Raw genomic sequence first — 272,885 nt, forward strand, 5'->3', positions numbered from 1 at the left:
AATAAATATTTATGAATGAACAAATGAATAAAAATATTTTATTGCTTTCATTTTTCAAGTTCCCTCACAGTCCTTGAATTGATATTTTATAAGTAATCATAATATATACAGTAATTTATTTTGCTTTTGTCACTTGAGTTATAGTGTCAACCATTTTCTATATTGTTACAAAATATGACTGTAATCTTTTAAAGTATTATGGAAATTACAACAGTTCTGAGTCAGATCCCAAATGACTGTTAACAGGAGTAAACCCAGGTTTTGGGGGGTTCTCATTGAGGAAAAAATTACAAAATTGTCACTTTAAAAAATGTACACAATAATGAAAAAATGTCTAGGTCTTTCAAAAGACCATTTCTAGGGTCCGTCCAGGGTCCTAGTGTTAATTACATCACACTTCAATAGTGTTAGAAATTCCTTCTATCCAGATGATCTGGAATCTTTTTCAGGCCCCACTATAAACTTGGTGGCTCTTAAATTATAAGCAAGCCTCTTAACTTCCTCATGCCTCAGATTTCTCATGTGTAGAATGGACTTAATATCCATCTCAAAGAATTACAGATGAAGACAAAGATAAAATACTTGGCACAATTCTAGAAAAATAGTAAATGCTCAATAAACATGAGCTATTATGATTACAGCAATAGTTAAAACATTAATCTACCATATAAGGGAACCTCCTGTGTCTCCATTATAACTTCCCGCATTTGCTGTAGATAAAATGTGGTGTAAAATGATTTTCAAAAAAACTCAATTTTTATTTTAATTTTTAAAAATAATGTTATTGGCCTTGGCTGGCTGGCTCAGTGGTAGAGCATCGGCCTGGCAAGTGGAAGTCCCAGGTTCAATTCCTGGCCAGGGCACACAGGAGAAGTGCCCATCTGCTTCTCCACCCTTCCACCTCTCCTTTCTTTCTCTCTCTCTTCCCCTCCCACAGCCAAGGCTCCATTGGAGTAAAGTTGGCCCAGGCGCTGAGGATGGTTCCATAGCCTCCACCTCAGGCACTAGAATGGCTCTGGTTGCAGTGGAGCAACGCCCCAGATGAGATGAGCATTGCCCCCCTGGTGGGCATGCTGGGTGGATCCTGTCGGGCGCATGCGGGAGTCTGTCTGACTGCCTCCCCACTTCTAAATTCAGAAAAATACGGCCCTGGCCCGTTGGCTCAGCGGTAGAGCGTCGGCCTGGCATGCGGGGGACCCGGGTTCGATTCCCGGCCAGGGCACATAGAAGAGGCGCCCATTTGCTTCTCCACCCGCCCCCCTCCTTCCACTCTGTCTCTCTCTTCCCCTCCCGCAGCCAAGGCTCCATTGGAGCAAAGATGGCCCGGGCGCTGGGGATGGCTCCTTGGCCTCTGCCCCAGGTGCTGGAGTGGCTCTGGTCGTGGCAGAGCGACGCCCTGGAGGGGCAGAGCATCGCCCCCTGGTGGGCAGAGCATCGTCCCTGGTGGGCGTGCCGGGTGGATCCCAGTCAGACGCGTGTGGGAGTCTGTCTGACTGTCTCTACCCGTTTCCAGCTTCAGAAAAGTACAAAAAAAAAACAAAAAAACACACATAAATTCAGAAAAATACCCCTCCCCAAATAATAATAATGTTATCATGCACTGTGGCCAGGAAGGTCAGCTGGTTAGCCATGCTTGAGGGTTCAATTGCCGGTTAGGGCACATACAAGAGACAACCAATGAATGCATAAATAAGTGGAACAATAAATCAATGTTTCTCTCTCTCTTTCTAAAATCAATAAATAAAAACAATTTAAATGTTGTTATGAAGAGTAACAACTACATAACAGAATATTTGGAAAATAGATAAAAGGAAAAAAGCACCCATAATTTCACCTGACTTATGCTGTATTTCTGTATTGTATTTTTTCCCTTATGCAGATTGAATTTTATAAAAATATGCTTAAAATTATTCTTTTCACAGAATTTTGATATTATAGCATTATTATTTTCAAATATATGACAAATCTCAAAAACATTTTACATAAAACTATTTTAGAAAAATCAGATGAAAGAATATGTTCTACTGTTGTATTTCCATACTTATTAAAGCATTCATATTTTTACAAGGTTATGATCTTAATGTACACAGAATTTAATATAACTTTTTCTTACATTATATCAAAAGCTTTTCTCCAAACTGCTACATACATACTACTAATGCAACATTCATAGTAACTAGAACATCTGTGAGCAAGGCTTATTTTCCTAAACTTCATACAACTATATGTGAAGAAACTAAGGCAGGCTAAGGTGTGATAAATCATAAACTCAGAATAAGTACTTTTGGTTTGACTGCAACTATAATGTAGTGTTGTAAAGTACCATACCTTACTTCCTCTGGTTTACGTAGAGACACCAAATCCTAATGAATTTTTGAGGAGTTTTATTGATTAAGCCAGCTGCATATGACTAACATGGGGTATAGCTGACCTAAATCATGCAGTCTCGAATATAACTCTGAGGCTGGTTATATACCCTTGACCACATACAGCTTGGTGGGGTGGCATGACAGCATGACATAATCATTAACAAGTTTATAACATTTGTCTAGAGCAGTGATTTTCAACCTTTTTTGAGCCGTGGCACATTTTTTACATTTACAAAATCCTGGGGCACACCACCTACAAAAATGATACAAAATGACACTCTAACTGTTAGAATTTATTTAAAGTTTAAATAAATTACATTTATTAAAAAAAAGTTAAATAAAAAAGGATAACCCCCTCATATATACAGTCCCATGTAACATCTCTCATATATACAGTCCCACATAACATCCCCTCATATACAGTCCCACGTAACATCCCCTCATATATAGTCCCATGTAACCTCATATATACAGTCTCATGTAACCCCTCATATATACAGTCCCATGTATCCCCTCATATATACAGTCCCACTAATAGATACTGGAGCTTTCATCAAGGTTGTGGGTCCAAATCAATTTGGCAAATACTCTCTCTATATAGAGACTGGACAAAATCAATTTTAGAAAATGTTGGGTACTTGTGTAACATCACAAGTCCTCAGAGCATCTCTACTGTCAGATTGAGAAGTTTGCTTTCTAGGTAAGGATTCTGATAAATACTAGAGTTCTCCCTGAGGTTGTGGGTTCAAATCCTATGGTCAGCTGGGTGCAGGGACCTTGGTTCTGTCTGTTTTGATGGTGTATATAGAGATTTGAGCTCTTTAAGAAGATGACCCTTCAGGAGGCCATATACAATATAGATAACATTGTGATGCATTGTATATCACCCTCTGTGGGGGCCTCTTTTAAAAAGAAAAAGGTCAAATATCTATATACACCATCAGGATAGACATAACCAGCTGAGGCTGAGGCTTCATCTAGTGGTGGCAACATTTACCTCCAGTCCTGACCAGGATTAGATATTGGGACCATGGGGAGGAGTAGCAGCTTCAACTACTCGCCGCGGCCACACAATGACAAGTACGCAGCCCGAGCGGGGACCTTCCTGGGTGTAGATGAGAGGCAGCCTACTATTGGTTCATCACTAGTGGCCGGGATGAATCCTACAAGGTGATTGGTCAGTGAGTGTTCCCTGTGCCTCCACTCTTCCTGTCGCTGATGGCTGGAGGGATTGTGAGGGGAATGTTTATGTTCAGATGAAGGCGGCTGGCAGCGGGCCGGATAAATAGCCTCCGCGGGCCATATCCGGCACGCAGGCTGTAGTTTGGGGACCCATGTTTAATTTCCCCACAGCACACCTGAGCATGTCTCACGGCACACTAGTGTGCCGCGGCACACTGGTTGAAAAACACTGGTCTATAGCAGTGGTAGTCAACCTGGTCCCTACCGCCCACTAGTGGGCATTCCAGCTTTCATGGTGGGCAGTAGTGGAGCAACCAAAATATAAATAAAAAGATAGATTTAACTATAGTAAGTTGTTTTATAAAGATTTATTCTGCCAAACTTAGCGAAAATCCGACATAAAGTACTTGGTAAGTAATTATTATTATATGCTTTAACTTGCTGTAACTGCTTTATAAATTTTATAAAGTAAAGTTACTTTCCTACTTTATAAATCACCATTACTGTGGAACTGGTGGGCGGTTAGAAAATTTTACTACTAACAGAAGTACAAAAGTGGGTGGTAGATAACAGAGATAAAAAGGTAGACTACCCCTGGTCTAGAGGATGTATAAAAACATTAAAACTTTCAAGGTGATACAATAGTGATGCCGTTTTACATATCAAAGACATTCATAAATCTTTTTGTGTCTATCTCCGCTCCTTTGCCTAGAAGTATACCTTACTCTCAGGATTCCAGGAAGGGAGGAAAGAGTTAAAATCAGTGTAGGGTGGTATGTAAATTTTGTCTCTTAATTGAAAGGGAAAGGAAGTTCTTCAGATAACCTTTATCCTTTCAGAGAACTACTGTATAGTTAAACTAAATGACCCAGTTGTCCTTGCAAGCCAGAAATCTTCTGCATTCTTCTCCCTCCATTCTATAAAGGATGGGGCAAGAAGCCTGACTTTTCGTCCTAAAATATTAGTATTAATTTTTGCAATTCTTTGGTACCTTACCACAGTAGAAAATGTAAAAACAGAAGTTAGAACTCAGGAATTCTTGCCTTTCAACTAAATGTCTAAATCAGCAAAAGAATATAAAGCATTAGTAATATTAAATGCTATATGTACTTTTATTTATTTATTTATTTTTTACAGAAGCAGAGATAGACAGGGACAGACAGACAGGAACGAAGAGAGATGAGAAGCATCAATCATCAGTTTCTCGTTGTGCGTTGCAACTCCTTAGTTGTTCATTGATTGCTTTCTCACATGTGCCTTGACTGTGGGCCTTCAGCAGACCAAGTAACCCCCTGCTGGAGCCAGCGACGTCGGGTCCAAGCTGGTGAGCTCTTTGCTCAAGCCAGATGAGACCACGCTCAAGCTGGCGACCTCGGGGTCTTGAACCTGGGTCCTTCCACATCCCAGTCCGATGCTCTATCCACTGCGCCACCACCTGGTCAGGCTACTTTTATTTATTTTTTAATACGTAGATAGAAAGTGGTGGACTACTACTCAATGGCAAAGACTTGTCAGGGTAAAGCCAGTAGCCACGGCCACTATCAGAGCTGCCTGACCGGTGAAGATTCGCATTGAATTTGGACAGATGGTAATGAAACAACAGCCTAGAACTGGTGGGCCATTACCTTTAACCCTAGCTCACACCTAGAGGGCGAGGAAATACACATAGTTGGAAAACACCTCCTTTTCCATTCAGGGCTCCCAAAGCCAATGACTCATCTGAGTATTCCTAGAATCAAAGGCCCCATCAACCTTATTCACCTCTGTTCCCCATCTCCTTTTCTCTGCACAAACTCTGCATAAACTGGCTTCTCCTTCAGCACTCCGCCATCTTGGCTGCCTCTCCTCTGCAATGCTGATGAAAGGATCTGAGAGAGAGAGCCCTGGTGTACATTATCCTACAAGTGTAGAAATCAAAGCCTTTAAGCCAATTTACAAATAAGGAAGTCTGTGATACAAAGCCATTCATCTGAGGCATAAATGGGATTCCTCATAAGAGTATACCACCCCACATCATGCAATAGTCAAGGGTGTGGGGAAAAGCTCAGTTTTGAGAAGATCTTAGTATTAAAAGGGTGGGAAAGGCTTAGTCTTAAAACCAAGCCTTAGGCTATAAGGACCTTGCCAGCCTATAGCCTGTCACCCACACCCAATGCAAACTATAAGCAAGCAAACATATATATCATATTTACAAACTTTTTTGACTAACATCATGATATATTGTTATTGGGGTTTTAGCTCTTAAAATTGGGTAGACAGCCTGGCCTGTTGTGGCGCAGTGGATAAACCTTCGGCCTGGAATGCCAAGGTTGCCGGTTCGAAACCCTGGGCTTCCCTGGTCAAGGCACATACAACAAGCAAGCAATGAACAACTAACATGAAGCAACTATGAGTTGATACTTCCCATTCCATGCTCCCCTTTCTCTATCTCTGTAAAACCAATAAATAAAGTAAAAAAAAAAAATTGAGTAAACATACACTCATGACAAAGGGATCTTTCTTTAAAATTTAGTAGTGCAAATTCTCAACACATAGAATAGGTCATAGTCTCATCATGGTTGTTTGGATTCAGTGACATTTGCTGTTCGAAATAGAATTTTACCTTTTTTTTTCTCAGAGATAGAGAGTCAGAGAGGGATAGATAGGGACAGACAGACAGGAACGGAGAGAGATGAGAAGCATCAATTATCAGTTTTTTGTTGTGACACCTTAGTTGTTCATTGATTGCTTTCTCATATATGCTTTGACTGCGGGCCTTCAGCAGACCAAGTAACTCCTTGCTCAAGCCAGCGACCTTGGGTCCAAGCTGGTGAGCTTTGCTCAAACCAGATGAGCCCGCGCTCAAGCTGGCAACCTTGGGGTCTCGAACCTGGGTCCTCCGCATCCCAATCCAATGCTCTATCCACTGCGACACTGCCTGGTCTGGTGGATTTTACCTTTTAATTATGGTATTATGTTGATCTTCATTGATTTCAGAACACAAACTCTTCCTTTTAAGCATCATTGGTTCTTTAATGTTGTCCTGCTGTAAGAATTCAAGCTATATTTAAAAGAATTATAAAATATACATTGAGAAAACAATCCACGTGTCCATTCTGAATGAATGGATAAACAAAACATACATGTAATGGAATTTTTTTTTAAAGGTTTTTTATTTTTTTATTTTTATTTATTCATTTTAGAGAAGGGGGAGGGGGGGAGGAGCAGGAAGCATCAACTCCCATATGTGCCTTGACTGGGCAAGCCCAGGGTTTTGAACCGGCGACCTCAGCGTTCCAGGTCGACGCTTTATCCACTGCGCCACCACAGGTCAAAGCTGTAATGGAATATTATTCAGCCTTAAACAGAAAGAAAATTCTGATATAACATAGATGAACCTTGAAGACATTATGCTAAGTGAATTAAGTCAGACACAGAAGGACAAATATTGCGTGATTCTATATGTATGAGGTATCACAGAGACAGAAAAGAGAATAGAGGATATCAGGGGGGTGGGGGAGGAGGGCAAGGGGAGTTATTGTTTAATGGGTATAGAGTTCCAGTTTGATGAGAAACTTCTGGAGATGAACAGTGGTGATGGTTGCACAACAATGTAAATGTACTTAACTGCTACAGAACAGTATACCTAAAAGTGGTTAAAATGGTAAATTTTATCATATGTATTTTTCATAATTTAAATACTATTATACACACATACATATTCAGTTTAAGAAATAATTTTAAAGCAAATATATACATGGGTGGGCAAAACTAGTTAATAATAATAAATACAGTAGCAAATAATACAAGAATAAACTGTTTCAATCATATTCACAACTGTAAACCTACTTTTGCCCACCCCTGTGTAATTATCTCCCAGGTCAAAAAATAAAATATTATCAGAGGTTGTTTCTGTGCTCCTCCCCACCATAATCCTTTACTTCCTTACTGAGTGAGTGATCACTATTTCGACTTTAACATTTGCTTTTAAAAATCAGGCTGAAATAATGCAGGCTAAGTTACAGCAAAATTACAAAACGCGACAGTATTAAATGCAAATCGTTTTTTCAAAACGTAACTTTTAAAGTGCTCTTTTCCTTCTTCTTTGGCTCTTGAAACACTTCATATTCTAAAACCTAACCTGGTTCCACAGTTAACCTCACCTGCACAGAAAAAAACAAACAAAAAACCCCCCACACAACTAATTCTGTGTGGATTGTAGATTTTCATTCCTCCCGCTCTCTATTGCCTCCAACTACTACAAAGAAACAGTGATTCAAACCCTTTGTGCTCTTTTAGAAAATTACACAGATACCCCATTGTGCTACTTTATAATCCCTTCGTGGAAAGGAAGAGATTAGCATATGAATACAAAGCAAAATTAATCCAGAATACAAAATGATCTACTGATTGCGACGCTCTCGTAATCTTAAAAATGTATTTATTTCTCTTTTTGTATTGCCCTTTTAGTGGTCTCAGGGTTAAGGGAACTAAGCTTCCCCTCCGGTTACCCGGAAAAGGATTTGTTTTTTAAAGCAGATTCTAGGAGGTGCAAAACCAATAGATGGCTTGCAGAGCCAGTGGAATCGCCTGTGGAATCTGCTAAATTCGACTTGAGCTTGCTTGCCAGCGAGGAGTGTAGAAAGTGCTGTTTGCAGATTGAGCGGTGAAGGAGAGAAAGCGACAGAAGAGAGAGCCATAGTGCTGACGTTGAAGGCCCAGCCCTGTGAGGTTGCACAGGGTAAGTAGCGTTGGCCAGGCGGCTTCGGCGAAGGGGAAGGAAAGAGGCTTTGGGCTACGGGCGGGGCCTGCGGCGCAGCGTGGCTCCTGATTGTTGGAGCGCGGCTGCCAATCTCGCAAAATCGCTCGGTTAACCAGTGCGCTGGCGAGACGCGCTCAGATATACTGAGTGAGCCCGGGGAAGCAGTCTCAGATCCTGACGGTGCAGCAGCCCGCAGCCTCAGCTAGGGAGTCCCAGCCGCTTTCAATGGAGGAGAAGCCCGGCCAGCCACAGCCTCAGCACCATCACAGCCACCATCATCCGCACCATCACCCTCAGCAGCAGCAGCAGCAGCAGCAGCAGCAGCCGCAGCAACAACAGCAGCAGCAGCAGCCGCAGCAGCAGCCGCCGCACCACCACCACCATTATTATTTCTACAACCATAGCCACAGCCACCATCACCACCATCATCACCAATACCTGCAGCATGGAGTCGAGGGCAGCCCCAAGGCCCAGCCAAAGCCGCTGAAACATGAGCAGAAACACGCCCTCCAGCAGCACCAGGAAACGCCGAAGAAAAAAACAGGTCTGTGAGGGAGGACGAGTGGGGGAAGGGGAATGGAGGTAGGGGATAGAGGAGATGGGGGTGGGGCTGGACCTGGAGAGCGCGGCCCCGGTGGGGGTGGGGGTGTCCGTCTGTCTGTGCTGCGGCTCTGAGGGAACCCCCTTTCATTCTCTCAGCTCGGGCTAGGCCGCGGGGTTTGCAGCGCCTTCTTCCCCTCAACGCGGGAGAGGCCCAACTAGGCCAGCGTGACCTTCCCGGCCCCCGCCCGGGCTGGAGGGAGACCCGCAGGGTTGGCTTCGGAAGTCCGGGCCGCCTTATTCCTTTCCCTTGAACCTTCCTGTGGCCCTGGGAAGACCTGAATTTGGGAACTGTGAGTTGGGGCGAACGTAGCACCCCCAAACCCTTCGGGGTGTAACTCAGGAAGGCCTAGCGAATCCCGACGCCGGTGGTGTCGCGAGACCCTATTGCAGGCGGCAAGGAGAGGGTAGGTGGGCAGAGTTGAGGAAGTGCCCTCCCGCGCCCTCCACCCCAAGCCCACCTGTGGCCTTGGGGTTCCCCGGCTCGGGGCGGGGGGACGGCTGGGACTCCACCTCTCGGGTCGCATCCCACCTCCAGACGCCCCCTGTGGGCAGCGGACCCCGCAGTCAGACCCTGCGGCTCCTCCCGCTGCCGGCGCCTAGGGCCCGCTCCCCCCCAGAGCCGGCGCGGCTGGAATGTTCTCTCCTCCTCGCGGGGCCGCTTCCTGTCCGCCATGTTGGAAGCCGATTCCTGTCACCGACTCCGGCCCACTGAGGAGCGGGGGGGAAGGGTGTCGAGAGGCACCCGGCGCGGCGGAGCCGGTGTCTCGGGATCGCCACCCGCGGTCGCTTTGCCCTTTGTAGTGCGGGGGCGCTGCTGCCCCCGGCCCGCCGCCGCCCCTCCCCCCGCCGCCGCCGGCCGGGTTGTGTAACCCGGTGGCGACCGCGCGGCCCCGGGCGGGTCCCTGGGGTGAGGGGTGGGGGAGGGAAACGGCCACGAGGGGAGCGGCCTGTGCCGGGGCCCGCGCGCCGGCCGCCGCGTTTCCCGCTCTCGGGTGCGGCGTGAGGCGCAGGCGGTCGGGGCCGGTAGCCCAGGGCGAAGGAGGTCGCGGGCGGCGGCCGCGGCGCTCCGCGGGCCGGAGGACTGGGGGTGAGGGGTATAGATTTTGCGTAGAGGCGGTGCCTGAAGGCCGGGTGGGGTACCCAGCGGGATCCCGGCTCCCGGGTCACGAGTTTTTCTGCCACAGAAACCTCCTCTCCTGCCAGGTTCGCTCACGACTCCGCCTCTCAGGCTTTCACTTGGGCCCTTTCCTTCTAGCATCTCATTTTTACAAGAATAGCTTGTTGTGTATCGTTCCCCCACTCCCATCCCCACCCCATTTACCTCCTGGGCTTGGCTAGTGTTTTTGAGAGAAAGAATTGAAAAATGTTTGATTGGATGGGGGAGAGGGCAAGTTTTCTTGACCCCTGTTTTTTGTCCTTAAGGGTGAACCGAGATGGCTCATCCGTGAGGTAGATTCGCTACCATTTTGCCTCGGATGAGGCTTTTTTCCACGTAGAAAGGGAAGGTGTTTTCCCATTTTCAAGTCTATATTGATCACAAAACTTTTGCTTTTAACAAATGTTAAATTGAAGGTAAAAGTCATTTTAGAAAATATTTGAGAAGAGATTAATTTAAAAGTTTATGACCACACAGATTTTTTTTTTTAAGGTTCTTAATATACATTGAAGAGAAATGAAAAGAATGGTAAGAAAATGAATGTTAAACCCAGCATGTCACATGGATACATGCAGCTTTTGAGAGCAGGAAAAAAACTGCTTTTCCTTTGCAAACTTAATGTGACTTGAAGACTGAAATTGAAATGTCACTTTGCATTTTGGGCGGTGGTAGGGGACTGATGGTGTAAGGTAGAAATGAGCATATACATGTGTTTAATCTTAAGGATTTGAAACAATTTAAAAACTACAACACTGGTCTTTTTCATGTTATGGTCTTTTCCAACTTAAAGATGAGAAAATCTTACTATATTATGGTTGCTTGGACTCTCTGGTCATGTTATGGAACAGTATTTTGTCAGTCAGATATTAATATACTCTTGAAGGACTCTACATATAGAAGCAGCCTTAACCATTCAAAGTGGCATCCTTCAAGTCATTATGTCTCATTACAAGAGGGGATAAAGAAGGAAAGCTGGGATGAGCAGTTTTTCATGAGTGCCGTTTCACAGTACTGTTGTTTCAACATGCATAATGCTAATTTACTAAGAAAACTTAGGAGGATTTTTGAAATGTATCTGCAATTATGTTGAGGGGGGCTTTTATGAGTAGAGACCTATAAAGAGGAAGATTTTTATTATCCAGGAGAGGGCGCAAGAGAGGGCCAAATGTGCTCGATATCAGTTTCTAATCCAAAATCTAGATTTATCAGGACTCAAGTTTTGCCTAGTCTGTTTGAAGTAGGGTTAGATGCTTTACTATAACAACCCTAAATAATAAAAGTACTAGGAGGAGGGGGGGGAGTGTTTCTCAGTAATTTTGATGTTTACATTTTTCTTAAAATACCTAAATTTTAAAAAGAAAGTGTCTTGAGCAGACTTTTTGCATACCAACAAGGTTAGTATGGAAAAATTTTGTATAGTTAAATGAGAAACTTTTTGTCATTAAAACTGGAGGTAGAAACATAGTAGCTGAGTTGTTTTTTAACTGGTGATTTCTGATATCAGAGCCACTAAATATTAGTAATCTTAAAAAAATTATTCTAGTTCTTAAAAGTCTTGGCTTTGGTCCAACATAGTTTAGACAATGATATATTTTTTTGATGTTTAAGACTGCTTTTAGATCTGGGAAGTTACGACTAATGGGCCCAAGGTTACAAGCCTTTGGTAGCATGTTAAGGGCTATATGTGTAGTTCTTCTCTTTGATCTAGAGTTGTACATGGGTAAACTTACATCTGTTAAAAATGTTGAGAGCCTCTATATTAGGACTTTCTGCTTTTCTAAAGAAAAATAAAAGAACACTTTAGAAAAACTTTAAGCAGTGATCTTTGTACTGTTTCATAGTTAGAATATGTCTACCAAGTTTGACCTGATTGGCCAAGACAGCTTTTTCAGCAGCCAAAAAATAAAATACAACTTTACAGAAGTTAAGAACTTTGAGCCCTGGCCGGTTGGCTCAGCGGTAGAGCGTCGGCCTAGCGTGCGGAGGACCCGGGTTCGATTCCCGGCCAGGGCACACAGGAGAAGCGCCCATTTGCTTCTCCACCCCTCCGCCGCGCTTTCCTCTCTGTCTCTCTCTTCCCCTCCCGCAGCCAAGGCTCCATTGGAGCAAAGATGGCCCGGGTGCTGGGGATGGCTCCTTGGCCTCTGCCCCAGGCGCTACAGTGGCTCTGGTCGCAACATGGCGACACCCAGGATGAGCAGAGCATCGCCCCCTGGTGGGCAGAGCGTCCCCCCATGGTGGGCGTACCGGGTGGACCCCGGTCCCCGGTCTGACTGTCTCTCCCTGTTTCCAGCTTTGGAAAAATGGAAAAAAATAAATAAATAAATAACTTTGACAGATTATATTCTCATGGTACAAGTTTTGTGCCACTCTTAGGAAATATCTTGAGTTATTTCCTGAAAGTTTTTTTTTTTAATGTTCTCACCTTTTGCTCTAATGTAGAACAAGTGACTTAAAAAGAAGCCCTGTTGTAAATCTCCCCAGACTGTTCTATTTCACATCAAGGTATTTTAAAACAATGCTTCCCAAACTTTAAAAAAAATCTTAATATTTCTTATTCTCTCAAAATATGCAAAGAGCTTTTAATGTGGGTTATAGCTATTGATTTTTACTATATTGGAAACTAAAACAAAATTTCAAAACAAGACTACAAGCTCATGTGCCTTTTAATCTTCACAGATGAAAAGTCCAGTAGAATGAACAAAAGGGACAAAGGCAGATTGCTTGGTTTTCCTGTCTGAGTCCCACCCCTAGCCCCCTGAATATGTTTGTATATCCTTCTGTTGTATATCTATTTCTAATGGCCTCAAGATATTTTGGGAACTTTTCATAGAAAGGTATATAACTAATATCACTATTTTACTAGTAAGGAAATGGGAAAGGTTGTTGACTCAGTTGAGTCACCTATAGTAATAAATTGTTTATGGCAATTGAAGGTCTTAAGTTAAACTTGAATACCATAATACTTTTTAAATTAGTTACTTTTCTTTGAGTTGTTGTTTATTAATAGATATCTTCTAATTTAGAAATTAAATTTAATGTGGTGACATTGATCCATAGGAACACATAGATTTTAGGTATACATTTCCATAGCATGTGAGTTACTCATTGCGTTGTGTGTCCATCACCCATAGTCTTTCCATCACCATATATTTGGTCCCCTTTACCCCCTCCCTCTGGTAACCACTTCACTTTTGTCTGATTTTAGGTATAAATTTTCATAGCATGTGAATTATTCGTTGTATTGTGTGCCCACACCCATAGTCTTTCTATCACCATATATTTGGACCCCTTTACCCCCTCCCTCTGGTAACCACATAACTTTTGTCTATGTCCATGAATCTTAGTTTTATATCCTACCTATGTGTAAAGTCATATAGTTCTTAGCTTTTTCTAACTTATTTTGCTTAGCATAATATTCTCAAGGTCCATCCACATTGTCACTAATGGCAATAATTTCATCATTTCTTATGGCTGAGTAGTATTCCATTGTATATATGTACCATATTTTCTTTATCCAATCCTCTATTGAAGGACACTTTGGTTGTTTTCCATGTCTTGGCCACTGTGAATACTGTGATGAGCAAGGGGGGGTGCATATGTCTTTGTGTACAAGTGTTTTTTAGTTTTTTGGGTAGATACCCAGTAGAGGGATTGCTGGGTCATATACTAACTCTATTCTTAGGCACTATGACACAGTGATAGGAAACCATGTTCCAGACAGACTGGAGTTCATACTTCCAGTTCTTCCACTTTGTGATTTGGGCAAGTTACTTATTAATTTCTCCAAAGTCTGTATATCCGAATGTAAAATGAAGAAAGTATCTTTTAAGAGTTAGAGACATTGGTGTGTGTGTTTTGGTTTTATACTAAAAGTATGATCTGATGTCTGGGATATGTCAAGATGAATTTAATTTTTTTGGAAAAAGTTCACAGGCATTAGATTTTTGTTTGACAAAATGTGATAGAAACTGCTTATGGTCACCACCAGTCATTTATTGTTTCATAGAAGGGGAGTCTTTAATTTCCCTGTAATACTTAGAATTATTGTACCAGTATAACGATTTTGCCCAAAGGGTAGCTCTGCACTTAACTGTGAAGGAAATTTTTTTTTTTTTTGATAGGGAGAGGGAGAGATGGGGACAGACAGACAGGAAGGGAGAGGGATGAGAAGCATCAATTCTTTGTTGCAGCATTTTAGTTGTTCATTGATTGCTTTCTCATATGTGCCTTGGCCGAGAGGCTACAGCAGAGCAAGTGACCTTTGGTCTCAAGCTAGCAACCATGGGGTCATGTCTATGATCCCACATTCAAGCCGGATGAGCCTGTGCTCAAGCTGGCAAAACCTGGGTCCTCCACGTCTCAGTCCGACGCTCTATCACTGTGCCACTCACTGCCTGGTCAAGCAGGAATTTTTTTTTTTATAACAGTCTTGTGAGAATGATGGGGAGGTTGATTGTGCCAGATAAGAGCTATTATGGCATACTCCTTAAGAAGTCATGATCTTTCTGAACTTGGAATTTGGTTTGAGTCTCTACTTAGTCCTGTCTCTTGCTTAGTCAACTTCCTAATTTGTAAAAAGGGGTTGACAAGTGTCTTCAGAGATCTATGAAATAATAACAGAAAACTAAAGCTTGTAGCATAGTGTCTAGCAGACAGTAAAGAAACATTCTTTAAATGTTAAGTACCTCTGTAATTTGCATATTATAATAAAACTTATTTTTCCTCCCTAGGTTATGGTGAACTAAATGGTAATGCTGGAGAAAGAGACATACCTTTAAAGAACTTGGGTTCCGATGAAGCTACCATCCCTATTTCCAGGGTCCTCAATGGCAACCAACAAGTTGTAGACACTAATCTGAAACAGACTGTAAAGTCCAGCACCTTTGGAAAAGCAGGAATTAAAACAAGGAATTTCATTCAGAAAAACAGTATGGACAAAAAGAATGGAAAGTCTTATGAAAATAAATCTGGAGAGAACCAGTCTTTAGATAAGAGTGATACTATAGCAATTCCAAATGGTGTTGTAACAACTACTTCTGGCTATATTACTAATGGTTATATGGGCAAAGGAGCAGATAATGATGGTAGTGGATCTGAGAGCGGATATACCACTCCTAAAAAAAGGAAAGCTAGGCGCAATAGTGCCAAGGGTTGTGAAAACCTTAATTTAGTGCAGGACAAAATAATGCAACAAGAGACCAGTGTCCCAATCTTAAAGCAGGGACTTGAAACTTTCAAGCCTGACTATAGTGAACAAAAGGGAAATCGAGTGGATGGTTCAAAGCCCATTTGGAAGTATGAAACTGGGCCTGGAGGAACAAGTCGAGGAAAACCTGCTGTGGGTGATATGCTGCGGAAAAGCTCTGATATCAAACCTGGCGTGAGCAGCAAAAAGTTTGATGACAGACCCAAAGGAAAGCATGCTTCTGCTGTTGCCTCCAAAGAGGACTCGTGGACCCTATTTAAACCACCCCCAGTTTTTCCAGTGGACAATAGCAGTGCTAAAATAGTTCCTAAAATAAGTTATGCAAGCAAAGTTAAGGAAAACCTCAACAAAACTGTACAGAACTCTTCTGTGTCACCATCTTCATCTTCATCCTCTTCGTCTTCTACTGGGGAAACTCAGACCCAGTCTTCAAGTCGGTTATCCCAGGTCCCTATGTCAGCGCTGAAATCTGTTACTTCGGCCAGCTTTTCTAATGGGCCTGTTTTAGCAGGGACTGATGGAAGTGTATTTCCTCCAGGGGGTCAGCCACTGCTAACTACTGCTGCTAATACTGTAACACCTATCTCTTCCGGGACTGATTCAGTTCTCCAGGACAAGAGTCTGACTTCAGCAGCTGTTGAACAAATTAAGTCTAGCCTTTTTATCTACCCTTCAAATATGCAAACTGTGCTGTTGAGCACAGCACAAGTGGATCTACCTTCTCAGACAGATCAGCAAAACCTGGGGGATATCTTCCAGAATCAGTGGGGTTTATCATTTATAAATGAGCCCAGTGCTGGCCCTGAAACTATTATTGGGAAGTCATCAGATCATAAAGTGATGGAGGTGTCATTTCAAGGGGAATATCCTGCCACTTTGGTTTCACAGGGTGCTGAAATAATCCCCTCAGGAACTGAGCATCCTGTGTTTCCCAAGGCTTATGAGCTGGAAAAACGGACTAGTCCTCAAGTTCTGGGTAACATTCTGAAATCTGGGACTACTAGTGAGAGTGGAGCCTTATCCTTGGAACCCAGTCATATAGGTGACCTGCAAAAAGCAGACACCAGTAGTCAAGGTGCTTTAGTGTTTCTCTCAAAGGACTACGAGATAGAAAATCAAAATCCTCTGGCGTCTCCTACGAACACTTTGTTAGGCTCCGCCAAAGAACAGAGATACCAGAGAGGCCTAGAAAGGAATGATAGCTGGGGTTCTTTTGACCTGAGGGCTGCTATTGTATATCACACTAAAGGTAACTCATTTGTTCCTATACAAAGATTGTTATTAGTCAATTAATTATGCATTTATTAGTTGTATTAAGTGAATTTTGGAAATTACTATGAGATTCTCTAAGAATTTTGTAACTTAGTTGCGAATAATATGGATAAGCAGCTGATAAGCGAATTCAGGGTCTTTGGAAATATGGTTAAAGTTTAGAAGGAATGTTCAATTTTCTTTGTGGTTTTTTATTTTTTTTATTTTTCTGAAGCTGGAAACGGGGAGAGACAGTCAGACAGACTCCCGCATGCGCCCGACCGGGATCCACCCGGCACGCCCACCAGGGGCGACGCTCTGCCCCTCCGGTGCGTCGCTCTGCTGCGACCAGAGCCACTCTAGCTCCTGGGGCAGAGGCCAAGGAGCCATCCCCAGCGCCCGGGCCATCTTTGCTCCAATGGAGCCTTGGCTGCAGGAGGGGAAGAGAGAGACAGAGAGGAAGGGGGAGGTGGAGAAGCAAATAAGCGCTTCTCCTATGTGCCCTGGCCGGGAATCGAACCCGGGTCCCCCGCACGCCAGGCCAACGCTCTACCGCTGAGCCAACCAGCCAGGGCCCAATTTTCTAGCTTGAAAGAATGTATATAGATAAGTATAATTGACCTGCCTGGTTCAAAGAAGAAAGAGGTGTGTCTAAAGGGATGTTATATTTTTACTTGAACACTCTTAAAAGTTCTTTTAAAATTATTCTGTAAACAGATGTTCCTTCTCATTTGCTTTTTACATCATATACTTCTTTATTAGATCACTGAATAGTTCTAATTTGCTTAAAATGAGTAGGAATAACGAATGCCAGAGAGTAATTAGAAAATAATTTAGACAAAGGACAATAATAAGCACAATTACCATTATAGGGACAAGGCTCTACATTTCAGAGTCAAAAAGCCCATGTTAAAAAGGAACCGGATAAATCTTTCAAGTTCTATGATAAATAACTTTTACAACGTGGTTTGTTTGTGTCTTAAAGAAAATTTTGCTGTGTGACACGAATGGATTTATTTAGCAAATAATGGGGTTTAATGAAGTTTAAAACCTCAGTATTTTTACTTTTTTTTTTTTTACAGAGACAGAGTCAGAGAGAGGGGTACACAGGGACAGACAGACAGGAACAGAGAGATGAGAAGCATCAATCACCAGTCTCTTGTTGTGCATTGCGACACCTTAGCTGCTCATTGATTGCTTTCTCATATGTGCCTTGACCGCGGGCCTTCAGCAGACCAAGTAACCCCTTGCTCGAGCCAGCAACTTTGGGTCCAAGCTGGTGAGCTTTTGCTCAAACCAGATGAGCTCGCGCTCAAGCAGGAGACCTTGGGGTTTCGAACCTGGGTCCTTGGCATCCCAGTCTGACGCTCTATCCACTGTGCCACCACCTGGTCAGGCCAAACCTCAGTGGTTTTAATAGTGGTTTTTAGTCTTCCACCTTCATCCCTCACTCCCCCTAACAAATGCATGCATGCACATACCTAATACATGCATATCCCATTAAAAATTCCTTTTTAAAAAGTTGATTTATTGCCTGACCTGTGGTGGCGCAGTGGATAAAGCATTGACCTGGAAATGCTGAGGTCGCCGGTTCGAAACCCTGGGCTTGCCTGGTCAAGGCACATATGGGAGTTGATGCTTCCAGCTCCTCCCCCTTCTCTCTCTCTGTCTCTCTCTCCTCTCTAAAAATTAAAAAAAAAAAAAAAAGTTGATTTATTTTCCACTTACGTTGACACAGTGTTAGTTTCACACACATTTCCATTCTTAACAGTGACTCTTTTAGACAGTCACTAGCCAACTGCAGGTAGAGGCAGTGTATTATATAAGGATCCAGAAATTACCATATACTCTGTAGAAGAATCTGTCTCAGATTAATAAAGTTATGTGACTTTTAAGCAAATTACCTAGTGTGCATACCTTTCCTTATCTGCAAACTGGAAGACATTTAGTGAAATAAAGATACCTTTTTTCTGTTTTTACTCCCCTTTTTTTTTTTCATTTTTCTGAAGCTGGAAATGGGGAGGCAGTCAGACAGACTCCCGCATGCGCCCGACTGGGATACACCCGGCATGCCCACCAGGGGGCGATGCCCTGCCCCTCTGGGGCGTTGCTCTGTTGTGTCCAGAGCCATTCTAGCGCCTGAGGCAGAGGCCACAGAGCCATCCCCAGCGCCTGGGCCATCTTTGCTCCAATGGAGCCTCGCTGCGGGAGGGGAAGAGAGAGACAGAGAGGACGGAGAGGGGGAGGGGTGGAGAAGCAAATGGGCCCCTCTCCTGTGTGCCCTGGCCGGGAATCGAACCTGGGACTCCTGCACGCCAGGCCGACGCTCTACCGCTGAGCCAACCGGCCAGGGCTTTACTCCCTTTTTTTAAAGGGAGTAAGAATTGCCTTATAGTTTAGAAGTAGAAATCTTGACAGATAAAATTATGTCTTCATTTTTCTCCAGCACTGCTCTTGAAAAGTAAATATAAGTTAATCAGGAGCTGTATGTTTTTAGGAAAGTTAGGGCAAAAAACAAATGCTTAGTTTCTTCAGACATGATTAATTATAAATTAAATTCTGGCAGGGGAAGTTGGGTGTTTCTGATGATAACTTTCTGTGCTGTCTGCCTTTTCAAGACCACTAGTTAGAAAATCTATCAAAGTATTTTGTACTGGTGGTCATTGTATGAGCCTGAGAGAATATCTGGTTTTGTTTTGTCCCACAACTTGTAAAAAATTCTGGGATAAGTTGTTCCATTAGGTGGTTGATTGGTGATTTCGTTTGATTTTTTTATTATGGAGAGCTGCAGCCTTTTCAAATGGGAATATTAACTCTTATTTATTTCTAGGTATTCTGTATGCCTTTTCCTGATAGATAGGCTAACTAAATACGAAGTCAATTTAAATTAAATGGTCCTACATGATTGCCGATATATTTAGTTTGGTTGTGTTACTGAAAGATTTGCAAGTGTCCTTTTGAAAACGTTTTGTATTTGGAAAATATTGAGATTAAATTGGTATAGATTTTTCCCCCTAGCTGATAAGCAATATACTGTTCAATTAGGTTGCAAAGTGGTAGGTTCTTTAAATTCCTGCCAATTATAGATTGGTTCATTAGGTCACTAATTTCTCTCTCTCTCTTTTTTTTTTTTACAGAGACAGAGTCAGAGAGAGGGATAGATAGGGACAGACAGACAGGAACAGAGAGATGAGAAGCATCAGTCATCAGTTTTTCATTGCGACACCTTAGTTCATTGATTACTTTTTCATATGTGCCTTGACTGTGGGCCTTCAGACTGAGTAACCCCTTGCTCGAGCCAGTGACCTTGGGTCCAAGCTGGTGAGCTTTTTGCTCAAACCAGATGAGCCTGCGCTCAAGCTGGCGACCTCAGGGTCTCAAACCTGGGTCCTCTGCATCCCAGTCCGACGCTCTATCCACTGCACCACCACCTGGTCAGGCCTCTCTTTTTCTTTGAGTTTGTTTTGAATCACAACTTTTTGAAGATCTGAAGATCTTTTTCATAAGTGAAGGCTTGCCCTTTTTTATTTTTATGTTTTCTTAAACCCTAAAAGAGGAAGTAATCTTGTGGGCTTTTTGGAGTATCTACAAGAGATCCTGTATTATTTTCTTGGTCCTTTAATGTAGAATTCACATGTTAAAAAGTAATCTCTTACTAAGTGAGTTAAATTGGATGTAGAATTGGAAGTTCTATGTAAACCTTCTAAGTTCAAAAATAAGTCCTTCCACAACTTTATTTGGAAGTAGTAGGTAGGAGGGTGTGCTATGTCAGTTCAGTAGGAATGGTGCTTGTTTTATTTAAAAAACTTTTTCCATTGATTTGTTGGGGGCAGTGGGAGAGATGCATCAGCTCGGTTGATGGCCCACTTAGTTGCTTTGTTTAGTTGTGCACTCATTAGTTGCATCTGGTACATGATCTTGGCATACTGGTAGGGTGCTATATCCACTGAGCCACCATGCCAGGGCTGGAATAGTGCATGTTTTAGATCAGTGTTTTTCAATCACTGTTCTGACTGAAATTTCGTGCCAGTCCGTGAAAGAGTTAACCACTCTGATGTTGCATGAAGATTACAGACCCAATGATCTTAGTCGAATTTGCTTGTACTCAGGGTGATTTCTGCTTTAGTGGCCCCTGAAATATTTCAGTTTTCACCGATCCCCAAGTGTAAAAAGGTTGAAAACCACTGTTTTAGATTATACACCTAATGATTATAGACTCTATAATAATTTTTATGCAACATCAGCATGGTTAACTCTTTCGTGGACTGGCAGTTGAAAAACACTGGTCTAAGTCATTTGAAGCCAACTCTGTTGAAATACGATAGATTTTTGTGTGCATTGTGTTTGGTCAGTGTTAATTTAAACAGAGTTGATTTATCTTGCCTGGCTAATATTGCACTGAAGGATATCGAGCATTTAAAATGCTGACATTTTAGAATATTCATTAAAAAATAATTTGATATGGTAAATTTTACCCAGCATATAGAGATTCAGGGAAAATGTATAGAATTTTTAATCCTTGATGGTTGGGGTCAGTCAACATGAGGTTATCCAGTATAAAATATCATTGAAGTAGCCCTTGCCAGTTGGCTCAGCGGTAGAGCGTCGGCCTGGCGTGCGGGAGTCCGAGGTTCGATTCCCGGCCAGGGCACACAGGAGAGGCGCCCATCTGCTTCTCCACCCCTCCCCCTCTCCTTCCTCTCTCTCTCTCTCTTCCGCTCCCGCAGCCAAGGCTCCATTGGAGCAAAGATGGCCCGGGCACTGAGGACGGCTCAGTGGCCTCTGCCTCAGGTGCTAGAATGGCTCTGGATGCAACAGAGCGACGCCCCAGAGGGGCAGAGCATCGCCCCTGGTGGGCATGCCGGGTGGATCCCGGTCGGGCGCATGCGAGAGTCTGTCTGACTGCCTCCCCATTTCCAGCTTCGGAAAAATGAAAAAAATATCATTGAGGTAACTAGGCTATTTCATGAAATTTAAACAATTTGTTGCTCTGTTCAAGGTAGCAGGATATTGGTATAAGTGATGTGATTCAGTAGATCTGGGTTGGGCACTGGAGTAAAAATTTAATTTACTAGATGGTTCTAATTACCAGCTAGGATTGGGAACTCTGGATCTAGAGAACTTAACCTCAGTTTTTTTTCTTTTCTGTCAGTTTTTTGTACTACTATAGAGTTGTGCAATAATTTGTGTATGTGTGTTCCCTTTCTCTAATGATATACCTACTGTAGGCAAAGTACTTTGCTTAGTTTTGGAAGATTTTGACAGGGTCTGCTAAGTAGAAGAGAAAACAATGACAAGTTTATAAGGTGAGATTTTAAGTAATTAGATTTCAGTGGAGGAAGAGAGAATTTATTGTCTCTTTTCATGGGGGGAACAGCCTTTAAAACTGGATATTGATAGATAGGGGACATTTTTGACTTGTGGAAATGCAGAGAGAAAGATAAAGAATACAAAAGTTGGACAGTCATGAGTGAATCTGAATATTGGAAGGAACTCATTCACTTTGGATGTGCTGAGGGGGCTGTAAAAGAAGGAAAGCAAGTTGTTGCCAGATGGAGGTTTTTCATTTCAAAGACTTTATTCACTTTAGAAGAGGAGAGAGAGAGAGAGAAGGGGGAGGAGCAGGAAGCCTCAACTCCCATATGAGCCTTCACCAGGCAAGCTCAGGGTTTTGAACCAGTGACCTCAGCATTCTAGGTCGATGCTTTATCCACTGTGCCACCACAGGCCAGGCATAATGAATATTTATTTTGAAAAAGGTTTTTAGGTTGGATAAGGGCATGAGGGAACTGAAATATTTTGCAGCTATGGGATTTGTTAATAAACAAGATATGAGGAGACAAGTTATGGTTGATGGGGACTATGTATACAGTTAGACGTTTGTTCACAGAAAGATCTGAAGATTAAATTTTCTTCTTTTTTTTCCTATTTTTCTGAAGCTGGAAATGGGGAGGCAGTCAGACAGACTCCCGCATGCGCCCAACCGGGATCCACCCGGCACACCCACCAGGGGGCGATGCTCTGCCCATCCGGGGTGTTGCTCTGTTGTGACCAGAGCCACTCTAGCACCTGAGGCAGAGGCCATGGAGCCATCCCCAGCACCCGGGCCATCTTTTGCTCCAGTGGAGTCTCTTGGCTGTGGGAGGGGAAGAGAGAGACAGAGAGGAAGGAGAGGGGGAGGGGTGGAGAAGCAGATTGGCGCCTCTCCTGTGTGCCCTGGCCGGGAATCGAACCCGGGACTCCTGCACGCCAGGCTGACGCTCTCTAACACTGAGCCAACTGGCCAGGGACTTTTGCATTTTATAGCAATTGCTTCATGATTTCCTTATAGCTGTCTAATACTCTTATTAGAAAATATATCTAATATGCTTAATATTAAAGATTATATATCCTGACCAGGCAGTGGCACAGTGAATAGAGTGTCAGCCTTGGAATTCTTGAGGACCCAGGTTCGAAACCCTGAGGTCTGAGGATTGAACATGGGGTCATAGAAATCATCCCATGGTTGCGGCTTGAGCAAGGGGTCACTGGTGCACCTGGAGCCCTTGGGTCAAGGTGCATATGAATAAACAATGAACAACTAAGGTGCTGATGCTTCTCATTTCTCTCCCGTCCTGTCCTCCTTTGCTTATATTAATATTAAAGATTATTAATATTTTAATAGTAATCTTAATACTTTCCTACCTGCAGTTTTGACTTTGGTTTCAGCTCTGGTTAAATTTCCTAAATTTGGGGGTGGGTCTTTTAGAATGCGTGTAACAAATAATTCTTACAATGGTATAAGATCTTTTTTTCTCTCAATGAATTGATATTTTAGCATTTTTACTGGGTGCTGATTTCTCATTAAGTCTGCTTTATGAGTGCAATAATGAATTTACTTTGGTCTTAGTCTGAAAGGTAGCTTATTAGAAATTTGTAGAAGCTAAGATTTAACCCCCAGATTTCATTAGCTTAAGTTCTGAGGGTGAGGGAAGTAACCACCAATGCTATAAAAACAAATGATCTTATTGCCATTGTAGTAGCAGTTTCATTTCAAGCAACTTGAATTTGATACTTAATCTTTTAAAAGCACACTGTATTAGAGTACATACAGCAGTAGAAATGAGCAAAACAAAGAAACAGTAAATAAAATAAAACCCTTGAGTTCCAAGTGTATTTAGAGGTGATCCAGACAGTTCTTTAGTCTGATTTAGTGTAGCTCCGAACTGGGAATATAGGATTGAAATGGATAAAGTTTGTTAAGCATCTACTGAAAAGGTGGTGACTTCTAACTATATTAATCAAATTTGCTTGAAAAAGTTCTGCATTTCTCTATGGGTGTTGTCAAAATGGAAAAGAAAAGGGTGAGGAGAAATTTCTGACAGACTTTGCAAAAGAATAGGCAGGTAAATGGAGAAATTTCTCTAATTGAGAAAGAGGAAATCAGAATAACAAAACATCATGTTGGGGATAGCTAATAATCATCAAAACATGGGTAAATCTGAGTTAGGTTACAAACAAACCAACTTAAATTTATGTTGCCACCCTGCTGAATTACAGTATTTGATGGCTTAAAAGAGTTGGAAGACATAATTAGTGGTAAATTGATCTGGGGGCTCTCGGTTGTGGGCCTTATATTGGATTATTTTGTTTTTTGGGGTGGGGGAAGCCATTACGGGCTTTTTTAAATTTTAATTTTTTTTTTTTTTTCATTTTTCTGAAGCTGGAAACAGGGAAAGACAGTCAGACAGACTCCCGCATGCACCCAACCGGGATCCACCCGGCACGCCCACCAGGGGCGAGGCTCTGCCCACCAGGGGGCGATGCTCTGCCCCTCCGGGGGGTCGCTCTATTGTGACCAGAGCCACTCTAGCGCCTGGGGCAGAGGCCAAGGAGCCATCCCCAGCGCCTGGGCCATCTTTGCTCCAATGGAGCCTTGGCTGCGGGAGGGGAAGAGAGAGACAGAGAGGAAGGAGGGGGGGGGGTGGAGAAGCAAATGGGCGCTTCTCCTATGTGCCCTGGCCGGGAATCGAACCCGGGTCCCCCGCACGCCAGGCCGACGCTGTACCGCTGAGCCAACCGGCCAGGGCTACATCCTTTTTTCTTAGTGACTTTCAGTTTTAATAAACTACTATGACCATGACTAAAGCATGGGTCAGCAAACTTCTTGTGTAAAGGATCAGGTAGTAAATATTTCAGGCTTCATGAGCCATAGGCTCTCTATTACAGTTACTGGATTCTTGATACTATTTGTAGTAGGTGTAACTCTGTTCCAGTGAAACTTTTTGGAAAGAAAGCTAGTGGTGGATAGAACCCACTTTGCTGACCCCTACTTAAGCACACTTTTAATACCACCAGGCTTTATTCATACCAATGTGTCTACCTAGAAGAGCTACTTACTCTACTAAACCAACAGAAGCAGAGTCTTTCTGTTTTGGGGTCTGTATCCCTAGCCCCTAAATAACTATATTTTAATCTACTTGGCATTAAAAATTTGCAGGTAACGACATTTACTTTAGGAAGCATTGTTATAGTTAGCTATGTAGAAAATAGCCTGCTTTTGAAAATTGAATGTTAAATTTTCATTTGATGAGAAGCATAACTATATCTGAACATTTTGATATAGTAAAATTTCAAATTTGGATGATGGTCTAAATGACAGAATTTTAACAAAACTGCCTACCTTGGTGTATCTTATGAGCAGAGCTTCTTACTTAGGTTAGCAGGTTTGGTTTTGTGGCTATTTCTCAGTAACTGTGTAATTGGAGGTTTTAAAAGATTGAGATTATTATTGTTGTTGTTATTTCAGTGATGGGAGGGGAAGCAGAGACAGACTCATGCATGTGCCCCATCCAGGATCCACCTTGCAAGCCCACCAGGGGCCAATACTTTGCCCATCTGGGGTGTTGGTTTGTGCCTCAGCAACCAAGCTCTAACCAGCACCTGAGTGGAGGCCATGGAGCCAACCTCAGTGCCTGGGGCCAACTTGCTCCAGCTGAACCATGGTTACAGAAAGGAAAGAAAGTGAGACAGAGAGAGAAGTGGGGGGGGGATAGAGAAGCAGATGGTCACTTCTCATGTGTGCCCCGACAAGGAATTGAACCTGGGACATCCATACGCTGGGCCAACGCTTTGCCACTGAGCCAACTGGCCCGGGCCTATGTTTTTGGTTTTAATAGTGTTGTTTAATCATGATATTCAATCATGCGAAGGTATTTATTTCCCCGTCTTTGTAATCTGTTTTTTTTTTTTTTTTACAGAGACAGAGTCAGAGAGAGGGATAGATAGGGACAGACAGACAGGAACGGAGAGAGATGAGAAGCATCAACCATTAGTTTTTTGTTGCGACATCTTAGTTCATTGATTGCTTTCTCATATGTGCCTTGACCAGGGGGGCCACAGCAGACATAGTAACCCCGTGCTCGAGCCAGCAACCTTGGGTCCAAGCTGGTGAGCTTTTGCTCAAACCAGATGAGCCCGTGCTCAAGCTGGTGACCTCGGGGTTTCAAACCTGAGCCCTCCGTATCCCAGTCTGACGCTCTATCCACTGCGCCACTGCCTGGTCAGGCCGTCTTTTTAATCTTGACTTTGAGTTACATGGAAACTTTAAAATTCCTTTTTCTTTTTTTCTTTTTTTTTTTAATGATTTTATTGATTTTACAGAGAGAGGAGGTGGGGAGCAAGAATTATCAACTCATAGTTGCTTTCTTTTAGTTGTTCATTGGTTGCTTCTTGCATGTGCCTTGAAAGGGCAAGCCCAGTATTTGAACCTGTGACCTCAGTATTCCAGGCTGACAATCTATTCTCTGCACCACCACAGGCCAGGTAGAAACTTTAAAATTCTAATCAGGCAATCCAGTTGCAATTAGTTATAGAAGTAGTTAATATTAAATAACAGGAAGGGGACTTGCATTCTATGCAGTATAGATAATGTTGATTTATTTCTTGCATACAAGCTAGGCTGGCCCATAGCTAATTTTTTTAGCTAGGTTAAATTTCCCTTTTCCCTCCTCAAAGTCATGGGGACTTATTTAAAATAAATCTATAATTTTAGAGTAAAACCTAAAACTAAATGTTCTAGTTAGGCTGAGGAAATGTCATTAATCCATTAAAGAAATCAAGTGTTAGTAAATACAGTTGACTCTTGTACAACATGAGTTTACCTGTGCCAGGCCCACTTAAATGTGAAGTTCTTTCAATAAATACCTTTACTGTTTTCTATTCATGGTAGAAAATCCACAAATGCAGAGGGCTGGCTGTATGCACTGATCTATGTCATTTTATCTAGGAGACTTGAGCATCTATGGATTTTGATATCTCCAGCGGGTGCCTCCTGGAACCAATCCGCTGCAGATACTGAAAGAAAACTTACGTTTTGGAGGAGTCAAATGTTATACTCAGACTTTTTTTTATTTTATTCATTTTTGGAGAGCAGAGGGAGAGAGAGAGAGGAGAGACAGAGAGAGAGAAGGGGGGGAGGAGCTGGAAGCATCAACTCCCATATGTGCCTTGACCAGGCAAGCCCAGGGTTTCGAACCGGCGACTTCAGCGTTTCCAGGTCGACACTTGATCCATTGCGCCACCACAGGTCAGGCTTTATACTCAGACTTTTGTCTGCATAGGGGTTGATGCCCCTAATCCCCATGTTGTTCCAAGAGTCAACTGTAGTTACTTTCATCTTTATTCTAAAATTTGTATGTTTGCTTTGCTTTAAAGTAGTATGCTACTGTGACTCTTGAATGTAGTCTACCCCTCCCCCTTCCCATCCAAAAAATGGCAAGGGTAGGTTGAATTTGTGCTGGCGAAGAGAATAGAAATGTTATAGCATAGGTGGGCTAAAATGAAAAGTTTGATTATTTTTTTCCTCAACATACAACTAAAATGTCGATTTATCTTTGCATTAAGCAAACTTAGAGTAACGAACATCAAATAATCTGTACACAGAACTCACAAATTATTTGTTGCAAAATGTGAGATTTCTGTACTTTCACTAAAAGAAGAAACAGTTGGATTTTTTTTGTAGTCAGGTCAGCCAAGGAAAGGTATTTCTTTGGGTTTCTTAAACCATCTGAAACAGAGAAATTTGTAGGATAACGGGTCTAATGACTATTTCAGCTATTCCTGATTGAAAAAATCTAGCAGGTTTTTAGAAGTGAGTTTGATTGAGGGTGATGGGTTGCCAAAAAATAGTTAGATTTTTTGTTTATTTGTTTAGCGAGAGAGAGAGAGAGAGAGAGAGAGAGAGAGGGAGAGACATGAGAAACATCAGCTGGTAGTTGCATCGCTTTAATTGTTCTTTGATTGCTTCTCTACCTGTCTTGATGGGGACTCCAGCTGAGCTAGTGACCTTGGGATCAACACTGAAGTTGCAGCACTGAAGTTGTTCATTGATTGCTTCTCAATGACCCCTTGCAACTTTGGGGTTTCAAACCTGGAACCTTAGAATCCCAGGTTGACATTTTTTTTTTTTTAAAGATTTTATTTATTCATTATAGAGAGGGAAGAGAGAGAGAGAGAGAAGGGGGGAGGAGCAGGAAGCATCAACTCCCATATGTGCCTTGACCAGGCAAATCCAGGGTTTTGAACCGGCAACCTCATTGTTTCCAGGTTGACGCTTTATCCACTGCGCCACCACAGGTCAGGCCCAGGTTGACATTTTATCTACTGCACCACCACCCTCAGGCAGCATTTTTTTTTTTTTAATTTTTATTTATTTATTTATTTTCTACAGAGACAGAGAGTGAGCCAGAGAGAGGGATAGACAGGGAGAGACAGACAGGAACGAAGAGAGATGAGAAGCATCAATCATTAGTTTTTCATTGCGCATTGCAACACCTTAGTTGTTCACTGATTGCTTTCTCATATGTGCCTCGACCGCGGGCCTTCAGCAGACCGAGTAATCCCTTGCTGGAGCCAGCGACCTTGGGTTCAAGCTGATGGGCTTTTCCTCAAACCAGATGAGCCCGCACTCAAGCTGGCGACCTCGGAGTCTCGAACCCGGGTCCTCTGCATCCCAGTCCGACGCTCCATCCACTGCGCCACCGCCTGGTCAGGCAGCATTTTTTTTTTTTTTTAAATAGCAGTGAGCTATTATAAGAGATATCATTTTATCTAAAACTTGCTTCTACATATCTTTGCTATTATGTAGACAAAATAGTTCTCTGGCAGTTTGATTTCAGGTAATAATTGACTCTGTAATTAACATTAAGGCAATCTGAATGACATTTTTTTTTAAGAATTACAGGAAAATGAATTGTTTTGTCTGAGCTTCATATAACTGCTATTTCAAACCTACCTCCAGCCTAGCAAAAACCAGTCTAGTTTTTTTAGACTTAAAGTGAAAAGCATAGCTTTAAACTGTACTCTACAAAACTTAATGTATAAAATAATCCTTTTTTTTCTTTGCAGAAATGGAATCTGTTTGGAATTTGCAGAAGCAAGGTAAGAATGTTTAGGTTACCAGAAATGTTAGTACTAATCACTATATTTTGGGTTGGGGATGACATGAATGGTGTCCTACCAAATAAATAGACTTGGTATTTTGAGTTATTTAATAACTGCAGTCAAAAGGCACTAGCTACCATGTCAGGACTGTTAAGGATTAGGTTAACACTAAGTGAAAAGATTATATGAAAGTACTCTATCTGCTAGGTGAAGAACATGAGTATTTTCTTTTGCCCCTGATAATGAAAGTAAGACAGACCATATATATTTTTAATCTAGGAAACTAACATGACTAAGTGTTTCCACTCGTGGTCTGTCTTTATCTGTATTTGTATGGTAGACAAGGGTAGCCAAAGAAGTACAATTCATAGTTCAAAATATTTGCTATTTAGAAACCTTATTTGGGCTGTATATTGTCTAAAAAGATGGTTAGAAATCTAAAGTATTGCAAATTAGCTTCTTTCACCTCCATAAACAAGATGTGAATAGCAGTAAGGCATATCTGGATTGTTTCAAATTTTCATAAAATTGAAATTGGTTATTCTAATTATTATGTGCTGCCTTCTTTCCAAATATATTAAAATACGGTAGTGGAATAACTACACTGCCCACAAAAATTGGGGAACATTTCAAAATGAATATGAAGCAATAAAATATCCCCTAATGTTTTTGAACAGTATATTTAAGGAATAACCTAAAATAAAGTGCTAATTTTGGTTTAGAGAGCTAGTCTCTAATAGGTTTGGGCTTTCAGAACCCTGTAATTTAATAGTATCTACTTTCAAATGAATGTGAAATTCTTAGAATTTTAGAACTTGAAGGACATTACAAATTTTATCTTTTTTAAAAAAAAATTTTTAAATTTATTTTTAGAGAGAGAAGAAGGGAGAGAGAGAAACATCAATTTGTTGTTCCACTTAATTTATGCATTCATTGGTTGGTTCTTGTATGTTCCCTGACTGGAGATCCAAATCCTCAACCTTGGTATATTGGGATGATGCTCTGTAACCAAATAAACTACTCAGCCAGGCCTCTTCTATCTTCTTATTTTATGAATTAGGAAACTGAAGCCCAGAGAAGTTATAGTATAAGCTAGAAAGTAGCAGGACTAGAATGTAGGTTTTCCTAATTTTCCAATACTGCTCCTTCTTCCAATTTGTTCTTGTTCTTAGGCCAGGTTTTTGTCTTACACAGTTGTAGCCTACAGATAACTAGCAAACAAATTATTTTGAGTTGCTTTCTATGTATATTTTTATTCAAACATATGAAAAAAGGATATACTAGGAAACACACTGTGCTAAAATAGACCTCTCTCTTTTTACTATAAAATGGTTTTAACTATTAAGAATGAGCATTGTCTTCATGGCAGGTTGATAGTGATGGCTCTTGGAAGTCCTAGACAGAATATTATATTATTTCTGGACTAAATTATATTGACTCTTAAGCTGAGGTGAGCTTGAGTTTTGGTTTTTTTCTGAGAGAGAGAGATGGGAAGGGAGACAGATGAGAAGCATCGACTCATAGTTGTGTCACTTCAGTTGTTCATTGATTGCTTCTCATACATACCTTGACTGGAGACCTCAAGCTGAGCCAATGACCCCTTGATCAAGCCAGTGACCATATGATCAGGCCTATGATCCCATGCTCAAGCTGGCAACCTTGGGGTTTCAAACCTGGGTCCTCAGCTTCCCAGGTCAGTGCTCTATTCACTGCGCCACCACCAGTTTTATTGGTTTCAAAGTTCTTGTGATAGGTAGAGATGGTATGTAATAAAATCATTGCCTCTCAGAAGAGGGGAGTATACAGCTAAGTAATAGGAATTTGAGTAACACTGGCAGTTTTGCCCAGTTTTATACTTAGAACCCAGCAGATCCATAAGCCTTTGCTGCTTTCTAAGAATGAAGGCTAGTGGTGCTATGGGAAATTAGGAACAAGGGAGAAATAAGTCATGATTAGGACTCACTAGTAGTTTTGCCAAACTAACTTAATTTGAAGTTTTGGCACTATTGAACAGTTTCTTTCTATAGACAATCTGTGCTGGTTAAAATAAAATTTGACTTTGTCTTTTCAAGAGTTTATTTTAGTATAGGATTATAAGTATATAATTTAAGTGGAGGAGGGGAGATAGACACCTGCATTTGCCCCAACCAGGATCCACCCAGCAACCCTCATCTGTGGCCAGTTCTCTGCCCATCTGGGGCCATGCTGTGGAAGGGGAAGAGAGGTGGTGGGGAGTGGAAGCAGATGGTCGCTTCTCCTATGTGCCCTGACCCGGAATCAAACCCAGGGCTTTTATACGCCAGGTCGACGCTCTACCACTGAGCCAACCGGCCAGGACCTGTCTGGTTTTTTCAAATATACTACTTTGAATCAGGAAAAACACATAGAGAACACCTTTGTTAATTGAACTTGACTATAATATGTAGGAGTTGAGGCTCTCATTTGACTAGATTAAGAGGAGGGGAAGTTTAAATGATTATTTTGGATTTGTTATTGGTACAGGGGCATTTGAGGATTCCAAATCTTATTTTATTTACATATTATTTTTTTATCCTTCCTTCCAGATCCCAAAAGGATAATCACTTACAATGAAGCCATGGATAGTCCAGATCAATGAAGGACCGGACTGCCTATTTGTGACCTTTCTGCAGCATGAGAGCCACCGTTCATCAGGGACACAAGGCTTTTATGCTCCTAGATCTTCAACACAGCAGAGGAACCATAAGTAGAATCACAGGATAATATATACAAATATATATATATACATATATATATATAGTTATTTAAAAAAGGCAACTGAAAGTAATTAGACTTCTTAAGGAATCAAATTTATTTCAAGAGACTACACATGGTTATTTAATCTCCGGTACTGAATAGTTGTTTTGTTTTTTTTCTTTTTTCTTATGTTAGTTTTTGTTTTTTAAATGTGAATGCAAGTGATTAATGAATACAGACTTGTTAATAAGCGTGGTTCTAAAGTTCCTGCTGTCATCAACTTGGGCAACAAATGACCCACTGGAGAGGCAAATCCATTTAAGAGATCTTTGTATCTTGTTCTGTGACTAAAGTGATACACTAATCACAGGGAACCCAGGATGATTCAACATTTCCCCCCCACTGATCCCTTAATCTTTTGGTTATCCTTTGAGCCCTGCGAGAATGCTGGATAAATGCCTTGAAGTTTGCAGGGGTGTATTTTTTTAGCGAATATGATTTGCATGTCTTGCCGGGAGTTAAGCAGCCTCTGTGGGGTGTTGGGGAAATATTTTCTTTATTTCCTTTTATTTTTTTTTGTGGGGTGGGAATAGGGGAGGGCATTGAAGTTTTACAATTCTGGAATAGTTGGTGGTACATAGTTCACTTGGTTTCGGTTACATATTGGACTTTAACAAGTGAAGAATCCATGTGTCATTTTTTTAAAAGTTACAGAACAAACAATTGGCTTTAGATATTTACTATGAAAAAAAACTCCTGTGTCCATCTTTTAATATAATTGTATAAGTGGGAGCAAAAATATATTCTGCTTTTCAACTGTAGGTGCTCCAGACTTGCTCTCTGTCACTAACACTAAATGTGCTGTTTTCCTTGTTTTTCATCAAACATCTAAAGAGTAACTTCTGTACCTTTTTGTAAATTCTCTTTTAATTTCTCAGAAATATCTAAAAGGGGAAGAAAAAAATTCCATGAAAACTATTAAACTCTATGTTTTTAGCCAGTGAGGAGGTAATAAACCCTGCCAAGAGAAGATGTGTTTTCAGGCAAACTATACTTCTGAGCTTATTAGCCTCTAATTATATCTTAATAAATATATTTTATTACTAGAGCAAAATGTTTTTTTTTTTTTTAAGAAAAATAATGTGAAAATCTGGCAATTTTCTTTTGGGCAGAGAGGAGCCTTAGCCCTGTCTTATCATCACATTGCCATCTTGTTGCACTGCAGCTTGTATATAGCATGCTAAAATAAGTTTTTTGTGTGTGTGTGCAGAAACAAAGGGTCCAATTTAAGATTGGGTGATGTTAGTGGCAACAAGTTCTCTGGCCTGACATAGCATCACATTACACACACAGAAATTAGTATCTCCAAGTATGTCAAGTACAGGTTAAAATAGCAGGGCATTTCTGTAGAGAGGTGCAGTCTTCTAATAAAAGTAGACTGAATCCCCTGGGGTATTTGGGGAGAACATAACTACTTTTGCTCAGCCCCTTTAGTTAAGAAATGTCCAGTTTTGAGTGACTGTAGTATGGATGAGTTTTCTTGTTTTGTTGACTATTTGAGGCTTTTAACAAGTAGTTTGTTAAAAGAAGCTATTGGACTCAATACAGAATAAATATCTTTATAGTCTGGATTTCTGCCCTGCTTAGATTTTAAAAGTATAAGCATGGATTGCCAATTCCACTTGATGTAAACAAAACCTTTTATGCATAGTGTGTGTGTGTGTGTGTATACATATATATGTATATATATTTATATATATATGTATGTGTGTGTATATATATATATACATGCATATATATATGTATGTATGTATGTATGTGTGTGTGTATATATATATATATATATAAAATAACTTATTGTATCAGTCCAGGTTCAGAAACTTGTGGTAGGCCAGTTCCAGATAGTTTCAAATCACCTGTAAACTGTATCACTTTTACTGATGTTATAATTTTCAAATGTATAATATGTTTACAGTTGTGCCCTGCATTTAGTCTGCCTTGTTCCTATTTTGATTTTTGTTGAGTTTCCTGCCTGCTTGCCAAAAGCTAGGATGCTTCAGGCCCATGTACAATTGAAAGCAGAGGCATCCTTGGGCTTTAAAGCATTGAACAAACTGGAAAATGCAACAAATGCAACATACCACATACTGAAGTTAAAGAAGTCTGTGTTTTTGTGTTTTGTTTTTTTTTTTTTTTTAATAAAAAATTTCAAAAAGTTTTCAAAAAAAGATAAAAGGTTGATTAAAGGAAAAAAAGGCTCCAGTTTGTTTTATAGGTTTTAAAGTTCTGCTCTGTGTTCAATTGCCTTGTGTAACCACTTGTCGCCTTAGGGCCAGATTCCACCCCCATTCTTGTGCCCCCTTCCTTTTTTTAAATGTCCATTTTGCTTGTCTGATTTTAAAGCTCTTCTGTCTCACAACTCCCGAGAAACTTTCTGGGTTTGTGACATACAGAGGTTGAATGAATATACATTTTAAAAGAAAAAAGAAACCCAGCCCCCATCTGAATTGGGCTTTTAAATTTAGAAACAACACTTACAAAATATCTCTACTAAACATTCTTACTTCAATTCCATATCCCTTAGGCCTTCATGTTTAGAGAAGCCAAAAAGAGAATGTATCCCTTCTCTGTTTGTCCAAAGGTTGAGAGTCTCACTTCTAAATGAGACAATGCAACATTTCCCTTTGATTTCTCCACTGAAATTTTCTTGATTATATGGTTAGAGGTATATAGTTAGAAATGTCTCTTAACCTTCTGGAAACCCTAGTGCCCCATTATATTAACTGTCAGTATTTTTTGGGCATTAGGTTAATGGACTTAATTGCCTAGATACAAGCAGGACTTTGGGACAAATATCCTTTGTGCTGTTTGGTAATGCATAATTCTCTCCTTGTCGCAATCTTTCTCCTTAGGTCCTCACACAATTCCTTACAGAGCACTTATTAAAAAAAAATCTTAAGAGTTGATCTGTTTTCTCATTATTTTTGTGTAAGCTTCTAAACAAACTTCAGCTGTGATTAATTTAGCATACTTAAATAACTTTACTGTGTTCTTGTTTGATGTAAAGAAGTTTCCTTCAACTCAGAGTATTAGTACTGTAGCATAAACCAAATACAGTCTAGAGGGGATTTTTAACATCCCTGCATTGTAAAGACTGAAAAAGTGTGTGTGTGTGCGCGCGCGTATGTGTTGTGTGCTTTTGTGTGAGGGAAAGAGGGAAATATTAAAAATTAGTAAGTAAATGTGTATAAGACATTAGTATTCAGAGAATGAACTTGTATTTATTTTGTGCCATTTGTTTTCATTACACAGAATAAAGTCAGGTGGTTTTAATCCTTAAAAGGGTAGTATTTGATAAATGGCACTAAGAATGAAATCATGACCTATTTTTTTAATAGCTATGAAGATACTAGTTATGGGTGAAGATTTCTTTTAAAATCTGTCTTGATTGAAGGCTTCTGTGTCATATACCACTCTCTTGTAGATGTCTTGAATAATTCCCCTTCCCCACAAAAGACAGGGTGTTTTTTATCTTTCTCTTTATTCACCCCCTTTGCTGAAGTTAATTGCATAGCCTTTCCTCTGACCTCCTAGTAGTGAACTTTCATGAAAAGTGTATTTTCAGCATCTGTGGTTAGCCCTTCCTCCTCTACGTCCTAGGAGGCGATAGAAAATAACTAGGAATTTATTAATGCCAGTTAGTTTTTTCTTGAAATAAATGGCTGAAAAGGTTCTCTTCATTTTAGAATTTTGTTCTTAGTCATCTACTTAACTAGTCATCACTCAGAATCTGCAAAAACTTTATAAAGGAAAAAAAGTGCTGCATTGTTTTTTCAATAACAGTTTCTAGGGAAAATATGACAAACCTCAATTATGAGTGTTGTCCACAATACAAAATGTATTTATTCACAAAATGTACGTATCAGTGGTGATTTAATACTTAGTCAATTAAGTTTGTTGCTAACCCAGTTGGAGGCATCTAATGGTTTATCTTTTACTGTAAACTTTTTTAAACATGAAAAAGCCATTTAGTGTCAAGTTGTAAGTCATGTATCAAATGGCCACAAGCAAAGAAATCTGTAAGAGGACTGCACTTGATTTTAAATTCCACTAAATAAGGAGTCACTCTTGAAGGTCTGTCTTCTTTAGAGAAATAGAAGTTTCATTGTCAAGGATATGAGTATAGTTATGCCACTGGACCGAATTCTCAAGTAACACAAGATCCCTCTTGTATACCTATGCTAACTGCAAAACAGACACAATAATGGGACAAATATGTATTTTGGACAATAGGTTTTATGATAAGTCTGTTGATCCTGTACCAGTTGAGGTAGATTCTGATCAGGCAGTATCTTATGATAAATCCTGGGTAGTTCTAAATTTTAAAAGAAAGGGTAAGATTTGCTCATCTTACCAAAGTTTTCGTATTTGTTTAAAGGGGAGAGGCAGAAGACAACACTAGAAGTATAATAGCTGCTCTAAGATTGCAGAGACACATTAATTCTTAACATTGATGTTATTTTGTTAATGTAATTAACAGAGCACCAGAGGTGAGAAAGATGGACTTCTGCTCGGAGTATCATAAAATGTTTGTTTTTAAATATACTTTAGTCTGTTCAGATGTGAGAACCAGGACCATCACCCTGGGTTGGTTTTAAAAATGCTGAATCATTGGCTCTATTCAAAAACACTGCTTCAATGAGTTTTAAACTAAATTTCATAGTTTCGCTACTCAAGGGTCTTATGAATAGTGTTTTAAATTGTGTGCATAATAAAAAACACCCAGTGAAACATGAGTTGGTATGTTGATTTTGCATTACTGGGAGTGTCAAACAGCAGTTATGGGCTAGAAACCAATGGAACAGCCATCCTCACATGTGATGGCATTGCGATTCAGACTTCCCTATTTGTCCATACAATTTTATGTTCAGCATTCTAAAGTCATTTTATAATACTGCAGTATCTCTTTTCTCTATATCCTTATTAAAATAGCTACAAACATTTTTCTTCCTGTGCAGCATCCTTTTTGTTACATATCAGAGTTTTGCTCTACAGACCAACAAACTAACTTGAGGTAATTATATAGCTTTCCATATACCTGTTTTTCTTCAGGTGCTTCAAAAATGGATACTGCTTTAGTAATGGCTGCTTTATTCTTAAAATATTTCTTTTGCTAGATGTAAAGATTTGGTGTTAACAAAAATGGTTTTAATATGTAAATATGGATGAATGCCTCTAGTTTGCCCGTGTCTATTATTAGTCTGCTTTTTCATTTATCCTCTAGAGAGGGGGATTCTTTCATGTCTTCAGTACATTTCATTAGGTATGTCGCATTTTTAGAATGAAAATACAGCTGTTTTTCTGTCTTGGATTAATCCTGCTGCTGCTATGAGAAACTGAAAATCAAGAATGTGATGCACTTTTTACATTACAATATACCATACCTTTATAGGTTGCTTTGATACCTTTCCTGTAGCACAGCCACTAACAAAAGTGAATGCATTTAAAAATTCTCTTTGGGAGGGAATCAGTACAAATAACTTTATGGTATAGGCCTATGAAGGACAATAACTTAGGAAAATAAAAATTGTTAGTATTACACTTTTTGGCCTTAAAATGTCTTCTACTACTGAAAATCTTTTAAATCTAATTTTGTTTCTATTATTTCCTCTCTGCCTCAAAAAGAGGAGTTGGGAAGAATGGCTTAAAGGGAGTAGTGTCATTGATTTGTTGCTGATTTGTCTTTCAGAAAGAAAGCAATTGTCTACTATATAAGCAGAGGACTTATTTTTTTGTTTGTGTACAGAAATGACGCTGACCCGAGGTAATCAGATTTAGTTTAATCAATTCAACCAGAAGTCCAGCTATTCTGCTTCTATTTTTACTTAGCAAAGATAAACAACTATAGTAGGAATACTACTTGACAAGAGAAAGTCATTTCTCAAGCACATACCCAAACTTGAAGGAGATTGAACCCACAATAGGAGGGGAAAAACACCAAATGGGGTGGAGGAATATGAGAAAGATATGTGGTCCAAAGCTATCGGTTATATTTTGATGTTGCCAATATTGCAAAGCCAAAATTTTAATTTGCTTATTTAATATATTTCTTGGCCAGAGATCTATTTTTATATCAATGTGCCTTGCATGTATATTTAAAAAAAATTAAAAAAATTAAAAAAAAAAACAAAACATTGGAAAGGCCATGTAGTGATGCCTGAGATGATTGATGGTTCTTACCACCTCACTAATTTTCATGCAGTATGAAATGCTCATTCTATCACCCAACTGGTGCTCTCTGTTTAGTTATAGAGCTTGTCACAAACTGGAACTATTTTATAAACTGGGGAAGTGATTTAATTTACTTTTTTTGTTTCTCTTTTTTGTTCTTACTCTGTTAGTGGCTGTTCTGTAGTGGGAAATAGTAAAAGGACTCTTCACTACCTTTTCCTCTCCCCTTCGCACCTTCTTCAAGTAATGTGATGACACCATTTCTTATGTGCTTTGAAAATAGTTTCAGCTTGCTGTTTCCTTTAGTGTTAATTTTTTTTAAGTGTTATAAAAAGCATTGTTTGCAAAATTTAGGGAGAATACAGTCCTCTTTAATTTGGAATTCTGTGTGAGCTATGATCCAAGTTATTGGCTCTTTCCAACTTAAAATTTTTTTATTGTTAAAGCACCTTGCTTAGAAAATTTTAAATATTTATGTCTGCTACAATTGTCTCAAAATAATGAACTGTGCAATTCTTGTCATTAAAACAAAACGAAACAAAACAAAAAAACCCTCTCCCTGATGTGACTTGTTAGTTTCTCTGTATTTCCTGCCAGTGTAAATGTGAAAAGCTTTGCTTGCATTACGTTTTAGAAATGCATTTTGCACACTCGAATTTTGCCGAAGCTCCATGAAAAGGTTAGATCTAAGTAGATGAATAAAGCTATGCACATGTTTTGAAAGTTAATTTGTGTGTCATTACCAAAAGTGACCTGTCCTTATCACTTTGCTGTTCTTAGCTTCACCATCTGTAGAAACATTTCTCAACATTATAGTACTGGGCTAGCTCATCAGTGGAAGCAGAAGAGGAAAACTGGCATCTATTAGTAAATTTTGGTTTAAATGAGAGCATGAATTGTGTCTACTAAAGGGCTTTTCTTGAAAAGACGTTTTTATCAGTTTTACAAACTATTGGATGCTCTTGCTTCCTCAGTGGAATTTTTGGTATATTTGATCAGGTAAAAATGGAAAGTAATTCAAACTGGAATGAAGGAAGGACCTTTGCCACATGGAGTTCTGTGACAATTTTTATGACTTAAACCTGGTTTAAAGGTAGGGTAACCTTTTTACCTTTATTACTTTAGTGATAATTTGGTTTAATGAGTGAATGAATGAATGACTTGAAATTAGAATTATCTTGCTTAAATATCTTAAGCACAGATTGTTTTAAAGATAATGTATCTTTTACATACTGCCCAGGCTGATTAGAACAAGTTTAGAATTTGGGCAAATTTGGTTAAATTGCTTCAGTCTGCATGTACCTAAATAGCTTTACTTCACGTGTATGTGTACTTAAAAGATTATGTAGATGTACCGGCCAGGTTTTCTCAATCATCTTTTAAAAGATTGTTTTGTAATCTCTTCAGGACCTTTGTAGAAGAGGCTAACAAGTTTAAGTAGAACATAATACTAATGGTATTTTCCCCATGCTTCTAGATATAAAAGAAATCCTTGTTTTATATATTTTCCTGCATATAGAAGAGTGTTACTTCTCTGTCATCAAGTGTGCTCCTGATGTATGTTGTTGACTTTGGGAACACAACAAAACCCTTCCTTCTGTATCTTAACTGAAAGTGACAAAAACTAAATCTACTAGTCAAAATTCAAAAAGTGGCCAGTAATACATGGCCTTAAAAGGCATAAATGGAGGAGTGTAGCAGCGTAAGATGGATTTGGCTTCTCAGCATCTGTCAGTAGTTCACTTATGTTCAGTCTTAGAATGTAATCTGAAGGAGCGAAATGATTTGTCTTGTGTGCATCAGCATTTAGGAGCTGAGTTACCTTTTAGTCTGGGGGAAAGGATAATTAGTGACTACAATTATATTAGAAGGTGTTTTTCCTTCCCTCTCCCAATTAAAAAGACTTTCTTTTTCAGGGTTTTGCCCAGTCAAAGATAGGCCTTTTCTAGGTAAAAGGATAGTGGCCAGAAATTGACCCTTTTGCGAAATGCTTAGGTATTTGCCATAGCTCTTTCTGATATGGATTCTGAGGAAGTGTCAGTTATGGATGATCTTCCTTAATTGATGTCTTACTCCATGTTCAGTGTTTTAAAAAATACAAATTACAGTCTACATCCATACCAAGATTACTTATTTTAACAGAAAAAGAACTTGAGAACTTTGTAGATCCAATTAAGAAACAATAAGTGTACATTGTTGAATAAAAAATTTTAAAGTTTATGAGGTGTTTGTGTTATCTTTTTGTGCTTTAAAAAAAATCACTGAAAACTAAGTTAATATTGTGACATTCATATTATTTCCAAAAGGGTGAAATGTACAAATTTGTCTTTTTTTAAATTTAAGTCAGCTGTGAGAGCAGCAATTCTGCCTTTTTATGTTTACATTCCTCCCAATTAAAATGAACCAAAATTGAGCTAAGCAATTAAGCAACCAGAATAAGTGGCCAAAATTCTGGATTTATTCATAACTTTTAAGTAGAAATCTATGGCAATGTGTATTTGAGAGGTTTGTTTTGCATTGATTTGTCACCAAGTTAAAAAAAATGCTGACATCAATATTGTGAATAGGGGAAGAGGAGAAAAGATGGAAAACCTTTAACAAAAGTGTGTCTGTCTTGCATAGACTTGATACATTTGGGTTATGTGCTTTTATGTTATATGAGATGGGGAATGATTGTGCTTGGCCTGGTAAGTGATTTGCAAGGACACAAAAGGGGAAAGTGGGGTTTTAATTGAAACATTTCTATAAATTCTCAGCCACATAAATATGATTTATATAAAACATGGTAGTTAATTCAGCCTACAACTTTTTTTTAAATGACATTTATTGTGGATTTCAGCAGCTAACATTTGGAAGCAACGTCTGAGCAGAACATTGAACTCATTCTAGATTGCTTAGCACAAGGTCTCGTGCTTGAGGAATTCTCTTGGAGCTTTTAATCCACTACTGTTGGATACGGCGAATCGATTGAATCTGGGAAGTCTGGGCATGAGAACCCCACTCTCTCCATTGTTTATAGTCTCCTCCATGATGGTCACATTCCAAGATATACTGATAGCCACGGTACCCAGGATACTGATAGCAAACCCAGCTAGAAAATCAAAAGTACATTGGACTATAAAAACCAGCCAGGAACTGGTCAATACCCCAAAGCATACTCTTTCCTCAACACAATTGGTATGGAATGCTTTTAGGCTTGGAAAATGTGCCAGACACTATGTGAGCATATGTGGCTATAATTGAAAATTAACCTTCAGTGGTAGAGTATTGGCCCAGCATGTGGGTGTCCAGGGTTCAATTCCCTGTCAGTGGCACACAGGAGAAGTGACCATTTGCTTCTCCACCTTTCCCTTCATTATCTCTTCCTGCAGCCATTACTGAGTTGGAACAAGTTGGCCCCGGGTGCTGACGATGGCTCCATGGCTTCACCTCAAGTGCTAAAATAGGTCACTTGGCAAGCAATGGAGAAATGGCTCCCAGTGGGTAGAGCATTTCCTGGTACAGGGCTTGCCAGTTGGATCCCAGTTGGGACCTCCCTGCTTCTCATTCAAGGAAAGAAAACAAACTTTGCCTGACCAGGCAGTGGAGCAGTGGATAGAGTGTTGGCCCAGGATGCTGAGGATCCAGGTTCAAAACCCTGAGATCGCTGGCTTGAGCATGGGATTATAGACATGACACCATGGTCACTGGCTTGAGCAAGGGGTCTGTGGCTCGGCTGGAGCCCCCACCCCCCGCCAAGGCATGTATGAGAAAGCAATCAATGAACAACTAAGGTGCCTCAACGAAGAATTGATGTTTATCTCCCTTCCTGTCTGTCTCTTGCTTAAAAAAAAGAAAAAAAATTGACCTTGACCATGGAAAGTATAAGAGAGGTCAACACAAATGATTCCATAGACTAGAGGAATGTGTGGGGGAGAAACAAGAGCCATAAATTGGTAGCAAAAGTTTGAGATTAAAAATTAGTAACTAGGCTGTGACAACCATACCAATATGGTGTCGTTATATAAAATGTGTTAAGACATGACCATTGATATATTACTATTCACAAGGTTTACACCTGCAAGAGTTACTTTGAACTGTACTCCAACCCTGTTTTTGCACTTACGCTCCACATTGTATCTTCATGGAACCAACTTCGTTGTTGAACCAACCCATGGCTTGCAAGGAGGGGTAGTCATCACAGATCTCCCATTGGCGTCCAATAAAGTTTTCTTTCTCAAAGATGGTAATCTTGGATTCCTTATGATTCTGTAACCCAGAAATTTAAAAAAATTTTAATACTTGTGTTATGGCTATCTTAATTTTGTAAATCAAAACACTTCTGGTTTACAGAAGGAAATGTGTGATCATTGATGTAAAAATATTTCAGGCAATATTGCGATTTTATAAGAAAAATTTACTCATAATTTTGCTTAATCCAATCTAGTACCATACATTTAAAATGTACAAGTAACTGCTATAATATTTTGGAACAATGAGCAACTAATGAAAATATAACCGAAGGAAATAATACTTGCAACACACAGCCAACCAAGGGACTAATATTTTTTTAAATTATTTTTATTTACTTACTCATTTTTTTAGAGGGGGGAGAAAGAAAGAGAGAGAGAAGGGGGGGAGGAGCAGGAAGCTTCAACTCCCATATGTGCCTTGACCAGGCAAGCCCAGGGTTTTGAACCAGCAACCTCAGCATTCCAGGTCGATGCTTTATCCACTGCGCCACCACAGGTCAGGCGGGACTAATATTTACTAATGTGAGAAAAGATTGCACAAATTAATAGGGAAAGTAAGGTCGTGTGTTTGTGTATGGATGGTGTTAGACAACCTTGAGTCTAGGATGTGAGTACTACACAAGCAAGAAGGCAAAGACTCTGAAGTACAACAAGTCAAAACCAGCTCTGGTGATAGAACCTGGGGAGGAGCATTGATGGAAAGGGATGCCAGGGAACTTAATGGGGTGATAGAATTATTCTATATCTGAGTAGGGTATTGGTTACATGGATATATATATTTCAGAATTCATGAGAATATACACTTAGGAAAAAAGCAGACAAAGTGAGACACAAACACAGATAATACATTTTAGATCTATAACTGTTTAGGTTACCTTCTTTACTATGAATTTTGGTAAGATTTTAAACTAAGGTTAGATCATTAACTAAAATGAGAAAATCATATGATATGGACGAATATTTGAAAAGGTTGTAGCTAGCCTCGTTCTCCCAATATAGCGATCATTTTCAACAAACCCTTGAAAATCACCCTGGCGTCTGCTTGAACTCTCCAAAGACTTCAGAAGCTTCCTAGTCTGATGCAGAATTAAATAAAGTGTAGTATTAGAAACCAGATTATGGGGAATCAAAGAGACACTCGAAGACTTGCCTATTTCTGGTTTTATTGAAGGGTTACTTCAGTACTTCCCTGTTTCTGGGTAAAATGTGACACATTGAATTTTAACTGGCCAAGGATTTATTTTTACTACAAGGCTCTCACTAGTTATCCCATTGCACTTTTGAAGATCTGGGTTCTTGAGTATCCACTTCCTGGCACCGATAGGAAGGCCTTTATTTTTAGCTTAATGAATTTACCACCTAGTAGAGGAAAATCAAATGGCAAACGTAGGACAGAGTGACCAGTGTTTTTCTCTCTCTATTTTTTTTTTTTTTTACTTTTCCTGCCACATTTCAGCATAAGTGATGAGAAGTAAACAAAAGCACCCCTCTTTTGCCCCATTCCCCACATGCACAGAAGTGAAAATTTCAGAGACTCACAGCCGAACAGATGGGGCGGAAAGACATGAGGCGCTCAATGTGGTAGGCATTACTCCCGCTCCAAGCATCCCAGCGAGGGTATTCTCCTCTTTCCAGGATAAACTGTTGCCCACAGAAACTGGTATGCTCATAACCAATCCAGCTGCCAAAGACAATTAGTGGCATTTGTTTGGGTGGTGTTCAGAGTCTACATGGCCTCAGGGCCATCTTTTGTTTCGATGTTAATAGTGGAGTAAAATATCAAGCCAATTCCAATAGGGCCATACAAAGTAATACATTTATCCCATGAGGTGGGAAATGAGCTGGCAGCTGCACTAAGCAAGTTTATAAATGTGATACCTATTTTGGGATTATCCACTTAAAGGGTTGACTTCACTGGCCTGATTAATGTGTATTAGCAGAGTCAGTCTAAAGTTATATTTTCTTTCTCTCCATGTTATCTTATTCTCTACTTGGAGCTCCAAGTTCAAGATAAAGTGACTGGCTATTGCTTTGGCTCAGCCAAACCTATTGGCTTCTTCCTAAGGAAGCAAAGGGTTGAATAGGAAACTGATGGATTACCAATCTCTTTTTTCCTTGTCACTTTGTGGGTATTTTCTCTTGCTGTTGCATACTTCCACCTTATTTATAAAAGCCCTCAGATCAATTTTTCACAACCAGGCCTCAGTTACTGACATCACAAATTATTACTTCTTTTAAAAGTGTTAAGAGCTCAGTTTTGGTGATGAGCAACTGTAGGCCAAAGGAGAGGCGTTTTCAGGCTGATGTTAAAGGTCTTAACTACCCTGCCAAGAGTCAGATAAAACAAGAGGTCTTCCTCACCAAGATCAACCATCAACAAGAAACTCCTGGAAGACTAAATATGAACCAACATGACTCTCAAGTCCTGTGGTTGAGTTCATTTTTACAAAGAGAAATTAACTAGTGATGTCTGCTCTGGGAACATGCAGGAGGAGAGTTAGTTGTAAAGAGGCTGCAGCTTGACTGTTTTCTCTTGATTTTCTGCCGTCAAGAAAAACTCAAGGGTCCTGTGGCTGTTCTAAAAAGGAATCCTAGGTAGCAGCCTATCAGTTCCAGAAGCACAGATCTGATTACTGTCACTGCCCCAACCCATGATATGTATTTCTTTAATACCCCCAAATCTAGTACCAAGCCACTAAGAAGCTCATGGACCTTCTAGCTTTGAGTTACTAAATTACACGTGTAGTGATTTCTTTTGAGATTATATCAGTATGGAGGCCTCTCTCCCAAAATGATTAGAGTCTGGTGTAACATCTTTCCTCCCCAATCCCCACCTTTATGATTCTATGTCTGAGGGGACTGGAAATAAGGGAACTTAAGTTCTGCTGAGGTCCATACTCACGCGCCACATTCCACCTTGAGAGATCGGACATTATCAAAACTACGCTCAGAGACATTTGGACAGGAGCTGGTGAACTCCATCCTCTTCCCCTGGAAATTCTCCTGGTCATAGATGGTTATCTGAAAGGAGATCAAATGGAAAAATAGAATTAGAATGTGGCACATCAGGAAGAACAGAGGCCCTTGGTCAACAGCTTAGCTTGTGTCTGACCTTGCGTTTTCCATCACTAGCTATAGCTCAGGTTGCCTGATAAAATCTTCCAGTATAGACAGGGGGAAGGGGTTTGAATTAATACTACTAGTTTGTGGTGTTCACATGCCCAGACTAAGGATAAGGTGTTGGGGGTTGGTTTATAATAGGAATGGTCTGCTAGGAATGATAGCTGGCTCAGTGGACAGACCAAAGACTCTTATTCACCATGCTTCCTGCATAAGTGTGGTCCAGGGGCCAGAATTCCAGGAATCCCAGGGGCTTCCTATGGATTATTACTTAGCTTCTCCAGCCACACCTGCTATAGAAACCTCTTCCATGACTTGAACACTAATTTTTGAACCTGGCTAGAGGACAGCTCCCAAAGCTGTGAACTGGCCTCAGAGTTGATCCAGTGAAGAGGGTAGAGATGTTGAAGAAGACAGCAAAAAGCCTGAAGATCAGCCCTTCAGGTAATAGTTTCAACCAAGTTTAGGATGAGAGTCAGAAGAGCTGGGTCCTATCACTTATTTTGGATCTGGTGGCAAATCTCTCTTCATTTCTGGGCTTTCAGTTTATCCATGGCATACTCCACTCTGGGCTGCTCAAATTTAAGATGATTTTAGCAGTGCCAAGGGAGAGCTGAACTAGAAAACTAGGTATCATCTCTCATCCATCATGGGCTTCCAGGCTCATCCACTGTCCAAATGGAACATCCTCAGAGGTACTTCCTGAGAGAGCATCTGGACCTTGGTTGGACTCTTCCCCTATGAACTGATATTTTATTGGTCAGTCACTGTCCCATAGAAAAGCATAGCCTGTGGCCCATCTCGCACCCTGCCCTGTTAGCTTCTTCAATTTTCCATGTGATGGGGGTGGGCTTACCTTCCATGGCCCCACGGACCCTGGCATGGGGTTAGTTTGAGCCATCTTGGTGTTTGGAAGGGTTTCTGGAAGACAGAACACACACCAATGACATGGCCTCTGGAATGGGAGATGAGGTGATGGAGCACAGGGGAAAGTAAAGGAGGCTTGAAGTCCAGTAGGCAGACTTTGGTTGATATTCTGGCAGTCCCTCACTAGCTGAGTCTCTGTTGTCTTCCATCAGTAAAGCTTCTATGTGCATATTTCAGAGTTATTGTTAGGGATTAGAAGCAATAAGGCAGGTAAAGCACTGCACAGGCATCATGACCTCTTGATAAATGTTGCTCTTGTTCACTTGCCTGCTTCCAGGTACCCCCTACAGGTGGCAGCATTGCCTCAGTCTCCCATATCCCAATATAAACTAATATTACCAGTATGTAGTCTCGCTGTCACCTACCTCTTCACAGCCCTCAAACTTACTGGTTGTGCATGCTTTCCCCAACCTGCAGCAACTTGCTTTCTTTCCCAATTTCTATCACTCATCACAATACTGGCCTGTGTTCCCACTGAATATGCCCTGGTGGACATCTCAATGGCAGGGCCTGGGTCTCCTGAGTGATTGTTGTAGCACCAAGCTGAGTTCACTAGGAGGTTGGGGGTTGGGGTGGGGACGGGTGCTGTTAAAAAAGACTGAAGGGGTCCTGGCCAGTTGGCTCAGTGATAGAGCGTCGGCCCGGCATATGGAAGTTCCAGGTTTGATTCCCGACCAGGGCACACAGGAGAAGCATCCATTTGCTTCTCCACCCTTCCCACTCTCCTTTCTATCTCTCTCTTCCCCTCCTGCAGCTAAGGCTCCATTGGAGCAAAGTTGGCCTGGGCGCTGAGGATGGCTCCATGGCCTCTGCCTCAGGTGCTAGAATGGCCCTGGTTGCAACAGAGCAATGCCCCAGATGGGCAAACATCACCCCAGTGGGCTTGCCGGGTGGATCCTAGTCAGGTGCATGCAGGAGTCTGTCTCTCTGCCTCCCTGCTTCTCACTTCAGAAAAATACAAAAACAAAAAGACTGAAGGAAAGTATGGAATAAAAGAGGATAATAATAGCTAACACTTAACAATAGCTCATTCTCTGTCCTAAATACTCTATGTGTATCTATACACTTAGTCTCTACAATGATCCTCTGAGGTAAGTACTATCATTATTCCCATTTTACAGATGAGGTTACTGAAGCTTGTAGAGACTAGGTAGACAGAAAAGATGATAGGAAGAATAAAGAAGTGACAGGGAGGAAGGGAGAGAAAGAGGAGGGAGGGAGGAAAGAAAAGAGGCAAGTGTGCATCAGGTTGCTCAAAACAGCCATTCATTCATTCGTGCCCTTCCCTCTGGCTGGTATTGGGCCCAGGGACTGATACATATAAATTCTGTGATATATAGCTTTCCATTCTGAACCTCTAAAAGCATTTCCCAGCTCCTGCCCCCCATAACTTCTTTCTATGCCCCAGGAGCCTGTCATTTATTGGAGCCCCAATGCCTCTCCCAGCCTTGATGGCTAGGGTAGTAGTTATTGCAATTATTAATGCCTCCTCCTGGGGTGGCAAGAGAAGGTTGCTTCCCTTCAGAGTTCCCCACTCTTCTCCAGCCATCCTAGGAGACTGACCACAAGGCATGAAAATTAGGTTCCCTCCTGGGCATATCTCTGCAGGAGAAAGAAAGAAAGGGCCAGAGCATCTCTCAGGACCTTACTCACCCAGCTCCCTCTGCATAGTCTGGGTCTCCATCTGGTGCCACTTTCTCTGTAGCCCGGCTCTTTATAGCCCTGCAGGCTGATCATCTCTGGCCCTGTCAGCACTCTTCTTTCCCTCTGCTTTTGTTCTCCCTGATCCCCAGAGCTTTGGCGGCTCAGCCTGCTGGGGGGCATCCCTCAGGCCTTTGTTTAAACTAGGGAAACAAATCCAGAGAGGCCCTGCTGCTGTGGGTGAGGCTGGCAGCTGCAGGCCTTGGCTGCTGTGGTCTTGATCTCAGAGCAGCTGGGAGGTGAGGACAGCTCCCTGAGTGAGTGCTTGTCCCCTGTCCTTCTGCAGATAGCTCACGCCACCCCAGGCTTTTCCTAAGACCCCATGTCATATCAAACACATCACTTCCTATATAGGAAATACAGTTGTAGTTTTTGTTGTTAAAATATGTAAAGGGTTATTACATTTCTCAGCTTTATTTTAAAACAGTTCACTCTGTTCCTGGGAATCTTTGTGAGAGTTAAATATGTAAGAGTTAAATTCAATTACAATTGACTAGTAGACATGACTCTTTCTGTAGCTACTTTATTAAATATTTATTCATTTTAATTTTGCAATTAAAAAAAAAACTTTAGAGCCAACAATTTTTTTGTTGTTTTTGTTGTTGTTGTTGTTGTTGTTTTGAGAGAGAGAAACAGGAAAAGAGAGAGGAGACAGGAACATCGAACTGCTCCTGTATGTGCCCTGGCCAGGAAATCCAGCTGGCAACATCTGCGCTCCAGGAGGACGCTCCAAGAGCCAATAAACCTTTTTAGTTTTTTAATATACTGCTTTAGGCCCCTGGCAGTCTCACAGGCCCAATGTACTGTCCTGATAGTACCCTAGTGGGTACAAAGATTTCTCTCTGGAAGTTCACAGCACTTGGTAAGGGTAATTTAGGGGAATGTGGGCTTTTCCAGGAGCTCTGAAGGAGAGGATGTGAGAAACTACTGTGAGAAGCAGGAGTGGGGTGCAATGGATGCGGAGGGCTTTGAGCCTGGCAGATGTAGGTTCAAATCCCAGCTCCCTGCCTGGATGACTTTGGGAAAGTCACTCAGCCTCTCTCAATTCCAAAAAAATAAGACATCTGCCTGACACACTTGGTTTATTATTACTTATTATCATACTCTCTTTCTGGTGACAGATACTATAGAAAACCTAATAGCTGCTTGGAGAGAAGAAACTTTTCCCAGGAAAGTTCTCCTGATTCCTCTGCCAATCTCTACCGCCTGTGACTCAAGGTTCATAAGAAACCCTTGTTCTCAGAACCAAAATTCAGGGGGCAACTGTTGGTATGTACATAAGTACTTGTGTATTTGGGCAGAATATTCCAAATGTACAGGTCTGATGCTAAGCGTGATGCGCGCCACTCCAGGATGTTTCTGTAGCTTAATAAATTGGTGATGTCTGGATCAATGCCTGGCAAGGGACAGAGTCACCTTGGGGATGATCATGGGAGGCTCTGGTCAGCTGGTGGCTGTGCAAGGGCTTAAGGCATCAGCTGTCCCTGGCTGGTGGTTCTTCCTCAACTTCTCTTCCACCACAGAATTGGGATCTTCGGGAAACACTTATTTGGTCATTCACTAGGTCATTCATTGTTTCATTTATTCCTTAATCTCTAGACTGGCTCACATACCCCTGCAATGTGCTCTCATGGAACACTGTACCTCTCCAATTATTGCGTTGCTCATGCTGTAGAAATTAAGTACTTAAGAAACTAAAAATAATGGGCTTCAAGGAGGGAATCTGAGAAACTTGGGGCTCAGGTATAGAACAGAACTTTTCACTATATTTTTTGTACTTTTTGAATTTTGAACAATGTGAACACATTTTCTATCAAAATAAAATTTTTGTAAATAAAAAACTGCTTAAATATCTGCTTCTTTCACTAGATTTCATGCTCTAGGAGAGCATGGGGTTTTATCTGTCTTGTTTATTATTGTATCTTCAGTCTGGGCATAACTCCTAGCTCAATTAATACATTTTGAATAAACTAATGACATCCTACGATGGGATTTTGTGATTCTGTAGGCACAGAGATAACCCTGACATTGACCTGCTTGTGTTGTGTTTGTGCTTCATTTACTCTAAGCATTTTGTTTTGGGAGCTTTACACCCTACCGAAGAGTTAGTATGATAAAGACTGATGGAATGCATTTTTTCTTTTTGCAGAAAAGTAGAGCTTTTCATGCTTGATTGAAAAGCCCAATGCCTAACCAGGTTGTGGCACAGCAGATAGAGCATCAACCTAGGACACTGAAGACCTAGGTTTGAAACCCCGAAGTCACCAGTTTGAGTGTGGGGTCGCCTGCTTGAGCATGGGATCATAGATGTGACCCTATGGTCGTTGGCTTGAGCCCAAGGTCACTGGCTTGAGCAAGGGGTCACTGACTCAGCTGGAGCCCCCTGGTCAAGGCACATACGAGAAGCAATCAATGAACAACTAAGGTGCCCCAGTGAAGAATTGATGCTTCTCATCTCTCTCTCTTCCTGTATCTCCCTCTCCCTAAAAAAAAAAAAAGAAGCCCAAACACAAATGCACAAAACTAGTGTGTGTGTGTGTGTGTGGGGGGGTGGTGGTGGTTAATTAGGGTTATTGTGCAAATGATTTACTAATATCCATCAAATATTTCTAGAGTCATATGCAGCCCCAGCCTGTCTTCCCTCCACTTTCCTCAATTACTTTAAGTCCATGGAGGTTGGAAAAGAATTACCAGATCTCTAGTGCTAACCACCATGCTTTTCAAATATTAGCTCAATATAATTTTTTTTTAAAATTTTTTTAAAGAGTTTAAGACTTGGATTTTATTTTTATTTTATTTATTCATTTTAGAAAGGAGAGAGAGAGAGAGAGAGGAGAGAGAGAGACAGACAGAGATTGAGAAGGGGGGAGGAGCAGGAAGCATCAACTCTCATATGTGCCTTGACCAGGCAAGCCCAGGGTTTCGAACCGGCGACCTCAGCACTTCCAGGTCGATGCTTTATCCACTGCGCCACCACAGGTCAGGCTCAATATAATTTTTTTTTCTTTTTTTTTTTTTTTTTTTTCATTTTTCTGAAGCTGGAAACAGGGAGAGACAGTCAGACAGACTCCCGCATGCGCCCGACCGGGATCCACCCGGCACGCCCACCATGGGGCGACGCTCTGCCCACCAGGGGGCGATGCTCTGCCCATCCTGGGCGTCGCCATGTTGCGACCAGAGCCACTCTAGCGCCTGGGGCAGAGGCCACAGAGCCATCCCCAGCGCCCGGGCCATCTTTGCTCCAATGGAGCCTTGGCTGCGGGAGGGGAAGAGAGAGACAGAGAGGAAGGCGCGGCGGAGGGGTGGAGAAGCAAATGGGTGCTTCTCCTATGTGCCCTGGCCGGGGATCGAATCCGGGTCCTCCACACGCTAGGCCGACGCTCTACTGCTGAGCCAATCAATATAATTTTTAACCAAGTTCTAGAGGTTTCTCCTCTGACATTGTCTGAAACTGTTGTTTTACCTGCTACATGTTGGTTACCTCCAACCCCTACCACCATCTCTTCCCAAGAAAGTCAGGACACAGCTACTCCATGAGTGGAAATGAGGGAGCAACCAGTTTGTAATCCCTTCCTCTAAGATGGGTTTGGGTCTCTTGTGTTCAACCATAGTAACAGTAACTACAATAATAACTACAACTTACTGAGCATTTACTGTGAACCAGACAGTGATTCCTTTATCCTCACAACTACACCATGAGGTAGATCACCATAATACCCATTTTATTTTATTATTATTATTATTTTTACAGAGACAGAGAGTCAGAGAGAGGGATAGACAGGGACAGACAGACAGGAATGGAGAGAGATGAGAAGCATCAATCATTAGTTTTTTGTTGTGACACCTTAGTTGTTCATTGATTGCTTTCTCATATGTGCCTTGACCGTGGGCCTTCAGCAGACTGAGTAACCCCTTGCTCAAGCCAGCGACCTTGGGTCCAAGCTGGTGAGCTTTGCTCAAACCAGATGAGCCTGCACTTAAGCTGGCGACCTCGAGGTCTCAAACCTGGGTCCTCCGCATCCCAGTTCGACGCTCTATCCACTGCTCCACCTCCTGGTCAGGCTTATTTTATTTTAAAATTTTTTATTTATTGATTTCAGTGAGAGAGGAAGGGGGGGGGAACATTGAGCTGTTCCTATATGTGCCCTGACCAGGAATCAAACCAGCAACCTCTGTGCCCTAGAACGATGCTCTAAGTAGCCAAGCTATTCAGCCAGGGCTATAATACCCATTTTAAGGATGATTTAATTGAAGTTGTGGGGGGCAAAGTTCTGAGCCAAGAAACCCAGCAGGGACTTGAATGCATGTCTGTCTGACTCAAAGACCATATTCTTTCCTCTGGGCAACCCTGTCTTTCTGCATAAAGTGGGATGATAATATCTACCTGACCCACCAACATCAGAGGAAGGAAGATAAAGGTGTTTAGGGCAGCATTGGATACTCAGAGCTCAATAAATGGTAACTTCATTATTAATTGTCCAAATCAGATATCATCTCCTGAAGGATTTCCATAGAGACAAGTGGGAGCAAGCAGCAGAAATTTTAATATTTAAAAAAATTTACTTATTGCTTTTAAAGAGAGGAAGGGTGAGAGAGAGAGAGATAAAACATCAATCTGTTCCTGTATGTGCCCTGACTGGGGATTGAACCCACAAAACATTTGTGTATCAGAATGACATTCTAACCAACCAAGATATCTGGCCAGGGCTTTAAATATTTTAAAAAATATTTTTAAATTTTATTTATTGATTTTAGAGAGAGGCAGTTGGAATTTTAGAAAAATCATTATACAGAAAGTATTTTCTTTGAATTTGAAAGAAACCACATTTATTCAGTTTTTCTTTGTTTCCAATATTTTTCTTTACTCAATTTTTAACAGTACATTTTGTATAATTTTCCAAAAGGCATTGATTTCATGGAGACATGGATTTTGAACCATGTTCTCAGTCCACACATTTATTGCACAAGCAGGTGGGGTGCTATGGGATGGGTTCTTAGATTTGGAGGTGAATGAGATTATTTCCCAAATGTAATGTAGTCAGTTTGAACCTTGGGCTCCTCAACACTAAGGATACATGCCAAGCATGGTAGATGCTCAGTAGAATTTTATGGATTGCTTCAATGTCCTGGTCTTGCCTCTGGGTCCAGGGAGCCTCACAGGATGAGGCTCAGTGTGGGAGGGTGAGGTCATGGGGCCAGGGCAGTCCCCTGGACTCAGCACTTTGTGGCAAGAGCACAATGAGGCTGACCAGGCAGCTGAGCGGCACTTCTGTTGTTTAGGAATAAGCAGGATGGGTACAAAGCAAAGGGTCCAGTCAGCATTTAGCCAGCACCTACCTCCCCCATGGGGGGCTCCTTCTGGGGGATCTTTATAGCCCTGACCCTTGCTACCCTTTTAAACAATCAGGAGAACCAAGGTCTGTGGGTCCTGAAAAGGCACAAGCTCTGGGAGAGAACTTGGAAGGCATCTCCAGTTCTTTCTAAGCACTTTCTATGGACATCCATTCTTCTGTTTCCAGGCACAAACAGGTGCCTACCTGCTCAAGCTGCTGTTGTCCTAGGGCCCAGCCTCCCTAGCCTGCTTCCTCAGTATCTGACTGGCTTGAGGGCATTTCAACTCAATTCAGTCTAACTGAATTTTTTTTCTTTTCTTTTCTTTTTTTTTTTTTTTTATCCGAAGCCAGAAACAGGGAGGCAGTCAGACAGACTCCCGCATGCGCTGGACCGGGATCCACCTGGCACGCCCACCAGGGTGCGATGCTCTGCCCATCCGGGGCGTCGCTCTGTTGCGACCAGAGCCACTCTAGCGCCTGAGGCAGAGGCCACAGAGCCATCCTCAGCGCCCGGGCAAACTTTGCTCCAATGGAGCCTCGGCTGCAGGAGGGGAAGAGAGAGACAGAGAGGAAGGAGAGGGGGAGGGGTGGAGAAGCAGATGGGTGCCTCTCCTGTGTGCCCTGACCGGGAATCGAACCCAGGACTCCTGCACGCCAGGCTGATGCTCTACCACTGAGCCAACCAGCCAGGGCCATTTTCTTTTCTTTAAAGAGGGGTGGCTGGGGTGCAGGTGGGACAGACAGGGAGGGAGAGAGATGAGAAGCATCAACTCACTGTTGTGGTACCTTGGTTGTTCATTGATTGCTTCTCATACACGCCTTGAGCAGGGGACTCCAGTTAAGCCAGTGACCCCTTGCTTAAGCCAGTGACGTTGAGCTCAAGCCAGCAACCATGGGTTCATATCTATGATCCCGCGCTCAAGCTGGCCACCTGGGGATTTTGAACCTGGGTCCTCAGCATCCCAGGTCAACACTCTATCCACTGTGCCACTGACTAGTCAGGCTAACTGAATTTCTTGATACTGCCTTTCCTCTCAACTGGAACTTTATGAAACTTAGAAAAATAGGTAAGAGGATGGTATTTACCCTACTGGGTGTTGTTTAGTTCACCCTCTCCACTACAGCAGAGCAGTTCAACTCTCTCATTTAAGTGACTAGATTTAGCAAATAAAAATATAGAACATTTAGTTAAATTTCAATTCCAGATAAGCAATGAATGTTTTGCAGTATAAATAGATCCCCAACATTTTTATACTAAAAAATTACTTGACATTCTGCATTTTATCTGCTAAACCTAGTCTCCTCCCACCTTTGTCTAGAGCACCCTGTGATGCCTCTCTGTCAGTCTGCTTCTGTTTCATCTTCTGGAGGTGACAGTGAAAAAAATAGCCATCTTCAGAAAGCCTCCCCTGGCATGCCCAGGCCTATCAGCCATCCCATGATACCTTATAACAAAGTGGAGAAGAGAAGCGAACCAGTATGTTTTTTTTCTCTTCTTTTTCCAAGTGAGAGGAGGGGAGATAGAGTGACAGACTCCTACATGCACCATGACCAGGATCCACCTGGCAACCCCTGTCTGGGGCTGATGCTCTGCCATCTGGGGCCATGCTTGCAACCAAGCTATTTTTAGCATCTGAGGCAGAGGTTCCACGGAGCCATCCTCAGCGACCAGGCTGATGTGTTTGAATCAATTGAACTATGGCTGCGGGGTAAGGAGGGTTGGGAAGGGGGAGGGGGAGGGTTGGGGAAGCAGATGGTCGCTTCTCCTGTGCCCTGAGTGGGAATCAAATCTGGGACATACACACGCCAGACTGATGTCCTATCCCTGAGCCTACCAGCCAGAGCCTAGAACCAGTATGTTTTTTAAGTGTTTCCCCAAATCTTATTTAACCCTCCCAAATCCTGTGAGATATGCTTAACTGACCCTATTTTACAGTAGAATAAAAAACAGACTCAGAGAACTTGTGTTACTTACCCAAGGTCACACAGCTAGGAAGTAACAGAGCCAGATGTCACACTCAATTCTTTTGGGTACTAAAATCTGTATTCTTTACTATGTTACTTATAGGAGTCACTTTCCCCTCACTTGTGTGAGCAAGCATGGCTCACAGGCAGGAGCCAAAAAAACACTTCATTTCCATCTCCTTTGCCTCCCCCATTAAAGATTTTATTTATTAATTTTTATAGAGGTGGATAGTGAGAAGTATCAACTCATAGTTGTTTCACTTTAGTTGTTCATTGATTGCTTGTTGTATGTGCCTAGACCAGGCAGACCTAGGGTTTCAAATCAGTGACCTCAGCATTCTGGGTCACTCTTTATTTACTGTGCCACCACAGGTCAGGCTCTTTTTTTCCTTTAGTAACCCTAGTTTCTCTCCCTTGCCCTGGATATAAACTTGGGTAGTATCATGATTTATTCCTGGCCACTTTTAGATAATAAATTTAGATGACTACTTTAAAGCACAAAAAACAGTTTCAATTTTCTTTTTTTTTTTCTTTCTTTTTTTCTTTTTTACAGAGACAGAGAGTCAGAGAGAGGAATAGACCAGGACAGACAGACAGGAACGGAGAGATGATAAGCATCCATCATTAGTTTCTCGTTGCGCGTTGCGACTTCTTAGTTGTTCATTGATTGCTTTCTCATATGTGCCTTGACCATGGGGCTACAGCAGACCGAGTAACCCCTTGCTGGAGCCAGCGACCCTGGGTCCAAGCTGGTGAGCTTTTGCTCAAGCCAGATGAGCCCATGCTCAAGCTGGAGACCTCGGAGTCTCGAACCTGAGTCCTTCCACATCCCAGTCCAATGCCCTATCCACTGCGCCACCGCCTGGTCAGGCAACAGTTTCAATTTTCAATTAGAATATTCAGTCTACTGTAGTAACAAAAACTTTCATCTCTGTTTAAATGTAAGTCCTTTCCTGCTACCCCAGATAGGACCTGCTTTAGGCAGAAAGGCTGCACCCAGGGGACATGCACTCTTTTTTCTTTCTTGTATTTACTCACTGGTTTCAGATCATTCCAGGATTGAAAGGAATGGGAGAGGAAGGAGAGGAGAACTCTTCTGACTTACGGTTCCATGGTAAGATGGCTTCACACTGTGCCTGACAACTCTTCAAAGCTGCCTGTTTTGTGGGCACTTATTGGATTTTTGCTTTTTTCCTTTTTCAAGTGAGAGGAAGGTCAATAGAGAGACGGACTCTGCAATGTACCCTGACCGGGATCTACCAGGCAACTCTGGTCTGGGGCTGATGCTCTGCCTATCTGGGGCCACGCTCGCTCCCAAACTATTTTTAGTGCCTGAGGCTGAGGCTCTACGGAGCCATCCTCAGCACCCGGGGCTGATATGCTAGAACCAGTTGAGCCATGACTGTGAGAGGAGAAGAGAGAAAAAAAGAGAAAGGGTCAGGGGAGGAAAAGGGGTGGAGAAGCAGATGATCACTTCTCCTGTGTGCCCTGACTAGGAATCGAACCCAGGATATCCACATGCCGGGCTGACACCCTACCACTGAGCCAACCGGCCAGGGCTCACTTCCTGGTTCTTAAGAGAGACCCACCTACAGTAACTTTGACCTAGGTCTATGCACCTTTACTGTGGCTACTGCTCCTTCTACAGCCCCTAGGCAACTGGTGGTCTACTTCCAGCTGCATTCTGCTGAGGACCCATTCATCCCCCAGGAGTTCTAGTGGACTAAATCTGCTTCGGTTTTATCCCACTTCACCTCTGGTCCATTAGAAACACTCACACCTACTTTGCCACAGCAAATTCTGGTGTGTAGGTTGATTCTTACTCAGCCTCCTCTACTTTGCCTCATCTCACAGCAGTTGCCCAGCCCAGCCTCTGACCTTTAGATTTCTAACTGTCGGGGACACATAGCAATCTACCCAGTGGGCCTCTTGGAACCTTCTTCTTTGCCTTGAGTGGAAACTCTTTCACTCCTTTCCCTGAAGGGTATGAATTTCACAGCACAGCTTTCTTCAGAAATTCTCTTTGCAGTTCTGTCTCTAATCTCTCCAACTCCTTATATCCCTGGGGTAGGAAGGGAGGGTTAAGAGCCATCAAATCAGTTCTCAAAAAACTCTTTTGAAATTTCTGTATAGTGACCTGTCACATAACTCACTTTGGTTTCTGATATCTACCACTTTATTTATTTATTTGAGAGAGAGAGGGAGAGATGGAGAGAGAGAAGGACAGACAGGAACAAACAGGAAGGGAAAGAGATGAGAAACATCAGTTCTTTGTTGTGGCACCTTAGTTGTTCATTGATTGCTTTCTCATATGTGACTTGATGGAGTGGGGGGGGGGTGTATACTCTAGGTGAGCCAGTGACCCCTTGCTCAAGACAGCAACCTTGGATTCAAGCCAGCGACCACGGGGTCATGTCTATGATCCCACCAAGCTCAAGCAGGCAACTCAACCTGGTGAGCCCGAGCTCAAGCTGGTAGCATCGGGGTTTTGAACCTGGGTCCTCAGTATCCCAGGCCAATGCTCTATCCACTGCGCCACTGCTTGGTCAGGCTGATATCTACCACTTTAATATCTCTGCCAAAATTTTATGTCCATATCCTATTATATACATGTGTTAGTTCACTCTCTTTTCATGCTGCTTGCCCACACATTGTCCCTTTACTCCCAGCAGAAGATGTTACATCTTGTTTCATCAGGCATGGTTTCCTCAACTTTCTGCCCCTGGAACCTCCAGTACCTGCAACACTATCACCCTTACTTCTTTACTTCCAGTCTCAGATGTCTACCACTTCCTGTTCTGGATAACTTATACTTCTGCCTTCCTAGGAACTTCATTTAAACAATTAGCAACTCTTGTCTATAGTACTTTAAAAAGTAACCTCTATATTTTATTTAAAAAGTACATGTAGCCTTAGCTGGATAGCTTGGTTGGTTAGTATCTTCCCAATATACAAAGGTTGTGGGTTTGATCCCTGGTCAAGGCATATACAGGAACAGATCGATGTTTCTGTCTCTCTCTCCCTTCCTCTCTCTCCAAAATCAGTAAGTTAAAAAAATTAAGTATATGTAACTTAAGAAGTTATATATTCATAAAAGATGTATAATAAATACTTTTTACAAATCCAGCAGCCCTGCTACCCAGAGGTTACCATTTTTAATTACTTCAGCTTTTCTTCTGATTTTCATTGATTTTAGACATTATGTACTGATTGCCTACTTTGGCAGATAGGATTCTAGCTCTCTTTCTCTTCCCACTCTCCTGTAGCTATATTACAACTTTTGCTTAAATCCATATTCAATGAATACATTTCTGTAACTTTGTAAACATTATTTACTACTATACCAAGCAATGCATCATAACATTTCCTTTCTTGAACCATGTTTTGCTTTTCCTGGAGTTAAAAAAAAAAAAAAGCCTACTTTTTTCATAGGTTCAATTTTCTAGCACTTTCATTAAATACATCTAATACCATAATCTACATGCTCAAACCTATCAAATCATCTATTGTCTCCATCTTTTCCCCCTGGTGGCTTCCCTTTGAGAGCCTCTGTTCTGCTCCAGCGTGAAGAAGTTTCTCTTTATGCTGCTGCACAGGTATTGCCCATAGACTTCTCTTGCTGGCATTCTAGGAATTCCCTTTTTCTATATTCAGAGTTGAATCTGCCTTTCTCTTTCATAGTTTTAGTAAAGCACATTCTCTAACAGCATCCTAGAAAATAGCACACAGAGATTAATTTTGTAAGGTCAAAATATCTAAAAATATATTTTTGTACAGTCATATTTGATTGAAGGCTTGACTGGGCATAATGTACTAACACCCTCCAAATTAAGAAGGCATTTCTCCTTTATCTTCTATGTGCAGTGTGCTTCTCTGTGCTGTCTGCTATATGTGTCTTGCTATTCAGAAGTGCAATGCCATTTTGATTCCTGATCTTCTGTAATAAGCCTTTTTTTTTCTTTCTAGAAGTGTTTGAAATCTCTCTCTCTCTCTCTCTCTCTTTAATCCCAGAGATCTGAATTTCTTAAGGCTGTGCCTTGATGAAAATCATTTTTCCTTCATTTCTCTGGGCATTTGGTAAACTGTCAACCTCAAGAAAGGCATGTCTTTCAATTCTTGGAAATGTTCTTGTATTATTTCTTTGATTACTTTGTTAGCTCTGTTTAATATGTCTCTTTTTTCCACAACTTTTTTTTGATTGGATGTTGGGCCTCCTGAATTGATGCTCTAGTGTCCTTATATTTGTACAGTGGTCCCTCATCGATCGCGGGGATTAGGTTCCAGAACCACTCGCGAAAGGCGAAAATCCACAAAATAACGATCTTATATTTATTTTATTACTTATATATATTTTAAGGCTTTATTTTGATTTAATATTCTCTTAATATGTTTTAATTAATATTGTTTATAATTTTTAAAATTTTAGGCTAGGAAATGCTTATTTTACCACAAAAAATTAAAATAATAAATATATAAAAATACCTATATACTGCAAAATCCTGCAATATAGCCAAAAATCCACGTTACAAAATTAGATATATACAATTTTAAAATCCACAATACAGTGAGACTGCAAAAAGTGAAACGCAATATGGTGAGGGATGACTGTATTTTATTTTCATGTCTTTTTGTTCAGACATGTAAGAGATACCCTTAATTTTAGCTTTTAATTCTATATTAGTGTCCTTTTGCTGCCATAGCAAATTACCACAAGCATAGTGGCTAACACAAATTTGTGATCTTATAGTTCTAGAGGCAGGACTATAATCCTTCTAGAGGTGGCTCTAAGGGAGAACCTGTTTGCCTTCTCCAGCTTGTAGAGGCTGCCTGCATTTCTTGGCTCTTGGCCCCAGCTTCTAGCCTCAAAATCAGCAGTTAAGCATCTTCAAATCTCTCTCTGACTCTGATCTTCCTGCCTGTCTCCCTCATAAGGACACTTATGATTACCCTCCTAGATAACCCAACATAATCACCCATCTCAAATTCCTTAATCATATTTGCAAAGTCCCTTTGCTATGTAAGATCATATTTACAGGTTTTGGGTATTAGAATGTGAACATCTTTGGGCCATTATTCTGTCTACCACAAACTCTTTTACCAAATTTGTTATTGTTATTATTATTTTTTGGATTGATTGATTTTAGAGAGAGGAAGGGAGAGAGGAAGAGGGGGAAAAAGCAATTTGTTGTTCCATTTACGGTATTTATGCATTCATTGGTTGGTTCTTGTATGTGCCTTGACTGGGGATCAAACCCACAATTGGGACAAAGATTTAACCAAATTTGTTATTTTAATATCAATTTATTTATTTATTTTTTATTTATTTATTTATTTTACAGGGACAGAGAGAGAGTCAGAGAAAGGGATAGATAGGGACAGACAGACAGGAACGGAGAGAGATGAGAAGCATCAATCATCAATTTTTCGTTGCGACACTTTTAGGTGTTCATTGATTGCTTTCTCATATGTGCCTTGACCGCGGGCCTTCAGCAAACTGAGTAACCCCTTGCTGGAGCCAGCGACCTTGGGTCCAAGCTGGCGAGCTTTTTTTTTTTTTTTGCTTAAGCCAGATGAGCCTGCGCTCAAACTGGTGACTTCGAGGTCTCGAACCTGGGTCCTCCGCATTCCAGTCCGACACTCTATCCACTGCGCCACCACCTGGTCAGGCTTAATATCAAATTTTTTAATGTCCAAGAGCCCATTTTTGTTTTCTCTGATTGTTTCATTTCTAAAGCATCCTGTTCTTGTTTCATAGATGCAATATTTTCTTTTATCTCTCCAAGAATATTTTTGCTTCTTTGACATTTTCTTCATCTCCATGTATTCTCTTTTCTTTTTGTTTCCCTTACCTCTGTTCATTTAAAAAATTAAAAATATTAAAGTCTTTTTTCCTAATATGTTATGACCTGTGAATATTCTTTCTTATTGAAGAAAAAGCTGATTGGATAAAACTGATTGGAAGTTCTGGATATCCGGGTGAAGATTGTCAACTGATAGGTTTCATTATATAATAACAGATGGTCAACCAGCTTTTTTGTTTGGAATTAGTATCTACAGGCATTTTACTTGGGTTAGTTCAGTTTCTCCTGAGAATGACTCTGATATCTCTCTGGCTGTTGGTGTTCTGGAGCTGGGAGGAAGGGGACAGGTGTAGAGTCGACTTTCACTTACTCCTCCTGGTCTCAGCTCAGCAGCTCACATCTCCTCTCCTTTGTGTTCAGTGTCCTTTCCCCTGGGTCTCCTCTGATTCAAAGTCTATACAGAGTCTTACTCCCTGAAGGGTTTTGACCACACAGTGGGTGCAAGGGTGGGGAAAACTGAAAGCTAGCTACTCCTATACAGATCTTCACAAAGTCTTCCTGTTTGGAGCTTCCTTGTGTAACTCCAGCCTCCTGTCGGTATTTGACTCCAATTCTAGGCCCTTTTCAAAGTTCCAGTGGGTGTTCCTCATTGTCCTTCACTGGATTTGACTGTCTTTTTTGTTGGGATATTTACCATTCCCTTTTAATTTTTTTTTATTTTTTTACAGAAACAGAGAGAGAGTCAGAGAGAGGGATAGACAGGGACAGACAGGAACGGAGAGATGAGAAGCATCAATCATTAGTTTTTCGTTGCGCATTGCAACACCTTAATTATTCATTGATTGTCTTCTCATACGTGCCTTGACCACGGGCCCTCAGCAGACCGAGTAACCCCTTGCTTGAGCCAGCAACCTTGGGCTCAAGCTGGTGAGCTTTTTGCTCAACCAGATGAGCCCTCGCTCAAGCTGGCGACCTTGGGGTCTCGAACCTGGGTCTTCCGCATCCCAGTCTGATGCTCTATCCACTGCGCCACCGCCCGGTCAGGCTCCCTTTTCATTTTTAAAAAAATTAACTTTATTTTAAGTTTCAGAATAGTTTTTGGTTTACAGAATTATTGTGAAGATAGTACAGAGAGTTCTCATTTACCCCACACCTAGTTTTTTCTATTATTAACATTTTACATTAAATGTATGGTACAGTCATCACAATTAATAAACCAAAATTAATACATTATTAACAAAAGTTTATACTTTATATAGATCGCTTCAGTTTCCCCCTTGTGTCCTTTCTCTGTTCCAAGATTCTAGTAAGGCCTGACCTGTGCTGGCACAGTGGATAAAGTGTCAACCTGGGACACTGAGGTTGCTGGTTCAAACCATGGGCTTGCCCGGCCAAGGCACATATAAGAAGCAACTACTATGAGTGGATGCTTCCCATTCCTCCTCCGGCTTTTCTCTCTATATATATTTTCTCTAGAATCAATAAATAAAAGCTTTAAAAAAGAGTTCACAAGATTCCAGCAAGAACACCATATTCCATTTAGTTTTCATGTCTCCTTAGGCATTTTTTGTTTTGTGACATTCCTTGGTTTTGATGACCTTGATGGTGTTGAGGAATATAGGTCAAGTATTTTCATAGCATATCCCTCAATTTGGATTTTTCTGATGTTTTCCTCATGATTAGACTGGGATAATGTGTTTTGGGGAGAAAGATTCCCAGAGGCAAAGGGCCATTCTCATGTCATATCAATGGTACATACTTATCACAGTTTTGATATTAATCTTGAGCACCTGGCTTCAGGTAGTGTTTGTCAGATTTCTCCACCTGAAAAGTTACTTTCTCCCCCCATTTTTCCTTACTGTAATCTTTGGAAAAAAGTCACTGTGCACAGTCTACATGTAGGAAGTGGTGAGTTACGCTTCACCTCCTTAAAAAGCGAATGGCTTCCATTTCTTTCTGTATTAAAGATTTGATTACAGATTGACCTGTGGTGGCTCAGTAGTTAGAGAGTCAACCTGGAATGCTGAGTTTGCTGGTTTGAAACCCTGGGCTTGGCTGGTCAAGGTACATATGACAAGCAAGCAATGAACAACTAAAGTGAAGCAAGTATGAGTTGATTCTTTTTGCAACCCCTCCCCCCCTCTCTGTAAAATCAATAAATAAACTCTTTAAAAAAAAGATCTGGCCTGACCAGGCGGTGGCGCAGTGGATAGAGCATCGGACTGGGATGCAGTCCCAGGTTCGAGACCCCGAGGTCGCCAGCTTGAGCGCGGGCTCATGTGGTTTGAGCAAAAGCCCACCAGCTTGAACCAAAGGTCACTGGCTCCAGCAAGGGGTTACTTGGTCTGCTGAAGGCCCACGGTCAAGGCACATATGAGAAAGCAATCAATGCTTCTCATCTCTCTCCGTTCCTGTCTGTTCCTATCTATCCTTCTCTCTGACTCACTGTCTCTGTAAAAAATAAATAAATAAATAAAATTAAAAAAATAAAAAGATCTGATTACAAGTTATATATGTCTGCTGGTTTCATCAATGATGAAATTTATATTTATGGGTTTTGGTCGCCATGTTTTGTTCCTATATACTTTTTTATACAATCTTTTTTAAAAAATATTTTTATTGATTGATTTTACAGAGAGAAGAGAGGAAGGTGGGGGTGGTGGAAGAAAAGCAGGAAGCATCAACCCTCAGCAGTTACTTCTCATATGTGCCTTGACCAGGCAAGCCCAGAGTTTTGAACTGGCAACTCAGCATTTCAGGTCTTTTTTTTTTTTTTTTTTTAAGTGAGAGAGACAGACAGACAGACAGGGACAGACAGATAGAAAGTGAGAGAGATGAGAAGCATCAATTATTTGTTATGGCACCTTAGTTGTTCATTGATTGCTCTATCATATGTGCCTTGACCAGAGGGCTCCAGCCGAGCCAGTGACCCTTCGCTCAAGCCAGCGACCTTGGAGTCAAGCTAGAGACTTTGGGCTTCAAGTCAGCAACTTTGGGCTCAAGCCAGAGACCATGGGGTCATGTCTATAATCCCATGCTCAAGCTGGCAACCTTGGGGTTTTTAACCTGAGTCCTCAGAGTCCCTGGGTCCTCAGCATCTCAGGCTAATGCTCTATCCCAGGCATGACTAACATACAGCCTGCGGGCCGGATGCGGCCTGCGATTAAATTTTTAATATTCTCCGTTACTTTAAAATCTCATCTACTCAGAAGCAGAAGCGTCTTTGATTATTGGAAATAGAGATATTTAAGAAGATAGTGCTATGCCAAAAAGAATTCCATGTGTGACTAATCTAGGGTTAGCTTCCAATAATTGGTCGAATCGATTCGCGATACCTCTTTATTTTTTAAAAAGATTCCATTATAGATTTACAACTTTCGTACTCGTCTGTACTCGATTTGAACTGTTTGACGTTTAGCAGCGATGTGAAACCCACATTCTTTTAGGTGGAGTTTGCCAGTGCGCACCCAAGGTCAAACAATTCGTTATTTTTGTGGTCAAATGTGCCGAATCAAGTGGCATTGTAGCATAGACAATAGCTGCAGTTAATAACTGAAAATGTGTCCAGGCTGTTTGTAAAATGAAATAATTGTTTTATTTGCGATATAACCCCTTCAAGCTCATTCTATTAATTAAATATTGTTTCAATTGACTGCGATACAGTTTGGATATTTATACGGTATATAATTATATTTTTATTAAAAATATTTTATTAAAATTATATTGTATATTAAAATTTTTTCACTCACAGTTATTCATAAAAAAATTACATAATAAAATTTTGTTTACTTGAATCGTTTTTGTATTTAACTTTTTTTTTTTTTTCTGAAGCTGGAAACAGGGAGAGACAGTCAGACAGACTCCTGCATGCGCCCGACCGGATCCACCTGGCTCGCCCACCATGGGGGCGACGCTCTGCCCACCAGGGGGCGATGCTCTGCCCATCCTGGGCTTCGCCATCTTGCGACCAGAGCCACTCTAGCGCCTGGGGCAGAGGCCACAGAGCCATCCCCAGCGCCCGGGCCATCTTTGCTCCAATGGAGCCTTGGCTGCGGGAGGGGAAGAGAGAGACAGAGAGGGAAAGCGCGGCGGAGGGGTGGAGAAGCAAATGGGCGCTTCTCCTGTGGGCCCTGGCCGGGAATCAAACCCGGGTCCTCCGCACGCTAGGCCGACGCTCTACCGCTGAGCCAACCGGCCAGGGCCATATTTAACATTTTTTAATTTTAATATTTCATCCAGCCCGTGAAAAAAGTTTTCTTTCTAATTTGACCCGGGAGTAAAAACTGTTGGCCACGCCTGCTCTATCCACTGTGCAACCACGTGGCCAGGCTTGTTCCTATAATTTTTTTTTTGGCATTTTTTTTTCCCGAAGCTGGAAACAAGGAGGCAGTCAGACAGACTCCCGCATGCGCCCAACCGAGATCCACCTGGCATGCCCACCAGGGGGCGATGCTCTGCCCCTCTGAGGCATTGCTCTGCTGCAACCAGAGCCATTCTAGCATCTGAGGCAGAGGCCACAGAGCCATCCTCAGCACCTGGGCCATCTTTGCTCCAATGAAGCCTTGGCTGCAGGAGGGGTAGAGAGAGACAGAGAGGAAGGAGAGGGGGAGGGGTGGAGAAGCAGATGGGCGCTTCTCCTGTGTGCCCTGGCCGGGAATCGAACCCAGGACTCCTGCACGCCAGGCCGACGCTCTACCACTGAGCCAATCGGCCAGGGCCCCTATAATTTTTAACCTTACTCCTACTGACTCTTTTTTTCTTTAGCCTATAAACATGCTTAAGCCACCCCTCATCTCAAAACAAAACCCCAAATCTGCCCAAGACTGTTCCTCCTTCTGGACATCACTCACTCTCCCTCTGCTTACCATAGCCAATAAGCCTTATAAAAATAGTGACTATTTCAACATCCTCACCCCCTCTACTCTTTAATAACAGCAATCATTTCTTTCTTTGCCACTCTTCCAAAACTGCTTGACAAGGGAGACCAGTGACTTCCATATTGCCACACGCAATAAACTTTTTTTCCCCCTACAATATTTAGCACATTGAGCATGTTCCTCTATAGAAACACTTTTCCTTCAACTTTCAAGTCACGGCTCTCTGCTGCTTCTCCTTGGTCTTTTTAGTCTGTTCTTTTTCTTCTTCCTGCTCCTTGTGTCCATCTTCCTCAGGATCTGTTCTTGGCCTCTTTTCTCTTCTTATTCTATATGTTCCATAGGTAATCTCATCTACTCCTGACTTCAACAACCACTTTATGATGATGACCCTTAAATCTAAATTTCAAATTCAGACATTTCTCTTTGTATTAGTCCCCTAGGGCTACTGTACAAATGACCACAAACCTGACTTCAAACAACAAAAATGTTTTCTCTCACAGAAGTCTTAATCATGATGTCGGCAGTGTTGAGTCCGTCGGAAAGCTCTGAGGCAGAAACTGTCCCATGCTTGTGTCACAGTTCTAGCTGTCAGCAATTATTAGTATTCCTTGCTTTGTAGATGCATCACTCCAGTCTCTGCCTCTGTCTTCATGGGGTGATCTCCTCTACGTGTCTCTGTGTCTTCAAGAGGCCTTCTCTGATAAGAACATCAATCACTGGATTTAGAACCCACTGTAATACCAATATGATCTCATCTTAATTTATCTAATTTAATCTGCAATGACACTATTTCCAAATAAGGTCACATTCAAAGGTTCCAGGTGGGCATGAATTTTGGGGAGACATTATTCACTATTGGACTCTGGTTTTGAATATTCAGCTACCTCCTGGATATCTCCAGTTAAATGGCTTCCAAAAGATTCCTCAAACCCAATGTAGCCAAGCTGTTCATATTCTCTCCACTGTCACCTCTACCCTCAGTGTAATCTTCCTCTGTTTTTCCCTGTCTCAGAAATGGCACCAACATATGCCCAGTTATCCAGGCCAGAAATCTAGAAATCAATCTTGACTCCTCTCTCTTTCTCACCGTCATATCCAACCTTTGGTTGAATCTTGATAAATTTATTTCCCTAACAGTTCTATATGTGCCTACTTCTCTATCCCCATTGTATCAGTTATTATAAGTTAGTCTGTAAAGAAACCTAATGCAATTTGGCTGAGACAATAAGAAATTTATTTAGTTAACTTAACAGACAATAATGCAGCAAGGTAAGCTTCAGGCTTAGTTGATTCAGTGATGTTTCAATGACCTGGGTTTTTTCCATCTCTGTTCTACTGACTTCAATATTGGCTTCATTTTAAGTCTGGATGCTTTCATGATTGTTGGATGTTTTCCAGTTACAGTTGGGGCTGTGTGCTTGATTGTTCACATCTATCAGGAGAGAAAGAGAGTGGCTTCCTGTGTCTTTCTAAAGAGGAAGAAAGAACTTCCCTATAAGCCCCCAATATCCAAATCTCATGCCTTACTGGCCAGTATTAACTAGTGCTTATGTTTTGTCATATTTGCTTCAAATTTTTTTAGAGAATAAACTTTGCAGATAAAATGGAAGTTTCCTTTGTACTTCGCATTAGTCTTTTTCCCCTCTCCTGCTTCTCAGAGGCAACCACTATCCTGAAGTTAGTATATATGTTTCCTATCTATGTTTGTATATTTGTAATACATACTTATATAGTATACATATGTGTATAGTTTTTTTGTAAAAACCCCCCATAAATAATCTATGTGTAAATTGGATGAATGTATATGTACATGGCACATACAAATTCAGCAAATCACTTTCTTTCTTCAACATTTTATATATATATATATATATATATATATATATATATATATATATTTTTTTTTTTTTTTTTTTTTTTTTTTTTTTAAACAGGGACAGAGAGAGAGTCAGAGAGAGGGATAGATAGGGACAGACAGACAGGAACAGAGAGAGATAAGAAGCATCAATCATCAGTTTTTCGTGGCGACACTTTAGTTGTTCATTGATTGCTTTCTTATATGTGCCATGACCGCGGGCCTTCAGCAGACCGAGTAACCCCTTGCTCGAGCCAGTGACCTTAGGTCCAAGCTGGTGAGCTTTTGGTTTAAGCCAGATGAGCCCGCGCTCAAGCTGGTGACCTCGGGGTCTCGAACCTGGGTCCTTCCGCATTCCAGTTCGATGCTCTATCCACAGCGCCACTGCCTGGTCAGGCAACATTATATTTTTGAAATTTAGGTTGATACATGTAGATCACATTCACTCATTTTATATACTATAGAATATAAAATATACTACAATTTACAATCTTTATGTCTTCTATTTATCATAATTTTCTGTGCTTTTCTCCTTTCACTCTTGCTTTATGACTAAATTTTTTAAATTATTTATTTATTTATTCATTTTAGAAAGGAGAGAGAGATGGGGAGAGAGAGAGAGGAGAGAGAGAAGGGGGAGGATCAGGAAGCATCAACTCCCATATGTGCCTTGACCAGGCAAGCCCGGGGTTTCGAACCAGCGACCTCAGCATTTCCAGGTCGATGCTTTATCCACTGTGCCACCACAGGTCAATGACTAAATTTTTAAATTATCTTCTCTCCCCCTTTACTGGTTTGAAAAATATACATTCTATCTCGAGTATTTTAAAAATTACCCTTAAATCTCAAATGTTTCCAGTTTCTCAATCTTTCCAAGTAAGCTAAAGACCTTGGTTCTAAACAGTCATTCTTATCTTCTATGTTACTCTTTCATTATTACTTTATTTTACATTTTATTAATCAGTATTTATTTAAATTTATCAATATATTTATTATTCCTTCTTGAATTTCACCCCTTTCTTTTGAATTTGTCTTTCTTGTTACTAAAGTAATCCTTTAATAGTTTTTTCAGCAATTTTTTTTGTTTTTGTTTTTGTTTTGTTTTACAGAGACAGAGAGAGAGTCAGAGGGAGGGATAGACAGGGACAGACATACAGGAATGGAGAGATGAGAAGCATCAATCATTAGTTTTTCGTTGCACATTGCGACACCTTAGTTGTTCATTGATTGCTCTTTCATATGTGCCTTGACCGTGGGCCTTCAGCAGACCAAGTAACCCCTTGCTCGAGCCAGCGACCTTGGGTCCAAGCTGGTGAGCTTTGCTCAAACCAGATGAGCTTGCGCTCAAGCTGCGACCTCGGGGTCTCGAACCTGGGTCCTCGGCATCCCAGTCTGACGCTCTATTCACTGCACCACCACCTAGTCAGGCTCAGCAAATTTTTATAAGTAATAGCCCATTTTTTTTTGAAGATTTTATTTATTCATTTTGGGGAGGGGAGAGAGATTGAGATAGAAGGAGGGAGGAACAGGAGACATCAACTCCTGTATGTGCCTTGACCAGGCAAGCCCGGGGTTCAGAAACCAGTAACCTCAGTGTTCCAGGTTGACATTTTGTCCACTGCACCATCACAGGTCAGGCCAGTAATAACCTTTCTAAATCTTTGTATTGTCTGGAAACAATTTATTTCACCATTTTGTATGTAAGTATTGTAAGGTATTTTTATCAAAGGGAGGGGAGAGGGTTCTCAGAGGGAAGAGACCCGAGCACAAAAGAGGTCCGCAGAGGGACCAGAGAAAAGTCCCGAGAGAGGGGCGACCCCGGGGGTCAGGAAGGAGGGAAAGAGAGTTTGCAGTCCACGAAGAAGGAAAGATCAGAAATGAAGGTTTTAGGTGAGGTTTCTCTGGCCAGACAAAGGCCTGTGTGGTGGGACAGGCAGCACAGAGATTAAGGATGGGTGCGTGAATAATTAGAAGCCATGAATGTAAGAGATCTCCAACCAGCTCCCAGCTTTTTTTTTTTTTTTTTTTTGGCAATAGTTAAATTGGTGAGGGTGTTAAAACTGAAAGTCCCTTCAAGAGGCTAATTCAGTGGGTTCTGTGGCCTGGCCACAGCGGAGAAGAAGAATAGTTTCTTCTTCTTTAGGGAGGGAGATTCCTGTGCCCCCACAGCTGCCCTCAGTCCTTGGAGTGGTTAGATTTGAGTATCAGCATCCCAAAACTCAAGCTCTGGCCACGGACAGAAAAGGTAAAGTGGATGTGCTCGGGACGTCTTCATGGGCACAAGCACTCGGAACCGAAAGACTTCCCTGACGTAGCTATGGTTTCGGACAGAGAGTCTTGGCGGAAAGAACTGAGGGGAAGGCTTGGTGCAGGGGACTTACTGCACCATGTGCCGAAGTGGGTGGAAGGTTGGAGATCCTGGTTCTTTCTCAGAGGGGACGGGGAGAAGAGCGACTCCAGCGGGCTTCTAACTCCTCCTGGGTTTCGGCACCAAAATGTAAGGTATTTTTCCCCGCTGAGAAGGAAGGAAGGGGGCTGGAGCCACAAAGTGTGGAATAACAAAAGTCTTTATTGAATAAAGAGCACGCATCCTGCCCGACGAGGTTCCCTGGCCCCAAGGAAAGATGGAGGCCAGGGAAGTTGCAAGTGGTGACCTGCGTGGGAGATATTTAAAGGGTCCCTAGGGTGGGTGAGCTAATATGACATGGTGAAATCTCACTGGCTGGCAGATGGTTGCTTTTTTCCAAAGGGTTCCTGGGAAGTTTCTTCAGGCGCACTTGATTGTGGGCGGTCCTAGCCAAAGTTTGTGGATCTGACCTTTCCCCATTATCCACCGACCTTACAAGTATAGCTACATTCTTTTTTCTTTCTTTCTTTCTTTCTTTTTTTTTTTTACAGAGACAGAGAGTCAGAGAGAAGGATGATGAGCCCATGCTCAAGCTGGCGACCTTGGGGTCTCGAACCTGGGTCTTCCGCATCCCAGTCCGACACTCTAGCCACTGCACCACCACCTGGTCAGGCTGTTTGGTGCTTCTAATTCTATATACCATGTCTTTTATTCTCTCTTTTTTATTTTCTTTATTTTATTTTATTTTATCTTATTGTTTTCTCTCTTTTTTTAGAGTGAGAGAGACAGAGACAGAGAGAGGGACAGACAGAAACAGACAGATATGAAGGGAGAGAGATGAGAAGCATCAACTTGTGGTTGTGGCACTTTAGTTGTTCATTGATTGCTTTCTTCTATATGCCTTGACTGGGGAGCTCCAGGAAACCAATGACCCCTTGCTCAAGCCAGCGACCTTGGGCTCAAGCCAGTGACCATGGGGTCATGTCTGTGACCCAATGCTCAAGCCCTCAACCTCTGGGTTTCAAACATGGGTCCACAGCACCCCAGGCCAATGCTCTATCCACTGCATTACCACCTGGTCAGGTTCTCTTTCTTATTTTCTATCTTCTTATATTCTTGTACCACATTTTGAATGATTTCCTCATATTAGTCTTCCACTTAACTCACTCTATAGCAGAATCTAGTTAACTGTTTAATCACTCTATTAACTTCTGTTTAAAAAACCTAAATGTCTACAAGCTTTTAATTTCTAGAATTTTTTTTTAAGTGAGAGGCAGGGAGGCAGAGAGAAAGATCTCCACATGTGCCCCAACCAGGATCCAGCCGGCAAGCCCCCTACCTGGCGATGCTCTGTCCACCTGGGGCCTCTGCTCTGTTACTCAGCAACTGAGACATTATAGCGTCCGAGGCGAGGCCATGGTGCCATCCTTAGCACCTGAGGACAACTTCCTTGAACCATTCAAGCCATGGCTGTAGGAGGGGAAGAGAGAGAGATAGACAGAGAGAGAAGCAAGAGGTGGGAAGGGGTAGAGAAGCAGATGGTTGCTTCTCCGGTGTGCTGTGACTGGGAATCAAACCCGGGACTTCCACAGGCTGGGCCAATGCTCTACCACTGAGCAAACCAGCCAAAGCAATTTCTAGAATTTCTATTTGATTCTTTTTTTTTTTTTTTAAGTGAGATTAACAGAGACAGACTCCTGAATGCTCCCTGACCAGGACCCACCTGGCCACCCCTATCTGGGGCTGATGCTCTGCCCATCTGGGGCCATGCTTGGAACAGAGTTATTTTTAGCATCTGGGGCAGAGGTTCCACGAAGCCATCCTCAGTGCCTAGGTCCAACATGCTCAAATCAATTGAGCCATGGCTGTGGGAGGGGAAGAGAGAAAGAGAGAGAGAGAGAGAAGGGGGAGGGGAGGGGTGAGAAGCAGATAGTTGCCTCTCCTATGTGCCTTGACTGGGAATCAAACCTGGGACATCCACACACTGAGTCAACACTCCACTACTGAGCCAACTGGCCAGGGCTTCTATTTGATTATTTTACAAACCCATCTTCCTTCCATAATATTTTACTTATCATATAGATTCTATTTCTTTCTTTATGTATTTGAACACTTTAAACATACTTATTTTAAATTAGCTTTCATATTTCATGAATTGAAACATTTGTTTTCAGATTGTACCCTTATCTGTAAATCTTGGGGTATAAAGTTTCTCATTCATAGCATTTGCTATCTCTCTTTCATGAGATTTGCTGTATTATTTGTTTCTTCAGGCAGCAGGATTTTGCTGATTTTCTAGGCTTTGAAGGAATTCCTAAAGGGGATTTTGTGTTTCTGTGTGCTAGTACTCTGAGTTTCACTACTTCCAGAAGATTTTTGTTAATATAATGGAAGGGGTTTCTCAAATAGCAAGTCTAGCTCTGTGATTAGCCCAGTGTTAGAGTTCTGATTTTTCCACAAAAAACTCCAGGCAGATACTGAGCTCTCTTGCTATGCTCCATTGCCCAATAGTGCAGTTTTTCTAGAACCTGTTTTATCTACAAGACAGCTCTTTGTTCTTGGCTTTGAACAGGAAACCGGGTCCCAGATCATTGGCCTGAGGCCACATCTCCCATCCCCAGAGGGGCATTACATTCCTGATTCTGATACCCTGAAATACTCTGGGCTTCAGTTGAGATAAGTGAGGTCTGAAAATATTCTATGACTCATCAAGAGTTTCTTTAGGTAATCTTTTTATTGAGATCTAATGGCCCTGGCTGGTTGGCTCAGTGGTAGAGCAGCGTGTGCAAGTCTTGGGTCAATTCCTGGACAGGGCACCCAAGGAAAACAACCATCTGCTTCTCTACCCCTTCCCCTCCCCCTTCTCTCTCTCTCTCTCTCTCTCTCTTCTCCTCCTGAAACCATGGCTTGATTAGTTCAAGTAAGTTGGTCCTGGGTGCTATGGATGACTAAATGGCCTGGCCTTAGGAGCTAAAATAGCTCAGTTGCTAAGCAATGGAGCAACGGCCCCAGATGGTCAGAGCACTGCCCAATAGGGGGCTTGCCAAGTGGACTCAGATCAGGGTACATGTGGGAGTCTGTCTGTCTGCCTCCCCACCTCTCACTTAAATTTAAAAAAGAAAAAGAAATCTAACATACTTGTAGAAAAGTGCTCAAATTAGAAGTGAACAGTCTTATAAGTTTTGTTTATTTTCTTTTAGAGAGAGAGAGGGACAGACAGGGACAGCCAGACAGAAAGGGAAAGAGATGAGAAGCATCAATTCATAGTTGTGGCACCTTAGTTGTTCATTGATTGTTTTTTCATATGTGCCTTGACTGGGGGGGGGGGGCGTCCAGCCAAGCCAGTGACCTTGGACTCACTAGTAACCTCAGGCTTCAAGCTGGCAACCATAGGTCATTTCTATAATTCTACACTCAAGTCGATGACCCTGAGCTCTAGTTGGTGAGACCGCACTCTAGCCAGTGACCTCGGGGTTTCAAACCTAGGTCCTCAGTGTCCAGGCCAATGTTCTATTCACTGCACCACAGTCTTGTCAGGACAGTCTTATAAGGTTATTTATTTATTTATTTATTTATTCATTTTTAGAGAGGAGAGAGATACAGAGGGGGAGAGAGAGACAGAGAGAGAGAAGGGGAAGGAGCTGGAAGCATCAACTCCCATATGTGCCTTGACCAGGCAAGCCCAGAGTTTCGAACCAGCAACCTCAGCATTTCCAGGTCAGCGCTTTATCTACTGCGCCACCACAGGTCAGGCAGTCTTATAAGTTTTTATTAAGTACACACATTTGCATACCTGCCACAGAGATCAAGATATAGAACTTAATAGGCAACCTCTTCAGAAGCTTTCTTATACCCCCTGTAGGTACAATCCTACTCTTCTCTGAAAGGTAACTACTATTCCAGCATTATTTTTAACAGCATTATTTTTAATAGCATTATTATTTCTAACAGCATTAGATTCGTTTTGACCATAGTGTACTTTATACACATGGAATCATTTGGTATGCATTCTTTAGTGTCTGGCTTCTTTCTCTTATCATTGTGTTTGTGAGATTCTCCCATGTCACTGTGTATATTTGTAGTTTGTTGGTTTTCATTCCTGTACGGCATTCTGTTCTTTGATACCATTCATTTTAGTTGATTTAGTTAATAGACCCTTTAGCAGTTCCCACTTTGGAGTTATTATATATAGTATTGCTATGTTTCTGGTTAAAATATGTGAGCGTTTTGTGAGGAGTATACCTAGGGGTGGAATTGCAGCCTCATATGCATGTTCAGTTTTAGTGGACATTGTACAATTATTTTCCAAAGTACACAGTACTAGTCTAAACTCCCACTAACAGTGTGGAGCACTTTGTATGTCCATGGACATGTATTAGAGCAGGGATCCCCAAACTTTTTACGCAAGGGGCCAGTTCACTGTCCCTCAGACCGTTGGAGGGCTGGACTATAAAAAAAACTATGAACAAATCCCTATGCACACTGCACATATCTTATTTTTTATTTATTTATTTATTTATTTTTTTTTTTTCATTTTTCTGAAGCTGGAAACAGGGAGAGACAGTCAGACAGACTCCCGCATGCGCCCGACCGGGATCCACCCGGCACGCCCACCAGGGGGCGATGCTCTGCCCACCAGGGGGCGATGCTCTGCCCATCCTGGGCGTCACCATGTTGCGACCAGAGCCACTCCAGCGCCTGGGGCAGAGGCCACAGAGCCATCCCCAGCGCCCGGGCCATCTTTGCTCCAATGGAGCCTCGGCTGCGGGAGGGGAAGAGAGAGACAGAGAGGAAAGTGCGGCGGAGGGGTGGAGAAGCAAATGGGCGCTTCTCCTGTGTGCCCTGGCCGGGAATCGAACCCGGGTCCTCCGCACGCTAGGCCGACGCTCTACCGCTGAGCCAACCGGCCAGGGCTGCACATATCTTATTTTAAAGTAAAAAAACAAAATGGGAATAAATACAATATTTAAAATAAAGAACAAGTAAATTTAAATCAACAAACTGACCAGTATTTCAATGGGAACTATGGGCCTGCTTTTGGCTAATGAGATGGTCAATGTCCGGTTCCATATTTGTCACTGCTAGCCTTTATAAGTGATATGACGCGCTTCTGGAGCCGTGACGTGGGCATCCCGCGTCACTGGAAATAGTACTGTACGTGAGCGACGCCACGCTTTGCGGCGCCGCCACACACAGTACTCCAGGAGCACAGGATGTGCAGTACCTCTCACTGACCACCAATGAAAGAGGTGCCCCTTCCGGAAGTGCAGCGGGGGCCGGATAAATGGCTTCAGGGGGCCAGATGCGGCCCGCAGGCTGTAGTTTGGGGACCCCTGTATTAGAGGATTCAGAACCAGAGCAGATCTTGTCTCTAAACTACATGAGATTGAGAATCATTGCTGTTCTTTTTCAAGGAGAATAAATCAAGATCAATACCATTTCTCCTAATTTATATCTTTTATATTTTATAATATATAACTAAAAAGTATATCAAAATCATTAAAGCTTTTACCATGTGCCAAGTGCTGTTCTAAGAGTCCATTTCATACTCATTACAACCTATGAGGCAGGTATTAATATTGTCTAATGTTTCAGGTGAGGCAGTGAAAGCCTAGAAAGATGAAATAAGTGGACCAGGGCCACAGAGCCTGAGGCAGCAGGCTGACTCTGAAACCTGTGTTCTTAACACGGAGCTGCAAATATGCTCCTGTATTCTCGCTCCAGAGTGTGGGATCAGCCTTTTTCAAAAATCTTTTTTGCAGCCTTCTAAAATACAGAGCCATATATTGCCAGATATGACTACCTGGACCAGATGAAATTAGTCCAGCTTGAAATTCATGCTTTTGTGTTAGTGGATGAAAATAAGTGAGCAGCTACCTTAAAAAATTCTGCTACCAAAGTCTTGTTTCTGTTGTGTGTGCCATGTTTTACACTGGCTCAGTGCTGGCACACAGTTGCACCTCAGTAACACTGGCTGAACAGAATTGAACAAAAATTCACACTTGGACTGTTGACCAAGGGTCTTTTGAGCAGCAGCTCCTGGGCTTTAATCTCTGACCACCAGGGGGCACACATCTGTACCTAGAGCTCCCTCATTTCTAGTTTCCTAAAACCAATTCCCTGGGTCCCAGGGAAGCGAGGGGTTCTGCCGGAAAATTCTGAATTTAGAAAAATAATACAAGAGAATTGGGGTTTTGGGAGTGTAGTCTGAGGGCTACCAAATCATAATCACCTAGCGTTCATGGTTAAAATGCCGGCTCCCGCTTTTTCACTCTAGACCAGGGGTCGGGAACCTATGGCTCGCGAGCCAGGTGTGGCTCTTTTGATGGCTGCATCTGGCTCACAGACAAATCTTTAATAAAAAAAAATAATAACATTAAAAATATAAAACATTCTCATGTATTACAATCCATTCATTTCCTACCGCTCATGTTCATGGTTGCAGGTGGCTGGAGCCAATCACAACTGTCCTGTGGGACAACACCAAATTTTTTTTTTTTATTATTAATAATTTTATTTTTTTAATGGGGTGGCATCAATAAATCTGGATACATATATTCAAAGATAACAAGTCCAGGTTATCTTGTCGTTCAATTATGTTGCATACCCATCACCCAAAGTCAGATTGTCCTCTGTCACCTTCTATCTTGTTTTCTTTGTGCCCCTCCCCACCCCCTTTCCCTCTCCCATTCCCCCCTCCCCCCCGTAACCACCACAACTCTTATCAATGTCTCTTAGTTTCACTTTTATGTCCCACCTACGTATGGAATAATGCAGTTCCTGGTTTTTTCTGATTTACTTATTTCGCTTCGTATCATGTTATCAAGATCCCACCATTTTGCTGTAAATGTTCCGATGTCATCATTTCTTATGGCTGAGTAGTATTCCATAGTGTATATGTGCCACATCTTCTTTATCCAGTCATCTATTGACGGGCTTTTTGGTTGTTTCCATGTCCTGGCCACTGTGAACAATGCTGCAATAAACATGGGGCTGCATGTGTCTTTACGTATCAATGTTTCTGAGTTTTGGGGGTATATACCCAGTAGAGGGATTGCTGGGTCATAAGGTAATTCTATTTTCAGTTTTTTGAGGAACCACCATACTTTCTTCCATAATGGTTGTACTACTTTACATTCCCACCAACAGTGTATGAGGGTTCCTTTTTCTCCACAGCCTCTCCAACATTTGCTATTACCTGTCTTGCTAATAATAGCTAATCAAACAGGTGTGAGGTGGTATCTCATTGCCGTTTTGATTTGCATTTCTCTAATAGCTAAAGAAGATGAGCATCTTTTCATATATCTGTTGGCCATTTGTATTTCTTCCTGGGAGAAGTGTCTGTTCATATCCTCTTCCCATTTTTTTATTGGATTGTTTGTTTGTTTGTTGTTGAGTTTTATGAGTTCTTTGTATATTTTGGATATTAGGCCCTTATCTGAGCTGACAACACCAAATTTTTATTGGATAATGCTAAACGTACACGGGTGGTTGTATGGCTCTCACGGAATTACACTTTAAAATATGTGGCGTTCATGGCTCTCTCAGCCAAAAAGTTTCCCGACTCCTGCTCTAGACTTATAGAATCAGACTTGGGGGGGGGGGGGAGAGTCTGGGAATTGTATGTCAAACAAAATTGCCAGGTGATTTTTTTTAATGCACATGACTCTGTAATCAGAGTACCCTATTTTCAAATATTGACTTTTTCACATGTTAATTGGATGACCTTGAGCAAGTCAATCAATTTAAGACTCAATATAATCATAATAGGGGATCATGACATTAGATTCATTTTGACCATATTGTTCTTTTTTTTTTTTTGGACAGAGACAGAGAGAGTGTCAGAGAGAGGGATAGATAGGGACAGACAGGAAGGGAGAGAAATGAGAAGCATCAATTTTTGGTTGTGGCACTTTAGTTGTTCATTGATTGCTTTCTCATAGGTGCCTTGACCGCGGGCCTTCAGCACACCGAGTAACCCCTTGCTCAAGCCAGGGACCTTGGGTCCAAGATGGTGAGCTTTGCTCAAACCAGATGAGCCCGTGCTCAAGCTGGCAACCTCGAGGTCTCGAACCTGGGTCCTCCACATCCCAGTCTGATGTTCTATCCACTGTGCCACCACCTGGTCAGGCTTTACCATATTGTTCTTTAAATATATGGAATCCATGAAGAGCTTAGCATGCTGTCTAGCGGTATCTTAGTACTTGAAAAGCTTAGGATATTATTATTATTTAATAATCTTAGGAGTGTAGCATGATGAGGGGGCAAGAGTATTATGTGTGAAGACTGGAAGAAGACTGGGAAATATGATTCCAGTCTAGGCTTTGCTACCCTCACCAGCTCTGTGTCCTTAGACAAGTGACTTAACTTCTCTGAGCCTCGGTTTCTACACCTATAAAACAAGGGAGTGGCGCTAACTAATGCGTGAGCTTCTTTTCAAAGTTGATGTTTTATGAAAACTTAACAGGGTTTGAGGATGCCCCTAAACACACACACACACACCACCTCTACACCCCTGTGTGATTCCTGTGTGGATCCTACAGTCCCCGTGTGATTGATTACATTGCTAACTCTATTCCCTGGTTGTTATGAGGAGGGCATCAACCCTGTCTTCTTAACCCAGGACCTCAGAGCATGGCACAGTGCCTACCACATGGTTCTTGAGCAATAAAAATAATTTATATTAGAAAAGTAGAAATATAAGGTGTGACACAAATGTGAGGAATTAGAATAATTTTTATTCCTATTTGCTCTGTGGGATAGGGAAGAAGGTTAGGCCAGGAGTGGCAGGAGGAGCCTGGAGAGCTAAGGTAGTCGTGCCAGAGTATTGGGTGGACAGGGAACTGGGTGTGGGGGATGGGCAAAAGGGAGAACCGGCGGGAGTGGGAGAGCTTACAATGTGCTTCACCCGCCAGGTTCCTCCTGCAGCTGACCTCCTTTTTGTTGTTGTTGATTTGGTTTTCTGTGGGGAGCAGGAATGAGGTCAGTGTTTAGCACAGTAACCTGTACGTGGTAGATCTTCAAATGTTTAACTGGGAATCATGGCACATAAGAGGGGGAAGGAAACAGAGGTTGGAGGCAGTCCTCTCATTTTTAGAACAAGTAGAAAACTAGGAGCCAGGAAGGCCAAGTCCTCTGCTCAAGGTGACACACCAGGTGGTAGTAGAGGGGGAATGTGTGTCTGGCAGCTTCCAACCCAAGCCCTGCTTCCTCTGACACTTTTGGGTGAACAATGAATGCACACACATGGGACTGTTTCTGAACTTGCAGTCATGCAAGTTCAGGGGTCTTTTGGTCTGTTCAACTCTGTGTGTCCAGCTGCCTCCTGCATGACTCCACTTGGATGTCCTCCAACAATTTAAAATACAGATAGCTAAAACCAAGCTCATTACCTTTGTCCTGAGTCTTCCACCTCCCCTTTGGTTTTCTCTCTCAGCAAATGGTGCCACTGTTAATTATCCCATTGATTAGATTAGATATCTGGGTGCCAGTCTTGACTTCTGATTCTTCCTCACCCAACATCACCAAGGCCTATCAATCTCACCTCCTGCTCTCTTCATTTCATCCCTGTCCCCACTACTGGGCTTCAACCCAGGGACTCATCATTCCCGGGCACCATACAGACTCCTGAGTACTTTCACTAGGCTCCATTCAATCTCCAGTCCCCAGCAGCCGAAAGCATCACCTGCAAGCTGTCTGTGAAACATGAACCTGGTCAAATATTCATTGAGGTCCTGTGCTCCGTGCTAAGTGATGAACAAGACAGATATGATCCAAGGGCTTAACTGAGCAAGGTCAATATGGACAAATAAACAGGTAATCACACGGGCAAGTGCTGTGACAGGGAAATGCAGAGTAAGATAAGAGCATGGCAGAAAGACAGTTACAGAACTCAATGTGTTGAATGAGTAAATTAACCCCGTGAAATTCCGATACTACTTACACCCCACCTCCAGTTTCTTGTGGGCTCTTTGTGCACTGCATATTGTGAATGTGTCTGTGTACCTGTGTTTCTGCTGGGACTGGTTTCAGCTATGAGTGAAAAAAAATAATCAAAATAACAATGGTTTAATCAAGATAAAAGTTTCTTGGCCTTGGCTGGTGGCTCAGTGGATAGAGTGTCAGCCCAATGTATGGATGTCCCAAGTTCGACTCCCAGTCAGGGCCCAGAGGAGAAGCAACCATCTGATTCTCTTCCCCTCCGTCTCTCCTTCTCTCCCTTTTCCCCTCTCTCAGCCAGTGACTCATCTGGTTTGAGCATGGCCCCAGGTGCTGAAGATAGCTCAGTTGGTCTGAGTGCATCAGCCTCAGGTGCTAAAAACAGCTCAGTTGATTGAAGCATGGGCCAAAGATGGGGATGGCCTGGTAGATCCCGGTTTGGGTGCATGTGGGAGTGTCTCACTATCTCCTCTCCTCTCACTTAAAAAAATAAGTTTATTTTTTTTCTCTGACTTGAAGACCTAAGTGGTCCAGAGCTGATGTTTTTAAAACAAGGTTGTAAATTCTTTGACACTCCTCCCATTAAGAAGTGCAGGTTACACTTGAAACCTATATGATCATATTAACCAGTGTCACCCCAATAAATTTAATTTAAAAATTAATAAGTCAAATAAAAGGAAATGCAGGTCTATGTCCTTTATACTTGAATCTGGGTGGGCTTGTGACTGCTTTGACCAATAGAATAGGCGGAAGTCATGTCAAGTGACTTGAGAGGCTCTGTTGTAAAAGGCCATGGAGTATCTTTTTTTTTTTTTTTTTTCATTTTTCTGAAGCTGGAAACAGGGAGAGACAGTCAGACAGACTCCCGCATGCACCCGACCGGGATCCACCCGGCACGCCCACCATGGGGCGACGCTCTGCCCACCAGGGGGCGATGCTCTGCCCATCCTGGGTGTCGCCATGTTGTGACCAGAGCCACTCTAGCGCCTGAGGCAGAGGCCACAGAGCCATCCCCAGCGCCCGGGCCATCTTAGCTCCAATGGAGCCTTGGCTGCAGGAGGGGAAGAGAGAGACAGAGAGGAAAGCGCGGCGGAGGGGTGGAGAAGCAAATGGGCGCTTCTCCTGTGTGCCCTGGCCGGGAATCGAACCGGGGTCCTCCGCACGCTAGGCCGACGCTCAACCGCTGAGCCAACCGGGAGTATCTGTCTTGATAAGTGGGAACACTTGCTCTTGGAACCCTGAGCTTCCACGTAAGAAGTCCAGTTCTCCTGAGGGCATCATGTGAGAGAGGCCACATGTAGGTGCTCCAGTTGACGGTCCCAGCTGTCCTTGCTAAGATGACAGACATGTAAATAAAGTTGCCTGGGACCCTCTAAGTCAACCCATGCACCAGCTAAACACCACTAGATGATTCAGTCAATGGCACAAGGAGCGAAAGAATTGCCCAGCTGAGCCCTGCTTGGAAGTTGCACATATACTTCCATGTACATCTGTTGACCACAGTGTAGTCATATGCCACCTCTCACCAAAAGGAAGGCTGGGAAATGAGGTCTTTATTCTGGGTGGGCATTGCCTAGCTCTAAATGAAAACTTCTATCACTAGAAAAGAGAGGAATCTCATGTTAGAGGGAGGTTAGCAGTCTTTGTCAGTGTGTGTGTGTGTGTGTGTGTGTGTGTGTGTGTGTGCGCGCGTGCGCGAACTCATCCAGGGAGCAGCTGGACTTGGAATGTGCACTTCTGATCCTGCCTGATTCCTCGCTTTCCAGGGTCAGACAACTGACACCTGCTTCACTTAACACCCAATTGCTACCCAATTCACTTCTTGGTCGATGAAGGGACCCGCGTTTCTCGCGTTTCTTGGCTTAGCCAGACAAGAGGGAAGACAGGCAGGAAGTGGCTCTAGTCTACGACCCTGGGCAGTGCTTCTGAGCCTGGCCTGGGGAGCCAATTGCCAGGGGGGCCAAGAACCTAGAATCTGGTTTTCTGGTCCTTGGAAGTAACCTCCATTCTAGTCAACTTCCTGCTCCTGCATGGTGAAACCAGTTCATGCCAACGTTCCATCACACCTTCACCTCGGGAGGTACCTGTCTAACTTGCTCAGAGACAATACTTCTCAATGCTGGTGAGTGGGCAGCCTGAGTGACACTGGCCAGCCAACCAGTGTGTCTTTACGGCGCATCTAAACAGCATGGTCAGAGGTTGCTACACAGTTGGATAATCAAAATTTATTTAGTTGGAGTCAGAAACCTGGGTGAGAACCAGGCTCTACACCTACAGGTTGTGTCATCTGGGAGACAAATTTCTTTGAGGATCGATTTCCTCATATGTAAAATGGGGATAAATAAGAACTGCCTCCAGATTTTTCTGAGAATTAAATAAAATGACATAGGTATAGCCCTTAACATAGTGCCTAGCCTATAACAACTATTCAACATTTATTACTACTATTCAATACTAAGTTCTATAAGGCTTTAATATCTCTGCCCCCAAGGAAAGAGGAACTGAGAGAAAGAACAACAATAATAATAATAAGTTTATACATGATTATTAATATAAAATTTTTGAGGCCCTGGCTGGTTTGCTCAATGGATAGAGCATTAGCATGGTGTATGGACGTCCCAGGTTCGATTCCTCGTCAGGCCACACAAGAGAAGAGGCCATCTGCTTCTCTCCCTATCTCCTCTCTTCTTCTCTCTCTTCCCCTCCTGCAACCAGTGACTTGATTGGTTCTAGCATCAGTCTCAGTGCTGAGGATAGCTCAGTTGGTCCCAGCATGACATCCTCAGGTGCTAAAAATAGCTCAGTTGATTTGAGCATTGGCCCCTGATGGGGGCTGCTGAGTGGATCTCAGTCAGGGTGCATACTTGAGTCTGTCTATCTTCCCTCTTCTCACTGAAGGAAAAAATTTTTTTGAAATATTACCCACTTTTTTCTTATTGATAGATACTTCGACACCTCACCCCAATCACTATCCCCCTTTTAAGGAGCTGGGTTGTCCCCTGCTCACTGCCTCTGGGGATAATGCCTCAGAAGTAAAGTTGTTTTCTGGCCTAGCTCTCCAGATACCTGGGCTCCTGGGGAATGGTGAGGCCTCAGAACATAGACTGAATATTCGAAAAAGTTTCACAAGTGAAAGCTGGGTGGGATAAGTTTGAAGGGAGTAGGGCTCCCTCCAGAAACTAGAGAAGCTTCTTTCAGGCTGAGGAGAGAAGGGGCACAGAGGGGAGAGATTACTGTGTAGGTGGCCATGAGTCCCAACAAGAGGGTCCCTAAGGTTATTGGGGCTGGTGCCTGGGGCAGTGAAAGGGCATGATGGCATAGGGAGGCTGGTAAATGGGAACTTGTTCCTTAGGAGTCCTGGGCCATGTGTGGGTCAGTGACCGAATGGGCAGTGAATGGCTCAGCTCTACCAACCAGGGGCAGATGACATATAGAAGGCTGAGTGCTTGCATCCTTGCCGTGGGCCACCTCAAGAAAATCCTGGGGCTTGCAAAGGAAGTGGGATCCTAAATCAGACTGGGCTTAAGCTAAGTTATAAATTTAGCACAGTTATAAAGTTCCTATTTCTTAGACCCTGCAGTAGAGGACAGAGTCATTCTTGGTATACTGTGTCCAGTACTATATACTGTAGTTTATGACAGGAAGCTGTGGAGTTGGGGTCACTAGCCCTGGGATTGAGTTCCAGCTGAGTGACCTAACCTCTCTGCTTCTCAGTTTCCTCTGCTACAATGTAGGGGTTCCAGTATCAACCTTACAGTGTTGGAGAGAGATATGAATGAAGCAAGAAATGTGAAATTCCTATGTGTCTGGCACTGGGAAGCTATTCAATATTTGTTGGTTCTGTAACAGAAACGAGGACCAGAGAGGTGAAGTGAGTAGCCCAATGTCACATAGGAAGTGATAGAGCCCTGGGCCCTTGGTTTCAGACTCAGTTGCTGAGAGAGGTCAGATAGGCCAGACAGACTAGAAGGGGGATTTCTCCTGGGGAGGCACTCCTAAACTCCATCCGCAAGCTTCCCAGGCCCCTCCACCAAGCCAGTAGAAAGGGACTTCACTAGCAGGAACTTCTGCTTTAGGAATGGAATGGTCACAGCTCCTAATCAATTCTTTTCAATGTTGGCCAAGCTCTGCTGGGATCCAAGTGGTCTTGATCCAGGCCTCACCTGCCCCTCCATGTGGGTTACTACATAGGACCCGCAGGGTGTTCACATCTGTGGAGGGAGTTATTCCAAATCTGCAGGCCATGACCTCAGTGAGGTCCTGAGTGCTAGAGGTATGGGGCATTTTTGTGGCTTCTATTGTGCTAAGCGGGCAGGATTCTGAACATGAGGGATGTCCATTGTGTTAAAAAAAACAAACAAACCCTGCCTTTTCTGAGTTTTCCTCCTGTCTGGCCCCCAAGGCTTGGGGATAAATAGCCCATGTTCTGCACATTTCCTGGTCCACAGCAGTCTGGAGCAGGCAGCAGATTTAGTTGGGCCTCCAGCTCCCAGCAACAACTATTCACTGGCAGGTAAGAGAGTGGGGGACCTGGTTCTGGGGTTTTTCAGAATCCAGAACTGTAATAAGAGGGACTGAGACTCGACAGAAGCCTGGCCTCGTCTCTAGGACTGGTTCAATGACAATTTTTTTAAATACTGGGATCAGAGAAATGTACAGGCCTTTCTTCTGTGCCCTGCCTCCTTTAAACCATGTTTTCCAGTCCTTTGGGAGGCTGCACAGTACAAAGAGCTCAGGCTTTGGAGGCAGCAGCCTGAAATTGAAATTCTGGCTCTGAGGTGGCCCTGCTTGAGGATGTCCCGGGTTTGATTCCAGTCAGGGCACATATGAGAATTGACCGTCTACTTCATTTCCCCTCTTCCTCCCCTTCTCTCCCTTTTCCCCTCTCACAGCCAGTGGCTCAATTGGTTTGAGCATTGGCCCCAGGTGCTGAGGGTAGCTTGGTTGATTTGAGCATTGGCCCCAGATGGGGATTGCTGGGCGGATCCTGGTCAGGGAGCATGTGGCAGTCTGTCTCTCTATCTCTACTCCTCTCACTTAAAAAAAAAAAAATCTTGGCTTTGCCACTCAGTTTTCTCATCGGTAAATTGGGGATAATTATGTCTACCTTAACGAGTTGTTGGGAGGACTTAAATAAAAACTTGAGGAGCCTGGCATGGAGCAGGTGTTTTCTGGAAGGAAAGTGGATTCAGAGAAATTTTCTGTTAGTTGAGGGACTCCTGGTGCTCATTCTGGAACCATGAGGCACAAGGATTTGGGGAGTAGCAAAAGAGAAACTTACTGCTTTTCTAACCCAGAAACAAGATTAAGAGTGGCAAACATGGATGCTCTCAGGCATCCATGCCTGAGAATCCATGCTGTAAATATTTTTAAAATGTCTTTGAAAAGATGTATATAAATGTATAAATTTATTAAAACTTTTTACTTATATAAATAATTACAGCACATAATTTAGAAATAATAAAATATACACTACTCTTTATTGTATTGTAAATTCCATATAATTAATTTACCACTACAAAATGCTTTCACTAATTTTTTTTTTAATCATAGTTGAACCTTGGCCTGATATCTCAGTTGGTTGGAGCATCATCCCAAAATGTGGAGACTGTGGGTTCTATCCTTGGTCAGGGCACATGCAGGAGCAGATTGATGTTTCTGTCTCTCTTTCTCTCTCTCTCTCCCTTCCTCTCTCTAAAATCAATCAGTAACTTTTTTAAAGATTAAAAATCAGGCCCTGGCAGGTTGGCTCAGTGGTCGAGTGCTGGCCCGGTGTGTGGAAGTCTTAAGTTTGATTCCTAATCAGGGCACACAGGAGAAGTGACCATCTGCTTCTCCACCCTTCCCCCTCCCCCTATTTTCTCTCTCTCCCATTCCCTACCACAGCCATGGCTTGAATAGTTCGAGCAGGTTGGTCTAGGTGCTGAGGATAGCTCTGTGGCCTTGGCCTCAGGTGCTGAAATAGTTTGGTTGCTGAGCAACAAAGCAGCATCCCTGGATGGGCAGAGCATCACCCTGTAGGGGGCTTGCTAGGTGAATCCCAGTTGTGACACATACGGGAATCTGTCTTTCTCCTTCTCTGCCTCCCTGCCTCTCCCTTGATAATTTAAAAAAAGATTAAAAATCATAGTTATTAAAAATCACAATAACGAGTTCACTCATTAGTCAATGACTGAGCAATTTCTTCACTGAATTGCATAGTAGTTTTCAAATACTGAAAGAGTACTTCTTGAAACTTTTGTGCTAGTCACAATGTAAACAGCTATAGACATGTAAAACTATTAAGTTTAATCTACATTATTAACATTTTAGTATGTTAACTCCAAACAATCAACAAAACAATAAATCAAGCCCTATTTTGTAGTGCTTGCCAATTTCCATGGTGGTCAATTTCATACTACCAATGTGACATAACTGAACTCCGAGTTGGGAAGAGACAAGCAGTAGCACACCAATGTATTCTATTTCCACCATACAGATACGATAGATGTAAATAAACTCAAGGACATAGATAACAGTCAAATGCAGAAAAATAATTAGGAAGTTAGGAGTTTTGTTTTGAATATAATCTATCTCACTGTAAGTTTATATAATTTAAAAAATTTAATAGTGAGAGGAGAGGAGGCAGAGACACAGACTCCCTCATGCACCCCAACCGGGATCCACCCAACAAACCCCCTATGGGGCAATGCTCTGCCTCTCTGGTGCTGTTATTTCATTGCTCTGCAATTGAGCTAATTTTAGCTCCTGAGGCAGAGACCACAGAGCTATCTTCAGCACCCAGGGCCAACTCGCTCAAACCATTGAGCCATGGCTGTGGGAGAGGAAAGAGGAGGGAGGGATGGAGAAGCAGATAGTCGCTTCTTCTGTGTGACCTGACCAGGAATCAAACCTGGGACATCCCACGCCTGGCCCCTGGTCTAACACTGAGCCAACAGGCCAGGGACTAATTTAATTTTTTATAATGGCTGTGCTCAAAAACTGACTCTGGAAATTTGACAGTTGGCTTTTGTGAGCTGGTACAAGCTAGCTCCAGCTAACCACTACTCTGGAGATCAGGTGGGAGAAGCGAGCTGAGGGTGGCTAAGGGAAATTGGACAGCACCCCCTACCCTAAACAGAAAGCCACTAACCAGGTCCTAATAGCTATTGTCCATGGGGTATAGGGCTAAATCACTAAAAATTGAGCTAGATAACCCAATTTTTCAAAAGAAGCCAGAAATGTGGACTTTCATGTGATTCTCTTGTCTTAACAAAACTGGCAACAAATCAGGACATTTTTGAAAACACAGTGCTAGCCAAACAAAACACATTTATGTGCAAAATGCAGCTTGCGGGCTTCCATTTGTGACCTTTGCCTTCACATGTGCCTCATGGGCTGTCCTTTTGGGGAACCAGTGAGCAGGGCCAGGGTGAGAGTAAGGTTAGTGAGGTTAGCCCCAGGCACAAAATTTAAGGGATGCCAAAAAATTCAATAATAAAGACAAAGAATATTTTATTGCAACCTTTTTAAAAGTTAAAACTGCCTGACCAGGCAGTGGCGCAGTGGATAGAGCGTCGGACTGGGATACAGAAGACCCAGGTTCGAGACCCCGAGGTCGCCAGCTTGAGTGTGGGCTCATCTGGCTTGAGCAAAAATCTCATCAGCTTGGACCCAGGCCCGCAGTCAAGGCATTTATGAGAAAGCAATAAATGAACAACTAAGGTGTCGCAACAAAAAACTGATGATTGATGCTTCTCATCTCTCCGTTCCTGTCTGTCTGTACCTATCTATCCCTCTCTCTGACTCTCTCTTTCTCTGTCCCTGTAAAAAACTAAAATTAAAAAAAAAAATTTTAAGTTAAAACTAAAGCAAAAAAAAGCCTGACCAGGAGGTAGCGCAGTGAATGGAGTGTCGGCCTGGGATGCAGAGGAACCAGGTCCGAAAGCCCAACGTCTCTGGCTTGAGCTTGGGCTCACTGGCTTGAGTACAGAGTCACCGGCTTGAGTGTGAGATTGTGAACATGATCCCATGGTCGCTGGCTTGAGAAAGGGGTCACTGGCTCAGCTGCAGCCCCCCAACCCCCATCAGGGCATATATGAGAAAGCAATCAAGGAACTAAGGTGCTGCAATGAAGGATTGATGCTTTTCATCTCTCTCTCTTCCTATCTGTCTGTCCATCTCTCTCGCTCATTAAAAAAAAGATAAAAGAAAGAAAAGAAAAAAAAAAAACGAATGCAAAAGAAAAAAATCTGTGTTAACCAAAATAACAATGTCTCCTAGAAAGATAAGATCAGTGACAGTATTGTGCCAGGCCCCACTAAAGCCTGAGGCAAAAGGAAAAGCCTTTCACACTGATTTAGGACTAGAGGAGTTTAGGGATCTTTCCATCAAGTGCCACTCTCTGGTTTCATGTTCTAGGGCTTTGGGAGGGGAAGGATATTCTAATGTTTGGGGCTGGAAGTCCTTCCAGAACTTGGCTCTTCTTATAAGCTTCTGTGATCTGTGTTACTCCAAGGAAGGCCCCAAGAATTCTGCCTCCCCTAACCCCAGAAGACCTGAGTTCAGGGGAAGAGCAGGATCCACCAGATGTTGGGCTGGTTTGCAGGAAAAGGCCTGTAGCTGCAGAAAAATTGGGGATTCGCTGCTCCTGCCTCTGCAAGGTCTTTGCTATGTAACTTTGGGCAGCTGGCATCTCAGTTTCATATGACATGAGGCAGGATTTCTAGCTAGTTGTAGCATCTTTTTTACCCCTTTTGGAATTTTCCATTTTGGATACTAGAATCTAAAAGTCAACTCTTTCATCCCCTGCCTCCAAGCAGGATAACAAAATTGCTTAGCTTAGACTAGTGGTTCCAATAAAGGGTGATTTTGTTTTGTTGCCAAGGGGACACTTGACAATAGAGACATTTTTGATTGCCATGACTGAGGGGTGGGCGTGCTACTGACATCTAGTGAATAGGGGCCAGAGATGCTGCTAAACCTTCTACAATGCACAGGCTAGTCCCCTAAAATGTAGATTATCCTGTTTAAAATGTCAGCATGCTGAGGTCGAAGTTGAGGTTGCGAAACCCTGGCCGGCACAGAGAAATCTCTGTCCCATTTTCAGAGTTCTCCAGAGAGACTATGTTCTCATCCACTGCCTTAAAGGCCTGGCAACTGAAAACATCTAACCTCATTCATTCATATCTGTATTTTAAAACTCCCTACCCTCTGTAGCCTTCAACGAAGATAGGAAATAAGTTTCTTAGTCCCTCCATTCTTCTTGGACTAGCTGGCATTTCCCCTCATTTCTATGACTTGCTGATTTCTTTCACCCCCTCCCTTGCCCTGCCCAGGACTCAGCAAGAGGAGGAGTTTTAGAGTCTGTTGGGGACCAAGGACTGACAAGGATGAACGGGGAGCCCACCTGGTGATTAATAAATATTTGAACAATGGGAGACAGGTAGTTTCCTCTTGCTGCTGCCTCTTGACTGTCTTTGCTTGGCAAGAATAGAAAAAAGTTCCCACAGGCCTCCATCTCCCAGATGCCTGCCCCCTGACCAAGGAGGTGAACATAGCATCCCAGTTCTGTGGCAGCCCCTACTTCTTGGGGGAAGTTTGAATAGTCAGACTGGGGGTTTCCAGTAGCTTATTTTTTGAAAGAAAAGGAGAGAGAGAGAGAGAGAGAGAGAGAGAGAGGAAGGAAGAGAGATGAGAAGCATCAACTCATCGTTGTAGCACCTTAGTTGTCCATTGATTGTTTTCTCATATGTGCCCTGCCCAGGAAGCTCCAGCTGAGCCAGTGACCCCTTTCCCAAGCCAGCGACCTTGGGCTCAAGCCAGCGACCCCATGCTCAAGCCAGATGTGCCCATGCTCAAGCCAGTGACCTTGGGGTCTCAAGCCTGGGCCCTCAGTTCTCCAGGCCAATGCTCTATCCACTGTGCCACCACCTGGTCAGGCTAGGCCAGGCTTTTTAAACTTCCTTTTGTTATCTAAATATTTTTGTGTGTGGTAAAACATATAACATACAATTAATTTACAATTTTAATCATTTTTTTAAGTTTAAAATTTAGTGGCAAATATTCACAACCTTGTGCAGTAATGACCACCACTATCCATTTCTAAAATTTTTTCATCTCCAACAGAAACTTTGTACCCATTAAACAATAATTCACCATTCCTCTCTTCCCCCCAGCTCCTGGTAACCTCTATTCTACTTTTTGCCTCTGTGAATTTTGGGCAAGGAGGTTTTTTTTTAAATGCAATATATGTAATCATCACTATGTCTTTGCAATTCCATGTAAAAATCTCTACTCCACAGATGAGAAAACAGCCCCAGAGGTTAAGTAATGGCCCCACAATCATATACAATAACTAGCAAGCAACAAAGACAGGAGTTGAACCCAAGTCTGTCATCACTCATTCATCCAATACACATGTATCAAGCCTCTAATTCACTTTTCTTTTTTTTTTGAGAGAGAGATAGGAAAGGAGAGAGATGAGAAGCATCAGCTTATACTGTAGTTGCTTTCACTTGAGTTGTGCATTGATTGCTTCTCGTAAGTGCCTTTGACTGGGGCCGAGACAGTGTTCCCTTGTTTAAGCCAGCAACCTTGGGCTTTTCATGTCAACGACCTTTGGGCTCAATCTGGTGAGCTTTGGAATTGTGTGGACAACTGTCCCGTTCAAGCCAGTGACCCCACACTGATGAGCCTGCACTCAGAGCCAGTGATCTTAAGGTTCTGAACTGGTGATCTCAGCATTCTGTATCAACACTTTATCTGCTGCGCCACCACCTGTCAGGCAGCCCCTAATTCATGTTGAGCATAGGAGTAGAGACAAATAAGGTGCAATCCCTGTCATCAAATGATTCACACCCACTGATGAAGATAAATTGTATGTAAATAAATGAAAATGACAAATGATGCACTAACCAGAAGACCACCGTGAGGGTGGTCAGTCCTTTCTGAAATGGGGTCAGGAACATTTCTTAGAGAAGGTGCTGCTTGAGTTGAGTGTTAGGAGATGAATAAGATAAGAATTAGGCCCTGGCCGGTTGGCTCAGCGGTAGAGCGTTGGCCTAGCGTGCGGAGGACCCGGGTTCGATCCCCGGCCAGGGCACACAGGAGAAGCGCCCATTTGCTTCTCCACCCCTCTGCCGCGCCTTCCTCTCTGTCTCTCTCTTCCCCTCCCGCAGCCAAGGCTCCATTGGAGCAAAGATGGCCCGGGCGCTGGGGATGGCTCCTTGGCCTCTGCCCCAGGCGCTACAGTGGCTCTGGTCGCAACATGGCGACGCCCAGGACTGTCTGACTGTCTCTCCCTGTTTCCAGCTTCAGAAAAATGCAAAAAAAAAAAAAAAAAAAAGAGATAAGAATTAGCTAGAAGGACAGCAAAGTTGGAGAGGCAGAAGGAGCAATGTGAGTAACTAACTGCTCAGGAGCATGAAGCTGCCTGGATGTGTGTAGAACTTCCAGGAATTTTGAGTGCTGAAGAGTAAGAAGGGCACAGTTGGGGTTGGAAGTGTAGGCAGGGGCCAGGTGGGGGAGGGTCTTATATGCCATCATCTTGGGGAGTTTGGCTTTATCCTGAGGGCAATGGATAGCCATTGGAGGGTTTTGGTTTTTTTTACTATAGGAACCTTGTAATTTATTTTTTTATATAAATAAATTTTTATTTTAATGGGGTGATATCAATAAATCAGGGTACATATATTCAAAGAAAACATGTCCAGGTTATCTTGTCATTCAATTCTGTTGCATGTGCTCGCTTCGGCAGCACATATACTAAAATTGGAACGATACAGAGAAGATTAGCATGGCCCCTGCGCAATTCTGTTGCATACCCATCACCCAAAGAGAGATCGTCCTCCATCACCTTCTACCTAGTTTTCTTTGTACCCCTCCCCCTCCCCCCTCCCCCTCTCCCTCCTTCCCTCCCCCACACCCCCTGTAAACACCACACTCTTGTCCATGTCTCTTAGTCTCGTTTTTATGTCCCACCAATGTATGGAATCCTGCACTTCTTGTTTTTTTCTGATTTACTTATTTCACTCCGCATAATGTTATCAAGATCCCACCATTTTGTTGTAAGTGATCCGATATCATCATTTCTTATGGCTGAATAGTATACCATGGTGTATATGTGCCACATCTTCTTTATCTCATCTTCTATTTTTTTTTTTACAGTGATTAAAGCCTTTAAGCAAACTCTTGGCCAATACAGCAAGAATCCATAAAAGAGTAGTGTCCTTAACATGTTCACCAAGTCCAAGTTGGCCCCAACACCATGCCAAATCCCTGAAAAATTCAACCCAACCCCAGTTCAGACTGTTAGGAGCTGTCACAAGGAGCAGGAGTCCAGGAAAAGTCCATATCCAGGAAAAGTCCGCATGGCACTGGAATTGTCATAATTCTATACTTTGCAGCTCACGTCCAAGTCCCAATGACCGCTGCTTCTAGCTGGTAATGATTCAGGTAGACTGGAAAAGCCATCTGCAGCTTGTGTGGATATGGAGCTTCTGTTCTCCTCTGCCTGGAGAAATGAGACCAGGTTGCTTTTCCCTGGAGCTCTGTGACTGTGGCTTGGTAAAGAGAACCTTGGGATACACTAAGCTGGGTGGCAAAGGTAGATTTATAATAGAAGTTGGCAAAAGAGGGAAAGAGAGCTCTAAATTAGGAGTAGGTCCCAGCCTGAAATATGAGTGGGGCATTGAGGTAGGAGGAATAAAGGAAACACTATATATTAAACAAAGCAGTAGAAAATAGGACTATCAACACCCACAACAGAGATCTTCGAGGGAAGAATAAAAAACCTGACTATTCAGGCAAGACATAGTTAAGTGGCCCTTGTACAAATGAGATCAGTTTACCTGATTCTTGGAAGAAATACCCTAGGCTCGTCCACAGTGTCGTAGATGGGGCTGACGACCCTGGGCACCTTCAGCCTTCAGTGGCAAACCCCAGCATTCTGGGCAAGGTTAGGTCATAGGTGGCTGGAGCAGGGCTGGAAGAGACTGAACCCTCCCTTAGAGGAGCGAGGAGGAAGCCTACCTTCCAGTGTCCCAGTTTCCTCACAGCAGAGGCATGTAAGTCTGGCAGGCTTTAGCTCAATGACCTTCCTTTCCACTATTGAAGCAGGACCCAGATGGCATTCTATGAGACCCATTGGAGGGTTTTTAAGCAGGGAAATAAATGATCTGCTCTGCATTTTAGGGATGCAGCTGTTGAAGGAGGTGAAGCAGAGACAGAACTGGAGGCAGAGCAGTTTTCCAGGGTTGTAATCATCCTGCTGAGAGATAAAGGGCTGGACTAAGGCTATGCCATGGAGAAGGCAATGGATGTGACAGATGTAAAGGAGGTAGCACTGAGGGGACTCGGTTAGCATTTAGAAGTGAGGAGGAAGTGAAAGGAAGGAATTATGGGTAACAGCCAGGATTTTAACTTGGCGCTATTCACCAGGAGAAGAAGAAGAGTAGCTTCCAGGGAGAGATAATACTACCTAACATTAATAAAGCGCTCAACTATGTGCCAAATTCTTTTCTCAGTCCTTTACACTCAGGCAACCTTTATAACTTCATGAGGAAAATACCATTATTACACCAATGAGGAAATGGAAGCAGAGAGAGGTTAAGCAACTTGCTCAAGGTCACACAGCTCTGGGCATCTAAGTCTAAGCATGCACTTGTAGCCACTATGTCACTATTGCTTGAGAGAGTAAGTTTAGCCTGGACATGCTTACGGGAACACATCTCCAGGATCAGCAGGAGGTGAGAGGTATCTTGAGGAACATTCATGTTTCCATCTTGGAGAGTAGAAGAACAGCACATTGGAGAGTGGAGTAGCCATTTAGATAAGAATCAAGAGAACTTGGCTTTTTGAAAGTTAAAGGAAAGTAAGGGGGTTCCCGTGGAAGCTCCAGGACTCTGTTCAGGAGGGCATTAGGGAAGGAAATCAGTCAGCAGTGAAAGCTGGGTCCTGTCTTGATCCTGAGTTTGCACAATAAGTGTGCTGTCTCTGCTACACTTAGATTGTATATGTATTTGGGAGATGAACGAGGGTGCTGATGAACATAATGGGTGGAAATGTCCCCCCAACTATGCCCCCCTTGGCAATGTTTTCTGTAATTCCCCAAGTCAGAAGCTGCAGAAATGAAAAGTTAGATGAGGTTTTTACAATGTGAGAGCTTAAAGAGCATCCACTGGGGAAGGACAGGGCTGTAAGACCTGTCTCTTCCAAACCCTGGCATGGTGACCAAAAGTCATGTTACCCTGGAACCTGGAGGAAAGACAGTCTAAGTCATGAACAGTCTGCTGTAGAATCTTGGAAAAATATGCTTGGTGCTATGTAGGTCAGAAAAAATGGCCAGGACAGCTGGAAGTTTTGAGAACCCATTTAGTTGAGGACATGTCAGCGGAAGCCTAATTGCAGCATGAGTGTGCAGACTGTCTTGGTTAATTTGGGATTGCGCTGGAGCTCCCTCTGAGAGTTGCTGCTTCCGCCCTTTATTCTTTTTTTATTTAATTTCACAAAAAATTAACTTTAGCAGGATGACGTTGATCAATAAGAAGAGTACATAGGTTTCAGGTGAACATTTCTATAGCATTTGAACTGTTGATTATGTTGTATACCTATCACCCAAAGTCAAATCACTTTCTGTCACCTCCTATTTGTCCCTCTTTATACTCTTTCCCCCACCCCTCCCCCGTTCCTCTTCCCCACATCCCCCTCCCCCTGGTAACCACTTTTATCTATGTTCATGAGTCTCAGTTTTATATCCCACCTATGTGTGAAATCATATAACTCTTACCTTTTTCTGATTTACTTATTTCACACATTATAATGTTCTCAAGGTCCATACATGTTATCATAAATGTCACTACGTCATCATTTCTTATGGCTGAATACTATTTCATTGTGTGTGTGTGTGTGTGTGTGTGTGTGTGTGTGTGTACCACATCTTTTTTATCCAATCCCCTATTGAGGGACACTTTGGTTGTTTCTATGTCTTGGCCACTGTGAATAATGCTGTGATGAACATGAGGATGCATGTGTCTTTATGTACCAATGTTTTCGAGTTTTGGGCAAAGATACCCAGTAGAGGGATTGCTAGGTCATATGGTAGTTCTAGTCTTAATTTTTTGAGAAACCACCATACTTTCTTCCATAATGGTTGTACTAATTTGCATTCCCATCAGCAGTGAATGATGGTTCCTTTTTCTTCACACTTGTTATTACCTGTCTCCAACACTTTCTCTCCAACACTAGTTATTACCTGTCTTATTGCTAATGCCAATCTAACAGGTGTGAGGTGGTATCTCATTGTAGTTTTGATTTGCATTTCTCGAACAGCTAGTGAAGATGAGCATCTTTTCATATATCTGTTGGCCATTTGTATGTCCTCTTGGGAGAGAAGTGTCTGTTCAGGTCTTCTCCCTATTTTTTAATTGGATTGCTTGTTTGTTTGTTGCTGAGCTTTGTGAGTTCTTTATATATTCTGGATATTAACCTCTCATTGGAGCTGTTGTTTGCAAATATCTGCCATTTAGTTGGCTGTCTATTTGTTTTGTTGTTAGGTTTTGTTTTTGTTTTTGTTTTTGTTGTTTTGTTTTTTTGTATTTTTCTGAAGCTGGAAATGGGGAGGCAGTCAGACAGACTCCCGCATGCGCCCAACCGGGATCCACCCGGCACGCCCACCAGGGGGCGATGCTCTGCCCATCCCGGGCGTCGCTCTGTTGCGACCAGAGCCAGTCCAGGGCCTGAGGCAGAGGCCATGGAGCCATCCCCAGCGCCCGGGCCATCTTTGCTCCAATGGAGCCTTGGCTGCCGGAGGGGAAGAGAGAGACAGAGAGGAAAGAGAGGGGGAGGGGTGGAGAAGCAGATGGGCACTTCTCCTGTGTGCCCTGGCCGGGAATCGAACCCGGGACTTCCACACGCCAGGCCGACGCTCTACCACTGAGCCAACCGGCCAGGGCCTTTTTTTGCTGTGCAGAAGCTTTTTACTTTGATATAGTCCCATTCATTTATTTATTTTTATTTTTTTATTTTTTTTATTTTTCTGAAGCTGGAAATGGGGAGAGACAGTCAGACAGACTCCCGCATGTGCCCAACCAGGATCCACCCGGCACGCCCACCAGGGGTGACGCTCTGCCCACCAGGGGGCGATGCTCTGCCCCTCCGGGGGGTCGCTCTGTTGTGACCAGAGCCACTGTAGCGCCTGGGGCAGAGGCCAAGGAGCCATCCCCAGCGCCCGGGCCATCTTTGCTCCAATGGAGCCTTGGCTGCGGGAGGGGAAGAGAGAGACAGAGAGGAAGGAGGGGGGGGTGAAGAAGCAAATGGGCACTTCTATGTGCCCTGGCCGGGAATCGAACCCGGGTCCCCCGCACGCCAGGCCGACGCTCTACCGCTGAGCCAACTGGCCAGGGCCCATTCATTTATTTTTGCCTTTACTTTCCTTGTCTTTGGGATCAAATTCATAAATTGTTCTCTACGGCCAAGGTCCATGAGATTAGTACCTATGTTTTCTTCTATGTCATTTATTGTTTCAGATCTTATATTTAGGTCTTTGATCCATTTTGAATTAATTTTTGTGCAAACTGGACAAAATGTAGTCCAGTTTCATTCTTTTTTTTCTTTTTTGTGACAGAGACAGAGAGAGACAGAAAGAGGGACAGATGGGGACAGACAGACAGGAAGGGAGAGAGATGAGAAGCATCAATTCTTCATTGTGGCACCTTAGTTGTTCATTGATTGCTTTCTTATATGTGGCTTGACTGGGAGGGGGTACTTACAGCAGCCTGAGTGACCCCTAGCTCAAGCCAGTGACCTTGGGCTCAAGCTGGTGAGCCTTGCTCAAACTAGATGAACCCATGCTCAAGCTGGCGACCTCGAAGTTTCAAACCTGGGTCCTCCACGTCCCAGTCCGATGCTCTATCTACTGTGCCACCACCTAGTCAGGCCAGTTTCATTCTTTTGCACATGGCTTTCCAATTTACCCAGCACCGTTTATTGAAGAGGCTTTTTTTCTCCATCGTGTGTTTTTGGCTCCTTTGTTGAAGATAATTTGTCCATATATATGTGGGGTTTTTTTGTTTTTGTTTTTTTTTTATATATGTGGTTTTATTTATGGGCTCTTGATTTTGTTCCATCAGTCTGTATGTCTGTTTTCCTGCCAATACCATGCTGGGTATTTTTGTTGTTGTTTTGACAGAGAGAGAGAGAGAGAGTCAGAGAGAGGGACAGACAGGAAGGGAGAGAGATGAGAAACTCAATTCTTCGTTGCAGCTTCTTAATTGTTCAGTGATTGCTTTCTCATATGTACCTTGATGGGGGAGGGGGTGCTACAGCAGAGCTAATGACCCCTTGCTCAAGCCAGTAACCTTGGGCTCAAGCCAGCAACCTTTGGGCTCAAACCAACAACCATGGGCTCATGTCTATGATCCTATGCTCAAGCTAGTGACCCTTTGCTCAAGCTGGTGAGCCTGTGCTCAAGCTGGATGAGCCTGCACTCAAGCCGGCGACCTCTGGGTTTCGAACCTGGGTCCTCTGCATCCCAGTCTGATACTCCATCCACTGAGCCACCACCTGATCAGGCCAATACCATGCTGTTTTGATTATCATGGCTCTATAGTATAATTTGAAGTTAGGTAGTATGATATCGCCAGCTTCATTCTTTTCCCTCAGGATTGCTTTGGCTATTTGGGTTTTTTTTATATTCCATACAAACCTGGTAGATTTTTGTTCTATTTCTCCATATCCCAGTCTGATGCTCTATCCACTGCACCACTGCCTGGTCAGGCTGTTCTATTTCTTTAAAAAATGACATTGGAATTTTGATGGGGATTGCATTAAATTTGTATATTGCCTTGGGTAATATGGCCATGTTAATTATGTTGATTCTTCCGACCTATGAACATGGAATATTTTTCCATTTCATTGTGTCTTTTTCCATTTTTTTCAATAATGTTTTGTAGTTTTCAGTATATAAGTCTTTCACATCCTTTGTTAAGTTTATTCCTAGGTATTTTTTGTTATTGTTGTTGCAATTGTAAATGAAATTTTTTTTTATTCAGTGAGAGAAAGAGAGGCAGAGAGACAGACTCTTGCATGTGCCCCAACTGGGATCCACCCAGCAAGCCCACTAGGGGGCAATGCTCTGCCCATCTGAAAGGTTGCTCTGTTGCTCAACAACAGAACTCTTCTTAACACCTGAGGCAGAGGCCATGGAGGCATCCTCAGCACCGGGGCCAACTTGCTCCAATCAAGCCATGGTTGCAGGAGGGGAAGAGAGAGAAAGAGAGAGAGAGAAAAGTGGGAAGAGGAGGGGTGGAGAAGCAGTTGAGTGCTTCTCCTGTGTGCTCTGACTGGGAATCAAACCTGGAACACATCCATGTGCCAGGCCAACGCTCTATATTACTGAGTCAACTGGCCAGGGCCAGAAATTTTTTTTTTTTACTTCATTTTATAAAGTTTCATTGTTGACATATAGAAAAGCAATAGACTTTTGTATATTAACTTTGTATACTGTGACTTTACAGTATTAGTTTATTGTTTCTAATAGTTTTTTTGTGGAGTCTTTGGGGTTTCTTATATACAGGATCATGTCATCTGCAAAAAGTGGTATCTTTGCTTTCTCTTTTCTGATATGGATGCCTTTTATTTCTTTCTCTTGCCTGATCGCTCTGGCTAAAACTTCCAGAACTATGTTGAATAAGAGTGGAGAGAGAGGGCCTTTATTCTTCAGTGGCCTTTTCTCTGTCAGATTGTTCTTCTTGTCCTTGTCAAGTAGTGAGTGTACTTGCCTGGACAGTAGGTACAGATGGAACTGGAGCTCTTGCTGTGGGCCAAAAATAGTGATGCAAATTATCTAGCTGCCGAGGCTTTAAATTTTCATCCCCTTTCCCTTCTTACTCCCAGCCCCAACCTGAACTCCTTCCTTAAGGCTTGTGATTTCTGTGTACATGAATGAATGACTGGCCCTTCTTGGGCTGGCTCCTGACCCCAATGCAGAACTATTTTACTGTGGCTGGCAAGGTGTGGCTCATCAGCTTCCTGGTTTTCTGCATTCTGCTGGTTACCCTGGTGGGAGATGAAGTCTGTGGAGATGAGCAGTCCAAGTACACCTGCAACGCCCTGCAGCTTGGCTGCATAAATGTCTGCTACAAATGCTTCTCACCATGCTCCCACTTTCGTTTCAGGGTTTTCCAGATTGTGCTGGTGGCAAAGGCGGATTTAACAGCGGGCGCACGGGCGCATGCCCTGGGCCCCAACTTCTGAAGGGCCCTGCAAAACCTCAACTTTACTAGAACTTTTAACTTTTTTCTAATGACAAGGGGCCCAATATTTTCTTCTGCACCTGGGGCCTCAACTGACCTTAATCCGTCTCTGGCTGGTGGCCATGTCCTCTATTGTCTATGTCATCAATGTCTTGCACCAGCTCACAAGGGAGGAAAGAGTAGCTGTGGCGGAGTACCTGCTGGACACATTTCAAAAGCTGGCATTTGGGGGAGTCCTGCAGAGACCCAGGCTGGGGTTCCTGGAGTCTTCTCACTTCCTAGAGGGACAACTTTTGGTAGGAGAGGGGATTCTCCCCAAATGCCTTGGGGCTGCAGACAGGAACTCCAGCCTGCGGTCACAGAGGGTCTTGGCCATCTACATCGCTCATGTGCTACTGAGGGCCTGTATGGCCCTCCTTGTGGGGAATACTATCTGTTTGGGTTTGATGTTCCATACTTGTTTCACTGCTACTCCTATCCCTGTCCCACTAGTACCAACTGCTTTTTGTACACAGTCACAGAGAAGATGGTTTTCCTGAACTTCACATTTGGGGTGAGGATGAGCTGCTGCTTCCTGAACCTGGTGGAGCTGCATTACCTTGTCTGGGTCCTCACCTGCCAGGCTCTCTTTGCAGCCTGTGCCAGCTGCTGCCACCTCTGGGGCATCCTGTCCACTGTCCGTTGCTCTACTCTAATAAGAACAGGACTAGGCTCCAGATACCTTCTTGCCAGTAAATGCCTGCAGGCCCCAGCACAGTGTGCTCACCACCTTGCCCAGTGGTCAGAGGCAGCCACTCAGGGTAGCAGCAGAGACCTGATATCCAGGGCCATGCCACCTGGCAAAAATATCCTGCCGTCGCCATCACTATCCTACTTTATCCTTTAGGGTGAGGAATGTGAAGTGGAAATGAGGAACCTTCTTCTTCCTGAAAGCATTACCTCCCTACCTGCATAGTCCCCTCCCTCCAATTCAACTTGGACTTGCCTCCTGGTCAACTCTCCTTGAAGCTCCTCAGCCTGGCATCCAGCGTCTTCCATGAGCCAGTCCAGATCTCACTTTTCAGCCGGATCACCCACGCTTTCCCATTCCAGCCTCACTAGGAGCCAGTCCCGGACCATCACAGGCTTCCTCCCATCCTGTGCTTGTGTACCCTCCCAGGGAGTCCTGCCTTAGCAGGCTTCAGAGCCCAACCAGTTGGCTTCAAATCCTGCTCAACCACTCACTGGCCTTGTAACCTTGGGCAAACTGCTTGGTGCTTTGCAGTTCAATTTCTTTTTGTATATAAAGAAAACTAATAATACCTATTTCTCAGGGTTGTTGTGAGGATTAAATAAGATAATGTCAATAAAGTGCCAGGTTCACAATGTTCCTTAAGCAGTAGGGCTATTAATATCATCTAAATTTTATTATGGACTCAAATCCAATCCTCTCTCACTGAAACTTTCCTTGACCCCTGGTCTGATCTTTTTCTTCTCTGAGCTTCCATATTGACTCCACTTGATAATTAGTTACACACTGTTTGTGACTTCCCCTTTACTGTGGCTTTGAGCAGTTACTTAAATCCATCTTGCTGTGTAACTTTGCACGCGTCTCTGACTGGTCTTTGTACCTCAGTCACAGACAAGGTGGTAAAAAACTTTGCAAGAAGAGGATACACAATTCTGTTCTTAGCTTAGTGCTTTGCATGGAATAGCGGTTCAATTCCTACAGGCCAATTTAATTTAATTTGGATAATCTTTAGGCTAGAATTAGCAGTAGGTTCAGACAGGGCTATACCTGAGGCATATCAGAAAACCAGAAAAGATGGACATTCCTTTACCTCTTTCCACAACTTGGGCCAATTTTAACAATCCTTTAACAGCTAAGAGTGTTCTTTCCAAGATCTAATTGAAGTCCTGCTTGTTGGAATGGAACTGTTCTCCTTGGGCCTCAGGCTACTAATGTCTATGTCCTGAGAAGCAAGGGGACCAACTGCCTTTTGAGTTATGCTAAGAGGCATGGATTCTATTTTGTAGGCCAGGGTTCATCAAATTATAGCCCTCAGGCCAAATATGACCCTCTACCTGTTTTTGTCAACAAATTTTTATTGGAACACAGACATGCTTATTCATTTTTGTGTTGCCTATGGCTATGTTTGTGCTGTAATGGTAGAGTTAAATAGTTGAAACGAGGTCATCTGGCGTGGAGAGCCTAAACATTTACTATCAGGCCCTTATGGAAAAAGTTTGCTGAATCCTGTGTTAGATCATTGGGAGCCTTTGAAGAATTCTAAACCAGGGAGTGATATGTTCATATCTGTATTTTATCTGTATTTTAGAAAGACCACTCTGGTAATCTCCTGGAGGAGGGGTTGGAGGGAATGATGTAGAAGCAGGTGATTGGGAGGAGGCTGTGGCAGTTGTCTAGCAGAGAGTTAACAAGGTCTGAACTGAGGCAATGGCAGTGGGGATGAGCAAATGATGCAGGTTGGAGAGACATTTATGGAGTAGAACCAATAGGACTAGATGCCTGAATGGATAGAGGCTGAGGGAGAGAGAAGAGGTAGGGAGAGTGGGCTTCTAACTTCATGGACTGAGAGTTAAGCTCATTAACCAAATGGAAGGAGTTGGTGAAGAAGGTTGTACATTTGGCTTTGGACAGGATTCACTTGGAGTATTTGGAAGAGATGCTATTAGGACCAAGTTAGCCTCTAGAGTGAGTCCTGCTGTGGAGATTTAGGAGTGATCCATTGTATGGGAGGTGGTTGGGAGTCCTGGGAATGAACAAGAATCTCCAAGGAGGAGCTGTAGGATACAGGAGCAGAAGGCAGAGGCAGAAATCCTGGGAAGCACCAACAGTGAAGGTCAAACAGAAGATGTGTATCAACAAGGAGATCCAGAAAGAGAAGTTCTGGAAGCCAAGCTGAGAAGAGAGTTTCTAGAAGGAGGGCAGGTCAAATAAGCAGTAGTCAGCAAGCCTAAGACGCGTATCCTAGCATTAGCAATTGGGAGATCTCTGGTTGGATGATCAACATGTTCTCTTTTGCCTGGGACTTTCTGTTTTAACACTGAAAATTCCCCATCCTGAGAATGCCCTCAGTGGTGAAAAAAACCAAGACAGTAGGTTACTCTACTGCTGACTTTGCCAAGAATGTTGTCAAGAAAAGTTTAGCTTGCAAAGTAACTAACTTCTGGGGGCATCCCAATGAGTTGATAAGCCTATGTCCTAGTGAAATCCTTTTTCACTACAAGCATACTAACAAAGCAAAGTCCTCTCTGTGTATAGCACTTGACCATGATATGACCTAATTCAACCCTTACAACAACCTTGTGTGAGGTAGGAGGTCATAGCTCTAATTTTGTAGGAATGGAAACTGAGAGGTCGTCATTTAACTAAGCTCTCATAGCAAATAGCAAAAACAGGCTCATCTCTAAGACCTGTGACTCCAGAAACTTGTGCCCCAGCTGCCTTCACAGCCCTCTTTATACATGTCTGTAGCCTGGGACACCAGGTTTGTAACTGGTGGGGCAGTGGATCTCCCGCTCGTTGCAGGGTGAGGCAGAGGCTATGAAAATCTTGGAAGCACAGAAGGGGCCCCACAGTATGTGTAGATCAGTACAGTAGTAAGGCTGCTGATTCAGAGAAAGGCCAAGATACAAGCCAAGGCCAACAAGAATTTGTAAGAGGGACCTTATTTTATGCAATAGCTAGGCTCTGAAAATAATTTTTGAGCTAAAACATACACAACATAATAATTTACCTATTTTAACCATTTTCAAGTATACAATTCAATGGCATTAAGTACATTCACAATGTTGTATAACAGTTACTGCTACCCATTTCCAGAACTTCATCATCCCCAGTAGAAACTCCATACTCATTAAACAGCAGCTCCCCATTGCCTCCTTTCCCCAGCCCTTGGTAACCTCTATTCTACTTGCTGTCTCTATGAATTTACATATTTTAGGTACCTCATATAAGTGGAGTCACAAAATATTTGTACTTCTGTGTCTGATTTCTCTCTCTTGGTATAATGTCCTCCAGGTTTAATTATATTGTAACACGTGTCAGAATTTTCTTCCTTTCTATGGCTGCATAATATTCTATTGTATGTAGCCTTAGCCAAGTAGCTCAATTAGTTAGAGCATTGTCCTGATTAACCAAGGTTGTGGATTCAATCTCCAATAAAGGCACATACAATAATCAAACAATGAATGCATAAATAAGTGGAACAACAAATTGATGTTTCTTTCTCTACCCCCCTTCCTCTCTCTCTCTTTCTCTCTCTCTCTCATAAAAAATTCTATTGTATGTAAATGCTACATTTTTTTGTCCATTAATTTGTTGGTGAATAGATTTTTTTCATTTTTACATTTCCAGTAAATGCAATCATATATTTTTGATGTCTTAAAGTGCCATTTCAAAGTCAACAGGACACTGGGTGCTTCCTGAAGGAAGACTACACTACCTATGAAGTGTTTTTGCCAAAAAATAAAGCTCAAAGCTGTTCAGGCCTCTAAACCTACCAATTTATAGAAAATGCAAAAGCCAAATCTTTTTTTTTTTTCTTTTTCTGAAGCTGGAAACGGGGAGAGACAGACAGACTCCCGCATGCGCCCCACCGGGATCCACCCGGCACGCCCACCAGGGGGCAACGCTCTGCCCACCAGGGGGCGATGCTCTGCCCCTTGGGGGGGGTCGCTCTGTTGTTACCAGAGCCACTCTAGCGCCTGGGGCAGAGGCCAAGGAGCCATCCCCAGCGCCCGGGCCATCTTTGCTCCAATGGAGCTTTGCCTGCGGAAGGGGAAGAGAGAGACAGAGAGGAAGGAGAGGGGGAGGGCCGAAGAAGCAAATGGGCGCTTCTCCTGTGTGCCCTGGCCGGGAATCGAACCAGGTACTTCTGCACGCCAGGCCGACACTCTACCACTGAGCCAACCGGCCAGGGCTCAGATCTTTATATTAAAATACACCATGGGGTTACAATCAGCAAAGTTGAGACTGTAGAAAATCTACAGGATAAATGCTGTAGTCTCTTCAACAAATAAGTTGCTGGGGGGAAAAAGAAAGAGACAGAAAAGAAACCTGTAGATTGAAAGTCATGTCAGCGCTGGCCGGACAGCTCGGTTGGTTAGAGCATTGTACCGGAGCATAGAGGTTGCCAGTTTGATCCCCGGTCAGGGCACATACAGGAACAGATCAATGTTCCTGGTCTTCCTCTCTCTCTCTCAAGTCAATAAAGTAAACATTTTTTTTAAAGATTATTTTTAAAAGTCGTGTTGACTGACTGCAGTGTGTGAATATTTATTCAAACAAATAAGTAGTTTTCAAAAAGACATTTAAGGAGATAATTAGAAATCTGAACATTGATTACTTAATGATATTAAAGAATTCTTGTTAAATTTTAAGTGTGATGATGATATTGTGATTTTGTTTAAAACAATCCTTATCTTTTAGAGATATACAGTGAAATATATTCAGATGAAGAGATATATTATCTGGATTTGCTTCAAAATTGGACTGGTAGGAAAGAGTATAATTCAAATAAAATTTTCATAAGTTGATAACTATTGAAGTTGTATAATGGATACTTTGGGGTTTATTATATTGTTTTGTTTACTTTGGTATGTGTTTCAATGTTCTCAAAATAAAACTTTTTAATGTCATTTCAGATTTCAGAGATGAGCTCCTTTATTTTAGGCTGGACTTCGGCAGGTACTCTCTTCTAAGAAGTTAGCGTATTTCCCCATGTATAAGATGCACCTTAATTTTGGGGCCTGAAATTTGAAAAAAATGTATTACAAGAAGTTATTGAACTTAAGTTTCATTCATCATAAAATTCATGCAACTCCTCATCACTGTCAAAACTCCCATCCGGCCTGACCAGGCGGTGGCGCAGTGGATAAAGCGTCGAACTGGGATGCGGAGGACCCAGGTTCGAGACCCGACCGAGGTCGCCCGCCAGCTTGAGCATGGGTTCATCTGGTTTGAGCAAAGCTCACCATGAGAAATCAATCAATGAACAACTAAGGAGCTGCAACGAAGAATTGATGTTTCTCATCTCTCTCCCTTCCTGTCTGTCTGTCCCTATCTGTCCCTCTCTCTGTTTCTGCCACAAGAAAACAAAACAAAACAAAACAAAAACCTTCCATCCATTAGCTTGTCCTCCTCTGTGTCTGATGACAAATCACTGTCTTCAACAATGAGCGCAAAAACAAGTGCAAAAAAGCAAGAAATGCAAGTAAAAAATTGACAACTGCTGTATAAGACGCACCCAGTTTTTAATAGACCCTAAATTTTTCTTTAAAAGGTGCATCTTATACATGGGGAAATATGGTAGCTTTTAAGTTGCCTGGACATTTTCCACCTACACTTCAAACTTCTATGCAAAGGAAGGACCTTAATTTTAAAAAATACATTTTGAGGAACAATATTCAAGGAACATTTTTGTCATCTGAACACTTGCTATCAGGCAGGTTTGCAATTCAATATGCTTTTTAAAAAGCTGTCTTGGCCTGACCTGTGGTGGCACAGTGGATAAAGGGTTGACCTGGAATGCTGAGGTCCCCAATTTGAAACCCTGGGCTTGCCTGGTCAAGGCACATTGAGAGGTGATGCTTCCTGCTCTTCTCCCCCTTCTCTCTCTCTCCCCTCCCCTTTCTAAAATGAATAAATAAAAAATTAAAAATAAATAAAAAGTCTGCTTGCTTATTTATGATCCTTTTGGGAGGGTCATATTGTGATGGTTAACCATGTAATAAGAATCATCTTGCATGCTTTATATTTGCCATTTCTCCTAAGCCTCATAATAATTATGACTTACATATTATTATCGCTCTCACTTTACAGAGAGAAAGTGGAAAGGTCAGATGTTAACATCTGTTAACTACTTAATATGTGTCAAGTACTGGACTAATAATTGCTTCAAATGAATTAGTTCATTTAATCCTCTTGCACAGTTACAGGTAAGCACTTTATTATCCCCATTTTGTAGATGAGGAAATTGAGGCTTACAAAGGCTACTAAGGAACTTGCTAGCAGCTGCTATATACCAAGTGTCCTCTCAGTGTGGAGCCCCAAAGTTCATACACTTTCCATTCCTCCCAGGACACAGCCCAACAGAGTAGTTCAGAGCAAGTGTTCTGGGCTGTGCTATTTACTAGCCATGTGGCCTTGGGCAAATTATTTCTCTTTTAAAAAATATATCCTGCTCTGGCCAGATAGCTCGGTTGGCTGGAGCATCATCCCAAAGCACAGAGGTTGCCAGTTCAATCCCCAGTCAGGGCACATACAGGAACAGATTGATGTTTCTGTGTTTGTGCCCCTCTCTCTCTCCCTTCCCCTCTCTCTAAGATCAATAAAATAAACGTGTGTGTGTGTGTGTTATGGCATATATATATATATATATATATATATATATATATATATATACTGGCATTATGTGAATTTATTTTTTTATTTTGTTTTGTTTTTCAATTATAGTTTACATTCAATATTATTCTGTATTTGTTTCAGATGTTGGACAAATTATTTTATTTTCCTAAACCTAGTTTCTAATCTGCAAAATGAGGATAATAACAGCACCTTCCTTACAGGGTGACTGTGAATACTAACAAGAGGATGCCTGTCATAGCACCTGACCCATAGTAAAGGTTCAATTAATATAAGTGATTTTTAGTATTACCTGGTTTCTCTCTGAGGGGACTTCTCAGTTAAAGTCAGATTGCCTTAGGAGCTTAGAAATCTTCTAGAAAAACTGGCCTTTCCATGCTCATCTGGGTTATTTTATGTGGACATTGCTTTGACATTTTTCTTTTTTTTTTTTTTCATTTTTCCAAAGCTGGAAACGGGGAGGCAGTCAGACAGACTCCCGCATGCGCCCGACCGGGATCCACCCGGCATGCCCACCAGGGGGCAATGCTTTGCCCCTCTGGGGCTGCGCTTTGTTGCATCCAGAGCCATTCTAGTGCCTGAGGCAGAGGCCACAGAGCCATCCCCAGCGCCCAGGCCATCTTTGCTCCAATGGAGCCTTGCTGCAGGAAGGGAAGAGAAAGACAGAGAGGAAGGAGAGGGGGAGGGGTGGAGAAGCAAATGGGTGCCTCTCCTGTGTGCCCTGGCTGGGAATCGAACCTGGGACTCCCGTACGCCAGGCCAACACTCTACCACTGAGCCAACCAGCCAGGGCAGACATTTTTCTTTTGTTTTTAAGATTTTATTTCTTGATTTTACCAGGGTGGGTGGAGTGAGAAGTATTAGCTCGTAGTTGCTTCAATTTAGTTGTTCATTGCTTGCTTGTTGTTTGTCTTTTGTGCCTTGACCGGGCAAGCCCAGGGTTTCAAACCGGCGACCTCTGTATTCCAGGTTGATGCTCTATCCACTGTGCCACCACAAGTCAGGCAGCTTTGACATTTTTCTATGAGGGGGTAGAGAGGTGTATCACTTTTACTTAGAGCCAGGGCAAGTATTATTCTGACCTTTGGGAAGTAAAGTACTAAAAATAACAACTAACCATGAGCCAGAGTCATTATGGGTGTTGCCTTGGTGTTTCAGTCTTACCTGGTCCATGAAACTGGTTCCTGGTTCGGGCTAGAAGCACTCTTAGGCACACTGTGTGCTACTCCAACAATGCCCTAGATGTGGACACACATAAATAAAACATGTTGATATGCCTATTAATTCACTACCAAGTTGTAGGGAATAGAATGTGGGCTTTGGAGACTTGGGGACCTCAGTTTGAATCCTGACTCTGCCACTCACAGGCTGTGTGCCAGTCATGAACCTGTCTGTGCTTTAGTTTACATAGCTGTGAGTCAGGAAAGATATGATAATAAAGTTGACAGTTACAGAATGTTTACTATATTCTGGGCACTGTTCCTTTTCTGTATTAATAATTCTTTTTTTTTTTTTTTTACAGATACAGAGAGAGAGTCAGAGAGAGGGACAGATAGGGACAGACAGACAGGAAGGGAAAGAGATGAGAAACATAAATTTTTCGTTGTGGCTCCTTAGTTGTTCATTGATTGATTTCTCATATGTGCCTTGACCAGGGGGCTACAGCAGACTGAGTGACCCCTTACTCAAGCCAGCAACCTTGGACTGAAGCTGGTGAGCCCTACTCAAACAGATGAGCCCGCCTTCAAGCTGGTGACCTCAGGGTCTCAAACCTGGGTCCTCCGCATCCCAGTCTGACACTCTATCCACTGCGCCACCACCTGGTCAGGCTGTATTAATAATTCTTAAAAATTAATAAACTATTTTTAAAGCAATTATAGGTTCATAGCAAAATTGAACTGAAAGTACAGAGTTCCCATATACTCAAAGTCTATAGGGTTCACTCTTGGTGTTGTATATACTCTGGGTTTGGACAAATGTATAATGATACATATCCATCATTATAATATCATCAAGAGTAGTTTCACTGCCCTAAAAATCCTCTGTGCTTATTCATCCCTCCCTTCCCCCAACCCCTGACACCCACTGGTCATTTTATTGTCTTTACAGTTTTGCTTTTTCCAAAATGTCATAGAATTGGAATAATATAGCCTTTCCAAATTGACTTCCTTCACTTAGTAATATGTATTTGAGGTTCTCTATGTCGTTTCATGACTTGATAGTTCATTTCTTTTTAGTGCTGATCAGATCATTGTCTGGATGTACCATTGTTTGTTTATTCAGCTATTGAAGCATGTCTTGGTTTCTTATAGGTTTTGGCAATTATGAATACAACTGTAATAAACATATGTATGCAGGTCTTTGTGTGGATGTAAGTTTTCAATTCATTTGTATAAATACCAAGAAGCACGATTGCTGGATTGCATGGTAAGAGCGTATTTAATTTTGTAAGAAACTGCTAAACTGTCTTTCGAAGTGACTCTACCATTTTGCATTTCCACTAAAATGAATGAGAGTTCCTGTTTGTCCATATTCCCACCAGTATTTAGTGTTGTGAGTGTTTTGGATTTTGGCTATTCTAATTGGCATGTAGTGGTATCTCACTGTTGTTTGAATTTTCAAACCCCTATGACATATGATGTAGAGCATATTTTTTCATTTGGAGTGGCTGACTGTTTCACAGGTTGGCACAAAATTTCTGGCAGACCAGCGGTTGAAAATCACTGATTTAGAGCATCTTTTTAAATGCTTATTTGCCTTCTGTGTATTTTCTTTGGTGAAGTGTCAGTTCAGGTCTTTGGCCCATTTTTATTTATTTATTTTATTAATCTATTGATTTTAGAGAGAGGAAAGGAAAGGGAAAGAGAGAGCAGAAACATTGATCTGTTCCTGTATATGTCGTGACCAGAGATCAAATCCACAATCCCTGTGCATTGGGACAATGCTCTAGCCAACTGAGCTATCTGGCCAGTTTGCCCATTTTTATTTTTTTTTAATATTTTTTTTGTATTTTTCTGAAGCTGGAAACGGGGAGGCAGTCAGACAGACTCCCGCATGCGCCCGACCGGGATCCACCCGGCACGCCCACCAGGGGGCGATGCTCTGCCCATCCGGGGCATTGCTCTGTTGTGACCAGAGCCACTCTAGCACCTGAGGCAGAGGCCACAGAGCCATCCCCAGCGCCCGGGCCAACTTTTGTTCCAATGGAGCCTTGGCTGCAGTTGGGGAAGAGAGAGAAGAGAGGAAGGAGAGGGGGAGGAGTGGAGAAGCAGATGGGCGCTTCTCCTGTGTGCCCTGGCCGGGAATCAAACCCGGGAATTCTGCATGCCAGGCCGACACTCTACCACTGAGCCAACCGGCCAGGGCCAGTTTGCCCATTTTTAAATCAGATTGTTTTCTTATCGTTGACTTTTAAGAGTTCTTTACATATTTTAGATAAGAATCCTTTATCAGATGTATCTTTTGCAAATAATTTCTCCCGGTCTGTGGCTTGTCTTCTCATTCTCTGACATTGCCTTTCACAAAGAAGTTTTAATTTTAATGAAGTCCCGCTTAGCAATTCTTTCTTTCATGAATCATACCTTTGGCATTGTATGTTAAAAATGATCATCATACCCAAAGTCATTTAGGTTTCTTCCTATGTTGTCTTCCAGCAGTTTTAGTTTTGTGTTTTACACTTAGGTCTGTGATCCATTTTAATTTTTGTGAAGGGTGTAAAGTCTGTCTCTAGAATCATATTTCTGCATATGCATGTCCAGTTTTTCTAGCACCATTTGTTGAAAAGACTAAACTCATTTAATTTTCAAAGTAAGCTTTGAGGCAGGCATTGTTATTATCCCCATTTTTTTCAGATAAAGAAACTGAGGCACAGAGAAGTTTTATAAATCACATAGGGTAACACAGGTAGTACTTGACAGAGCTGGGATTTGAACCAGCAACCTTGTTCCAGAGTCCATGCACTCAGTTCCTAGCTCTAAAAATAATGTCTCACTCATAAGTTTGTTGTGAGGAACAGAGATAGTGTCTAGGACATAGTAGGTGCTCTGGAAGCTGTAGCTATAGTCATTGTCCTACCTTGCTTCCAAAGTTCCACTCAAATGTCATGTCCTCAAAGCAGCTTTCTTTCCACCCCACATTTCCCCAATCTCCGTGTGAGCTCCTTGAAGAGATGCTCCATGCCTTATTTCTCTGTGTCCCCCAGAGCGCCCAGTGCTGCACTTGTTGTTTAGCGGCTCTCAGTAAATACTTGTTGAATTGAGTTTGGTTGCATGCTATTATTCCTTTATCCACAGTGCACATCCTGAGTGTGGTCTATTCCTCAGGATCTCCCAGCTCTTATTCAGCTCTTTGCTCCTGAGTTCCCTCCTTCCAGCCTTCCTAGGTCTGTCAGAGTATGCCACCTCCACCTGGAGAAGCTCCTGGTTGATTTGGCTAGGCCATGTATGGAGGCAACTGCCCTTGTCTGCTACAACTTTTTGCTGAAGCTCTATTAAGTTTCTTCCACTTTCTGGTGTACCCTACTGTAATATGGACACTGCCTGTAGAAGTGCCCCCATCTCTCTCTCTCTCTCTCTCTCTCTCTCTCTCTCTCTCTCTCTCTCTCGACATAGCACCTGTCTTTAGAGGCCTGTTCTTTAAATGCCTCTGGCTTTTCCCAGGAAATCTAACATTCCTCCTTGCTGGGTAGATCAGCTCACTTGATATTTACAGAACAAGAGACCTGGGGGCAGACCTCACTCTAAAGAGCTTCTGAAAGGTGTTAGTCTTGGCTTGTTGGACTCTTTTAGGGTGTGAGTGCCATTTATGGCTGTGTCCTTTGGGCCCTCAGGCAGCTCCACCTGAGGCAGAGCAAGCCAACAGAAAGCTGTGTCCACCTTGGGGAGTACATTCTGCCAGACTCACCTTGGACATGGCAGGCAGAGCCTGCTTTGGTCCAAGCTATCTGGCACCATCCAGCAGCGCCCTATGCCTGTCTCTGCAGAAGCACCCTGGGGAAATGTGGCCAGCAAGACTCAGTTGCTTGCTCTGTACAGCATAGCAGCCTCTTGGATCCAGCCATGAGAGTCCAGTGCCTGCCTTGGCCAGAACTTGCTCTACATTCAGTAAGCCCCTGGTGCCTGCCCTGGGGATGCCCAGCAGCCTCTAGTGCTCGGTGCAGACCGGACCTCAGGTAGGACCTCTAAGACACGAACAGAAGTCGCACAGGGTAGTGCAGGGCGTTCTGATGGCCCACTCTGGAGGCGCGCCCAGGCGCTGCCGGAAGGCCGGGCATTTATTCCCGGAGTCGCCAGCAGGGAGCTCCCTTTCGGCTCCGCTCGCGCGGCAGCGGGGGGCGGCGCTGATCTGCGCCTCGCTGCGCTCTAGCCGGGACCGGGCCGGGGCTGCTGGATGCCGTGTCTCCGCTTCTGCTGCCTGCCGGGCGGGCTCCGGCGGCCGGTGAGTGCGGGGCGGCGCGGGCAGCCGCTTGGTGGGCCCGGCAGGGTGGCGGGGAGGACTCGGGCCGGGGCGGCGGGCGGGCCGCGGGGCCCGTCGGCTCCTGTTCCCCCCAACCCCCCTCCTCTGGAAGCAGCGGCCCGGACTCCCGGCTCCGGTCTCTGGTCTCCGGGCGCGCCGCGGAACTCGGCGCCCGAGAGTGGGGGCCGACCGGGAGGGGCGGAGAGGGCGAGCTCCGGGCCCTTGAGCCAGCTCGTGGGGCGCGCGGAGGCAGGGTAGGGTGGCCTTCAGTTTGGGAGGATTTGGGGCTTCGGGGAGCCCAGGTGGCCCTAAGCTGCGAGGTAGAAGCCGCAGCCTCGGGGGTAGGGGGCTTCTCGGGCCAGGCCCAGTTCCCCCAGACAGACCGACCCACTGAGGCTCTGGAAGGCAGCCGGGAAGGCGAGCACCTCCACAGAACCCTTTATTCCTCCCAGCGGCCTTTACCATTTCACTGCCAGGCCGACAGCGGGCTGCTCTCAAAGGAGCAGCTGCTAGACAGCTGGCTAAACAATGGAGACCCCGTTTCCCCAAGTCTCCTCCTCTTGGGACAGGGGGTTGGGGGTGGGTGAATGGTAGGCTCTGGAGATTTGGGAGTGCAAGCTGTGTCCCCAGTGACTGGCTGCTCATCTCACCTGTCCCTGCAAAGGGGTGGAGTGTGTGTGGGAAGGTCGGACAGCCTGCCCCAGGCCTCTGGGAGAGACTGCCCTGACGCCCCGCCCTGTTAACCTGTCATGCCAGTTGTTTCAACAATGGGAAAGGGAGGTGGTAAGGCTGGCTGTCCCCCACCCAAACCCCTGTTGGGGGATTGCTGCTTGGTACCAAGCCTACTGAGAAGTGGATCATGTTCCTGGCTGAGATAAGGCCTATAGGGACACACCACACATTGAGGCTTTGTTATGGGGGTGGGGATTGGGGGTGTCACCCTATTGCAAGGCACATGTGTCCTGCTGATTAGTTGGAAAGGCTGCCAGCCAAAATGAACTGGGGAGGTGGGGGTGGGGAAAGACATCCAGTTTTTTAGTATTACTCCTTTTGCCTGGTTTGGCATGTGTTTGGCAGTGTCCTCATGGTTTGTGTTTGTGTAGGGAGACCTGGAATGATGTTTCCTGAGAGGAGCTCTCCTGCCCAGTGCCTTCCTGCTCTCAGATGGTCTGCCCAAATGATAGAATTGGATTCTCTACCCCCCTCACTGTGCCAGTGACTTGGGCTGATTTGAGTGGATTCATTTTAACTTTTGGGTACCTGGCATATCTGTAGTTGAGGAGGCCTTATAAGTCCCCCCAAGTGCGATGTGTGTATGCTCTGGGCCATGCTGGAAGGGAGAAAACATGTCTAGGCAATTAAGAGCGGATCGCCTTAGCAAGATATTGACTCTAGAGGTTCAAGCTTCTTTCTAAGTGCTTATCAGGTCTAGAGCCCTTTTGGGAGGCAAGTTGGTGTCCTGTTGTCATGGCAAGAAGCCTGGCCTTGCCTGTTTCCCACCCTCTTGGTTCAGGGGCTATTTTCTATTTGGGGATATTGAAAGTTGCTCTCCTGAGGTCTCTGGCTTCCTGACAGACCTCACTGGCTCTTTGTCAGTGACCTGCTACCTCCTCAGCTTCCCCTCTGATTTTTTGTGATGAGGTCTTTCCAGGAAACATCCTTCTGTATGCTGGACATGACTGGTTATATATAGCCTCGGGTGGAGGTGTGCTTGGCCATTTGGGGTTGGGGACATTGGAGTTGAGGCCTCAATTCCAGGAAGATGGTGGGGGAAGCTATTGTGTTGGGGGTTTAGGGGACTGGAAGGGTTGCAGGTCGGGGTGGGAAAGAGAATGCTGGTGGTCACTTCCTTTGGGAGCTTTGAACTTTGAACAGTTGATGACTTGGTGCCTGGCAGCTGTGAGCATCTAGTTTGTTTACTTTTCCCCAGTCTGGCTCAGGTGCTAGGGTGTGTGCTTGAGGGCTTCCTCTCATGCCCAGGCTCTCCTCAGCTGCCCTCACTCAGATTGTGTCCCTCAATCTTCTCCCTGGCAGTCAGGGTAGCCAGCCTGTTGCCTGGAGCTCCCTTCACTGGCCCAGCTTGAAACTGCTCACTGAGGGATGCGTGTGTCTTCAGAAATTGAGCCTGAAAACTGGGGTCCCCCAGACACAGGTACCTGAAGGCAGACAGGGTGGGGCAGAGCTAGGCTTTGTATGAAAGGGAGAATCCACCCTCCTCGGGTGGGGCAGGGAGTTGTTGGAACTAAGGAAGGCTTGATCCCGACTTGGTGTGTCACAGGTCTCCAGGGCAGCAGTGCTGTTCTTGTTCCTTTAAACCAAAAGGTCTGTCCCCACCAGACCTCCCTCACCTGGAGTGGACACCACAGGCTGGAACCAAAGCATTCTGTGAGTGGGATCCTGTTGGTAGCCTGGGGCCCACGTCCTTGTCTTAGACCTCTCTTGGGCATAGTGGGTGAAGCTGACTAGTTTAAAGGTTTGGGAGAATAAGAGGGCCCAGCCTACTCTGTGCTATGATTAACAGGTTCCTGTACGACTTGGGTTGGGGGCTTGATGGGACTTAAAGTTCTGCTTTAGGTCAGGCCCCAGGGTGCTTTAAGAGCTGCTTACTGCACCTCACACCCAATCACCATTTTCTGAGGCGGACAGTGTTAGAGTAGGGTGGTACAGTGGCAGGAACTGGATTGCGAGGGTGGGGAGACCTGGAAAAGCCCCGCCCCCTTACTCTCCTGCCCTTTCCTTGGCAATAGGAATTGTGTGGCTTATAAATTAGCCACATTCCTTTGACATTTCAAATAGCTTAGAGTCAGGCAGCAGTTTAAATTGTGGACTGACGATTTTACAGGGCCCAGGACCTTTTCTTTCTGCCAGGTACTTCTGTGTCACCTACAAAGGATTATTTTTATTGTTCTCTGCTATTCTGAGATGTTGGATGATGAGCTCAAGGTCACACAGCAAGGCAGAGGCAGACCAGGACTAGAACCTGCAGTTTGTGGTTGAGCAGAATACCTCTTCAGCAAAGGCACAAGTTTGGGGCCAAGTCTGAACTCTCAGGCTCATGGACATTTTAGTTGAAATAGCTGAGGCCTAGAGAGGGGACGAGACTTACTCAAGGTCACACAAATGCTGGGGTGAGAATGGTAGCGTTAACCGAGCTCAGCACCCAGCAGGCTGCAGCAGGCTGCACATAAGAGGGAGGATTTGCACCTGGCCTGGCCGCTGGCAACTCTCCCGCTTGCGTTTTTCCCGGGGCTTGCGAGATAGCTGCATTCCAAAGGGGATAGTATCTCAGCCAGAGGTGGCTCTGGACTGTGGCTGCGCTGGGCCCTGCTGCCTGAACCAGTGCTGGGGCTCCCAGCACGGCAGCGGGCAAGGAAGGGAACAGGGAGCCGGCAGGCCGGCCAGCCGATGTCATGTGAGAAGCGTGCAGTCTGAGTGTGGGTGCACACCTGGAGCCAGATAAGCTCCATGTGACCTAGCAGTGAGTCACGGGGCTCTGCGGAGCTCAGCAGAACCCGCCAGGAGAAGCTCGGCAGAAGCCGCAGGCACAGACGCCACCCCGCGCGGCTCCCGCTGGGGCTCCGGCTGGGGCCACCGGCAGGGGCCAGGTGCCGTAAGAGCCCCCGCAGAATGCTTTTGCAGTCCTTGGGCCAGCGCAGAGATAAAGGCTTCGAGGCTGTAGGAAATGGCCCCTCAGGGAGGTCAGAGGCTAAGCGAAAGAGGCCAGCTCTCTGGGGAAAGCATGTCCTTTGTATTTATTTATGAGTGTGGTCTGGGATGGGGTGGGGTGGGGGCTGACCCTTTTAAGTATCTACCCACAGCAGCCAAGTCTTGGGATGCTAACGTTATAGTTTCCATTTCCTGGGGTTTCTACTTTTCCAGCTGCAGGGTGACCCATTTAAATCTGTCCCCACTCAAAGCCACAAGAAAACAGCAAAATCTATTTTAATCAAGTCCCCCAAGTCACTGAAATTTTTTCGAGTCATGAGGGCAATCCTTGAACTTACCATTGCAAACCTTGTTTACAGCCTCAGTGCTAAATGGGTTGCTTACTACTTTGTCAAACTTTTCTTTTTTCTCTTTCTTTGTTTAGAAAAAAATCTTTACAGTCACAAAAGTAACATGCTGAAAAAGGTTTAATCTGCAGAAAGTATACTAGGTAGAAAGCGTGTTACCCCTTTGCCATTACTCTACAGAGAAAACTCTGATAAATTTTTGTAATGGATCTTTCCAGACTATTTTTCAAAAGCTTGTTATGTATATTTTATATATTATATTATATTATATATATATAACTTAAGATATATATTATATAAATATAATTTTATATAAAAAACATATTTTTTTTCTTTAGGAAATAAAGAACATGCCCCAAATAGAAGAAAGATTATATATATTTCCACTATCTAAAGCCCTAGGCTTAAACACACACACACACACACACCCCCCTACAAGCCAAATATTCTTATTGTAAAAAATTAAAACAATACAGATAACACACAAGTCTGCTTTGACCTTACTAAAATCCCTGTCTCTTCCACAGAGCACACATTTTTCTATGCATATGCAAACATTATACATAATGTGTATTATATGTATATGCACATAAATACACAATTTAAAAAATTTAGTAGTAATTATAAACTGGCAACTTGCTTTTTGCACTTAATAATATACTATAGATATAGAATCTTTCTCGGTCAGCATACACAAATCAACCTCATTTTTTTTAATAACTGCCCAATTCTATAACTTAGTTATTCTCCCAGTGGTGGTCATTTTTACTGACAGAATTTTGCTATTATAAACAATGCTGCAAAGATTATCCATATTTATTGTGTCAATATATTTGTACATGACCTATAACAGGACTTGCCCAAAGAATATTTACATTTAAATATTTTCATAGGTACCACCTACTTGCTCTCTTTGTACCAATTTATACTCCCGCCAGCATGAACAAAATGGCCTGCTTCCCATTCTCTGATTGATTGATAGTATTAATCTTGGTAGTTTTTTACTAAACTGCTAAGTGAATTAATGGTATCTATACCTCTTTTATTTATTTTTATTTCACATGTCTGAATATTTCTGGGGCAGAATACCTGTCCATGCTGTTGCCCATTCATATTTCTGCATCTATGAGTTGCCTTCCCTTATCCCTGGCAGTACCCATATGGGGCCTCTAGACTTGAGCTAGTGTGATCCAGGTTGGCCATGTGCTCATTGAATTGCCTTCACTTCTTTGAGCTTTGCTTTCTATATACTAAGGTCCTGTCCAGCATTGAGATTTTATGTCTAGACTTTTTTTTCTTTTTTTTTCAAGTGAGAGGAGGGGAGATAGACAGACTCCCGCATGCGCCCAGACCAGGATCCACCTGGCAACCCCTGGTCGCTGATGCTTTGCCCATCTGGGGCCATGCTGGCAACCTGGGACAGAGGCTCCACAGAGCCATCCTCAGTGCTGGGGCCAATGCACTTGAATCAGTGGAGCCATGACTGCAAGAGGAGAAGAGAGAGAGAAAAAAAAGAAAGGGAAGGGGAGGGGTGGAGAAGCAGACAGTTGCTTCTCCTATGTGCCCTGACCAAGAACTGAACCCAGGACTTCCACATGCTAGACCAATGCTCTACCACTGAGCCAACAGGCCAGAGCTTGTCTAGACTTATTTTAATCATACTTGTGCTGACAGTCATTTGTGTACTTTACTATCCTCTCTACCATCCTATTTAGATGGCAAGAATGTGTCCTGCTTCTATTGGGTACTATTCTTGAGGGCATGCTCTGGGCTAGGCATTATATGTAGAGCTTCTATACATATTCCATTTAATTCTCAGGCCTTATGCAGTAGGTACTATTATTATCTCCCTTTTACAAATGGAAAAACGGAGGCACAGAGGCCTTAAGTGACTTGCCCAAGATTTAATAGCCATTAACTTGAATCTGTTACCATGTTTGTCACCTGAAACCTAAGCTCTTTCATAAGTTTTATTTATCTTATATCCCTTGCATTTAATAGGTGATTCATAGATACATATTTTCCCCCAATATTATATCGTACAACTCTGCAAACATTTAAAAAAGTTAAAGAATTTTATAGTGAACAACCCCCACATCCTAGATTCTACAATTAACGTTTTACCTGTCCTTGCTTTATCACATGTTTATCCCTTAATCCTTTCATCAAGCATGTAAGCATTTTTGATGCATCTCAAAGAAAATTATAGACATCAGTATACTTTGCCCCAGACACTTAGCATACATTAACTAGAATTTAATATTTATTTACAGTTCTTTTTTCTTTTGAGCATTTCACACAGTGAAATGCAAAAATCTATGCACACTATTTGATGACTGTTGACGAATGTATACACCTGTCAGTCCAAACCTTTATCAAGATATGTAACATGAGCATCACTCTAGAGAGTTGCTTCATGACCCCTCTCAAGCAATCCCCACCCCCACCTCCTAGAGGTAGCCACTGTTCTGATTTTTTTCTACCTTAGATTGGTTTTGCCTATATTAGAACTTCATATAAATAGTACCATACCAGTATGTACTCTTTTTTTTTTTATTATTCATTTTTAGAGAGGAGAGAGAGGGAGAGAGAGAGACAGAGAGGGAGAGAGAAGAGAGAGAGAAGGGGGAGAGAAGGGGGAGGAGCCAGAAGCATCAACTCCCATATGTGCCTTGACCAGGCAAGCCCAGGGTTTCGAACCGGTGACGTCAGCATTTCCAGGTCGACGCTTTATCCACTGCGCCACCACAGGTCAGGCCAGTATGTACTCTTTTATCGAAGGTTTCGTTCGCTGAAACTTAGCATAACATTTTTGAGATTCATCCCTGTTGTATGTATCTGTAGTTGCTTCCTTTTTATTGCTGAGTGGGATTCCATTATATGAATATGTAAATTGTTTCTCCTGTTGGTGAACTGATGGGTGCATATTTGAGTTGAATGGTCCTTGCCCTGAAAATGCTGTTGATAAAGCAGAAGCAGTTGAATTGACTGAGTCAATTGTACTTTGCTTTGATTTTGAAGATAGTAAGGTCAAGATGATTTAGATACATACCCTACTTTACATACATGCCCTAATTTACATGCTTACTTTTTCTTCACTTAAAATTAAAAAGGCCTCCTGAAGTAGGGTAAGGGGAGAAAGGCAGAAAAGGAGGTCAGAAAAACTATAAGGTTTCCTTCACTGGAGAGAGGAAGAAATCAAAAGGAGGTGGGTGGAAACTGCAGCCTGGAATGGAGAGTGAGGAGGTGGTGATGCCATTGCTGGTGGAGACTCTGGACATGAGGACAGGGGGTGCTGGAAAGTCCAAGGTCTACAAAAAGGTGACAGAGCACAGGTCTCTAGTAAACTGGGTGCTGAGGAGCATTAGAGCAGCAGCAGCTACAGCTACATTGCAGGTCTGACCCTGAAGGGAGAGGTTGCAGGTAGCTCCAGACATGTGGCACAGGGGAGACCCCAGGCCAAGCCAGGCCTGGCAATTGTAGGGATGACAGTGGGGAAGGGGTACCTTGAGAGCTATGCCGATAACAGTGGCAGCACAGACATGATGAAGGGCTGAAATGGACCTAGTCTCCAAAGGCCCCAGGTTTGGGATGAGAAGGGTGACTTTGGCAGAAAGTTAATAACTAAACTGTGTTCGCATGAGACTTAGATATTTGGAATTTTAGAGCTAAAAGAGACCTAGTACACATAGTTCGACCTTGAGCAAAGTGACAGGCTCAAGGTCCCCTGGTGATTTGTTGTCATATCCAGGTCTAGATACCAAATCTAACATTTCCAGCCAGCACTCTCCCCTGTGCTGCTGCTGTGACTGTTGTTCCTGCCTGTCACAGTAAAGGAGGGGCAACCGTTTGCCAAGACAGGGATTTATATGAAATTACTTCCCAGGGATCCTTCCAGCTCAAAGATTCTGGAATTCTGGACCTCTTCTCTGTTGATACTGCTCAAATATCTAGCCCCCAGCAAAGAACCTGGATTGGGTAAGGATTGCAGAGTGAGAACAGAAAACAAAAGGTGTCTTTAGTGGGACACTGTTGAAAGCATCCGGGCTCTCTGTGGTTGGGCCGAGGCCAAAATACTCATTTGTACCCTCCAAGTCAGGTACAGTGCATGGAACATTTAGAACCAAAAAGTTCCGAAGGAGCTTTGTTTTACCTGGTACAGACTGAGGTGAGAGGAAGAAATGGGTACCTGCTAGGTCCACAGGGATCTAGTGACCAGACCAGATTTCCCATCCCTTTGGATGTGTTCTACAACTAAAGATTTCTCTAGAATTATATGATTCAGTCCGATAGCCACTGGCCACATGGAGCCGCTGAATATTTGAAATGTGATTAGTCTGAATTGAGATGTGCTCTGAGTGTAAAACATGCACTGGATTTCAAACACATAGCATGGAAAAGAGAATATAAGATATCTCAATATTTTCCATCTAGATTATATATTAAGATGACGGTTTTTGGATACATTTACATGAAATAAGTTTTCTCATTGAAGTTAATGCTTCTTTTTACCTTTTAAATGTGGGTGTCAGAAAATTTTAAATTACATATATGTCTTGAAGTCTATTTCTTTTGGATATTGCTGTTCTAGAAAGGATACATTGATCTCTCAGGAACCACTTGGGTGAAGGCGCTGGGCAAGGAGGAAGCAATTAGCCAATGTACCAGGGCCCTTGGAGTTCCTGGCTTTGATGCCTTACTAGGCATTGTACCTGGGTTGGGGGTCCCTCTCAGTAGAATGGGGATCCTAGAGGGGCCCTGTTTGGTTATCGGGTGGGTACACAGAGAAGAAAGGCCTCTCCAGGAACCTACAATAGGTCATTGTTGGAAAGAGTAAGCTTATAGGCCCTGTGTCTAGAATTCAGGGAGAAGGCCTTCATAGAGAGAGAAAAAAGAAACTATATTTAATTTCTAATTAGGTGATATGGCCTAATTCCACTTCTTGTTCCCTGCTGGTTAGGACAAGAAAGCCTCTCTCAACTCCACCCCATCAGGTTTTTCTCAGTCCTGCCCCCAGGCAGGTGTGCACAGGGGTGGAAATAGGCTGGCACCGTAGGCTCACGTGCCCTGGAGCTGAGGTCTTCTCTCCTGCTGCCACAACTTTCTTCCTGAGGCTATATTTAGGTGTTGGTCTGGGGAAAAGGATGTGAGTTTTACAGGATCCTGTTTATCCAGTGGACTTCACCTCTACCCCCACTGTTGTCTTCTGTTCAGTCTGGAACTTCCCCTTACTTCCCTCCCTGCTGCAGTGTGGACACCCGGGACCTAGCAAGAAAACATCTGCCATCGAATCCTGACATTGCTGCTAATTAGCTGTATGACAACTAACGTATACTTAGTTTTCTCATTTGTAGAGAGAATGATACCTACCTTGCAGGGATGCTGTGAAGTTTAAATGAAGTAGTGAGCAAAAAGTCCCTGGCATTATGCCTGACAAGTGGTAGTCATTGAGTAAGTGTTGGTTCTTTGAGGTTGTTTTCAGGCAGTAGCTAACTAAGTCTGCTGCTCTAGAGATAACAGGTTTAAGAAAGAGTCCAGTAGCACTTGATGTCTGTTGCCTTAAGGGACATTGGCTGTGGGGAGGTAATGGTACACAGAGTCCCTTTTCTTTTCCCTTGTGTTTGAATCTTAAGTCAGATCCCACGGTGGCTTGATGGCATTCTCTTGCCAAGAGGTCAGATCTCCTAGATGCCACCTCCATGCACACCTAAGCCTGAATCTATCAGGGATCACAGGAAATGAGAGACTTAGGAGTTTGAGCTTTTACAACCTTATCTACATCTCAAGTTTCTTTATTTGTAAAATGGGGGTAATGATAGACCTCCCCATAGCAGTGTTATGAGGCTTACCTTAACTGAGACAGTGTTGTATAAAGCGGAAGAGCTGGCACATAGCTAGTGCCCTGTGAGGGTTGGGTGTGCTCAGTAGTTGGCCATGTCTGGACTGGAAACGGTGGAAGAAGCTTTGCTTGGATAACTTTTCTTTTTCTTTCTTTTTCTGTCTGCAGCAGCAAGGTGGAACACGAAGACCCTGTGCTGAGCACCTATAATCTTCTGGGGGTTCCACCCCTAAAAACAGCACCCCCACCATGTTTAACCTAATGAAGAAAGACAAGGACAAAGATGGCGGGCGGAAGGAGAAGAAAGAGAAAAAGGAGAAGAAGGAGCGGATGTCAGCGGCAGAGCTGAAGAGCCTGGAGGAGATGAGCCTGAGACGGGGCTTCTTCAACCTGAACCGCTCCTCCAAACGTGAATCTAAGATGCGCCTGGAAATTTCCAACCCTATCCCCATCAAGGTGGCCAGCGGCTCTGACCTGCACCTGACTGACATTGACTCTGACAGCAACAGGGGCAGCGTCATCCTGGACTCGGGCCACCTCAGCACAGCCAGCTCCAGCGATGACCTCAAGGGCGAGGAAGGTAGCTTCCGTGGCTCTGTGCTGCAGCGGGCGGCCAAGTTCGGCTCCCTGGCCAAGCAGAACTCACAGATGATTGTCAAGCGCTTCTCCTTCTCCCAGCGGAGCCGGGATGAGAGTGCCTCGGAGACCTCCACCCCCTCAGAGCACTCTGCTGCCCCATCTCCACAGGTGGAGGTGAGGACTCTAGAGGGACAGCCGCTGCAGCATCTTGGCCCAGGCCTCTCTCGACCAGGGCCCCGGTCTCGAGTCCCTGAGCTGGTGACTAAAAGGTTTCCAGCAGACCTGCGCTTGCCCCCTGTGGTGTCTCCGCCACCCCCTGCCCTCCGGGTGCTGGAGCTGCAACGACGGCCCACTGGAGACTTTGGCTTCTCCCTGCGGCGCACAACCATGCTGGATCGGGGTCCTGAGGGCCAGGTCTATCGGAGGGTGGTTCACTTTGCTGAGCCTGGTGCAGGCACCAAGGACCTGGCGCTGGGGCTGGTGCCAGGTGATCGTCTGGTGGAGATTAATGGGCACAACGTGGAGAGCAAGTCCAGGGATGAGATTGTGGAGATGATTCGGCAGTCCGGGGACAGCGTGCGGCTCAAGGTGCAGCCCATCCCAGAGCTCAGTGAGCTCAGCCGGAGCTGGCTGCGGAGTGGCAAGGGACCCTGCAGGGAGCCAGCTGATGTGAGTGTTTCCCTGGGCAGCAGGGGCTGGGATCTCTGGTGGATCATTGCAGTACCCAAGAGCTGTAGTCAGAGCCTGTTGAGTATGTGAGTGGTGAAGCCGGGCCACTCCTTGAGCTCCAGGGACCATTTACCTGGGTTGTGGGGAGAAAGCACCTCAGGTGGGAGCTATACACAGTCATACAAGCTTCATGATACAAGGGTGGGGTGAGGGTTTGGGCGCCATATTTTCTGAACCCGAAATTGGGGTATGGAGGCTAACATGTACCACTTACAGATAAGAGAGACAGACATTCTTGACTACTTGTCCACACTGGTTTATGAACTAAAATATAGGATTTCCATGTTATTTAGATGTTGGAGGTGAAAGAAAAGATAAATTATTTCAAATCAGGGCTGTCATGAAACATCTGGGATATACAGCTGCTTTGGTAGCTCCTGGGAAGATGACCTCAGGCCTCCTCTAGCTCCTGAGTGAGTGAGGAGTTGAATACCAGGTAAGGTTGTAGAGATTAGTAAAAGAACACTGTAAATCAGGGGTCCCCAAACTTTTTACACAGGGGGCCAGTTCACTGTCCCTCAGACCGTTGGAGGGCCGGACTATAAAGAAAACTACGAACAAATCCCTATGCACACTGCACATATCTTATTTTAAAGTAAAAAAAAAACAGAAAGGGAACAAATACAATATTTTAAATAAAGAACAAGTAAATTTAAATCAACAAACTGACCAGTATTTCAATGGGAACTATGCTCCTCTCACTGACCACCAATGAAAGAGGTGCCCCTTCCGGAAGTGCGATGGGGGCCGGATAAATGGCCTCAGGGGGCTGCATGCGGCCCGCGGGCCGTAGTTTGGGGACCCCTGCTGTAAATCATGGTAAGAGCTAGATTTTGTCCCAGTGAAATGGAACTATTATAGGGTTTGAAGGGGAGTGGCTGGATCTGATTATAAAGATCACCTGTGCTCCAAGAATCTTATTATTTTTCCTGAAAGAAGAAAACGGGTGGCCCTGGGAAAATAACAGGGGTTAAGGCTACAGGGACAGTATGACCTGACTATCTCGGAGACCCCAACTGTTACCTGCCCGTACAAAACATCAGTGGAAGGAGGTGACATAGGCCCAGAAGAGATTTAGGTTAGATGTATCCATCGGATTTAGTAGGTATCTGTTTACTTACCAAGGACCAACCCAGTTGAACTCCTGAGAAGATGGTCTCTAGGGGGATGGAGAGCTCTAACCCCAGGAGTCTTTGGAAAGGGTGGCTATATATCAGTTTGGAATGTTCTGCCTGGAGACAGCAGATGAAGGACAGATTGGCTTCTGGTCATTCCTCTCCCCCAGCTGTGGCTTTTAGGACTGTCTAGGTCCCTGAAGCCTGACTGGTGCACAGCCTGGCCAGGACCTTTCAGCAATAAGCGACCAGCCAGATGTGTCCAAGTTAGAAGTGGGAGGAAATTGCTGAGGAAACAGGCAGAGTCCCGGTCCTAGCTTTCTCCCAGGCAGGGGAAGTGGCTGGTCAGATGGCTGCTCAGCCTAGCAGCATGTCAGGCCTGGAGGGCCTGGGAGCGGCAGGGTCAGACTCTGGCAGGAAGCACTGGAGTTGGGTTCCAGACCTCCCGTTACGGGGTCAGGCGGCTTTGCTAGTCAGGACAGGGTAGTGAGTGGGAGGGAGCCTATCATAGAATCCAGGAAGGACCTGGACACATTTATTCCAGAAACACATTGAGCACCTATTCTGTATTAGCCACCAGGCTAGACTGGACGTGGGGAACTACAGCTTAGAGGGAGTGGTCTTTATCTCAGCACCAAAGACCATACCATGTTGCCACAACTATCAACTTTCTCCCAAGCTACATTGCCTTCAACAGATGGAATTTTCTTCTTAAAGAATGAATCCCCCAGGCCCTGAGGATTGTTGCCAGCTCCCCGCTGAACCACAGTACAGGCCTCTGTGGAGCCCAGGGCCTGGCATCACAGATGCTGTTTAGTTTTTCTCTTTATAGCACAGGGATCATCTTGGCATCTCATATTTCCCAGCCACTCTCCTTCTCAACTAGCTGCCGCTACCACATCCCTGGGGAAGTGGATGGTTTAGCTTTGGAAGCCCTGGTGGACCCTACCTTACCGCTGGTATCCCCGAACTGCTGGCTTGCTCTGGTCCATGAGGCAAACCCAGCTGGTGCCCAGAGGACTTCTTTCCCCACCTGGGGGTTCCAGCAGGGGACACAGTAGAAAGCTTCATCCTCACGACTCTCCTAGAACTATCTGACAAGACGACAAGAAGTATAGGGCTGAAAGAAGCCCTGGATGTGTTCTTAGCTGGGTAGGTGATGGGGACTCAAGCCACAACAGAGAGGAACAGAGTGAGCCCTGCGTTCTGACTTCCAGAGACAGACCTGGGGATGCTGCAGCCTCTGCTGAGCTCCCCTTCCTCCCACTCCTGCTCCTGTTCCTGCTTCTGCTCCTTTTCTTGGCAGCAGCTCTAATCCCAGTTCCAAGAAAAGAGTCTTCCCACCTCCTCCGCACTCCCGGGTGGGGTACCCTGACAACTCCAGCCCCACAGGGATGGCTCTGGCGGCCACTCTGCCCCATCAGGCCATCCATCAACTGTGTCCACACGTTGCCTTTCCCCAGGGAGCTCTGATGGAGCTGGCTGGCCATCTGGTCTTTTTCTGACACAGATTGGGGCCAGGCCCCATGGCTCCTGTCCATGGCCTGTTCAGAGGGCCCTAGGGAAAGATAGCCCCTTGGGTTTCCTTCTCACATGGCGTGTGTCCAGAATGTTTGGCTCACACCTTGTTCATATGTCTCTGTAGCTGCTAGACAAGGCTCCGCTGGGAGTCGGGGTGAGCCACAGTGTTAGGATGGACTTGGGACCTGATAGAAATCACTCAGCAGGCCCAAGAGGAGCAGCCTTTCTTCCACCATCTGTTCTTCCACTCACCTAAAGCAAACATTTGTTGAGCACTGACTATGTGATAAGTCCTAGGACCCAGCAGTGAGCAGCACATAGTCCCAGCTCCAAGGAACTCGTAGTCTACTGGGGGAGATGGTCAAGTAGCAGACAATGACATTGCCATTTGAGAAACTCAATGATGGGCGAGTGTAAGGTACAAGGGAGCACAGAAGAGGGACTTCAAGTATAGTCTTTGGAATGAGTCAGAGAGAACAGGCATATAGGGGAGGCAGAAGGAAGGAAAAGCCTGTATTAGACTCAAGTCAAGACCTAGAAGTTGAAGAAAGAATGACACATTTGGGGAACAAGACTAGGGGACATTGCCTGATCTGTGGTGGCGCAGTGGATAAAGCGTCGACCTGGAATGTTGAGGTCACTGGTTCAAAACCCTGGGTTTTCCCAAACAAGGCACATATAGGAGTTGGTGCTTCCTGCTCCTCCCCCCTTCTCTCTCTCTCTCTCTCTCTCTCTCTCTCTACCTCTCTCTCTATCTCTCTTCTCTAAAATGAATAAATATAGGAGTTGGTGCTTCCTGCTCCTCCCCCCTTCTCTCTCTCTCTCTCTCTCTCTCTACCTCTCTCTCTCTATCTCTCTTCTCTAAAATGAATAAATAAGTAATGTTTTAAAAAGACTAGGGGACAGTATTAGGAGAAGTGAGCAAGGGCCAGGTCACAAAGGCATTTGTGGGTCATGTTAGAGAATGTAAACTTTAACCTGAGGGCAATGTAGCAGTTTAATCAGGGGGTGATAGGGACAGATTTTAGACAATCTCTGGCTGTTTATGGAGAATGCTTTCGCAAGTAGCAAGGGTAGCTGTGGGGAGAGTAGAGAGGGAGCTATTACAGTAATCCGAGCAGAATGAATGGAGGCCTGAGCTTAGGTAGAGGCACTGGAGATGGAGAGAGGTATCAGATGTAAGCAACTGAGGTAGGCTGTGGACCGACTGGTGTGAGGGAAGGAGGAGAGAAAGGGTCCAGTGTGACTGTCATGTTTGGGGGGGAGGATGCCTAGTTCTTTCCGTGGTTCCTCAGGGAAAGTGTTTTGGAGGCATCTGTTTTTAGAACAGTTATTCTTAAGTTTTCTAAAGGCAAAAAGTTCTCTGAGTCTGGTGAGATTAAGGGAGGTGTTGGTAAAGATGAGGATCTTAAAAGACAGTAGGATCAAAATTCCTCTTTCAAGTTCCATGAGCCTTGGTGGGAAAGTCAATGCCTACTGAGAAGGGGTGGAGGCCAGGTGGGGACTAGGGTCTGGGGGAGGGGAGAGCTGGTCCCGCCCATTTGTATTCTCAGTAGGCCTGTCGTGGGGACCACATGGATTGTCTGAAAATGTAGGATGTTTCTGCTGAGCTCAGAAAAGCCCACCTGTTCTGCAGCCAAGAACCAGAGGGGCTGGCCTATATGAACCCTACGCAGAAAGCACTGTTTCTTGAGCTTCTGAGGATGTGGTGGGAGGGCAGAGGAAAGGGTTTAAAGCAGGGGTCGGGAACCTATGGCTCGCCAGCCAGATGTGGTTCTTTTGATGGCTGCATCTGGCTCGCAGACAAATCTTTAATAAAAAAAATAATAACGTTAAAAATATAAAGACATTCTCATGTATTACAATCCATTCATTTCCTACAGCTCATGTTCATGGTTGCGGGTGGCTGGAGCCAATCACAGCTGTTCTCCGAATTTTTATTGGATAATGTGTAATGTACACGGGTCATTGTATGGCTCTCATGGAATTACATTTTAAAATATGTGGCATTCATGGCTCTCTGAGCCAAAAAGGTTCCCGACTCCTGGTTTAAAGAAAGGCCTACCACTCCATCCCAGTCAAGTCGTTTTTTGAGCCCTGTGGAGCTGTCAGGTCATTGCCGGAGAGCTGTGATCGAGTTTCTTCTCCCGTTGGATCTTGGAGTCTGTTCACAACAGCTCTAGGGAGTGTGAGGTTCCTGAAAAGGGCATCTTATCCATCTAAAACACCTCCTCATTCAGGAGAGCCTAGGAGAGTGCATGTTATAGTGGAAAGAACATGGATTTTGGAACCAGAAAGACCTGTTTGAGTTTTACTAAAGTTAGCAAACTTTTCTGAGCCTAAGTTTACTCATTCCCTGAATACTTAATGAAGTCTGTTTAAAGGACCAGTCACTGTACTAGGCAGGCACTAGGTACTGGAGGGTTAAGTAAATAAAATAGAATCTTTCCTTGAGGAAGCATAGACCTAAGTAAAGAAAGGCAACCAAACACCGTAACTGCTATTCTGAAAGTCCATACAGGTACACAGTAGGATGGGAAGGAGGAAGTGGCCAGTTCCACCTAGGGAGAAGGGCTGGCAATTAGGAGAGGCTGCTCAGAGGATGTGACGCTTAACCTCTATAAATGGGCTTTATTCTATCCTCCCAGAATTTGAGAAGACGAAATAAAAAAAGGATGCACACCCAAACTGGAGAAAACTCACTCCAGTTTTCTCTGAGAAGGAGAATAAAGGGAGACTTGTTTTGTTTTTATTTTGTATACTATACTTTATGGGCCTTTATTTAAGATAGACATCTTTATGTATTAGATGAGATCACTCAGGCAGACTTTGGCAGGTAGTTAATGCTTAGGAAGATACTTATCTTTCTCTCTGCCCAGTCTCTGAAGACATCCAGGGAAGGTGATTTTGCAGTCTCCTTAATGAATCCATCTTAGTGTTGTCCCATCATTGCTCCTGGTGAGGTTTTCTTTCCAGTGGGGTCTCCTGATGCTTTTGTCTGAACTCTTTCACTGTAGCTCTGAAAACCAGCCAGCTGAAGGGAGAGATGGGACACGGGGGGCTCCCTGGCTTTTCCTGGCTTCTCAGAGCCCAGCTCCTTCAGGCCTGTGGGCATGGACATCGGAGGCCCTGCAGGAGACAGGCCAGCCAAGGTTACCTGCATTGTGGCAGGGGTCCCTTTACCACAGTGGAAGCCCTGGACCCCTGGGCGGAAACTGTATGAGCCTTACCACCCTCATCCACAGGACCCCGGGTGCTGTCAGGTGGGGGGACTGCAGGTTCCAAGGAGAGACTCGAAATTGTACTGCTTCCTGGTCTACCGGGCCAGCCGCTGAGCAGTGGGCTTTCCCAAGGGCTTCCAGTGGTGCCGGAGCAGCTGGGTGCTGCTTGGGTCTAGTGTTCTAGAATGCTTCTGTTCCTAATGTTACTCTAAATGATCCTTGGAGTGTTTTTTTTGTTTTTTAAATAGAAAACTTTTACTACGTGTTGTGCTAAAGCTACAGGCATTTCTTGCATCAGAATCTTACTCTGTGAGAACCCTGGCTGAGAGCTCAGAGTAGGACCCAAATGGAGTTGTTATGATAATGAGGGGCCAGTAGGTAAGGAGGACATAAGACTGAAGGCTGAAAGGTCTTTAGGAGCATGTTGGGGGGATTAGCTCTCCTGGATGAGTGGGGTGCACGGGACCAGCAGGATAGAGTAGCGGACTAAATAATTTCTATTCTGCTAGGTCTCCCTTCTCTGTCCTCAGAGGCACCATTCTTCTTCCTGATGAGATGCTAGACACACTGTGGCCCCTAAGTGCCCTGACCACCCAGCCTGTGGGTGGTGGGCACAGTGCCCAGGCCACATTGAACTGGTTGTGGGTACATATCACGGTCATTGGTTGTTTCTGCAGGCCCAGCTTGGAGCCCTGGTGTGGGGGCAGGGCCTTGGCTGAGGTAGCCTGCCCTGGCCCCTTTCAGCCCTGGCCAGAACGCCTCTGGCCCGCCCTGATACTCTTGGCCACCCTGCCCTCTGCTCCCTTCTAATCTCTCTTATAACATTGAGACAGTTCTGGAAAATACCAGATATGCAAACACCCAGACTGGGGGTGAGTGAGGAGTGGGGTGAAGGGGGTGTGTGGCGGGTGGGAATACAAGTATTTTAAAAATGCTGCAAATCTCTACAGTGTTTACCAGAAACCACAAGCACGCGTTCTGCTTGCCAGCAGGGCTCCCGCCACCCCACTACACTAAGTTGCTGGATTCTCCTCACTGTAGCCTGGGGTGGAGAGCAGCATCTGTGGGGTGGGGGCCAGTGACCCAGCTGGGGAGGGGGCACCCCCACTGCCTGGGCAGGCTGCCTGGTGCTGCCATTGTCAGTCCCGGGCAGTGGTACAGATGTGCCCCAGGCATCCAGCAGCACTGTGGGTGCCCACCATGCCAGATAGGCTCTGCAAAGGAGTGCAGTCTTTGTGGCTCCCCACCTCCTGCTGAGCAGTTTTTGGGGGATTCCAGCCAACCCTAGAGTCTAGCGTGGTGTTTGGCAGCAGCTTCTGTTCTGTTAAACACAGGGGGACAGTGTCAGCAAAGCCTATTTTTTTAATTATTGGCTCTAGGATGGTTGGGAAACAGTTTCCTTAGACCTGGGTCACCAGTCCGGCTCACTTGATCTCCCAGCATATGTTCCTCGGAATCAGGGCACGGCATTCTGCCTCATCATGGCTCAGCCAGGCCACTGCACAGACTTGGGGGTAGGAAAGAATGTAGGGTATTTGTCCAGTATTCTGTATGGCAGCCAAGTTCAGTGTGTGCCACATACGTGCTTCCTTAGTGGTGTTTAACTGATCTGTAAGGATTCAGCTGAACAGAAATCCCTTGAGAGAAGGGCATGAGAAATAATATCAAGGATGAGGATCATGGCTAGCATTCACGCATTCACTGTACATTAGACTCTGTTTTAGATTATAAATATTTAAACTCATTTAATTTTCCCAACAGTCCTTTAAAGTAGGTATTATAATCATTTCTACTTCATTGATGAGGAAACTAGATTACAGAGAGGTTAAGATTAAGTAAACTGCCTAATGTTTCGAGGCTATTAAATGACTTTTCAGATTTTGAACTCAAGGCATCAGCTCCTTGCTCTTCACTAGTGTGTTCTATAGTAGGTCCTCACTTAACGTTATCAGTAGGTTCTTAGAACTACAACTAAATGACAGATACTGAAACCAATTGTAGCATGGGCTAATTTATATAAACAAGAGTTAAGTTCCACCCTGGCTGGATAGCTCGGTTGGTTGGAGCATCATCCTGGAGCGCAGAGGTTGCCAGTTTGATCCCTTGTTCGGACATTCAGGAACCAGGAACAGATTTATTTTCCTGTCTCTCTCTCCCTTCCTCTGTCTATAAAGTAAAAAAAAAAGTTCATTTTCTATGGCATCTCATCAACATTATAATGAAATGATGTTGAATTAAATGACATTATTTGAAGACCTGCTGTACAGAGCAGGGGAAAGCAGTGTCTGGATGTCCTTATATATCTGTCTAGCCCAGGCCTGGGCCCTTCTGACTACTGCTGTTCTAGAAGCCTCTTCTCCAGAAGGAAAGGGGAAGCCAGAGTGACTGGCCACTCTTACTCTTGCTCTTGCTCTATGGACAGTGAGCCATAGAAGGTATGGTCATTGCTCTCAGACCCTCCTGAAGATTAATCAGAGGAAGCGAGATCAAGGGGCAGCAGGCAGGACTTAACCCTGTGGTACTGAAAAGCATGGCTGAGGGAAGCCTTAGGAAGAGAAGCAGCATCTGTCTTGGCAGCCTTTGGGTGTGGTCTCCCAGAGGTGGTGGATGGGTGCACTTTTGCCCCTTATCCATTTCCCTTGTGAGATCCTGGAAGGCAGAGACATTGCCCTCTTACTTTTTGGCTCTTACTGACATGTTAGTACTGACCACCACAGCAGTTGAAGTGGCAGGATCCCTGGATAGTCACCACTGACCAAGAATGGGTTCTCTTTTGTTGTACACAAGCTGACACTTGTTTCTTAGCGTGCATGGTGGGGAAGAGGCAAGAGTGCCTGGCAGATAGCTGGTGTGCAATGCAGTTCTCATTTGCTTCTACCATTGAGTTCTTGCTGTTCCTTTTGTCTACAATGCTTTTCCCTGCCCATCCTCAGGCACTTATACTCATTGGCTCCAGTTTGAATATCACTTCCTCAGGAAAGCCTTTTCAGATCCTCTCAGACCAAGTCAGGTCTGCACCCTGGCAACACCTCGTCCTTCTCCTTCATAGCATTCATTGAGATTGCAATTAATTAGTTATCTTCTATTTCTCCAGTGTTGGAGTATTTTGTGAGAGCAGGGACTGTTTGTTGAATAAAAGAAGATGGTGCCCTAGTCAGGAATTGGTTTCCCATTCTGTCCAGTTTTCCTTGTTTGGCTCAGTTGAGGTTCTTAGAACCCTCCCCACTGGCCTTGGTGACTTGTCCGCAGTACACAACCATGCCCTGCCTCAATAGAGGCAAGAGGGCCTGGGCTCGCCGCCTGAGAAGCCGGGGGGGGGGGGGGCCGCTGTGGGCTGCAGTTGTCTGCAGGACATCACCTTGACTCTGCTGCTTGTGTTCCTGGGCACTCGGCATCTCCCACGGGCGTGGAGGAGAGATGGGCTCTAGGCATCCAGGAACAGGAGCTTGGGGAAGGGGCTCTGGGAGGAGGGTCTTGGGGACAGCCTGTCTCCTGCCTCTGCAGTGGAGCCCCTAGGAGGGCACCAGGCTTGGGTGAGAAGCACATGCATGGCCACTGGGGTCACACAGTGTCAAGCTCTGGGGATCTGGATTACAGAGAGGTTAAGGTTAAGTAAGTTGCCTAAGGTTTGTTGCCTAAGATCCCCCAGGGGACCTTGGGGGAATGTGCCTGTTTTACTGGCTGCAGGTCTCTGAGGGGGTGGAATGTGGCCCTGCAGGATTCATGGCTTCCTCTTCCCTTCCACCGCTGTCCCTGGGCTGCCTTTGTGCTGGAATTCAGCAGGCTGGGAATTTTCATGGCAAGGATTTTTCCCAGACAAAGCAACAGATCCCAGCTGGAGTCTGGGACAGCTCCCGGATGGGCAGGGGCTACTGGAGAGGGCAGTGGTGGATACTTGGGGCACCCCAACTCCTCAGCTCTTCAGGCCCTGGCTCAGTTCCCACCCTCTTTGGAGATGCAAACATCTGTCTCCCCACTGGGCCAGGCCAGGGGGAACCTGGGCTTCTGGAGCTCTGGGACTCGGAAGAGGCAGTGGGAGGCTTTGGGGACCAGAGACGCCACCTCAGTGAGGAGAGAGCAAGGTTGTGGCTCACTTCCTTAACCATACGTGAGTCATGAAGCGGAGCCGCCTCAGATTCCATCCTCAGGTGGGGCTGTGCCTGCCAGACCCAGGTTCTCTGACCAGCCGGGCCCACCCAGCCTTGGTGGCAAGTGGTACTGTTGAGTTTGTCACCTGCTTCTGTCCTCCACCCTGTGGACCCCATATCGCCTCCAGGGCCTGGTTCCTTTTCTTAGTGACCTTCCTGGCCCCTGTGCCCTTTGTCCCCTGCTCTCTGTTCTGCTGGCTCCTCCTGCTCATTCCCATTTCTGCAAGGAGCTGACTCACTTCCTCTCTCTCTCCCCAGCTTCTCTCACTGCCAGGCCCTGTGGTATGCAGGGGACCCATAAGGAGGGAGACTTCTCACTTCCCGAGTTTTTTTCTCTGCCAGCAGAACAGGCTGCCCCTGGCTCTTGGCAAAAGAGGGCTGAGGGTGGGTTGGAGTGGGAAGGGGGCATGACTCTGGACTATAGGGAAGGACAGGTGGTAAATGGCCCAGAGTCTTGGCACCATCAAGGCGGATGCCAGGAAGCCTTAAAGAGCACCTGCTCAGTGTCACACCCAGTGGGCTTGGTTCTGTGGAAGAGAAAGGCTGAAGATGCCCTCCTTGAGATCGGGGAATCTGTGCTTTCTCTAGAACAGAAGACATCTGCAAAAAGATAGCTCTCAGCCCAGAATGGCATGGGCTAGAGGCCAAGCGGTGACAGCACTGTCAGGCAGCATGAGACAGTCATGACTCTTATGACTCCCTGTGACACCCAGTTTTATGCCTGGCCGCATCAAGTCAAGGAAGAAGTGTCTGGAGATTTCAGTGGAGCTTTCCAGGGACATAGCAAGGGGAAGGGTCTGACACTGTCTTCTTATGTTAGTTCTTCTTGCTGGGGCCTGCACCCTGCCCCTCCCCACCCCCATCTCCCTCATCTGTCGACTGGACTGATGGTTGAACACAGCTTCAGGCCGTGAAAGGTCTCCTCCCAGAGTGGGCTGGTGTCTCCTGCCTTACTCTCTTTGGAGCTGTCCAGGCTGTGGGAGCCTGTGTGTCTGGCATTTCAGGCACTGAAGAACCACCCTGTGCTGGGCCTGGCACAGCGTTGCATTTTTCCTCGCAGGTAGCCGGGGTTACCGAAAGGACGCTCAGGCATAGGGTGAGGTCCCCACTCACTTGGCCATGCATCAAGATCAATAGAGGCAAGAGGGAAACTGGGCCCGCGACCTGAGAAGCCTGATGGGCTACAGTGGGATGTCTGCCTGGAATCAAGGGACCAGCAAACATTCCTCTTCCCTTTAGCATTTGGCCTTGCCTGGCGGAGCCCCACTGCATAATTCTGGCCTCAGGATTTCTGGACAATGACAGGAGTTTCTTGTTCCAGTGAAGTTGGGGGTGGCAGGCAGCAGTGAGGTCTACACTTGGAGAAGGTAGAGGGTATCAGCCTGACTATCCTGCCCTACCTGGTGGGTTGTGAACCACCCCCACAGGCACATAGATGCTGCCTCCCTCCCCCAAGGCTTCTTATCATTCTCTGCCCCCACTCGTCATGACTTGGCCCTGATCTGGGTGGCAGAACCAGGCTCTGTGAAGGGACACCCAGTAGGGAAATGGCCACGCACACATGCACACATACACACATACACACACACTGCAGAACTTAGTGTGGGTTGTCCTTTTCTCCTAGGCCCTTTGTAAGCATTTCTGCCATCATCTTCCAGTCCTCACCAGCCTCACCTTCTCTGTCCAGAGACCTGGTGTCTGGGTCGGGGAAAGCAGAATTTTCCAGCTTCAATCAGGGCCCTGGATTCTCCACCCAGCCCCTGTGTCTTTCTTAGATGACTGGTTTTGAGGTCTCCCTTCTGTGCCTCTGAAAGAGGGAATCCTGCTGTAAAAGGTCTCCTCCCTTCCCTCCCTATCCATTCTCTTTAAAATCTAAAAAGTGTAGCTTTTGTTGCTATAGAAACAGATGCTTGGCAAATAAGAAGTTGGATAGAAGGGCTGGTTTTGGCCGTAGGAATTGCCTTCAGTTTATTTTGGGAAGGGAAAGAGGAGGAAGACAACTTAGCCCAAGGGTCCACAAATTGGAAGCTGCATAGGGTTATGTATGTGTTATTAATACATTGGTACATACTGGGTACAGCATGGACTCTGGAGCTAGACTGCCTGTGTTCAAATCCTGTCTCTGCTGCTTACTAGCAGGTGACTTGGGCAAATTATTCAATTTCTTGGTGCCTCACTTTCCTCATCTGTAAAATAATAATAATTGTACTTTACCTGTAAGGTTGTTTTGAGGATTCAATGACTCAATACATATAAATCATTTAGCATTATCATCATCATCATTAATCTGTCTCTGAGTGTTGGGAAGCCCTCCGTGCTTGGGAGCTTGATGGGTCATTTGCCCACAGGAATGCCAGAGGCTTGTTGATGACTCAGCTCTGCTCATGGGGTGGGACTTTACTCTTGTTGGGCCTTCCAGGTGGACATAGGGAGATTAGGCCAGATTGGTCCCCACGGGCCACAGGGTAGCCTCAGAGTGGGTTTGCTTTGCCCTGGGCTTCCAATCTATAGTTTGATGCCAGTTTTTAAAATTGTGCTACTTTTCCTTGACTTCCTCTGGTCAAATTCTTGGCTGATACCAACACCTATGGAATACCAGACTGCTTTCTATCTATTTATTTTCCAATTGAACAGACAAACTTGACTTTCTTGTGGTCTCTCTACAATTCACTTTGTTTCTTCTTACCTGTCTTGCCTCTATATTAAGGCCAAGCAGGAACTGAGGACAGAACTGAGGCACAGAACGGAGAGGTAGTTCCGGGTCTGATCTCCGTCTGACCCGGTAGTTAGTTCCGGGTCTGGTCACACAGAGCAGCTTGCCCAGATGCTCCCGCTGGATTTTCTAACAACTGTAGCAGAACCTTTCAAATTAAGTGCCTGTGATAGAATGTGATAGTGGTCAGATCCATACCCTTTTCTCTTCTCCCCCTCCTTCTCCCCCTGTGTATTCAGGGCTGAGGGATCTCGTTTGAACCTCTCTAGCATGACAATCATGCCCCAAAGTCCTTTCTCCACCATGTCCTCCTTCTCTTCTTCCTCATTTGCTTCATCCAGCTGCTACACAGGGAGGTGTCCAGTTATGGCCCCCACTGCCCCATGGCAGAACTCCTGGCATGCTGCTCAGGGCGAGGCTTTATTGGCCTTATTTGCCCTTGCAAGTTCAAGGTACTGCTGGGACTTCTCTCTCTGAGAGCACTAACATCAGCTGGGTCTAGCAGCGGGTGATGTGGGGAAGCCCTCAGGCCACTACATTCCAGATGTCTTACCCATGCATGGTCCAGAGACTGCAGAAACAAGGAATGATTGTGTGGCACTGAGGGGCTTTCTCCCAAGCCTGAGATGCCTTGGGGTTGGGGCTGGCTTCCATTCAGCCTTGCCTTTTCAGCCCCTCTGCTCTGGCTTCTGCTCTCAGGCTGGGGTGTTAACTTGTAACTACAGTCCCCTCGCCTACTTCTTTCTGAGGCCTAGGGGTCAAGGCCAGGCATATGGGGGCTGGAGTCTAAGTAGACTCTGGGGAAGGGATGGGAAAGAACAGCAGGTGGTCAGGGTCAGTACCTGAGGAGTCTTGGGCAGGGATGACCAGGATGAGCTGAAAGGGGGATCTTCTAGGCCAGAGAGAATTCTGTAAAGATGGAAATGTTTGATAGTCTGTGCTTTCCAGCTTTGTAGCCATTAGCCACGTGTGGCTATTGAGCATTTGAAATGTGGCCAGTGTGACTGAGGAACTGAATTGTACATTTTATTTTAATTTAATCAGAAGTATTCCCATTGTTTCTATTTCATTTCAATTTAAATAGCCACACATGGTTAGTGGTACCATAGTAAATAGTACAGCTCTAGACAGTTCTCAGAAAGGAAATGGTGAGGTACCTTTGAAGGCTTCTTTCCTCTTGCAGTCCCCTTGGTGAGGCTGGGGATGGTGGTATCTTCACTTCTTTTCATGAAGGAAGTCTTGTCCTCTCTGGTAATTTCTACGCTTCACCAACTGTGGAATCCTGATGCCCCAGAGCCCTCAGGTCTCTGGCTGTGTGCCCACAACTGAGGCAGTGCTTCCCCACTCACCAAGCATGTTTTCTGCCTAGTTTTGTAACACAGGTGCTCACATGTCCCAGTAGATTTGGCCAGGGCTGTTAATGTGGAGGTGGTGGGTTGGTAGGAGAAGTAGAAGCTTTTACTTCTTACTTTCTGCTTCTATGGAGATTGGGTGTGTGCTTTATTTGTACTTCAAAGAGTTCCGAAAGAGGAGCAATAGGGGCCTCCAGAGGTGAACACACATGTCCTCAAACATTTATTGAATGTCCAGTGTTTGGAGGAACCTGAGGCATATCTAAAGAAGCCTCTGACTTTGAGAATAAGCACCACAAGACTCCAGTGCTCACCCTCCAGAAGACCTTATTGATGTTTTTAAAATTTATTTTTTATGAAGTGAGAAGCAGAGAGGCAGAGACAGACTCCCACATGCACCCTAACCAGGATCCACATGGCAAGCCCCCTACCAGGCAATGCTCTACCTGTCTGGGCTGCTGCTCTGTTGCTCGGCAACCAAGCTATTTTAGCTCCTGAAGCCAAGGCCATGAAGCATCCTCAGTGCCTGGAGCCAATGTTGCTCGAACCATGGAGCCATGGCTTTGGGTGAGGAAGAGAGAGATAGAGTGGGATGGGGGTGGAGAAGATGGTTGCTTCTCCTGTGTGCCCTGACTGGGAATCAAACCTGGGACTTCCACACACCTGGCCGATGCTCTACTGCTGAACCAAACAGCCAGGGCCCTTACTGATATTTTATTTAAATCAGTGTGGCTAACTCTTTAACTGGGTTTTCTTTTTTTCTTCTCTGGGAATAGAGAAGAGTTGTCATTTATGTGAAAAAGAGAACAATACTTCTTTATATTATGTTTATTCTCTTGTGTCTGCCAGAGTGGGTGGGGATGGGACTAGCATGTGGGGTGCATTTAGTAGACTCAGAACAGGCCCAAATCTTGGTAGGACTTGGGGCATGGGTGAGAAGGATTTTGGGAAACCATCCTCAAGTTTGGCCCTTGGCTTTGGGCCTTGTGGAAGCTAGAGGAAGCACAGGCAGTTTGGAAATCCCCAGGGGCCATGAGGAAATCCCCAGCAGCTGAAGAATCCTCAGAGAACAGGCCTGCTGGAGCTGCCAATCAAGTGATCCCTGAAGGCAGTCAGAATCTGACTCTTAACGGTGGTCTTAGCAGAGAGTGCAAGCCCAGACGACCCTGCTTGGGCTTTGTGCCCATGAGATGGTATGGTGTCATCAGGCTCTGGGCACACCTTTGGGTTTGACAAGGCAGGGGCTGAGGGCATATGGAGCCCTAAGCCTCAGTGACCACCTCTGAGGTAGTGATCTGGGGCTGACCACCCCATGTCCACTGACCCTCCTGCTTGTCCCAGACCTCTGCCCACCATACAGGTTAAGGGTGTCTCTGGAGTCTTCAGTTTATTACTGTAGTCATCTATTCATCCATTTTATTTCATCAATAAGCATTTATTGAGTGCCTACTATATGAAGAGACTGGGGCTTTGGGGATGAAGCAGTGATGAAAGCAAAGTCGGCACTGAGCTTGTTTTGCCTCTTCCAGTCCTTACCCTCCAGGGTAAGGCGAGAAGCTGTCTTTCAGCCACAGGCCCCTCAGCCTGGAGCTCTCAGGGGGACGGCTCTCTGGGGTGGGGGCGGGGCCAGCCCTATGGAGGTGAAATCCTGCGGCCTCGGTGCCGGTGGCAGCGGGTCGGTGAGAAGGTGGGCCCGCCCTCTGCTGGGCTCCGGCGACGCTGCAGGGCGGGTGCGTCCTGGGGTTCCGGCGCATGTGCTGGCCTGGCCCCGCCCTTAGCCCCGCCTGTGCGCCAGCGGGTGGGCGGGGCCAGGAAGCGTGGGCCGTCCTGTGGGCCTGGAGCTGACCCGGCACCCACAAGCACTGAGCTGTTCTGGGGAATAGCGTGTCTGGGCCAAGCCCTGGGCGTGGATTTCCGCTTAATCCTCCTTTCCCTCCCGTGTCCATCCCTAGGCTTCTTCAAGCAGGTCATCTGCCCTCTTCCTCTTTGGTATCCACTGGTCACCTGGTCATCCAATGCTCAGTAAAATTTCAAAATAAAAATTGCTTCTCAAAGCATACCAGTCACTGTCTACTAAAACTGGTACTTCATAAAAGAAGATATATGTTACACACCAAAAAACAAACAAACAAATAAGGAATAAAAGATAATCCTTCCTAAGAGAGCGAAAGCACTTGTGCTGAGGTTGGAAAGAATGCACCTGTCCTCTCGGTGGTAGGGAGCCCTCCTCCGCCCTGAGAGCTGAGGGCTGGAAACGGGACATCCCCCCCTCCCCAGCTTCCTTAAATAAATAGTTCTATTAGTGACATTGCAAATTAGTAATAATACAGGCACCATACAGTTAATATACATTTATGGCAACTGTTTATAGCTTTAAAAAAAAAAAAAAAGAGTTTTGATTTAAAGGGGAACTAGTGAAACAAATGGGGTCAGAGGAGTATTCTTTTGGTAATTAGAACCTCAGCCTCCATGTTTTCTAAGCTATCTCCCTCTGAACCAGCCTCAAGAAGCTCACAGGCTAGTAGTGAGGAGGCTGAAAAAGAAGCAGGCATTGTGCTTCCCCACAGTGTTCACCTTGAGGTATTACACGTCATTGTAGTTGAATCAGTGAAAGACTTTTTACTTCTCAGACTCCTGTCTAGCCTGCCCCCAACTCTGCTTAGCCACCCGGGCCTAGCCCAGTGCCCAAAACAGAGGGAAGTAGCTTCCACTCACCCACACCACCAACATCAGAGAGTTGAAGCTGATACTCTCTCTGGATATGCCTTTGTTCCCCATTCTGGTCCACCGGGCTTATTGTACCTGCACCCTTTAGATCAGTTAGTTAAATCCAGTGGATATTTATTGAACACCTACCATGTGCATTGTGCCGGGAAGTGGGATGAGATCTAAAAGAAGTAGGAAATGGACAGAAGGGAGAGAAGGCTTAAACATATGACACAAATTACTATCAAAACAGTGCATGTTGTGTAGTCATGGCACATACACATTAAGTTTCAATAAATTCAACTAGCTGATTAGATAAACTATATTACTGTAGTCTAAAACTGTAAATATTGTATTTTGTGTATTTTTATTATAAGCTGTCCTTGACTATATACATTATGCCTTTATGTAGGTGTATGAAATAGTATGTACAAAACCATGTATACTACACTGTGTGAGCAATTTAAGGGATTTTTAAGGGTAATTTTGACTATATTCTATTTTTGCCTAACATGCTGACTCTAGACTCTAACCTCATGTGTATGTGACTCCACTGTATCTAATAGAGCACCTTATTAAGTATAATCAAGAACTGCCATGTGTATGTGGTGATATTTAGGTATAGACATTGAGTGATGTGGTTCTTCATTAGAGTTTACCTACAATTTGCCTGGTGCTTTACATGTACTTTCTTTTAAAATTCTCACTTCCCCACCCCCCAAAAAGCAGAAACTCTTAAGAGACCTAGATGGAATTCAGACCCAAGTATGTGTGACTGTGAGTCCATGCTTTTTTTTTTTTTTTTTTTTTTTGTATTTTTCTGAAGCTAGAAATGGGGAGAGACAGTCAGACAGACTCCCGCATGTGCCCGACCGGGATCCACCCGGCACGCCCACCAGGGGGCGATGCTCTGCCCACCAGGGGGCGATGCTCTGCCCCTCGGGGCATCGCTCTGCCGCGACCAGAGCCACTTTAGCGCCTGGGGCAGAGGCCAAGGAGCCATCCCCAGCGCCCGGGCCATCTTTGCTCCAATGGAGCCTCAGCTGCGGGAGGGGAAGAGAGAGACAGAGAGGAAGGAAAGGGGGAGGGGTGGAGAAGTAGATGGGCGCTTCTCCTGTGTGCCCTGGCCGGGAATCGAACCCGGGACTTCTGCATGCCAGGCCGACGCTCTACCACTGAGCCAACCGGCCAGGGCCTGAGTCCATGCTTTTGCACGACATTACCATGCAGGCCTCGAGCGAGAGATGGGGAGGCTTGAGAAGGTAGAGTGACTGGTGGAGAAGCAGTTATAAGTCAAAGCTCTGATGCTGATGAGGGCATGGAACTGTGGGCAAATCAGCCTGAGAGAGTGAGAGCGAGCGGGCTCGGGAGAAGGAGATAGAAAAGTGAAGGTGAAGTGTAAGGAGGGGCACGTAATGGCTGTCCCTGGGGGCAGGCCAAGGGACCTGAGGTGGTCTGGCTGACTGTGGGAGTGCCTCAAACATAGAGTAAGCTTATTAAAGACATGGACCGGGCCTGAGACAGTACTGACCTTTGAGCAGCAGGGCAGCTGTGGTTGTGTGTGAAGCTGGGCAGGTTGTCAGGGCATCAGGTTTCCCTTCTGAATGAAGAAGTGTGCTTTTTTTTTTTTAATTGATTTTAGAGAGAGGAAGGGGGAGAGAGAGAAAGAGACATTGATTTGTTGTTCCACTTATTTCTGCATTCATTGGTTGATTTTGTACATGTTCTGACCAGGGATCAAACCTACAACCTTGGTATACTGGGACGATGCTCTTTAACCAACTGAACAACCTGGCCAAAGCAGAGGTCTGCTCTTTTCACTAAGGAAAATGAAACTGATTTGACATGACCTCCATCAGTCACACCGATCAGCTCAGACAGAATTGAAAGGATCTGGTCAGAAAAGAGGAGGGGATGGGCACATGGTTAATTCAGAACAAGACCATGGATACAGTGACACCTCAGTCACCCAGAAGTCATTTCCCAGAGCACTGCCAAATGGCAGGTGGGCCTAAGAAGGCCCTTGAGCTGCCAAAATAGTGGACAACGAGTCGCAGGAGAGCCGGCCGTTTCGCTGACATCCCACTTGTTCTGCTTTGGAGTCTGTTCTCTCAGGCTTGGTTATCTGGTTTTCTAACATTTGGCAGGAACAGCATATTATAAGGAAGTGAGGGTGCTGGGGACAGGCGTGCTGACAGGCAGAGTGACAGCTGATAGCTTGACAGGGATAGGGAACAAAAGAACTAAAAAGCAGATATACGGACACAAGGGATGCCTGGCCTTTTTCACGTGGGCATCTAGCGAGTATTCATGTTGATTGTGATGCCTAGATGGGGCTGGTTTCCTTTGAGAGTGGCTGGAGGTATTGTGGGGGGGTAAAGGTTGCAGAAGCCAGGCTGGGAAGTCAGGAGTCATCGCAGTGGGGACAACATGCCCTTCAGTACAGGATGGAGTGGAAATGATTAGGTTCAGGAGGGGAAGCGCAGAGTTTGAGATGAGTTCAGCGTGTTTTATTGAAGAGAGTCTATAAAATATTTGTTATTTTTATGATTATTAATAGTAATAGAATTTAGAAAACTACTCAAGATAGAAAATATTTTATTCCTTAAAGGGGATAGGCTTCAGTTAGTTACCTATTTGCTTATGATCTGTCTTTCCATCCCTAGGGATCCCAGATAGATAAAAATAGTTAAAATGTATTGAAAGCTATTGTGCTGGATACTGTTCTTAGAGCTTTGCAGGTCCTAATTCATTTAACCTCTACAATATGTGGTAGGCACTATTAGTTTCCCCATTTTACAGGTGAAGAAATTGAAGTACAGGGTTAAGTTGTGGAGTTTAGTATATAGAAGAGCCAAGAATGAACCAGGCAATCAGCCTCTGGAGGTCTAAATAACTTAACCACGGTATGCCATGAATAATTCCTTTAAGGCGGTGGTTCTCAGAATCACCTAGAGACCTGGTTAAAACACAGATGCTGGTTCAATATCCAGAGTTTCTGATTCAATGGGTCTGCGAGGGGCCCTAGAATGTGCATTTCTTGTAAGTTCGTAGGTGATGATGATGCTGCAGTTCTGAGGACCACACTTTGAAAACCAAAGCCCTTTCACTCACTGAGATTTCACCAGTGTCATGCTAACTGTGTGAGAGAGTCAGTGCAGCCTGGCCTGTAGTGTTGCAGTGGACCAACCTGTCATGCTGAAGTTTGAAACCCTGGGTTGCCTGGTGAAGGCTCATATGAGAAGCAACCAATAAACAGCTAAAGTGAAATAACTACTTCTCATCCCCCATCCCATTCTGTAAAATCAATAAATAAAATATATTTTTATTTATTTAGTTTATTTGGTAAGAGGAGGGGAGATAGATAGAGAGACAGACTCCTGCACGTGCTCCGACCCGGGATCCACCGGACAACCCCCATCTGGGGCCAGTGCTCGAATCAACCAGTTGAGCCACTGGCTGCAAGACAGGAAGAGAGAGAAAAGGGCGAGAGGGTGGGGAAGAAAAGCAAATGGTTGCTTCTCATGTGTGCCCTGACTAGGGATCGAACCCAGGATGCCTGCACACCAGGCTGGTGCTCTATGCACCGAGCAAACTGGCCAGGGCCAATAAATAAAAATCTTAAAAAAAAAAAAAAAGAGTCCGTGCAGCATAATCCTTATTTTGCTGATGAAGGAACTTTAAGTCACCTGCTCACAGTCACACAGCTAAGTCATTCATTCATTTATTCCTTCACTGACTCACTCATTGATTGAACAAATAGGCACCTCAGCACTAAGCCTTACACCAGCCTCTGTGTTGAGCAGTTCTCAGCCTTGGTTGCATGTTAAGAATCACCTGGGGGAGCTTTAACAAAATCCCAGTCCCAGGCCTCCCTCCCAGACTAATTAGATCAGAAACATCTGGCTGGGGGTTGGGGGAGGATCCAGGCATCAGTATTTTTAAAGTCCCACAGGGGATTTTAGTGTGCAGCTGCGGTTGGCACCATTGTGTCAAGAAAGCACTGGGGATGCGAAGACCTGTGACACAGCATGTGCCCCAGAAGGGGCAGGCCATCTTCCTGGGAAGACACAGCACTTCCTAGAAAGTGGAGGCAGGGCCTGACCTGTGGTGGCGCAGTGGATAAAGCGTCGACCTGGAATGCTGAGGTTGCCGGTTCAAAACCCTGGGCTTGCCTGGTCAAGGCACATATGGGAGTTGATGCTTCCTGCTCCTCCCCCTGTTCTCTCTCTCTCTTTCCTCTCTCTCTCTCTCTCTATCTCTCTCTCTCCCCAATAAAAATGGATAAATAAAACCTTTAAAAAAAAAAGAAAGTGGAGGCAGGATCCCAGTGTCCTACTGGCTACGTGTAGCTGTGTGGTAGGTAGGAGGCAGGGCTGGGCTTTGGTCCTTTTGGACAGTGTTTACCAAACCTTTTCATAGAGAAAGTAACACTGTTTACAGGGCCCACTGGGCTCACAGGACTGCCTGGGGTGACAGGGCTGGGTCTCCAACCACTCTGGTTAGTCACTGGTTGTGAGACAGCTCTGCCCCCCCAAGGCTTCCAAGGACCACCCCCACCCCAATCTTTTTTTTTTTTTTTCCTTTAGAGGAAGAGGGAGGCAGTGACTGTTTCCTTTTCTCTGCAGAGCTGACAGCTTTTGAGACAGCTTCAAAAGACCTGTCTTTTGGCTCCTTCCCACCTACTCCCAGCTCCTATTTCAGCATCTTTGCTGTCCCCAGCCCAGGCCTAGCACTGGGTGCTGCGGTTTCTCTTCATGAGGAGCCCTGGTTTTTCATTGGCAGCCCTTGCTCATTGGCCAGACACCCACAATTTCTTCTGTCTTCAAAACCGAGGTCCACTTACCCCATCCTCCTCTCTGGCTGATGTATACACAGAGTACAACTGATGTCCCCGGTGTGTTTATTACTGTGAGGCAGCAACAGTGGGACTCAGACTGATATTGCGGGTCTCTGCCCCTTCTGCACTCGACAGGACAGCCGTGCGGCTGCTGTTTGGGCACAGTGTGCAGTGGGCCCTGTGTGTTGTGTTACAAGTGACATTAGTGGTTGTCTTGGCCCCTGCTACAGTAATTAGATGTCTGGGGGAGCCTATGATTTGTGTGTTCTCAAGGACACTGTGTTGTGATTGACTGTTCATGTGTGCTGGTGGTGTGTTTGTGTATGTGAGTGTATGTGTACGTGACCCTGCATGTGCTTGTCTCGATCCTGGCCTGTGGGGCCGGGGGCTGCAGGTTTCAAATTCCTCTGCTATTTTTAGGGACCATATCAGCTCAGCTGTCTGGGAGCTCGGGTGTGTGTCAGTAGGAAAGCCCCACCCTCCCAGTCCCTGGCCCCTAACCCTCCAGCCCTGTCTGTCCTCTACCCCGTGCCTTTACTCTCCTGTGAGCCTCCTCCTTCCCTTCCACACAAGGTTATCACCCTCTCCCTCCAGGCGGCCTATGGCATACCTGGTACCCGCAGTCCTCCGAGCCACTCACTCTCTCCGCCGGCTCTGGCCAGGGTTGGGTAGCTCCTGATGGGAGGGGCCAAGGGAGAGGGAGGGGAACAGGGGCGGGGCTGCAGCCAGTGCTATTTTGAGCTGCTAACCGAGCAGCATCAGAGAAGACTCCTTGCTCTGGGCTGCTCCAGGCCAGGCCAGGCCATGCTGGTGAGTGTCCCTCTGACCCCCACCCCGGAAATGTCCCAGGCTCCTCATGCTGCTTCCTCATTTAGGAAAGGAGGGGCCTATTCGTTATTTTCCCAGATGTGGCCGAAGGCGGTGAGGAGGGATGGGAGGGGCAGCCTTGGTCTCCTCTCCGCCTTTTGGTGGGGAGGGAATTACTCAGCCCCCAGGCAGCCTCATAAACTCCTTGGAGGTGAGGGGCCAGGCCTTCTGGGGCTGACTTGGGACTTTGGGAGTTTCAGAGGGGGCACCATATTCTAAACCTCAGTGCCATGGGACTGCATTAGCCTCCCACAGGCTGTGATGCACCTTTCCCACAAACTGAGTGCTTGAGGTCTTCATTCCTTGGAACACTATTTTCTTCCAGAACCCGGAACCCCAGCACCTCCGAGGTCTTTGGAAATCTTGTTCCCTGCGTTGGGTTGCCAGGATAGCCCTCCATCCCCTCTTCTTCCTGGTAGACAAAAGAGGGGCTTGAGAGGGGTGGCTTTGGAGTTGTCAGGGACCGCTCCTTTCACTGTCCCCTAGAGTGGACTCAGCACCCCTGCTTCCAGTTCTGTGGCTCAAACACTTGGAAGCAGCGCAGATGGCATCTCTGAGATGCCCTGATTGTCTGGAGGTCTCCTTTTTAGCAGAGGTTACTCCAGAGGAGTAAGTGCCTTTAAAAAGCAAGTGAGGAGAGACAGAGCTGCCTCCCAGTCTGTTTCGTCCCCCCCACACCACCCCTCCCGGCCACCAAGGGTAAGGTTTTCAGCTGTGTCAGCAGTTGGCGGAGTGTACGGGCTGGCCTGGTGCGGAGGTGTACCAGGAGCCTGAGATGTGCCCATGAGCATTTGTATCTCTCTGTGTCCAGGATTGCCCTGCTCTGCCTGGGCACCAGGGTGGAGTTATGTGGCAAGCAGGGAGGGGGTGGGGCCAGAGAGACTTATTACCCTGAGAAGTGGGTGCTTCCTGGTCTAGCTGATGCCCCACCCCACCCTGCCCTACCCTGGTCACAGATTCCGGGCCCTGCACGAGGATGGCCAGGCAGATGGCACAGTGCCCTACAGAGGGGCAGTGAGTGTCCCCAGGGAAGGGAGGCCTCCCGCAGGTCTGGCCATTAGAGGAGGAAACCCAGGGCCCTCTACAACTGTAGCAGCAGCAGGAAGCCGCTCCAGTGCACCTGCTTCCTCCCAGCCTGCTGGGCAATGTGCAGGGGCTGGGCTGCTTTCTGTTCCGCCCTGAGGTAGGGTAGGGCTCTCACTGGAGGCTGGAGCAAAGGGGCTAGGGTGTCCCTGTCAAGCTCTTCTCCCTCTCTTCCTCTGCCTGGGAGTGTGGCCTTCAGCCCAATCCCTGCAGAGCCCCTGTTCCTCTCAAGAAGCTCTATGTGGAGTTATTTGGGGCAACCGTAGAGGAACAGGTCAAACAGGTCATCTACGGAAACTCGACTTTCTATCCAAGCTATTGTTCTGGCTTGTGATGTCATGGAAGGACAACTGTACAGGTGAATCTGGAAGACGGAGGCAGGGCTTGCGTCCATCCCTTAAAGTAGCCTTGGAAGTTCTTGCTGGAGGACAGATCTGGGCATGAGTCCTAATGTGCCATTTACTGCTGCGAGGCCTTAGGCAAGTCATTTCTGAGCCTCCTTTCGCTCACTTGTAAAGTAGGATTTTTACCAGCATTTACTTCAGAAGGCTGTTGTGAGGATTGAATGAAATGATGCATGTGAAGGGTTCAGCACAGTGCCTGGCACCTAGTACATGCTTTGTACAGGAAGGGTCACTGTTATTACTGTTGTTACTGTTATTTCTTTCCTATTCTCCTCTCCCTAGCCCAGACCTTACATAATTTGGTGCTAGGTTGAGACCGGCAGGGAGAGGGTTACCTGGGACCTGCCTTCTGCACCTCAGAAAGGGAGAGGAGAAAGGGGAGGATGTCGTGCCTCTTTCTTCCCCGAATGAGAAGCCCAGAGTGTGTGGGAGTGTTGGCGGAGGGAAAGGCAGCAAGTTCTCTTCCTCAAGGCTCTTTCTCTCTTGGGGCATCTGCTGTCCTTGGGACTTGCAGAGTGTAGACATCTGTCATGGGCACTTGGACCTCAGTGCCTTTGTCCAGGCTGGGCATTCCATGCCTAAGGGGTATCTGATGGGTGGAGTGATTCTCCTGGGGGTACTGTGCCTCCAGTCCCTCCTGTGAAGGGCTCAGAAAATTGTACGTTAAGGACAAATGGTCCTTGCTGGGCATGCAGAGGGTAAAAGCCAGTCTGGCCCACCCCTGTGTGTTGGAAGACTTCTGGGCCTGAGTGGAAGTGGGTCCTTCCACACCATTCTCAGCTTTTCTCCTCTTCAAGAACAAATGCTTTTTATCTATTATCTCCTTAGCATTTTTAAAAAAGATTTTATTTATGGATTTTAGAGAGAGGAGACAGAGAAGGGGGAAAAGCGAGAAGCAGTTACTACTCATATATGTCTTGTGCATTTTTTTTTATTGACTATTTAGTCATCTCTACAATAGAATTAATCAATAAGTAACAAATACATAAAATAAATACCAAATGTCTCTATTGTGTCTAATTTGCATGATTGACATTATTATCACTTTTCTATTTAGATTCTAGTTTTTTTGATTGATGTTATTTTAGGTGAAGTTTTTTATATGGTTACATTGTCTACATATTTGGTTTTTTTGTTTTGTTTTATTACAGAGACAGAGAGAGAATCAGAGAGAGGGATAGATAGGGACAGACAGACAGGAACAGAGAGAGATGAGAAGCATCAATCATCAGTTTTTTGTTGTGACACCTTAGTTGTTCATTGATTGCTTTCTCGTAGTGCCTTGACCATGGGCCTTCAGCAGACCGAGTAACCCCTTGCTCAAGCCAGCAACCTTGGGTCCAAGCTGGTAAGCTTTGCTCAAACCAGGTGAACCCACGCTGAAGCTGGTGACCTTGGGGTCTCGAACCTGGGTCCTCCGCATCCCAGTCCGACGCTCTATCCACTGTGCCACCGCCTGGTCAGGCTACATATTTGTTAAATGGTAACATAAAGGTGCTTCATACCAAAGTACCATAATTTACTTGACTCCTCCTTAATTCTAGGCATTTTGGTGGCTTCCAATTTGGGGCTATTACATAAAGTGTGTCTTTCAAAGTCTTTGCGTTGGTTTGTAGGTTTTTTCTTTCTCTTCCTTTCTTTAAGTCAGCCTATTGCATACACATTCCTGAAGATGGGATGGCCAGGCCAGGAGATGGTAGATTTGATGGCTGCTATTGCTCCCTAAGAGCTCCTGAGCCCTCCCCTCAACTCCATGGCACCGAGTTTACTATCCATTTATTATTGTTAAGTTTAGTGATTATACCTTCCTTGTTTTCCCCACATCTCTGGGAATCAGGATGGGCAATTGTTATTTGCCATAATTCAAAGGAACCCCATTGCAGTATTGTTTTGCAACAAGCATTTGGTAAGTGCCCACAGCAGGATGGGTAGAAGAGAGTTCTCCTCATGAGGAAGTCAGAGTTCAGGGAACATTATAAACACACAAACAGTTCCCCAAGACCCATCCTGGTTGTGAATCCTAGTGCTGCCAATTTACTAGCTCTGGGGCCCTCAGCAAGGTACTCACCCTCTCAATTTTCTCATCTAGAAGTTGAGTTGTGAGGATTAAATGGAGACGGTATAAGGTGCTTACCTGTGCATGGCTCATGGTGAGTATTCATTCAGTGAGCGCTGGTTTCTCTTCCCTTCCTCAAGAAAAGAGGCCAGAAATACCAGAGAGGAAGGGGGTAGTCAGTCCCTAGCGAGTGGCAGGATCGTGATGGGGTCTCCGTTTGCAAGTCCAGAAACTCAATGTGGGCTCTTTGGTCACTAGTAAACACCGCGCTATCAATCCATGCTTTGGTTTGATCCAGACCTCCTGAACTTTGACGCTGACGCAGAATATCAGCCAGAGTTGGCTATTAAGGATGATTCAGCCACTCTCACTCTGCCTAACACAGCGGAAAAGTTGGGCCTCTGTGGGGAGCAGCGCAGGCTCTTCAGTGTGAGTGACATAAGTTCAAATTCCAGCTCTACCACTTATCAGCTTTGTGACTTAATCTCTTCTGAGTCTTTCTTCTCATCAGCAAAATGGGAATGAATGATAATAATTCCCATGTCATGGGGCTGTTGTAAGATTTAGATTAAAAAATATATGTCAAATACATGTACAAGGTCCATCTCACTGTAGGTGTTCCATATTCAATAATTAATATCATTGTAGAAAATGGTTGAATTTTCTAGAGAGGAAACAGATCAGGAAGAGAGGCCTTGGCTCCCAGGCACCTTTGTTCCACGGAGCCATTGGTTCCCAGCTCTGGGGGTGACTACGGGGGAGACATTGCCCCCATCCTTGGGGCTGAGTGCCTTACCTGTTCTCTATTGGATAAAGACAGGTTATTCTGGATCCTAAGCAAATCTTAGTTAAAATCTAGTGATAAGGAAAAAAGGAGAAATGTCGAGGCAATTCTGCACAGAGGCCACAGAGAGAGCTTCCTTTGAGAAGAACCCCACGTTTGTGTTCAGAGTGGTATTCATAAGGCATGACTAGGCCCTGGTATGAGTGGCCTGATGTTCTTACAGAGCAGGAGGTCAAAGAACAAATGTGTTAATTAAACAAACTTCAAATCTCTAGCATATGAACTGGGTAATAAAATAGAAAAGTCAACAAAGCAAATTAAAAATAACTCATTGAAAACAAAAAAATTCCATGATTTTTTGCTGCTAATTCATTATAAGTAGTCCTAAGAATGAAACCAGTTCTTGAATGGCATTGATCTGAATGGTTTCTTTGGATGAAGTCTCTCCTTGGGCTGAGGCAGATTCTGCCTGTTGATTTTCAAGGGGACAGGCTCCAGTTTCTAACCCATGAATGGAGTGGCTTTAAGTTCTCCGGGCCTCTTGCCCCAGCAGGTAATGGTTTGTTGCAGGTAAAAGGCAAAGTTGTCAGAGTCCTGAAGCAGCTTCCTTAATCCCCTCCCAGATCACAGGCCGCAGCTTTGGTTCACTGAATTAAGGGCTTGAGTGCCTCTCCAGATCCAGAGAGGACTTTAGCCATTATCTAGACTAGTCCAGAGAGACTCAGAGAGGTGAAGCTGCTTGTTTAAGGGCACACAGCTTCCAAGGGCAAGAAGTTCTAGGTTCTGTACCCCACTTTGCCTTTTCTTTCCTCTGATATTTTATCCTTACGCCTTCTCTGACCTTTTGAGCTTTGTAATCCTTCCCCCTCTGCTCCATCCCCTTCCCCCCACCCCTGTGTTCACAGCGTTTGTCCTGGCAGAACCTGGCCGTTAGGAAGACTCTGAGCTCCTGAGAGACCCTGCCCACCCCCATTTCTTCTCTGACCCAGGGTGCAGGCTACTTTCGGCGCCATGGCTTTTTCATCAAGATTTGCCTTCTGGGAGCAAAAGGAAAGTTGGATTTCAAAACCTTTATGCTTTTCCTATGTGCTTGGCATGGTGTGTGCAGTCAGGAGACTGACTTGTGGGAGAGGAAGCTTTGGAAAGTAGAGATGGACTGGAGCATGTGTGCATATTTGGGGGGTTGGGGAGAACGACCAGTGGGCCAGTGAACTCACTTTTCTGTCTGGATGGGCTCCGGCGCTGAGTCACGCTCCTCCCCTGAGCTCCACCTCTAGTAAGCTGAGCTGCCTTTTGTCCCACTGGTGCCCCTCAGCCTTAACCCTTCCACACTCTTCCCATGCCCCCTGCTGCTCTGACTCGCCCCTGGGAATGTGGGCTGCTGTGGAGGGACCACTGGGAATGGCTTTGTGTCTGAGGTCTCAGAACTGGGTCTCACCAGTAGGAGAAGGCCTTCTGGCTGCCTGGGTCCAGAGGGTAGTTCAGGCTGCAGACCTGGGCGTGCCTTTGTGCTGTGCACTGTCCCCAGCTGGGCAATGACCTACCACAGACAGAGCCCTTTGGGTGGGGGAGGGGGTGGTGAGTCAGCCTCAGGCTAAATTCAGAGCTGAGCTCAGAGCTGGGCCTGGTGTCCCAAACATTTGGTGGGACAGCTAGTGTTTCCCCAGTGCCACTTGGGTAAGATGCTTGGGGTCCCAAGCTCGAGCCACTGGAGAGAGGAGGGCAGAGTTGGAGCTGGTAAAGGATGCGAAGTGGACTTGGAATCTGGGCCATGCCTGTGCCCGAGCTAACAGCACTGCGTGCAGTGATGAGTGTGTCTGTGTGGTGAGCACTTGCTGCCCCTCTAACCTGGGTGCCCCGAGCTAGTGCATGGCGTGGTCTCTGCGGGCAGGGTGGTGAGGGATGGGCGTCGGTGTGGCCGCAGCAGGCACAGGCCTGGACTCCGCCACTCCTCTTCATTCCCTCTTCACCAGCCCCTCCCTTCCCCGTCTCTGCTCCAATCCCAGTTTCCGAAGTAGTAGAGTCCACACTGATGAAGAATTGCCATTTTCCCCTCTGTGGCAGTATGAACTAACTTTGAAGCTTGAGCTCATATGGAAATAGCTCTGCGGGCAAGATGCAGCTTTAAAACTGCAGTGGCCAGCATGCTGGTCAGTGCCCCAGGCACTGCTAATTAGAGTTCATAATTAGCCGTGGACGCTGGTTACAAATGGAGTCTCCCCAGGTGGATAATTAACCTGACCCTGGAAGAGTTCCTAAGGATCTTTTCCGTTAGGAATCAAGGACTCCTTCTTACCGCGTTGTGCCGGGAAAGAAAGGCATGCTGAGGGAGGTGGGATACGGCGGTTCCAGACCTGTCTTTTTCTGTAGTCCTAAGTGACTGAGTAAAGAAGAGAAATGAAACCCACTAGGTCTGCCAGAGCTTGTGGAGGGAGAGATCTACGGAGAAGCAGGGGAGAAGGCCCTCCCAGACTGGAGGCCTGGCCCCTCAGGATGTGTTCCGAACACCCCAGTCTCTAAACTGAAAGAACCTTCAGAGCGTCCATATTGTCTGCTCTTTTTTCCGGATTCATTATGGCCGTTGGCTCCTAACTGCTCCTCTTCTCTGACTCAGGCCTGTTAGCCCTGGGCTGAGCTCAAATCCCTGGCCAGAGCAGCCAGACCTCAGGCATCTTTTCCTCCTCCACACCCCGCCCCTAGCCTTGGGGTTTCCTCCCTCAGCTGCATGGTTGGCAGTTCTGTGGGTCTGAGGTTGGGAAGCTATCTGGCCTCCTGAATCCCTGCCTCTGCCCCACTTTCTGCCTCCAGCCAGAGCTCGGCCATCTGGTTGAGAAGGCACTTGGGCTTGTGCTGAGGGACATCATATGGAGCCTAGAAGCAAGGCAGAGTCAGCCTGGTGGAACCTCCCAGTCACCCCCACTGAGTTCTGCTGGCTCTGCAGGTCCCCGCACGGGGTTATTCCCTCTCCTTGGCCACTAGATCAGGGGCCCCTGGTTCAGACCACTTCTTGTCTGAGCTGGAATGACTCTTGTAGTTTAGTCTGAGTTGAATGAGCTGATTCTTTCTATGCACACTGTGACCAAGGCCATGACACTGCTGTTCGCGGGTGGACCTCTTTAAGACAGCCCCAGTGGGCCACGCGGCTGGCTGGTCACTGAGGGCAAAGGTACATGGCTTTCCACCCCACAGAGACCCTTCAATCTTAAAGTTGTCACTGGCCAGTTTTGAGCCCAGTATATGTTGCCCAGGTCCGCAGCACTGCTGAACACTCAGGGGCTCTGCCCGTCAGGGAGAGAGGCCTGAGGGATGCCTGCCTTCTGCGCCTGCAGTGCTGGGTCCCCAGCCCTGACCTGCCAATGACATCTCTGTCTGCTCCCTCAGGTGAAAGAGGAGGACAAAAGTCTGCTGAAGTCTGGCCCTCCTGGCAAGGAGGAAGGGGCTGTAAGTTCTCCAAGACCCCCTGTGCGTGGGTGTGTCCACCGTAGCCCAACCTGGGGGGCAGTTCCATGGAGCAGGCAGGCAGGCAGAGTTTCCCTTCCTGTGCGGGTGGCGAGAGGGAATGCCAGTCAAGGGGCAGCAGGTGCAGCCTGTGTGGTGCTAACCTGGGGCAGGTGAAGGAGATGGGAATGTCATGCACTTTGGAGACCTCCCCTGAACTCCCCCCAGCCCGTTTAGCTCCTACCTGTAGATCTGGTTTCCTGAACCTTTGGGGCTAGAGAGGCTTAGGTGGGCAAACTCTGAGGTCAGGGGCACCAAATGAGCAGCTGTTGGGACTCTTCATCCCGCTCTGGGTGGCACCAGACAAGGGCAGGGAGGAATTTCACTGCAGCTGCTGCTGTCTCTTCCCAAGACCCTGTCAGCTGCTCGGTACAGATGACTTGGAGGCAGGCCCAGCTGCCCAGGGCCCCTAGTCACCCCCTACCCAAGTCATACAGCCTTTGGATAGAGACCCCGAATAAAACTGGACTCTTTTAAGGCAAGAGAAGGGAGAATTCCAGAAGAGTGAGGTCTAGAGATGTATAGTTAGGAGAGGGCTGCTGTCAGCACAAACCATCGGTGTGCCCAGAGTCCTGGAGCCGAGCTGGGTCACCAAACAGATCCATACTTCATTACCCCAGATGGTGCCTGCCCCCCCCCCACCCCTTCCTTGGGTGGAGATGTGATTAGCTCGGCATTGTGGCTTCTGCCTGGCCTGTAAACAATCCTGCAAGGCCAGCCTGTGATTTCAAAAGGATATATTTGAGATATTGGCAGAAGGGGTCTTGCAGTAGGGCAGATTTTCTGTGAAAATTACATGTAAGGTGCTTAGAAGACTGCCTAGCATATAATCAGCACTTTATAAGTGTTAGCAGTTACTATCATCGTCATCATTGTCATTGTCATCATCATCATCATCTGCAGTTAGAGGGAATGGGAGGAAAGCCAGAGAGGGAGGGGAGGGCGTAGGACCTAGCAGCTAGGGCCACCAGCCAGCTCCGCAGTGCCCTGGCATGCCGTTGAGCACTCTTGGCCCCAGAGACTGAGGAAGAGCACCTTCAAGCCCTCCCCTCCCCACCCTGCAGCAGGACCACAATGCAGCTGAGGCCTGTACTGAGGCCACTTGGCTCAGTTCTGCATAGGATGTGTGGCAACCTCTCCACATGGCAGCCAGAGGTCCGCCCACTCTGTGAGCATCTTCCTACATCTGCAGAGATGGCAGCTGGTCCCTCACAGAGCCCTGTGCCCAGGAGTACCGTAGAACCAAGATCATTGTTTTGGGGAACAAGGGCTTAAGCATAGCTCATTAGAGGCAGGGCTTTGTCTGACCAACAAGGAGCCCCTAAGTTGACCTTGCTCCCCTCAGGCATGTGGCTAGCTTTGCAGGAAACTGCCCTGCCGTTAGCCAGCATGGCCTTTCCAGTGGCAGTCCCTTGGGTCCACAGACAGTTTCCACCAGTGTTGGGGGAAGGGTAGGTATACCAGGTGGAGTGTGCCAGCATGCTCCATGGAGCTCTGGGGTGCCCAGAGGATGAGAGGGTGGCTGAGCCAGGGCCCCAGCTCTAGGCAGAGTGGAGCCAGAGTAACTTGAGTGCTTAACCCTTTGTGGGCCATAGCTGCCTCCTCCTCTTCCTCCCATTATTCCACGTGTATACTCTGGGAGCCGGGAGGTCTCTAGCCCTTGAGAGGTTTGGTTTGCAGGAGGAAAACTGCAGAGACTGATAGCAAGCAGGCTGAGGTGGAATTACCTGGGTCAGCACTGGGTTTTTGCTGCCCTCAAGAATGTGGGTGAAAAATAGACGGTGGGTGCGGGACAGTGGCTGCAGACCAGAGGAGAGGGGAGGGAGGAGGTTTAGTATATCTTGGGGCACGGAATCGCTCCCTGACCGTTGTTCTCATCAGGATGAGCAGACTCTGAGTCTGACCACCCAGAAAACTGGCTGCTAGAGGGACCACAAAGGCAGGAAGCCCTGGAGTGAGGCTAAGAAGTGGTTGTTTGACCTCTCTAGGCTCCATCCCCGCTGTGTTTGGGCCATGTGAGACTGGGCTCACCTGGATTGGGGCTTGGTTGCTACCCTGACAGAAAGCCAGGAACTCTGGGACACCTTATGGGCCTCTGGGCACTCCGTGCTGGCATCTCACAGCTGCATGCTAAGCCTGGGAATAGATGACAGGTGATAGCAGTACCTGCTTGTGCTTTGGGGGAGAGAGACATCACACTCAGGTGCAGTTGTCCTATCTGAGTGATGGAAAGCCTCTTAGAGCTATGTGTTGTTCGGTGCATGTATGGAAGGTCTGTTCCAGAGCTAGGCGTGAGGCCACACCTCTTACTTCCTCTGTGTGGGGTGGGCAGGGACACATGGACTGATGCTAATATCTACCTGTATCTCTATGACTATAGCTAGAGGGCAGCTCAAAGGCTGGCGGTGGCCCATCTAAGAGTCCTCAGCCTCCCACCAGCCCTGTACCTGCAGAGACTTCCCCGAGAACTAAGAGCCCCGTGCCCACACTCACCATGAATGGCCTGGGGACTACCTCAGCAGAAGGCCCAAGCCAGGAGGCCCCGGGCCTGTCCCGGAAGAAAGTGGCGAATGCAGTGAAGAAGGTGGTGAGCAAGGTGCTGCCTGGCGAGGAGCCTGGGGGTGCCAGGGAACCTCTGAGCAGAGGGGTCAAGTCCCCTGAGAACCCAGCTCGAGGCAAGAAGGGAGAAAAGGCAGCCTCTGGTCCCAAGCCGCCACCCCCTCCGCCCCTTGCTCCACCTAAGCCTGAAGCAAAAAAGGAGCCGGCCAAGGATGAGCTGTCTGTGGGCCTGCGGAGCCTGATGTCCCGGGGCAGGGGCAAGGACCACAGGCCCCGCAGCAGGCAGTCTCCTGGGAAGATGGAGAAGCCCTCCAGCCAGGAGCCAGGCTCCCCAGAGGTGGTGGACTCCCCAACCAAGCCTGGAACCCCAGAGAAGCAGTGTTCCCCAGCCTCACCAGAAGAGTTGGCTGACCCAGGCTCCGCTAGCCCGAAGTCAAACCTCTCTGGATCGCAGCAGTCCAAGTCACGGGTCCCTGATGTGCAGCAGGAGGTACCTGAGTGTGAAACTAACCTCCCATGCTCCCCACCACCCTCGCTCAAAAGCCAGGCTCCTGCCCAACCGCTTCCCCAAGGCTCCTTCATAGACCCCAAATGACTGAGAGGCTAGGCCTGGGCCATTGCTGATGGCAGGTCTGGATGGCTTTCCTGACCAAATGCCTGAGCCCGTGTGGTGGTCTGGGCTCTGCGATGGGACCTGCTAACCAGCATGCTGCTGCTCTATGGGAGTCAGGGCCAGGGCCTCGGCTACGTGGGGTCAGCTTGAGGCTCTAGACCCCAAATCAAGATCCAGAGTCTTAGCAGATCAGTGCTAGGGTGGGGAGACAGAACTTCTGAGGTCAGGTGGCCTGCGTCGTTCACATCCCAGCCACTCACTTCCTGTGGGATTCTTATCTCTGAGCCTTCATCTGTCAGGTGGGGACAATGCAGGTCTTCAGTTCCTTCAGTCCCTTAGGGCCAGAAGTACTTTGCAAATTAGTAGTTTTTATATTTAGAATATTATACAGTGTACATAATGAGCAGCAACCCATAACCAAACATATTAATATTTCTACAGCAAAATCTATGAATGTTCACCCTACAGAGGGATAGACTATAAATAGTCAGGTTTTGCTACCAATGTAGTTAAGAAGAATCTTCTGTTTTGGGGGCTTTTTGGATTTCGGAGTTTCTGTGAAGGTTAGAAATGATTCAGGTAATGAATGCTCCCAGCCCAGTCCCTGACGTGGTGAGTGCTCCATAAATAAATGGTAGTATTGATAGTGATGCTAGTAACAGTAGTTATTAATACCATCATTGCCGTCACTACCTCAGGCCTGGCCAGCTGTCCCCTCTGGCAGCAGAACTGTAAAGGAGCCTTGTGTCTGGGTGACTAATGGTCACAGCGGGCCTTCTTTGTATCTGGGTCCTGTCTGTCCACAAAGTGCCCTCTCGGTGAAACAGGAGGCTGAGTGGCAGAGGGGAGGGACACGGACGATCAGCCCAGCCCTTTCCCTTGGATGATGCCTGCTTCGCTGGTCCTTGAATTGAAGACTCTCTCTCTCTCTCTTTTTTTTTTATTCAGTGAGAGGAGGGGAGGCAAAGAGACAGAATGTCACATGCGCCCCTACTGGGATCCACCCAGCAAGCCCACTAGAGGGCAATGCTATGCCCATCTGGGGCATTGCTCTGTTACTGAGTAACCAAGCTCTTAGCACCTGAGGTGGAGGCCATGGAGCCATCCTCAGCACCCGGGGCCAACTTGCTCCAATCGAGCCATGACTGCAGGAGGGGAAGAGAAAGAGAGAGGAGCAGAAGGGGGAAGGGTGGGGAAGCAGATGGGTGCTTCTCCTGTGTGCCCAGAAAAGGAATCCAACCTGGGACTTCTACTTGCTGGGCTGATGCTCTACCACTGAGCCAACCTGCCAGGGCCAAAGCCAGTTCTCTTTAAGCTTTCCTGTTTTATAGACCCTTCTGAGGCCTCGTGGGGTGCGTGTATATGGGGGAGGAGGGGTGTCAAGTTTCCCCACTGCTTCTCTGTGCTCTTGCATGCTCCTGTCTGGAAGAGGAGGGGCAGGGCAGGAGGGGCAGGGCTCAGCCTGAAGGCCTGTCCTGTCTCCAGAACCCATCTTGCTCCCATTCCATTCTTCGTGGGTTTTGCAGAACCTAGGGAGGAGCAGGCTGCAGCTTCCCCCCTCTCCTGGCTCACTCTGAATCATGGAAGTGACCTGAACGCAGGAGCTGGCAGGGGCATTTTGGCTTGATGGGTAGGACATGAGGCAAACTGTTGGTCTCTGAGCAAACCTCTAAGGAGCTGAGAGCATCCTGTGCTTGTTCCTGGGCCAGCCGCCTTCCCTCGGGCTCCTTGTCCCTCCACCTCTCAGTAGAGTGGACATGGGGGCTGAGAAGAGCTCTGCTTGGAGCTCAGCCACCTGTCACTTGGGCTGATAGCAGGGGCCAGCGGGTGGTTGGAAGAGCAGGACCATCCTAGTGCTGATGTGGTTTAGATGGCGAGAAGAAATGACCCCAGAACTCTCAGGCGCCTGTTCTTTTTTCTTATCTGATAGTTTAAAAACTTAAATTGGTGCCTGGCTTGCCTTCCTGACCCTACTTCACTTACCCACCGACTCCTAGTAGCTTCCTGGGCTAGAAGTTTGGCATGCTGTGTCCCCACCACTTCCCAGGCCAGGACTAATAGTGGTTTAACTTCTAGGCAGGAGCTGCCCCCGAGGTCCGGCTGACCCCCGCAGAGGAGGCCCACCAGCGGCTTGAGAGGATCTTCATGGCTTCTGTAATGCCACCTCTCATGTGTGGTTTCCCAGTCCCTGCCCTCCACTTCCCTGAGGCTGGTGGCCAGATTGTGTGTGTCTGTGTGCAGAGGGGCACCTGCTTACAGAAGAGTGCTCCATGGCATCCCGCGGGCCCTCACAATGGCCTTCCCACTTCAAGGAAGGAGAGAAGAGCTCTGTGGAGGGTCTGAGCACAGTGAGGCCTGTTTCCCCCGGGAGCCCACTGCCTGTGGGAGGAGCCCCTGTTGGCTGGGGAGCCAACCCCTTTCTCTGGCCCTGCTCTCTTGCCATGGAGGACAGGTATTGGTGCCAAGGTCTGATGGGTGTTGAGGCAGGGATTTGACACCCCTCTTTTTTGATGCCCTGGCTCTCAGACACAGGTGGGCCTGTTAACTCCCTGTCTATTTCTAACAGGCAAGGTCTAAGACCTGGCTGACTCCCCTTCCCCTCCAGAAAGGCCTTTAAGTGACCAGACCGAGGCAGAGAGGTCAAGGTGCCTTGATATGTGGGCAGTTGGCATGTGGGCCCGGATGGGATGATGCCTCCACTTGCCATGGGTGGTGTGCCTGCCGGGGAGTGGTGGAGTGGTGCAGTGGGGTTTGAGGAAGGGGTGCTAGACTTGGGGCTACTGGTGGTCTTATTGTATGAGAGGTACAGGGATGACATCTCTGAAGGGCAGCCTTTGGCAGGGGGGAGTGGCACCAGGGATGTGTGTTTGGAGACCAGGGGCAGCCCTGTCCTGTGGTCCTGATGGCCACAGGGAAGCTAGGCTGGAAAATGCCCGGGAGATAAGGCAAGGGGTTCCCAGGGGGAACAAAGCCCTGGGCGTGGTGAGCTGGCCTGGCCTGGGGGCACACAGAAGAAGAGCCTAATTCAGAATGAACTAGACGGCCAGCCTAAAAGAGACTGGCCACGTTGGAGTCTCCTGGTGGACCCTCCCAGGAGGCAGGCCTTGGTAACCAGTGTCTCTTCACCAAGCTAGGCCTCTCCTTCATGGCCTAGTCCAGTGATTTTCAACCTTTTTATACTTGAGGACCAGTGAAAATAAGGAGAATTATTTCGGGAACAGCCAAGGCAGAAATCACCTTGAGCATAATAAGCAAATTCAAGTAAGATCTTTGGGCCTTTAATCTTCACACGACATCAGGGTGGCTAACTCTTTCATGGACCAGCACAAAATTTCTGGCAGACCGGTCCATGGACTGATGGTTGAAAAACACGGGTAGCCTATCCTTGGCCGGGCTTAGTTCACCTGCAGGCCAGCAACGCCCTCCTGGTGCTAAGCCACTCCTCTCTATACCCTTTACCTTGGGCTGCCGGAGAGTGCCCGCCCACTGGGCCCAGGATTCTTGTGGAAGGGGACATGCCGATGGTCTGCTTGTCTTCACCCTTCTTCTTCTTTCTTCTTTGCTTGCTGCTGGTAGCTGGACCCTGAGGCCGCCTCTCCTGCCCACAGCCAGGTAGGGTGTTCCTGTTCCTCTGAGGAGCCCTCCACTTTCTCCAGTGACCACCTGCCACCCCTGGCCTGTACCTGGGCTGGCGTCTGCGCTCGGGCCTCATGCTGGAGTGTAAGGCCTCTTTCCCTTCTGGTCTCCACCTGTTATCTGGTGGGATCCTCCCAGGAAGCAGTCCTAGGAATTTAAGATTGGGCATCTCTGTGTGAGGCCCTTGGGGAATGTTTAGACCGAGTGTCACCACTCAGGTTTGGCCTCTGTGGCACATGGTTCTTAGCCACTGAAGCCCAAGGGCCTGGCCAGAGTTTTGGTTTCTAGCTGTTTCAGTTCTGCTCAGACTGGGTAGAGAAAGCTGCAAAGGCTGAATCCTTACCACCACCCCAGCCCCCATCCCAAGCCTAAAGATGCAGCATCCTCTGTCTCCACCTGCTGGCCAAGGTGGGAAACCCACCTTACGATTAGCTCTAAAGGAGTTAATTATAGGCAATGACCCTTTGATGTCACCTTATGCATCAGTCTTCAAACTCCTGACCCATTGGTCATGCCCATTCAAGACAAATGTTTTACCTGTCTCATGTGATTTAAAAGAAAACACATACAATATAATTTTGTTTTATAAAGTTACATTTCTTCAAATATAACGAACTAGCCTTTTTTCTATATATATTTCACTTAACAATTAAAAATATCGACACCCCATAGTGAGGCTCCTAATTGAAGGGTAGTTTTACTGGTTGTGATCGCCAGAGTCTGGGGCCCCCTGGTGCAATCCAGCCTTCTCACTCTGGAGCTGGGAGGGGCAGTCAGTGAGGGGAGAGCTCTCTGAAGCCGGAACCCAACCTGGCAGTAGAACCCAGACCTCTTTCTTTCAGCTCTAAGAAATATGACAAAGAAAATGCCTCCTTCTATTATGTGTTCTTGTCCTTCTCGATCCCTCACCGGGGTCAGTATCACAAAGCAGCATATACTCCCCCGGTCTCATGAGGGTGGGGGGCTCTAGGAGACAATTGTTCCTCAGAGAATTGGGGGGCCACCCTGATGGCTGCTCCCTGCCATGGGAGGTGACTATCCTCCCAGCAAGGTCACTGAATGACCTGCTGCCCTGAGACCCACATACAACAAAAGGAGCCGAATGGACTTGTCTCCTGTTTGCTCGGTTCCCCCTGGCACCACTTCTGCCCCGCCCAAGGCTTCTCATGCAGTGCCAGGCTGGTTTGTCTGCCAATGCTTCTTTCTGATTGGTGACCACTTGGGGCCTCCAGGGGCTCCCAGCCCCTCTATACCCATTCTGATACACAGCTGTGTGACACACATACAAGTCTCTTTCTGTGTTTGGCAGAGCAGTGCTGTCCCCTCCCCCATATCTCTGGTCATGCCCTGGTATGGCCTTAGCATGTCCACATCGGTCTGCGTACCCGCTGCCTTCTGAAGAGGCACGGTGTCGGAGCGGGGAGGCTGGCATGTGCATCTGGGCACTGCCCCTCCCCCCGGTGGAGCGTCCCTTGGAGGGGAAAGCCAGGCTAAGACTAGGACTCGGGCCCTACGTACCGTTTTGAACTGCAGAGTCCTCTGTAGACACTTTCCGCTGGTCTAGAGGAAACGCCCCTTCCCTACTTGGTGATGGAGGGCCTGTGAGGATGAAGGAGAGGCTAGACCTGGAAGGTCACAGTAGCTGTGGCCCAGGGTGCAGGCGTGGGCTGAGGATCCAGTCGCACAGGCCTCCCAGGGAGGTGGGGAAAGGGCAGCTGAAGGTAGAACCTGCTGATGTGCTTTCCTGGGTACGTGCTCCCTGTGCCAGTGTCCTGCCAGACCCTCAAGGTGGCATGGTCACTAGCTCTGTGTCTCTGTCCTCAGGGCTCATTAGGACCACTGCAGCCTCCTGGCCTCCCCATCTTTTTTCTCTGACTCCTCTGATGTCCTTGTTCTGAGTCTGCCACCCAGCTGTCCCGCTCACCCATTGGCTCACCAGGAAGTCCTTCACCTCAAGCATCTCCTCTCTCCTGTTGTCCTCATCTATTTTCCAGAACAGGGTCTGACTATTTCTTCTTCCCCTCCCTCGGACAGGTGAAGACAGACGAACAGATTGCAGCTGAGGAGGCTTGGCATGAGACGGAGAAGGTGTGGCTGGTCCATAAGGATGGCTTCTCACTGGGTGAGTCTGGGGAGCCCAAGGGCAGCTGTCTGGCCTCTTGGGCTTCAGGGGCTGGTGTGCCTTCTTCGTCTGGTAAGGGCTGGGTGGTGAGCGAGGAGAGGCTGGTGAGACAGTGGGGTGCAGGCAGGACTAGAATGGCCCAAAGAGGGTAGCAAAGGCTTCCCAGGCCCATGTCTGTCTGCCCCACTCTGCAGCCAGTCAGCTCAAATCCCAGGAGCTCAGCTTACCCGAGGGCAAGGTGCGTGTGAAGCTAGACCACGATGGAGCCATCCTGGATGTGGACGAGGATGACGTAGAGAAGGTTGGCAGGAGGCTGGCGGAGGGCACAGGAGGTGGGCTGAGCAGGGCAGGCCTCTCTGCCGGCAGCGCAGACGGGTTCTGCTTCTTCAGTGCCCTCCTGCCTGCCCTGTTCCTGCCACACAGGCGAATGCTCCCTCCTGTGACCGTGTAGAAGATCTGGCCTCACTGGTGTACCTCAATGAGTGCAGCGTCCTGCACACTCTGCGCCAGCGCTATGGCGCTAGCCTGCTGCACACGTATGCTGGCCCCAGCCTGCTTGTCCTCAGCCCCCGTGGGGCCCCCGCTGTGTACTCTGAGAAGGTGCGATGCCCCCGAAGCTACCAAGTTGCCTCGTGGTCCCACCTACCCACTACCGACCTCCTCGTCGTCCCCACCTTTTCTGGCTCTGCCCCCTCCCCTTGGCATCCCACTGGGCTCCTGTCCTTTCTCACAGTTGGCGTTGGGAAGGGGAGTCATTTAAAGGGATAAAGACAGAACTTGGTGATATCTGCATTTCCACGCATGGCCTTAGCCTCAGAATCCATCCACTACCCTGGCGTGAAAGGCCCAAAGAGATACGGATTTTGGGAGTGAGGGGTGTCTGAGTGGGACCAGCTAAGAGCCTATCTATTCTCCCCATCCCTCTCCTGCCCAAGGTGATGCACATGTTCAAGGGGTGTCGGCGGGAGGACATGGCCCCCCACATCTATGCCGTGGCCCAGACTGCATACAGGGCGATGCTGATGAGCCGTCAAGACCAGTCCATCATCCTCCTGGGCAGTAGTGGCAGCGGCAAGACCACCAGCTGCCAGCATCTGGTGCAATACCTGGCCACCATCGCAGGCACTAGTGGGAACAAGGTGTTTTCTGGTGAGGCAGGGACAATGAGAAACTGAGAATGAGCTGGGGAGAGAGGGCGGCGTGGAGGCCCCTCCTGGGTACAAGCTTTTTTCTCCCTGACCTCTTTATGCCCCCGGCTTTCCTGACGTCCCCTGGGCCTGTCTTCTACAGTGGAGAAGTGGCAGGCTCTGTACACCCTCCTGGAAGCCTTTGGGAACAGCCCCACCATCATGAACAGCAATGCCACTCGCTTCTCCCAGATCCTCTCCCTAGACTTTGACCAAGCTGGCCAGGTGGCCTCGGCCTCCATTCAGGTGAGGGGATGCTCAGAGGGGTAGGTAACTGGCCACCTGATTTCATGCCCTAGAAATCAGACTCTCTCATGTGCCTCATTTTCCTGGGATTCTGCCCCAACAGAATGGACCCTGGCACTGGTGGGGCTGGCCTGCTCTGCTTGAGCCTTCACCCTGTGCCTCCTGCCCCGGGAGGGACGAGGCTCAGCTCTCTGCCCAACCCTGCCCAAGCCCTGACCCCGTGCTCTGGGGCTTATCTCTGGCAGATTTCACCAAGGGAAGACTGGCAATGGCTGACTCCCTTCCTTGCTAAATGAGAGCGCTCACCACAAAGTGTCCAGCTTCCCACAGAGGCTGTGCTAGGGATTAGGCAGAGCGGCAATGCCCCTCCATAGGCTGGGCCTGTCTTCTGCCCCCTGGCCCTGGTTTCTGCCTGGGCTTGCCCCAGAGGTGACCTGGCCTCTGGCTGAGTACCCAAAGAATAATAAGCAGCTGCTGTTCCCATGGGCCTGGTTCTTCTCCCCGTTTGGGGGAAGAGGGAGGCCATTCCTGGCACTGCCCGCCTTTGCCCACACCTTTCACGTTGTGCCGTAGACGATGCTTCTGGAGAAGCTGCGTGTGGCTCGACGCCCGGCCAGTGAGGCCACTTTCAATGTCTTCTACTACCTGCTGGCCTGTGGGGATGGCACCCTCAGGTGAGATGAGACAGAGGGAACAGGGAGGGTGCTTTGGACTCCAGCCCCCTGAAAGTTCCTGAACCTGTGACATTAGGTTCTGAGCTGGGCCCTGAGGGTGGCAAGATGAATGAGCCTGATGGCAAGGAACTGCCTGGCCCTGGGCAGAGGGATCTGGTTATGTGTAAGGGGCACAATGAACTCTTCAGTGTTCCCAGTGCCTAACGAATGTCTCTGTTACCCATGAAGTCAGGTGTAGAGAGGAAAACACACCAAGATGCAGGTGATCAGGGACTTGCCCACAATGACACAGCTAGTATGGAGCTGAGCTGGTCCACACTGGGGCAAAAGGTTCAGTGCCCTCCCTCTCACCTGGCCCTCCCTGCCCACCTGTTGGCTTCTCTGCCAGGCTCTTCCCTTTAGCCCTTCAGACTTGCTGTCTGTATTCACTGAGGGGGGGAGGGGGGGGATAAATGATAAGGTTAAGCAAGCAGCCCTAGAGCATTATCCTCTTTAGTTTTCTTCTTGCAACTGAGGGCACCGTCTCTATCCTGGCTGGACTCACCCTTCAGGCAGATTTTCTGCTCTGCTCCCTTCCAGGCATCTGACTGACACTCTCACCAGCGCATCTCTGGTAACCTGTCCTATAGGGAGGCTGAAGCTCTGACCAGGCATCCAGGCCAATTAAAGAAGCCAAAAGTGGCACTGGCTGGTGGCTCAGTGGAGAGTGTCGGCCTGGCATATAGACGTCCCGGGTTCAATTCCCAGTCAGGGCACACATGAGAAGCAACCATCTGCTTCTCTCCCCCTTCCTCTCACCCTTCTCTCCCTCTTCCTCTCCTGCAGCCAGTGGCTCAGTTGGTTTGAGTATGGTTCGGGTGCTGAGGATGGCTCTGTTGGTCCTAGTGCCTCAGCCTCAGGTGCTAAAAATAGCTGAGTACTCTAGCATTAGCCCCAGATGGGGTTATCAGGTGAATCCTATTCGGGGCACATGTGGGAATCTGCCTCACTATTGCCTCTCCTCTCACTTTTAAAAAAAAGAAGTCAATAGCAGCTAGCCTGGCAGTAGAGCGTGGTGGGCAGACAGAACTCAGAAGCTGGAAGGAGATTTTGTCTGTCTCCACACTGATAGGGACATGGCCTTGGCATAGGGACCAAGCACTATGCTGATGCCCCATTTGTACCCCTAGGACAGAGCTCCACTTAAACCACTTGGCAGAGAACAATGTGTTCGGGATTGTGCCACTGGCCAAGGTGAGGGGCCTGTGGGGACCGGATTGACAGCCCTGGGCCTTGGGAGTAAAAGAAGCCCCAAATGGCCTGGAGTGCTCCACGGGAATAACAGGAGCCCAGCTCCAGCTGGGGGCTCTGCCCTAGCCTTGCCCTCCCTAAAGGACCAGTAGCATGGGGGTATGTTGTGGGTAGGGAGAAGAGCCCCTTTGAGATCCGGTGCCAGTGTACCCGTTTGTCCCCATAGCCTGAGGAGAAGCAGAAGGCAGCTCAGCAGTTCAATAAGCTACAGACGGCCATGAAAGTGCTGGGCATCTCCCCTGATGAACAGAAAGCCTGCTGGCTCATCCTGGCTGCCATCTACCACCTGGGGGCTGCAGGAGCCACCAAAGGTAACCTGCAGTGGGTCCCAAAGGCCTACCTTGTTGCCCAGGAGACCTTGGGGGGACCTTCCCACCCCCAGTTTGTCCTCAGCCAGCACAGACTCCTCCGTTATCAGATACCCCTCTTTTACTGTGCCTCTTCCCAGCCCCCGAGAGCAGAGCAGAGCAGAGGCTCCCAGCACTCGGAGAAACGTCTCTGCCAGTGATGGCCTGAGGCCTGGATTCAGGTGGCCATGGCCAGGAGCACTGTGAAAGCAGGGGGTGGGGGCTTGGAGGTTGAGGGGAAAGAGAACTCAGAGCAGTCCCCCTGGAATAACTGTCCTTCTTGTTCCCTTCCTGACAGAGGCCCCCGAAGAGCAAGCGGGTAACTGACCTTAGCCCCTCCCTGGGGTGTAAGGGCCACTTGGCCCCATCTTGGTGCTTTCCCTGGGCTCTCTCTGGGGGCTGGGCTTGTTCTATTGTAATAGAGGGGACTGGCCTGGGAGAAAGCCCCTGACTGAGGGGTGGAGAGGTTACCTGCTGGCTGTGGGGCTTCTTGGAGTCCCCAGAATAGCTGCTTCTATCTGTTTTGCATCCAGATCCTGGAAGCTGTCACAATGCCCTCCATGGGGCTTAGGTGGGGTAGGGTGGGCTTGCTTCCTGGGGCTTCCTAAGGCCAGTTTTCCCTGAGCCTTCTCTTCTTTCCATTGGTTTGGTAGCAGGTGTTTCTTCCTCTTGCATGTCAAGGTGGAGGCCGTTAGAGGGCAGCAGGCACCGTGGTATCAAATGGGCTGCAGCTTTGGCACTTGTGCTCGGGGGCTTGTGAATGGCTAGAGCTTGGTCTGGCTTGGAAGGGCTATGCTGCCTTCTGAGATTACACTGGTGGGTGGTGCTCTGAGCACCTCTTCACCTCTTTATCCTCCAGTTCAGGGAAAGGGATGCTGCCTCGGAACAGCATCTGGGGCTTTGTCTTCATCTTCCTTCAGGATGTGAAGGGGCCCAGGCTGCTCCCAGCAGTGAGGAAGCTCTGGTGGGTGGGTGGGTACATGGAGGCACAGGCGTGTGGGTGGTGTTAGGCTCCTTATGATCCCAGCAGGTGGCATCCCTACCAAGCAGGAAGCAGGTTCTGAGTGAAGGAAGCTAGTTTCCAGACTGTGTAGGCGGGCAGGCATGAGGGCATCTGGCCGTGTCTTACAGAAGTTCTTTCACTCTGAGAAGGTGGCAAGCCAGGTTTCCTGTAACCCTACTCAGGGCTGCCTACAGGCGGGGAGCTCTAGGTGTGTCAGCACGTGGGCCTCATTGAGCAGGGTCTGTTACCTCCTCAGAGCTTCCAGTATTTTCTAGGGTGTGTGTGTGTGTGTGTGTGTGTGTGTGTGTGTGTGTGTGTGTGAGTGTGTGAGTGAATGTCTTTGGAGGTCTTTCGGTGTGTATGTGTGTCAGTGCAGTTACATTCATAAACATACTCCTCTGAGACTGTGTGTGTGTTTGTGTTCCTGAGCCTGAATGCGGTTGTGTTTTCCTGCTTGCTCATCCTCACACGCCCCCACCCTCACAGCCCCTTCCCATGGGCCTGTGGGCTCAGTTGATGACTGTTTGCTAACACGCTGTTTTTCTTTGCATGCTGCATGCTGGTCCTTTGCCTTACAGAAGCTGCTGAAGGTAAAACCTTGTTTCTTGTTAGCTTTCCCTAATTGCCGTGATTAGACATATGTCAGCTGAGGCACGCTGTCTGTGTGGGCTGCTCCCTTTCCTCTTGAGGCTTTTTCATATCCCCACTGGTGGGCCACGGGTGGGTATTTGTGGCCTCCGCAGGCAGATGCCTGGAGGTAAGAGGGAGGGGGCATAATATGTCCCCCAAGGCACAGGTGGATCTCAGTGCTCATCATCAGTGGGCTGGCTCGCCCTCTGACAGCATTTCCCCAAGTTGGCAGCCCCGTAGCCGGGCCCTCTAAAAGGATGTTCGAGGTTGACAGGATGCCCTCTGGTGGCAGCAGTGTGGTGTTACTTCCTCTTTTAGGATCTGCTCATTCCCTCCACCCTCAAGGGACATAGGAAGCTGGCAGCTGCTGGCTGTCCTTATTCTGCCTGAGGCCCTCTGGTGTCATCATGGCTGATTTCGCCTCTGGAAGATGCCCACTTCCCAGTCCTATGGGAACAGGGAGCCAAAGGGCATAATGGTCTTCAAATGGCCTAAGGAAGAAGACCCAAGATACCAGATTGCTTTTTCTACCCCGTAGCTGGGCGCAAGCAGTTTGCCCGCCATGAGTGGGCCCAGAAAGCTGCGTACCTGTTGGGTTGCAGCCTGGAGGAGCTCTCTTCGTCCATCTTCAAGCACCAGCACAAGGGTGGCACCCTGCAACGCTCTACCTCTTTCCGCCAGGGCCCTGAGGAGAGCAGCCTGGGAGATGGTCCAGGTACTCTGAGCCCCTTGGCTGGTGAATGTGAGTGGGGGGCTTCCTCCAGGGCTCATTGCTCTCTGCTATGGGGAGATGGCTGGGGTGAATAGGGTTTCCATCGGGGGGGAAAGGAAGCCCCGAGACCTCTGCTGACTTGGACCTGGGTCGGTAGGGAGCATACCCAGATGGGGATCCCAGGGAGCAGGAGGTAGAACTGGTGCTCTTGCCCCACAGGCCCCAAACTGAGTGCACTGGAGTGCTTAGAGGGCATGGCGTCTGGCCTGTACAGCGAGCTCTTCACCCTTCTTGTCTCTCTGGTGAACAGGTGAGTGCCAAGCAGGAGGGCCCAGGAGCTCTGTGACTTTCTGCCTTGACGAAGGTGGAGTTGATGACTCTGTGCTTGTATGACTGCTGAGGCAGAGCCGTCTTCCACCAGCAGAGGGCTCATTGTGCTTGTAGGCTGAGGCAGGCACGCCTTCCCCACCAGGGTCTCGGGCACATGCGCAGGAATGGGAACTCGGCGGGGGGCACAGCTGGGCTGCCTGGGCACCAGGGGCAGAACAGTGGGGCCTGTCCAGCGGTACTGTCCTAGCCAGCTCTGACCCAGGCTCTCCCTGTGAAGGGCTCTCAAGTCCAGCCAGCACTCACTCTGCTCTATGATGATTGTGGATACTCCGGGCTTCCAGAACCCTGAACAGGGTGGGGCGGCCCGAGGAGCGTCCTTTGAGGAGCTGTGCCACAACTATGCCCAGGACCGGCTGCAGACGCTCTTCCACGAGCGCACCTTTGTGCAGGAGCTGGAGAGATACAAGGAGGTAGCACTTGACCTTGCCTCTGTCTGTCCACCCAGCCCCCCCCCAAACCTCACCCTGTGGCCTTGGCCCCCTTGGGGAGGGCATCTGTGGATGAGGGAAGGAACCACCTTCCCTGCTGACTGCCCCTTCCCAGCTTTTACTCTCTTGTCACTTCTGTCCACCTGTGCTCTCTGGACGAGGCGTCTTTTCCTGCCCAGGCTACATTCTTATTTGATGGAGAGTTTGCTCTCTGGAAAGCTAAAGGTGCACTCAGGGTCCCTGGGAGCCCTTTCTTGCCCACCTTTAAGGTGCTCCCTAAGCCCTGTGATTGCCACTGTGCAGTTCCCTCTTTCATATGTCAGGCCTGGCCTTCTCTGTCTCCCGATCTGTTAAGATGGTGATTGGTTACTTAGGGCCTTGTCATAAAAGAGTGTCCTGGATGGAACGAGATCTGGAAATCCTACCTCACGTGGAGGTGAGGGATATTGATCCCGGCGAGGATATTTATCAGGGATGAGAGAAGATTCAGAAGAAAAATGACAGTTGTCTTCAAGTGTCTCAAGGATGTGTGTGAAATCGAAAGGCTTACTCTGCATAGCCTAATCAATGGATGTAAATAACAAATATGTGACTTCAGCTCAGTTTAAAAGGAGGTTAGAAGAATTTTAACTGTCCAAAGGTACAGAGGTGCCCTGGACGGTGGTGAGCATTTGTCACACTCCTGTGTAGGACAGATGGTCAGGCTTACTGACTCCAGTGTCCCCTCCCGGTCTGCTCATAGCACTGTGCCCCACACATGGCTCTGTGCTCACTAACACTCTGCCTTCCTTCCTAGGAGGGCATCGAGCTGGCATTTGACGACTTGGAGCCGGCCACAGATGATTCTGTTGCTGCTGTGGACCAAGCCTCCCATCAGTCCCTGGTAGGAATCCCAGTGAAGCCCTGGGCTTTCCTGTTCCTCTTCCTCACTACAGCCCTCCCCGTATGAGCTGATGTCATTGGTGCCAATGGGGACTGAGGGGGCCCAGCAATCAGGCACGGACACCAAGTACTTCAGAGCTATGGGCCCTGCCCTTCAGCCCTCGGCCGCTCTGGCCAGGAAGGTGGCACTTTCTTCTGCCCTGGTGCAGTGGGGGCCTCAGCTCCTGGGTGTCTGAGCCAGACAGGAAGGTGTACCTCTTCCCTTACCAGCGGGGGCTCAGGCCCTGTCCTGTGCCTGGCTGAGCCTCAGGTGTATCTGCCAGGAACCCTGCAGGGTATCTCCTCCTAGGTGGCGAGGGCCTGGCTGGACCCAGCGGACATAGTCATTCCCTCCTGTTGTCCCTAAGAAGAAGACTGATGTAGTCTGGCAGAGTGGGGTTAGGAGGCAGCATTGCAACAGGGCAACAATGCCCCGCGCTACACACATGCACCAAAGGCCATGTGGATATGAGCTCTCGCCCCTCGGGGATGGGCTTTGTCGCCCTTGGGACGAGTGTCTTGGACACCGTGCTGCCTGGGGACTGGCTGGACTGATGAGCTCTTGGTATTTGGTGATTGTCTTCCATTAGGGAAGTTACGTAAGGCGTTTTATTGGTCTGACATTTTTGCTAGGCTGCTGATCTCCCTCCTCTGCTTTGAGTCCTATCTCCCACTCCTTCCCCCTCTCTTCCTTCCTTGTGGAAAGGCCCTGTTGGGCTAGCAAGGGGGGGGGGGCCCTGAGGAGAGTGAATGTCCCCCTGGGACAAATGCTTCAAGTGCCCAGTATCCACATCTCCTCAGGGAAGCTGGCTCTTTTCCCGGTAACACCTGGGCTCCCCATGGTGCCCTCCCTCCAGCGCCTTCGCCATTCCCAGGAGGCCTGAGGAAGTCAGTCAGACAGTGTGTGTGGATGGGGCTTGGCCGTCCTTTCCCTTCTTCGCTCTCCCTAGCTGATGAGGTAGCACCCCTGGGGAGGAGGGCCCCTCCGTGCCCAGCCTGCAACTCCCCAGCTGATGGCTTTGTTGCTCGTCCCTGCTAGCAGCTCTAGCCACTCTGGAACCTTAGTTGTTCATCAGTCCTTGGCCACTTCTTAGTAATCACACTGACTCCCTTGGGCAGCTACCGGGAGGTGTAGGCAGCTGGGGTCCAAGAGAGGAAAATGGCGTTTCTCTTACTTCTCTTGTCCCCCAGTCCCTAAAGGCCAGGGAAGAATGGGATGTGGAGATGGGGACACCTGGTCTTCAGTCAGCCTAGATCCACCTATTTGGGCTTTCACATCCATTAAGCCACCTGTCTTTCTTATACACTTGGATTTATGGCTCTGCTGAGCCCTCTTGCGTGCTCTCCTCTCAGGGTTCCCAGGCTTAACCCCCCAGCCATCACTTACTGACAGCTTCCATTAGGCCATGCACTGTGCTGTGCTCAGGACCTCACAGATTCTATCTCAGTTAATCTGCCTGGGGGATGATGCCTAGGGAGTAACTGCAGGGGGCTCTCGCGAGCCCTGCAGGCCCCATGTGACCTGCAACAGGACAAGGATGGAGGAGAGCCTTTATCTTTGTTGACTATTTTTTTATTTTACTTTTTTTTAGAGAGGGAGGGGAGAGAGAGAGAGAGAAAGAGTGAGAAGGGGGGGAGCAGAAAGCATCAATTCCCATACGTGCTTTGATCCGGGAAGCCCAGGGTTTCAAACCAGCCACCTCAGCATTCCAGGTCGATGCTTTATCCACTACGCCACCACAGGTCAGGCCAGTCTTTGTTGACAGACCTAGGACAGGAGTCCTAGGAATCACATTTTGCCATGGGCTTCTTTCTGGCTCCCTTTTTTTCTTTACTGCCCACCTGCTCCACAAGGTGTCAGCAGTGAATGGCAGGAGCTACTGTGTATGCGGTGTATGTGTGTGTGTGTACGTGTGCAGCATATCTATAGTGTGTGGTTAGGGCGGGGAACTGGCTCCTTTCCCACGGCCATGTATGCGGTGGATTCCTCTGCTTCTCACAGGTCCGCTCATTGGCCCGCACAGACGAGGCAAGGGGTCTGCTGTGGCTTTTGGAAGAAGAGGCTCTGGTGCCAGGGGCCACTGAGGATGCCCTTCTGGAGCGCCTTTTCTCCTACTATGGCCCCCACGAAGGTGACAAAAAAGGTAGGTGACACCCCTGGAGGGCAGCTCCTCTGCTTCTCTCCAGGGACCCACCTATATGGGTCCAGGTAGCACTGCCTGAGGGCCCGCCGAGTCCCTGGGATTTTTGGCCCTGTGACCTGATGACCTGCATGTTGCTTCTCCCGCCCTCAGGCCAGAGGCCCCTCCTGCGCAGCAGCAAACCACGCCATTTTCTCCTGGGCCACAGCCATGGCACCAACTGGGTAGAATACAATGTGGCTGGCTGGTTGAGCTATGCCAAGCAGAACCCAGCTACCCAGAATGCCCCCCGGCTCCTGCAGGACTCCCAGAAGTAAGAGCACCACTCTATGCCCATGTCCCATTCCCCAAGGCTGTTTTGGGCCCCCTGGTCTCAGAGGCCCCCTTACCAGCAGGATAGATAGCCCCACTTGCTAAGAGGCAATAGGCAAGTCTAGTTGGCCTTGAGGGCATGGGGTAGCCTCCCGGAATAGAGGTGGGGACAGGCATGGTTGTAGGGACCTATAGTTTTAAATTTGACTAACACCTCCACATTCTTCCCAGAAGGCTGGTGTAGCCTTAGAAACCCCTCAGTCATATAATCCTTGCCATCCATTCATTCATTCAACAGATAATTATTGGGCACCTACTCTGTGACAGTAAATAAACCACAAATCCCTGTCCTTGTGGAGTTTATGTTCTGGTGGGGAGGGGTGGGGACAGTAAATGTAATTGTAGATTATATCTCTGTTAGAAGGTGTTGAGTCTCCTGCCACATGGGAGCCCTTTCCACACCTCTGCCCTCCCTAATGATAGAGCACAGATCACCCGCGCTAATTCCTGACTAACCCTCGGCTTCTGTCCACTCTGGTTTTCTCTAGTCACTATTTAGAGATTTCTGTACAGGGGCTTTGTAGAGGGTGGGACATGCAGCCCTAGCCCAGACAGTCCAGGTTCCTGGCCACGGTGGTGCAGGGGCTATTTGGTTTCCTAGGAGCTCAGGAAAGGAATGGCTTCTACTGCTCTGTGAATGTGACTTCTTCCCTCCTTTGTCCTCCCGCCACTGGCAGAAAAATCATCAGCAACCTGTTTCTGGGCCGGGCAGGCAGTGCCACGGTGCTCTCAGGCTCCATTGCAGGCCTGGAAGGTGGCTCTCAGCTGGCACTGCGCCGGGCCACCAGCATGCGGAAGACCTTCACCACAGGCATGGCAGCTGTCAAGAAGAAGTCACTGTGCATCCAGATTAAGCTGCAGGTGGTGAGTCTGTCAGCCCAGGCCCCGGCACCCTTGCTTATGCCTGGCAGGTAGCCTGGGCATTCTGGGCACACTCAAGTCACCCAGTGCCTACTCAGCATCCCACTTCGGCCTGATTGCTCCTGGTGGGGTCTCCTTTCCAGTGCTGCTGCCTGAGTGGTCAATCAGGTGTGGTAGGGGCAGAGTTAACCAGGCTTTGCATGTCCCGGCCAGGGGTGTGGCACCTCTCATCCTGTAAGGAGTGGAGATACTGGCACCAGTCCCTGCTCTCTAGGGTTTGGGCTGGGCCATCAGAGTCCACTGAGGGCTGACCCTTCCCCTTGGCAGGACGCCCTCATTGACACCATCAAGAAGTCAAAGCTGCATTTTGTGCACTGCTTCTTGCCTGTGGCCGAGGGCTGGGCCGGGGAGCCCCGTTCTGCCTCCTCCCGCCGAGTCAGCAGCAGCAGCGAGCTGGACCTGCCTCCAGGAGACCACTGCGAGGCTGGGCTTCTGCAGCTGGACGTGCCACTGCTCCGTGCCCAGCTTCGCGGCTCCCGCCTGCTTGATGCCATGCGCATGTACCGCCAAGGTGAGGCCTCCTTCCCTCTCAACTCCTGCTTTTCTGGAGCTGCCCTGCGCCTCCCCGTCTCTCAGATGGGGCCCATGGGACAAGATGGGCATTGCTCCCCTCCTGTCTCTAACCAGCCCTTAATCTCTTATGCTTCAGAGCCTTCTCTGTGGGGTCTCTTCTTGTCTCTCCGGCCCAGTCTGTTCCTTCCTCTTTCCTTTCTACCCTACTGACTCCTCTCCTCCTTTTCTCCCCTTCATATTCCAATCATCTTCATCCCCCTGGCCCCTCTGCCCCACATGCCCTGTTCCCAGAGCTCTCGCCTGTCCCTCTCCCTGGTTTGGACGGGTCAGCTCTGCCCACAGCAGCAGATGCCCTCGTGGAGCCATCTGCCCAGCAGAGGTCACTACTTCTAAGAGCAGGTGCTAAATCTTTCTGAAGTACTTAAATTCCCCAGGAAGTTCAGACAAAACCCTTTTTACGGACCCATGTGGAGGAGGGCACAGAGAGGGTGAGCAGTAAGAGTAGTTAACGCCTTAGAGCATTTACAGTGCACCAGGCACTATTCTAAAGTCATCACACACATTAACTGATTTAATCCTTGCAACAACCTCATGAAATGTGGGTACTGTTATCATCCCCAGATGAAGAGACTGAGGCTCAGAGAGGTTAAGTGGCTTACCCAAAGTCACACAGCTCATGAGTGGCAGAGTGGGACCCAGGCAGACTGGCTTCCCAGTTCAGGCCTCTCAAGTAGGGTTTTGTTTGCCTGAAAAGTTATGAATTGCCAAGTTTCTGCCCTTTTTTCCATAGCTAGAAGAGCAGGCAGGGTCCCACCCACCCAGAGCCAAGTCCCCTTGAGGCATCCCCATAGGCACTGCCACTTTTCCTCAGCAGCCAAGCCAGGAAACAGACTCCCTGCTCTGCTCGAAATAAATCATCGATCTGTCTCCACGTCTTGATATGGAGTTGGTGTTTATTATTTCAAAACCAGATTGTTACCACTCTGAACCAAAATCAATGTGCTTTACTCAAACAAGCAGATCGATGAGGCCAGCAGTCGCAGCGCCCCCTCCCGCTCAGCCCCCAGCCACCATCGATAGCGCTGATGATTAATTAAGATGCCAGGCGTCCGGACCCGCTATCCTGGCCCATCAATTTAATTGCAATTCAGATACAATCAATAGCTCACTTTGTCTTGGCCCCTCAGTGGCCCCCGCCTCCTGTTTCAATTATCAGGCACATGCATCAGCCTCATCTCCCAGTTGGAGTGTTTCCCAGAGCTAGCGAGGCCGGTGGAGTGGAGGGAGCCCCCGCTGGCTGTCGGGAGCTTGGGTTTGGAGTCCAGTTCTGCCTCCAGTCGCAGCCTTTGTGACCTTGAGCAATCAGTCACTCCACCTCTCAGACCTCAGTTTTCATGTCTGGAAGATGAGCTATATCTGGTCTAAGACCCTTGTTCGGTTTGAAATTCCATAGGAGTGGGTCTCTTGGTCCTCTGTTGTGGGCTCTGGTGTCTTAATGACTCCTAGTAGCCTCCCCACTGGCCACCATCCTGACTTTGCTCCAAACCAGAAGCCATCTCACCCTTGCCCTGCCCTGCCCTCAAGCCCAGACAATAAAGGGATCTCTGTTAGAGGTAACACTCTTTAGGGAGAGATAATCTGCAGGTCTTCTTACATGACCTAGGGCTCAAGGTCAGAATGGGGGTAGGAGGGAGCCCTTTCCCAATGCCCTGCCTCAGCGGACTGAGGAAAAGAAGGGGACATTTTACTGAACAGCCATCAAGTGAGCCAAACTTTCTACATATTTTTTTTATTTCAGCCCCATGACCACCATGTAAGATATGTAGTGGGGCTTCCATTTCAAGTGAGGAAACCGAGGTTCAGAGAGGTCTAGTGATCCGTCCTAGTGATACCAGGAGCCAGGGTCAGGGTTCCACCTCCAAGCTGGTGTTCTTTTCTCTCAGCTACTCTCTGGTGCCCTGTTGTTGTTTTTGTTTTTTTTTTTCCTAAGTCCTCACACAGTGTTCTCTCTGGGATATGACCGAGTTGTAGATTGGAGGGCTAGAAAGCATCTTAGCAGTCATTCCAGGCTTTTACATCCATAGCATTCGTTCTAGGTGGTCAGCCATCCCCCATTTGTACCCCTCACTGACAAGGAACTTGCTTCCTTCTAAAAAAATCTGTTCCCTTTTTATTTTTTTATTTTTTTATTTTTATTTATTTTTTATTATTTATTTATTTTTTTACAGGGACAGAGAGAGAGTCAGAGAGAGGGATAGATAGGGACAGACAGGAACGGAGAGAGATGAGAAGCATCAATTATCAGTTTTTTGTTGCAACACCTTAGTTGTTCATTGATTGCTTTCTCATATGTGCCTTGACTGTGGGTCTACAGCAGACCGAGTGACCCCTTGCTTGAGCCAGCGACCTTGGGTCCAAGCTGGTGAGCTTTTTGCTCAAGCCAGATGAGCCTGTGCTCAAGCTGGCGACCTTGGGGTCTCGAACCTGGGTCCTTCCATATCCCAGTCCAACGCTCTGTCCAACGCTCTATCCACTGTGCCACCGCCTGGTCAGGCTCTGTTCCCTTTTTATTCCACTGTGGGGCAGCCCTAGCTGTCCTCTCGGCCTCCTGTCCCTCGCCCCTGCCTCCTTCCTCTGCACTCTCCTTTCCTGGGCCTGCCTCCACCAAAGGCTGTCCGCCCCAGCCATCTCTTTCCCTTGGCGTGACTGTCCCCGCAAGCTGCCTGGACACCAGTGGCTGTTGGGATGTGTGGGAACGTGTGAGGCGCTGACAGACCAGGCCCTGGTCCTCTCTCTCTCTAGGTTACCCTGATCACATGGTATTTTCTGAGTTCCGCCGCCGCTTTGACGTCCTGGCCCCACACCTGACCAAGAAACATGGGCGCAACTACATCGTGGTGGATGAGAGGCGGGTAGGTCTGGGCCCCAGAGCCCCACCAGACCCCGTTCCTCTGCTCAGACACCTGCGCTGCTGCCCTTCCTTCCCTTGCTCAGGCCCCTGGTTTTGACCCTCCAGGGTCAGAATGGGTGTGTGGCAGTGGGAAGAAGGCAGCCTGGGGAATGCATCGCAGGAATCTGAGAAGAACCACCCTTTTTGGAGGCCCAAAATGGGGGTTGTCTGCTCTCCGGTGAACTAGACAATCCTCCAAGAGCCGCCCAGCTGGCAGATTAGAACTAATATTTTGGTGTGCCACTGGTAGCCCCTGGGCTCCTCAGCCTTGACCTCCATAGCAGGGACTAGATCAGCGGTTCTCAACCTGTGGGTCGTGACCCACAGGTTGAGAACTGCTGGACTAGATCCTGTAGATCAGTGGTCTCCAACCCCCGGGCCGCGGACCAGTACTGGTCTGTGGGCCATTTGGTACTCGTCCGCAGAGAAAGAATAAATAACTTACATTATTTCCGTTTTATTTATATTTAAGTCTGAACGATGTTTCATTTTTAAAAAATGACCAGATTCCCTCTGTTACATCCATCTAAGACTCACTCTTGACACTTGTCTCGGTCACGTGATACTTTTATCCATCCCACCCTAAAGGCCGGTCCGTGAAAATATTTTCTGACATTAAACCAGTCCGTGGCCCAGAAACGGTTGGGGACCACTGCTGTAGAGGAAGCCGTGCCAGGTGAGCCTAGGGCTCCTGGGCCCCGTGTCAGCCTGGATCGGTGAATTCCTGGCTGCTGGCGGGGATGACTCCCTGACATTCCGAGCTGTCACCTTGACCCCCAGAGGCAGCTCCTCAGAGAGCCAGAGGGCGCCTCGAGCAGAGGAATCCCCCTTCATTGTGCTCTGGTCCTAGGCACCCAGCCTGACTCTGGAAGCGTCTCAGACCTTCAAAGGGAAGATACTCTGCAGACCAGGGCAGGCCCCTTCCCCCCTTATTCCCTGAGTCACACACAGACCCACATTCATGGAGGCCTCAGAACCTTCTCTGCATTCTCGCCATCCAGGATCTGCCAGTGTCCTCAGCAAGCTTGGTGTGAATGTAAACGATCTGCCCCACCCTCTTCTCTCTGACCCTTGACCTTCATTCCAGCCTCCCACTCATGACCACACCCAGCACCTGGAAATGCTCCACCTCTGAAATCCTAAATTCCAGCACCGTCTTCTCTGACTTCAGCCTCCTTCCTGAGCAACTCACTCCTCTCTTCCTCTCAGGACACCTGCTCTTTGACTCTATTGACACCTCTCATTTATGGACCCCACTTTATTTTCTCTACTCTGTCCATTCCCTCCTGACGTTACTTCCTTTTCTGCTTGGCCTCGAGGCCCCGGTCTAACCCTCTGGTCACTCAGCCTTCATCACCACCCTCAGCCCTTCTGAGCCTCCCTTAGCACCTGCCCTGCCCAACCTCACCCTGAAGAGCCAGCCTGTGGGCACCTCCTGTGGGCACCTCCTGTGAGCCTCCTCCATTTGGGGCTCCCTAGTTGCTGTGGGAAAGAATGATACAACCATGTGGGCTTGAATTCCTGCAGCTTCATGGTCTCCAGCCCCAACTGGGCCCTTGGGGTGGCCTGGCAAGTTTTCCAGGTGCCCCATCCACACGTAGCCCCACTTTTTTTTTTTCCCTTGCGTGAGAGACAGAGAGAGTCAGAGAGAGGGATAGACAGACAGGAAGGGAGAGAGATGAAAAATATCAATTCTTCGTTGCACTTCCTTAGTTGTTTATTGATTGATTTCTCATATGTGCTTGACTGGGGGGCTACAACAGACTGAGTGACCCCTTGCTCAAGCCAGCAACCTTGGGCTCAAGCTGGTGAGCCTTGCTCAAACCAGATGAGCCCGCGCTCAAGCTGGCAACCTCAGGGTCTCGAACCTGGGTCCTCCACATCCCAGTTCAACGCTGTATCCACTGCGCCACCGCCTGGTCAGGCACGTGGCCCCACTTCTAAGCTCCTTACCTGATACTCTATTCTCCACCCTACTCCTCAAATACTACCCAACCGCGCATTCCGAAGTCTTCTTCCCAGCTGCTGACCTTGCCTCTGAACGCCAACCAAATCCAACGTTCTCCTCTGTCTTTTGCACACTGCTCTTCAGGTGCCTCCTGCCTCCTGTCTGGGTGGGAGAGGCATCCCTCCCTTCACCTGGTCCCTTCCTCCTGTGCTTTGGAACCTGTTCCCTTTGGTCTTCCTGGAGACCTGCTCCATTGGTTGTAACTCTTCTCTCCTGTTTCTTCAGTCTCTCCTTCTCTGCTGGCTCTTTTCTGTCAGTGGAGGAACATCCCACAGACCTTGCTCTCAGAAAGGAGCCTTCTGTTAACCCTCTTTCATGCCAAACTATTGTCTGTCTCTTGCCTGCCCCGTACCTTTAACACTTATTCTCCTCTTGTCTCCCCTCACCTTACCGCCATTCATCCCTCCGCCCACAGCTGCCTGGTTCCCGGGTCCCCAACACCTGGGGATCGGTCTTCCTGTCCCCTTAGTCATGTCATGGTGGCAGAGCTAACAGCACTCTCCCGTGCTTCTTCGCAACATGTGACGCTGTTGACAACTCTGTTCTTTTTGAACTGTTCTCTGCTCGGCTTGTTGCTGCCTCTCCTGGCTTTTCCCTTGTCTCTCTATTCTCTTTCTCAGAACTTCTGAGCTTCACTTCTTCCACTTGCCCCTGAAATAAAAGATCTCTCTTCTTTAAGACTCTCTCCCTAGCCATATGCGTTTCTGTTCTACACCCTCTTTCCGGGCGACCTCATTCACACCCATCACTTCAGTTACAGCATATATATTGACGACTTCTAAATCAATACTTCTAGCGCAGGCCTCTCTCCTGAACTCCGACATGCATGGTTATCTAGCTTATTTGTGGACTTCTGTACCAGTATACCTTTTAGCACCTCAAACTCAGCACCTTCAAACCAAACTGATTATATCACTTCCCCAAACCGACTCCTTCTCTGGTATTCTCTACCTTGGAGAATGGCACCATTATCTATTTAGTTACATAGGTCAGAAACCTCAGTGTGTTAGATTCTTTCCCCTCACCTACCCCTGCCTCATACTGGGCAAGGTTCTATCTCCTTAATATCTATCTCCCACACTTCCCCCTCCTCTCTTCCCTTTGGGTAGGCCCTGGCCTTCTCTCTTGGGGATCATTGCAGTAGCTGCCTAAGGGGGTTTCCGCTCATCCTCTGCCCTTCTACCGGTGATATCTCTTTAGAATGCAAATCTGATCATGTCCCTAACTGAGAGAACCCTCCAGGGGTTCTCCTATCGCACAGATTCCAAGTACTTTGGCTAAGTGCCCACATCCCTAATTGTACCTTAGCGGCCCCCCACTTCCTGCAAGTTATGCTGACTACTTCCCTCAGTGCATTCCGTTGTCCCCTGCTTCCTGTCTTTGCTCATGCTAGTCCCTCTGCCTGAGATGCCCTCACCCCTACTTTGGCTGGCTAATTCTCACTTGTATCTAAAGACAGCACAATCAACACCTCCTCCAGGATGCTTTCCACGGTCCCCTGGCTGACTTAGATGCCTCCTTCTCTGTGTATTTCACTAATTCACTTGTCTCGCAACACCCAAAAGATAGTTTGTTCCTCGGGTGGCCATCCTTTCGTCCTGACTCGAGCCCGGAGCCTGGCCCTGCGGAAGCCCACCGAAAGTACTCGGTGCACAAAAACGGGACTGTCTGGGTGGAGGACAGGGAAGGACTAAGTGACTAGGCGAAGCCCTGCGTAAAGATGGGGGGGGCCCCTGGGTGGGCTCCCTGACAGAGACTGCTCTCTGCAGGCGGTGGAGGAGCTGCTGGAGTCCTTGGACCTGGAGAAGAGCAGCTGCTGCATGGGCCTGAGCCGGGTGAGTGGTCCCTGCGGGGAGGTGGGCCGGCCCTCGCTCTCTGGTCACTCTGTCCTCATGGCTGGCCCTCCCTGCTCAGTCTGACTTCAGGGGTCTCCTGGTGCCCCTTCTGAGTCTTGCCCCCCCAGTCTCCTTACACCCTCCCCCACTTTCCTTACCCTCCTCCCCCCCCCCCCAGCCACTCTGGGGCTGTCCTCTTCAAGCTGTCCTCGTTAGGGCTAGGGGCCAGGATTTCAGATATTCCAGCTGCGGCAAACTTGATTTTTCCCTCTCTCTAAATAACTGGCTTGTTCAGTTGCCATGAACACCTTGTCATGTCAGGAGGGAGTGGGTTGGAAGGTGGCCCTGGACTTGGCCTGGGTCCTGATATGGGGAGTGGGGAAGACAGAAGGCAGGAGAGCTGGAGGACGCAGGAAGGCCGTAGGCAGAGGGCTCCGGAGGACAGAGCCCCCTTTGGCAAGTCGTCCAGGGCTACCAGGATCCCAGAAGGGCAAGCAGGACATGGGGAGGCTGTGCTGCCACCACCTGCCTACGGGCCGAATTCCTCATCTGAATGGAACGTAGAGCATTAAAGGCAGGCACGCCCGGCTCTGGGTGCCAGTCTGCGGAATCGCTCCACACAAGAGGGTCAACTGAGTGTGCCTCCCACAGGCCAGGGAGCCCTGCGTGCCCCTCTCTCCTGAGACGGGGAGGCTTGACCAGCAGCATTCACGTATGTGCTCCAAGGATTGCAGTGGGAAGGAGAGCAGCTGGGAGCCAGACAGAGGGTTCTGGACCGGTCCAGCTGTCGGCTGATGGGGAAGAAACTCCAGCTCCCCAGGCCTCGTGGGGAGAGTGAGGTAGAAGGGTTAGTCGAGAAAAAGGCATAGGTATTGCTTGTCCACGCTGTCCTCTCTGTGCTGCACTCTGAGCCATGTTCTCACCCCCTCCCTCACTGGAAATCCCTTTCCTGCCCCCTTGCTGTATCTTTGTCTCTACTGTCCCTGGTTTTCCCTTGTCCATTTGGCCCCGGCAGTACCTGCTGGTCTCTACTTCTTGGTTTCTGGTTCTATTACTGTTTCTTTCTGTGGTCTCTGTGTCTTCTGCATCCTACCCTCTTTCTCTATCATTACTCTGCTTTTGGTTCTTGCTGTCTGGCTCACCTCTCCTCTCTCCCCTTCCCCAGCTGTCTGTAGGCTCCAGGGCTGCCAGCTCACCTTCTCGCTGGGAAGCCTGCAGTCAAAGATTTCACTTCAGCCTCATGGTCTCTCTCTGGGTGGGCCCCAGCCCCTCTGGCAGGCTGAGCTGCTGCTGGCTGGCATTGGGGTGGCACCTCCTCCAAGGCATGTCTTGGGCAGGAGAGGGCCTGTGTGGGCTGGTCCTCTTCCCGGCTGCCACCTCAGTCCCCTGCATCATTCCAGTGCCTGGCTGAGGCAGTCGAGCCCCAGGGCCCACTCCTCCTCAGGGTGGAATTAGAGGCAGAGGTAGATTTTGCTCATATCTGGTTTGGGAAAGAAGTTTAAGGACTTCTAGGCTGTGGTTGGCACTAGGTAGTGAGCAAGGCTTCTCTGTCACATCCCTTTAAGGGGGGTGGGGCGGGTCTCAGTCTGACTTTACAGGACTCTGAGGGTGGAGGCAAGGAGTTTGGGCAATCTGAGAGCCTCCTGTTATTGTTTGTAAACTTTGTATATATGACTGTGTTGGGGAGGAGATGGCCCCGAACCTTCACCTAATACTCAAAAGGACTCCTTGCCACACAAACATACAGTTTGTTCAAGACAAGTTTGAGGCTCACTGTTCTAGCCTCCAGACCATCCTTTTTCTTTTCACGTGTTTCTGGGCCATTATCTGTCCCCTACCTGGTGCCTCGCTGCTTCTGCCCTCGTCAGACAACTCTGCATGCTGACCACTAGCCCAGGGGACCTGGATATTCCCAGCCTCTGTGGTAGGATCACAGGCGCACACATTGTGCTAGGGTTTGGGACCCATGGGAGATCCCGGCGCTCAGCCCCACGTGGGAATTCGGGAAAGTGTTATAGGAGACTGAGCTGGCTTTCTCCCAGGCCAGCCTCAGGGGACTGGGTTTCCTCGGAGTCGCCAGAGGCAAAGCTTTCTCAGCAGAAAATGTAGACCCTGTCCTCACTTCTCCCCTGAAGGGAGGCCTGGAGATACTGTGCCTAATGGTTTCGAGTGTTTCCCACGGAGTTCATATCTTCTCCTTGCCCCACAAAGGGCATCTTTAGTGTCCTGGGTAAGGTGGAGGTGGGCATATACCTAGGTGTCCCTTTGCCCTCTCTAAGGAGACTAGAGCCTTTTTTTACCTGTCCATTTCCCCCTCTCTCACTCCTCTCCTAGTAGAAAAACATTTGCCCAACTCCAGCTCCGGGCACCAAAGAGTGAGAGGAAAGGCTAGGTGTGGGGTCGTCCAGCTGGTTCCTCTCACATCTGCCCTCCAGCCCCCAAACCTGTATGACTGGTCCCTTGACTGCACCAACCTCCGCCCACCACACGGGCTTCTTCATGAGATGAAACCTGGGTGTGTGGGTAAGGGTGGGGTGTTGGCACATGAAAGAGAGGTCTGAAATGAAACTGAGCTGGGAGGGTACAGAGAAGGGACCCTCTACTCCTTCCCACCCCCTTTCTCTGCACACTGCTTCCTGGACCTTTTTCTTCTGACGCACGTACACTGCCGTCCCCTTCACCTGATCTCAGGTAGCTGGACGCCAAAGGCAGCTGGAGCCTGTGGTTGGGCCCTGTGCTGGGTGGTGGGCACAGGGGGCATGGACAGTGTGGCTGGCAGCAGTGGGGGAAGAAGCCACTGCTGATGTGGCTGAGGGTTGTCCTCTCCCCATTTGACCAATGGTGCTTCATTTCCTTCCTCTCCCAGTGCCTTCCCTGGACTTCCCTTTCCTTTCATCTCTCTTTGAAGTTAGATTTCCCATCTACTCCTCCCCTTGCAGCACCCAGCCTGGCCCTCCTCCTTCGGCCTCTTCTTGCTCCTTCGCTCCTGTCCTGGACACTTGGATTTTCAGGCTCTTCCCAGGCCTGGGGCCACACTTCTGGGCCTGCTGGTTTCTGTGCCTGCCTCTGGTCTCCTCGGCAGGGCCGCCCCCGCCCCACAGTCTCCATCCTTCACCCGGCCTGCTTCTCCACAGGTGTTCTTCCGGGCAGGCACCCTGGCGCGGTTGGAGGAGCAGCGGGATGAAAAGACCAGCAGGAACCTAACCCTGTTCCAAGCGGCCTGCAGGGGCTACCTGGCCCGCCAGCACTTCAAGAAGAAAAAGGTGCTACTCCAGGGACATCCGCATCCTACTCCCCAGCCTGGTGGGCAGAATTGAGTGCTTGGGGTGGAGTGGAGACTGAAGGAAACATGTAGGGACAGGAGGCTGGTCTTGGGACTATGAGTTATTGTTATCTGGGGGAAAGGAGATAGGGACCTCCCAGGGCCACCAAGCCTGGGCCAGGCTGGGGGATGGGCAACCCCCCGGTACCAGCGAGAGTGGTGGTGTGTTTAGCAATGGGGCCATGTGGCCTGATCCAGGGGTTAGGGTGGGGTGGGGGAGCAGGACCCAGACAGAGGTGGGTTGTGGGTTATAGGCTGCTCCATGAAGATTAAGCAGCTGTGTCAGCGACTCCTTTTCTTATTAGCAAGTCCATAAAACAGCCAGCACTACCGCCTCTTGTGTTTCAGCAAGATTAGGTTTTATAGCATAGCCAGGCCAGGGTGCTGGAAATAATCAGGCAGCAAATAAAGCAGATGAAACTATTCCTAATGATGGCGGAGTGGTCAGTGCCCAGTGCAGTGCTCCCAGGGACAGGCTCTCTGTCACCCACTGTCTGAGGGATGGGGGAGGCTGGGGCACAGGGAGTGTTTAACTCCAGGTCACATGGCTAGAAGAGCAGCCCAGTGTGAGGACCTGGCTGATCCTGGGACTGAGGGCCCCACTGTGTGCCCCCTCCCCCAACTTAGATCCAGGACCTGGCCATTCGCTGTGTGCAAAAGAACATCAAGAAGAACAAAGGGGTGAAAGACTGGCCCTGGTGGAAGCTCTTTACCACTGTGCGGCCCCTGATTGAGGTGCAGCTGTCTGAGGAGCAGATCCGGAACAAAGATGTATGTAACAGCCCCAGGAGGGCCAGGTCTCTGGGAGAAAAAGGATCAGTTCGTCCTTGTGGGCAAGAGTCTTACCAGCTTTTCTTGGGCTCCCAAGTGCTTCTTTTCTTTAGTCCAGAGAGCTGGTTCCTTTAACTATGCCCATCAAACAGAAGGCATCCCTCTGAGGTGTGGGCTGAGCCCCTGGGTAGCCCAATAGGATAAAATTCTCAAGCATCCTCGGCATATGGAAAAGGGTCTAGGGATAGGAGTCCCTGGAAGGCCGTGGCTTCCTGCTTCCTTGTGTCTTAGCCCAAGGTTTACCAGCTTTGTTCATCCTAAGAGTGCAGATCATGGGCCCAGCCTCTTGCAGAGCCTCTGGCTCACTTTGCCCTCCTTACTACACCCCAGGAGGAGATCCAGCAGCTGCGGAGCAAGCTTGAGAAGGTGGAGAAGGAACGGAATGAGCTGCGACTCAACAGTGACCGGCTGGAGACCCGGGTGGGTGACTCCCAGCACCAGGCAGACTGGCTCACCTCCACAGGGAGGCTGGGCCTAGGAGGCCCCCCCCCCCGCCCGGTGTTCTGGCTGAGTGAGGCAGGCATTTCAACTGGTGGCATCTCCCTGCCCCCACCCCAGATCTCAGAGCTGACATCGGAGCTGACAGATGAACGTAACACGGGAGAGTCTGCCTCCCAGCTGCTGGACGCAGAGACTGCAGAGAGGCTCCGAGCTGAGAAAGAGATGAAGGAGCTGCAGGTGAGGGCAGGGCTGGGCTAAAGACAGCCACGCTAGCAGCCGCTACACTCTAGTGCCCATCTACTCACCACAAGGACTGGTGGCATCTTTGCCACTAGCCCAGCACCCCTGTCTGCCCTGGGTAAGCGTGTGACCATGGTCTGTGTGGTTCAGGGGTGGGGGTGGGGTGCCGAGCAAGGAGGTGGAACGGCACACCTCCTAACCCCCTCTCCTGCAGACCCAGTACGATGCACTGAAGAAGCAGATGGAGGTGATGGAAATGGAGGTGATGGAGGCGCGTCTCATCCGGGCAGCTGAGATCAACGGGGAAGTGGATGATGATGATGCAGGTGAGTCTGAGGACAGAGGAGCTCAGTTGTGGCCCAAGTGGCAAGCTCTGCTGCCCACTGTGGGGTAACCACACCCTTGTCCAGGCCTGTCTCCTTTGTATAAGTCTGTCATAAGGCTAAAATGAAATAGATGGGAAGTCGAGGTGCCAATAAATGCAGGAGATTATCATGGAGGGCTGTAACAACCATGATGATGACAACGTTTGGGGGCCATGGTCTGGCAGTCCCTGGGGAGAAAGCATACACAGCCACCCCACCCTCTCTTATCTTTTCCCAGGTATTGGCTCCTTCCACTTTGCGAGGAAGCCATCATACCAAAGACCTTTCTGAGTCCCTCCGGCTGACTCCTCCCTGCCCCATCCTGCTTCCCCTCTGCCCTTTCTTGAGGACTCTCAGAACTTCATTCCTCTCTGTCTGCCCCCAACCCCACAGGTGGTGAGTGGCGCCTGAAGTACGAGCGAGCTGTGCGGGAGGTGGACTTCACCAAGAAGCGGCTCCAGCAGGAGTTTGAGGACAAGCTGGAGGTGGAGCAGCAGAACAAGAGGCAGCTGGAGAGGCGGGTGAGTCTGTGGAGGCCTGTGCCTGGGAGCGCCAAGGAGGGGCTCGGGCCACGTGTTGACCCAGTGAATGGCCAGAGGCGCTAGGGAGCGCTGGGGAGGGATTGGCGTGTCAGCCACTCGGTGTGGGGGGACAAGGGCAAACTATTGTTACAGTGTTTTAGTTCTGAACACCCCTTACTTCATCCCTCATCTCTGGGTTTTCCCCTCACTTATCCATCCCCTCCTCACCTTCTCTACCAACTTCTGGGCCTCTGGATGGCCTGTGACCCTGCCCCCCATCTCGGCCCCTAGCTCGGGGACCTGCAGGCAGACAGTGAGGAGAGCCAGCGGACTCTGCAGCAGCTCAAGAAGAAGTGCCAGCGGCTGACAGCTGAGCTGCAGGACACCAAGCTGCACCTGGAGGGCCAGCAGGTCCGCAACCATGAGCTGGAGAAGAAGCAGAGGAGGTGGGTGGGTCCCCCGGCCTGGGCGCAGAGGACCTCCGAGAGCAGCCCCAGACAGGGCTCCCTCCTCCCTCTCCAGGGAGGAGAGAAGGGAGGACCTCAGTTTGGCCGCGGGCTTGCCTGCATGGTCAGTAGTCCTAGAATGTGAGTGGGTCTTACTCCTGACCTCTGTGGAGCACTCAGACCACATCCCCACTGAAGGCCTGCTCAGGCCTCTGCTCTCAGATATGCCCCGGCTCAGTGTTCCTGTCACCCTGCCTCAGCCCAACCAGGACAGGCACCAGCCAGGCCCCATGCAGGAACCACTCCGTCGCAGCCCTGTCCCACGTGCCCGCCCGGCTCCCCGGCTCCCCCTTGCCTCAGCCACACAAACACACTCTCCTGACTAATGTCATTAAACTACTGTGCCACTTCCATCTCATTATGGTAATGACACAAAGGAGGGGGGCAGCCCTCACAGGAGAAAAATCCAATCTAAATTAATTTCCCTGGCTGGGGATGGGAATGGGACGCCTTTATTAGCAACACAGAGGGACCCACACACCCTGGGAACAGCAGGGTGCACCGGGGAGTGGGAACAGAGCCCGGCTCTCCTGTGCAGCGGAGGGGTTCTCAGCAGAGGCACTAGTTGCCTTTGTGAAGGGGCAGCCCTGCAGCCACGACCCTGGAGGTGAGAACTGAAGAGCCCCGTCCTTCCAGTGACCCCAGGTTACCCTTGGCCTCTTGGGCTGGGCTGCTGCTTTGCAGAGAGAGAGGAAACAAGGTCTTAAGTATCTCCCTCCCAATACCAAGACTCTCTGCTTCCCTAGTTCTTATCTTTACCCCACCCTCCCTTTCACCTAGAGGCTGACACTGTTAGCGGGAACCCCTTCTGAGCGCCCCGATCACGGTGCCAGTGCGGCCTAGTTACCATCTTGCTGCACTCCCCACTGGGCAACTTATTAGGTTTCAGCTGCCCGGAGTTTTCTTGCTCTGAGTGTGTGTGTGTAAGAGAGAGAGAGAGAGAGAGAGGGAGGGAGGGATGGGGTTGGGGTTGGGGTTGGGGGGGGACTGTTCAATTTTCTTACAGGAATCTGATTAGCTATTCAGGAAAGGTGTTAAGAGGAGTTTCAGCAATTTGCTCCTTGTTTAAAGTCACTGGACAAGAAAAGGAAGGCTAGGAAGTGGAGGAGTGAAGAAGGAGGCCCCCAACCGTGGACTGTGCTCTTTCCCATTGAAGCACGGGGCCAGCTAGGCATAGTGGGACTGCTGACTCCAGCCCAATGTGGGTGTCCTGGCGGTGACATGGGTACTGCTGGGCAGGTGGGCCTGGCCAAAGGCTGGTGCTGAGAGCCGGGGGCAGGAGCCAAAGTGAACTGTGGAGAGTGAGTTAGACGAGGCAGGATGTCCATGCCTACCCATCTTGATGCCCTCTCTGCCCTCAGGCTGGGCCCTCATTCTTGATCTGTTGAAATGAAAAAAGGTCAAGACTTAACACCCGAGGAGAATGTGTTCACCTCTTCCCTGGAAGCAGTCTGTGTGGCCCCTTAGGCCCACCAAGTCAAAGAAAGGGCTCCTTGGACCTGCTTGATGAAATACGCCCCCATCCCAGACCAGGTTGTTGAGCAGGTCCTCGATGACTTGACCTGTAACCCCTGAATGTCACCTCACCCGGGCCATAGTTCAGGCTGCATGCGTATCCCCTCTGCCTATATCCCATTCATATCTGTGGCATCGTGTCCTGGCAGCCTCTGGGTGCTGGAGACCCAGACTCTTCCCCTGTTTGATGGAGCCACTGTGCCCGTCCGCCTCGCAGGTTTGACGGCGAGCTCTCACAGGCCCACGAGGAGGCCCAGCGGGAGAAAGGGCAGCGGGAGAAACTGCAGCGGGAGAAGGACATGCTTCTGGCCGAGGCTTTCAGCCTGAAACAGCAACTGGAGGTGCGTTGCGATGCCCACCATCCACTCCTCGTCCTCCTCACAGGCCAGGACCAGCCTCATCTTCTCTTTTGCTCCAGGAAAAAGACATGGACATTGCAGGATTCACCCAGAAGGTCGTTTCACTGGAGGCTGAGCTCCAGGACATTTCTTCCCAAGAGTCCAAGGATGAAGCCTCTCTGGCCAAGGTCAAGAAACAGCTCAGGGACCTGGAGGCCAAGGTCAAGGATCAGGAAGAGGAGCTAGATGAGCAGGCGGGGACCATCCAGATGTTGGAACAGGTGCTGGAGGGCTTGGCTAAGGGAGGCACCACCATCCCCACAGCTAACTGAGGCCTGGGCCTGAGGAGGGCAGGATCCAAATTCAGACATTCATTTGCTCATTCATTGCCTTGGTCACAAAATGTTGAGTGAGCACCTGATCTGTGCCAGCCAGTGAGAAGCTAATTAAGCTTTTGTGGTGTTTTTCACAAGAACAAATCTTGACTGAGCTCTAGTAAAGGGGCTCAGGATGCACAGCAGCCAGAAGGCCATGAGTCCACCCAGGCTGCCACTGAGCCACCATATCAGTTCTGGGAGCTAGAGCCTGGGAGCCAAATGGAAAAGCTGCAGGGTTGTCCTCAGCTTCTCTGCGCCTTCTCTGGGCCTGTGCTAGACACCTAGTAAGGGAGTTCAGCTTCTCCGGGAAAGCCCACTGCCACAGGAGCAACGTGGGAGCAAAGCGAACTGCTGGCGGAGATGTTCCCTGCTCCTGAGTCTGGAGTGAGCTGCCCATCAGTGTTCAGTGGGTGGGGTCAGAGTGCTGCTGGGAAAGGAACCCAGTCTCTACTCCTGCCCACCTCCAGGCCAAGCTGCGCCTTGAGATGGAGATGGAGCGGATGAGACAGACCCATTCCAAGGAGATGGAAAGTCGCGATGAGGAGGTGGAGGAGGCCCGGCAGTCGTGTCAGAAAAAGGTAAGGCAGTGGGTATTTACCTATCCAGTATAAATGCCGCTTCCCCCATCACTGCTTTAAAAGGGATTTGTGTTTCCCTGCCTCAGCCATGCTATCTTTCATTGCCATTCTGGACCAGGAGTCTCCACTCTTGGCATTAGCTGGGATGTGTGCTCTCAGGGTCTACAGAGAAACTCGGGCCCTTGAGGAACTAGTGCTTTCTGCTTTCTGTGCCAATCAGCAGTCCACCCTGTGCTGCCCTGTGCAGTCAGCTGCCTGGCTCAGTGGGGCCTGCCCATTCTGGAACGGGGCTCCCACTCTGGCTTGGGGCCACCATGCATGTTCTGCCATCCCTCCTCGACCTCCCAGGCTGCTCTGAAACACTAGGAAGTTCACATTCAGGGTCTGCTCTCTCTGGGGTCATCCATGCTCAGCCCTGCCCCACTGTTTTCCCGGGGTGGGGGCGTATCCAGAACAAAAGGGGACTGGCTGGCTCCAGACACTGAAGGGACTGACGGGGCTTTGTACCCACGGTTCTCCAGTTAAAACAAATGGAAGTGCAGCTTGAGGAGGAATACGAGGATAAGCAGAAGGTGCTACGAGAGAAGCGGGAACTGGAGAGCAAGCTCGCCACACTCAGTGACCAGGTGAGTCACTGAGACTGTTGGATGGGGTCTGGCCAGCTGCCTGCCCCATTTGGACTTAGGGATGGGACTCTTAGGTGTAGAAAACTGGGAACATGGCCTGACCAGGCGGTGGCGCAGTGGATAGAGCGTCGGACTGGGATGCAGAGGACCCAGGTTCGAGACCCTGAGGTTGCCAGCTTGAGCACAGGCTCATCTGGCTTGAGCAAAAGCTTACCAACTTGAGTCCAAGGTCACTGGCTCGAGCAAGGGGTTACTTGGTCTGCTGAAGGCCTGTGGTCAAGGCACATATGAGAGGGCGATCAATGAACAACTAAGGTGTCGCAACGAAAAACTGATGATTGATGCTTCTCATCTCTCTGAGTTCCTGTCTGTCTGTCCCTATCTGTCCCTATCTCTGACTTTCTCTCTGTCCCTGAAAAAAAGAAAAAGAAAAAGAAAAAAAGAAAACTGGGAACATGGAGGAGGGTGCTGGGCTCTATAGGACCCACTGTCATTCATCACTTGTGGAATGGGGGTGATAGCCATACATGGTGCACCCAGGCTTTCCTTATTTTATTGGCTGGCATGATCCTGGCACTTCCACCGTCATTGCTCAGTAGGGGGACTCAGAATGAGAGCGAGGGTGAGGTGTGGGCTCGGGGAAGACAGGAGGAGGCTCTGTGGTGGAGCCCAGAGCCCCAACTTCTGGTGTCCACCCAGGTGAACCAGCGGGACTTTGAGTCAGAGAAGCGGCTCCGGAAGGACCTGAAGCGCACCAAGGCCCTGCTGGCAGATGCCCAGATCATGCTGGACCACCTGAAGAACAACGCGCCCAGCAAGAGGGAGATCGCCCAGCTGAAGAACCAGGTATCTGCAGAGAGGATGTAGTCAGCTCTCAGTGCAGCGGAGCTTAGTTTTTCAATTTCTTTCTCTCCCTCTTGTCCCTCTCAATGGTTCTTGAATTCTGGGAACGGAAGGTGACAGAGAAGAGGGAGAAGCCACTTGTAGCAACCATACTCCCCAGGGCTTCTGCATGATGTACAGTGTGCCTGCCAATCCCTGGGATGTTGTGGGTGGGTGCCTGTTCTGGGAAGAGATGCCTATGCATGCACCACAACACCCCAAGTTCCCAGGGTCCAAAGTGAACAGAGGAGGCGAGAGCCTGGGCTCTCTCTCCCCTGTGAACACCCTGCATAGCCCTCCTGCCCCCAAGGAATGGCTGACATCTTTCCCTGGCTCTGTGTCCAGCTGGAGGAGTCCGAGTTCACCTGTGCAGCAGCCGTAAAAGCTCGCAAAGCAATGGAGGTGGAGATCGAAGACCTGCATCTGCAGATTGATGACATCGCCAAAGCCAAGACAGCGGTGAGGAACCGGGGTATACGAGGCCGGGCTGTGGGAGCCTGGAGTTGTGACAGTGGCTGCCTTCACTTCAAACAGGGACCTTTCCCCAGCCAGGTCCCTTTCCCATCAGAACTTTCTGCAGGGAGAGCAGGCCTCCCTCCTCTGTCTCTCTCACTAACAGCAGAGGCCCGGGAGGGGACGAGGTGGAAGAGGGAGCCAGCAAGGGCCCATCTCCCTGTTTAAACACCTGCCTGTGGGAGCTTGGCTGCAGGCCCCAACACCATAAATAAAAGCAGTTAATGTGGCTAAGGGAAGTAAGCGGGTGCCTAGAGAGTAGCGAAAGCACCGATAAGGGGATGGGATGGCTCATTTCCCTCCCCTTCCCCTGGCCAGCCCACTGACAAGCCCAAGTGGCAGCTAATTAGAGCTCTTATATAATGCCTCCCTTTTAATTCCCCACCTCTCCCATGGCCCATCCATTGCTGGCTGAGAATTCATTACTGGGATGTGGCAACCAGTACCATCTCGAGCAGGGAATGGGGCAGGGGCCGAGGCTGGGCTTGGCTTGGGGCTCCACGACCCCATAGCTAGCCACCTGGCTACTGATGCCAATCTCCCAGGCTTGATTTATCCCAGTGACATTTGTGCTCCTCAGCAGTTTTCAGGTGAGTAATTCAAAATCTTTAATTGTGTTAAAAAGGGCTGTTATAAAATTACCATTTTATTTAAATCTGAGTTAATAAATTTCTTGGCAGAGGCTTCTTCAGCTCCCCACAGCCCAGTAACAAGATGGATGGGGCAGAGAAGGAGCCAACACAGTCATTTTGGTTTGGAATTACAGGCTAATAGATTCATTCATTTCCTGAAGCTGCTGTTGGCTGTCTCTTCCCCTCCCCCCAGGCATGGACTGGCTGTGGGGGCTGGATGGTCAGGGAGCAGGTGGCCCCAGGGGAATACAGAATCCACGCCTGAGAGCTACACAGACTCGAGGGGTCCTTCCTGGGGCCTGAAGGGGACAGAGGGTATAGACGTTAGGGCTTAGACTGCTAGTTCCATGATGATAGGTCGCTTGTTGTGGACAGACCTTTTCATTAGCTCCCCGAGAACTGCCAGAAAGCAGCTGCCATTTAGGCCAGGGTCTGCCTGTGCTGCAAGGACAGCCCTTTCCCGCAGCTCCCTGATCACACTGGTCCTGGGATCCACCCCAGAATGTGGGCCTGGCCTCCTCGCCACCCCCCTCCCACTGGAAGTGACATGGAAGGTTCGAACTTGCGCCTGGCCTGAGGCCTTCTGATCTGTATCTGCTTCTGTCCAGCTGGAGGAGCAGCTGAGCCGCCTTCAGCGGGAAAAGAACGAGATACAGAACCGGCTGGAGGAGGATCAGGAGGACATGAATGAGCTGATGAAGAAGCACAAGGCAGCTGTGGCTCAGGTACCCTGCCCACGAGTGCTCACCACACCCTGTGCCACAGACACTGGTCCTCCTCTGGTCCTCCTCAGAGGTCCCCAGTACAGCCACTTCTTGGGAGAGGTTGCAGTGCCTGCCGTCCCTGACACTCGGGGTAGAGTGGAATGGGGTGGAGTTGAGGTTCATAGGGGATCCTGCTTCAGCACTCACTCCTTCCCCAGGCCTCCCGGGACCTCGCTCAGATGAATGACCTTCAAGCTCAGCTAGAGGAAGCCAACAAAGAGAAGCAAGAGCTGCAGGAGAAGGTGGGGACCAAGGTTTCCCTTGGTAAAGAGAGAGTCCCGGGATCACCATGCATGGGGATGAACCCCCAAGCTCACAGGGTAGCAAGCACTTCTCTCTGCCCTCCGCAATCCACAGAGCAGCATCAAGTACAGAGAGCTAGGCTTGGAGCCATATCGCCGTAGCAGACATTTTGGCTTCAGCTGCCTCATTGCACATTTCTAGTCCCTCTCTGGTCGTTAGCTTTCTCCTTTGTCTCCAAAGGGCTAAATCTGTGCCAGTGCTTGGCCAGGTGGGGAATGTCTCTGGCTTGGGAACCCATTCTTCCACATCCCCTACACACCCTCCCTCTTCAGCCTTCTGGTCACCATAGTGATCTTTCCAGCACCGCACTCTACCTCTCCCCCCCCGCCCCCCGCTGGACTCAGTTCTTCTCTTCCTGCTTCCCACCCCCCAGCTACAAGCCCTCCAGAGCCAAAAGGAGTTCCTAGAGCAGTCCATGGTGGACAAGTCCTTGGTGAGCAGGCAGGAAGCTAAGATCCGAGAGCTGGAGACACGCCTGGAGTTTGAAAGGACACAAGTGAAGCGGCTGGAGGTGGGTGCACACTTCTCCTGGTCACCGTGACCAGGGCAGAGCTGCCCTGGCAGCCAGAGCCACTTATGCTGAGCAGGGCTGGGCAGGCCCGTGGACACTCCTCAGAGGCCTCTGCCAAGCTGCCAGGCCAGCTGACGGGGCGATGCCTTCTCCCCTGCCCGCCTGGCTGTTCTCTGGGCACCGTGGAGCCTGCCTGCTTTACATTCTGTTTTCGTGCTTACTTTCTGCCAAGGGACCAGAGCAGCTTAGCTTTTCGTCTTCATATTTTCCTCCACCATGAGCTCCCCCCGCAGGTTCGCCTCACTCGCTCTCTGGTAGGGTCATAAATATGCAGTGAACGGCGCCACTTCTAGGAGGCTGAAGTCTATTCTCTCATCTCACAGCTCTCCCTTTCTCTCCCTTCCCTTTCTTATTCCCCTTTTCCTCACTTCTTCCTACCCTTCTCGTCTCTCTCTGTTTTTCCTCCTTCTCTCGTCATTTTTCTCTAGTTTGGCCCCATCCTTTCTTCTCTTTGTGTTTTTCCTTTCCCTGATCTGATTCCCTTTTCCTACCCTCTCCTTGTTTCTTCCCTTTTCCCCCCTCCCATTCCTCCTCTCCCTCTATTTTTCATTCTCTTCCCTTCAACCCTTCTCCTTTTTCTATTCATCTCTTTTTAATCTCTCCTTCCTGTCAACTGTGATCTCCACACTCCAAATTCAATCCTTTCTGTTTAATGTCCCAGAACCAGCATGCTCCAGCTCCCTCCCTTTCCGACAGAGCAGGTAGGAGAAAGAAGCAGGCAGCATTCTCTCTCTCTGTCTCTCTCTGTCTCTCTCTGTCTCTCTCTCTCTCTCAGACGTGTCTAAGCACCAGCAGTTCTCCATGACAACTGTGTTCATGGGATGTGGGTGCTGAGGAGCATCCCTGCCACATTCCGTCAGCCCCTCGGTCGAGTAGGCACTAGGGTTAGAGACGGAAACAGGTGACTGTGGGCTGGCAGTGGGCATCTGGAGGGCATTAATACCCTTGACCTAAGAAGAGACTATGACTGGACCTCCCAAAATGGGCTCACAGTCCTCAGGAGAGCTAGAGAGAGAAGAGACTTATTAATAGCTCATGTTCTGCCTTGGTAATATTTTGATCTCCATTTTACATATAGGAATGGGTAAGTAGGTTGACTAAGGTCACAGAGCTATCCAGGGACAGAAGAGGTCATTGGCCTGGTAGATATAGGACACATTTACTATACTTGTCTCCTTTTCTGGTGGACCCCAGTCCCTTTCCTCAGCTCTCTCTCATTTCCCCTACTGCTCAGAAATGCAATATTGTGGTTTACATGTATAGACTATTAAACAAAACTGGCCATTAGCGATCAGGTAACCAACCTAGTGCTGTTATTCTAGAGGAACAGAGACTGGGGCGCAGATAGTCAGGTTGGAACCAGGGTTCTTCCCTCACACTCTGTCCCGATCTCCAGGTCCTTTCTTGCTCAGCATCCTATGGCCCAGAGGAGGAAGCATGTTCAAGTTTCTGGGGGAAGAGAAATTCATCAGGCTTAGAGGGATGATTGTTTGGTCTCCTCCTAATTTGGGAACTCTTAGTAAAGCCATTTACCTCTGGGCTCAGGATCTAGCTTTTGGAGCTTCTGGGTTCCGGGTCTGCGAGGGAAGCCTGCTGCTCATGGCGGCCCCACACGTGATGTCAGTCAGCATGGACAGGCCCAGGCTGTCGCCAGACCTTGGGAGTGCTAATGATGATACTAACACCTTTTCTCTTCCCAAATGCCTTCGTGTACTTTACCTTATTCGGTCCTCAGAAGACCCCCGGGGGACTAGGTGTTATTCTCCCATTGTACAGAAAGTCAGAGGAAGCTGCCTCAGAGGGCTTTAGCTGCTTGCCCACCTACCAGTGAGTGGTGGAGCCAGAGCTGGACCCCAGGCCTCCTGACTCCAGAGTTCCACCACAGCCCTCTCCACCTGGCTGATGGGCCCCTCTGTCCACCTCCCTGTCCAGAGCCTGGCCGGCCGGCTCAAGGAGAACATGGAGAAGCTGACTGAGGAGCGGGATCAGCGCATAGCAGCTGAGAACCGGGAGAAGGAGCAGAACAAGAGGCTGCAGCGGCAGCTCCGGGACACCAAGGAGGAGATGGGCGAGCTGGCCCGGAAGGAGGCCGAGGCAAGCCGCAAGAAGCATGAACTGGTAATGCACCCCACCCTGGGGCCCCCACCTGGCAGCCCACTGAGTAGCTTCTAAGTGCACACCTTACTCCTGGGCGGGGGGGGGGGGCTGCAAAGAAACCATGGTTTAGAGCAGGGGTCCCCAAACTATGGCCTGCGGGCCGCATGCGGCCCCCTGAGGCCATTTATCCGGCCCCCGCCGCACTTCCGGAAGGGGCACCTCTTTCATTGGTGGTCAGTGAGAGGAGCATAGTTCCCATTGAAACACTGATCAGTTTGTTGATTTAAATTTACTTGTTCTTTATTTTAAATATTGTATTTGTTCCCGTTTTGTTTTTTTACTTTAAAATAAGATATGTGCAGTGTGCATAGGGATTTGTTCATAGTTTTTTTTTTTATAGTCCGGCCCTCCAGCGGTCTGAGGGACAGTGAACTGGCCCCCTGTGTAAAAAGTTTGGGGACTTCTGGTTTAGAGAATTAGAAGAAAAGAAGACATGTCATGAGGACAGTCCAGGAAGCCCTAAGGGCAGGCCAGGGACTAAGGGTTGCCCTGGAGTCTCCATTGGGCAAGACCAGGCCCAACAGCCCAGTAACACCAGAGCTAAAAACAAACATAAAAAAAGCTCTGTAGGCTTGCATCCATGTATCTCCTGTCTGGCTGGGAGAGCCTGGAACTAGGCTTCTTCTGGGGCAGCTGGATGAGAGACTAGCCCTCCTGTGAACTGGACTAACCACTGTCCCTCCTAGGAAATGGACATGGAGAGTCTGGAGGCTGCTAACCAGAGCCTGCAGGCCGATCTAAAACTGGCATTCAAGCGCATCGGAGACCTGCAGGCTGCCATTGAGGATGAGATGGAGAGCGATGAGAACGAGGACCTCATCAACAGGTAAGAGGCATCTCTAGGGCAGCTTCAGACATCATGGAGGCCCTCTTGACCACCTCGGGACCAGGCCAAAAGGTAGAATAGTTGCAACCTCCGTCTCCCTGAGCCGCCAGCCTCCCCCCGTCATTGCCAGACCCAAACAGGAATCTGTCCTGCAGCAGCTGAGGGCAGGGCAGGTGCTGCCTGGGTCAGACTCCTCCCCTCCTCCTTCCCATCTTCCCTCCCCAGGCCTCCCCCAGACCTGGCTCTCCAGCTCTGCCTGTTCGAGATGAGTTATTCCCCCATTTAGCTGCATTTCCGGTGACGCCTGCCCTACTCTGGGGAGAGCAGAGATTTAAGGGCCATGGTGCCTTGTTACCATGCCAGAGGTTTTCTCTCATAAAACCCACCCAAGGAATGGTTTAGGGGAGAGAGAAAGATTTGTAGTCTTAGGCTGAGGAGGAAGTCATGAGGTAGGCAGACTGGCAGTCGGGGATGTGAGGGCCCTAGAAAATCTCCCAAGTCTGCCCTGAGCAGATGCTCCAGAGCTGCCCCCTTCTTGCAGGAGGGCCAGGGCCCCATCCTGCAGGCAGGTCCCAGGGAGCCTATTCCTTTGTGTCAGAGGAAAGGTACCTGGGTGGCCTGGACCTCCCTCTGAGGACAGCACTATCATTCATCCTGTCATCTGGTCTCAGTCAGCCCCAGCCATACTTGCTGAGGAAAGAGGGGTCCACCTTGGTTTGCCTGTTTATTTTTCTGTCTTCTTCTGGCCTCCCTGCCCACCATTTTCTTTCTGTTTCCAGTTTGCAGGACATGGTGACAAAGTATCAGAAAAGAAAAAATAAACCGTGAGGACTAGAGCGCACGCACTCTCTGCCACTCCTCGCGTGGCGTTTAACTGCCCCTAACACTGGCCTCCCAACCGGCCTGCTGCATGACGCATGGGGACACACAGCCTCTCACATCTCCTCTGAGCTAGGCTCTCACACTAACACTGCTGACTCTGTCCTGAGGAAAGGCAGGGAGACAGGCTGGGCCCTGCCCCAGAGGTAGAGGGAAGGCAACAAGGTGCACTCCCCAGGTGGCGGGCAGGAGGGGGACTCCATCAGGAAGGAGAACTCAGCCTCAGTCGGTAGTACCCACAGTCTGCCTTCCCGAGCTCCAGCCCTCTCCTCTCTCAGAAACCAAGTGTAGGTGCCTCCCCAGACAATTTTCCTGGGGACAGGTCTGTTTGGGATGGATTTGTCCATATCCTTGGGCTCCTTTGGAGCCTGAAATGCCTGAAAGAAGCTGGTATGTTTCTATGAAAGGTCTGCCACCTTCTTTTGGCAGACAAGGGTAGGAGGAGAGGGGCATCGAGCAGTCGCTTGTTTGGAGAAAGCATTCAGGCAGCTAATCATGGGCTGCTCTGCTGTGGCCAGGGAAGGGAACACAGCCAGATGTGTTTACTTTACTCCCTTGGGCAACTGGGCAGAGGGAGGCCCTGGGGCCTTGTGCTGGTGCTGTCTGTCAGGTGGCGGGAAGCTCAGTAAATCCACCCCTCGCATCATTTCCTTCCTTCTGGGTGAGAGCGGACAGTGCGTGCAGGTGGACCCAGTGATCCTCCGTCAAGTTTGACAGAGCTATTTTTGAGAGATTGTTTTTTTAGCATGGTGTTGGGTTTCCTCCCCAACTCCCTCTTGCCTGGCAGGCCCCCTGCCCTGCCCAGGATGGGCTGGCGGCCGCACAAAGGACTTTGTGAGAGCTAATGATAAATGTAATAGTGTGTAACAGTGATAGAGGGCCGCTGGAGCCCGGTTGTCACACACAATTAATATCCCCCACCGTTCTGTCTCCGTTTGTTTGTTCCCCCGTGATTCAGCTCCCAGTTAACTAATAGCACATGAGCCTGGACATAAATTGTATTTGACATGAGGTTTAATTTCAACCATTTAAAATTTCAACTGCCCCCTGAGCCTGCCTGCCCCTAGAGTTTGTTTACGGGCTTGATTATTTAAGGAAAAGAACCCAAACATCATCTATATACTTGAAACTAAAGGGAAGGCGAAAGCAGGCAGGCCAGCTTTTCAACCTAATCGTTGCTCGTAAGGAGGAAAATTCATATTCTGGGCCCATGACTGTCTGTCCCCTGTGTGTTCTAGCCCCACCATCCTTGGGCTGTAGGAGCTTCAAGGACTGATAAAATGCGCATTTAAGATCATATTCTAAATCATTGCCAGGCACAGCACACGGTGCGTGTACACACGCACGCGCGCACGCACACACACACACACACACACACACACACACACACACCCCAGCACGTACTCACGCAGGCGCACAAGGGTATGCAGTCCAAGCCAGATTCCTGCTGATGGCAGAGAGGTGATGTGGCTCCTTCTTCAGCAGCTCTGGGCCTCAGCTCCAAGTTATCAAGCTAGCTTGCTAGGGCAGGCAGAATAAAAAAAATGTTTCGATTTACTTAGAGATACAGTTGTTATTGCCATAACCTTAATGAAAGCAGTAAACAGCGCGGTATTAAGGGAGATTTATACAGAGATGCTTTTAACATGTAGGCATAGATTTTGCGATGCATACAGCACCTCCTTTCTAAAGGCAATCAATATGGTTATGAACGGTGGTGATAAATAACAGGCTCTGAAGCTAGAAGAGGAGGGTTTTTGCACGGTGTATAAATCAGGTAGTATTGGCATTCCATGGGGTCCTTGCACCATAGTAAATCTGCTGGGCTCAGACGGGCACGGGCTTGCATTAGCAGTTTCAGGACTGTCTGCTAAACTGTTTACCAGGGGCATCAGCCAGCCTCGTCTTTGTTATAATTCTGTATTTGATGGAAGCCCATAAAATATGCCTTTTTATTCCCCTCCCCACGAGCCATGCTCTCTCACAGTCCCCAGAATAGAGTCTGGTGGTTTCGTGTGTTCTCACACACACACACACACACACACACACACACACACACACACACACACACACACCTGTGTGGCTATTTATCCAAGAACATAAATCAGGAACAGGGCTGCTCCTGTTGACATAGATGAAAGGAAATTTATATCAAGGAGAAATCCTAGCATATCCATAGCCTGGGAATGTGTTGAGCAGACATTTTGCAGAATTCTAGAAGCATTCTCACTCAGCTTTCTCCAAGCCCTGCTGCTTTGTGAGGGGTCACTGTGACTCCAGCCTAAGAATTTGACTCTTATGGGTTCTCCTCCAAGTTGAGAGGGCTCAGGCTAGCTTGGCCAAAAGAAGTACTGAGGAGCAAGAGCTGGAGGCTGTCTGAGGGACAGAAAAGGAGACTTGGAGAGACAGAGCCGTTGTCTAGTACTTTTGGGGCCAACTGGATCTCCAGAATACATATTAAATCCTGAAGTTGTTGCTAGCCTCTTAGGAAATGTCATTGTCTCCTCTTTTTCCTTTCTGTTTCCTAAGGGCCAGGAATCCCATGGGTCTGGGATATAGCCTCTTGTGCCCAGGTTGGCATTGCCATCAGCTAAGGAGACTCCAAGTTCAAGCTAACTTAAAGTCGTAATGAAGCCTTTCTCTTTTCTGCTCCATGGCCAGCAGCCTAGTTCTTGAAATGAAGGCATGGAAAATTATAGCAACTATAGTCACATTTTGGGGAGTGGGCAGATAAGAAACAGCAGAACAGACCTCAGGGAGTAGTTGAAAGGTTCAGGACTCTTCTTTTTAATCAAAAGCCATTTAGGTATAATTGATGAATGAGTGGCCACCTTATCATTCTCATTGGGTTGGTTTGCTGAGCAGCAGCCTCTCACAAAAGTGGAATGGGAGGTGCCCCCCCGCCATGTTCCACAGGGTCTTCTTGGTGGCTATCACACAGTGTGGCCTGCAGAGTGGGGACAGGGTTCTGATGAATGATGTGCTCTATCTAACTTCTCTGTTTTCTACTGACTCACTGATAACGCATGCCACCCTGCATCCCACTCCTGCCCAAGACAAACCTGCTGCCACTTCAGCACTCCCTGCTGGGCAGCAGGTGATCAGCTCTTCCCCAGCCTTGCCTACCCTTCTGCTCCTCATCCCATAGTGAAGGGGACTCGGATGTGGACTCGGAGCTGGAGGACCGGGTCGACGGGGTCAAGTCGTGGTTGTCGAAAAACAAGGGGCCTTCCAAGGCAGCTTCTGAAGATGGCAGCTTGAAGAGTTCCAGGTGAGCATGTGGCCCTGAGCTCGGAAGAAAACCCACCTTGTGCCCCAAGGATGGGTGAGCAGTATGCCTTTATCCCAAAGCGGGTCCACCTCGCACCGGCCGTGTCTCTTTGTGTGACATGAGTAGGAGGAGTGCCCCTGGCATGTTGTTGGGGGAACACAGGAGGCTCGGTTCCTTCTGAGGCAGGGTCTGTGGCACCCTTATTACTCCCAGGTAGTACTTTCCCCCCAGGCCCAGGGCTTTGGTTTGATACAGGTTTAACTTCATTCCCACTTATTCCTTCAACAAATGTTGACTGAACTATATGATAGTTTGGGCCCTTGGAGGTCTCAACAGGAGCAGCTGCAGAAAAGGCACTGGTTTTGACTTTCCTGTCACAGCTGCAGATACATTGTCATCTTTCTCTGTTCATCTCTCCTTCCTCCAACCTTTTCACTGAGCACCCCCCCCATGCTTCCTGCTCACACCCATGGTGGGTGAGCAGGAGGGGTCCCTCCCCGGTTTTCTGACCCATTCACAGTCCAGAGCTCTACCTTCCCCATCCCTCACCTTTCAGCCAGCACAGCAGCAGGGAGCGTGGTCCTCCGTTCTCACCCTTCCTGTGCCCACTTCCCTGCTGGCATTCACCCCTCTCCCCACTTCTCCCCAACTCAGTGGCATCACATCCCAGCGCACACCCTTCTCCCACTCCCCAGAGTCCCTTCCCAAGTCCAGCCCCTGACCACAAGCACCAGTGGCCCCCTCTAATTGGCTTAATTTATTTGGCCAAGCCACATTTTGTTATGGCAGATAATGCCGCCTCCCCCCCCCCCCCCACACTGCCATTCACGAGGCTCCAGGTAGTTGACAATGAAATAAATTGAACTAAACGTTTTAGAGGGGGAAAAGTGATGAAATAGAACAATAGTCTAATTTACATGACATTCTCCATGAAGCTATTTTCACTGACGCAAATTATTTTGCTTCATTTCCTCCGACGCTCTCACTGCAGGGGCTGCTGATTTCTCCTCCTTCTCCTCCCTCCCCCTGTGTCTTTATTCTCTAGGTTTAATGCTTGTTCCTCTCTTTCTCTCTCATTCTCTCTTTGCTGCCTCTAATCCACTCCTGGTCCTCTCTTCCCCGGGCTCACCTCCTCCCTAGAATGGCCTTCAGCGCCCTGGGCAAGGAGGGCAAGGAGGGCCCGGGGGGCCCGGGGGGCCCGGGGGTGGAGGACAGGCCGGCCTCCGCACTGAGCTCCTTGAGCTACCGGAAGAGGCTCACCCTGAAGGACTCCATCGGGGGCACCGGGGATGTGGATTCGCTCTTCACCACCCTGAGCGAGCGGGCCGCCTCCCCCGAGAGGCCCCCCCGGAAGGCCCCCCCAAGCCCCAGGGAGGAGCCCGGCCAGGGCAGGAAGGCCGAGGCTGGGAGCCGGGCCGGCCGCGGGCTGGAGAAGCGGTGGGGCTCAGACTTCGACCGGGCCTCGGCCGTCTCTGCGCCTGTCAGTCGGGCCTCCTCCGCCACACGGCACGGCTCGGGCGAGGACGGAGCGCGTTCCTCCATGAGCTTCTCCTTGTCGGGCTCACCCGTGTCCCGCCGCAGCACCTCCCGGCTCGACAGCCTGTCGAGGACCCTCAGCCCTTGCTTGAGCCGGGCCTCGGGCGTAGGCCGGGAGAGCCCCGACTCCCGCCTGTCCGTGGGCCGGGGCGGCCTGGACGAGTGGGATGACGGAGCCAGCGTGGCCTTGAGTGAGGCCCACTCCCAGTACGGCTACCCATTGCTGGGCCGCAGTCTGTCAGTGCCGCCCCGGCCGCACAACTCGGCCTCCGCCACGGAGGAGCCCCTCGGCTCCAGCAGCCGCCCTGCCAGCCGTCGCTCCTACCTGGACCCGGACCTGGAGGCTGCCATCAATGAGGTTCTGAGCTACAAACCCGGCCCGTTCCAGCGGAGGAGCCTGGAGCCCGACTCCGAGGAAGACGACCGGAAGAGCATCCAGAGTGCCCGGAGCGCCCAGCTGGACCCCCTGGAGCGGGCCACCAGCATCCGCCGCTCAGCCTCCGCTGCTGATGTCTCCCGCTCCCGGTCCCGGTCCCGGTCCCGCAGCAGCCGGAAGAGCCGGAGCAGGAGAAGGAGAAGGAGCAGCTCCAGCTCCAGCTCCAGCTCAGAAGAGTCCTCAGAGCCCAAGCGGCGGAAGAAAGGGCACTCCCGAAAGGGCAAGAAGAAGTCCAAATCAAGAAGAAAGAGAGCCGAGACGGAGTCTGAATCCTCCTCGTCAACATCCAGCGGCTCTACCGTCTCAGGCCACAGCCGCTCCAGCGTGAAGAAGGGCCCAGCTGCCGACAACGAGGAGGCTGGGCAGGCTCACCGGCCGTCTCGGAAAGAGGAGAAGAAACATAAGAAAGAAGTGGACAGCCTGATGATGCGGTACCTGTACCGGCCCGAGAGCGACTAGTGCAGTAGGTGGCACCTGGCGTGGAGTGCAGCATGGCGTGTGCCACTCGGTGTGAACTAACGTGCTCCTGTCCCACCCACCTCCACTTAGGACCCTCCTGCAGTCCTCTTGGGCAGCCCTGGCCTCAGAGAGCCTCCCGGCTACCTCGGAAAGCAGAGGCCAGCTAAGTTGGTTAGTCATTCAGAGCCTTGAGCCAATCAGCTGAGCTCACTGATGATGTCGATCACAGCTCCCCCTTATCCAGTCCTACCCTGGGCCAGGCACCTTCCTAGATACTTGCCAGGCTTTACTCACTTAATCCTCACACTAACTCCGTAACAACAGTCTGGCCCCATATTATAGAAGAGGAAGCTGAGGCTCAGGAAAGTTATGTCACTTGCCAAGGTCCCACAGTCAGGAAGAGATATTGCCAGGATCCGAATGGAGGCTATTCAACTTGTCCTTAACCACTCCTCCATACAGCCCAAAGCAGAGCACATGGGCAAAATGTTTACTGAGTGTGCCTGGCAGCACCTATGTAGGAGCTCTTGTCCGTGGCCCCAACAGGCTGAACCAAGAAAAGGCCCTGGCTGACCTCCTGGTGTGGGTCAGTGTATCAGTGGCCACTGGCTATCATGGGGTCTTTTGCTCAGCTATCCTCTGCCCTGCAACATGACCTTCCTCCCTGGCATGGATCTCAAGCCTAGGAGTACAAGGTTCACAGGACTCCCACCCCCACAGTACTGCACCGTACAGTAGACCTGAGATGCCTGACTCTCTCCTCATCCCTCCCACCTAAATAAAGCCCACACATGGGCGTCACCTCATCTCTGTTCATCTTGTAAAGTTTTAATGAGTAGAAATTAGCAGCTGCTGAGTGACAGCCCCCTCCTGGCTTCCCTGCCTCCTGCTCTCTTCTCCTTGTGGGGAGGGAGATCTAGCAGTTAGGTTCTTTCTGCCCACACCCCCACCTCGGAAGAAAGGCAGAGACTGACTCATTGGAATCCCATTGTTGCGAGTTTCCCTGGCGGGTGGTGACATTTGGAGCACCCTCGTTATGTGAAGCTGTTTTCTGCATGGCACCCTCCTGGGGCAAGCTTGCTGCTTCCCAGGAGGTATGACCCCAGAGCACAGCCCCCTGGGGCACAGGCATTTGTTTCCTAGGTGCATGAACTAACACAAAACCTGTCGCATGCTTGTGGGCTTATGCAGTGGGGCAGCTGACAAGTACAATGATTTTGTCCTTTTTATACCAAAGGGACCAAGTTATGTTTTAAGGAATGAAGCAACAGAGCAGGCTCATGGCCCAGATTCCTTGGGTTCAGCCCTGCTCCGTTGCCCCCCTCCATGTGATAGGAAGTCAGTTGTTGATGGACCCTGGGGAGAGGGTTAGGGAAGCAGAGGGCTAAGTCCTTCTGACTACTGCACCCCTACCTGAAGAGGGGGACATGGGCCTAGCCAAGCCATCCTACTTTAACCGACAACTGGTGGATTTCAGACTCAAGTGCCCGCAGCCCTTGACTCGACAACCAGCAAGAACAAAAACACATAAATCCTGTTTCTTCCCTGAACCACTAGCACAGTTCCTCTTGTCCACAAAGAAAACGAGTAGTCCTGAAACCCTACACACCACCACCTCCAAGGAGGATTGTATTCACTCGGGAGAGTGGGCACCAAGCCAGGAACTCGCCAACCAATACAGAGCTGGCAGGACAAGGGCGGGGGGCGGGAGGACCTAGTTGGACTCAGCGTGGACTGGCTTTGGATGGATAAACTGCCAAGAGCGGGGGCGGGGGAGGGGGCAGAGTGGTGGCTTAGCTTCCCATCTGGTGGTGGGGACTAGCGGGAATGCAGAACACGCACGCATCCACAGCTAAGGAAAGGGGAGGGGGCTGCCACCCTGGGCTCACCCAGCAGGAATTAGCTTATGTACCAAATTGTTTGTGACAGCATTGAGCAGGAGACAGTGGCTTGTGGGGAGGAAAGCTTTTTAAACAATTTGGTTAAAATGTTTAAATTGTCAGCCCGGACTCTTGCCAGGGGGAGGGGGCTAGCTGCCTGCTGTTGGCTGACAGCTGTGGCAGTACAAGCCACAAAGGAGACTGGCTACAGCACACCCAAGGCAGGAGCAAGGGGGACTTGTGGCACCACGGAGCAGGAAAGAGAGGCATGGAGCTACCCCTTCCCCGCTGCCTCTGCCACTGCCCAGCGATTCGATGGAACAGTGTTGAGACTTGGCTGTCTTTTACCCAGGGGTCTGCCTGGCCAGCACAGGAACTGGGAGTGGGGGCTGCAGCCCCCCCTCTGACAAGAGGTGACAGAATGGAAAGGAGCACCCCAGGCTTTCCAGCAACACCCACTTTGCATCTGGGTGTCAGCCCTGGAATCTGTCTCGCCCCCTCCCCCGCCCACAAAAGAACCCCACTGTCTTTCCACAAAGCCAGCCCTTCCTTTGCCTAACAGCAGACCTTAGCATTGGACACCCAGAAATTCTGTCTAAAAAATGAAAATATCATCAGACTCCCACTAATTTAGAATTCAAACAACCCAAAAGCTAAAATAACCCCAATTTTTCCTGTATTGCGTAGTCATTATTGGCTTTATGATTTTGTCCCTAAGACACCCCAGAGTCCTTAAGTGCCTTTGGCCCATCAAAGTAAGACTCATTTATGTTCAGTCTAGTTTGTATTAAATGTGTTTTGTGCTATTCTGATTCCTTTAAAAATGGTAATTCATTCATGAGAAATACGATAACTATTAACCAGACTGCCCCATTCCTGAACCATTTTGCATAATTGAACATGTATTTTATCAGGCTGTTCCTTTTCCCCAGGAAGAGAGAGAGAGAGAGAGAGACTGACCTATCTATACACACCCCAGGCTCTCACCCAGGCCAGTGGGGATAATGCAGGTTTGGTCTTGTTTTCTCCTTTGGTCACCCAATCTAGTGGCAAAGTGGAGTTATGAAAAGGCTTTGAGGTCTAAGAGTCCGAGGTTCAGATTTACACACTGGCTGTGTGACCTTGGGCAAAATGCTCCATCTCTTTAAACCAGCTTCCTGGGGACATTTCATGGGGAGAACACCTAGGAGAGTGTCTCACACACAGCAAGTACTCGATGACCAAACCCTTTCTTCACCACAGAGTGTCGTTTTTTCATGCAGAATGGTTTCTTCCTCTTGGTTTAGGGATTTAACTTTGAAAGGACTAGTCAACCTGGGCCCTCAGATTCTTAGAATTATAAGCAGAGAGATCAGAGAATTCCTGTATATCCCAGTGGAAGCTCTCTAGGATCTGGAAGCAGGGCTGTGTCCCTGGAAGCACTGGTCAGAGACCCACTGGTACAGGGCACTGGTTCCATCCTTGCTTGATGCCATGAGCCTGCTCCACCCAGGGGTAATGCTGCTCCACATCTTGGTGGGAGAGAGGGTGGCCTGATGAAAACTCAATGGGATTGGGTTATGGTACCTAGAAAGTGATATCTATGCCACCCTGAAACAAGTCTTGCCAGCTTCTTATATCCTGAGTCTCCATGGTAAGTAGATGATGCTATGATCAAGAGCAGAAATTCTCACAGGCCTTAGGAATACCCGATTGGGAGAAAGGGTTCAAATCTAGGAGTGTTCAATGGAGAAAGTCTCTCCTTCTTGGAATCTTTTTAGGAATAACTACCTTAGACAAATTGTGGTCATGTGATCACCAGACTGTCAGTCTCCACATCAGTGTGGTCCATGGGCTTCCTGCATCAGAATCTTCTGAGAAGAAAGTTGAAAATGCAGAATTCCTGGGTTCCACCCAAGAGCTAGTGAATCCAAATTTCTCAGGGGAAGGACCCAGGAATCTGCAGCTGATTCTTATGCACATTCAAGCCTGAGACCCACTGCTGTACAGGATCGCTTTTCTCGGGGCTTTCCAAGTTTTCAGAGTAAAGACAATATGCTTTCTCTTACTACTCTGAATATCTTCTGGGGAAGCCAGGGAAGGTTTTTCCTTTTCAATTTGTGGCTTTTGAGGAATGCTATGACCAGGCTTTGGGGGCCTCCGCAGGACCAAAGGCTTTGGTACTGAAGATTAGGAACATCCTTCCTCTATGACCTCATTCCTCTCTCCCTGCAGCCCCACCAACTACTGGAAGTCCCTTGTCCCTGACCGGTCAGATGAAGAGCACGACCCTGTTGACAGCACCTCCAGGCCCCGACACTCCCAGAGCTATCTGAGTGACAGCGACACAGAGGCCAAACCAACAGAGACCAACGCATAGCCCCCCAACCCATGGGCTACTGCTGCCACAGCACCTCTCCCAGGAAACCGTGGGCACAGGTCTCCCCACCTGGCTGCTGATCTGCAGGAGAAACACCTGGCCCTCTTGGGTCATGGGGCTTTCCGGGCCTTGGGATCTGACCTCTCCACATGGAAGAAGTGGGAGAAGAGGAATTTCTGATCAGAGAACTTTTTGCTCCTCTGCCTCCAAAATGCCACACTCTTGGCTTTGACCTTGGGCCACTGCGGACAGTGGCAGGTGGCTTAGCACTGCATGGAGCCAGAAAGTTGACCTCCATCTCAGCCCTCTGCTCAGGGACAGTGGACAGATTGCCTACTGGGACATTCTAAGTTGCTGGGTCCATGGGGAGGAGTTGGGGGCTGGAACGGCAATTCCTTCCTCCTGGCTTGGGGTGAGGGCTTTCTCTTCTCAGTGCCTGCTGTCTTTTTACTTTTTAATTTAAATGTTCAACCTCTCCATCACAGCTGCTTCTCCGAGAGTGGGAGGGGGCTGCGGTGGCAGCTGGGGCCCCAGAACGACTAGGGGAATTTCATCTCCATGTTCACTCTTCAGAGAGCAGCCCTTCCTCTGTGCAGCTGGAGAGACGGGTAAGCAGAGCTGGATCCAGGTGCTTCTGGGTTTGGGTTGAGCAAGCCTACATAGACAAGGCTGCATATGTACCATCAGGAACATACAGCCCCTACCCCTCTTCAGCCCATTAGTGTATTAAGTGCAATGACCTATTTAAAAGTAAACCCATTCCACCTACACCAATTTGGGGCTTATCCAAGCACTGCTTCCCTCCCCCTCTGTCCAAGTTGCCTAGACCATAAGCTCAATTTGAGAGGGAAGGCCTTGGGTTGAGGTCTTGTGGTCAGAAAAACTAAAGATGGAAGTTTTGGTCAGTACTAATGTGTATTAGACACGGGTCCTGGCCCTGTGTCCTGAGCCTGAGTCATTTTTCTATTCCAATCACCCTGCCCCACCTGACTTATCCTAGACATGACAACATGTAGCTAGACAGTCCCAGCCCCAACCCTAAAGGTCATCCCTCCAACACCACCAGACTTGGGGGCTCAAGGGCTGTGCCTGGTGCCGCTCCCATCTGCTGTCCCCTCTCCTCTCCTGCAGTTGGTTTGTACTCATTGGGCTGTGCTCTCTCTTCCCTGGTTACCTGATGTATGGAAATAAATGTCCTTTTCCTCCTGGCTTCGCCAGTTTTCCTGCCTGTTCCTTCAGGCTCGGGTGAAGTCCAGGTGGCCACAGGTGAGCAGAGTGAGGATTCTGGTGGGGACCTGGGGGAATCTCCCTGGTCTTGTCCCCCATCAGACCAGAGCCACTCAGAGAGCTTCGGCAGGTCCTTTGGGACAGGCAGAGGCAGTGGAATGAGAGGACTGGTCACAAGAGATACAAGCCCGCCCCCTTTCATTTTAAGTCTGTGGATGGTAATTCAGGTTGGCACAACTACCAGACCTCATCTTTCCCTGGCCTCTACTTGGAAATGTTGCAGTCCCTCTATTAAATCTCACCAATCACAGAGATCCTATCTGCTCTAACTTTTTGTTGTTAACAGATACAAGCCCTTTGTATCAGAATTCTTCACAAGTTTAATTTTAGTCATTCCAAAGATGACTTTTTGATCAAAACTTGATATACTCTCTATGGCCCCTAGCCCCATTGACCACATGGCAATTTGAACAGGCTGGGAGTGATGACTTCTCTGCCCTGCTCAGTTTCTGCCTTCCTGCCCCAGTCCACACTTGGTCCCCTCACTGAAGCCACGAGGCAGCTCATGCAGATGGACTATAAACAACTTACTCCTCTTCCTCTACCTTCTGTAATGTGACCCAGTATAATCCCTATACACATGACATGTTTACAGCTGGTCAATCAGGCTTCCCTGGTTTGGGCAAGTAGGAAGGAATATCAGCTCTCTAATGCTGAGGTTCTGGTGATGTCAGCTACCCAGAAGGGTCAAAAAAGGGAAGGAAGGAGAAAACTCACCCCCATAATGAGTGGGAGAGAAGTGTAAAATGGATTCATCTTAAATCTGAGATCACCTCTCTCCACTTTCCTCCAAGGTTGAATAAAGAAGATAGTAAAAGAGAAGTTACTTTTTTCTTTTTTTAAACTACTAGTTCCTCATGTTCAGTTCTGTCACTCACATCTTTTACTTCTGTTTTCAAATACGTTTGTGTATTTTCTGTTTTCAGGAACTAGTATGACAGAGTCCCTACCACCTGCAGACAAGATCTGAACTCTGTTCATCCACATGGACTCAGGCCTCTGGTTAACTAGCAACTTTAACATCAATCTCCAGTAGCCTGGCCTGAGGCAAAGGACTTTGTCCAAATCAGAAAACTTTAGTATTCATTTATTCATTCACTCAAAATCAATTATATTATTCATTTATTCAACAAATATTTCATAACTACCTGCTATGGTCTACTAGGCAGTGTTCTGACTGCTGGGGATGGATGAGATCCTTTCTTTCATGAAGCAGATAGTCTAGTGGAGAAGTTAGACACAAAATAGGTTCTGCACCTACTAATATGTGCAAGTTTTGAGCGAGAAGAAAGTAATTCATAGTGTTTCTCCTCCAGGGGCTCATGGATTAGGGCTAGGGTAGACCTGTGGTGAAATAATTACATGAGATATACCATATTCCCCCATGTATAAGACGCACTCCCCCCTCAAGAAAATTTGGGGTCTAAAAACTGGGTGCATCTTAACAGTGGTTGTGGCATTTCAAATGCCATAGATGGAACTGAGGACGAGGCAATATATGAAGACAATGATTCGTCATCAGACACAGATGAGGACAAGCTAATGGATGGGAGTTTTGACAGTGATGAGTTGTATGAATTTTCTGATGAATGAAACTTGAGTTCAATAACCTTATGTAATACATCTTTTTCCAAATTTCAGGCCCCAAAATTAAGGTGTGTCTTATACATGAGGAAATACAGTAATAGGATAAAAAGTTGCTTTGGGCATATTATGAGGGGAGACACTGAGAGGAAGCAGCAGACTTGGAAAGCTTCTAAAAAAGTGGTATTTTGAGCTGGGGTGTGAAGAAAGGATAGCATTTCCACAGGTAAATATTGCTGGGACAGGTGTGCTGGGAAGAAAAAAGAGCTTAAGCAAAGGCTCCGGGACAAAAGAAGTGGTGGTAGAAAAGTCCACAGGCTGTCTGGGGAAGCAAGACATATAGCAAATGCTTCTCCAAGCTGCAGCAAAGCTTCTCAGCCAGGTGCTGGGTTCCAGGCTGGGAAGGAGGCAATACCCTCAGCACAAATTCCTCAGGAGAGTCCAGGGGCCTGCAGGAACATCAAAGCCCGTCTTCATTTTGGGTGTGCCTTCAAAGCTCTGTAAGCTCCTGACCTCTCCTGTACATTCACAGTAGCTCTTGTCTCTAAGATGTGATTCCCACAAAACTGACAGCAAATCTGCCCCTTGTGCCAGGCTCAATGCCACCTCAATAGATCCTCCTCTCTAATCTCAGGATTGCTCTAACTCTTGATAAGAGGTATGGGTGAGAACCAGAGCCCTGTAAGGCTACCCATGGTACCCAGTCTGTGCCTAGAGACAACAATGGCACGAAGTAACTCCCAAACTACCTCCTTTTGTCCTCTTATCAAATTATACCGATTGTCCTCCCCTCCCCATGCCCTGCCCCTATGCCTGGTGGCACAGACACTTAGAGATTTGCTTCTTAATTGTCCCCCAGCTAGGCTGCGCAGATGCCGCTCTTTAATCTCTCCTGATAAATGAGTCACGCCGCTCCTTTAATCATATGTTCATATCCAAGCCAATTTGAATCAATTTGGCAGGGAGCGTGTTGTAAGGGATGCTATGACTGCTGCTTCTCCCCCAGGGCCCTGGGAGCCAGCATGTCTGCTGTCCTCATCCTCAGCAAAGAAACCAGGAGGCCCAGCCAGGAAAAGGATCTACTTCCTAAATGTTGGGGACTTTTCAAAATCAATTGTGCATTCCTGTCCTCCAAGCAGGCCTGAGTAGGACTAGAGGGAGAAGGATTCCCAAATGCCTCATGGAGGGGGAGGTGAGCCCACATCCTTCCTTGGTCACTGAATAAAGGGCCCCATTATTGACCCTGGGAGAAAGTGCTGCCTTAAATCTAACCCTAAACCTTTCTGTTCCCCTTTCCTTTCCTCTGAGCTGGTTCTCAGGTTATCTGGAACATTTCATCACCTTTTACATAGCAACATATTCCAGGCCAATCCAGGATCATTTATCCTTGCTTGTTACTGCTCCTGCTGCCACGCCAACTCCTCTCATCTTTCCACAGGAAGTATTCTTTTCTAAATCCTCCAGTCTGGTGGGCAGTCCGGACTCGCTTAGTAATGTACCAAGTTTTGCTGTGTTTGGGGCTGTTGCTTTCTCACCTACAGTGAAAACGAAACAGACAAATAAAACCGTCTAAGCTAAGCTCTTCTGCCTCTAGTACTGAGACCTTGGAGGAAGGACTTAACCTCTTGAGCCTCAGTTTCCCCATCTGTAAAACAAAGAGATATTACTGGCAAGAACCTTTTGGTTTCTAAATTCTGAAGGAACCCGTCAATGCTGCCAGCATCCCCACCCCTTCACCACTCTCGGTGAGGAACAGAGGGATGGAGAGGCAGCGCTAGGGCCCCCCCACCCCCACCCCCGCGATGTCCCCCTGCTGAGTGAGGGAGGGACGTCTTAGCCCAGCGCGAGGTGTGTCAGGGTTGGATCGGTCCAGAAGCCTGGTTGCGTCTGCCTCCGCGTTGTCCTCATGCACCCTCCCATTGGTTGAGAAATAGGGATTAATTAGTATATTCATATCTTATTTGCATGACCTAGGCCTTCAGAGCATTGGTCCTCTGGCTCCGCCCCCGTCTAGAGGTTCTTCCCGCCTTTCCTGGAAGCCACGCCCCTTTAAAGATTCTTAAGCAGTTAGCCGGGCCACGCCCCACATCGTTGCCCTTTAAGGATTCCAGAGGCGTGAGGCCACATCTCTTAGCTCAGCAATACGTCAGTATTGTTTCCCGCTCTTTTAATCGCTCCTGGAAGTCCTTGGCGGGAGCTGAGAGTGACTAGTGACTGGGGCTTCTGGGCTTGTCAGTGGTGATCCTTGGGATGAAGAGGATGATAAAACCAGTAATAGTTCCCATTTGTTGAGCATTTGCAATATCCCCAGTACTTAGGCAGTTTGCCTACACAATCTCATTTAACCTTTGTCACAACTCTGTGAAGTGTCTTTGTCTCCATGAGGAAAAGTCTTTCCTGGCAAGGTCCTCAGCTTGGTTTCTGCAATGGGCCAGGTGAGTTGGAGCTATTCTTGTCAGAGGATGAAGGGGGAGGTTAAAAAGCCAAGAATTGCGCCTGACCAGGCGGTTGCACAGTGGATAGAGCGTCCGTCCCAGGTTCGAGACCCCGCGGTCGCCAGCTTGAGCGCGGGCTCATCTGGTTTGGGTCGCTGGCTCAAGCAAAGGGTTACTCCGTCTGCTGAAGGCCCACGGTCAAGGCACATATGAGAAAGCAATCAATGAACAACTAAGGTGTTGCAACTTGCAACGAAAAACTAATGATTGATGCTTCTCATCTCTCTGTTCCTGTCTGTCTGTCCCTGTCTATCCCTCTCTCTGACTCTCTGTCTCTGTCTCTGTAAAGGAAAAAAAAAAACGTTTAAAAAAAAATTCCTATTATGATCCTCATCTGAAACACCTGTGTGTCTGGTATCTACCAAGGCCTGGCCTTTGGAAAAAATCAGCCTCACATTTGTGTTGCTTCTTACAATTTCAGAGCCTCCCTTATACATTTTCACATTTGTGCTTCACACACACTATGCCAACAATATGAATAACAAGTTCCACATGACCCGTTTAATGCTGGTGGTCGAGGCCAGGCAGATTCACATTGTATTCAGACAGACAGTAAAGAAACTGCAGAGCCAGAAAGCGTTGGGCCATTCCTGTTTAACAGTCTCGCAAACAAGCAGGGGAAAACCTCTTCTCATGGTAGCAGGTGAACAAACAGCAAAACAGCCCTTCCCAGTGGTGGGCAGGCAATCTGCAATCCGCAATTTGCCCTCGGAGCAAGCACCCATAGCCTTACACAGACTACACACATGTGGTGCTGCCACATGCTCATGAACTAATCAGGCAAAGTACAAGTGAGCAAGTCTAACACAACTGTTTTCCCAACAGCCCAGAATGCCTATTTTAAGCTATATTCACCTCATTTCATTACAGTACAGGAGACCATTCTGGACCATTCTCTGGGATTTGACCTGGGAGAAGTGATTTCCAGAGCAATAGCCATATTGGAGTTAACAAGAGTGCTAGATTTGTTTAGAATAAATTTTATAGAGAAATTGAGTCTTCTGTAGTATAAACCCCAGTAATGGGCCATATACATAAGAGAGATTCCAAAAAGGATGTGTGTTTTGCAATTGAAGTCAGTGACATAAGTCTCCCAGTGGAATACTTAAATGTGCAGAGAGGATTTGCTTTAGATATCAAAAGTCAGCTATGACAGTTTTACCAAAAAGAACCTCAGAAAGGATATTAAATTTTGACACTATTCAGGCAAATTATATTTGAGGTGGCTTAAGAGTCAAATAGTTTCCACATGTTAATAAATTTTGATGTGTTTTGTGCCACATCTGTGATCTGACTAGATTAGGAAAAGAAGTGAATGGATTTGGTTAAGAGAGGACAACTAGGGAATTTGAAAGTGAAGAATACCTCAAAAAAAGGGAGTTTTTAAAAAATCCTGGTATAGGGAAGATGCAGCCAATGGTTTCAGAAACATTAGGTCTTTAAAATACAGGTCAATGACTGGTAACCAGGCAAATATAAAATGTATGTGGTGAAATAGGCCTCATGGGTCATCCTTCTCACAGGACGGCATCAGTTGCAGGTTGGTATTCTTGTTTAAGGGCTGCTTCTGCCACCCACGGAGCTATCTTCCTCTGGAAGGTAAGGGAGAATGTGACCCTAGTGAGTGGCACTGCTCCAGAATGTTCTGCACTAGAGGCACAAGTCTCATGGCCTGCCTTTGGGCATCCTAGAACTCATCTGTGGGGCTAGTCTTTCCAGCGAAACCCATACTGAGCCACTCGGCAGGATTTCATAGTAGAAAGGGAGCTTCTGCTCCCAAGAACTTGCAAAATAAGCCTAGAGAAAGTGAGGAAGTCTTATAGCTCTGTGAATGAGTTCTTAAGGGAACGTGTACAAATAACAAAAGTATATGTGAGAACAGATAAAATAGAGGAAAAAGTAAAAGGAACTTCTGAATATTATAAATAGTTTTATTTGGGCACATGAGGTTATAGATGAAGTATCTGTGCTTATAATATAAAATTTACATATGTATTTTTAAAAAGTCATTATAGATATGTGTCTGTGCCAAACACGAAAGAAGGCCCCAAATTGTTCTATTAGTGTGACTATAAGAGTAGCTTCTTGCTGGCATTTCATATACAGAAATAGTAGCCATAGGGGGAAACCATGTGGCGAAGCTGCTTAGAAACTGCTTCGATCCCTTGCTTGGGGAGAGCTATTCTTAAAGCAGCAGGCATCTCTTGGCACGGCTGAGAGTGGAAGCTGAAAGGGAACAGATTGGAGGGTGGAACTCGAACAGAGTATTTGGGGGAGAGAAGCAGTGGGGAGAAGAGAATAGCATCTAGATAGTGCCCTCCCCATACATCCTTGTGCCCTGCAGGTGACAGGTTTAAGCCAGGAGAGCTGTTGGTTAAGGGACTGGTGATAGATCGAGTTGAGGAGACTCCAACTGCCAAGGTCATTTAGAATATCTGTGTCATGGTTATGTACTTTTAAAAACAGATCTGTAAGAGTGGACATGGCTCAATGACCAGAATTTGTGCCTGGCTAATGGATTTGTGTTTCTCATACGTGACTCCATCTAAGAAGGTTTAGCCCCATAAGGAAAAAGTATTTTTGCTGTTTCAGAGAATCTAGTGACCAGTGAGTTATCTGAGGAAATGAGAAGGTATGGGTATTTGGAAGGAATGTCTGGGGATTCAGGCATCACAGAAGGTCTGGAAGGAGTAAATCCCTTGAGGATGGTGGTGATCTTCATCTTCCTCCCCTCCCCCTCTCCTTGCTCCCCAGTAGAAATTAGCTACAAATCTCAGCTTGTTGGGAACAGATGGCCTTGGCTGACGAATAAGCCACCGCAGGCTGCTCCACCTGTTCTCGGGCTGGAATAATCAGCTCCAGACAAACATCGCGCTGAAATAACTCATGGCAGCAGGTAATGCCCAGGCACAGATTCCAAAAATCTCTTAAATAGACCCCCTCCAACTCTCTCCCCTCCCCAGCCCCTAGAGGCCATCAAGGGAAGGTAATGGAGTGGAGAAGACAGATAGAGCCCCAAACTGAGCACGATGCCCAAGCTGGTGGTGCCCTGGGGTGGGAAAGGAAGAGGGGCTGAGTTTTGTGGGGTGTTGGGAGTGGAAGCAGTTGGGGCTGGGGGACCATTCACCTGGCATTCCAGGAAAACACGGGAATGATTGGTCCATGTCAGGGACAAGTGTGAGGAGATCCAACCAGTCGGGATAGTAGAAAAGTGAGAATTTGGGATTCATTTGAATTTGTTAATTAAAGGAATGGTATGCAAATGAGAGCAAGCTACCAGCAAATCTCTCAGCAGCTCAGACAGCTCTGCCAGCAGCCACTGGGGTTGGGCGCCTGGGTGCCCCTACTTCTGTGGACTGGTGTGCAGCCTCCTCTCACCTCCTTGATGAAGTCAGCTGGGCTAATGTTCCCTGGCAGAGGCAGATGAGGCCATCGGGGGAGTGACAGTGCAGGGAAGCAGTGGTGACAGCAGTGGGGAGGGAGTGTCCAGCTGAGGTGGGGGCCCAGTTCCCGTGCAGTCCGTCAGGAGACAGCAGGGCTTGAGAGGGAAAAGCAAGGCTGACTGCTTGTTCTAGGTGCCTTGAGAGAGAAAAGCAAGGCTGGGCAGGCGACTTGCCTGGGTCCAGCCACTTGGCCTGGCTCACAGAGCGTGGGGGCTGTGCTGGCCAGGGAAGGGGGCTGCAGAGCCCCTGGGCCCCCAGAGCTCATCTCTAACTGCCAGATACTGCGTCCTGAAGATGGTTCCTGCAGCTCTGCCTGAGGCCCAGGGTATTGGAGGTCAGGGCCCTCACCTAACATTTAGGGACCCGCAATGTTGAAGCTGGGTGTGCTCACAGAGGTGCCATGGTGGCTCCTGTCCAGCTGAGTGCCTGACTCTGTGGTTCTCACCCTGCTGCATATTAGAAACACTCAAAGAGTTCTTGTTTTTGTTTTATTTTGTATATAAGAAGTAAAAAGAAGAGTGTAATAAACTTCTTTATCAAGCAGCTTCAACAATTAACAACACGGAGCAAATCTTGCTTGATCTTCACCTCTGTCCGCTTCCCCACTTCACTGGATTGTTCTGAAGCAGACCCCAGATATATCATTTGGTTAATAAATACTTTCGTATCTACTCCTCAGTGGAAAATAAGAAAATGACTCCTTAAAAAGATATAATTACAATACTCTTATCACACCTAAAAATTTTATCAAAAACTTCTTAATACCAAATATCCAGCCAATGTTTAAATTTTCTTGATTTTTTTATGTATTAATAATTATATATATATTAAGTTAGTTTGTTTGAATCAGTATGAAAAAAACACTGTGCCCGGGACCTTCTTCCTCAGGGGTTCCAATCTGATTAGCCTTGGATGGGGCCCAAGCATTGTATTTTTTTATTTAAAAAAAAATTATTTATTGCTTTTTAGAGAGAGAAGGGGAGAGACAGACAGACAGAAATATCTATCTATTTCTGCACATGCTGTGACCGGGGATCGAAACGGCAACCTTTGCCTATCAAGACGCTGCTCTAACCAACCGAGCTATACAGCAAGAGCCCAAGCATTATATTATATTTTTTAAAGCTAACCAGCCCTGGCCGGTTGGCTCAGGGGTAGAGCGTCGGCCTGGCGTGCGGGGGACCCGGGTTCGATTCCCGGCCAGGGCACATAGGAGAAGCGCCCATTTGCTTCTCCACCCCCCCCCCTCCTTCCTCTCTGTCTCTCTCTTCCCCTCCCGCAGCCAAGGCTCCATTGGAGCAAAGATGGCCCGGGCGCTGGGGATGGCTTCTTGGCCTCTGCCCCAGGCGCTAGAGTGGCTCTGGTCGCGGCAGAGCGATGCCCCAGAGGGGCAGAGCATCGCCCCCTGGTGGGCAGAGCATCACCCCTGGTGGGCGTGCCCGGCGGATCCAAAAAAAAAAAAAAGCTAACCAGGTGGTTTTAATGTGGAGCCAAGGTTGAGGAATGCTCTACCTTTCCCCCTACCAGCTTCCTGCCAACTCCTCCTCACCCAGGCTGTTAAGTTCCTCCCCTGCCTCTAGCCAGTAGCCCGGGCAGATAGCAGAGCAGCAGGCACTAGCATGCCCACTGGAGGCCTCTCTTCTCCAGGCCCCTCTTTCAGGGTAGGCTCGAACTCTCTGTGGACACGAACATTCCTTTTCCCTACATACTCATCACATACCACGTGTACCTGTTCCTATCTCTTTCTCCCCTGATATGCCTAGTGCCTGTTCTTGCCTTGCAAGCGTAGCAGAATTTTTTTTTTATCCTTTTGTGTGAAAATAGCAAAATTCCTACCTCAGGAAGAAATGAGAACTTCCCTGGGGGCTGTACTCATTTGGCTGCTTGTGTGGCTCTGGGCTGCACTGTAACACGCGAGGAGCCTGCTGGGGCCTTGGCAGCAGATATAAGGGAAACCAGGGATTGAGGAGAACTTGAACTTAGCACATTTCAGGGAATCTGAGAAACCTTTCTCTCCTGAGGGTGTTGGCCCTTGGAGTGTTTTTAGAGAATTATGCCCATGTCCCTAGCTCACAGCCTGGCTTCTCCTGGCTGCTGCTTCTGTTTGCTCCCCTACCCCTCCACTTGGCCTGCCTTTGGATTCCTTTTCTCTCCTGTGTCCCCAACTCCATGCCTTCCTGAATGTTGGTGAAACAGATCTTGTCTAAAATAATGAGCAATCAACCACCCTGATGCTTGGGGCAAGCTGGGCAGGGGCTAGGGGGAAGGGGTAGGGAGCTGAATCATTTAAAAAGCTTAATAAAGATGCAGATGAGCGTGCTGACTAAGAGCCCCAGAGCTGGGCTTATTCATTATTCAAAGTTATATAAATACCACTGGGTCCTTCATATTGGAATCCTGCCCCTTGTTCCTGTTGCTTCTCCCTGCCTGACAGACCCAGCCTGCCTTGCGTGTCCCCTTCTCCCCCACCCCCAGGTGCTTTCATTTGTCCCCTGGCTGAGATCCCCATTTCAGACCCTATCTCCAGGGCAATAAAAATCCTCCATCTCCTCTCCAGCCAGAAGTCTTCCAGAGGCTTGTCAGGAGGTCCCGGCCTTCAGGTAAGCCTAGAGACCCACATAGATAGGCTTCTCATTTTTTAAAGATTTCCAAGGAAAGAATATTATAAAAGTGCTTATATACATGCTTTAATATCTCACAAATCTACTTAGTGGGATATATATCCTGAAGTCTAACCTAAACCCCTCTGACTGCCCTGGAGGCCCACCATTGAAATAAACTATCCAGTCAGCAAACTCTCTTAAATCACTCTTCCGAGAAGTAAAACAAACACAAGCATCAGTCACACTGCAGCCTGCTGTCTCTAGACTAACTCGTCCTTGCTGCCTCCTTGTGCCGTACTGGACAGTGGAACCACCATCCAAGTTACACTCATATTCCTTAGGCTCTTAAACCTGTTCTGGGATGCCAAACTCCAGTTTATCTAGCGCTAACTACACTGTATACCTTCTCTTTTCCACATCATGTTTACTAATTTGTCCCCCACAAATCAGTACCAAGGTCTTAAAACTCACATTACTCTGACTCTCCTCTCTCTGTACCAATCATTCCTTTCTTCCCCATCACCCCCTAATTTTTCAGTTTGGCGATGCCGAGGGATGAAGAATTGGGTCAGAGGAGCAACGGCATCAATTGCCTCTGCTTTCTCTTCTTTTCTGGACTGGCTCTCCTCCCTCCCTAGCCCCAATCTATTTTTAGCCTGCCTCTGTTTTCCCTAGTCTGGTTGGCAACCATGCGGGCCTCTTTCTCTTTGCTGCCCTTATCTCTCCCCTGCAGCCTGTGCGGACCCCAGCTGCCCTTGCAGAAGTCTCACTGCCTGCCTGATTTATTTTCATTTTCTTCCATCTTGAAGATATGTCGGGTCTGCATGAAAGGGCACGTCTGGCCACGTTCAAGCAGAAGGAAAGCAGGGCGATCATGCTTGTGGGTCTGTTTGGACAAATCCTTCGGTGTTAGTAAACCCTCAAGGGATCGCCTGGCCCCTTCTACAATGGCTTGTCCTCTTCTCTATGCCCATAGACTCTTCTCTACATCAGCTCTCCCCCTCTATGATCCCATCCCACCCACAATAAGAAATGCTCAGTTCCACCACTTGGCCATTCTGGACCTGTTTCCTGTGGTTTAGGGGGTGTGCAGCATTCCTAGAGGTCCTTACTTGCCTTTTTGGCTTGCACATTGCCAGTCTCTTCTTCTTCTTTTAATGTTTATTTTATTGATTTCAGAGGGAGAGGGCAGAAGAGAGAGAGACAGGAACACCAATCTGTCTCTGTATATGCCCTGACTGGGGATTAAACCAGCAACCTCTGCACTTTGGGACGATGCTCTAAGCTATCCGGCCAGGGTGCCAGTCTCTTCTTACCAATTCCTGCTTCTCTCCACTCTTCCCTGACCTCACCCCTCCCACACACACTCATCTTACTCTGCATGCCCTTGGCCCTGCCCCCCTCCTTGCACTCTGTTTCTAGGACACACCAGTTTATTTGTAAAGGGCCTTTGCCAGCTCAGGCCGGGCTTGTCAGCATCTCTGACTTGTCCTTTCTCTGCCTCCTCTAGACATTGGTCCCCTCTTTCAGCTGCCACCAGCAAGCTGAATTAGACTGGATATTTTAGAAGGGATACTGCAGCTGGCTGGGGGAGGAGGGTGGCAAAGAGAGAAGCAGAGGCAGAGGGAATTGCGGGCAGCCATGGAATGAGAGGGAGAAATTCCCAGCACCCTTTCTTCCCAAGTTTGCTAGCTTGAGAGCCTGCAGAACCTTCCATTGCTCTCTCTCTGTACTTCATTTCTCCTCTCTCACACCCAATACCTTGCTTTACAACTTACCACGTTCTCTTACGTACATCCAGATATCTGCCAGGCACACTCCCTCTCCTCCCAATCTGCTCAAATGCTCCCTCCTTGATGGGTCCGACCTTGCCCACCACCAAAAAGGACAGTTCCTCCGCCACATTTTCTATCTTTCTCACCCTGTTCTGTTTCTCTTCAGCACACTTGTCACCTTCTAACTTACAATATAATTTACTTATACATATTGTTTACATTCCTTCTCCTCACTGGACTGTAAATGCCACAGAGCAGAGGTTTCCATCTGTGCTGTTCAAGGATATACCCACAGAGCCTAGCACAGTGCCTGACACACAGTGGAAGCTCAATAAATATTTGTGCGTTGGATGAATAAATGAATGATCTTATTTCATCCTCACATAGTCCTGTAGAGTTGGTTGATATTATTCCCATTTTTTTTATTGTGGTAAAAATATATGCAACATAAAACATACCGTTTTAACCATCTTCAAGTGTACAGTTTAGTGGCATTAAGTGCATTCACTTAAACCATGTTTGTGTTTGTGATGCATTAAACCAGTGGTAGTCAACCTGGTCCCTACCGCCCACTAGTGGGCGTTCCAGCTTTCATGGTAGGCGGTAGCGGAGCAACCAAAGTATAAATAAAAAGATAGATTTAACTATCGTAAGTTGTTTTATAAAGATTTATTCTGCCAAACTTAGCGAGAATCCGACATAAAGTACTTGGTAAGTAATTATTATTATATGCTTTAACTTGCTGTAACTCTGCTTTATAAATTTTATAAAGTAAAGTTACTTCCCTACTTTATAAATCACCATTATTGTGGAACCGGTGGGCAGTTAGAAAATTTTACTACTAACAGAGATACAAAAGTGGGCGGTAGGTATGAAAAGGTTGACTACCCCTGCGTTCAACTCTGATGTTGTAAAAGCATCCTCACCATCCATCTCCAGAACTTTTTCTATCTTCCCACACTGAAACTCTGGGTCCATTAAACACTAATTCCGCGTCCTTCCCTCCCCACAGCCCCTGGAAACAACCATTTTACTTTCTGTTTCTATGAATACAGTATGTGTCCTTTTGTGTCTGGCTTACTTCACTTAACATCATGTTTGCGAGGTTCATCCATGTTGTATTTTTCTGCCCATTTCACAGATATGATGATCATTATTATTCCCACTTTGCAGAGGATGACATTCAGGGAACCATCCGAGAGCACCTAAAAAGCACACTTGTCATAGGGTTGATGAAATTGACAGGCGTTTATAATTCCCTGGAGAAATCAGTGCTAATCCATGTGCTTAGGGACTATATGGCGGGTGAAGAGTAATTTCCTCTGTGGTGTATTTCCTTTGGGAATTTTTCTCTTATTCCCATTTCCTACTCTTCCCGGCTCAGTAACTCCTCCGAACATTTTCACTACCATAACCACCCTCTCCCCAGTCCCAGTTTTTCACACACACACACCCCCCCCCCAGAGCACTTTAACTCCTATTTCTTGGATCAAACTGGCCTGGTCTGGAGATCCTCCTGCTTGGGTTTCATCTGAGTGCATTAAGCCTTGCTGGAGTCCCTGTTTACACCCCTCACCCCTCCTCCCACTCTGGGGTAGTTATGAGCCTGTTCCCTTTCAAAACAATTAGTGCAAGGAGACCAGCAGACTTGGTGCTAATGCAGTTTCATTAAGTGGGAGCAATCCTAATGATAATAAAATGGCACATTTAACATTCAAACATTGAACAGGGTTTCTAAGTGAGTGTGTCTCTCTCTTTCTTTCTGGTATAACAGCTCCATCTTCATAAGGACCTGACAATACACCTTAGCAAGAGACTGGGGAACTGAGCATCTTTACCAAACCAGAGAGAGGATGAGAACCAGACAAAGAATCCAGGGGGAAAGGGTTCAGTACATTAAGAGGCTAAAGACCCCCAAGGTAATTGATTCTATGATGCTGATGTAGACAATTAAAGTGTGTAAGAAAAGAGGTCACATGGAAAATAAAGCCCACCACAGACTTTAATGCAATGCCGTTATTTGTTTATTCAACACATTTTTTTTTCCCAACAAACATTTATGGTGCACCCAGGATGAGCCAGATTTAAGGGAGTTTGTGATGGAGGATGGCACTAGTTTTAGGAAAAGAAAATTCAAGAGTGGCAGTCATTTACAAATCATTTTGTTTACCCTCCCCTGGATAAAAAATCCCCTTTAGTCAAATCCATGTCAAATTCCTCAAATGTTCCAGTGAAGAGAGTTTTAACAACAGATTTGGTCTCCTGTACCAGTCCTTCTGCCTCCTCTTTTTACAAACATTCATTTCAAAGGGCCTTGCTACTCTGTGATTATAGAATATCTGATTGATCTTCTAAAAGCAAAAAAAAAAAAGTCCTGGGATTGGGGAGCTGGCTAGGGAAAGAAGGTAAATTCAATCATCTGGAGTTTACAGGGTCTTAAGAGAACCAGAGAAAAGGATGATGTTTCAGTCACTTCGTTCATCTGAGGAGCCTTTCCCAGCAGAGGGCTTTATTCATAACTCTTGTGCACAGAAGGGAGGCTGCTGGCCAGGGGTCAAAGGTGAGCTTTGCCCAGGCCAGGGAAGCGACTAATTCGAAAAGGTGTCAAGTCATAGGATGGTGTTAATTTCATGGCTAATTCAGACAGGATCTTGCCAACAACTGGGGACAGCTTGAATCCATGCCCTAGAGAAAGAAGAGCAGGTGGTCAAGCATCCTCAGAGACAGGGGCTGGGCTCTCTGGAAGTCCCCTACACAGTCCCAGGTAGAATTAATTCTCTCAGTCCCATCTCAAAGCCAGAAGTTGCCTCCCATTGTGAGTAGTCATTATTCTCTAATTGCCCTGCCCAGCCCCTTATACATTCAGTGTCTAGGCCAGTTAAGAGCAGGGAAAACACCATTTTTCTGGGCACTGAGGTAGGTCGACTTTAAGGCACCCCATCTCCCCCTCCTCAGACTCACCGGAGAATCCAGCACCAATGACAATGTTGTCATACTTAGGGTGTCGATCAAGAATGAAGTGCTCATCAGGGGTGTTCTAGAAAGAAACAATCACGACTGTGTCCTTTGAAGATAGAGGGAAGAGGAAGAAGTGCAGGCTCAGAAGGGAGGGGACTAGGCTGGATTTCTTTCCAGAAGGAATGGGAATGCGGCACAGTAATGTTCTCTGTGTGCCAGTGCCCCCTTTGGGTATGTCAGTCTTTCTCATTCGTCCATCTGCCTCTCTTCTTGCACAGAGCTATAACACAGTAGGTGCTCAGTTAATGCGCATAACCGAACTTAGCCAAGTTGCCTCAGGACCTGGTGACATGTCTCTTCTCTTTGTCCCTAAGGCCTGCTCAACTAGAACATCTTGCCAAGAAATCTTTTAGAGCCCTTCTGGGAAACACAGTGAAGGATTGCCAGGCATAAGCCTAGTTTGCTAATGAAAAGGCATATGAATAACCTCTAATGGGCCCTCTACGGCGGAGGTGAACCGACCCACAAAAATGAACTCATTTGTTTCAAGTCACATACTCTGTCAGGAGTCAAGTAGAGTCTAGCCTGAGTGGCGCCTGGTCAATCTGTCTCCTTCCCCTGTTCTCCAGGGCTGCCCACCCCCTTACCGTGTACATGCAGTGCTCCATAATGGCAGGCTTGGGCTCTAGGTCAGGTAAGTGATCTCTGACAAAGCGGCTCAGGAGTTGGACGTCTTGGGTGAATGCCTCGGGGCAGTCCCGCTCCTCAGGATCTGCATTGTTGCCGTGGTGATAGCAGACCTGGCTCCCAATCAGAGCAATGTGAGCTGTGAGGCATTCCCTCATACCCACCCAGCCCAGGGGACAGGCTTGTACACAAAATGCCCCCATCCATCATCCCAGCTTTCCCCAGGCCTGACAGATGCTGCTTGTTGCCACGCAAGGTTGCCTAGTTGTTCATTCCCCACCAACCCTTTGTTTGCAAAGGAAGGACTCCCTTTGCTGGGCTTCAGGACAGCTGGGTAGCTTGCATTGCAAGTAATGAATAGCGAAGTAAACTCCCACTGCTGCCCACCGGGATCTGAGGGAGTTTGCTGAGGGAAGAGCAGGTGCCCAATTCTGTGTATACTCCTACTAGCTTTCTTTCTGCCTTTCCTCACCTTCATCAGCCCAGGGTACTCTCCGGAGGGCATCCCATAGATGTGGTGGGGAGCCAGGCTGAGGCCCAGGCCCAGGAAGCAAGGAAAGGCCTGGGACACACCATAGCTTCCGGGAACCTTCTCTCGCCAGTAACACACATTGATTCTCAGGGTCTTGAAGCAGAAAGAGGAAGCAGGAGATGAAATGGGAAAGCCTTGGAACTCTAAAGAAAACGAGAACAGTTTCTTCTAGGGTCTAATAGCCCTTCAGCTTAAGCCCGGATACTCCACTTAACTCATCTATCCTTTGTTCATCCAATTCTCATGTCATTTGCATGTTACATTATATCACGATGCACAAAAATCTCTGAATCTGTCTTTTCTCCTATTGTGTCCTTTTTTTTTTTTTTCTCTGTCCTTTTTTTTAAATTTTAAAATTTATTTATAAATTTTAAAGAGAGAGAAAGGGAGATACAGACAGACAAAAACATCGATCTGTTCCTGTATGTGCCCTGGCCAGGGATCAAACCCGCAACCTTTGCATATTTGAACGATGCTCTAACCAACTGACCTACCTGGCCACATGCTCCCATTCTTAGTCTTCTCCCATAACTACACCCAGAATTTCTTCTTTTTCTCTAAGAGTTAACAATACCTCATATTTATTGAGTGCTTACAATCAGCCAGACCATCTCCTAAGATCTTTATGTATATCATTAATTTAATTCTTCAACAGCCCTACCCTCCTTTTTATAGGTTATAACACTGAGGTCAGTGAGGTAAACAAATTTGCCCAAAGTTGTCCACTAGCAAGTGACCATCTGACTCCAAGGTTTCTTCTCGTAAGCACCAACACTCCGACTTCCAGCTCTCCTTACCTGGAGAGGCAGCTCAATTCCCAGGGGACGCAGGAGCCAGTTTGTCCAAGGACCTGCTGTGATGACCAAGCTCTTGGCTTTGTAGCTCTTGGAGGTGGTTTTCACCATGATTGGTAGCCCCGGTTTTATTTCCATCACCTTCTCTCCATCACAAACTTTGCCCCCTAGTCGCTGAATTGCATCCTAAAAGGGCAGGATGAGGGAAGGGTAATGGTTATGAATGTGGTTCACCCTGGTGGACGAGTCCCACATTGAGGGCAGAAAAGAGAGTGCAGACTCTAGACCTCCTCTCCCATATCGACAAAGCCTTTCAGGGTATCTCAGACTGCCCTGCCCAAAGGTCAAGACTAAAGCCAGTATGGTAAAAGCTATCGTCCATGGGGGGGATTGGAGCATGGCTGATTGGGACACAGGATGCCTAGATCAGAAGCTGCATTGCCCCTAGTGTTGCACAATATCACCTGGAGGACTCTGAGGGCCTTGGCTGCATAGAGAACTCCACCGGACATGTCTAAGAGCCCCATTTCTCCCCTGGCCAGCCGAATATTGGGGAAACGTTGCTTCAGTTCTTCAGATGAAAGACACTGGTGTTTCACCCCCAGCCTAGACAAAGTAGCCTGGAATGTCTTTAATTCGTGATTCTCCTTCATGCCCAGCAGCAGAAGTCCAGTCTGCCTGTTAAAAAAAAACAAAAAACAAGACACCTAGGTGAAAGTATGCATTAGGGCCCTGAGCCAGTCTCTCTCATTCTTCAGCAAGAGTCCCAGGAGCCCTGGCCGGTTGGCTCAGTGGTAGAGCGTTGGCCTGGCGTGCAGAAGTCCCGGGTTCGATTCCCAGCCAGGGCACACAGGAGAAGCACCCATCTGCTTCTCCACCCCTCCCCCTCTCCTTCCTCTCTGTCTCTCTCTTCCCCTCCTGCAGCCAAGGCTCCATTGGAGCAAAGTTGGCCCGAGCACTGAGGATGGCTCTATGGCCTCTGCCTCAGGCGCTAAAATGGCTCTGGTTGCAACAGAGCAACCCCCAGATGGGCAAAGCATCGCCCCCTGGTGGGCTTGCCGGGTGGATCCCGGTCGGGCGCATGCGGGAGTCTGTCTGACTGCCTCTCTGTTTCCAACTTCAGAAAAATACAAAAAAAAAAGAGTCCCAGGGCCAGTCATCCAGGAGAGTCCAAGCCTTACATTCAAAACACAGGTCAAGTTATCTCAATTCTGTCACAAGAGTCCCAGTATTATTGGGCTGGTTTTCAGCCCATTCCCAAGCCTGCCCTGTTTCTCACTACTTACAGATCTGCCTGCCCTCTACCCTCCCTAAAAGGATCCATCCTGTCCTAGAGGTCAGAGACCCTAAGTTTTCTTTTATTTCCACACCTGGAAGTAATGTTTAATGAGTTTTGTGATTTCTTCCCCTTCCTCTCATCCCCTGAACCCATTCACTATTTTTTAAAAGATTTTAATTATTTATTGGTTTTAAAGAGAGAAGAGAGAGAGAGAGAGAGAGAGAGAGAGAGAGAAGAAAGGAAAGGGGAAGGAAGAACATGTCCCTTGACTGGGCAAGCCCAGGGTCTCAAACTGGCGACCTCAGCATTCCACTGCACCACCACAGGTCAGGCCTATTTGCTATTTTCATCTCTATTCTTTATCCTCTTCCCCACCTCTGCCGTTTGTTTTCCTTGTTATGTAATGTTTTGTCCCTTCCTGAGTGTCTGTCTCTCTGTTCCTTCTTAGAAGTTGACTGTTTAGTGAAAAGGGTTCTAATTTGGGAGCTCTGGCTTTGGGTCCAGTCCTGGCGTCCCCTCCGTGACTCGCACTATCGCCCCCCTCCGTGACTCGCACTATGGCTCCCCTCCGTGACTCGCACTATCGCTCCCCTCCGTGACTCGCACTATCCCTCCCCTCCGTGACTCGCACTATCGCTCCCCTCCAGGCCCCAGGTTCCTCCTCTGTAACAATGTCTGTTAAACTGTTTGTGGTTCCACATCAGGATGGAACTGTCTCCAACCCAAGGACATGTGGAAATGGCATATGGGCCATTTTTTTGAAGTTGTCACAATGCCTGGGCGTTGCCACTCACATTTACTGGGTGGGACCAGGAATACTAAACCTGCAATGCCCATGAAGGTCCCACTCAAATGCCAATAGCATTTTCATGCAGAAACACCAGTAGATTGTCTCTCAGAGCTCCAGGAATTAATTCAGTGATTCCGCCATTTTATTTCTTCCTATATTTCCCTCTATTCTTCTTACTCACGAAGGGAGTAAAAGCTGTTTCTTTTTTATGCTTTTTGTCTCTCTATCACAAGAAACCAGAGAGCCCTTTTTGTGGAAACTGATCTGAACAAAGGAAGGGTCACTTTGGCCCTTGAAACCACTCCTATCATCCCTCTCAGTTTCAGCAGCCGTAGTGATCAGCACCAGCCGGGTACATCCCCCAGGTACTGCGTATAAAGCTCCTAATAGCCTATAATAGAGTCTCATGGATATTACATGCTTCCAAATCCCACATTATCTGGTTGGGGGGATTAAAGAAACGATTGGGAGGGGCTAGGGACACAGCGGCCCCCGGGGCTGGTGTCAGTACACAGAGCCGCGCAGCGTGCCCAATCCATTTGCCATGGCCCCCGCCTACCCAGCATTCACCACTGCTGAGAAAGCAATGTGAACTTCTGCCTCTTCCAAGCGCAGCAGAGGAAGGATGCTAGAGAAATCTCCCCTCGCCAGCAGACCGTCTTTTTTCCATGGTCCCCAAAAAGAACTTCAGATTGGTTCTCAGGTAATGAAAACTTGGCCTAGTAAACTTCTTGGTCAGCAGGATAATTAAGAAGCTGCCCAAGTGTTAAGTTCTTGAGCCCTTTTTACCCAATGGAGTAGCAGTTGGGTAGAATCCTGGGAAAGACCTGGCTTAACCATCACCTCAGTGGTCAGATCCCTGGCCTGAAAACTGAGCGGCATATCCTAACTCTGCCTGCAGTATGTTAGCCTGGGTCTGTCACGTGCTCCGAGATCTCGTTCCTTTCCCTTTCTCCCTCCTCCTTTCCTCCTTTCCTTTCTTCCTTCCTCCTTCTCTCCTTCCTTGAAATAAGGAAGGAATTCTCTTACAGGAATGTACTGTACAGGGAAAATGAACACATGCCAAGACGACGGGCCGATCTGATGAATTATGAAATGCTGAGTAGCGTTCTCGTTCCCAAGCTATCCTGTGGTGGCTGAAGGGGGAGCTCCCCATCCCAAGGAGTAATCAGCGAACTGATTCTGCTGGTGGATGTAATTGTGCCGATTGTAATCATTTTGCTCCAGCTCTCTGCCCCTGTGGCATTTATTTCTTAGCCCAGATATTGATCTAACAATGGGAAATTTTCCATCTGACTTTGTGATGCTGGACCCTCCCCTAGTCCGAAGATGCATTGGGGAAATTCTCATTTTCCGCGGATCACAGCTGAGCTATTTGGCCTGAGGGAAACAGTGCAATGCTGGAGAATGCCTTGGATTGGAGAGAGATTTTTGACCATTATGAGCAAATCGGAAATAAATGTAAAACACTGCCTGGAAATGCAAAGGCCTGTCATTATGGGAGATAGGTGAGAGGCTCCTGTGGGAAATGCTTAGGGAATTGGAAATCAGTCAATCAAAACCGGGATTGGAGAATGGGCCTTTTGCCCCAGTATGAAGATAGATGACTTCCATGGACAGATTGAAAATCATTTAAGTGCTTATTTTCTTAATGGCTTTTCCTAGATCCCAATAAACAGACTGCTCATTCTGCATCAATTTCTCATGCCCGTGCTCTGGGCCTCCCTCTCCCCTTTTCCTGCTCAGACCTAGGCTACAGAATTTGGGGAGGCATCACAGGAAAAAGAAATACCCAGGAAATGACTGGTCAAGGCTGGCCTAAAAAGAAGGCACATTGAAGGGAGGCTGGGTGGTCAGGAAACCCTGGAAAGAGGGAAGCTTACAACTCCCTGAATGTCCTCAGCTGAGTGCAAAGCATTTGGTATGAATTGTGCCTTCCTGCCAACCCTAGCTGGATCCAGCAGTAGGAAGAAATAATCAAAGATTCCTCCCAAGGGTCTTGTTGACTGTATGGCCCCACTAAAGCCACAAACATGACATAGGGCGCTGGTGATTAGGGATTTCCACCAGTTCCTACAGCAGGACAGGAGGTGGGATGGAGGGGGGAGGAACTGGGAGGGGCAGACATCTCTCCCGCATCTGCCATCTCCTATCTGAGGCTCCACTAGCTTTCCCCTCTCTAGGTTAAAAGTGCCAGGCAGCTCGCAGAGTCACCTTGGGGAAGCGATTCAAGTAAGGACTTGGTAATGGTTGCCATCTTTGTTGGTTTTGGAGGCGCGCTTGGCGTTTCATCTTCCGCTCAGTGGGCCAAGGTGGAATTGGTTAACAAAGACTGCTCCGGGGAGGGGATGTGGCTGACAAGCTAGACACTTTGCAGACACAGGAAGCAGCAGCTGCGGAGGGGGCCACCAGGTTCTGCCAGCAGCTGTACTGCCTACGGCTGTGATCTTGTCTGATATTGTCAGCTAAGCAGGGCAGGCTGGGTCAGGAGCTGGATAGTAGCACTCAAAGGGAAAAGGCGGGCAGGAAAGAGAGGGGCCACAGAGCCGGGGTTTGCTGTTGCTATCAGCGTCCTGGCTGTACACATCACAAAAGATTCAGACCTTGTGATCTGACACATGTGTCACAGTCTGTTCTCAGAATATATGCAAATATCCAGAGCTCATCCATGTTTAAGCATGCCACTGTCACAGGAAGCGGCAGAACAGAATAAAAAGAATTGGACAACCATCTTAGCTACCAGCTCCTGAAGGTGTTATTTTTTTTAATCATTGTCAAATAGCATTGGGTAAATACATTCATATCTATCAGTTAGATTACAATATTGTGTTAGTTCTTCCAGAAGAACCTAGGAGAATAAGAACCACAAAGATGATGAATCATTTAGAAAATCAGAATCAAGAACAAAACCTAAAGAGATTGAAATGGGGAGTATCTGTTCTGTGTCCCCATTAAGTAAAAGAACCAAATAAATTAGCATAAAATAGGTTAGCGCTAAGAAAGGACTTGTTAATAATAATATTAATAATATATAACACCAAGCACTCTATAGGACTTCCAAGATTTTTCAAAGCACATTCACTTTACTCTTCCTTTTTCATAATTGAGGCTGTGAGACATCAGAATGGTCTTTTAAGAAAGGCTATGCCTGACCTGTGGTGGCGCAGCAGATCAAGCATCAACCCAGAATGGTGAGGTCGCTGGTTCAAAACCCTGGGCTTGCCTGGACCAGGCACATATGGGAGTTGATGCTTCCTGCTACTCCCCCCCTTCTCTCTCTCTCTGTCTCTCTTCTCTAAAATGAATAAATAAATAAAAATAATTAAGAAAGGCTCTGATGCCTGACTGAGCGGTGGCGCAGTGGATAGAGCGTCAGACTGGGATGCCGAGGACCCAGGTTCGAGACCCCGAGGTTGCCAGTTTGAGTGCGGGCTCATCTGGTTTGAGCAAAGCTCACCAGCTTGGACCCAAGGTTGCTGGCTCAAGCAAGGGGTCACTCGGTCTGCTGAAGGCCCACGGTCAAGGCACATATGAGAAAGCAATCAATGAACAACTGTGTCACAACGAAAAACCGATGATTGATGCTTCTCATCTCTCTCCGTTCCTGTCTGTCTGTCCCTATCTATCCCTCTCTCTGACTCTCTCTGTCTCTGTAAAAAATAAATAAATAAATAAATAAATAAATAGAAGACTATGATGGCCCTGGTCGGTTGGCTCAGTGGTAGAGCATCAGCCCAGCGTGTGGAAGTCCCAGGTTCGATTCTTGGTCAGGGCACATAGGAGAAGGGCCCATCTGCTTCTCCACCCCTCCCGCCATATTTCTCTCTCTCTCTTTCTCTCTTTTTCTCTTTCTCCTCTTTCTGCAGCCATGGTTCAAATTGTTTGAACAAAGTTGGCCCCGGGTGCTGAGAATGGCTCTGTGGTCTCATCTCAGGTGCTAAAATAGCTTGTTGCAGAGCAATGGAGTAGTGGCCTCGGATGGATAGAGCATCGTCCTGTAAGGAGCTTGCTGGGTGAATCCCACCCAGGGCGCATGCAGGAGTCTGTCTCTGCCTCCCTGCCTCTCACTTAAAAAAAAAAGGGGGGGGGCCTATGATATGTTCCTATCTTTAAATGTACATTAGCAGTCTTCCAATCTGGGATGATTTAGCAAAGAACTTGTTTGGAGACGGGGTAGACAAAGATAGCAGTTTGTGGTATTTTCCAAACCAGGGGGCTAGCAAACTACAACCCAAGGACCAAATCAGATCTGACACTTATTCTTGTCTGTTGCACAAGCCAAGATGGATTTTATATTTTTTTAATGGTTGATAAAAAGCAAAAAAAGAATATCTCATGACATAAAAATAATTTGAAATTTCTGTGTTCATAAATAAAGTTTACATATTATATTATCTGTGGCTTATTTGTTTATATATTATCTGTGGCTGCTCTCACATTGCAGTGATAAGAGTTGAATAATTGGCGTAAGTGAATAGTTGCAACAGAGACCAGATGGCCTGCAAAACCTAAAATACTTACTATGTTTGGCCATTTACAGACAAAGCTGGCCAAGCCCTGCTCTAGACTGTAAGAATTATGTGATTTGTACTAATGGGTTAAGGCCCTGACTACTCAGTACCAACCCTCTAGTGAGGTTTGGGGAGAATTAAACAAGTTAACATGTATCAAGTATTTTTAGAACAGCCTTACATTCTTTTTTTCTTTTTTCTTTTTACAGAGACAGAGAGTCAGAGAGAGGAATAGATAGGGACAGACAGGAACAGAGAGAGATGAGAAGCATCAATAATTAGTTTTTCGTTGCGACACCTTAGTTGTTCATTGATTGCTTTCTCATATGTGCCTTGACTGTGGGCCTTCAGCAGACCGAGTAAGCCCTTGCTCGAGCCAGTGACCTAGGGTCCAAGCTGGTGAGCTTTTGCTCAAACCAGATGAGCCCGCGCTCTAGCTGGCAACCTTGGGGTCTCGAACCTGGGTCTTCACCACCCCAGTCCGACGCTCTATCCACTGCACCATCACCTGGTCAGGCCAGCCTGACATTCTTACTGTACGCACTAAATATATGATGATGATGATGATGATGATGATGATGATGATTTGTAAGCCCTTTACATACTTATTCTCACAACAGCCCCATGAAATAGATATTATTACTCCTACTTTAGAGATGAGAAAACTGAGCCTCAATGACATTAAACAACTTGCTCCAAACCACACAGCTACATGTTAAAGCTGACATCTAAAGCCAGGCCTGCCTGGTTCCAATGTCCGGTCCTCCTGCCCAAGAAGAAGATTATGAGAACACAAGACCGTCCTACCCAGGGTGCCTTTCCCGCTCTCCCTCTCCAGCAGTCTTTCGCCTTGATGTTCCTGGTTGCTGCATCCCATCTGTCGCCTCCTGCCCTTCTTCCTCCCTTGCTCAGTTAAGATAGGGTATGGCTGATCCAGAACAGCTGGAAGGAACTGCCATTTATTGAAAGGTGCTGGGCGCTGTGCCAACTATTTTGTAAGAGTCTTGTTTAGTTTTATCATAAAACCCTGTGAGAAAAAAAAAGAGAGACACAGAGAGGTATAGAAACTTTTCCAAGGTCACATAGCTGGTAAGAGATAGAATACCAAGGAAAATTCAAGCCTGTCTGACTCCAGAATCATCTTCTGTATAAAAGATTTCTTCTAACAACTATTTTAGTCACCTCCTTGTCTACGAGGAAGAAGTGTGCCCTCCTATGCCTCAGCGGTTCTTTTAGCACAGGATACTCAGCCGTATTCACAGATGGCTGACAGAGGGGGTCCTTCTGCCAGGTCGCCCCTCAGCAAGACATGCTTCTTTATCTGGGTGCTGGGTGCATTAGCTGCCTCTGGAATAAATCTGTAATTAGCTGTCCTAGCTGTATTTGCATAATGGATTTCACTTTGTTCTTAAGTTAATGGTGTTTTTGCAACAGAACAGTAACCTCTTGGTTCTCGGCCATTAAAATAACTGCCACCCTGTAGGGTAGAGCTAGAGTTTTGTAGGAAGTTCAGTTAAGAGCCACAGAGAAAGAGGGAGAGGAGGTGGAGTGGGTGATCAAAGTTTCCTTTGCATCACAGGTTGTCTGCTTTCTTCCCCATGAGTGTTTGAAAGGTCAATAAGGAGGGGGCCTTAAGAGTTAGAGAGAGTCTGGCCTATGGTGGCGCAGTGGATAAAGCATTGACCTGGAATGCTGAGGTTGCTGGTTCAAAACCCTTGGCTTGACTGGTCAAGGCACATATGAGAGGCAAGCAAAGAACAACTAAGGTGAAGCAACTATGAGTTGATACTTCTTGCTTCCCCACTCTGTAAAGTCAATAAATAAAATCTTTAAGAAAATAAAAAGAATTAGAGAAAGCCATGGGGCAAGAAGGGAAAGAGCTGTAGGCTCACCCCCTGGCAAACAGTGGGGTCTGAGGAGCGACCCTGATTTGTTCCCAGGGGAGGAGATATTCAGCAAGAATGAAATGGACTATAGGGTTCGCTCTGGAAGTTGGGAGATGCACCAGCATGAAAACTTATGATACTAGCAAGAATATAAAGAACCATGACAGTGGCCTCCTTTTCTGTAACAATCGCTACCCTAAAAGAATCTCTGAGGGCCTCACAGAGATATAAATACAACCTCTGCTAGCCTTGGACACATGGCCTGAACCCAGTACTGGAACTCAGGGCCTGGCAGGAGCCAGCTGGACGGCAGGGTGATCATGACAGTGAGCAGAAGGCTTCCATGTGCCCAGCACTTCCCTAGCCCTGTGTCCTCACACTATTTCGAGTGTTCATGGCACTGCTCTTTCACATACTAGAAGCACCTCCGAGTGCCAGGCCCCATGATCCAAAGAATTCCTCCCCGTGCCACAACCTGTGTAATTGGGTTCCAGCTTCGTGCTCCAGCTGGGCCCACATCTGATAACACTCATCCATCATCTGGGTGTAAAAGTCTTCAGGGTATGCCCTTCGGATTATCCGGCTCTGCCCATGGGAGCTTCCTCGGGAGTGTGGGAGGAAGAACTGGAAGTGGAGAACAAGAGAGACAACTGCAGCTGTTACCCTTGTACTGCCTGCCCCCTCTGGGAGCCAGCTCATCAAGTCATCCAGGAGCACTTATTCTTCATAAATTTCCATACGGTCTCCCTCTATGACCAAGTTCCTGATGTGCCTATCAGAACAGAAGTTCTTCAGTAGCACTAATTCAGCTTCCTTTTTTTGCTAACATCATTCACATCCTAAAGTCCCTTTGTTAGTTTGTCTTCATTCATCCTACGGCTACCCCATCCCACTTAGTCTAATAGAGAAGCAAAATTAGAAAGTACCTTTGAGATCATTCTAATCTAGCCCCTCGTTTTATGGACAAGAAAACTGATGCTCACTGTTTCCTTATGGCTTCAGGTCACTCAGGACAAGAAAACCACTTGGGATTTAGCAAAAGATGGAGAGTTGCCGGCAAAGTTGAACCGCGAGTCCCTCAGGCTTTGAGAAAACTGATAGAGAAATGAAAAAGGTTTCTAACCAATCTAGCTCATTACCAAAAAGAATAAATCAAAGCCTGGTGGACATGATCTGGAAAGGACCCACATGTACAGATGGCACTGAATGAGGTCACCTTTTCTCTAAGGAAAAATAAGACCCATGTCTATTTCCTGTGTATCAAACAAGGCGGCTGCTATTATCTAGAGGTGGCAGAAAAAACAGAAACCTCTACTGGGTTCCAGGATGAGAGGCCAGGAATATAAGGGCAGAGTCCTACCTTGGCGGCTGACAAATCAACCTTTGCCTCCTGGCAAAATTACCTTTATTTAATGTTACTCAAAGCAAAGTTGATTATTTTTCTGAGCTGGATCAACTATTTTGGCACAGAAGAGAGTGGGTGGCAGGAAGGAAGAGAGCAGGGCCTGGGACACTTCTGGAACAAGGGCAGGAACTGGAGGGCAATAAAAGGAGGTAATGCATCTAGAAAACCAACGTGGGTCTTAGGGAAGGCGGAACGTTCTTTGCCATGTTCTGAAACACACCAGGCTGCTAAACTACAAATGGACAGAATTTGTGTCTCCTTAGCGTGGCTAGCTCTGGAAACCTCTCTCTAGGGGAGGACAGGGACAGTACCTAAGGTCAGGAGTGCAGAGAGGACACAGTACCTGCTCCAGCAGGAGAACCCTCTTCCCGTGCTTGGCCAGGTGGTAGGCAGTGAAGCAGCCCTGGATGCCTGCCCCGATCACAATGACATCACAGAGATCTTTCTGAGTAGCCATGATGCCCATTTAGTGCTATACAAAACCCACACACCAAGGAGAAGGCAAGCAAAGCAGGGCTCTGGACTGAAGGAGGAGGAGTAGAGCAAAGTCCAGCTTGGCCAGCATTCCCACAATCCCCTAGGGCTGTGTCCTTCTCCCTCCCCCCAAAGGGCTCAGCCCCCCTCCACCCCCGCAGAACAGAGCTCAGTAGTCTAATTTGTGAGGTTTAGCCCAGCTCAGCTGCCAGCCTCACCCTTGCATCCCTCTAGTTTTCTATTCTTGGCTCAATTATTGTCATGCAAATGGGCTCCTTCCTATGCCACCTTCCTGTCTCATTATGATCTTTGTCTCTGAGACCTCAGCCCTGGAATTTCAATGCCTCCTAGACCAAGCTGGGCACCAGGAATGCTGCCTCCCCCTGCTGGCTTTCCTCTCTTCAGCCTGATTTCTGTTGGAGATTCTAAGGGACGGAGCTAAGAACTGGCTTGGCACTATGCCCAGGGTAAGTCCACCCCCTGGTGGAGGCCAGAGTGGAGACACAGGGGCCAATCGAGAGGGCAGTCTTATAATTATGAAATTATCCTCAGCATGTTTTACTTCCATTTTTTAAAAAAGAGAAGAAGAAATGACCCTGAACAAACAGAAAGGACAGAAGGAGAGGAGGAGCCTTCTCATGAGGCACAGACAGGGGACCAGGCACCAGCCTAGGACATGGAGGGGCTCATGTAGCACTCCCTCTGGGCCAGGCAGTGTGCCAAATAAGGACTTGCGCAGGTATTTAGGACAAAACCAGGATTGGTAGGGCCTGGTTCATATATGATTTGGGGTCCTCTTTAAGAAAAGGAAAAGAAAAATAATAAATACAAAATTAGGTACTAGGACTTGGAAGAGAGTATGCAATTAAGGAGCCCTGTGGTTGAAGTTTCATTAACTTCACGGTAAAACTGCCTCTGCATGCATGGTCTCATTTAATCTATACAGCCCTAGGCGTAGGTATTTTTATCCCCAATTTTGGCAGGTTAAAGATGGCCCCAAGTTCTTTGTCACTCCTCCTATCATAGGCTCTGTGACTGCTTGACCAATAGAATATGGCAGAAGTGACACGGAACATTTTCTGGCCCAAGCCTGAAGAGACTGAGAGCTTCCTCTTCTTGTCTTGACGCACTCACTGCTGGAGCCCTGAGCTTCCATGTTAGAAGTCTAACCACCTTGTGGGAGAGACCATGTGTGGAGGCCCTGAGACTGCCCGGAGAGCCAGATAGGAGGGTGAAGCCTCCCTGGACACCAGCCCAGCTAGCCACCAGCTAAATACCACTGAGTGACCCAATTTATGCCACATGGAGCAAGAGAATCACCCAGCCAAGCCCCACCTGAATTCCTGACCTACAAAATCATAAGACAGAATAACTACGGCTGTTGTTTTTAGCCACTAAGTTTTCTTTTTTTTATTTTTATTCATTTTAGAGAGGAGAGGGAGAGAGAGAGAGGAAGACAGAGAGAGAGAAGGGGGGAGGAGCTGGAAGCATCAACTCCCATTTGTGCCCTGACCAGGCAAGCCCAGGGTTTCGAACCGGCGACCTCAGCATTTCCAGGTCGACGCTTTATCCACTGCGCCACCACAGGTCAGGCTTTAGCCACTAAGTTTTGAGGTAATTTTTTATGAAGCCATACCAAAATATCACTTTACAACCAAAGACATCAAGGCTTGCAGAGGTTATAACTCACCCAACGCCACACACCTACTAAACATAGGCACTGAGATGTGAACCCACGTTTGTCTGCTCCAGAGCCTGTCCCTTAACCACTGTGCTATACTGGGGAATAGTCAGAACTTGTGATGATGATTCTAATTTGAATAATTTGGAGTTTCTTTCATGGCCATTCTGGGAGTGGAAGAAAATAATGGACCGGGAAATCCATGAGACCACAAGGAGCGCCCAGCCTCAGTTCAGTGGCCCGCCACCAGCAAAGTCACCCCAGAGTGACCTTGGCAATGAGCTGTCTTCTCAGCCTAGTCCTTCCTTCTTCTAGGAATGTAGGAGCCCAGACAGGAGGTGCCATACAACTGGGTTCCCTTTCTCTTCTGAAAAACAATTACTCTGGACTCCATAAGTCATATTGGCCCCCACCTCACCCCAATCCACATGGGACAAGAGACCATCCACCTTACAATTGGACAGCTCCCGTAGGGCAAAAAAAGGGCAAACATAACCAAGAAAAATGTACTATATAAGTACATCAAGGCTTAATTTAAATATATAAGGTCAGCCCCCCAGATTTCTCTTGATAGGATGTCAGAGGAAATAAACAGTTTAACACAAAGTAAATCCCACATGGAAGTGTGTCCAGTCTCACTAGCAATGAAAAATGGGAATTAAATAACTTTCAAGACATGATTATATGCCTATTAAATGAGCAAAAGTAAATAAACATGATAAGATCTGATGTTGTCAGTGCTGTGGGGACAGAGAGAGAGTAAGGTGACAACTCAGATTGTCCGGGCCTTCTGGATAGTGCAGGGGCTGTGTACAAGAACAGTAAAATCGTTTAAACCTTCTGACCTAGAAAGTTAACTTGAGGAACTACAGTGTGTCCATAAAGTCACGGTGCACTTTTGACTGGTCACAGAAAAGCAACAAAAGACGATAGAAATGTGAAATCTCCTAAAAGGAAAACTCTCCCAGTTTCATACCTATTCAGTGCAGTTCGATGTGGGCTCATGCACAGATTTTTTAGGGCTCCTTAGGTAGCTATCCCATATAGCCTCTACAGACTCGTCACTGACTGATGGCCTACCAGAACGGGGTTTCTCCACCAAACTGCCAGTTTCCTTCAACTGCTTATCCCACCGAGTAATGTTATTCCTATGTAGTGGCGCTTCGTTATAAATGCGCCGATATTCATGTTGCACTTTGGTCACGGATTCGAATTTAGCGAGCCACAGAACTCCTCTGTACCTTCCACATCTCGACTGGCATGGCCATGGGCTGCTCCACTGTATACACGCTGTTACATCATCATCTGTGCATGCGCACATGCTACCACATCATCCTACAGAAACTGGGAGGGTTTTCCTTTTATTTGGTGCAGATTTCACATTTCTATCATCTTTTGTTGCTTTCCTGTGACCGGTCAAAAGGGCACCATGAATTTACGGACACACTGTATATCTCAAGGCAATATCCAAGTGGAGAAAAAGGCATTTGTATGAAGATATTCTTATTGATTGGCTGATTGATTGATTTTAGAAAATTAAATTTGGCCCTGACTGGTTGGCTCAGTGGTAGAACATCGGCCCAGCATGAGGATGTCCCGGGTTTGATTCTCAGTCAAGGCACACAGGAGAAGTGACCATATGCTTCTCCACCTCTACCTCTCCCCCTTCTCTCTCTCTAACTCTCTCTTCACCTCCCATAGTCATGGCTTAGTTGGAGCAAGTTGGCCATGGATGCTGAGAATGGCTCCGGTAGCCTCACCTCAGGCGCTAAAATAGCTCAGTTGCTGAGCAGTGGAGCAATGGCCACAGATGGTAGAGCATCACTCCATAGCGGGCTTGCCAGGTGCATCCCAGTCGGGGCGTATGTGTCTCTCTGCCTCCCCACTTCTCACTTACAGAAAAAGAAATTGAATTTAGCAGGGTGACATTGATCAGTAAGAATACATGTATGAAGATGTTCTTAGCTGTGCTCTTATAGTGTAGAAAATTGGAAACAGCTGGGCCAAAGGGACTAGCTGAACAAACTCTGGCATGTTGACACAATGGAATACTACATAGTGATTCAAAATGACAAGGTGAGGACTGTAGGCTCCACAGAAAGGTGTATATAAAATCACACTGAGGAAGAGAAACAGAATACAAATAGACACACGGATCACAACCACGAGTTATGTGTGTGTTATCAAAGATCTAAAGAGAATTTGGCGAGGTAATTGAGCTTAATGCTCATTAGTTTCTGTATTCTATAAAAATTGTGCTTCCATTAATAATTGGCAAAAGACAGAGAAATCCCCTGGGGATGCAGATGCTTTAGATCTCCCTGGTCACTGGTTCCAGGGCCCGGCCAGTTCTTTCTTTGTTCTAATCTCAGCTCTTCCAGCTGCCCCCGATATATCTTATTGTTTGTCCTCCAGGGAAGCTACGAAGCCGCTGGCATCCCCCCTCTCCTTGGTTTAATATAATATCACTTCAGAGATAAAATGACAATTCCATTTCTCCATCCCTACTTCACAAGCCTGCCCTGGATTCCTGGACTCAAGCATTATGCTGCTTGTTAAGAATTTCAAACGGCTCCTCCGAAAGCGTCTTCTGGCCATGGCCCAACCTTGAAATGAAAAGCAAATTAACTTCTGAAGGTTTCCCCTCTCTCTCTCTCTCTGGGTTGCCTGTCCTTGTGGCTGTCCTGACAGGGGCAGGGAGAGGGAAACAATCCCCTCAAATTCCATTTTAATACCCATTCTGGATTGGAAGACTATGACAGGGAGAGCCATCACTGTGCTGCTGTGTGTCAGCAATTGCAGCTCATGTCCGAGGATGTGAGGCTGAACTGCTCGTCTGATGGCTTGCTTGACACTTCACAGATGGGGGTGGGAGGGCCGGGCCAGAAAAGCAACAAGCTGTACAGCTCAGAAATAATGAGGGGACCCAACTCAAGAGAGAGGGAAAGAAATAAGAGACCTAGGTGTTGGTTGAATGGTGAGGGAAAGAGGTTTTTGTTGTTTTTCCTCTGCTCCTCTTTGCCAAGAAGCAGAAGCCTGGGGCTAGAAGGCAAGCAGGCTAGAGGAGGTGGCCACTCCAGACCCATCCTGCCAGCTGCCGGGGGCGTTGGGGTCCCTGAAGGTGCAGGTGAGAAAATAAAAAGGGTCAGAGCGGGATCTATATGTGGTCTCCATGCACGTTGGGGACCCATTGAACGTCTCAGGCTTCATCCCCTCTCCTCCATCCCTGTCTTTGCCCCAGGCCATCCATTCACTTTGCTCACCGAGATTCTTGCATTAACCTCATAACCAGTCTCCGCCCCATCCTTGCTCCTCTTAATCTATCCTTCCACATTCCTGCCAGAATCCTCTCTCTAAACGATAAATCTGAACAGGTCACTGCCCTGCTGAAAATTCTTTAACAGCTGCCCATTTCCTCTGAGGATAAAATCGCAGCTCCTTAATTTGGCACAGAAGGCAGTTTGCATTCTGGCCTCTGCCTGCTCCTGCAGGCTACTGAGGATCCCGTCTCACTGTGGTCTTCAGGCCCGCTACTCTGAGCTAAGAGAGGTTCCAGCATTTGCTACGATGTGACCAAATTCCCCACCATCCCTAAACCCACTCGCATGGCCTCTCCCCTACAGTCCCTTCCCACTCTGTCTAGTCTCAGTGATAACAATGAGCCTGGTGAATTGTAATTACTTGCATGTCTCCTTCCCCCTAAGCTCCTTAAAGGGAAGGGGGTCTTCTTTCGATTGTCTTTTTTCATAGATAATGTGTTCCACAAACATGTGAAACAACAAAAAGGAAAAAAGAGCCTGGCCTGTGGTGGTGCAGTGGATAAAGCATCAACCTAGAACACTAAGGTCTCCAGTTCAAAACCCTGGGCTTGCCTGGTCAAGGCACATATGGGAATTGATGCTTCCTGCTCCTTCCCCCTTCCCTCTCTCTCTAAAATGAATAAATAGAACTTTTTTTTTAAAAGGTAAAAAAGAGAACACTGTGAAACAAAGTCTCCTTCCCACTCTGTCCTCAGCCACTTCATTCACCTCATCACATGCAATACTTGACTACATTCTTTTGTACCCTTCTGAGGTGTTCTATGGATATACAAATATGTGGTATATTCTTTCTTGAATCTCAGAAGGAGCGTAGGAAAGGAAACAAGATGCTGTTTCCTTTCCTATGTCTTGGCTTCTACATGAGTCATATGGAGCTGACAGTTTCTTCCTGATGGCTGCATACTATCCATGGTAAAAAGAAGGCATTTGGGACAGAGAAGGCACTCACATGTGTTTGCTGAATGGACAGTGGGTTTCTCTGGCTGTCACAGGCACCTTATTATCACATGGCTCTTTAGCTGTCTGGTATGAGGTGCACCTCTGGGCTGGCTGAATCAGTTACATCAAAGGCTAACAGTGCCTTCTATGAGCTGCTCAGGGCAAGAACCCTCTTCAGGCCAGGAGGTGAGGAAGGGGGACACCCAGAGACTCTGACTTCTGCCTCTGCCATGTTCTTGTTTTTTTCATTTTTAAGTGGCAGATACAGAGGTCAACTCTGCTCCCTCAAGATACAAGAATTTAATTATCTTGGCTGGATGGTTCAGTTGGTAAGAGCATCGTCCCGATGCATCAAGGTTGTAAGTTCAATTCCTAGTTGGAATACATACAAGAATCAACCAATGAGTGCATGAATAGATGGAACAGCAAGTTGATGTTTCTCTCTCTCTCTCTCTCTATCTCTCTCTCTCTCTCTCTCCCTTCCTTTTTCTCTCTAAAATCAATTTTAAAATATTTTAAATTAAAAAAATTAATAAGAATTCATTGGCTAAGCAGTCTCTAAAGGAGAGGGAACAATAAGGAAAGTCCTGGAAATTGGGACTGCAACCCTTGAGGAGCTATTACATCATCAGTTAGCCTGGGAAGTGCAGATGCATCTTCCACATTCTCAGACCTCACTGGGACAAGAGGAAAGGCAATAAAAATGAGGGAGAAGGTCTTTTCATTGTCTTAAGATGAACACTGGAATCTTCTTAATCTTATCTCAAGGCCTTTCTTTCTTCTTTTTCTTTTCTTTTTGAGAGAGAGAAAGATAGGAAGGGAAAGAGCTGAGAAGCATCAACTCATAATTGCTTTCACTTTAGTTGTGCATTGACTGCTTCTCATATGTGCCTTGACTGGGGCCATGCCAGTGTTCCCTTACTCAGGCTAGCAACTTTGGGCTCAAGCTGGTAAGCTTTGAGATCATGTGGACGACTCCCCCACTCAAATCAGCAACTCTGTGCTAATGAGCCAGCAACCTTCGGACTTCAAACCAGCAACCTCAGTGTTCCAGGTCGACGCTTTATCCACTGTGCCACACCAGTCAGGCTCAAGGTCTTTCTATCAATATTTCAGCTCTTTTCAAATATGTGCGCATATTTGCACAATATCTGCTTGTGGCACCCTAAGATATAGCCAGGTGTTCATTAAGTAGGTGTCTTTATACGTATGTATATCCAAGTGCGTATATTTCCACCACTAGGCGTTTAAGAAGGGCCCATTTAAATCAAGCAGACACTGGAAGAGATGACAAAATAAAGTGCTGAGGACTTGTGTCCCAATTCAGGTAAAGGTGTGTCTGGGATGAAGACGATATGCATCCTCTGTCAGGAGCGTCTCCTCCCCTCTCTGGAGAGACTGTCTTCCGTGTCTTTCCCACGCTTCATAGCCTGAGCATCAGGACACTCTGGGGTAGGAAGTTGAGGGAGGAGTGAGACGTGGGGGCAGGAAAAATAAAACACTTTTCACGTGGATTGGGCTAGCTTGGACAGATGACAAATGACAACCAAAATTCAATAGCATGCAGGAAGACTGACTCCGGGGATTTGGCTCTCTGGGTTCTCCAGTTTTCCAGTACATATGGTGTTCCCCTCTGTCTGCACATCCGACGGCTGGCGACTGAAGTTGCTGTGTGTTAGGGAATGTAGACAGACAAGAGAGCAGGCTCCTCTCCACGCTACTGCCAGACCTAGGGTCACGGAGGCAGAGAACCAGGAAAGCCTGAGGGAACGGAGGGAGGGAAGGGAAAGGGAATTCTGGGTATCCACCCCTAAATCGTTTTCCATTCCCATTTTCTGCTCATTGCCTCCAGGCTGGCCCCGGAAGCCAGTTTGGCCATCTCCTAATCCACAATCTCTTACTCTTCTTTCTCACTGGTTCTTATTCTTCTGTTGTTTTTCCTGTTTCTGCCTTGCCCCTGCCCACTCCTGAGGGCCAAGAAATGGGAGAAAACAGGGGTCTGGCCCAGGGAGAGGCCTCAAGGCAGCGGAAGAGGGAGGAAGGGAAAGGGAGCCCAGAGCCTCAAGCACCAGAGCCACAGGGCTCTGCTTCTAAGTGAGAAGCTTAGTGTTCTTTCTCCTAATCAAGGTTCCTATGGAGAGTTTAGCCTGCTGGGGCTGGGAAGGCCACTCTCAGCTCTACCTCTCCCTCCTCTCTCATCTGGCTGCTGGTTTACATTGGACTTTCACGTTTGGTATTTACCAGCCTCTTGACTGAATCTGTGGACTAGTGTCTTTCATAAGTTCTGGAGCACTCTCAGCTATTATATCTTCTCAAACATTTGCCTCTGCCCTATCTGTCCTTTCCTCTCTTTCTAGGCTGTTAATTAAACACAGTAAGGCCTCTATCCACTGCGTCACTTATCTCCTCCGTCCTTTTCCCCTTTTTGTCTCTCCACGCTGTATCCTGGGTAATTTCTCACTATTATCTTTTACTATGCTAATGCTCTATTCCACTGCATCTCAGCTGCTTTTAAATTAATGAGGTGAATTTTTATTGCAGTTATTTATAATTTTTAGAATTGTTTCTTTACTTTTTTAAAGCTCATTTTGTCACCTTACGTAATTTCTTATTCCCTGCAAATAGTTTCAACTTTTATTTCTTTGACCACAGTCAACAGGGCTGTTTTACAATCTGTTCTGATCCTTCTGATGTGTAAAATATTCTCAGCTGTTTTTCATTTGTCTCTTGTTTCTAACATTCTCACTCATGGAATCTTATTTGCTCGTAGGCGTGGCTATCTCTAACCATGTTCTGCTAAGTGCTCTGGAACAAACATATAGAAATCATCTGCCTGATCAAGCAGTGGCAAAGTGAATACAGCATCAACCTGGGATGCTGAGGACCCAGGTTCGAAACCCCAAGGTCACCGGCTTGAGCGTGGGATCATAGACATGACCTTATGGTCACTGGCTTGAGCCCAAGGTCACTGATATGAGCGAGGGGTCACTGGCTCTGCCGGAGCCCCCCCATCAAGGCACATATGAGAAAGCAATCAATGAACAACTAAAGTGCCGCAATTAAAAATTGATGCTTCTCATCTCTCTCCTTTTCTGGTGTGCGCGCTCTCTCTCTTTCTCTCTCTCTCTCTTACTGAAAAAAGAAAAAAAAAAAGAAAGAATCTGAGTATGAAGGGGCCTCCTAGAGATTATTTGCTGACTGCTGCCAGGCACCAGGGCCGCCAGCAGCCCAGAGCTACCTAAATCGAGTTCCCAGTCTGAAGTTCCCTGGATCATCCAAGGCGACATGAGCCTGGGCTGGTGTACTTCATTCCACTGTTACCCTGATGGGATAGCCCTTTGGGGTCTCAGAGTATTGAGGGGAAGATCTTCTATTAGACTCTCGACCATGTGCAGGGACTGAGACTGGATTTCTAAGCCCCTCCCTGTTCCAGGTGATCAAAATGAAAGTTCAGATTCATTAGGGTTTCTAGGCTCTGGTTTTCTCTTCCTTCTTGGCCTATTAATTTCTTGCTATTTATCAACTCTTTGGGGCTTTTAAGATGTTTTTGATATATTATCTAGCACTTTCAGTTGTTTTACTGGCATGGTTGGTCAAATAATTCAGCCTGCAATTACCCGGCCTCCAATGTCAGCTGCGATTAGATTACTTGTACCCAAAAGACATCCGCTCTCCAGTCTGTACTCCATTCACATTCCCCTGTCCCCTTCCTGCTAAGATACAGAGTGGGGGAGGGATGGCAATTGTCAACAAGAATAACCACTTCCCTTAGAAGGCAGCAAGAATGGGAATCTCATAATAGCCACCTTGGGAGCCAGATTTAGGGGTGGACCAGCCAGGCTTTGGCTGAAAGGCCAATATACACAGGAACCTAAAACATCATCATTAATTGAAATAAGATAGAAGAAAATCTCTGATGAGATGCATTTTAGGGAATTACGGTATTAGTTTCAAAGGAGGCATGAGAATTTTGATAAGATGCAGAGGTAGGCTGTGACAGCCCCACCATTACCTTCAGCTGAGAGTGGGTCCTACTTACTACACAGCTTTTGTTTTAAAAATAAAAACACCAAAGCTGAATTGCTCAGAACAATAGAGAAATTGGTCTTCTGTTCATCCTTCCTTTTTGTAGCACCTAATCTCTTTAAATAAAGTGTTGAACAAATATTTAAATAAAATCCAGTTTCTCTCTCTAAGGATAGCAAGAAACTGGCACCACAAGTTGCCCCTGGGGAATGAAGCTGGGTGGAATCTTGTTACATATAAAGGCTTAGACGAAAACACTATACAGATAATGACTGTCCTGAGGGGGCTCAGGAATGGACTCTAGGCATCGCTGGCATCCTGCCCTCACCAAAGCTCCCATCCACAGCCAGGGTTTTGGCCTGGGATTGAAATCCACAGAAAGGCCAGAAAGCAAGTGAATTGTGAGGTGCAGCATCTGGAAATGTAAGGAAGGTAAAGGGAGTGGGATTGTGTGGCCCACGCTGGATCTCGTCTCACTGAGCAGGGTTCTTATACAGAGCCTTGAAAGTATCCATGCCAAGTTTGCAGTTGCATGGTCAGTATAGCCAATGGCTCCCTCTTCCTGCCTCGTCCTTGGCAGTCTCTCTCTCTCTTTCTCTTCTCAATCTCTCTCCCTCCCTATCCACTTATCATACTTGTCCACCTTTATTTTCTCAATATTTAAAGGAGCGAAAGGAGGAAAGACATAGAAAAGACATTGGGAAGAGTCCAGCTATTTTTGGAACAGATTACCAGTGCTCCTTGCCCAGAATTCTTAAAGGAAAGGAAAACGCTGAGGTTCATTGAATGGAGTAGGGGAGGTCTGCCTAAAGTTCATCCAAAAAGCTTTCTGGACACCTTGGGTGTCTAAACAACCCTGGTCCTTATCAGTGCTCGTTAACAAATCCTCATCATGTTACATAAGCTTATCGAGGGTTTCAGGGCACTCTCTTTATAGACATCTCATTCCATCTCCACTACAGCCCTGGGAGGTGGACAGGCCAGGCCTTCTTATCCCCATTTCACAAATGAGAAAACTGATAACTAGTGAGTGACAGAGCCAACATTCCAAGCCCCGCCCAGAATTCCACACCCCAAACCCATTCCCCACATCCAGAGACAGGCCCAACGCTCTCACTCCAGAGCATCCTGATTTCAACTCAGTGCCTTTATGGAGAATGGGGAAGACTGTGGTTCATTCCATGTTGCAAATAACGGCTTTCCCCACCCCCACCCCTGCAAAGAAAGAGAAGGAACATTACCCCCAATGGAAAGAAATTCTAAAGCCACCCCTGGGAACCTTTGGAGAAGCTGTTTGATTTATTCCAATCCCTACTGGTATTCTGTGCCACATTTATAAATGTCAGCCCCGGAAATGAAGTTCCCCCTGCCCTGGCAGTTGCTGGTTGCTGCTACCGCTCACCAAAGGTTCAGGGAAAGTGTTTCCCCCTCCCCTTGATTGATGGAGAGCTGAAAATAAAAGAAAAATAAAAGCCCCCTGGAGCATGGAAGGGAGGAGGCAGCTTCTCAAGAAGAGAAAGGAAGTAATCTAGAAAAGGTTGATATTGATGGAACAGAGAGGGTGTGTGTAAATGTGTGCGTGCGTGCGTGCGTGTTTATGTGTGCACATAAGGAAAAAATCCAGTTTTTAAGGCCATATGGAAAATAAATACGTTCTTTCTGCTTATGTACAGAGATAGATGGACAGTAGTAAAGTCTGTGGTTCCTTTCAGGGGCTCTGAGCACAAGATGAGGGAAGGAAAGGGGGTCAGTGAGGTTGTCTTTGTAACTTCCAGAGTTGTACTCTCCCCAAGCAGAACCTGCTATCTCCTGGGGTCTGGGCCAGGGACAGAGGCTGGCAGAGACTTAGAACAAAGGGGTCCTGGAGGAGAGTAGAAAGAAATGAAAGGTAAAATGTTCCCAAAGGATCACACTGATACAAGGGCTGTCATTATTAACTAAACCAGTGGCTGAGATTGAAGCACTGCCCCCTGCCATATACACACCTTCCCTATGGGAGCAGCCTGTAGGACCACAGGCACTCCTGCAATAGCGCCTTCCCTTGCAGGTCTCCTGGTCTTCGAGAAATGCTGGTTGGGACCAACTCAAACAGCCCTGGCTCAGTCAGCACCTGAAGGATGGATGCAGCCATTAACCAAGCCTGGCCTCAGTGGTTCCCTAAACAATAAGACACTTAAAAGCCACATTTAACTAGATTTCTTCTACCTTTATTTTAAAACATACTAAACCAAGTATTTCCAAATGAACATTGTTCTCTTCAGAGTCACCCCCTTGAGAGGTTGAATAGTTAATACAGTGACAATCAATGTGTGGCCCAAATCGTCTTGGAAGGTGAGATGTGAAACACCTCCAGACCAGTTTACAACCCCACAAGAAAGCGTCATGTTACTTTATAGAGGGCTCCTTTCTTTCCCTTCACTTGATTTATCAGACTTGTTTCCTGGTAACTTTTGGCCCTTTCCAAACACCACATCTGCCATGCTGCTTTCTCAGAGTGGTTTGGATCAGCCCGTGGAGGACAGGATTGTTCAATGGGCGGGAGCAGATATAATTATTAACAAAAAACGGCAACACACAAAAGGGAGAAGAATCGTTATATTAATGTGATATGAATCTGGGTGAGTTTCCTCTTCACTCTCCTTATGTGGATAGAAATGTTTCTGTGTTAAAAAGTGTGGAATAGCCTGACCTGTGGTGGCGCAGTGGATAAAGCGTCGACCTGGAAATGCTGAGGTCGCTGGTTCGAAACCCTGGGCTTCCCTGGTCAAGGCACATATGGGAACTGATGCTTCCAGCTCCTCTCCCCCCCCCCCTCTCCTCTCTAAAATGAATAAATAAAATTAAATTAAAAAATTTAAAAAAAAAAAGTGTGGAATAAAGAAAATGCAGTGTATTTATATAATGGACTCTTATTCAGCCTTAAAAAAGAATGAAACTCTAACACATGATGCAGTATAAATGAACCTTAAAAATACTATGCTAATTAAAATAAGACAGACACAAAAGACAAATACTGTATGATTCTGCTTATAAGCTGTACCTAGAGTGGTCAGATTTATAAAGACAGAAAGCAGAATGGTGGTGGCCAGGGGAGGGGAGGGGAGGGTGGAAGAAAGGGGCGTTACTGTTTAATGGTACAGAGTTCAGTTTGGGATGGCGAAAAAGTTCTGTTGCACAATAATGTGAATGTACTTAATGCCACTGAACTTACACTTAATTAAAATGGTTAAACTTGTGGTTTTTTTTGTTTTTTTTTTTTTTTTTTATATTTTAAATTTTTATTTATTTATTTTTTACAGGGACAGAGAGAGAGTCAGAGAGAGGGACAGACAGACAGGAACGGAGAGAGATGAGAAGCATCAATCATCAGTTTTTCGTTGCGACACCTTAGTTGTTCATTGATTGCTTTCTCATATGTGCCTTGACCGTGGGGCTACAGCAGACCGAGTAACCCCTTGCTCGAGCCAATGACCTTGGGTCCAAGCTGGCGAGCTTTGCTCAAGCCAGATGAGCCCGTGCTCAAACTGGTGACCTCGGCGTCTCGAACCTGGGTCCTCGGCATCCCAGTCCGACGCTCTATCCACTGCGCCACCGCCTGGTCAGGCAAACTTGTAAGTTTTATGTTATGTGAATTTTACCCCAGTAAAGTAAAATTGTAGATAACAAAATCAAATATATTCCCAAAAGGTGAAGATTTGACATCACTGATGTTATTCAAAAGAAAGTGCAATGGGTGGTCCAAAGAGAAAGGCCCAGAATACTACGCTTCTCTGGTTAAACCTAGAGCGCTGGGGTCAGGCAGTTGGCCATCACACCTGCTCCGAGAAAAGCTCTGGGAAGGGGCCATCTCCTCCAGGTCTTCTGTTCTCCGAGTTCCCACAATGCCATGCACCTGCGTTGCTGCTGTCAGGCCTCTTTGGCCCCAGAACAGGCCTCAGCACAGCTGGGGGCTCCCTGATCTGGCCTGCTGGGACTGGCCCTCTCCCCCAGCAGCCTGAATGAGGCGACAGCAAGCCGGGGCTCTGCTGGCCAGGAGGCTGCTGAGGTGGCTTTTTAATCCTTCAGCCGTGCCATCCTAGTGATTGCTTTTATTAGAAAATGTAATGAAAAAGACTATATGAAGCCCCTGCCAGGAAAAAAAAAAAAAAAAAAAAAAAAAGCTAATAAGATTTTGCACCAAGTGTGGCGAAAAAAGAAAGAGGGGCGGGGGGAGCACATTAGGAGTCAGATAATGAGATAAATGAAAGACCACAGGGAAGATCATTTTTGCAGACTTGCTGGATGGTTGTAAAATTTTTAATATGCTGAATTCTCTTTTTCATTGTCCCTGACTCTCTTTCACCCTCTTTCTGATGCTCTGAATCTGGTCTCTGTCTGTCTCTGCCTCTCCCTCTCTTTCTTGGTTTGTTTCAGCTCTGGCTTTTCAAGTGTGTGTGTCCTTTCACTACAGCCAAATCCTGCCTCTCAGGACTCGGGTAGGAGGCTCATATCTTGGACAGTGAGGCCCCACCTATCAAAGGAAACCAGAGGACAAAGGACTGACTCCCCACCCCCTCACCTCGGCACACAGCCCCTTTGCCTTCCAGGGAGCTGCTGTGATTTGGCTAAAGGAAGAGAAAGAGGGAGAGATCAAGGGAGACGGGGTGGGGGGAAGAAACAGGACTATGGGAAGAAGGACAGGAGATCAAAGACCAGGGAAGTAAAGAGGAAGAGAAAGCCCCCGCTGCTCCTGCAAATCGATTCTCCGGAATGCCCGCCCTACTGTCTGTGCTCTGAGCTGCTGAGCAGAATGCCACCTCCCTGGGATGCCAAGCTTAAACAGAAGGGCCCTGGGGTACTGGGCAGGCACACAGGCCGGGTTGCTGGAGCCCACTGGGCCTGCCTTGCCCTACAGAGAGAGATCCCGTTTCCCAGCCCCCTAAGCTTAAAAATCTTACCACCCAAGCTTAAAATCAAGTTTTAATCCTTGCGTGGCAGTCTCCTTCCTCCTGTCCCATACTTGAGAATTCTAAGGTGTTTGGTCCCCTAAGTCCCAGTTCCTGCTGCAGTTGGACAGGTTGAAAGTGGACATGACTAGGTTCCTTTAGGGGAGGGGGAGAAGCCTGTGAAAGTACAAGAATGAATGGTTCAGGATGTAAACACATTGTTAGTTATTAGGAAAATCACTCTCAATCCTCCACCCCTTGTTTCTTCCCCAGGAGGAACTGTCTGCTCCATCTCCCTCCCCAGAAAGTCATCTCTCTGTGTGCTCTGCCTCCTGCAAAAGTGTGCTGCTGGTGGTCTAGGGAATAGGTATCTCCTCTACAGCCACCAGAGAAAATGAAAGAGCCATGGACATCAGCAAGGTCCATGGGAAGGAGAGGACCTTCAAATTAGACAAAAGACCAAGTGACTTCTGATATGTGTCAACAGAACTCTGGGGTAATCACAGGGTAGCCACCAGACTCTGGGAATTCAGACAGTGGAGCCCAAGCCAGGCTGGGCAGAAGGGGAAGGGAGCTGGGAAATAAGACGGATTGGAACAGAAATGGGAAGTCCCAAGAGGGAGGGTGGAATAGGTTCAAGGTTACTTGGCAGTGTGTGGCTACAACTTAACTACAGAGTAAAATTAGCTGGGAAGAGAGGGAATATATATAAGTGCTTCCTATCTACCCCCCCCCCCAAGGCTTTAAGAACCTGAAGATATTTACTCATTTAAGCCTCATCACAGCCTGACCTTTTTGGTGGTACAGTGAAGTGGTCCCCAACCCCCGGGCCGTGGACCGGTACCGGTCCGTGGGCCATTTGGTACCGGTCCGCAGAGAAAGAATAAATAACTTACATTATTTCCGTTTTATTTATATTTAAGTCTGAACGATGTTTTATTTTTTAAAAATGACCAGATTCCCTCTGTTACATCCGTCTAAGACTCACTCTTGACGCTTATCTCGGTCACGTGATACATTTATCCGTCCCTCCCTAAAGGCCGGTCAGTGAAAATATTTTCTGACATTAAGTCGGTCCATGGCCCAAAAAAGGTTGGGGACCACTGGTACAGTGGATAAAGCGCTGACCTAGAACACTGAGGTCACCCGTTTAAAACCCTGGGCTTGCCTGGTCAAGGCACATACAGGAAGCAACTACGAGTTGATACTTCTCATTCCTCCCCTCCCCCCTTTAAAAATCAATTTTAAAAAAAAAGCAGTCATGAATAAAATAAATTATTATTTTTTAATCTTCAGCACAGTCCTTTGAGGTTGGTGCTATTGTTAACATCTTTATTTTAAACAAGAGGAAGTGAGGCACAGTGAGAGGGAGGAGCCAGGATTGCAAACTGCAGTCTGTGCTCTTAACCACTTCTCTCTACTCCACCTCCAGAACAGCATACAGGTTTGGCAATGTATCGGAGACTAGTCGAGAGGGAGACGGTACTGTGGTTAAGAACATGAACTCATGGGCTGGACAGCCAGACACTGTCCTAGCAGTGTGACCTTGGATAATATCCTTAGAACTTTAAGTCACCCCTCAGAGCCATGTTCAAAGTGACTGTATGCATGTAGGTTAAAATACTGGCACAGTGCTTGGCCCTTGGGCTCAGTCAGTGGCAGCTGGCAAGCCTCAACTTCCCACCTCTAGTTGCCCATCAGAAACGGGAGATGGGCCCTTCCAGGGATTCACTTCTTAGGGGCACACAGTCCTGCAAACAGGCCCTGATGAACTCTGGCACCCACAGCACAGGACCCTTCCCCAGGCCCCCCTCCCCTGCTCTGACCTAGTGAGTCCAATCGTTCCCAGGCCAAGGGAGTACCCTGGACCTAGCGCTCATTGCATTGTTCCAGGGAGTGTGTGTTGCCACCCTCCTTTCATGCCTCCTTCCGTCCCCCAGCCCCTGCTTTTTTCTTGATGGAAAAGCACAAATTAAGCAGAAAGGAAAATGTTGACAGTATCCCTGGCTGGGGATAAAGAGAAATACGTTAACGGTTGAAGCTTTAGGCAGATCAAACATGGTTTGTGAGACACTTCAAATGTATTATTCATCTTACCAATGAGATGCAATCTTGGGCTTTCTCTTTTCGCCCCATCAAGAGGAAATCTCAGCTATTTTGGCATGCTGGGTTCCAGGAGGAGGGGCCATTTTCACAACACCATCTTTTCAGTATTAAATCAACAAGTCCCTTTTATTCCTCTCGAAGCTTTCCAAATGAGATGGTTTACTTTGCTAGAGAATCTAAGGATGCAAAGGTTGCAGGTGAGACCCACAAGAACTGGGCAGCAATAAGCACTTGAATCCAAGAGAAGACACTTAGGGGAAGCAGGAGCTGGAGACATTGACCCTGGAAGGTCCTCTGTGTGCCACATGATCTTGAGGGACGTAACTCTATGAGCTGGAAGAGCTCTAAAAGGAGCCATGCCTTTAACTCTGCAGACCCACTGCAGACGTTGGAGAAGCACTCACCCTGTACTTGGTGCCTGGTGGACAGATCTGGATCCAGACTGATGTGCTTGCTGCACAACTCTTAAGCCTTGTGATTTGGATGGCGGAGGCTCAAGCCCCACCAGCCTGAGGGTGCTGCAGTCATTCCTTCCTCCTCCTCCTTTATTCCCTTTGCCACTGAAGTCCCCTCTGGGCTCCTGCCAGCATTCCAGGATTCTAGGGCACCAGTGAAGGTTTCCCATGCTGGACACTGCACCCTTCTCAAACATCACCCAGAGAAGAAACGGCCCTAGGCTCCCAAGGTTTCGCCCCACGAGCTCACACACCTTACACTTTGTGCTGTGCTGAACAAATCGAAGTTGGGGTGAAGAGCAGGCAGTGCTGGTGGAATGAGAGATTGGAACAGCCCCAAAACAAGAAAATTTCACATTATGGATCAAAAATCCTTAAAGTGAACATACCCTTTGACCCAGCAATTCCATTTCTTAAGAACTGCCCCAAGGAAACATTAGCCAAATGTGCAAAGATGTACAAATTGTCCAGCCTAGTTTTGTTGACAATAGCAAAACCTACATGGCCCTGGCTGGGTAGCTCAGGTAGTTGGAGCGTCGTCTGGATAGGTCAAGATTGTGGGTCCAATCCTGGGTCAAGGCACATACAAGAATCAACCAATGAATGCACAACTAAGTGGAACAACAAATCGATGCTTCTCTTTCTCTCTTTCTCCTTTAATTCAATCAATAAATTAAAAATGTCATACTTGCAAACATCTTAAAACCACAATACTAATGGATTGGTTAAATAGTAACCTTCTTTTTTTTTAGAGATTTCTTTTTTTTAATTTTATTTATTCATTTTAGAGAGGAAAGAGAAAGGGAGAGAGAGAGAGACAGAGAGGGGGAGAGAGAAGGTGGGGAAGAGCTGGAAGCATCAACTCCCATATGTGCCTTGACCAGGCAAGCCCAGGGTTTCGAACCAGCGACCTCAGCATTTCCAGGTCGACGCTTTATCCACTGCGCCATCACAGGTCAGGCCATAAATAGTAGCCTTCTGACACAGTCATTTAAAATCAAATCTGGACCCTGGCCGCTTAACTCAGTAGGTAAAGAGCATCATCCCAAAACAACAAGATCATGGGTTCTATCCCTGGTCAGGGCACATACAGAAGCAGCTCAATTTTCCTCTCTTTCTCTCCCTGCCTATCTCAAAAAAAAAAAAAAAAATACAATAAGACTCTGGAATGCTGCAGGGAAGTAATACACAATTATATTTTTATTCTAAAAATTTTCAAAAACATAAAGCAAAGCTCTCTCTTAATCATAACCCAATCCTGTTCCTCTTAAGCTACCCATTATTAGCAGTTTAAGATGTATCTTCTTAGACCTTTAATTTTGAAAAATCCTATTTCATATAAACAAATAATAAAATCAGGTTATTCAAGTTTGTAACTATAAATGCATGTGTCTATATGAAGAAAGAAAGCTTACTGATTGTACACCAAAATATTAGCAGTATTCAGCTCTAAACAGTGGAATTATATATGATTTATATACCCTTCTGCAGGAATTATTGTATTTTCTGTATAAACAGAAAACAAAAACAATGCTGTTTTTAAATATAGTAAAATGGGGAATGAATAATATTGGCTGCCACTGAGAAGTGAGAGACTGTTTACCATTTACTTTTTTATGCCTTTTGATTTTGCACAGTGGGCATGAATGACCTATTCAAAAAAAATGGATAAATTTTTTTAAATTTCATATGGCAATAAAATAAAATGAGGGGGTTGGTAGATCCCCATAGGACGGCAAGCCCTGATATTCTGAGAATCTGTAAAATCCTTCAAGCTGTGGTTATAGTCTCTGAATCTGCTCAGGACTCACTCCAATAGTGCTAGTCTCTTTCTGTCTCAACAGGCAAGGAATTGGGGCCTATAACCTGGAAGAAGTGAGGTAGGGTCTAATAAACCAGGCTGCCAAGCCAGAAATAACTTTGTATTCAGTTACAACATAGCAACATAACAGCTCAGCTGAGCTTGTTTTCATATGTTTTCAAAGTACTTTTCATCTCCCTTTGGTACTCCAAAATTTCCTGGAGGCTACCTGCTACCGTCAGGTTTCTGGGCAGGAAAAGATGGGGCCGAAGACCTTGTCTAAAGGACCATTGTTTGAAGTCTGCCCGAAAGATCCACATTTCCCAGGGCTGGATGTTGAGTCTCAGACATCAGTTCTCTCTCCCTCCTTCCTAGGGCCCATCTCATCTGCCAGCACTCAGCTCTTGTCTCTGAGTCTCAGGTTCCAAACTCATAAAATAAGGGTATTCAGCCTTGCCCATAGACTGGGTGTGAGATGTGAGTGATGGTTGACAGACTGTATGGCAAAGATGCTGCCTGGTCAGAACAGAGGGTCCCCTAGGCTTGTAGCTTTTAGGCATCCATGTTGGGGCAATGAGGCCTGGAATAGCCACTATTTATCAAATGATGACAGGTATTTTTAATATCAATGAGATGATGTGTGTCTGTATATGAGGACACAGGCAGCCTGCCCAGCCTAGAACGTGCTCCATAAACTATTAATTCCCTCCCCGGAAAGCCTCCTCCCTAAGTCCCCTCCAGCCCTGCCAGTCACCTCTTCTTTTTCTGGGCTGCCCTATGCATCTACCACTTATACATCTCCCTGCAATGTGATTATATGCTTGTTTGACATACACAGTGTCACAGACTAAGTTCCTTAAGAGCAGGATTTGTATCTAAATCATTTTTACAGTCACATAGTAGATCCTCAGAAACTATTTGCCAAATGAACAAATGAATGCTACATATGGAGACATGATCCTTGTATATTCTCACTAGGTTGCCTCTCGCTCCAGGCCCAGAGACTTCCCTTAGAGCTCCCTGCCCAAACTCATTCCACACAAGAGCCAGAGCCAGCAGAGAGGTTCTGGGAGTGGCATGGGGGTACAGCATGGTGTCATGAAAAGTGAGCTGAGCTATGGTCCTGGTTATTGAAGACTTAACTGCTCTGGACTCAGAGCAGTTTCTTCAACTGTACATAATCATCAGACCTGATCAGGAGCTGAAAACTCAAACGCCTACAGAGGAAATGTGGAGAAGGAAGCAAAGGGTGGGGGTCTGATAGTTAGGGATCAGGCAGGCCCTTGAACGGCAGTGCCGTTCAGTGCCAGCTGGTCATGGCCAACTATGGCAAGGTTTTCTGATTTTTGAAGAGAAGCCAGAAATCTGGATTTGATGCGAAGTCTCCTGGACAGATCAAACTGAAATCTGTTTGTGATCTGAACACCAGCTGACCACTGACCTCCCTTCCGGCTCTTAAATTCTATGAATGCAAGATACTGGCCTGGAGACTTATGTTTTGGGGATAACCTTTTAAGAGCAAGACCCCAAATTCAGGCTTCATTCTGGCCGCAGAGCCTCTGGCAACAGCCACCCTGACCTCCAAACTGCAGCTCTATGCAAGTGTTGTCCCTATCTGCCACTGTCCCCCATCCCCACTCCCGACACACACAGGGGGAAGAAATGGGGAAGGAGACCCAATGGTCACTTGCCCTGCGGGGTGTAGCCTTTCACCCGCTACCCTCACAATGCCTGCCCTGCTCTGAGACCTAGGTCCAGGGCCAGCCCACCAGCTTCACACTGCCCTGCACAGGAACACCTGCCGGTGCTACTGTCTCACCTAATAAATTCCTGTCAGAGAAGCTGTCAGGGCCTGGGAAATAAATAATGATATTTAACATTTTGTAATAACAACAATTAACCAGTAAATAATGTCCTTTAAACTGCAAACGCAGGAGTAAATTAATTCTTCTAATGAGCTGTCAGGCACGGAAGAAAAAAAGGATTCGTTTTCTTTGGTGGCACGCGGCAGCCGTGTGAGCAGCCGCGAGGCTCACCTCCGCCCGGGAAGCTCATTACTGGGAAGCACCCGGTGCGGGATTCCGGGGGAATCGCAGCCTCCCCTGCTCCTACGTGGGCGCTCGCAGCCACCGCCCCCTCCGTCTCCGGCAACCCAGGCCCTGGGCGTCACACACTTCCTGGTGCTGACTGCTAGCGAGCAGAGCAAGCAAAGCATTTCAATCAGAGATGCCCCCCTCCCTGCCCTGCCCTCTCTGGGCAGTGCTCATCCTCGAGGTGGCTGGCGGCAGAAGCTGGGGACAGACGAGGGGGAGAAGCAGTCATGTCCCTAGTTCTTGCTGAGTGACCTTGGAGAGCTTTCCTGCCTTCTCTGGGCGGCGATGTCATAAATGGAAATGCGAAGCTAATCAAACCAGATGTGATTACTTCTGAGTTCCCAGAAGCCTGTGACCATAAAAAGACACCTAAGAGTAAGGCAGCTCTTTATGTACTGATTTGGAGTAATCTTCAAGATATACTGTCAGGTGACAGAAGCAAGGTGCAGAACAGTGTGCAGGGTCTGCTACATCTTGTGTATTAAAAATAGGACTAAAGAGAGAGAATGGGTCCCTATTTGCTTGTGTATGTCTAGACAGGAAACGCATAGCATTGCTTGCCTCTGGGGAGGATAACTGGGAGAATTTTCCCCGAATAGGCTTCTCCTGCATCTTTATTTTTTGAACCATGAGCTGGTATTACTTATTCCAAAAATAAAAGGCAATGCCACACACATCAGAGGTCATCTTGTTTCTCAGTAGCTTTCAGGGAGTGGGAGCCACACAGGGACAGCTGAACTGAGACCTCCAGAAAGAGCACACCGCTTGTTAGAATAAGCTATCCTAGAGACCGGCTAATGAGCCAGGAAGTCCTTCTTGAGATCTAACCCCATTCCCTCCTGCTATAATTTGAGTTTCTTTCTTCATGTTTTATATTTAGAGGGTGAAAGGACTGATGGATAATTTCATGCAGAACAGGGCTGGGCGGTAGGGTGGGCAGCACTATACCTAGAAGAAAGAGGAAGAAGCAATCCAGTCCTCTGGAGCCATAAAGGCCTAGGTTTGTATCTGCTTCTGTAACTTGCTAGCTGTGTGGTATTGAATGTCCCTCTCCATTGTTAGGCTTCAGAGTCCAGATGTCCCTGCCTCCCTCAGGGAGGATGAAAGTTTCCGAGCCTGATGAACAGGTGCCCACCTCCCACAGGAGCCAGCCCAGGCCCACTGCTCCCCAGGACAGGCAGTAGATCGTCTTCCCAATCCAGAGCCACCTGGCCCCCATATCTATGTCTTCCCAGCCACAATCCCCAAGCTTACCTTCCTCCCCCGACAAAGGAAATGGATATGTAGCCTCCCTCTGGCCAGGGGCAGGTTTGGTTACTTAGCATAAATTGTCAGGTTCTAAATCCCGAACAGACTCAAGGTAACCGATGGCTGAGAGAGAATGTTGGACCAGAAAATCAGCCAGTCCACAGGTTGGGGTCAGAGTACCTAGGGGCAGCTATGGGCCTGGGGCTGGGAAAAGAGGTGGACCAGGAGGGCTCCCAACCCCCTATCATGCCATGTGACCAGCTCCTTTTTTATTTGTATACTTGCCTTCCTTAGACAGTATCTCCTGATTAGTCTGATGCAGTGGATAAAGCGTCAACCTCGATTGATGAGGTCGCCGGTCCGAAACCCTGGGTTTGACTGGTCAGGACACATATGGAAGTTGATGCTTCCTGCTCTTCCCCCCTCTTTCTCTCTCTCTTTCTCTCTCTCTCCTCTCTCTCTAAAAATGAATAAACAAAAAAAAATATTTATAAAGAAGGTATCTCTTGATTAAAGAGTTTCTTAGCTAAAAGTATTTGAGAAGCCCCAATCCTGGCCATTTGGAACTGGGCACCCAAGGCATGGGGTTCCAGAGAGAGCAGGGACAATAGGGAAGAAGGGATCCAACACAAGTTGAACATACACTCCATGCCGGGCATTGTCCTAGGCACATCACCTTACAACCTGTGGTTTGGGCAATAATATGCCCACTATGTAAATGGATAAGGGAAGTCCCAGGAGGTTAAGAGACTTGCCCCAGGCCCTGGCCAGTTGGCGGTAGAGCATCTGCCCAGTATGTGGAAGTCCCGTGTTCTATTCCCAGTCAGGGTACACAGGAGAAGCAACCATCTGCTTCTCTACCCCTCCCCCTTCTCTCTCTCTCTCTCTTCCTCTCTTGTAGTCATGGCTCAGTTTGAGCAAGTTGGCCCTGGGCGCTGAGGATGGCTTCATGGCCTCACCTCAAGTGCTAAAATGGCTCAGTTGCCAAGCAGCAGAGCATTGCCCCATGGGGGCTTGCTGGGTGGATCCCAGTAGGGGCACATGCAGGAGTCTGTCTCTGCTGCCCTGCCTCTCATTTAATAATGAGAGAGAGAGAGAGAGAGAGAGAGAGAGAGAGAGACTTGCCCCAGGTATTCAATGAATGATTGGGCTAGAATTTGGACCCAGATCAGCTGATTTCAAAGTGACAGCTCCCAACACTGTCCTGCCTATCCAAGGAGCCACCTAGATATATAACAGGACTGGTGGGGAGGGGAAGGGAAGTAAATACTGGGGGTGGGAAGTGAGCCAGCTCAGCCTCCTGAATACCCTCAACTCAGTACCTAAAGCATCAAAGCAAACACTCAGGGAACAATTGCTGATTGTGAGAATTCCTGAGAGAGGCCCCCTTCCCTGGCAGACTAGAGGAAAAGCAATGGCTTCAGAGGTCGGCAAACTCATTAGTCAACAGAACCAAATATCAACAGAACAATGATTGAAAGTTCTTTTGAGAGCCAGATTTTTTAAACTTAAACTATATAGGTAGGTACGTTCCTTATCAAGGTAGCTCCTACACGTGGTATTTTGTGGAAGAGCCACACTCGAGGAGCCAAAGAGCCACATGTGGCTCTCACCTGGTTTGCCGACCACTGACCAGACAGGATCCAGGCAGGAGGAGACTGAGGGCATCTCCAATGTCATCTTTAGGAGAGGGTGGTGGCAAAGGCTTAGGGACCTGGGTTCAAAGCCAGACCTCACCACTTGTAAGCTATGTGACTCAGGACAAGTTACTTAACCTCTCTGGGCTTTGGTTTCATCTTCTGCAAACTGTATATAATTGTTCCCTATCTCCTTGGGTTGTTGTGAGTGTTAAGATAAGTTGTGTAAAGTATTTAAGCATTGTGCCTGAGCGTAAAGTAAGCAGCCAGTAAATGGCTATCTCTGTTCTGGTAAGCTTTGTGCTGACCTGCTAGACAAAGTCCATCTTCAAGACCAAGGAGGGTGGTTGTCCTGATGCCTGAGGTAGGCAGACTACCTCTGCAGCTCCTCGATTTGGGAGGCAGCCCAGAAAGGCCTCCAGGCTTGTTTTTTGCAGAGGGCAGCGGAAAAATGGGAGCTGAAGCCAGCAAAACAAGGATCCCAGCAGCAGGTCTGAGTCAGCTTCTCCTAGATCTGAGGGTTCAAGAGTCTTCCTCAAGGTCACACAACCTCCAGTCACCTTGTCCTCCATATGACTGCCCCTTGGCCCGAGCCCTGTGAGGGCCCTGAACACCTGTGTCCATGGAACACCGGCTGTGAGAGAGGGGTGCTCCAGTGAGCAGAGGAAGCTGGGTCTCAGCCACACGGAAATTAAAACCAGCTTGCCCAGCGCTGAGTTACCATGTCGCCTGAAATCAGATTGATTTCTTGGGCTTGTTGTGACGGCAGTGTTGCAATTGATTCGTCTAGATGGCAGGGAGTTTATCTATTTAAAGGTGTCTGTCATTGATCTGAATAAGCTTCTAAAATAGCCCAAATACCTGGTGAGGGCGAGGTCACCACCAACCCTGGCTCAATATTAATTATAATAATGAACAGGTGTGAGGAGGATTGGTTCATTGCCTGCCCTGCAGGGCTGGCCTCTGTGAGGTTTGGTGTTTAATATTCATTGCAGGTCAATCCATACAAAGAGCTGGTGGACACTCCTAAACTGAGGGAAGTTTGCATGAGTGGTGATGCTGTTTTCTACTTCCATGAGACGAAAAGGAACTGGCGCTGCTAAAACATGAAAGGTTTAGGTTAGACCTCAAGAAGGACTTCTTAATGACTGAAAATAGATGGATAGAGCATCTCATTCACTTATTAGAATGGACAAATTATTTCTCTCTGAGTCTGTTTCCTCCCCTGTAAAGTGATGGTTATGCTACTATTACCAGCTGCTGCTACTGTGCCCCTGGTCAAAAAAATAAGACAAAACAAAACTGGAGGCTTCTTCTGGGCTGTCTTCTGGTTCAGGGAGAAGCAAAAGGGTCCTACTTTGGGTAACAATGCACCTGCCCTTCTCAGTCTTGGCACCCAGTGAGCATTCAATCAATGGAGCTATTATTATAACAATTATTAATTCAATGAATATTTATTGTGTGCCTGCTACATGCTTGGCCTTGAGGAAAAACTAGTGAACAAGCCGTAATCCCTTGCCTTTGAGGAGATAAAGTCTGGGTTTCTATGGGAGCCAGGGCATCCCCTCCTTGCTGGAGGCTCTCAGGAATAAAGAAGAGCCCTATCTCTGGGAGAGGGCTTGAAAGTTGCTCCGGGAGACAGGCAGACAGATGTGAGGACCTTAAGGGATGGCTGCAGGTCACAGACGGTGTTACCCAGCAGAAAACAGCTGTACTGAAAATGAGCCAACAAGAGCCCCTCCAGAATAACATTCTTCCAGGAAAAAGAGGATCCTGCCCTCAAAGGATCTAGCAAAAACGTGATCAGACTTGGACGTCAGATCTGCAAGAAGCAAACAATAACCTGCTGACTCCTACTGCCTCTAAAGACACCAGCTGAAATTACAGCAAAAACATGGAAGTTAAACCAACATGAGGACTTCCTGGCTGAGGTTTAGAAAGCAGTGAAGGAGACCATGGACAGAGAGATTTTCCTCTGTCTCCAAGTCTGGTCTGCTGCCTTCCTTGTGCCGCTCCTTCCTCTGTCCCTACAGAGCTCTCCTCTCTCCCACTCGGTGGCTGGCAGAGACCCCACAGCCAGCCTTAAGAGAAACATCAGAAGAAAGCTAATGGGGAAACGCTCTGGCGGATCTAATTGATTTTTTTCCTATTGGTTCTCTAATATAGGCAACCCTGTTCCTGCCGCTTTTCTGGGCTGGAGATTATGTCATAAATAAAGAGATTTGCTCCCTATTTCCATGTGCTTATCTTTAATAAGTTAAGAACCCAACAAGCTTTAGAACAACTTGAAATAAGCAAGGGATCCAGTGGTGGCTTCGGCTGTGGTAGTGGCAGTGGCAGCCACAGCTCTATTTCAGCAGAGAAGGCAGATGGCTGACGTGGGGCAGGGAAGAATTTCTAGTCTTTGGGCTGCTTTGGGTCCAGGCTCAGCTGGAAGAAGAGAGGGGCAGGAGGAAGAGCTGGCAGAGGAGATTCATGGTAGCATGTGTGACAAAATGAATGGACAGGGACCATGAGCCTGAGGGTAATGTAAGAGTTAAAAATACAGGTTTAAGAGCCAAGTAGCCTAGATTCAAATCCCAGCCCCATTATTGCTTACTAGCTGTGTGACTTTGGGGAAGTTACTTAGCCTCTCTGTTTTCTCATTTTAAAAATGGATAATTATATCGACATCATAAGTTGTTGTGAGGATCAACAACATGCAAAGTGTTTAGAACAGAGTCTGGCATGTAGTATATGCAGAATATATGCTAGTCAATATATGATTATTAAGACATCATCTACCATAATTTGGTCCACCTTAACTACTGCCGAGCCTCTACCATGTGACAGGAATTAACAGGAGTTTCACAGATGAATGAGACAGTCTGGCTCTGACTTCAAGGTACACCAGCCCAGCTGGGGACCTAGCCCCTGTGACTGGCATGAGCTGGGCACCTCTACTGGTATCCACCCTGAGGGAATCCAGAGAAGGAATGGTGACTCTTTCCTGGAGGTGGGGCTGCCATCCTATGCCCATCACCCACTCTCTAGTCCTGGAAATCCCACAGATGAACTCACATTTCCTTAAAGCTGACAGTGGATAGAAACTCGGCGGCACATGCAGAAACAGCCCCCCTCAGGAGCACAATCACCAACCATCCTCTGTGCACCTCACATAGGCTGGCTGTGTTCTCTACTTGCATCATTTAGTCCTCAGCAATTCAACAAGGACAATACTATCATGATCTCTCACTTTACTGTTAAGGAAACCATGGCACAAACAGGAATAGTTGGCAAGGATCCGGATTTGAACCAACCCGGGTTCACTGATTTTCTTGGTTCTCAACTGTGTCCCTTTGTTTCTCATAGCGCGTAATGTCGCAAACTTTAATGAAGCACATATAATATGCAAAGCTTGAAGCTAAGGACTGAGAGGATAGAAAAAATAAATATAATAAGCATTTATTGAGCACCTACTATAAGCCAAGCCCTCCTACAGATTATTTTCACAGAATACTTCCCTGAAAAGCAAGTTGCACCATTTTCCTTTCACAGGTAAAAAGGCAAATCCCAGAGAGGTTCAGAAACTTGCCCAAAGCAAGCTTAAGGCTAAGTTGATTTGAACCCACCTAAATTTGAAACCTGGGCACTGTTCAAGATACCTCTCAGCCTCTTGGTGAGCAGTTTCACTTCCCAACAGACCTTGCTCTTACACGGCCTCCGAAGAGCCAGCCTATCCAAGAACACCCTGCACACGCCCGGCTCCACCCTTCTCCACTCACAGCAGTTTCCCCTGCTGACTCACAGAAGATGCTGGGCAGGCCCAACAGTGTTAGGCTAATCTGCTGCTTGCCCTATAGTCAGGAAACAGGACTCCTTAGCACCTTCACACCCTCACTCCTTCCCTGATGGGGAAATCAAGTCTCAAACATAAGCCAGGTCTTGGCCAGCCCCTCAGAGGAGCAGAGACCAGAACTCTACTTTCGCCTCCGCTTCCCAGTGGTACACGGGGCCATATCAGTGACCCCAGGAAGCAGGTCCCATCAATCTCCACAGCCCATTTGAGTTGGATTATATGACGTTCTCCTTTCATGAGCCGTCTTGAAGGGAGGGTTTCAGTATCAACATAGAAGCTTTTCAGTGTAAGACAAGACCAAGAAGCTGTTTTTGCCCTTCTCTGAAGATTGGCTAAAATTGGAGTCCTCTTCAATCCCATAGGTCTTGGGTAGCCATTCCTATACCCAGTAGGATGTGGTTTCCCTCTCGGGCCCCCATTTTACACTCTCTTTCCTCTAGGTCATTGTCTGGCTCCTCAGATTCTGTTGCTTTAAGGACTGGTGACCTCACATTTGGTTGCCATGGAGACCATTGTGATGTCACAAACAGAGGACAAATAGTTCAAGGAGGAGTGGAGAGTGGGGATGCATGGCTGGGGAACTGAGGGACATTCGGAATTTCTGTCCTACTTTCATGCTCAGAAAAGGAAATGTCTGGAGCTGGATTCTGCTATCTGAGGAAGACCTGACCACGTGTCCTGTGTTCTCCCGGGGCTAAGATGCCTCTGAGACCCCAAAAAAGGGTAAATGAAAAGGAATATCAGAAACAATCCCCACTTTAGGGCTGTAAGAAGTGGGCTACTTCTATAGCAGAAAGGAATGAGGTTGATACCAACAGGAGCTGTGTGGCTGGAAGATGCCCCAGAAGAGATGATGTTGCCTTGTTTTAGGAAATCTGAACCATGGGAGACAGCCTGTAGGGCTTTCATTGCCCTGTTTAAGCACCTTGTTTAAGCACCTTTTTGAGATAGAGATGCTGTACAACTCCATCTCCCCTTCCTGATCTGGGCACCTTGAGGGCTCTGCTTCTCCATTGCCCCACTCAGGTCCTAGCACACACCAGGTACTCAATAAATGTTACCTCATTCAGTAAACAAATGAGAAGGTGATGAATGAACTGAGTGGCTGGTCCAGTAAAGGATGAGTGACTACATGGACAGAGGAATGGGTGAACAGATGGGCAGGTGGGGAGCCTAGCTTAGGGGAGCCTACAGCCCCCTAAGCTTTGTAGTTATACTTCTGCCTACCTCTTTAGTTGTATCCCACCCCACACCCTGTTCTTTGTGATCTAACCACATTAACCGCCTCATAGTCCCGCCTACCACAAGACTTTGTACATACTGTTCCCCCTACCTGGAATATACTTTCCTTCCTTTTTCAGTCACATAACTTTGACTTTCTACTCGATCACTACCTCCTCCAGGAAACCTTTCCTGATGAAGTCAAATCCCCAGTATAGGACTCCACAGCCCTGTGAACCCCATTATATTGCAATTTTGCATCTAGCCAGGTGATTCTGTTAGGTCTCCCATCCTAGACTGTTAGCTATGAGCAGGTAGGGGCAAGGTCTGTTTTCACTGATTTGTATCCCCAGCACCTAGCACAGTGAATCCTTAATAAATATTTATCTAATAAATTTAATATGTAACTAACCCTGCCCTGCCTTTTCTTTTCTTTTTTAAGTATTTTTTTAGTCTTTATTTATTCATTTTAGAGAGGAGACAGAAAGGAGAGAGATTGAAAGAGAGAGAGAGAGAAGGAGGGAGGAGCAGGAAGCATCAACTCCCATATGTGCCCTGACCGGGCAAGCCCAGGGTTTTGAACCGGCGACCTCAACATTCCAGGTCGACACTCCATCCACTGCGTCACCACAGGGCAGGCCCTGCCCTGACTTTTCTAAGCAGCTCAGCTTCCATGAACTATGCCTGAGAAGAGCATCCAGGCACAGGCCTCCTGGAGGTGAGCCCCGGGCAGAGGCCAGAGGTCCAGGGAACCTGAGATCCCTCCCACATCTGCTCTTGCAAAAGTCACTGGTGCCTATACTTTTCTGCTCTGTCATGATATTATATCTCAGTTTCACCACTAGTTAGCTACAAATCACTTAGCCTCCCAGACCCTCAGTTTCCTCATCTGTACAATGGGGACAATAACAGTAGTTACCTCATAGGTTTCTTATGAGGATGTAGTTAAATTTCACAACTCAATGCCCAGTAACAGTAAATAATAAATGGTACTGTTATTATTATTTTGAAAGGTTAGGTACAGCCCATTGGATTCAGGGGCTAACTTCTAAAAAAACTGAAGATACTAAATTTTTATGAATCTGCTTTAAATGCATGTGGCAATCTTTTTAAATAGGAAATACTTAAAACCCATCTGTAAAATATGAACCAGCCAGCTATGATGAGCCCATACTTTATGCCATTCCAAAGCTTCATGCCAGGGTTTGCTCAAAGGGAAAACTCAATTATCCTCTCACATTATTCAAAGCAACCCCCTAATCTTGTCTCAGGCATTAAAAAGGGTGGGGGAACCTTCTTTTCCCTCAGCCACAGCTTGACTTAGGGTGAGTACTGTCAGGGACAGGGAAACAAGGTCAATCTGGCTGGGATATTTTCCCATGCCTCCCCATCCTGCCCTAGTCCCCAGAGTTAGGTGAAGCGGGTCCTAGAATTCTGTAGGATGGGGGGGATGCTCTTTGAGAGAAAAGGAGACCATTTTGGTCACTGGCACCTCCTCCTTGCTTGTCCTATGTTTAATATTCTCTGATTGGGCCTGGCCTGGTGGCTCAGTAGATAGAGCATCATCCCAGCACACCAAGGTCACAGGTTTGATCCCCAGTCAGGGCACATATGAGAAGCAACCAATGATTGTACAACTGAATGGAACAACTAAGTGGAGCAACAAATTGATGCTTCTCTGCCTCTCTCTTTCTCTCTCTCTCTCTCTCTCTCTCTCTCTCTCTCTCTCCCTCTCCTTTCCCTTGTTCTCCTCCCCCCCAAATAAAAAAATTTTTAATCTTCTCAGATCTATTGGCCAATATTCCAGGTCAAGCCACTCAGGCAAGAAGCCAGTGGGCATCCTAGCTGGATCCACATAGGGAGGAAAGAAGATGCCCTTGAGCTAGCTTGGCAAGCTTTGTTCTGCCCCCCCCAGCTCACTGTAGCACCTGGGGCGCCCCTGTGGCCTCCTCCCCCTTTCTCAGCAGCTTACCCCACCTGACGACCCAGTCCCTCACCACATGGCCATCATCCTGCTTCCAGGTCCCCAGTCCCAGAGCCACACCACCGTAAACCCAGTGCCTCTAGACAAATGTGCTTTATGTAAGTTCAAGCATGGAAATATTGAGTTTAGGGAATTTTGTTTCAATAGCCCTCTATATTTCTCTGGGATTATCACCTGTCTTTGTTCCCTCCCTCTCTGGGTTATTATCTTTGGACCCTTTCCAAACCAAGCTGCTTGATTGCTTGGGGAGAATGCTGCCAGCATCCTCTGGTGGCTTCTCTGGGTCTGGTGAAAGTGACCAACTGTGGGGGACCCTTTTTCTTCTTCCTTCTATATAACTCTGCAGGTGGCCCCACTGCCCAGGAAGCCTTGGTTTTTAGCAGCTGGCTTCACCAAGAGACTCTCCAAGTGCCAGGGAACATTGAGAGGGTGGTAGAGTGAAGGTTTTATGCCCCCCAAGTTAGGGAGGGCTATGCTGAGGGTGAGCCTCGGGATACAAAGGAGAGGGGAAAAGCCAGCTGTTCTCTTTTCTATACCATGCCAACCTAGCCTAACACCAAATTAATAGCATTCAAATGAGACACAAATCATGATGCAAATCTAGAGGAGAAGGCTATTCTCACTCAAGCCTGCAGGCTGTTGGAAGGCCAGCACCTTGAGCACTTTCCCAGAGGGCTCCACAGGCTCCCTTCAACTTCAACCCTCATCCCTTTAGCACCAGCTGGTATGAAGAATCCAATGAGACTGGCGTGAACCTCTCAAGGCCATCTGATCCAGGAGTCCACTCTGGCCTCACTTCCCAGGGACTCAGGTCCTCTTCCATTCTGAAATGATGCAGAGGCAGCCACAGAAGGTGGCATGACCTCGCTCTGGATGCCAGTATTACAGTTCCCCACTTATTAGCAGTGTATGCAAAGTAGATGCAGGGTGTTTGGTGGGGGGGGGGGGGGTGCATCTATTTAACTGTCTATTAAAATGGTCCCACTTTGGTCTGACCTGTGGTGGCGCAGTGGATAAAGCATCAGCCTGGAACACTGAGGTCTGAGGTTTGAAGCCCTGGGCTTGCCCAGTTAAGGCTCATATGGGAGCTGATGCTTCCTGCTCCCCCCCACCACCTTTCTCTCTCCTCTCTCTCTTTCTCTCTCTCTATCTTCTCTAAAATGAATAAATAAAATCTTTAAATAATAATAATAAATAAATAAAATGGCCCCACTTCTATCACCTCTGCATAGGCCCAGACTTCCAAACTGTCAACCACTGCTGCCTGCAAGCACCATGTGGTTCCTGCGCCTGGTGATTGCTGTGCTGTTTGTTGAGCTGTATTTGCATTTGATTGTCATTTAACTTTCATCTTTCTCCTTCAATCATACTGGAGATTGAGCTTCTATAATTGATTATTTGTTTTATTTTCAGCCCCTTGGTGGGTTTTCAGTTTCCTTTATTAGTGTCACAAACTTGAACCCTGGGACTTCTGTCACATGGGGGTAAGGCCTCCTCCCACCATCCCAGGGCTCCTACACGAAAATAATCTAGCCAACGTCCTGGATCTTCAGTCCTATCTTCAGTCTTTTTGCTCCACCACCTGCCTCATTTCTGCCCAGCCGGTGGCATTAAACATTTATGGAGCTGTGGAAGATCAAAGGCCTTGGTTGGGGGGGGGGGCAGGCTGGAGGCCTCAGTTTGGAGATGGAAAGCAGTTCACATCAAACCACTTTCTACTGCTGTCTCCATCCACCCTGGGCTCTGCTACAGCTGATCTGGTCCCGCTCAGGAGCGAGGACTCCCCATTTACCAGGGCAGGGCCCTCCGCTTGCCCCTAAATTCAAAGGCTTGGCTTTGGGTACTCCAGGAAGCCTGGATGGAGCCATGGCATCCCAGACTCTTCCAGATGCTTCAGGGCCGGGGAGCCCCCTGAAAGGAGTGGACTGAGGTAAGCAGGCAGCTCTGAGCCCTTGAGGGCTTCTGGAGCAAAACAGCCCCTGCCCCTACTTTCCTGAAGCCCCCAAATCCCCCTGGCTCCACAGAAGATATAGCTCTGGTTTGAAATTTTGGAGAATAATTTTCTTCTCCTCTCACTCAGAAAACAAGTGTCATTCAGACAGAGACTTTAAAATAAGTTACCAGCCCTGGCCAGGTGGCTCAGTTGGTTGGAGCTTTGTCCCCATATGCCAAGGTTGTGGATTCGATCCCTGGTCAGAGCACATACAAGAGTCAACCAATGTATGCATGGGTAAACAGAACAACAAGTTGATTCTTTCTCTCTTTCTCTCCCCCCTCTTTCTAAAATAAATAAATAAATAAATAAAATTTTAAAATAAGTCACCCATGTGCCTATGATCCCAAACTGGGAAAATGGGGCCCGCTTCTCCGGGATATGGGCTGGATGTCTGGCCCTGTCTGGGCAGGGGCTGTCAGGGTCCCTGGAATTAGAGAGCCCCTTCTTCCCTCTTCCTGGCTTTCAGTCCTAACACAGCCATTGTAACTCAGACCCCCACACACACCTTCTGAGTCATCAGTGAACGCCTCAAATTTTACCACTTGCCATGGTGCTTGAAAACTCACCTTAATCATCCCAGACTCCCTTGTTTTGGTACAAGTATCTTTATGATGGGGTAACCCCCTCAGTGTTGCCACCAAGGATGCCTGTCCCACAGCTCAGATGACTACAAAGCCTGACCCCAGCCTACTCCAACCTTTCCCCCTTGATCCCTGCAGGGACTTCCTGCTCCACTAAAACAGGTCTTCTCACTGACCCCAGACTATCTTGTTTATTCCATTACTTTGCTTTGCATAAGCCACTCCCTCAAATTTGAACATCTTCTCCCTTCCTCTCCACTGACTGAAAACTAAAATATATTTAAGACTTAATTTCAGTCCACCCTTCTGTTGTGTAAAGCTTTCAAGGATTTCTCCTCATCTCCAAAAGAAGCATTTGCCTCCTTTCCCATTATCTCACAACTCTCATTTGGCACCAGTGACTTCCTTGGGCTTTAGACACCTCCTCCATGCCGTCTTTTATTCACAAATATTTATTATCTGTTATGTGCTGAGCGATGGGCTAGTCTCCTGCACTTGCCATGGTGCGATGGGACTGCAGGAGACAGACATGCTCAGTGCCTTCATAAAGTTGACAACTAGTAGAGAAGACAAAAAAATTAAGCAAACAATTACATAGACAACAGAAACCCAGGGTCTTCTGGGACCATGGAGTCAAATGTGAGACATAGAGAATGGGAGAAATGAGACCAGTGAAAGGAGACTTACTGAAGGAGTCCACTTACAAGTCTCCCCAGGCTGCTATGTTCAAATATGTAGATGACTTGAGCACACAATAAGCCTGCAGCATACACCTGAATGTCCCCTAAGGCAGTGGTTTCCAACCTTTTTGGGGCCACAGACCGGTTTAATGTCAGAAAATATTTTCACTGACCAGCATTTAGGGTGGACCGGATAAATGTATATCACGTGACCGAGACAAGCGTCAAGAGTGAGTCTTAGACGGATGTAACAGAGGGAATCTGGTCATTTTTAAAAAATAAAACATCGTTCAGACTTAAATATAAATAAAACGGAAATAATGTAAGTTATTTATTCTTTCTCTGTGGACCGGTACCAAATGGCCCACGGACCGGTACTGGTCCGCAGCCCGGGGGTTGGGAACCACTGCCCTAAGGCATCTTATTGTCCTCAATTTGTGGGTGATGCTGAGGCAGGTCTGGGCACAATGGACCCTTTAGAGCATGAGATAGGGTACATGACAAAAAGTCTACTGTTTCCCAGTTTGGCCCAGGCTCTGTCTCAACCTAACTGGGAATCCAATCAATGGAAACTACATTGACCATCTTTAGAAGGAAGGAACAGCCCAGGGGCATTATTCTTCCTGCTATGCAATACAATCCCATCCTCTGAACTCAGGGCCGAGGGGTACATCCAGGGTCTTGTAATCTCCATTGAACTTCCTCCTAAAAGCCTACATTTGTTGGGACAATAAGGAGGGTAATGTGGCAAGTTCCTGGGTGGCTCCTCTCACCCTCCTTGTGAGTGCCCAGCCCATTAAAGAGCCCAACTACAAGCCTGCCACCAGCCTCCAAATCCACATGAATCATCCTGACATATAAGGTTCACCCTCCTCTTCCCAAGCTGCCTAGTCCAGAGGGTCCCAGGAATCAAAGAGAAACTCAGGAATACCTTAAAGGAAGAAATAAAGAATCTCATGCCATTTGTCAGTATTTCCCCAAACTCCCCTCAGCCACAACCTTCTACCTACCTCTTCTGTTGGTGACTCTTTTTCCCACCTCTCTGAACATTTCTTCCTGGCCTTCTCTCCTCACCACTGATCCTTTTGTCAATTCCCCCCATCCCCACCTTCTGCCATCCTTCTGCTTCTACCCGTTTTTCACAGCTTCTTGAAACAACTGTGCAAAATCCTCTCCCAGAAACTCCCTCAAATAATTCCACATCACCTGCCTGCTGCTTGGGATTGTTTATAGCAGTTGAGGCACAGGAGAACCTTCAGAGAATGTTTTCTTTAATTGATATTTTAGAAGAGAGACAGAGAGAAACATCAACTTGTTCCACTTATTTATGCACTCATTGATTGATTCTTGTATGTGCCCTGACCAAGAATGGAACCTGCAACCTTGGCATTATAGGGACGACATTCTAACCAACTGAGCTACCTGAGGCTTAGAGAGGATCTGATGAGCAGAACTGGAAGACTGCGAAGATACTAAGTACCAGAAGGCTCTATGAGGAATAAGACTTAAGAGCAAAAGACTTGTCATCTGCTTCCAGGATGAGGTCAGGAAGGGCACTGGACAATGACTGGGGTCTGGACACCGTGGGGAGAAGCCAAGTGCATGTGAAAAGAACTGAACAGAAAGCTGCCCCCCTAGGAACCACAGGGAGTTCAGCCCTCCTCTTCTTTTACAGGGAATAATAGCCTCAGTCACAGGGTCATGTCACATTGTGTCCACTGAGGC

The 272,885-nt window shown here is 47.1% G+C and overlaps 4 protein-coding genes, 1 long non-coding RNA gene and 1 pseudogene across 27 annotated transcripts; 3 read left to right on the forward strand and 3 right to left on the reverse strand.

Moving 5' to 3' along the window:
- The first annotated feature begins 8,395 nt into the window (after positions 1-8,395).
- Positions 8,396-40,100, forward strand: NUFIP2 (nuclear FMR1 interacting protein 2). The gene is made up of 4 exons (XM_066363619.1): positions 8,396-8,836; positions 14,785-16,509; positions 28,899-28,931; positions 31,499-40,100. The coding sequence occupies exons 1-4, from the start codon at positions 8,518-8,520 to the stop codon at positions 31,549-31,551; spliced, it is 2,130 nt and encodes a 709-aa protein (XP_066219716.1). The 5' UTR covers positions 8,396-8,517; the 3' UTR covers positions 31,552-40,100.
- A 489-nt stretch (positions 40,101-40,589) lies between these two features.
- CRYBA1 (crystallin beta A1) lies at positions 40,590-47,891 on the reverse strand. The gene is made up of 6 exons (XM_066366268.1): positions 47,813-47,891; positions 46,089-46,153; positions 45,015-45,133; positions 43,652-43,793; positions 41,986-42,128; positions 40,590-40,971 (listed from the first exon to the last, which is right to left on the reverse strand). Exons 1-6 carry the CDS (start codon positions 47,841-47,843, stop codon positions 40,824-40,826), a joined length of 648 nt encoding a protein of 215 aa, XP_066222365.1. The 5' UTR covers positions 47,844-47,891; the 3' UTR covers positions 40,590-40,823.
- Positions 47,892-91,698: 43,807 nt separating this feature from the next.
- On the forward strand, positions 91,699-91,768 carry LOC136396534 (U6 spliceosomal RNA; annotated as a pseudogene).
- A 20,102-nt stretch (positions 91,769-111,870) lies between these two features.
- Positions 111,871-209,336, forward strand: MYO18A (myosin XVIIIA). 21 transcript variants are annotated; one of them, XM_066363632.1, is made up of 46 exons: positions 150,908-151,050; positions 153,382-153,443; positions 155,881-156,549; positions 158,749-158,826; positions 160,249-160,284; positions 162,343-162,430; positions 162,625-162,731; positions 162,854-163,030; positions 163,366-163,579; positions 163,721-163,863; positions 164,437-164,537; positions 165,707-165,770; positions 165,994-166,138; positions 166,473-166,493; positions 168,346-168,522; positions 168,739-168,829; positions 169,127-169,319; positions 170,134-170,220; positions 172,261-172,402; positions 172,553-172,712; positions 173,449-173,635; positions 173,960-174,203; positions 177,008-177,117; positions 180,933-180,998; positions 184,133-184,261; positions 184,948-185,091; positions 185,482-185,571; positions 185,710-185,829; positions 186,047-186,158; positions 186,591-186,718; positions 187,010-187,164; positions 188,957-189,080; positions 189,158-189,358; positions 189,922-190,032; positions 190,554-190,658; positions 191,358-191,504; positions 191,886-191,999; positions 193,294-193,410; positions 193,608-193,691; positions 194,126-194,263; positions 196,256-196,441; positions 197,167-197,306; positions 198,086-198,130; positions 201,334-201,456; positions 202,597-203,891; positions 207,982-208,121. In XM_066363632.1, exons 1-45 carry the CDS (start codon positions 151,014-151,016, stop codon positions 203,885-203,887), a joined length of 7,203 nt encoding a protein of 2,400 aa, XP_066219729.1. In that variant the 5' UTR covers positions 150,908-151,013; the 3' UTR covers positions 203,888-203,891; positions 207,982-208,121. The 21 variants fall into 21 exon arrangements, with proteins under 21 accessions (XP_066219717.1, XP_066219721.1, XP_066219725.1 ...); XM_066363620.1 differs by lacking the exons at positions 150,908-151,050; positions 153,382-153,443; positions 155,881-156,549; positions 158,749-158,826 and adding exons at positions 111,871-112,014; positions 122,053-123,132 and having other exon boundaries at positions 160,249-160,392; XM_066363624.1 differs by lacking the exons at positions 150,908-151,050; positions 153,382-153,443; positions 155,881-156,549; positions 158,749-158,826; positions 166,473-166,493 and adding exons at positions 111,871-112,014; positions 122,053-123,132; positions 167,756-167,767 and having other exon boundaries at positions 160,249-160,392.
- LOC136391801 (uncharacterized) lies at positions 138,735-149,527 on the reverse strand. Its single transcript, XR_010748890.1, has 4 exons — positions 149,297-149,527; positions 141,500-141,568; positions 140,119-140,150; positions 138,735-139,347 (listed from the first exon to the last, which is right to left on the reverse strand). It is a non-coding gene; the product is annotated as an uncharacterized lncRNA (long non-coding RNA).
- Positions 209,337-223,330: 13,994 nt separating the features above from the next.
- On the reverse strand, positions 223,331-236,697 carry PIPOX (pipecolic acid and sarcosine oxidase). 3 transcript variants are annotated; one of them, XM_066363647.1, is made up of 8 exons: positions 236,499-236,697; positions 235,226-235,374; positions 226,749-226,962; positions 226,288-226,470; positions 225,431-225,583; positions 224,919-225,071; positions 224,275-224,350; positions 223,331-223,998 (listed from the first exon to the last, which is right to left on the reverse strand). In XM_066363647.1, the coding sequence occupies exons 1-8, from the start codon at positions 236,619-236,621 to the stop codon at positions 223,868-223,870; spliced, it is 1,182 nt and encodes a 393-aa protein (XP_066219744.1). In that variant the 5' UTR covers positions 236,622-236,697; the 3' UTR covers positions 223,331-223,867. The 3 variants fall into 3 exon arrangements, with proteins under 3 accessions (XP_066219744.1, XP_066219745.1, XP_066219747.1); XM_066363648.1 differs by lacking the exon at positions 236,499-236,697 and adding an exon at positions 235,734-235,853; XM_066363650.1 differs by lacking the exons at positions 235,226-235,374; positions 236,499-236,697 and adding an exon at positions 233,672-233,797.
- Positions 236,698-272,885: the final 36,188 nt, after the last annotated feature.

The sequence above is a fragment of the Saccopteryx leptura genome, chromosome 2 (genome assembly GCF_036850995.1).
Source record: "Saccopteryx leptura isolate mSacLep1 chromosome 2, mSacLep1_pri_phased_curated, whole genome shotgun sequence".
In the NCBI taxonomy this organism is placed as follows: domain Eukaryota; kingdom Metazoa; phylum Chordata; class Mammalia; order Chiroptera; family Emballonuridae; genus Saccopteryx; species Saccopteryx leptura.

What these genes read in the sequence shown, in the direction of transcription:
- MYO18A (XM_066363620.1), top strand. Translation starts at nt 122,134, where the DNA reads ATGTTTAACCTAATGAAGAAAGACAAGGACAAAGATGGCGGGCGGAAG. An exon ending in CTCGGGCCTCATGCTGGAGT is followed by an intron (nt 160,393 to 162,342) that starts GTAAGGCCTCTT and finishes TCCCTCGGACAG; the next exon opens with GTGAAGACAGACGAACAGAT. An exon ending in GGCAGTCGTGTCAGAAAAAG is followed by an intron (nt 190,033 to 190,553) that starts GTAAGGCAGTGG and finishes ACGGTTCTCCAG; the next exon opens with TTAAAACAAATGGAAGTGCA.
- PIPOX (XM_066363647.1), bottom strand. Translation starts at nt 236,621, where the DNA reads ATGGGCATCATGGCTACTCAGAAAGATCTCTGTGATGTCATTGTGATC. An exon ending in GCTGGAACCCAATTACACAG is followed by an intron (nt 226,963 to 235,225) that starts GTTGTGGCACGG and finishes TTTTTTTAACAG; the next exon opens with GCAGACTGGACTTCTGCTGC. An exon ending in AGTACCCTGGGCTGATGAAG is followed by an intron (nt 225,072 to 225,430) that starts GTGAGGAAAGGC and finishes ATTGGGAGCCAG; the next exon opens with GTCTGCTATCACCACGGCAA.
- NUFIP2 (XM_066363619.1), top strand. Translation starts at nt 8,518, where the DNA reads ATGGAGGAGAAGCCCGGCCAGCCACAGCCTCAGCACCATCACAGCCAC. An exon ending in AACGCCGAAGAAAAAAACAG is followed by an intron (nt 8,837 to 14,784) that starts GTCTGTGAGGGA and finishes TTTCCTCCCTAG; the next exon opens with GTTATGGTGAACTAAATGGT. An exon ending in TATTGTATATCACACTAAAG is followed by an intron (nt 16,510 to 28,898) that starts GTAACTCATTTG and finishes TTTTCTTTGCAG; the next exon opens with AAATGGAATCTGTTTGGAAT.
- CRYBA1 (XM_066366268.1), bottom strand. Translation starts at nt 47,843, where the DNA reads ATGGAGACCCAGACTATGCAGAGGGAGCTGG. An exon ending in GACTATGCAGAGGGAGCTGG is followed by an intron (nt 46,154 to 47,812) that starts GTGAGTAAGGTC and finishes TCTGTCTTCCAG; the next exon opens with AAACCCTTCCAAACACCAAG. An exon ending in TCCGCCCCATCTGTTCGGCT is followed by an intron (nt 42,129 to 43,651) that starts GTGAGTCTCTGA and finishes TCTGGGTTACAG; the next exon opens with AATCATAAGGAATCCAAGAT.